The following is a 267,670-nucleotide window of genomic DNA, read 5'->3' on the forward strand; positions in this document are numbered from 1 at the left end:
ATAAAATTAGATTAATACTCTACAGCATACACAAGACATAAAATCCAAATGGATAAGGGATCTAAATGTAAAAACAGAAAGAGAGAGAGAGAAAGGGAGAAAAGAAAGAAAGAAAGAAAGAAAGAGAAGTTAGAAGCTGATTAGGAAATATGATTTTTTTAAATTGAAGTATAGTTGCTGTATAATATTAATATAAGTTATAGGTGTACAATATAGTGATTCACAATTTTAAAGGTTATATTCAATTTGAAGGTTATATTCACAATTCTTTATCAACTCATCCATCAATGGGCACGAGTTGTTTCCATATCTTGGCTATTGAAAACAATGCTGCAATGAACATGGGGGTGCCTGTATCTTTTCAAATTAGTGTTTCTGTTTTCTTTGGATAAATACTCAGACGTAGAATTGCTGGATCATATGATAGTTCTATTTTTAACTTTTTGAGGAACCTCCATAGTGTTTTCCATAGTGGTTGCACCAATGTATATTCCTACCAACAGTGCACAAGGGTTCCCTATTCTCCACACCCCCACCAAAGTTTGTTATTTCTTGTCTTTTTTTTTTTTTTTGCGGTACGCGGGCCTCTCACTGTTGTGGCCTCCCCCGTTGCGAAGCACAGGCTCCGGACGCGCAGGCTCAGCGGCCATGGCTCACGGGCCCAGCCGCTCCGCGGCACGTGGGATCCTCCCAGACCGGGGCACGAACCCGTGTCCCCTGCATCGGCAGGCGGACTCTCAACCACTGCGCCACCAGGGAAGCCCACTTCTTGTCTTTTTGATAATAGCCATTCTGACACATGTGAAGTGATGTCTCATTGTGGTTTGTTTTTTGATATTTTTTTTCCTTTTGGCCACACGGCTAGGGATGTGGGATCTTAGTTCCCTGATCAGGGGTCGAACCTGTGGCCCCTGCAGTGGAAGTGTGGGTTCTTAATCACTGGACCACCAGGGAATTCCTCATTGTGGTTTTGACTTGCATTTCCCCAATGATTAATGATGTTGAACATCTTTTTATGTACCTGTTGGCCATCTGTATGTCTTCTGTAGAAAAATGTCTATTCAGATCTTCTGCCATTTAAACAATCAGACTGTTTGTTTGTTTTGCTATTGAGTTGTATGAGTTCTTTATGTATTTTGGATATTAGCCCCTTATCAGATATACGACTTGCAATTATTTTTTCCCATTCAGTAAGTTGGCTTTTCATTTTGTTGATGGTTTCCTTTCCTGTGCAGAAGCTTTTTAGTTTGATGTAGTCCCACTTGTTTATTTTTGCTTTTGTTGCTTTTGCCTCTGTTGTCAGAATCAAAAAATCATCACCAAGGCCTATGTTAAGGAGCTTACTGCCTATGTTTTCTTCTAGGAGTTTTATGGTTTCAGGTCTTACGTTCAAGTCTTTAATCCACTTTGAGTTAATTTTTGTTTATGGTGTAAGATAGTGATCCGGTTTCATTCTCTCGAATGTGGCTGTCCAATTTTCCCAATACCATTTATGGAAGAGACTGTCCTTTCCCCATCGTATATTCTTGGCTCCTTTGTGGTATACGGGTGGGTTTATTTCTGGGCTGTCTATTCTGTTCTGTTGGTCTATGTGTCTGTTTTTATGCCAATGCTACACTGTTTTAATTACTATAGCTTTGATAACATAGTTTGAAATTAAGGAGCACACATATTTTTTATTTACACACACATACCCCTTTTTGTACTTTGCATTTTCATGTAACAATGTATCTTGGAGATGTTCCTAACAACAGCCCAACCAGATCTCCCTAATTTTAAAAACTGGCTGATAATTATCTCATTGTGTGGATGCAACCTCTGTTAATGGACACTGAGGTCACCTCCCATCTTTGCAATGAAAAACATGGGGCAATAAATATCTATGTACATTTACCTTTGTGTAAATGCTCAAATACATCTCTAGGATAAATTCCTAGACATGAATTCTTAGGGCATGTATGTTTAAAATTTTGATATGTGTTTCTGAAGTTCCTTCCAAAGAAGTTGTATAATTTGCACACCCACCAACCGTGTGTGAAAGCCCATGTCCTTGTGAACACTGCCAATGCAGTGCAATACCACACTGTTTTTTGTTTGTTTTTGCATTTAATTTGCTTTTCTTTAATTTGGAGGAATAATAACCACTCATGCTGGCTGGCAGTTTAGGAAAATAAAAAAGGAAGTACTCATACAAAGCATAGGTTGCTATAACTTTATGGAAATCTTGAATACCATTCTTTCTATTGTTCCAATAACAGCATCAAAGACTTGCTCATGGCCTATTTCTAACAGAACAAAAACTTTTCTTGTATGGGAGGCACACCATTTCTAGACTGAAGTAAAGAAAGACAAGTCACACTCACTAAAAAATAGGAACCAGAGAGAAATAAGACATTTAGAAGCCATTAAAATAGTTGGTGGGTTGTGATTGATCAGATATTTCTGGAAGCTAATCTGATAAATGCATAAATATTCAATGATAGCAAATGATTAGATAAATCATCAGCAGGAGAAAATACTATACAAGTATTGAGAATATGACTCTGCAGACCATTCATTCATTCTACAAGAACAAACAGGCACTTGGGGTACTAGAACAATGTTCTAGACCAAGAGAGACCAAGTAGAATAAGACCCAGTTTTGGGGTCTCAAAGGGCTCACAGTACAGTGGGGAATGAGACAGATCAACGATTAAAATACAATGGAATAAAGGCTTCTCTAGACCTTAGGTGCAAAATGCTTTGGGTACTACTCTCTGGGGGAGATTGGGGCAAGGCTTTCCCAGAGGAAGTCACTTTGGAACTGGAGATCTGGCAGATGAGGACATTTCAAGCAAAGGGAACAAGTGCTATTCAGAATTCAGTGAATTGCAAGCAGCTTGGGATGGGGGGAGCTTAGGTCCCCAAGGATGAGGGATGAAGTTGGAAAGGTAAACGTGTTTTCATGTCACAATGGTAAATGATGAAAAGAGAGCATAAGGTAATACAGACAAACTTCTTACAATCACATAAAAACATGGCTACGTATTCTAACAATGACCCCAAGGTATTTTCAAAAATTGTTGATTACACAACATTGTTAATTAACTACACTCCAATAAAAATTAATTAAAAATTTTTTTTAAATGCTTAAGCCACAAAAAAGCATTGATTAAATGTCTAAATTAATTATATGAATTAAATTTAATTAAATTTAATGTGTCATATTATTAATATATTATACTAAATATTAATAAATCATATTATCATTACATTCCATGTAGATAACAGGTTATTAAAATCTCTGCCTTGTAGAAAAGAAAGAATTGTAGCCTAATCCTAATCCTATACATTTACAAACTCATGAATATGGAAGAAAGACAAGTGAATTTTAATAATAGGGCCAGGAATAACATCTCTTGCATGTGAAGCATAGGTGATAACAAATTAACTGAGACACATTTTGTTGCCTGATGCTTAACATTCCTTTTGCAAATCTAATTTAAAATGTTGGTCAGAAAAAAATGTCACTTAGTAGTAAAGGAGGTGGAACGCATATAAGTCAGAAGGAATTTGGAAAATTTGTGCAGGAACAACAATATATCATCTGTATCTGTTGTTTTAAACACCATTTAAAACAGACTATTTGAAGCTTCTAGTGTCACTTGTTACAAAGACAGGATCACATAAGACGTACCTTCTTATCATGTTTAAAATTCTGGAGCTGGTCCTGGCTGTGAAGAATGTGCCTTCCAGCTGAGTTCATCTCGACTGCCAAGCGCGGGTTACAACAGCACCTAGCGTGGCATGAATACCTTTCCATTGGCATTAAATGCTTTAGCTTAAATGACCACAGAGCTTAGCAAAGAACTGAATACAGGCAGTATCTCCTCCCTTTAAATGTATCTTTTACCCCTTAGCTCTTAGAAAAAAAAATTCTAGGAAAAGAATTTTTAGTAAAATTGAGCTAGTTCTCTTGGCAACCTCCCCAGCCTTCCTACCTACATCATGGAAATGCACAGGAATGTTGCCAAGGAAAAAAAAAAAATGAAAGAAAGAAACAGAGGAAACTATGAGCTACAAAAGCTGAAAAGCATTGTCACCCTCTTATAGAAATGACTGTTTAATAATTTCCCCCAGCGGCTTGCAAGGTAAAGGTGTTGGTTATTGATTGGCAGTGGCTTCTATACAAAACCGGACCGCTTATTCAATCCCATCTTGGAACGCTGAGCAAGTATGCCTGAGGCTCGTGGGATCGGGGCTGCCGCCTGGACAACGAAGCCATCACTCAAATGACTCAAGAAAGACACATTTCAAAATCAATCGCCGTTGCATGCATGAGACACTTTCAGTCATTGCCCTGATGAGGCAGCCTGAAATATGGCACAGTTCTTTCAGAGATGTCAAGGGTCATGGCTTCCAGGTGAATGACTTCCTTTAACAGCAACATCAGCTGACATGCACTGAGAGTCTCATTCCCCCAAACCAGGAAGATGCAAAAGACTTACATGTGGGAAACGCAACAGGACAAGGTTTGACCATGCCCGTTTCTTGTGGGTTCCAGGTAAGATAAGTTTTCAAAGAATTTCTCTCACCTAGGATGAAACTCCTTTACCTTCCTGCAAGGTTTCTTCAAATATAAGAAACCTTTCTTCAAATCCTACCCTGACCATATTATTTAAAATTGCACCTCATTTTCCCACTTCTAGTCTCTTAACCCTGCTCTTTTTTCCCCTAGGTGATGCCCTTTCTTTTTTTTTTTTTTAAATTGAGGTATAGTTGATTTACAATATTATATTAGTTTCAGGTATACATAGTGATTCAAAATTTTTATAGAGTAAACTTCATTTAAAGTTATTATAAAATGTTTGCTATATCCCTTGTGCTGTACAATATATCCTTATAGCTTATTTTATATGTACTAGTTTGTACCTATTAATCACCTTCTCTTATCTTGCCTCTCCCCCCTTCCTTCTCCACTAGTTTGTTTTCTGTATCTGTGAGTCAGTTTCTGTTTGTTGTATTAATTCCTTTGTTTTATTTTTTGGATTCCACATATAAGTGATAACATACAATATTTGTCTTTGTCTGACTTATTTAATTTAGTATAATACCTTCTAGGTCCATCCATATTGTTGCAAATGGTAGGATTTCACTCTTTTTTATGGCTGAGTAGTATTCCATTGTGTGTGTATGTGTGTGTGTGTATGTGTGTGTGTGTGTGTATGTGTATGTGTATATATATATATATATATATATATATACCATTTCTCCTTTAGTCATCTGTTGATAGACACTCAGGTTGCTTCCATACCTTGGCTATTATAAATAATGCTGCTATGAACATTGGGGTGCATGTATCTTTTTAAATTAGTTTTTTTTTTTTTTCAGGTAAATACCCAGGACTAGAGTTGCTGGATCATATGGTAGTTCTATTTTTAGTTTTTTGAGGAACCTCCATACTGTTTTCCACAGGAGCTGCACCCATTTATATTTCCACCAACAGTGTACAAGTGTTCCCTTTTCTTCACATCCTTGCCAGCATTTGTTATCTGTGGTCTTTTGATGATAGCCCATCTGACAGGTGTGAGGTGATATCTCATTGCGGTTTTAATTTGCATTTCCCTGATGATTAGTGATGTTGAGTATCTTTTCTTGTGTCTGTTGGCCATCTGTATGTCTTCTTTGGAAAAATGTTTATTCAGGTCTTCTGCCCATTTTTTAATCACGTTGTTTGTTTTTCTGATGTTGAGTTGTATGAGCTCTTTATATATTTTGGATATTAACCCCTTTTTGGTCATATCATTTGCAAACGTTTTCTCCCATTCAGTGGGTTGCCTTTTCGTTTTGTCCATGGTTTCCTTTTGCTGTGCAAAAGCTTTTACATTTAATTAGGTCCCATTTGTTTATTTTTCCTTTTGTTTCCTTTGTCTTAGTAGACAGATCAAAAAAATATTGCCACAATTTATGTCAAAGAGTGTTCTATGTTTTCTTCAAATTTTATGGTGTCTGGTTTTGCTGTTTTTTATTATTTAATTTTTTAGTGTGCAAATCTTAAGTGCACAGGTTGTTTAACTTTTATGTATGTACACACTAGTATAACCACCACCCAGTTCGAGATATAGAACTTTTACGGTGCCCTAGAAGGCTTCCTCAGTGGCGCCCTCCCAGCCAGTCCTGTTCTATTTTTTCAAAGCATTTGTCGCCTTTTAAGATACAATATGCCTGACTGGTTCATTGATGTATCCAAGTCACTAGAACGGTGCCTAGCACATAGCAGGGACTCAATAAACATTCGTTAAATGAATAAATCTCTCAAACAACACCCATCCTGTCTCACTGTCCACACCTCCCCCTCCCCATCTACCCCTCCCCCACCCCTCCCCCTCTCCCTCATAGTCTGTAAGAGAAGCAACCTAGCTTGTAGTCTTCAGTGTCTACACAGGGATGTTAAATGCAGCCGTGGGGATGGTATTTATCAGAACCGGGCACGGACGTGGATTGGATGTGTTTGAATATAGTTTCTCTTCTATGCAATGTTTTCTTGGACAGATTGAGCTCTTGCTGGGATGTCTGCAAGGAGGAAGGGATCCCTCCTTTAGTCTGGAGTCATCTCTTGATTCCTAGGTTTACTGGCATTTGCCCTTCTCAGCAGCCTCTCTCCCCTCCACCTCTCTTGTTCCTCCTAATACCGTCACCCAGTCTGGAGAACTTGGCTCATCTTCCACGCTTCCACCTGCCAGTCGGGTGCAGGTTCTGGCCACTCTGCACCCTGGCATTTCTCCTCCGTGGTGTCCCTGGAAGCTCCTCTTCCTTTTCATTTCCACTGGCAACTCCTTCAGGCCCACCTTATGCTACTGTACCAAGTGGTATCCCAATCTTAGCCTTATCCTTTTCCAAACTCTCCCCTTTACTTTCCCTAAAACACAACCTGATCATGTCCCTGCTGTGGTCATGAACTTTGAATCGTTTGCAGGTGCTGCCAAAAGCAAGCCCCCCAACGCTGTAGCCTGCCTTCAATTGGGACCTGTTTCCAGGCCCCAATTCCCTTACTAGTCTTGTTTACCGATGCACTGCCAGCCATCTGGTCTACCCCATTGTCACTAAACAGGCCCTGTGTTTTCTGGCTTCTGGACATTTGCTCTGTTGTTGGGCTCAGAAAATAAGCGCTGGAAGGAACTATTTGAGATCATCTGGTCCAGACTCATTTTATGGATGAGGAAACTGAGGCTCAGAGAGATTAAACGACTGACCAGCACCACCTGTGTTTAACAATATCGGTTGAATCTTTCATATACTGAAGATCAAATTGGTGGACCACTCTTTGAATATCCTCCTCATGCAACCCGGATCCCAGAAAGTGTGGATCTTTGAGTTCCACCTCAAGCATGGCCTCTGAAATGAAGTCTTCCTTAAGCCCCCAGTTTGGAGTCTGAACTCTTGGCCTCTCTGATCTGCAGATAACTTGCTATTTGTCTGTGAGTCCTATCTCCCCTAGTACATTTTCAGCAAACTCTTTGATTCATCTTTGACTTTCCTCCATTCTTATCACAGAGACTTTTCCATAGCAAGTGAGCAGTAAAATTCTGCGGAACAGAGTTTCTGGTGTAAGGGACGGTGCTTCAAAGCGCCCAGACACCAGCTAGCAACCAGGCACGTGAGTCCAAAAGTTCCAATTACACCGCACCATTCGCACGCCGCGCCCTGGCTCCTTTTGACTCCAAACCCGTAAAGGTGAGGGCGTTTGGTTTCAGCCGAAAGCCTGCTTGCTGCAATTACAGGATAAGTTTCTCGAAGTCTTTTGGCGCTGTCTCTTCCCCCGCCCTCCGTGCGGCGAACCGCGACGCGCATTCGGTGACCGGTCCCCGAACGTGACTTGGCATCGAGAGGGTACAGCTCCCCTTACCGAGGGAGCTCAGGTCCCGGGCGAGCCGCGGCCTCGCCAGCTTTCCGGGCTGGCGCGGTCACCGACCTCAAGCGGCGGTCAGACTGGCCGAGGGTGGCGGCGAAGTGACGCGGGGCTGGCGGGGCGGGGTGGCAATCGCGTCCCCAGGGAGGCGGGAGCGTCCGGGGAGCCGAGAGCGGGCCAGGCGAGGCGGGAGACGCGCTCGGGGCACGGCCTGGGTGACCCCCTAACGCCGGGGCGCACGAGGGCACGGGGCTCGACCTGGGTTGCGTCTGCCCGTGCCGGGGCTCACCGTCCAGCTCTTCTCCGCCCAGGGGAGGAACAGAAGGAGGGCCGACGGCCGGGCCCGCCCCCAGCCCCAGCTGCGGCTGCCAGTAAGAGACTAGAGGCAACACCCGGGAGCGGAGAAACCAGTTTGGCTGGTCTCGCGGAGCGGAGGGAAAAGGGCGGCCGCAGAGGAAGGGGGAGCGTACGCGGGGCGGGGGCAGGCGGGGAGCCACTGGAGAGCTGCGAGAGCCGGAGGAGCCTCCGCCAACTGGACACGCTTCCCGGGGCCCCGGGCCAGCCCCGTGCGCCATGAAGCGCTAGCGCTGCGGCCAGCGCTGGGGCCGGGCTGGCGGGCGGCGGCTGCGGGCAGGTGCGCAAGCGAGCGCGCGGATAGGCGCGCACCCGGCGGATGCCCCAGTCGGGGCCCAGCGAGCGCCAGGTAAGGAGGGGCGCGGCGCCGGGACCCCTGATCTGCCGCACCCCGCGGGCCCCGCAGGTCCCCTGGCCGCCCGGGGGCGGCGGACTCCGGAGAACAGGGATGCAGTGGCAGCAGCTGTCCGCGCCCTCGGGCTCCTGAGCCCGCAAGGGTGGGATTTGGGTGGCGGTGCCGGGAGCCTTCGCTGCCTTGGGGATGGGGAGACGCAGCTGGTGGGGCAGGCAGCACTGTGGAGAAGGCCATGGGCTTTTCACCTGCTGGAGGAGAGGGAACTTGCGGGAGGTGTTTGGGTTCTTTCGTTTGCTACGCTCAGGTCCGGGCTTAAGTTCCGAGGGGCAAGCCTGGCAGGGCCTGTGGGTACTTGAGGAGCGCCGCTGGTTTCCCTGCAATATCTGTCGCCCCTCTGGAAGTCCCTCTTGACAGGGTTCTGCTGGTGGCCCCTTTGGGAGCGGATGAAAACGCGTACGAAAAAAGACCTTTGGGCCGAATGCACCGGCAGCACCTTCAGGGAGGGATGGAGGGTGAGGTCGCCCCCACCAAGCCTACTGCGGGACCAGGAACCCTCCAGACATCTTCCGAGGGCCTTAGTGCAGGTTGGGAGGTGATGCGGAAGAGGGGTACTTTTTCCCCCGGTGATTGTAGCGTCGTATCCGCCAGCTCCCATGGCACTGCCAACAGGCCATCTCCTTCCCTCCCCAGTTTGATGCCTGGCGCTGTCACCTCGCTCTGGGCGTGCGGAGTGGCAGCTTGTTGGGGGAGGGGTGTTGCAGGGAATGGCGAGTGTTTTAACCCCCCCACTTCCCCACTCCTCCCCAGGTGAGGGAAGAGCTTGTAATTGTCCGCCCAGCTTCTCCGGGGAGTGTAAGCGCCTGGTCCCCGACGGGGGTGGGGAGGGGAGACTTGGAACACTGATCAGTAACAGCTGTAGGGGAGGACGAGGGTGCTGAGGGGATGCAGAACGGGGGAGGAGGTTCGATACGCGCGGGGAAAGGGAACCCGAGCTCCATTTCTGCTTAGTGACCTCCTCAACCCCGCCCGAACCCTTCGTCCTGCCCGCGAAGCCCTTGGCGCGCTCGAAGTCCTTGGGTAGCTCCGGACGCCGCCAGTTTCCCCTCCCGGAAACGGCCCGCCCTGTTGGCTTAAGAAAAGTTTCTCTCGCATCTTCCTGGTTGCATTGCCTTCACATCTCTGCCTTCATTCCTCGAGAATGAAATGAGACAACACAGGCGGAGTACTGAAAGACCACCCAGCACGCGGTAGGCTCCAGAGGAACGTTAACTGCTTTTAAAAACAAAAGCCAAAAATGATGTGTGATAAAATCTCCAGTGATGGTAAACACAAGGGCAGATTAAAAGAGAAAACAGCACAAAATGTGAAGTAGAAGTTCTAATTTTCATGTCTGGGGAGTACTTTTGTATTGGACCTAAAATGCCATTCATTAATTCCAGGCCTGTTGTTGAAGCCCTTATTAAAACCTATTATAAATGCATATACTGTGCAAAAGGTGATGAACGGTTATTAGCTGTCGCTTGTTACTTTCTGGGGGAGAAATCTGCCTGCCTGCAATTATTCCTCGGAATCCTCTTAATGGTATTCATTAGGTAGTGGAGGCTTCCATGTTCTAATGTTAGGTGAGAAATCTTAACCTCTGTTCCTTTGCCATTTTATGGTGACCGTACATTCATAATTTTTAGGATTTCTTTGGTCTGTTATTGGGGGCCAAACAAGACTCAGACAACTTAATACTAGTGAACGGAAATGCCATCTGCGTGAAAGCGGCCTTCAGGTTTTCTGGTTTTTATTTTAAGGAAAATGCATATCGGTATGCCCTTATTACTTGTTAGTGATAGAAATAGGAGGGGTTTTTCTGTTTGCATGTTTTTGTAATTGAGCCTTTAAAATAATGTGGTGAAAACGTGCATGTGTAAGTTGTCTGCAGGTGTAAAGCGAGTTGAGGACTGGCTCTGTTTCACCTGTATTTTTCTGTGGTCTTGGCAGCAACAGCACTGACCACATGCAGCTGTGGAATGTTTCTTGCCCTATCTGTTGCCCTTTCCCTCCTCCTTTTTTCTTTTTCCTTCCTTCTTTCTCTGTTTTCTAAAGCAAGGAGTCGTGGAAAACATATGGATTTAGATCCCCACAGGTTTCAGTTCTTTTACTTTAAATTGCATTTAATGTTTGCAATTTATTCTTATTTATTTACTTTAAAAATTGTATAACCTTAGATGAATTCCTAAATTTTCTGAATTTACTCATTTGCTGGAAAAAATATTTTTCAGCCTCCTTGGGTTGTTGAGGATTAAATGAGAGAACAGGCGAACCTTCCTTACACATAATAGGTGTTCGAATGTTGCTTTCTTATTTTCTTTATTAAATGGATATTTAAAAAAAATTAGTAAAAAAAAACAAAAAAAAAAACAAAAAATTAGTATGATGCCCAGATAGTTGGTGTATTTTAAATATTTTATTGCCTTACTAAAGTTTGAATTCAATTTTAGTGTTTCCCAAACATTCATGGAATCCAGGTGATCCTTATAACTCACCTGAGAGAGATTTTAATCTACTCGTTACCTTTGCTCTTTAGTTTCAATCATTGTAAAAGAAGCCTGCGCTCTTAACGAATGCAGAGGAACTTGCTTTTTAGATACCAGAGCAAGTTTTATGGGGTCTGTTCATGTCCCATGTCTGTAAAGAGAGGTGCCTTTACAATTTCTTAGGCACTTAATTTTAGAATTTGCTTCTATATCTGCTTCTAGATTAGTCTCCTGGGATGTGTTTTTTTTTGGTGTCTTTAGGTATCTTGTGAGTTTTCAGGTCTGTTTGTTGGCATTGTTCAATTAGATTAATTGCATTCATGCCTGTGGGTGTTGTTTTGTTACTTATTAAGATAAGTAAAAATTAATTTGCTACCAGAAGAGTTTTAATAACACGAAAAGAAGACAGGTTTATTCTGTTAAGCAGTTTACTCCCAAATCCCCATCCCTGTGCCCAGCTATAAATAATATCCAGTCTAAGAGCTTTTGAGGTCCTGTGTCACCGAAGAGCTGGCGTTATGGAAGAAGAGTCTAGAAGGTATACACACACACGGACATCAGTGTGTGTGTGTGTGTGTGTGTATAAAACAGTCTTGTTTCTCATTTTTATTAGAAAACAAAGGATTTTTTATCATCTGATTATTTAGGAACATATTAATACTTTTCCTAATTCTTCTAAATGTGTTGCATGTTAAAATAAATTGTCACCAAAACCATGCACAATGGGAACTATGTTTGATAACTGGTCCCATGGAGACTGAACCCAGAGGCAGCAGTGAGGGGTTAGTAGCAGGTGCTTTGGAGTCCTGTGACCTGGCTTGGAATCTAGGCCTCACTGCTCCCTAGCTGTATAACCCAGGGCAAGTTATTAGTACTTAACTGATCTAGCTTTAGTTTCCTCATCTGTAAGATGGAATAGTAATAGTACTATCTCAGAGCGTTGTGTGCTGAGTTCCAAACGAGAGAATTTATCTAAAAGGGCTTAGCACAGAGCTCAATTAAAAGTAGTCAGTATTATTACTGTTGTGTTGTTGATCTCTCTCAGCAAATATTTATGGCTCCTGCAGCCATTGCCTTTCTCCTAGACTATGCGGGAAACGGGAATCACTGTATGTTAGTATTCATTTAGCAAACATAGGTGTCTGTTTGCACCAGGCATTGGTAAGAAAGAGTCCCCTGGAGCAGGGGCGAGGTTCTGAACTTTCAGATCCAGGGCTTGGGTTCTGGACCCCAAGTGTCTGGGGAGTGGCACGAAGGACCAGGGCGCTCAGTGACCTAGGGATGTGCTCACTCGGTCACAGCCACGAGGGGTGGCTGCTATCCTCCTGCAGAGTGGAGGGAGGCCCTTGGGACATACTGAGCACTGCTGGGTCTCCTTTCCCCCCACTTCCCGTCTGTCTTTCATCTTCCTCACCTCTGTACTCTTGTATTAAAAAAAAAAAAATTAGGGCTTCCCTAGTGGCGCAGTGGTTGAGAGTCTGCCTGCCGATGCGGGGGGGCGCGGGTTCGTGCCCCGGTCCGGGAAGATCCCACATGCCGCGGAGCGGCTGGGCCCGTGAGCCATGGCCGCTGAGCCTGCGCGTGCGCAGACTGTGCTCCGCAACGGGAGAGGCCACAACAGTGAGAGGCCTGCATACTGCAAAAAAAAAAAAAAAAAAAAAAAAAAAATTACTCTTCCCTGTTCAAAACTTGGGAGTTTCTGAACCTTGAGTCTTTTTAAAGGATCGGTACTTTCTGCATGGTTTCTGAGTTGTGCCACCTGGTAAGCATCGCTAATGACAGAGACCTTTGCTACAGTCCCATCCATCCATCCATTCATTCATTTAAAACAATGGCTTGAACATCTTCTCCAGGCACTGGGCTGGGGATTACCCACTTGCTTCACGGAAGCCTGCGGGATTCATGGAGGGCCTGAGTCGTGTTTTTTTCTCTTTTCCTCTTTGGTAAGAAAGTAGATCTGGTGTTGTCTTTCTTCCTGATCTGGACTTTGTCCCTCTCTGCCTGGAGAGGTGGTTGTCTTAGACCATGGAGGGTGGCCCTGGCCGCTCCCAGTTCTGAAGCTCTGTGTTCATTATCAGTCTTCAAGTCCAGTGAATTTGCATTTAATAAAGGAGAGCTGGGCCTGGAGGCTATGACAGATCAGTGGTAGGAAGCTGGCTCTCAGTCTTGGGGAAAGGACTCCTGGGGCTGGGGGGTGTCAGGTCACCCCGGTTCTGGGGCCATCCTTCTGTGGTGATGACACCTCCCCCTAGCGTGACCGAGAAGCCTGGCACTGCTCACTGAGTACGTGTGTAGCCTGACCTTTGGCTAGCAGCTCTGGTCTTTATTTACAGGGCTGTCATTTATGGCTTTGTCTCTTTGCTGTGTGGCTTTTGTTCACCAGAGTTGAGGTTTGCTTGATTTAGAGCAAGGCAGCATTTGAAACCAGTTTTCTAACCTTTACTCAAATTGAGTTGAGCTGGAATAGCCTCATCGGAACAACTCGGGCACCAAGCATTATCCGCTTACAGTCTCTGATCGCCCGTTCTTGCTGTCTGGGGAAGTTCCTGTGAGTTGGATGCATTACTTATTTTATAAAGTGTGATATGATTTGTGTACGAATCTTTACTGTGTCTTCTTGGGACACAGTGAACTATTGAGACTATTCTCTAAGATCAGAGATCTGTGCGTCCAGGAGAAACATTTAACACTCTCTATAAGAAAACAGCCATTTGACTTTGGTGGTTGAAATAGTCACTCGTGTGGGGAGGCAGGTCGGGGTTTATATATTTCACACTGGGAAAGAGTGGCCCTACCACCATATTGGAAACACATGTGTGGGCCTCTAAGCCAGGCACGGGCAGATGCTCTATAAGCTCAGAAGTTTTGTTAAAACAATGAAACTAAGAGTGTAGGCTTCTTCAGCTGCTGAGATGGTGAGAATTAAATGAAAATCTATGCTCTGTTTTTGGTACCAGAACAACACTGGGAGGTGAGGAGGTTCCTCATGATCTCGTTCTAGTGCAGAAGTTTATTTCATGGGCCTTTTGTTTTAATCATGGTAAAATATTTATAAAATCTGTCATTTTAGCCATTTTTAAGGTGAATTCAGTGGCGTTAAGCGTGTTCACAGTATCTTGCAGCTCTGCCACTATCCATGTCCAGAACTTTTTCGTCATCCCATTCGGAAACTCTATCCATTCAACTGTAACTCCCCATTTCTCCCTCCCTGTGGCCGCTCATAGCGTCTGTTTGTCGCCATGGATTTTGCTGTTCTGAGGTACCTCATGTACGTGGAATCATACAATATGCGTCTTTTTGTGATGCTGATTTCACTCGGCATAATGTCCTCAAGGTTCATCCTTGTCACGGCATGAGTCAGAATTTCCTTCCACTTCCTTTTCAAGGCTGAATAATATTCCACCGTGGGTCTATATCCCACATTTTGTTGATCCATTCATTGGCTGAGGGGCGTTTGGGTTGTGTCCATCTTTGGCTATTGTGAATAATGCTGTTGCAGGCATGGGCCTATGAGTATCTGTTTCTTCACGGGAGCTGTTGAGATCTGATTCAGTTTTGTGAGATTCATTGTTCATAGAACATGGTTAAGATGGGCAGGGTCATGTAGTATTTACTATCACACTTTCCTCCAAAACATCTTGGAGATAAGAACAGGAGGAACTGCAGGGAGGCTGGTTACCTGGAAGACACGTGAAGGGCAGCCTCATTTCTCATTTTCACCTGCAGCTGCTCTGACGAAGCTGGTGGTCCTTTAGCGTATCATCACGTGCTGGCCTGCAGTGTGGGTGACACTGTGCTGTGTGCTGGGGTGGGCATAAAAGCTCAGGAGACCCGGCTGTACCGTCTGGAGACCCATGCTGACCACAGCTGCCTTCCAGGGAGGATATTCTCTAGTGGAGGCAAAAATCCTTAACTTTCCCCCAGAACTGACTTGAATGAAAGATAAAAAAAAATTGTTTTTGGAGGAGGCAGGGTTAGAATGAGAGAAAAATTGATATTTAATGTCTGAAAAATGCAATACTTAAAAATCAGATTGTTTTCTACCTTAGGGTACAATCCATGGTTTTCAAGATAGGCTTTGAAGAAAGGCAAGAGATCACTAATAGACTGTAGGATGACAGAATCATCAGGTGTTGCATCTGTGTACTAGTGTGCTTCTTTGTGGAGCAGGATACAACCAGAACCCTTTCGATCATGATTAGATGTCAGTCTATTAGGCTAAAGACATCTTAATCTGTATTTTCTAGAGAACAGTAGACTCTTTTGTTTGTTTGTTTGTTTGTTTGCGGTATGCGGGCCTCTCACTGTTGTGGCCTCTCCCTTGCGGAGCACAGGCTCTGGACGCGCAGGCTCAGTGGCCATGGCTCACGGGCCCAGCCGCTCTGCGGCACGTGGGATCCTCCCAGATCGGGGCACGAACCCGTGTCCCCTGCATTGGCAGGCGGACTCTCAACCACTGTGCCACCAGGGGAACCCGAGAACAGTAGACTCTTTATGTGAGTTTTTGCTCATACGGTGCCCTGAAAATTAGCCAAGATAAGGATATTTAAAAAGCAAGGCTTTTTTTTTAAGTAAACACACACACACACACACACACACACACGCACACACAGACTTCAAACTAACCCCAAATATCACCATTCTTGGGTATCATTCCATCTTCCTATCCTGTGCCAGTCCCAGCCACAAAAAGGGTATTAATCTCTTGGCGGTTTGATACTTTGTCTAGCTCAATTTGAGATTGTTTAGAATGTTTTTTTAAATCACTCTTAGCCTTTCCCCCTTACCTAGAGAAACATGGTGAAAATTCTCAAAGGTCAGTTTGAGAACCTCAGACTCTTGAGTGGTGACATAGTAGCATCCAGTGTGTCCTGGATCCTTGAGATCACTCGGACCAACACTCTTTTTTAAAGCTGAAGAAGGTTTGCTCAGACCCTGTACTCTTAGTAACTGCTGGTCTCATTTCCTGAGTTCTAGCGTCTTGAGTGGCTAGAGAAGTAAACTCATGGCTTCTCCCAGGGAATTTCCTGTCTCCTTAGTCAATTCACAGAGTGGACCCTCCTCCTTAGCCTTTAAAGTCCAAAACAAACAGCTAGCTGGCCAACAGATACTTACGAAGCACATCCTGTGCGCCTGGCACTTGGCATCTGTTAGTCAATCAAGGAGCTAAAGAGCCTGCCCTCAACGAGCTCACGTTCTAGGGAGGGAAGGGAGACTGTGGATAATAAATAGGTAAATTACATGGTATTTTTGAAGATTGGTGCTGCAGAGGATAAAGAGAGAAAGCTGGACAGGGTAAAGGAATTGGGAGGGTGTGCAAGGGGGCAAGATGCAGTTGGAGAGTGGAGAAGGTGGTATCTGGGTGAAGGCTCAGCAGGGAGAGGGTGAATCACAAAGATCTGGGGGTAGGGAGAGTGTCCCAGGCAGAGGGGACAGATGACTCGGTGCCTGGCTGGTGTGATGCAGGCAGTAGTTGGCTATTCCTCCAACCTGTGAGTGGGGAGGGCGGGGCATGGGGAAGACAGAGCAGAGAGGTGGGGAGCCCCATCGTGCAGGGCTTCCTAGCAGCAGCAGGACTTTGGCTATGACTGTGCAAGATGGATAGAGGGGTGGGGGGGAGTCGGTGCAGGCTGTTGCCCATTGGAGGGTTGTGATCTTTCATTTGACTTTTATTTTAAATAGTCCTTCTGGTTGCTGTGTGGAGACCAGGCCAGGGAGGGCTCTTGGGTTGGGAGACTAGTTAGGAGGCTAACCCAGGTGAGCTATGTTGGAGCCTGGGACCAGCGTGAGACGTCTGAGAGAGAGAAGGTTGTGGATGTTTTTTTAAAGGTAGTGCCAACAGGATTTCCGGACAGATTGGATATGGGGTGTAAGAGAAAGAGGAGGCAAAGATAACTTTCTTTGCAGAGCTTGGGCTGCAAATGGAAATCTGAATTTCAAAACGCTGTAAATTCAGTGTGCTCAGATCACTCATACTAGGTTATAAAGAGGCTCTTCAGAGATACACATTTATATAAGGTGTTGGTTCAGAGAACTTCAACAGAGAACTTTGTTTATCATTAGAGCATGTTCTACCTTGCTGGAGGGAGAGGGGAGGTGGTAGAAAATGATGATTTCCAGGAAGCAGAGGCCTTTGCTTGTATTGGAAGGAAGATGGTCTGTAACCAACGGGGTACGCGGGGCCAGGAGGCCTCCTCTGTAAGAGAAAAACAGGCTGCCCCTGCAGGCCAGCGGCCAAATTGCAGGCAAGGCTGTGAACCCTGCCCCACTCCTCCCAACCTTGCCATGCATTGTCTAATTGGGAAGGCAAGCTTTTTCCAGCCTGCAAACTCAAGCAGGCCACCCCCATCTCCACACACACAGGTTATCTTTTTTCAAACAGTTTTATCGAGATATAATTCATGTACCGTACAGTTCATCCTTTTACAGTGTACAATTCCATGGTTTTTAGTATATTGACGGAGTTGTACCGCCATCACCACAGTCTATTTTAGAAGCTTTTCATCACCCCGAAAAAGAAGACCCGTACCCTTTAGCTGTCACTCATATTCCTTCTCCCCTTAGCTCCTGACAACCTCTACTCTACTTTCTGACTCTCTATTTGCCTACCTGAACATTTTATATAAAAGGAAGCATACAACATATGTTCTTTTGTGATTACTTATTTCACTTAGCATAATGTTTCCTTGGTGCTTTGCTTAGTGTAATTGTCCACGTTGTAGCATTTATCAGTATTTAAGTTCTTAATTGCTGAGTACACAAGTTACTTTTGCACATGAGGCATTCTTGAAAAGAATACAGGAAATGGAAATGTATGTTAGTTACAAACAGATTGACTAATGTTAGAAAGGGAACTGTTTGTGCCCAGAGAGCTAAATATGTCTCTGTGAAGGGGTGTGTGTGTGTGTGCGCGCATGTGTGCGCGCACACGCGCATGTGCATTAATTTATTATCTTTCATAGCTGAATACAAAGTACGTGGAATTTGTGAGTGAATCTGAAGACTAGTGGCTTTCTAGTGACCTAATGATTTTCTTTCATTTAAAACGTCAACATTTGCTTATTAAATGCCCACTACACTCCAGCTCCCGTGCTAGGTCCTGGTGGTTAATTCTAGGATGAACAAAACAGACAGGGGCTGCCCCCTTGTGACACTTACGGGCTTGTTGCGGGAGAGGTGGCAGGAGTCGATATTGAACAAAATATTGAACAAAAGAGATATGAAACAGACTGATATTAGAATTAGAATCTGTAATAAGCACTTAAAGGGAAATAAGACATGACTGAGAATAACGAGGGCTGACTCCAAAATGGCCCCAGAGGAGCCCAAATGGTCGTGGAAGGATGGATGGATAAACACAAAGTGGTCTATCCATACAACGGAATACTATTCAGTCTTAAAACAGAAGGAAATTCTGACACACACCACAACATGAATGAACCTTGAAGACGTTATGCTGCATGAAATAAGGCAGACACAAAAGGACAACTACTTGTATGATTCCACTCATATGAGGTACACAGAATAGTCAAATTCATAGAGGCAAAAAGTAGAACAGTGGTTACCAGGGGCGGAGGGAGGGGGAATGGGAATTATTGCTTAATGAGTACAGAGTTTCAGTTTGGAAGGATGAAAGAGTTCCCGAGGTGGATGGTGATGGTGGCTGCACAACCGTGTGAACGTACTTGATATCACTGAACCGTACTCTTAGAAATGGCTAAGATGGTGAATTTTATGTTGTATATATTTTGCCACAATAAAAGATTTAGCCCAGGAAGATGTCTTGGAGGAGAACATTAAGTTGAGACCAGTTGAGGCTTTTCCTGGTCCAGCCCACAGGAGCAGCATGTGCAAAGGCCCTGTGGTGAGAGCTCAGTGCTGTGTTCTGGGAACTGTGAGAAGGCCAGGAGAGCTGGGGAGAAGTGACAGTGGGGCTAAGAAGCATGGCATGAGGTAGGCAGAGACCAAGCTGATAGGAAGGCATTGATGTATTTGTACGCAGTGGAGTGCCATGATTTGATTTCCGATTTCAGCTGAAAACTCAGGCTGTGATGTGGAGAATGGGTAGGGGCGGAGGGGGCCAAGACCAGAAGCAGGGAGGAGACCAGTTAGGAGGCTGCTGCAGTGGCCGAAAGAGAGAGGTCATGGGGGCTTGGGCCAGGATGACAGAGCAGAGGTGAGACGCAGAGGGCGGGAGCTGCATTTTAGAAGTGGAGTCTTGATCTTGGTGATAGATCAGATTCGAGGACCTCACGGAAGGGAAGGAGCAGGTGATTCTCAGGTTTCTAACATAAGGGATGGGAGATAATGATGTCAGAGACAGAGGAGCAGGCTGGACGATTAAGAATTCAGCTTTGGTCGTGTTAACTTCCAGTTGCTGGGACACCCAGGAGGGGCCAGAGGTCGAGCTCTGATAGATTCAGAAATCTTGGCTGGAGACACGTAACCTTGGGAACCAGAAGCGCGGAGTTGGGTATGACGATTTCCACAGGGACGTTGGAAACCTTATGAAACCAGTGCTTGCCATCCTCGGGGTCAGCCTTTTAATTTTGGCCTTTTTTTGTGAAATCATACATTCGACTGTTTTTTAGTGCCAATAAAGCAGTGAAATTTGAGGAAAGAAAGCAGCTGTGCAAATGCTCTAGCCCTGCTTTACGGACAAGGATGGCAGTGGAAGCCTGATACAGTATTGCCTAGTTGGCAGGACCAACACACAAAATGTTTGTAGCAGACGCGGGAAGGGGCCAGTTGTATATTTAATGGGAACTCGCTAAAGTCAGGGAACTTCTCATGGACAGTAGGGTATTTAACATGGCTTGTGTGGCCTCGTCTAAAAACCAAGTCATGGGGCTCCCCTGGTGGCGCAGTGGTTAAGAATCCACCTGCCAGTGCAGGGGACCTGGGTTCGAGCCCTGGTCTGGGAAGACTCTACATGCCGCGGAGCAACTAAGCCCGTGCGCCGCAACTACTGAAGCCCGGGCGCCTGGAGCCCGTGCTCCGCAAAAAGAGAAGCCACCGTGATGAGAGGCCTGCGCACCGCAACGAAGAGGAGCCCCCGCTCGCCGCAAGTAGAGAAAGCCTGCCCGCAGCAACGAAGACCAAACGCAGCCAAAAAAAAACCACCCCAAATCATGCTTTTTAATGTGTGTATAGGGTGTATGACAAAATACACCTAGATCCTTCCCTCCTCTACCTCTGCCTCAATTGGTCTCCACTTAAATGTGATCCTGAGGTTTTTACTTTATGTCTTTGCTTGTTTTCTGGTCTGTTGCAGGCACCATCTTTAGACTAACTCTGAGCCTGCCATGTTTGCACACGTCCTTAGTGATATTCAAATAGCAGGGTTATTAGTATTTAATAACCCTGGTATTGTGGTAGACTCTTTTAAAGCAGGGGCTATTGTTTAAGGAGGAAAGCACTCAGCGCAAAAGGGAAAAGGATGACAGTGAAATATTTGATCATTAAAATGCTTTCCGTAGAAAAGGAACGTTTTCATTCCTGCAGTTAATAGTGCAGTCGCTGCTGCTAACTTTACCTGATAACAAATGTCATTTCCCTTTTTACCCAGAATTCTACTGGGACAGAGCACAATCCCTCTGTCTCAGGGTCTCTGCATATGCTGTGTTCTTCACCTGCGACCCTCTTTCCCCTCCCCCCCTCCACCTGCTGACCAGGTGCTACTTCCTCCTGGAAGACTTCCTGCTGCTTCACGCTCCCAGGTCAAAGTGAGGGGCCCCTCTTTGGCTCCAGTCCCTCTCCGTACGTTCCTCTCCCAGCTTGGATCACGCCATCTCAGAGACGGTGGCTAGCTTTTATTTCACATGCCAACTTGGCTTGATGTGTAGTAGTTGCCTAGATACTGGTTTTCGAAGTATGGTCCCAGAAGCAGCAGCAGCATGAACACAGCTGAGGGTCCCACCCAGACTTACTGAATCAGAAACTCAGGAAGTGGGACCCAGCATTCTGTGGCTCAACAGAACTTCCAGATGGTTCTGATGACGCTCCAGGTTGAGACTCACTGGCCTAGAGGTATTGGATGAGTAGGATTCCAAGGCAATGTCCAGCCATGGCAGGGAGGAGTGTGTTAGGATTCCTTGGTGACGACACCTCAAGCAGGCGAGAAGCAGGAAGGATGCGGCCCAGGGGTGTGTCATCCCCCGAACGCCATGGTGATTGCTGGTCTGTTTGTCTCTTGCATGAGGTTGTCACCTCGGTGAGCAGAGCCCCTTTTTAAGGTTCACTCATGTTGTAGCCCGCCGGCCCCCAGCACAGTGCTTAAATTGTAGGAGCTGTTCTAAATACAATTACATCTTAAGTATATTAAGTTGGTTGTTTTTGCAGTGACCCTGGGATAAAAAGAACCCAATATAGCCTGATCACATGAATTTTATGGCTTTCGTTCTTTTAGAAAGATGCCAGATGAGACTAACCAAGTTCTTGGACCTTATTACTTAGCAAAATAGTCACACACAAAAATAGATATTTTAAGATTTTGGCCCCACCTTTTGTAACTTACTGCCATTCTTTTGCAAATGCCACATAATACCGGGGATGACTGTTAGTTAGCTCCTATTTGGGAAAAATGCACTCTTGTGACATCTTGGTCTGGGTGAGAGATCTTTTTACTAATGATACTTGGAAACTTCTAGATCATTCTATAACTCTGAACTAGAAAATAGTTGCATCCAAGGGAAAACAGCGAATGCCTACATCCACTCACTGTTCTGGTTTGGGTTTACGTTATTGTCAAAAGATAATGAGTTTTCAGGACCTGGAAAGTCTTTTGGGGTTAGTATAACAATTGTTTTCCATGAGATGGAGCAAAGTGAAGCTTAATACTTGGGCTGCTTTTATTCAATCAATTTTATGTGCTTGTCCACAAAGCCAGAACATGAGAAAGTTGACATGATTTATGGGACACTTATCCTGGGTTGGCTGTGAACATGTTGAGACAGAAACAGGCACCAGATTTATTAAAAACTTTGCAAAAATATCCCTGACCTACTCAACCAGAGGTGATTTGGGCCCCCAGGGGGCATTTTTGGTTATCACAACGTAGGGGATGCTACTAGCATCTAGGGGTTGAGGCTGGGAATGTTGCTAAACAGATGATGCACAGGACAGCCTCCACCATGAAGAAGTCTCCCACCCAGAGTGTCAGTAGTGCCAGGGCTGAGAAATCCTGCTGTAAATGATGGACAGGCATGATCATAAAATGCTGGGGTTCTGCAGGACTCAGTCCCAGGCTTGCTTCCCCCTCTACGAGGTAATCACCTCTATTTCTTTTGTTTTTAATTTCTTTTTTTTAATAAATTTTTATGTATTTATTTTTGGCTGCTTTGGGTCTTTGTTGCGGTGCGCGGGCTTCTCACTGTGGTGGCTTCTCTTGTTGCGGAGCACGGGCTCTAGTCACGTGGGCTTCAGTAGTTGTGGCACGTGGGCTCAGTAGTTGTGGCACACGGGCTTAGTTACTCTGCGGCATGAGGGATCTTCCCAGACCAGGGCTCGAACCCATGTCCCCTGCATTGGCAGGCGAATTCTTTTCTTTTTTTTTGAGTGTATACAATACTTTTTAATATATTTGAAAGTTGTAAGACCATCACAACAATCAATTTGAGAGCATTTTCATCACTCCCAAAGGCAGGCGGATTCTTAACCACTGCGCCACCAGGGAAGCCCAATCGCCTCTATTTCTATGGCTTTAAATACTATTAATGTGTCGATTTCTGCTGACTTTCCATTACAGCCAGCTTTTTCTCCCTGCCAGCCTGTTCCCTCCACTTGAGTATCTCTTGAGAGCACCCACCCCAGACAAAACACATCCAGCACTGAACCCCAACCAGTTTAGAAGACGACTCCTCTCTAGCTGGACTTGAGCTGTGACCCCTTTCTCTCCCACACGACACCACCTTGACCTTCATTTCCATTCCATCTCCAAGATCTGTTGCTTCTACCTCCAGAAGATCTTGAATCCACCTGGTTCTCTCCACCTGCCACCCGCTCCCTCTCCTGGACCATCCCACGAGTCTCCTGACTGATGCCTTTCTCCATTTTCCACCTTCCAGCCCAGAGCAGCCATTCACCCCGAAGCACGTCCACACCCGCCTGCAAAACCCTTTTGTAGCTCAGCATTGCAGTTACAAGAGCATTTACCTCGTTTCCATGGCTCGCCGGGCCCGGCCCTGCTTCCTCCTCGCTAGGTCTGTTCTCGTCCTACTTCAGTTTCTGTGAGGAGCCCTTTCCTGTCTCAGCACCTACACATTTGTGGCTTTCTCACCTGAAAAACTCTTCCCCTGAATGAATCCTCATCTCTTGCTTTTCGGCTCAAGTGTCGTTTCCTCAGAGCGTTCTCTGACCACCCTAATGAAATAGGTCTCTCCCAATGTATGCCCTCTGCTCTTTTTCTCTTGTACTCACGAGCGTAACCCTTTATTTATCTGTGGGATGACTGGTGTGCTGCCCTATGAGCCTGGAAGCTTCTGTCCTGCTCACTGTAGCTCAGTGGCTGACAGAGTGGCCGAAGCTTGTGGTTTGATGACTATCAGTGGAATGTTAGTGGGTGGGGAGTGAATGGAGACCAGCCTGGAGGGGTGAGGGAGGGGTGCGTGAAACTTGAGGCTATGCGGGCACAGAGGAGGGAGTTACTAGCTCAGTTTAGGGGTGTTCAGGAAGGTTCCCAACAAGGGGTTACATTGGAGGGCCACCTTGAGGAATGATTTGGGTTCCTCAGAAGAATGACTTGGGAAATAATAAAAAGTTCCGATTGGGGTGGGGGTAATACTGGAAATTAAGTGGATCTTAAAGAAAATCCGGTGCCTGATTGTGCCCACCCATGGCTGGGATGGACCTTCCAGAAAGTGGCTACTTCTACAGTGTAGACCAGCGGTATAGTGTAGACCAATGGCTTCTCAAACATGAATGCACAAGTGAATCTCCTGGGGGTTCTTGTTAAAAAGTGGATTCTGGGGCTTCCCTGGTGGCGCAGTGGTTAAGAATCCGCCTGCCAATGCAAGGGACACAGGTTCGAGCCCTGGCCTGGGAAGATCCCACATGCCGCGGAGCAGCTAAGCCCGTGCACCACAACTACTGAGCCTGAGCTCTAGAGCCCGCAAGCCACAACTACTGAACCCGTGTGCCACAAACTACTGAAGCCTGCATGCCTAGAGCCCGTGCTCCACAACAAGAGAAGCCGCGACAATGAGAAGCCTGCGCACTGCAACGAAGAGTAGCGCCCGCTCGCTGCAACTAGAGAAAGCCCGCGCGCAGCAACAAAGACCCAACACAACCAAAAATAAATAAATTAATTAATTAATTTTTTAAAAAAAGGGCTTCCTTGGTGGCGCAGTGGTTGAGAGTCCACCTGCCGATGCAGGGGACGTGGGTTTGTGCCCCAGTCCGGGAAGATCCCACATACCGTGGAGCGGCTGGGCCCGTGAGCCATGGCCGTTGAGCCTGCGCGTCCGGAGCCTGTGCTCCGCAACGGGAGAGGCCACGGCAGTGAGAGGTCCACGTACCGCAAAAAAACAAAAAAGTGGATTCTGGGTTGGTGAAATTCTGTAATCCTCATGAGCTCTTGGTCATGGAGATGCGGCTGGTTGCAGACCTCACGTTGAGTAGCAAGGACACCAAGGATGGGGAGGACCAGGTACGTTGATGAAAGAACAACAACCAGGGACCTTTGATAAATGGTAGAAAAGATGACTTCTGTGTTTTCTCCAATACTTAATTTTCTTTTAGATTTTCCTGTGAATCGTGTCAAGAAGTATTTTATGGCTTCCTTTTCAGCATCTACCAGCTGTATTTGATCCTTTAAAGTTCTTATTTTACATGGGCCTGCCTGTATGATTAAAAGAAATAGAAACATAAAAAAGTTGCTGTTTTGAGACAGATGCATCCATCCCGTTTTATGACTGTCATCCTTTTCAAAGAACCACAATAAATACAGTAGTACTTCTCTAAGACAGGAATTCACTTAGATATTATTGTCTCCATGCCTTCATTCCTCCAGGTGCACTCTTCCCACTGTAATCTGACCATTATCTATTTTATTCCTTCTCTGTAGGGCATTTTTAGCCCAGACAGTCTGTTCTCCGCCACCTGTCATGCTTCTGGGCATCACCCCCCTGCCCTGTCAACCTGTGTACCTTCAGAAAAGACAAACTAGTATTAATCTAGGCCAGTCATCATTCAGAGGCTAAATCTGTTTTCCTTAAAGGACCACGTTACAGTCCAGACTGAAACAAGTGGATTTCATGTTCTCTGGAGCCTTCCTTGAGATGCATAAACCAGAGGTGCCTGAGGAATTGTCTGTGGGTGGGATCCTGCAGCCCATTCGTGGCTGTGCTGATACATGAGGTGGTCAAACTTGGCTACAAATTAGAATCACTTGTGGAGCATCAACTATATTGATGCTGCGATACTGGTCACCCAACCGGGGTGCACCTGGCGTCATTCTAACCCGACGTTGAGGCAGAGAACTGCTTGGATGCTGTAAGAGTCTGCTGTCTATGGGGTGTCTTTTAGTGTATCAAAAACTCACTCAAGTTTATGGAAATGTCTAGATATAAACATTGGGGGAAGTGATTGAAATAACTGAGTGGAATAACTCCAAGACATCGGACTGGATTCTGAAAAGCATCAGCTTGTGAGTGACCTTGATTCAGTCACTTAACCTCATAACTAAGGTCTGTGTAGTGATTTGCTGATTACCAAGTACCTTCACATGCTGGACATTAGTTTCACAGGAATTCTAAAGGGAGGGCAGGGCACTTTTTTCCCCTTTGCACTTTCTTGAAGGAACATAATTCTTTATTGCTTAAGGTTCCGCTTCAGTGTTCTTCTGGCCTGGAGCCCCTCCCGGGTACTTCCCAGGCTCGGTCAGGTACCAGGCTGGGTCAGGTATGACTTCTTCAAGCTCCCACTGCATCTGAGGCTTGCAACCCTCTCCTGCCCTTACCATATTGAACTATAATGATCTCTGTGATGGTTTCTCTCCTCTTGAGGAGACTGTCATCATATCTTATTCATCCCAGTGTCCATAGCCTACTAGGCATTGAATAACTGTTTGAAGTTTAGGTAATCCATTAATCACCACTTTACAGATGGAGACACTGGGGCGGGGGGGAGACTCAATACAGGTCCAGCACTGTCACCTCCCCTAACCTTTCTGAGCTCCAAATTCCTCTTGTAAAAATGAAGAGTTTGGACATTCTCTCTAATAACCCTTATGGCTCTAAAATAGGTGGTTCTGTTTTAAGATCTTAACTACTTGATAGTGTTATAAAAACTCAACAGAGCTCTTCAGATGGGTATGAAAGCCTTAAGAATAAAAGAGTAAAGAATATGATCAAAATAACTCATCTGTTAAGAACGGAAATTCATTATTTACATTTTAGCCTAGACCAGGAACCTGGTCCTAACTCTGTACATCAATACAATCTACTTTCCCAGGAGTTTGAGAAAGTAGACACTCATGGCTCCTCGCCCTTTTCTTTTTCTGACGGTCCCCAAGTGATTTGGAAACAGATCAATCTGAACTGAAGGCCTGCCTTTTGCTGTTCAGGAGGTCACACATCTGACCAGCAGTGGTTATGTGAATGGTCTGTAAGTCTGTTTAATGAATTTTAACCACCTGGCTGACTGTTTGCACAGCCAGCGTTGGCCAGGCCACATAAATCATGATTGCATTGCTGAGACAAGGAAGTTGTCTTCTGTCCAAATCATGATGGAATCAGGGACGTGGCTGCTGAAACTGGACTCTTGACCACTTAGAAATCATCTCCTAATCAGGGGGAGGGGGAGGGGCAGGTGAGCTGGAAAAGGAAATGTGAAGCCACATCTTTCTCCTAGGATAAAACCGTTCACAGGAAAACTAAGTTTCTCACATCTTGTGTGCAGTATTATTGCCATCAGGCAACCCCTTTGGCTGAAGCCAATGAACAGATTTTCAGGGCTGTAAAATGGGAGGAGTAGGCAAGTGTATCTGAGAGTTTAAACGAAGTAATTTCTCAGGCCTGGGGTATCACTGGCAAACTCTTGTAAAGCCCTGTTGCCAGTGTAATTGTGACTCTTCCGCCCACCCACACATCTTCCGAGTTTTCTTGGTCTTCCCCCCAACCCCGCCCTGAATTGGAAGCCAGCCTACCATAGTTGAGCAGGATATAAGACCTGACTCTTTTAATTGTTATATTCCCGAAGCTGTTCATATATGTAAACACACAACAGGATGTTCCTTACAGCTGCACATAGTAACTTGGGAGCCAGGCATTTACAGAGTGAATCCTGTTAAAACCTTCAGCTATGTTTAGAGCCAAGGCGAACTTATGCATTTTCATTTTAAAAGGACTTGTTAAAGAAATCGACAAGTTGAATATTTGTTAACCCTTTCAAGGGTTTACTTAAGTGAGGAAAAGAAAAAATCTTGTTTGCTTTTTTTTTTAACCTATTTTACATATACTGATAAGCTCGTGAATTTGAGAGTCATCATAATTGAAGACGAGGATCAGATATGTGAACTTCAAGGTCAGTTGATTTCTTCAGCTTTTGAACTCTAGCATTTAAATGCCACAGTGCTTTACAATGGGCTTCACAGAAAGCTAATGTTTGACATTACACCTGAGTATTTTATTTCTCTTTCATTGCACAAGTTAAGAATTGATAATTAATCATTCCAAAAAGAATAGGATATCGACACCACGTATGGTGTTGTGAACATAAAAAAAAATGAACATCAGACCATAGCTGATACCAACTTTGATGTTGAAAGTTAATTGTGAATTTTATTTTTGCCTCTTCTGGGAGCCCCCCAGCTCCATCCGTGAGTGCTTATAATGCCTCTTATCTTCCGAAGCTGGTCTGAGTGAAGTTGTGTCTCTCTGGTTTCATTTTACTGCGAGACACGCTTGTTCCGTAAGAGCTGTCTCAAATGACTTTTGACCAAAGTTGGGACCCTGCTACAATGTCTCAGGGTTCTCATTAAGTGTAGTTTGTGGCTTCTGTTTCTGGGTATTCACTCTCCTCATGTTTGGGCTTGACCTGATGATGCGCTTCTAACGCATAGAATGTGGCAAAAGGGGTGGCATGTCACGTCCAAGGCTAGGGTGCAAAAAGACTCCTTGGACTTGCACTTAAGGTCTTCTGCCCATTTTTCCATTGGGTTGTTTGTTTTTTTGTTGTTGAGTTGTATGAGCTGTTTGTATATTTTGGAGATTAAGCCCTTGTCTGTCGCATCCTTGGACTTGCTCTGAGCAAAGCTGGCTGCCATATTGTGAGCTGCCCTATGGAGAGACGCACATGGCAAAGAACTTAAGGTAGCCAGTAGCCCATGAGGAACCAAATCCCGCCAACAGCCCTGTGAGTGAGCTGGGAGCCTTCCTAGGTGAACTTTTAGAGGACTGCACCCTGGGTGACACCTTGACTGTAGCCTTTGAGAGGCCCTGAGCCGTGCCCGAGTTCCTGGGCCACTGAAACTGAGCTAATACTTGTGTTTTAACTGCTAAATTTGGGGGTGTGGGGTTGTTATGTAGCAATCAGTAACTAATACAAGGACAAAGATTTAAGGTACAATTAAAGTGTCCCCTGCCTTCAGGGAGCTCACCATCTAACTAGTAAGCTCTTCGGTTGCCAAGCACTGTGGGTAAGCCAAGATGCCAAGTCATCATCGTTATTTTTCTGATGAAGGGCTCCAGCGGAAATAGTTTCCAAGCTTCAGTTTTTGTTGCACGTATTGTTTTTCAGTTTAATTACCCTTCAAAAGGTATGAGAGATGTAAAGTGTAAAATAAATCTTCCTGCCCCCTTTTACCCTGGTCCCCCTCCCCCAAGGCAACAGCCATTGTGAGTTTATGGTTAACCTTCTAGAGACAGTCTTTGCATTTACAAATGCGAACATGCATATTTCTTTCCTTCCCCTAACAAATGGCAGTGGGATTTGACTCTCAACTTCCGCTTGGAATCGGGAGTATGGTTGATACGCAATAGATTGAAACCTTCAATAATTTCTGCCAACAGATCCTGCTCTTAATAGATAAGACATTAACTTGAGGAAACAGTTGAAGAACCTTTGAAAGGAAGATAACATATTGCATAATGATAGGGCAGAATGATAGGACCCAGAGGGGCCAACTGGTCTGTCTTCTTGCCTGTGGGCAGGAGAGTAGTTAAGACGTCCAGGGGAGCTGCGCTTGAGAGGCGCCCACAATGAAGCATCATGTTGGTCTTTGGGGAGAGGGGTGGTGAAAATAACTGTCCATATCAGAAAATAAATATCAATCAATAAAAATAAATATAAATAAAAGATAAAATAAGCAATGAAAATAAAGATCAGAAAAAGAAAAATTGGTTGTTCCAGACTTTTCTCCTCTCATCTTCCAGCCAACTTCTCCCTAAGAACCCTTTTTGTTGTGAAAAATTAGATTGTGTGTGTGTGTGTGTGTGTGTGTGAGTGTGACTTGCTTCTGGTCACCTCAGGGAACTAAGATGACCCTGGGTTAGATGTGGAATGAGTCCTGAGAACAGATATGAAAGAAAAAGTGACGGGCTTGCTTTATGCCTGTTTCTTTTTATCACCCCTGTGGTGGAGACCCCGGTGGTAGCTGTTGTTAATCGCGTGGATGGTGTCCCAGGACAAGAGTTTGCTCCTTCCCAGCTGGCCCTGAGACCTTTGCCACACATCTTAACCTGTTCATGTCTCCGTTAACCTTCTGCAAGGTGAAGGTGATTAAATCATAACTTTCAAGAATGGCAGAAGCCTAATTAACATGGTATTTGAAGACTAATAAATGCCTTAGAAGAAGGGGGCCTTATGAATTGAGGTGGTACTATCATTACAGTCATTACCTTTAAAATTCTAGATGGCCTGCCGAGCAAGTTGCAATGGAGGCGAAAGAACAATTGGGCAGAGTTCAGCTGAACACAGATGGTTCGTTTCGTTTCCTTAATGTGTAGTATTGGCTTTAAATGGAATTAAATCATGAAGTAGGCTGGTTTGTTATGCCGACTCACAAGATTGGCCAATCCTTTGCAGTAATTGTTCAAAGAACCATAGAAGAAGGTGGCTTACAAATGCTGATGATTGTCGTTTGGTGCCTCGCGATCCCTTTCATTGGGATCCAATGTATTGTGTAGTTTTTGTCCTGGCATTTTTACTAGATACTCATTAAAAAAAATTTTTTTTAACATCTTTATTGGAGTATAATTACGTTACAATAGTGTGTTAGTTTCTGCTGTATAACAAAGTGAATCAGCTATATGTATACATTTATCCCCATATCCCCTCCCTCTTGCATCTCCCTCCCACCCGCCCTATCCCACCCCTCCAGGTGGTCACAAAGCACCGAGCTGATCTCCCTGTGCCATGCGGCTGCTTCCTACTAGCTAGCTATTTCACATTTGGTAGTGTAGTTACTGATTTTAAATGAATGCTTAATTATTTCACTGCTCCCTGATAGTATCTCTTTCTATAGGTAGAAGAACCAGTTAATGTTTGTTTTAGGCCCTTCATCTGTGACCCTGATGATATGGAGTGAGAATCCCTCCCTCCCTCCATCTCTGCCTCTGTTTTCTTCCTTCCTTTCTGTCTTCCTTTCCTTCCTTCCCTTTCTTTCCCTTTCTTTTTCTTTCCCTTTCTTTCTTTCTTTCTTTCTTTCTTTCTTTCTTTCTTTCTTTCTTTCTTTCTTTCTTTCTTTCTCTCTCTCTCTCTCTCTCTCTCCCCCCCTCCCTCCCCCCCTCCCCTTCCTTCCTTCCTTCCTTCCTTCTCTCTTTCTCTCTCTCGCTCTTTCTCTCTGTTTTTTCATTCTGTCTCTTTCTCTGTCTTTCACCAAATATTTGAATACCTACTATGTGCAAGCTGCTGGCTAGAAGTTCTGGATACCACAGGGAGAAAAATGAGACACAGTCCCCTGGCCTCATGGAGCTTACATTCTCGTGTAGAGAGACCTTGGTCATTAAGGACATTAAGAAGTGGAATGTCATTTATCTGATACATGCAAAGCAAAAAATAAATTGGCACAAGGAGGGTAAAGAGTAAGGATGAAAGAGGTGAGGGCTATGGTTTTACACAGATTACTGGAGAGGCCTCATTAACAAGGTGACCTTTCATCCAATCAGCAAATATGCAAATGCCTCTGACCTGCAAGGCCTTCACAGTCTCACCTGAGTCCCCCTCTCCAGCCATCCCCTCCAGCCATCGTCTTCCTACACCTGCCTTCACTTCAGTAACTAAACCAACCCTGTGTCCTTCCATGCTCTGGAACCTTCGCACCCATGGTTTCCTCTCCTGAAATGTCTTGCTTCTCTTCTCATCTCCCAGCTGATCACAGACCCACCTGCCCTTCAAGACCCAATTCAATCAACTTCCTTCCTCTCTGTCCTTCCCTGAAGTCCCAGCTCTTCAGGTGTAATTGACTGCTCTTCCTATAGATTCCCCTCCTAGCACCTGTCACAGGAAATTATATTACGGTGAGATGTGTTTTTGTCACCGTTGCTGCATGGGCTGCAAGCCTATGAGGACGAGGACCGTATTTTATCTCTCTCTATACTTCATATACTTAGATATGCTTCATATGCTACGTGTACTTTACATCTTCATATATCTCTCTGTATCTTTATATACTTTATATATAACTAATAATTTCTTGCATTAATTTGGGGGTTAGCAGAGGAAATGGTGAAATTTTACATTTGTTCCGTATGATTAATCTTTACTCTTTTTGTAAAGCACTGATGTAGGTAGTGAAATTACAGGTGTGACATTGGAGCTGGCAGGGAGGTTCTTTCTGAACTTGGAGGTCTAGGATCTGGCTTATTTGTCTCAAAGCTAAAGGCCTCTTTCCTCGCAGGTAATCACGCATTTCTGGGCCTCAGGCTGTGCTCCCTTCTGAATGTGGTTTTTCTGGTTGTTCCAAGCAAAATACAGAATGTGCCTCTTGACATTACTGGAAAACTAATTTATCTTGTTTGAGAGCACTCAAATCTTCGGGAACTGGATGTATTCGGATCAGCTCATTGGTTTCCATTGTCAGGGATTACAGTAAAATTTAGTCTTGAGGCCAGTACCCCAGGGCACACCCCTCTGTGTGTGGCCTGAGAGACTTTTTTTGTGTGTGTGCGGTACGCAGGCCTCTCACTGTTGTGGCCTCTCCCCTTGCGGAGCACAGGCTCCGGATGCGCAGGCTCAGCGGCCATGGCTCACGGGCCCAGCCGCTCCGCGGCATGTGGGATCTTCCTGGAGCGGGGCACGAACCCGTGTCCCCTGCATCGGCAGGCGGACTCTCAACCACTGCGCCACCAGGGAAGCCCCTGAGAGACTCTTGAGGCATTGACAGCTCATCACTTGTTAAAAAGGAAATTCAACATTGGACTTTTAAAGTGCAAATGCCTGAAAAGGACTCCTCAGCCTGATTCTTGGAAGCTTAAGTAAGGAGAACCTGTAATCTCAGATCACTTAGGAATTATGAAGAAGGCAGATTGAAGGGTCAGAGTAAGGCGCAGAAGGGAATTATCTCAAAATATGAGATGTACAGAGTCCACTGCTGGGGGTGGGCTGTATCATGCTCAGTGAAGCCATCTGAGCGTGTGAAGGGTGACTAACATATCCTCTAAAGGAGGGAGTTTTTCGCCAACAGAAATAGCTCTGTTTTGATTTGATGAGGTAGTTGTGAAAAATGTTTTACTATCTTAATTCTCCCATCAGTTGTATCAGCACTAAGTCCACATTTCCTTCTGATAAAAATGAAAGTCCATTTCTTAGTAGAGAGGAGATGCTAAATAACCCACGTTTGACTGTCCCCTGTCCCTTTTCTGTCTCTCTTTAACATGTCCAGATGTTGTCACATGTGGGTATATTGCCATGCACTTGAGGTCTGCTGCAGGAGACAGGCTCCACACACCGGTCCTTCACACGTGGTTTGCCCCTCTGGCTGGTTAATCTCAAGTCCCCGTCCCAGCCTCTCCTTCTCCTCTAGCCCCTTCCCACCCCTGAAGCTCTTGTCTCAGTGGTTTGACTCCGAGGGCCCCTTGTTCTCACAGTGGGCTGGCTGGACATAGTGGAAGCGGTATTGTGTCGCACGCAGGTCATGGACCAAGGAAGACGGGGAGTGGAGAGAGGGCCTCTGGCCTTCCAAACTGAACAGAAACATGAATGCACAAGGTGACCAAGTTCCTTGGTATCGTTTTATGTAGAACACAGGCCTCTGGAGGCAAATGTGCATTTTGAGGACTGCTCTGGGAAGATCCCACCTTATTTCCAGACAATAAACTAAAATCTTAGCATGTAGGCAGCACGGGTGGGTAGGGTACTTGGGGAGGACTGTTGGGCTAAGGCAATTCTGCCTGAGAACAAGGAAAAGGAGTTCTCGGCATGATGGTTTTACAAGCAGGATGCTGGAACCACACTGACTAGATTTGCATCTAGGTTCTACTGTGTATTGGTTGTGAGATCCTGGGTGAGTGTCTTGACCTCGGTGTGTTCATCTGTAAAATGGGGATGACAGGACCAACCTCATTGGGTCTTTGTGAGCTTTATATGCATGTATGCGTGTGAGTGGTTGGAACGGTACCTGGCACAAAGGTTCAATAAATGCTGGCTAGTGTTATCATTAATACATTATTCAATCAGAATTACAAATAAACAATTCTTGGAGAATATATGCCATTTGCTATGCATCTGGAATGCTGTAAGCACAGGGCTCCTTATGAGTTAGTTTTCTTCTCCAACTCCCATCCTGACGGTCTATTCTGGGATCCTCTCTGGCTTTTTCTTGCCACTTGAGATAATCCACATACTAACTGCCTTTTGCTTTACCCCAGCACCCTCAAGGAGCCTTACACCGTTTCTTGCTGGTTGTTCCTGATTTTAACTAAGCCAGGAATTGGTAAATAAATGGCCTTCCATTCATGGTGGCTTGTTGTAGAAAGTCTCATGGGCATTCCTGGAAGGGCTCTAGAGAAACTGGTTTTAACCTGAGGAAGGATTCTAATCACGGAGTATGGAGGAAGGAGTTGATTAGATCTTCTCCATCTCCCCACAGGGCAGATCCAGGCAGAGACAGAGCACTGAGGGGGAGGGAGTTGCATGTAGGCTGGTGGAAAAGAGGGCTGGGGGTGGGGTTAGTGGTTGGCTGGGCTCTCCTGGGCTATTGAGTGGTTTTGAGCAATGCAGACACCAGCTCCTGTTTCTTTGTGACATGCCTGGTCCCGGAGAATGGGGAACAAAGGGGCTACATGTGGGCTGCCTGGGTATACTCCTCAAAGCCCCCGTCCCTTGGCATTAGGACCAGAACACTCAGGCAACCTGGAAGGACCCAGTTCTTCACTGGGAACTCGCCCACCAGATTCTTCCGGGGGGTTTGGAGAGTGGGATCTTGGCCATTGCCTCTCTACTCAGGCTGGTCAGTTACATCCTCATCAGTTTCCCAGCTGAGAAAATAAAAACATCTCCGTTTTCTGTTTTTTTAAATTTCTGTATTTATTTATTTATTTTGGCCGTGCCGGGTCTTAGTTGCAGCATGTGGACTTCTTAGTTGCAGCGTGCAGACTCTTAGTTGTGGTGCGTGCGGGATCTAGTTCCCCAACCAGGGATCAAACCCAGGCCCCCTGCATTGGCAGCGTGGAGTCTTACCCACTGGGCCACCAGGGAAGTCCCATCTCTGTATTATTATTTGCAGAAATTATCACCCACCTCTGGCTTCTCGCGCTTTTTAAGTGGCTAAAACTGATGGCTGTTGTGGTCAGTTCAAGGGTTAAACCTTTCTCCGGGCGTGTGTTTCATTTTACAGCATAACTCATTCCCTCCGTGCATCAATTTCCAGTTCTGTCCTTGGCTTGGGGTTTGTTACCAACTTGGCAGACGATACCGTTTGCCTTTTATTTTTAGAACTTAGAGTGAGGATTAGCAATGTAATATTAAGAATCCTGTGAATCGAATTAGGTAGGTAAAATACACAATAGAGAAGAAGCTGTAAACGCTTGACTGTTTTGGCACCTAAGCAGTAAAAACGGCCTTTTAGAACTTTAATCTAGGGTGTCTTATCCTCCCGCAATTCCCTTGGCCAGTTATTTTGAGGATTTCAAAATGGCTTTGGAGAATAAGTGTGATTTTAGGGTTCTTCTTATCGGCTTGGAAAAAGTATTCCTTGTATCTCCTTATGTAAATGCTATCTAGGGTATTTGTAGCTTGAATACTTATTGTGAAGGGCGACCAGTGGTCTAATTTTTTACTCTGTAATTTAAAAAGTCAATTTAGAACTGTATTTGTGTGTGTCTTCATGAGTGAAGTCTCAAAACAGTTGTGGGCTGGTTTCCTATAATAAAATCAAGATGCCTGGCAAGTTTTAGATCCAGTCCTGCCTAAATCTTCCAGACCAGTGTGTCCAGTAGAGCTTTCTATGAGGATAAAAGTGTCCTGTATCTAGTCACTAGACGCACGTGGCTATCCAGCACTTGAAATGTGGCTATAGTGCAACTGACTGAGGAACTGGCTTTCAATTCAATTTGAGTTAATTACATGAAAATAGCCTCACACGGCTGGTGGCTTACTAGTAGGTAGTCACAGCAGACTTGGACTATTCCCACCTGAAATAGCCTGTAACTCAGGCAGCAGTTGGCCGTCTGAGGAGCTAGAGCTTCAGTGGGGTTGGATGAACTAAGAATCAGAGGGACAGGTGCCACTGCCCCGTCTGCAACCCCTCAGGCAGTGTCTCTGCTGGAAGTAAGCCCTCCCTGGGATGTGATGATCTAACCTTAGTCCTTAGAACTTTAATGCTGAAAGCCCTTTCTAAGGCTCCACATCGCCCTGAGGATAAACTCTAGGCTCCTAATGGCTTTTACTATCTGTCACTTCTCAATTTCTTGCTCGTCACTTTTCCCTCTCATCACTTTCCCCATCATCCTCTGACTTCTCAACGTGTGGACAGACTTGCATTCCAAGATCAGGCTGTGTGCATTCTCACCTCTAGACCTTTGCAAACACTGTGCCCTCTGCCTGGAATGCCCTTTCCTTTCCCTTCACCTGGCTCACTCCTACATGTCCTATGGGTCTCAGACTAGATGTCAATTCCTGTAGCATCTCCTCTGGGGAAAGCTTTGTGCCCCTGCTGCTGTGTATCCTAGGTGTATCCCCATCATAGCACCTACCACACTTGTTTGAAATTGCTTATTTACCTATAAGTCTCTCCCCTTACACTAGAGCTTCACAAAGTGTGGTCCCTGGACCAGCCATATCTGCATCACCTGGGAGTTGGCTAGAAATGCAAATTCTCAGGTCCCAGACTAGACCTCCTGAATCAAAAATTCCGAAGGTTGGGTCTAGCAAGCCCTCCACGGGAGTCTGATGCCAGCTAAAGTTTGGGAACCACTGAGCTAAGCCATAAGCTCCGTGAAGGTAGGAACCTGCGACTTCCCATTTGACACTGTGTCCCCAGCCTTTAGCGTACCTCATGGCTCAGAGGAGTAGATTCTCAAGAAACACCTCCAAAGATGATACTTTGGTTATGCTTTAGGCAGCTTGTCCTGTCGGAAAATTTTTAGCTGAAACCAATTTAAATCTCTTCTCCTTTCTCCAGAGGAGATAAAGAACAACTGAGCACCCTTTTTAAAATTAGGGTAAAGTATACATAAAATTTGCCATTTTAATAACCATACAGCTCAGCGGCAGTAAGTACCTTCACATGGTTGTACAACCGTCATCACCACCCATCTCCAGAACTTCTCCATCTTCCCACACTGAAACTCTGTACCCTTTGAACACTAACTCCCCATTTTCCCCTCCCCCCAGCCCCGGAAACCACCATTCTCCTTTCTATTCTACTGTCTTCCTCTATGAATTTGACTACTCTAGGCACTTCGTATAAGTGGAACCATAAAGTATTTGTCCTTTTGTGGCTGGGTTATTGCACTTAGCATGATGTCCTTGAGGTTCATCCATGTTGTAGCGTGTATCAGTATTTCCTTTTAAGGTAGAATAATATTCCATTATATGATATGCCAGAATGTATCCATTCATCCATTGATGGACACTTAGGTTATTTCCACCTTTTGGCTATTATGAATAATGCTGCTATGACATGGGTGTATGTATATCTGCTTGAATCCCTGCTTCAACTCTTGGGTATATACCCAAAAATGGAATTGCTGGATTGTCTGGTAATTCTATGTTTAATTTTTTTTGTTGTTTTTCTTTTTGCGGTACGCGGGCCTCTCACTGTTGTGGCCTCTTCCGTTGCGGAGCACAGGCTCTGGATGCGCAGGCTCAGCGGCCATGGCTCACGGGCCCAGCCGCTCCACGGCATGTGGGATCTTCCCGGACCGGGGCACGAACCCGTGTCCCCTGCATCGGCAGGTGGACTCTCAACCACTGCGCCACCAGGGAAGCCCTATGTTTAATTTTTTGAGGAACCACCAACCATACTTTTTTCCACAGTGGCTGCCTCACTTTGTATTTCCATCAGCAATGCACAAGAGTTCCAACTTGTCCTCACCAACACTTATTTTTAAATTTATTGAAGTATAGTTGATCTGCAATGTTGTGTTAATTTCTACTGTACAGCAATGTGATTCAGTTATATATATATGTCTATATACATATATATTTTTTTCATATTCTTTTCCATTATGGTTGTTCACAGGATACTGAATGTAGTTCCATGTGCTATACAGTAGGATCTTGTTGTTTATCCATTCCTTATATAAAATAGTTTGCATCTACTAATGCCAAACTCCCAATCCATCCCTCCCCCATACCAATACTTGTTATTTTTTGACACCTGAGTACTTGAAAAAGAAAAGTTAACTTAAGGATAATGTGAGAGAAAGGGCCCTTCCTTAACTTTCTTAAATGTACTTCTTTGATCAATTAAAACCTATACACTGAGTACCTATTGTATGATAAATTGTATTAAAAGAAATAAAATCAGTAGAATTTATTCCAGGTGGTCCTTGAAAATGTTTGTTAGAATTTGGCGGAAAGAAAAAGGCATATGAAACCTTAAATGCCAACATGTTACTGCTATACGTGTAGTAGTGTTCATGTTCTACATGTAGTACTCCAACATGTTCCTTATACAACCTGTAGAAACAGAACTCCATCTTTAGAGAAGATTTTTTTTTTAACAACTATTCTATCCTTAGAATCTATCCTAAGGAAATAACTGGATAACTGTTCTATGACTCTATAGAGAACGTAAGAGAATATGGAGGGATGCTCTGCATTTAAGGCCTGGAAATTATTAGCGTAATGGTATTGATCCCTTCTGCCCACTCTTCAAACAGTTAAAAGTTAGAAAGTCCCTCTGGGAGCTTGCCTGTGTAAACAGGGGAGGCCATGCAGCTGACCAGGGAGGGAGCCCGGCCGGGGATCCATAGACAGTGAAGAAATCAATCATTAAACACTCAAATAATCAAGGATTAACTTGATGAAGCAGTTGATGTGAAATTGCCTAAACCATAGGAAATGTTATCAAGGTTTTTTTATTTTGGTAGGAAAAAAAATGAGAAGAATCGGTCTGTGTTCTAATTTTTCCCTTCCCAAAAGTTGACATGGTTATATAATGCATGAGTTTTACCATTGAAATAGGATGCGGTCATAGGAACAGTTTAATACACCAATTCCAGTGGGAGTGTAATATGTGAATATAAGAATACATTCAGCTTGGGGTTCTCCAATGTACAATTACACATTGTTGATAAACAACCTGGGACTATTTTGGGCTGGCTGGTATAGTGTGTCTCTTGCTGGCAAGAGACACACTGTGCATGGTGGCAGAGGTGTCAGATGTAAAGACAGTTTCTGTGTCTGAAAACAACACTTTCTCATTCTGAAAAATCCTCCTTTTATTCATTATGCAAAGATACGGACCAAAAGAAGTGTGGTCTAGATTATATTTTGAATTCCAGAGTTTGGGTTTTGTGACATGTTTTTCCTTTACTCGGGAGAGTTGAAAAAGCTGGTAATGGATACACCCCAGTCTGCTTTGTTGTGAGCAGCTGGGAGAGTAAAATATTTAATGTCTCCCTCACTACTAGGGTGACATTTTCCTGCGGCCCGAGCATGGCAGGTTACGAGCTAGGTATTCCCCTCCCTATGAATAATTCAACAGATGAAGGTAAATTTGAGCCCTGCATGGGCTGTAGTAATTTCTTAGCTGTTCCTGAAGCGTTTCTTTGGTCACACGTTTCTTCTAGTGTTTACTCCTCTCACGGTAAGAATTAGGACGGCTAGTATTTACTGCACCCTCCCTTTGGGCCTGGCTGTATTCCAGGAACTTTCTATATATGCGCTCATTTCATCCTCACAGCAACCCTAAGAGGCAGGCACTATTATCGTACCCATTTGACAGATAAGAAAACTGAGGAACAGCAGTGTGACTTAATGAGCTTTCCTGAGGTCTCACAGCTGGCGGGAAGTGTGGCTCTGGAGCCCATGCTCTTCACCAGTGCTGCACTAGGAAGAGCTGTGGGCATGTTAAGCATGCTGCTGGGTCATGACACAGGGACATAGCCTTGGCAACTGGAGAATTTGGACTTGGTTCCGGTTTCAGCCCTGTGGCAACCAGCTGTGGGCCTTGAGCACTCCCTGTAACTTTTCTCAGCCTCGGTTTGTGCATCCTTGAAATGCAGATAATTATATTTTACTCACATGTAGAGGAGAAGAAAACTAAGGATGGGACAGTATTTGAGTTAAAAGTGATTCTTAAAAAAAAGTTATAATGTTGGGGGTGGGGAGGGAGGGAGGGATAAATTGGGAGACTGGGATTGACAAATACACACTACTCTATATAAAATAGATACCGAATAAGGACCTACTGTAGAGCACAGGGGACTCTTCTCAAAACTCTGTAATGACCTATGTGGGAAAAGAATCTAAAAAAGAGTGGATATATGTATGTGTATAACTGATACACTTTGCTGTACAGCAGAAACTAACACAACATTGTAAATCAACTCTACTCCAATAAAACTTTTCTTTTTGAAAGTTGTAATGCACAAAAGCAAGATAAATACTAAATGTTCTTAGTGATCCAGAGCACATATGCCTCCTCAGGTATCATACAAATGGGGCAGCCCCAAACCTAGAAAATGCTGCAGTTTTCTGTGACATTTCACTTTATGAAATATTCAGTGAAATCCAACTTTTCACTTTAGAAAATATGAAATATTCAGTTTCACTTAACAATACTCTCCTTTTGACCATGAGAAGACTTATTTCATGTGAGTTATTTAATATGAGTTCACAAGATGGGCTAATGACCGCACAAAGCATGTGGTCCCTTCGGAGCCTGTGTTATGAATTAGGACATATACGCTGCATATGATGCTGACCCAATGGTAATACATGAATTTTAAGGCTCGTTGTTTGTTTCTTTGCTTCTAATTGAGGAAGATTTCAGACACATATAAAAATAGAAATAATCATATGATCAAGCCCCCTTGTTCATGGCCATGGCCAACAGGCTTTCATCTATACCTCTATTTCTTCCCTCCCCCGTATTATTTCAAAGCAGACTCAGCCAGTGATCTTTCCGTCGAACCCGGTTTTGGAAGTTGTTTGTTTCACTTTCTTCATTCCATGATTGTTTGCTATGCAGACTTGAGGACAGCAAAAATATGCATTTAAGTAGTTAGATTACTAACTATAACTGTTTCCTAGCTGTACAAGAGTGATAGTGTTGTTTGTTTAATTTGGGTCCACTTTTAGGAGGTCTTGGAGTTATCCTCTAGAAAGTATATAGTGCCTTAAATGATCAAAGTTCTCTGGAACCTTACCCCAGTGGCCAGAGACAAGGTGATGAGGGGAAAGGATGCAGGATTTGTATTCAGATGATAAGATCTGGTTCTGGTCCCCTGCTTGTTATGAGCTCTGAGAATGTGGATACAACAGTGACCTCTGAGCTTGTTCTTTATCTGTAAAGTTCTTTCATTTGGTAGTTCTTTAGTCAAAGGTCAGCTGTGTGTCAGCCACTGTTCTGAGCCATGGAGATATCCCAGAGAATAAAACAAAAATAATTTACTTTTCAATGACATTGTATAGCTCAAGTGCATTAATGGCATGTGAAAACTGTTTGCAAACTCTCAAGTAAAATACGAAGGTTCCTATTACCTTTATTTTCTTACTCTGCTTTTCACTTGAAAACTTCTGCTCACAAGTATTCTAGGCTTATAATAGTTTATAAGAAACTATTTAAGTTTTATTGAGAAATATATTATTCGTTTTCTCAGAGCTGTGCTGTCTTGCTGAATTTCTGATGAAATGGTTCACTCCGTGGATACTTGGGTCCCAGGTGCTGTGCACCCTGCTAGGGGTTTTACCTGAGACCAAGATTGAGCTTCACAAGGATCTGTAAGATAGGCATTACCTTCATTTTACAAATGAGGAGAGTTAGTGAGGCTATCTTCCCCAAGGTCCCATGAGTGGTAAAAGGTAGAGCTGGGATTTTAGCCCTGTCTCTTTGTCTTCAGACTGAAGCCCTTAACCATCCCTTGATCCTGCCTCAGTTGGGAAATAAGAGGAATAGGGCTTGGTCCTGAGCTTTGGAATTTACTTCTTTTTAAGAAACAAAAGCAACCATGGTACAAGGCAGAATACCAAGAACGGGTCAGGCAGACAGTAAGTTGTTCGCAAATGAAAAAGCCAGTGCATCAGGATTTGAGGATCTGGAAAAGGGATGAAAGTGACTTGCTGCCTTTGTGAGTGTGTCCCTGTGTGTGGGCAGGAGGTGGCTGGAGTGGGGCGGTGGGGGGAACCACGATGAGCGGGGCCAGAGCTGAGAGCCATAGCCTTTCTAATGCTAACGCAGATGTAAAACTAATCATTTCCCTAATGGAACAGACAGAAACCATCTGTCTGTAGCTTTTGAAGACAACCTGAATAATCTCCCAGATTTCCGCATCTGACCTAGGACAGCCTAGGTCATTGATTCAGTTTTCAGAATGTGTTGAATGTTAGTTGTTATTTTGTATTTGGTCTTAATGGCAAAATTTAAATCTCTTTTGAATGATTCCTCTCTTACTGATAGCGTGTCTAAGCCGTGACAAGCGTTCGTAAAGATAAATCCTCATGTGATACGCACAAACACGCACGGAATTAGCAGCATCAGGGTTGGGCGACGTTGTTTTCTCTGCATGGCATTTAGACTTTGGAAAGCTAAGACGCGAAGTCACCATCGCCAGATTTCTGAGGTGAAAATCAAAGGAGAGGGTGTGGCCTCTGAGTCTGGGTTGAGTGTAGGCAGCCCTGAGCCCAGGGGCTGACCTGCTAGGCAGGTCTGGCTGAGGAGTGTTCGGAGGTGGCCCGTTTTGTGGCCAAAACACCAACTTTGGGCCTTGAGTGTAGCTTGGCTTTTCACTGACTATAGGATGACAGAGTATGTGTGTCACAACTCAGATATTGAGGAATGGCCCATCGTAAATCCAGAGCATGGTCTTTTCAGAGTGCTTTCAAAATGGGCTTTAAAAAGATTTTAATTTGTTCCAGATATCTACTGTTCAAATCCATGTAGTAGTTAAAAGCTTTTAAGTAGTTTTTTCTTGGATTGTGTACTGTGTACACATATTCATTCCTGGCGTGGCTATGAAGATTGAATGATTATTTAAGCCCCTCATTTATTGATCGACTTATTGATGCTCTTCTCTTTATCCTTACACTACCTTTTTTTCCTTTTTTTTTTGGAAAGAGCTCTGGGCAGTCAGGAGGATTATTGTGTTGAAATATTAAGTTCAGGACAGTGAGATTTGCTACTCGTTGGGAGTTTATCCCTGGCATTGATTGATGATGGACAGTTGAGGGTTCGCTCTGGAGAGTAGAGGTGGGGTGGAAGGTGTTGGGGAGAGTCCTCTGAACACCTCCCCCAGGGCCTGCTTCCTCCCCAGCCCATCTTCCCAACTCAACTCAGAGTTCCACAGCATGCCTGCACCTAAACCAGGTGAGGTCACACGTTAACTATTACAAACGTTTATTAGCCTTAGTAACGGTATGATAAAAGTTATGAATAGTATGATGATAACAATTGGGCTGAGGAAGTAATTTTCCTGTGTCCATAGAGCAAGTCCTTGCAGGAGGTGAGGGCTGAAGTCTGGGTCTTTGGAGAAGGTTGGCATGTGAAAGAGCAAAAAATACTCAAATGTATTTTGGTTGGTGGTTTTACGTTTTATTTCACTTCAGCCTTTAAAAACAATGTTCTCTCGGTATTACATGCCTTTGTGTTCAGGGTGGAGTAGGTGTGGGAGAGGGGTAGGTATTGCTAAATCCAACGCAGGCCTCCCCACCATGTGCTAGTGCTCCCAGAAAGGTACACGGAGATTGTAAAGGGAAGCAAATATTGACCAAGGGGAGAAGAAAGTTTAGAATGAATTGGCATTTTTTCCTGGGGCCATGTTTTGTTTTTTTTTTTTTTTTGAGGTACGCGGGCCTCTCACTGTCGTGGCCTCTCCCGTTGCGGAGCACAGGCTCCGGACGCGCAGGCTCAGCGGCCGTGGCTTACAGGCCCAGCCGCTCTGCGGCATGTGGGATCTTCCCGGACCGGGGCACAAACCTGTGTCCCCTGCATCGGCAGGCGGACTCTCAACCACTGCGCCACCAGGGAAGCCCTGGGGCCATGTTTTTTAAGAGATGGAATAAAAAGCTTTTTTAATTGGCATTTTTTAAAACCTCAAAACATTTTGCAGCTGTTTTAATAAATGTTGGACACCTCTATAGGTTTTATGTTTTCTCTTAAAAGGCACATCAGAATAGATGTTTGTAGGAGGCCTTCATCAGTCGTTCCTGTTTGAGCAGCCTACCCTTATTTGCATTAAATACCAGTTGTTTCTTCCCGTTGTTCACTTCAAATAACTTGTAACCTAGTTAAGTGGCAAAAAAGTAGCATGTCTTATCTTTGGGTAATTAGGAGAGAGAAAACAGAACATGGTCATTTACATCTTAAGTGTATCATTTGTTATGAAAGCTAGCCACCTCTTTCCCTTTTAGGTTCACAGTCATGTGGGAGGTGAATTCTGAATTTGTAGACACACAATAAGCAGTATCTAACTGTAACATCTTCTGTTCCTAGGAATTAAGGAACTTAAAAATTTAAAACCACACATTGAAACAATGTATGTATTTACTATGGCTACTGTAACAAAGTACCATAAACTGAGAGGCTTAAACAATGGAAATCTGTCGTCTCCCAGTTCTAGAGGCCATAGAAGTCCAAGATCAAGGCCGTGCTCCCTCTGAAGGTACTAGGGAAGGATCTGTTTCTGGTTTCTTTCCCAGCTTCTGCTAGTTCCTTGTGGCAGCATAACTCCGATCTTCACATGGCAGTCTCTCTGTGTGTGTGTCTGTCTCTGTGTCCAAATGTCCAGATTTTATAATGACACCATTCATACTGGATTGGGGCTCATCCTCATGACCTCACCTTAACTAATTACATCTGCAACGACCTTATTTCGAAATAAGGTCACATTCTGAGGTACTGGAGGGTTAGGACTTCAACATATGAATTTGGGGTGACATTCGTAGCAGGCAGCATCATACGGGGAACAGAGCTAAAGCCCAGGAGTTGGAGACCAGCCAGCCGTGGTGTACCCCAAGTATTTGACATGCAATGCAGATGATTTTTTGAAACCTCCTTCTCTATAGGACAAAATTATTTTCAGTTAGCAATCAGGAAATGAAATGAATAAGAATAATTTTCATTTCTGGAAAAGAAACCCAGGCAGTGATGTTTTCTTTTATTAACCTAGAATTCATTTTGAATTTTTGGAGATAAGTCAGAACTCACTGTATGTTTCACTGTTTTAAATTTTGAATGCAAATATAAACTCCGAGTGGCTACAGAGGGTGTTGGAATTGAAGGAAGCATTCTGTTTTGTGATTGGTTGTTTTAAATTTCATGTCACTCTTCTGTCTCTTGTCTTTATAATTGCTCATTTCACGTCTGCTGCAGAAGCTCAGGCATATGTAATACCAGAGGCTGGAAGACACTTACTGCTGGAAGCCAGCCTCAAAGCTACTGTTGCAACAACACATGCACCTGAACTTCGGTGTTGGGGGGGGCTGTGTAACCAGGAGTTCTCAGAATTAGCTTCCATAGAATCCCACATTTATTGTAGCTAAGTAGTATTTTTTTTTAGTTTACCTATATATTATTGAAATTGAGCAGGAACTACAACAAAAAGATTTTTGAGAGGAGGAGTGTTTTGTCACTGACATCCATTCATGGTGATAATAATGTAAGAAAAACTATGACTTTTTAGTTGGTTTTGCTACTGTTTTTGACTCTTCTACGGGGAATGCACTTCCTCGTTGCCTGCAAGCTGGGCTAACTCCCTACTCCTTGTAGGTCCCTGCAGTGGCAGCCTGACCCTGACTAGCTGTGGGAACTCGGATGAGTCACATTAAACGATTCTGCACCCAATTCTAATGTGTGTGTGCTTTTCCCACACCACTAAGGAATTCTCTAACACCAGCTGGCTGTCCTACAATTCGACATAATTCTGACACTATCCGTCGTACCTGAAGCTAACCTCAGACCCCACAGGTTAAGGGCTCAGTCCTACAAGACTGCTCTCCCCCCAACTTCAGACACCAGTGGCATGTCCAGGTTGTCACCTGTGCTTCTGACCTACCAGCTATAGATGGGAGGTTCCAATGACCCCCTTTTGGGGTTCAATTAATTTGCTAAAGCAGCTCACAGAACTGAAATATTTTGCTTGTTCTAGATCACTGGTTTATCATAAAAGACTATAACTCAGGAGTAGGCAGATGGAAGAGGTGCATTGTACAAGGTATGGGGAAAGGTTCACCCTCTTCCCAAATCTCTGCCTGTTCGCCAACCCAGAAGCTCTTCAGACCTCTCCTTTAGGGCTTTAATGGGACTTCATTACATCGATGTGATGGGTTAAATCATTGCTATTGGTGATTGATTCAACCTGTAGCCCATTTCCCAATCCCTAGGTGCTTTCCTAAAGTCACCTCATTAAATAGCAGAAGACACTTTTGTAACTCTCACCACTTAGGAGATTCCAAGTTTTTAGATCTGTCCCAGGAACAGGACAAACACCAAATACGTATTTCTTACTGTAAATCATGATATCACACACATCTCTCATTCTTAGTTCCTGGGAGAATGGGCCAAGGCAGTGGTCATTTTATCTTTTTTTTGAAAGCCATAGTTCTTCAAATAAAAATTCTACAGTACACCATAGATTTAAAAGAGATGGCTAGCTTCCCTGGTGGTGCAGTGGTTGAGAATCCACCTGCCAGTGCAGGGGACATGGGTTCAAGCCCTGGTCCAGGAAGACCCCCACATGCCGTGGAGCAGCTAAGCCCTTGCACCACAACTACTGAGCCTGTGCACCACAACTACTGAAGCTCGCACCCCTAGAACCTGTGCTCCACAACAAGAGAAGCCACTGCAGTGAGAAGCCCGTGCACCGCAACAAAGAGTAGCCCTGCTTGCTGCAACGAGAGAAAGCCCGCGTGCAGCAACAAAGACTCAGTGCAGCCAAAAATAAAATAAATAAATTTATTTTTTTAAAAAAAGAGACGGCGGCTGAACTACTGAGCCCCTCTGCCCCAGGGGCTCTTCTAAGGACACTGCCAAGGGGCGCCTTTGGGACACCACATGACCTGTCAGCGTAGGGGGCTGGATGGGGTAGAGGGCAGGAGCCAGGCAGCTCCAAGGACCTTCTTCCTCCCAGGTAAACAGAGGGCAAAAGGCATTTCATATAAAGTCAGAGACCCGGATTCTAGGTGACAGCGAGGAATTCTCTTGTAAGGGTGAACCCACGCTTACCAGTAGTGACCTCCATTTTATGCCCCTCCCCCTTGCTCAGTTTCCTCAGAGGTCACCTTGAGTGGAGACATCCGAGGACGTCGAGGGCATCCTGGCTGGGCACACGCCCATACTAGCTCCAACACAAAGTTAACTGTGCGTCTCTTAGTTATACGTCTCCTCAGCTATAAATTGGATTAATTATCTCTTCTCCAACTTACCCCATGGTGATGCTCTTAGGTACAATTAAGGCACTGAGTGTTGCGACTAAGCATAGACTTTCAATAAGGAATTTTATCCCATGTACCTCCTATATGCCCTTGGGCAGAGAACTTAACCTCTCAATGTCAGTTTCCTCATCTGTAAAATGGGGATAACAGTTTGACCCTCAGCAAATGAAATAAAATAGTACATGCCAAGCTCTCAGCTCAGTGACTGATACACAGAATGTGAAGTCAGCTACCTTTAAACACTTACCACCATCATCCCAGGAAAACACTGGAAGCTTTGGAAGCTCTATAAGTATTCTCATAAATCCTTAAACCTATCAGATCTGTAGAAACTTAGACACTTCTGTTAATTGACCTGTCCAAAAATCTGAAAGCCAGAACAGATAGTTAGAATCGCTGGCCATCTGTAGGAAACCCTGGAGATCGTTCAAACCAAACGTGTTTCCAAGGGACATATAAAATATTAACCATGTGTTTGCAGTGTGATCTTGGTGCAAAACTTTGGGTGTGAAGTCAGCTGTCTGGGAAGAGTTTGTAATCTAAGTTGTGTCCTCTAAGCTGACTTTAAATACAGCAGGGGAGACAGTAATGAAATATCAGCTGTGCCCTTCATCCCTTCAATTTCTGGGACCCAGAATTTGTGAAGATGTTAATGTTCAAATGGACCAAGAAGTAAGACTCTGTGACCAGGCATAGACATTCATGAAACCATGACAGTGTCTTTTTTTTTTGGCTGCTTTGGGTATTTGTTGCTGCACTTGGGCTTTCTCTGGTTGTGGCGAGCAGGGGCTACGCTTCGTTGCGATGTGCGGGCTTCTCATTGCGGTGGCTTCTCTTGTTGCAGAGCACGGGCTCTAGGCACGCGGGCTTCAGTACTTGTGGCTCGTGGGGTCTAGAGCGCAACCTCAATAGTTGCGGTGCACGGGCTTAGCTGCTCCGCAGCATGTGGGATCTTCCTGGACCAGGGGTCGAACCCGTGTCCTCTGCATTGGCAGGCGGATTCTTAACCACTGTGCCACCAGGGAAGTCCCCATGACAGTGTCTTGAAAAGATACCAAGTAGGTGCCCTGATCATCCTTGATGTATCAATCCTACATACTGTCTATTTAAACCTTGAAACGTATTTACAGATGAATATTTGGAAAATATAAAACATCTTTACATATAAAAAGGTACCACAAGGGAGTTCGTATTTTCAGTTGAGGCCACAGACCTTTCGGATGTCTATTATGATGGGATGAGGAACAACTAACATTTTAAATCATTTTGTCACTGGACCTCTGTCCAGGGCTCTTGAGGTCTGTTGTTTTTATTGCGTGAAGCCCGGAAGTTTAGTGAAGGTCGATAGTTTGGGGTCTCCATTGGCACAGAGGGCTGTAAGGGAAAAAATGGGCCCAGACTAGATTTCATGGCATTTCATGATCCTTAGGAGAAAATTGGGATCTTATATTGACTAATGCACCGGGAAGGTGTGTTGATACGAAAGATAAAAAGGTAGGTTTCATCTCTCCTGCCTTGACATGCAAACCTTCCCTTTTCAGGGCTCAGACCACCTCGGGATGAAAGCAACCTGCTTTCGCTCTTGCTTTTGGTTTTGTAATCATTTGCAAAGAGATAGGATTGATAGTAAGAAAGCGTGGGTGGGCATGGTCCTGATACCCTGACATCTTTTCTCTCCCTTTAAACAGCTCTGTGACAAACCTTAAGAGATTTGGGGGCAAACACACCTGGTTGAAATCTCATTCTGTGACCCTGGAGGAGTCACCTAACCTCTATAAAGCCTGCAAAATGAGGATAATACCTGCTTTTTAGGTATGTTGTGAGGATTTCATGAAATGAGCCCAGCACATAAGTGACTGCTGAACAGTCTTCAGATATAAGGGGTGGGTAGGTATTATCAGTTGTTGATTACTTTAGAAGAAAAACACACAGTGGGTTTCTTCTTCCAGAGCAAAAATCCTTTTCCAAAATACACATGTATGTGTTATTTACAAAGCTGCAGTAATAGGACACAATTATGATTTCTGTCTTTCCCCCAATTTAATGTTGTATTTAAAGCATTTCCTATGTTTCTAGGACTGTCATTTTTAATGGATACTCTAATATAATAATTTATAAAACCATTATCCTGATGGACTTTCAGATGGTTTCTATTCCCGCTTTATATAGCTGACGACAACAGTCCAAAATTTTTCTGTGAATAGAGTTATTTTACTTGTTGAATTGTTTCTGTTGGAAATGTTTCTATAAATGAGATTATTGGGTCACATGTTATAAATATCTTTAGTGTTATTGGGACATAAAGTGTTGCTATATTGTTTTCCATTGGAATGTACCAATTTCAGTGTCAGCAGCAGGAGGCCTGTGTGTGTGTGTGAGTGTGTGTGTGTGTGTGTGTGTGTGAGAGAGAGAGAGAGAGAGAGAGAGAGAGAGAGAGAGAGAGAGAGAGGGAATTCACTCAGCTTTACAACTGCCCAGCACTAGATGTAGTCATTGAATATTGTTAATAGGCATAAAATGGTGTCTTACGTTTTCATCAGTTTGCCCCTCTTTGATTGCTAGCAAGAGTAATCTTTTCCTGTGTGTTTGTTCCCATTTACGTGTTACATCAGACCTTTTTCTTTCCTTTTATTCAAACAAGCAGTTCCTATTGAATCTGAATGGGGAATACACATTGTCTCTTTGTAGAATGAAAAGTTTAAGATTTATATTCCGTTCTGCAAGATTCTGCTGATTCCTATACCCTGTAGTGTAACCTTTCTGTTACTTGCATCCATCCATCAATAGGCCGGTGACTCTTCAAACATTAAAATGAATTCAACTCGACAGACTAACTTTTTATTTCCCTTGGAGGTTTGGCTTCCAGGCAACTGTCAAATATAAAGCCCCAGTGATTTTATATTATTTAAGCACGAATAGAAGTGAAAAACCTAATCACAGAGGCAATAGTAATGAAGTAAAATGGGACCATTGTCCCTAACAAGTAAGGATGACGCCTGAATGTAAAAATAACAATGTTTTTCTCCTGGTAACTTGCAGTATTTATGATCAAAACACACTGTGGATTGAAGCTGTGCTCCAAAGTCAACCTGTGGGGAATTCTGGCATTATTATCCTACAGGAATCCATTCTAGTCTTCTGTTTATTTTTCTTAGTTTTCCAGACAAAAGAATGGCAGCCCCACCCAATCTTAATTTGAAACACATTTTTCTAGTTGCCACCACCCTGTTTCGGGCCTGTGTTCCTTCTGGCAGCGGCTACGTTCACACGCTGAGCGCTATTGCTGAATGTGGCCACAGAGGTAATAGGGCCGAACTGCTTGGCTTTACCGGTGACAGGCGTGCCTGGGAGATTCTCAGTGTCCACTGTGACCCCTGGATGGTCTCCCTGCCTGGCTCTCACCTTCCTGGCCACCCACACTCCCTCCGCTATCAGATTCATCCTGCTGCAGCACCGGGCAGATCGGATGTCTCTCCTTGCAGATACGTTCAGTGCTTCTGTCCACTGCCTGGAATAAAGCCTTGTCAGGTCCTCGTAGGGGGGGAAGATGACTCCAACCAGCCTGTCATGAGCTCTGCCCCAATCCCCCCTAAATCTTTCAGCTGGGCAGGTGCCTTATATTTACTTTCCTGCCGCTGTTTTCACTCTGTTCCTCATTCCTGAAAATGTCTCTCCCATCCATGCAGAGTTCTTGCTCCCCTCTGTGATTCCCACACACATTGCCCAGCTCCTAACAGCTAGGAAATGATTATTGATTTCCATACACTCTAATGTGACATAAAGGGAGAAGCTTTTTTTTTTTTTTGCGATATGCGGGCCGCTCACTGTTGTGGCCTCTTCCGTTGCGGAGCACAGGCTCCGGGCGCGCAGGCTCAGCGGCCATGGCTCACGGGCCCAGCCGCTCCGCGGCATGTGGGATCTTCCCGGACCGGGGCACGAACCCGTGTCCTCTGCATCGGCAGGCGGACTCTCAACCAGTGCGCCATCAGGGAAGCCCAAGGGAGAAGCTTTTAAAATTTTACAACTCATCCGTGAAGGAGAGACCTGTCTGTAGATGCCAGAGTTGGCTTTAGTTTGTCACGTTCTCCATTTCCTTTGCTTACGTTTTTCTTGTGACCTAGGAGGCTCTAAGTTGGTCTGTAGACAAGGACAGCACTTGCCACTTGCAGTCGGGGAGTGGGCTCTGATGCTTCCTGGGTGGAGCCTGAATGCCACTCTGAAGCCCCAGTGCGTGTACTGCACCACACCTAGCACAGAGCCGGGGATGCGGTAAGGGGGCCTGCATCCAATCTATGTTACCGCTTAGGAGCTAAATAACCTTGGGAGGGTTCCTTAACCACCTTAGTTTTCTCATTGGTAAAATGGCAATGATAGCACCTGGCCACCTGTCTCAGAATAATTCCACGACAATTGTGAGAGAGGATGTATGTGAAAATACTTAGGAGTGAACGGTAAGGGGCAACCTCGTGGTAACAGGAAGCAGTCATCATTACTAGGATATGCTGGGGAGCCCATGACAGAGTTGGGATGACAGTATCACGAAGAAATCCTTTAAGTTTTATCAGGAGAATGAAAAAAACCGCCCTTCTCGAGAGGTCAAAGTTTTGAGGTTTCCCCTGCACCTTTTTAAATGGTAGCCGTCAGAGGTGTGTGATGTGAACTGGAGGTCGGTCTTCCTTTGTGGCAAAGGGCTCTGGGTGGACTTTCAGAGGAACAGAGGATAAAGCTGTGGACCCAGAGAAGGCTTTTCTATCATGAGTAAAGGCCCTGGCTGAATTGTCCCTACAACGGTGATATTAATGGTCCCTCAGTTTTGTGTTAATTATCCCAGGCTTCTAGGTTTTCTAGGCTTCAGTTTGGGAGGAAATAAAAATTAGAACCCCATTTGTCCTAGGAACAGTAATTGTATTGTTTCTAGAACAGTATGAAGTTTGAATTTAATCTAGATCTTAGGTAGGTTTTTTTTTTTTTACATCTTTATTGGAGTATAATTGCTTTACAATGGTGTGTTAGTTTCTGCTTTATAACAAAGTGAATCAGTTATACTCCCTTCCCATATCTCTTCCCTCTTGCGTCTCCCTCCCTCCCACCCTCCCTATCCCACCCCTCTAGGTGGTCACAAAGCACCGAGCTGATCTCCCTGTGCTATGCGGCTGCTTTAGGTAGGTTTTATTACTGTTGGTTCATGAGTTTTTTTGGTCTAATTACAACGGTCGTCCAGCTTATCAGATTTTACTCTCAAGAGTATTGAGCAACTAACACAACATTGTAAATCAACTATACTCCAATAAAAAAATTAATTAAAAAAAAAAGAGTGTTGAGCAGATTCCAAACAGTGTGTGGCATGTGTCTGGACTGACTATGAGAATAGAGATTTCTGCTGCCTCTTGGATGGGACTCTTCTTTGGAATTACTTGGAAATAATACCAGCCATATTAGGTGCCTTACCATAGAATTCTTATTATTTGTGATTAATGGTATGTGTATTAGTTATTTATTGCTGCACAACCAATTACTCCAAAACGTAGAACAACACGTATGTTGTCTTACAGTTTCTGTGGATCAGGAATCTGACCACTGCCTAACTGATTCCTCTGCTTCAGGGTCTCTCACAAGCCTGCAGTTAAGGTGTCAGCACAGGCTGGGGTCTCATCTGAAGGCTGGACTGAGAAAGGATCCACTTCCCAGTTCCTGTGGTTGTTGCCAAAATTCCTTTCCTTTTTTTTTAAATTCAAAAAATGTGCTTATTTGTTCTGGTTTTTTGAGATATAATTGACCTATAACATTGCATTAGTTTAAGGTATACGGAATGATTTGCTGTATGTATATATTGTGAAATGATTACTACAGTAAGTTTAGTTAATATCCATCATCTCACATGGTTACAGTTTTTTTTTCGTGTGATAAGAGCTTCTAAGATCTACTCTCTTAGCAACTTTCAACTATACAATACAGTATTGTTAGCTATAGTCACGATGCTGTATGTGTACAAAATTCATTTCCTTAAGGGTTGTTGGACTGAGGACCCCAGTTGCTTGCTGGCTATTGGCCAGATGCCCACTCAGTTTCTTTCCATATGAGCCTCTCCGTGTGACAGCTGCTTCATCAAAGCCAGGAAGGGGTGAGGGGACGAGAGCTGGCTGGCAACAAGGAAGTCACAGCCTCTTATAATCTAATCACGCACAAGACACCCCATTCTATTGGTTAAAAGCAAGGCATTATATATGTATAGCTGATTCACTTTGTTATAAAGCAGAAAGTAGCACACCATTGTAAAGCAATTATACTCCAATAAAGATGTTTAAAAAAAAAAAAAAGCAAGGCATTATGTCCAGTCCATTCTCACGGGGAGGGGATTACACAAGAGCATGAACACCAGGTGGTGGGATCATTGGAGGCATCTTAGATTCTGCCTGCCAGAGTTGTAATTTATTTATTTATCTATTTTTATTTTTTGGCTGTGCTGGGTCTTTGTCACGGCACGCAGGCTTCTCTGTAGTTGTGGCACGTGGGCTTCTCTAGTTGTGGTGTGTGGGCTCCAGAGTGCATGGGCTCAGTAGTTGCAGCATGGGGGCTCTCTAGTTGTGGCATGTGGGCTCTCTAGTTGTGGCACAGGGCTCTCTAGTTGTGGCACGTGGGCTCCCTAGTTGTGGCACACGGGCTTCGTTGCCCTGCGGCATGTGGGATCTTAGTTCCCCAACCAGGGATTGAACCTGCATCCTCTGTATTGGAAGGCAGGTTCTTACCCACTGGACCACTAGGGAAGTCCCCCAGAGTTGTAATTTATTATATTTAGTATGAAACATGTAACTAAAACATGCATAGATAGCACAGAGCATATAGAAATATAATACACAAATTTATTATATCGTGAGATATGTTAAATACTTTGCATTATCTATAATAATAATAATAAAAATAGACAAATGAAATGAGGAAAATTCCATTTCAGAAATACCCTTTCTTGCTGAGGACTTTAAAGAGCCATAAAAAAGATGATGAAGAATGAACAAAAATGAATATTGTGAATCTTACTTCCTGCTTAGGCTGGAGTCATCCCGGACGTGAATCAGTTTATACCCCAGGGATATCATTGTTCGGGGACTCTTGGCCTTCCCCAGCCTCTGAGTTGTGTTATGTGTACAGATCAGACCCTAGCAGTGGCAGAACTCAACTTTTTTCGTTCCTCCTTTCCCTTCATTTGAATCTAGCAACCTTGTGATAGCAACAAAAGTTTGTGCTTTCATTACTTCTGACTTCAGAGTTTTCTTGCAAAGGCAGAAAGGTATTTCTTTGTGCCTGGGTTTCCCTCTCTCTCCTTCAGACCCCCTCCTCCACAAAGGGAACAGAGAATTTCATGAATTCATTCACTTCACAAGCATTTCAGAGCCAATTATCTAAAGATGGCAAGTGATAGATGTTAGCGGTTCAGATTTGGAAATCCTGCCGTTTACCCCTCCTGTCTTCTGGGGTTTATGACCAAGAGGGCTGAATACTGCAGAAGGCAGGATGGGAAATAAGGCATCTTCCTCCTCTGCCCTTTTTTTTAACAGATGAGAAAAATGAGCTTCCAAAATGGTAATAAAGTGGTGAACGGTAGAGCCGTCGTTTGAATCCAGACCTATGTTCTTTCCAATTAATCACGCTGCTTTTCAGCCTGACCAGCAGGAGCTGAGGACATTTCCCTAAGATCATGTGACCAGAAGAATCCTTGAATGCTAAATCACATTGATGACTTTTTAAAAATCCTGATAAATCTTTTGCTTCCTTGCTCTAATATTTATTCACATTTATATCCAATGTCGAGATTATAAGCACATGGATTAATGATGAAATACTGCATTGAACTGGGTATTGGCAGGTGCGTGACCACAGCTTCCTCACAGGAAACGGGTGTGTTGTTACCTCAGGCGTTTGGAATTGCGTGTCTTTTCTAGTTAAACAGCTATGCAGCAGTTGAAATAGTACCATTCCCAATCAATAGGGCAACTGTACAATTTAGGGACATTTCCCCACCACTACACCTGGTGTTTTATTTCACATTCCCAAAGCATGCATGATTTATCCGGGTCAATAATGATTTTATGTGACCATGGGCATTTGATATTGACCACTTCTTTTGTTGCTGTCTCTTATTATCTTTTCTTTTAGTTCAGGGGTCAACAGACTTTTTTTCTGTGAAGGGCCAGATGGTAAATATTTTAGCCTCTGAAGCCATCCGGTGTCTATCACAGCTATTCAGCTCTTCTGTTGTGCAAAATCAGCCATAAACAGTACATAAAGGAAAGAGCAAGGATGTGTCCTAATAAAACTTTAGTTACAAAAACAGATGGTTGGCCAAGTCTGGCCCTCAGGCTGTAATTTGCTGACTCCTGTCTAGACTGTAAGTCTCCAAAGGACAGAGTCCAAAGTGCCTCCTGTGTGGTTTCTGGAGAGGCCTCTCTGCTTGGCCGCCATCTTGCAGCATCCCCATATGGCCTTTCCTCTGTGCACGTGCAGAAAGAGAGAGCTCCTGGGTGGTTTATCCTTTTCTTATAAGGACGTGAGACCCGTCGGATTGGGGCCCCACCCGTATAACATTATTTAACCTCAGTCACCTCTTGAAAGGCCCTATCTTGAAACACAGTCATGTTGAGGGTTAGGGCTTCAATCTTTGAATTTTAGGGGGAGGCAGTTCAGTCCATAACCCATAGGAAGGGTCTAAGCAGGAGAGTGGCATGACTCTGGTGGCCGGGTGGAAGTGGATGGTGGGAAGTCCTGTTAGACTCCACCTGCAGCATTTCAGGAGAGAGATGATGGTGCCTGCACTAGGGTGGTGGCCGTGGAGACGGAGAGGAAGACATGGGTTGGAGGAACGTGTTTGGGGAGAAATGACAGGCCTTGCTGTGTCCCGGGGCTGTCACACATAATTTACTTACCCGTATCCCTCAATAACTTGGACGATGGTTTGGTTCCCAGTGCCTCCGGTAGCAGTCTGCACCGAGCAGGTGCTCAGTGGAGGTTGAATAAATGCACAGGTGTCTGTGACGTGCTGGAGTGATGGGAAGAGACATTACAAAGTTTCCAAATCCATGTGTGTAGTGCCTTCTTTACAGAGATCATGGTTTAGACCTGGAAAGCTGCTTTATGTCACCTAGGGCTTCCAAGAAATGATTTCTAGCTAACTTTTCTTTGGTAGCCTAAGATGGCAGAGCTAAACTATTCCATGAGTGTCTGCATTACACTCACGTACATACAGCAAAGAACTTCCTGCTCAGCTTAGAGGTCCCCACCCAGCTTTCCAAGTCAGCCGCCCAGATCTGGCCTGTGGCAGGTGTTCGGCTGGTGAGTTGCTTGGTTGTGCAGTGGTTTGCTTTCTTTGAATCCCATGCTTGTGGTTGTAAATCTCTTCCTTTTTGTTTGTCTCCTCCTTCAACCTCGAAGGACTGGATTCGGACTGGATTCCATCTTTAATCTTTTATTTGTTTGTTTGTTTGTTTTGGCCGCACCACGTGGCTTGTGGGATTTTAGTTCCCTGACCAGAGATTGAACCCAGGCCCTCCGCAGTGAGAGCATGGAGTCCTAACCACTGGACCACCAGGGAATTCCCTGGATCCAATTTTTTAAAATTTTATTTATTTATTTTTGGGTGCATTGGGTCTTCGTTGCTGCATGTGGGCTTTCTCTAGCTGCAGCGAGCAGGGGCTACTCTTCGTTGTGGTGTGTGGGCTTCTCATTGCGGTGGCTTCTCTTGTTGCGGAGCACGGGCTCTAGGTGCGTGGGCTCAGTAGTTGTGGCTCACGGGCTCTAGAGCGCAGGCTCAGTAGTTGTGGCGCATGGGCTTAGTTGCTCCACGGTATGTGGGATCTTCCCGGACCAGGGCTCGAACCCATGTCCCCTGCATTGGCAGGTGGATTCTTAACCACTGCCACCAGAGAAGTCCCCCTGGGTCCAACTTTAACATGGGAAATAAGCACGGAGACGCTTGGCAATAATGATAACAAAATGATCATAATGCCACTGACCTGGATACTTAAAAATGGTTAAAATGGTAAATTTAGTTGTGTATATGTACTACAATAAAGAAACTTTCTCTATGATGCTTTCAGACTTTTCAATATTTTCTATGCCCCTGTAATGAAGAGATTAGATACTAACTCTGCCACTTACTAGCTGAGCCGCAGTCTCCTTATCTGAAAGATGGGTAGATAACATCTCCCTCACAGGGTTTTCCTGCTTGACAGATAGTAGGTGCTCAATAAACGGTCACCACTTTTATTATGTTTGTTCTGAAAAATTTCTGGTGAAAGTCTGCCTTTGAGAGTTTGGGAATTTTTTAAGGATTATATTAAAATATTAGCTAAAGCATAAAACCACAAGTAGGGCCAATTAAACACATGTAAAATCCCAAGAAATAGTCATTTACTAACCCGCAGAAAATTGGGAGAGAGGAAAAATGTTTTACTTGGCAACTAAAGGTTTTAACTGTGAATACGCCTGTGCTTAAGTATAACCATGTTTTGTAATAGTCTAATATTTTACTTCCCAGTGAGGGGCAGATGCATTTTAGAAGTGATTTTTGGAGATGGAAAAGGCAACAGGGATGGATTCCCCACACTGTTCCATTTGTTATTATAAAACACAGTTTTTCTAATTACGGAAATAATTGTTAACAATAATAGCGACTGACGTTTGAGTACTTTCTGGCTAAATACCAAATCGAGCCCTTTCCATGCATCATCTCACTGAGAATCACGCACGGCAGTTGTTGAAATTTGGGGAAATGAATAAATGTCTGCGAAGAACTGGGACTATTCTGTACATGTGGATCGTTAACTCGCCTTTCAACTAAATGTGTTTGGGTTTTTGCAGCGTCATTAAAAACTTGTCCCACCGTGATCTAAATTGTTTTGCGCTGTCCCATTGTGTGAAGATGCCACCATTTATTTACACAGTTGCTAATCACTGGATATCCACGTTGCTTCTGGGTTTTGTTTTAAATAATATTGGACAAATTCCTCACATAAGTATTTGAACATTTCCTAGATGTACACCTATGGTTATAAAAATGTAGATGTTCAAGATGCTAGATTGGGTATAAAGCATGCAGCCAGCGAAATGGTTCCACTCAAGGCAACTAACACTTGATGAAAATATCTAACGAACTGTAACATAAACGTAGAATATAAAAGATGTCTCCTTGGAAAGCAATTGCTCTTGCTTCAAAATTTCAGTAATTATTGTACAAGTTATCCAGCGTTGCAAAGGTTTGGTTTTCTCCTCTATAGAGTACAAATAACAATACCACCTTCACTAGGGTGGTATAGGGCATTTCAAGGAGCCATGTTTATAAAGCATTTCATGCGGAGCCCCGCACGCAGTTAACACTAAATAAATGTGAGCTGCCTTTATTAATGATAATGAGTACATGTCGGTATGAAGCTTATGTAAATAATGCCAGGCTGTATGTCTGTCCTCACAAAGCCTGGGGTATTACTGTAAATATTTTCCTAATATAAGTATAACTGAGGTTGTACTTGGCACTTATAAAGTGTCACTTTATAGAGTGGTGTATACACAAACAACAAATTTTAAATATAGGGAGTGGGTGGTGGCAGTTAGGCAGTAGGCTAGGATGTGCTTTCAAGAAGTCATTAGTAAAGTTTGAGGACCTAAGCTTGTATTTAAATGCATCACAGAGGAAAAGCTCAGAATATTAGCGTTAGCAGAAACCAGATATCTTAGGACAAACTTTGCCAGCAATCCACAATTTCCAAAAGAAATTCATTTCCATTAAGACCCACAGTGCAAACTTTGCCAGCAATCCACAATTTCCAAAAGAAATTCATTTCCATTAAGACCCACAGTGCAAATAAATGTATATATGTGTCTGTTTTGTAAAACTGTTCCCCAAACAGTACTAACTCTTTTTATGCGTGCTGTACTCTGATATTTTAAAATCTGTTTCACTTTATTTTAATGTTGGTTGTGAACCAATTAAATTAATTTTGCTGGGTAGAGACCCACGATTTGAAACACAACCTTAAAGCCTGTATACCCTTAAAAAAAGAAAGTTTGCAGCTACATTACAGTTGTAAATTCTCACCCAAGCATTTAATCAATAATGAATGGTTTTGTTGTTATTTGCATGATAATTTGAACTTTGGGATCATTATTCAGGCATATTTCCATGTTAGTAAGTCAGGTTCTGTTAAAAGCGTTGTAACCGGGGCTTCCCTGGTGGCGCAGTGGTTGAGAGTCCGCCTGCCGATGCAGGGGACACAGGTTCGTGCCCCGGTCCGGGAGGATCCCACAGGCCGCGGAGCGGCTGGGCCCGTGAGCCATGGCCGCTGAGCCTGCGTGTCCGGAGCCTGTGCTCCACAACGGGAGAGGCCACGACACTGAGAGGCCTGCATACCGCAAAAAAAAAAAAAAAAGAAGCGTTGTAACCGAATGCAGGCACAATTCAACCAAAAACTGGGTATGAGCCATGTTTCACTGTGGTTTCCCTTTCTTTTAAACCAGGTAGTTCCAATTTGCCAGCAGAATGAATACAGAAAGAGACTCAGAAACGACATTTGAGGAGGATTCTCAGCCTAATGACGAAGTGGTCCCTTACAGTGATGATGAAACAGAAGATGAACTTGAAGACCAGGGGCCTGCGGTGGAACCAGAGCAGAATCGAGTTAACAGAGAAGCAGAGGAAAACCGGGAGCCATTCAAAAAAGGTAACACGCTGGGACCTGGCAATGAGGTACTCGTCCGTCCTCACAAGGGCAGTGGCAACAGGTGCAAAGGACAGATGGTCCAGGAGGCATCTTCCTTCTCTTAGCTTCAGATGAAACTTGAAGCGCTTGGAAAAGTACACATTGTCCTCGGTGTGGTAGGGCTGGTGGACCGTAGCTGACAAGTTCTGCAGAGGAAATAGAAGGTCTTGCTTCGTGCCTATACATTTAGAAGGAAGCTGAGTGTGGAAGAATTTGCTTGTTACCACACCCAAGAACCTTGGAGTCACCATACCTTTGGTTCAGTCATTTGTGAATATAAAAGGGTTTTGACTCTCCAGTTAAAAAAAAAAAAAATTATGGGTCTCCGCTCGCCACGAGTAGCCTGTGATGCAGCAGACTGTGCTCCCTGCCTAGAATCAGGGCAGCTTCAAGGCAGGGTCTAGACCACGGATTGGCAAACGTTTTCTGTCAGGGGCCAGGTAGTAAATATTTCAGGCTTCGTGAGTCATACAGGCTCTGTCAAAACTACTCAGCGTTACTGATGTTTCTTGAAAATGGCCATAGACAGTCTGTCATTTAGGGTAACAGAACGTAGCTGACTTGCATGATTTTGCTTTTTCCCTTGTGGCTTTTCTGTTTCATTCCCTGCTGGTTCTCCCACCCCGGCAAACACGGGTGTTCTTTTTTTCCTTTGCTCCATGAGGAAGCTGATCCTTTTCTCTTTAGACCCCAGATCTGCTTCAGATTTCAGGTTGAAAATGTTTTCCTCCACGGTCCCTTGCATTCCAGCTAAATAACTTCAGTTTCCCATTCACAGAAATCTCCAGGAAATTGTTTTATTTCTGACTCTCCACATACACCTCTCCCCAGCCTCAATCAGAATAACCTCTGGTTTTATCTGGTTTCCCCAGAGCCTCTGTCATTGCTGATCTGCCCTTCCAGGCCTGCCAGAAGCCTGCTTTCCTTATGTCACTCCCTGCCCGTCTCTCCCTCCAGGATTCTGCTGCCTGTTAAGCTGGTTTTTTTTTCCCCCAACAGGTTTCACCTGTAGAAAAAGTGACAAAGCGTGAAATCCTACTTATGTAATGATTCTTCCTGCTCTCTGGTCAGATGGTGCCTGTCTTCTGCTCTTCTGTGTGGGGACGTGCATGTACCACAAGGGCCCCCTGCCACCGCAGGCTTCAAAACCTGGGAAGGCCACTGTCTCAAGTCTATTGTTTTCCCATCCTCAGCTTTCCATATCAAACATTTAGAATTATCAGATCTTACTGTGGATTTCTGGCTGTAATTTTCAGCTATTGAGTGTAAGTGCTTTCTGCCTTGACGCAGAAGGCACTACAGTCACAATAATGGAGCTACCGTGCAATGGAATCACTGCCAATCTGAACAGGAATGTGGCGTCTGTCATAACACGTCCAGACTGGATATCGTTCAGGCTGAAGTAGCCTGACGAGTTAGCACGGGGAGTTCTAGCTGATCGCCGAAATAGTAATAACGTGTTTCTTCCTCATTCCTTCTCCCACCGTGCTTCTGAGTTTCATATCTCTACCACGTGTGGGTATCTGATGAGCTGACACTGCAGTTCTCTAGGGGTGAACTTTGCTGTTGGTGCTTTCTGCCATGTTATCAGATGTGTGGTCTGGGACAAGGCCAAGGGATGGGGTTGGGTGCCTTCGGAAATGTCAGAGGGGCACGTAGTGGGCGGGAACTCTCACCTCTGTTTTTTTCCACCTCTGCCTTCACATGCTGCTGCCCTGGGCACTTTCTGATTGTTCAGTTCACAGGTCATGTTTCTTGTAGATTTCTACCCCCAGAGCACAGGCATTGAGGGAGCTCGGACTTCTTCAGAGTCTTTTCCAGTGGTGGTTTATATTTCTAGGGGAATTTGGTGGTTTTCAAAAACCCTTGTCAAGTGACTTTGCCTGTGACTTTAAAAAAACATTATTATCGGGCTTCCCTGGTGGCACAGCGGTTGAGAGTCCGCTTGCCAATGCAGGGGACACGGGTTCGTGCCCCAGTCCGGGAAGATCCCACGTACCGCGGAGCGGCTGGGCCCGTGAGCCATGGCCGCTGAGCCTGCGCGTCCGGAGCCTGTGCTCCGCAACGAGAGAGGCCACGACAGTGAGAGGCCCGCGTACTGGAAAAAAAAAAAATTATTATCATTATTATTAACTTCTTTTTGGCCTTGCTGCGCGGCTTGCGGAATCTTAGTTCCCCGGCCAGGAATTGAACCCAGGCCCCAGCAGTGAAAGTGCCGAGTCGTAACCCCTGGATTGCCCGGGAATTCCAAAAACATATTATTGTTCTAACACCTCTGTGTGCCCTTTCCAAACACAGAGGGGGCATTTATTAAGTGCTAGACCTCTTTACTTCCGTTCCCTCGTCTGCCCTGTGTCCCTTACGGCCCCTCTGCTTCCTCCCCACCCCCCAACCCCTTCCTCCCTTCTTTCTCTGCATCCGTCTTCCCCTCTTTTAATTTTTCTCCCATATTCTAACTTGGGCATTTTCTCAGTGAGGGTCAGTGTCACTCTGACTTTCCTTTTTAACTATAATCTGTCTGTCTTGACATTTTACGTGGACAGTTTTCTTCAAAGAATTCACTTCTTTAGAGCACTGGAGCGTGAGTCACTCTGCGAAGTACCATCCAGTTGAGTGACACTGGGGACCCAGGCCTATTACAGCAGAGCAATGTCTAAAAATGTGTGAACCATGTTCATTTTTTTAGCCGTATCTTTTTTTTTTTGGTGGGGGGGGGCTGCATTGGGTCTTCGTTACAGTGCGCGGGCTTCTCATTGCGGTGGCTTCTCTTGTTGCAGAGCATGGGCTCTAGGCGCCCGGGCTTCAGTAGTTGCGGTGCGCGGGCTTAGTTGCTCCACGGCATGTGGTATCTCCCCAGACCAGGGCTCGAACCCGCATCTTCTACATTGGCAAGCCGATTCTTAACCACTGCACCACCAGGGAAGTCCTTTAACCATATCTTAGTGCAGAAAATTGGTTTTCTTTTTTTTTAAAGATGATTTAGCCCCACTGAGCTTTAGTAAGCCAGTGTTTTGAGAGACCATTGCAAGTGCTTTTCAGTGGAAGGACGTTTCTTGTGTGCTGTGAGAATCGAGAACGGGTGTAAGCCTGCTGTTAGAATGTGCCGTGAAGGAAGAAAGAAGCCCACAGATTTTACTAAAGTCCCTTTACCCTTGGTTTCCTTTGAGCAACTGGTGACAAAAACGAGTGGGGATGTTTCCATCTGATGGAATGAACATTCTCATTTCCTGAACACACAAGAACGGTATATCCCAGAATGTGTTCTGAGAAACAGTAGTTCTGCCAGACATTCCCAGACACAAAGGTTCTGTGGTCCCTGAGACCAGAAACTCAGAATTCTTTATCCTTTAATTGGAGTTTAAGGTTGTCCATTAGCAGAAAATGATGCAAGAAAGTTTAGGCTTTAAAGAAGCCAGTTTAATTTTATTTAGCCACAGGTTCCTAAAACTCCTTGACTCTAGAATTCCTTGACTGTAGGTGCTTTTCTGGTTTGTTTGTGTAGCTTACCCCTCCACCATCCTGGTGTCCCCAGGTCAACTCCCTGGGTAATTCTGTGCCAGTCGGGAACCAGCTTAGAGACGAAGTCCTTGGGAATCAATAAGTGCTCTGCGTTAGTGCGCCCTGGCTCGCTCTTGTGAGCCTGCGGATGGAATGAGAAAGCTGTGTCCTACCTTGTTGGCACCGTTGCTTTGTCAGTTAACTCTCCCCTCTTTCCGCGCTGGCTGGCTTACAAATACACTCACCGCTTGTCCTACAGCAAACTCTTACCTGAATCCTGCTTTCTGCCTCTGGCTGCTGTCCTGTCTCCTGTTCTCATGCCCAAGCTTCTGAAAACCCATTTCTCTACCATCACATCCACCCGTTCCCCCGGTCCTTCCCCTCTGTGGGCTGCCCCACCTCCCTGTGGGACACATTGTCTTAAAGATCACCAAGAACCCCAGTGCCAAGTCCAGTGAGCTTTTTGTCAACCATTCTCTTCCTACCTCTGTTTGCTCTGAAGCGCTTGACCTTTTTGAAAGTCTCTCCTTCAGTAAACGCTGGCCTCCCTGGCAGGTGATGACACCTTCTCGTCTCAGTACTCCTCCTGTTTCTCCTTCCTCTGGCTGCTCTTCCTTCCACCCTTAAAATGTTCCCATTCCAGGTCATCCTTTGTTCTCTGTCTACAGGCCTGCCTTTGGCAAGCTAACCCCCTTTACTCCACTTCATGTACCGCATCTCTGTACATGACCCTGAAAGGCAGCGTGCACGGTGGTGAAGAGGGAGGATGCTGGGCACGGGCTGTGTGGATTTCAGCCTTGGCGTCACCACTTTCTAGCTGTGTAACCTTGAGGAAAGGACTTCCTCTCTCTCTGCCTCAGTGTCCCCATCTGTAAAATGGACATGATATGAGTACCTACTTCATTGGGTGGTTGTGAGGATTAAGTCAGAAAACAAATGTAAAGGAATGAGAACAGTTTCAGGCATGCAGTAAATACTCTATAAATATTAGCTGTTATCACCCCCACCCGTCATCTCCTCTCTCGTCTTTCCATCGTCAGATCTTCTTGACCCTTCCACTTCCTTCTGGGATATTCAGATTCCCCTGGACCACCCCCCAGGCTGAAGCTGCTGAGTCACTCATTTTGTTGGATCCTTCCATCCCCACATCTACGCAGAGTGAATGGGTGGATGGATGGAGAGGAGAGATGGATGGGCTGAAGAACAGTTAATTTCCCAGCAGTGAGTTTGCCCACATATTTAAGGAGAGTTCCGGTGATTCAGTGTCATCCCTGCCTCTGCCATCTTATAAACCTTTCCTGTTAGTACAAGCTTCTCCAGCCTTCTCTTTTTTTTGCAAATCTGTGGGCAGTTATGCTGACCCCACCCTCAGGCTTTCCTAGGCTCCAGTGGGTTCTCAGATAAAACCTTAGACTGGGTCTCCGATAGTTCAGCACACCTGCGGGGGGAGGGGGCAAGGCATAAGAGTCTTCATACAGAGAAGACAGAGAGCTGTAGTTATGGAAAAGTCCACCCACGCACACACAGAGCGACTGGAACAAAGCTAAAGTTTGCAAAAAATGTCTCGCTCATGCAGTGACTTGGTCTTTTAATGGATTGACCTGTGGTTCAGCTCCAAGAGCTGTGACAAAAGAGTCTGCCCTGGATGGGGGTCAGGGAAAGCTTCCTTGTGGAAAGGCATGCCCATGCTGTCAAGTGACAGATGAAGAAGAGTTAATTAGGGGCGGGGAGAGGAAGGAGCCTCCCGAGTAGGGGACCACATCCAGAGGCTCTGTGGCAGGAGGGAGGGTGGCGTGCCTGTGGCGCGTGGCGGAGCTGGACTGCAGCCTGGGGGAACGAAGATGTTCTGAGCAGAGGACTAGTAATCTCACTCCCGTCCATTTCAGCACCCAGCACATTGTAACTTAGAAATGACTGGTTTCTATTTTATGCTGATTGTACATTACCCATCTTCCAGCTAAAGCTGTAAGTGCTCCAAGGACCCAAGGTCCAATCTGTCTTATTCTGAGCTGGTGTCAGGGCAGCAGGCGTGGGGGGCATTTGTCATAGAGGCTTGGCGGGCGTTGGTGACTGACAGCATCGGAGGCTTCAACAGAGATATGAATAGGGAACCAGGTGAGCGCTTCAGAGGCCTTCCCTGGTCAAGGAAGGCTTCCTGGAGGTGAGGACACCTGCGCTGAGTCCTGAATAAGTGTGAGAGGCAAATTGGTCCCCGTGGTCTCAGGGGCAGGGCCTACCAGGCCGACGCAGCATGAAGGAAAGCCCCAAGGGGCTGAGAGTTCAGGGAACTTCGAGTGATTCTTGGAGCTCAGTGATGGAGTGGGGCAGTGGCCGTGCTGAAGAGTTTGGCCTCTTTCCTGAGGGCCTCAGGGAGCCATGCCAGCAGTTCAGGCTGAAAGGAACACAGCTGAGAGTGCAGCAGCGGTCTTCTCCCACCACAGCTGCTCCGTAGCTATGTTTCCTCCTCTCAGTCGTATCTCCATGGTGGCAAAAGACGGCACTGCACTGGGATCTGATTCCATCTCCTTTCCTTGGCGGCTCAGGCCCGTGTGATTGGGCCCCATCTTCCTCTCCCGGCCGAGCTGGCTGGCTGGCTGCCTGCAACTTGCAGGCTTATTCACACGTCCCATTCACCCTGTTCTACGCTCAGTCCCTGGTTCAAGCAAGTCTTTGCTCCTCCACGACTTTCCATCCACTCTTCCCCACGACCAGAGGAGCCCCCTTCTCTGTGGCCATCTCCTTCTCACCCTTCAGGGCTTGATATAGGCATCACTTCCTTAAAGAAGCCTTCTCTGACCCCCAGCCTGGAGCAGACCCCTGTCGTCTGGTTTCAGAGCCCCTTGCACTTTCCTTCATACCCTGCGGGCATTAATGATTATGTCCTTGGATGACTGTGTGAAGTAGGGATGAAGCTTCCCCAGTAGACGGTTGGCTTCATGAGAATTGAGGCCATATCTGTTCCATCAGAGCACGTAATAGACACTCAATAAATATACACTGGGTACATACATTTGTTTAGGAATCCTACATTGGCAGCAGTGGGGAGAAGGGAGTAGATAATAATCTAAGTGAGGATCAAAACCAAGATGGCCAGGATGCAGAGAAGGGGACAGATCATGACATATGTTAGGGATTTGACATTCACAAATCCCATTAGATGGGAGGGTCAAGGGCAAAGGATGCCTGAGGAATAATTTCTGGCTTAGCTGCCCACCACCCCGCCCTACACGCAGTGGATATTCCAGTTATCTATTGCTACATAAAACATAATCTCAACTTACTGGCATAAAATGACCATTTCACAATGTTCACAGATTCTGTGAGTCAGGAATTCAGATAGGACACAGCAGAGATGACTTGTTTCTGCTCTAAGATATCTGGGCCCTCAGCTATGGAGATGAACAGCTGAGGTGACTGGGGCCTGGAATCATCTGGAAGCTTCTTTACTCCTATGTCTGGCATCTGAGCTGGTAACTCAAAGGCTCAACTGGGTCTTTCAGTGGGAGCACCTCCACGTGCCTGGGCTTCTCCCAGCATAATGCTGGGCTGCCATGGGAGCATTCTAGAGGGACCATCTGGAGAACCAGTGTCCCAAGACATCAGAGTAGAAGCTGGTCACAGAATTCATGCAGCATCCCTTGTGCTACCTGCTCTTGGTTACGGAAGAGTCACTGAGGCCAGCCTTGATTCAAGGGAAAGGAAATTAGACACCTCTTCTTGATGGAGGGGTAACAAGGTCACGTTGCAGGATTGGAGATACTGTTGCAGCTGCCTTTAGAAGGTGCCTTCTGCCTCAGTGAATAACAGAGCTGTTTGTGGGGATAAGTAGTGGTGGGGGGAGCCCCTTGTAGGTCAAGGAGAGGGTGGTGGTTTTGAACTTGACCAGTTTTGGATATTTGTAGGAATTCCACTTGTGTTGCTGGGTAGCTGGCAGCTTAGAAATATAGGATGAAGTAAGAAATGACCAAGAATGGTGCAGCATCGTCCCTGGGAACCGTTAGAATTTTAAATTCCTAAGCGTGCGGTAATCGCGCTGAACTTTAGTTCCCAGACTGGGTATTCTTAGGGAGAGGTGAGTTCAGTTTTAGGAGAGGAGCCCCTCCATAAGCACACAGGCACCCCCCGCCCCCGACCCTGGGCTCCTGGAGTACACATTTGCCCAGTTTGCATACCGTCTGTGCTTGTGAAGTTAGCAAAGACATGCGACTAATGTCCAGGAGAACTGAATAATTCTGATTCTGCAACTTTGGAATTGGAGATGATTCAGACAGAGGCTTTAGTGTCATTTATCTTTTTGTTTTTTGTTGAAAGCCAAATAATACTGTGAGGAAGATTGTGCAGGCGATGCTAAACCACTTGCAGGACCACTTCTAGGCACCTCTGAAGCACATGCCTGCAAGCAGCTGGCAGGCTAGGCACGCACCTCTCTCTCTCCTTGAGAGCCCACCCGCAAAGACCTGTCTTCTTGACGGGGTTGGGTGGCTCTCTGTGCTTGAAAATATAAAACTGCATTTGTTTAAAAAATCTTTTCCAACTCAGAATTTCATTGATCAAAATCCTGTTCAGGGGCGAAATGATCATTGGTCGACAGTATTTAAGGTGGAATGTTTAATCGTTAAGGCTTAAAGATATCACCACAAGAGCATCAGAACACAGAGGGGAAGTTCTCTCTTAGCGCATACATTCGGACCAGATGTGGCATCAACAAAACAAGGGCAGCTAGCTCGCTGGTGAAAGTGCTATCTTCAGATAAAAGTACAGAATTAAGGGCGTTCATCTTTAGAGCGTCCATGAATTTTTATCTGGAATCAAAAAACAGATTAAGCTAGTCCATTAAAATGTGGAAATCCTAGGAAATCCGGGAAACATGCTGAGGAGCTCTGTTTTCCACTTAATTTGATGCATTTGGAATTTTTGACCCACACCCCATGTGGAGATTCTACCTTGGCTGCTTATTTTCTTTCTCTAATCAGCCATAAACTTCCTTCCACTACAGCAGCCTTAAGAACACCGCAGGAACTGGTGGCTTGTAAACGAAAGGCTGTGTGGGGTGTTCCTGGCTGAGTGATTTGTAATGACGGAGCGGGTGTTGAGACTGCGTTGTCTCACTTCATAGAACTTGCTTTGAGCAATGTCATTTATGACTGAACCTCAAGTGAGAAGCTCTTTTGCTCATGGACACCCAACTCAGCTATTGCTTTCCTGGTGCCACTTTGGAACCTGAGTCTCTAAAGTAGGTGTTTAATGATAGAAGTCACCTTAGGAGGACACTAACTAGGGTTTTTTAAAACATATATATAAATTTATTTATTATTTTTGGCTGCATTGGGTCTTCGTTGCTACGCATGGGCTTTCTCTAGTTGTGGCGAGTGGGGGCTCCTCTTTGTTGCGGTGCGCGGGCTTCTCATTGCGGTGGCTTCTCTTGTTGCGGAGCACGGGCTCTAGGCACGCGGGCTTCAGTAGTTGTGGCACGTGGGCTCAGTAGTTGTGGCTCGCGGGCTCTAGAGCACAGGCTCAGTAACTGTGGCACACGGGCTTAGTTGCTCCGCGTCATGTGGGATCTTCCCGGACCAGGGATTGAACCCGCGTCCCCTGCATTGGCAGGCGGATTCTTAACCACTGTGCCACCAGGGAAGTCCCTAACTCTAGGGGGTTTTAATCCTGCTGATGCATTAGAATCACATGGGGAGCTTTTAAAACTCCATAGGTGCCTGGACCCAGCCCCTGGAGGCGCTGATACAGTAGGTCTGGAGTGAGGCAAGGGGAGAATTCCACCAGGTTCAACCTCACATTACAGAATAGTCCATCTAATCCACTAATGCACCTGCTCTTCAAGCAAGGTCTACCAGTTGGCCTCACGAGGGTTCTGATTAAATGTAGAACCTTGGGCTCTTCCCAGATCAGCCAATCAGAATCTATTAACAAAGACCCCAGGTGATTAGTAGGCACATTCAAGTTTGGAAAGCACCATGAGAATAAAGATTTCAATGAGGAGAGGGGCATTTATTTTAAAATCTAAAGTCCTACCTTGCTCATACCCTGCAGTGTATTGCTTCAGTGACAAGGTGTGCTGTAAGGAGGGTTTGTCACCCTCAGATGGATGTGATGGAGGCAGGAGAAAGGCTGGGAAATGCTGCTCTTGAACAGTGGATAGCAGCCTTGCCTGCAGTTTAGGGTCACCTGAGACCTTTGCTGGGTTCACCCCAGTCTAATGCAAAAATCCCTGGGGGTGGGGCCCTGAGCATCCGGATAAAAGCCCGGATTCCAGTAGAATCAAGAGCAGCTCATCCCATGTCAAGGTGCATAGGAATTCATTGGGGATCTTGTGAAAATGCCCTTCTGGTGCCAGGTCTGGAGCATGGCCTGAAATTGTGCATTTCTAACTGGACGTCAGGTGATACACCTGGTCCACACCTTGAGTAGCAAGTGTGAACAAGAGTGAAGTTGTGTGTTTTTTCTTTTCTTTCCACAAGCAAACAGCAGCATTTGGCCTTTTGCTTTGCCTTCAGTCTATCAGTTTTTGAGTTTCTTTTTTTCTTTTACTTGGTGGTGGGAATGGGGAGCAACAGAGCTGAATGCTACAAACACCACACAGTCAAGCAGATAAACTCGATAAAATCTTGGCTCTAGCCTCTTACCTGCCCATACTTTGTGCCTTTCCCATTTTCTCAAAAGCTTTTCAAACTGTCACCGCTCTCCGGAGGGTGCTTCGTAAGTCAAGAAACTCAAAGCTGTTCAAACCCTCGCTTATCCTTCTCTGCCCCTCACCTTGAAGCCATCCCGCCTGCTCTACACTCCCCTACCATCAGCCATCCCCTCTCTTCCTGTTTCCTAACGTCCTCTCTCCTGGTCCCTTCAGTCTCCCCCTCCTAAAAAACACCTCCTGATGAGCCCAACTCCCCTTTAGTTTCTCATCCAGAAGAAATGTATTTCAGTCAGGTCACCAGTGTGGTTTTGTGATCACCAAATCATTGGGCATCTATGCCCTTTCTTACCGGGCAGCTCACTTCTTGCCCCTCCTGTTCTGCCTCCATACTCCCTTCCTGTGTAATCCATTCACTCTCATGATTTCAACTAACGTCTGAGTGTTGAGGACCTTCAAATCTGTGTCTTTGACCTGAACCTCAGCCTGGAGTTCCAGCTTGGTTTCTACAGCTCCTGGATGGACGTTTCCACCCTTGTGTCCTATGGGGGTCTTCAGTTCACCAGATCTGAAAATGCATTGTCCCCCCAACTAGATGGATACCTCTTGAGTTCTCTAGCACATCTGTGGCACCTCTGTTCATCCAGTCACCCAAAGTAGGATCCTGGGGTCACTTTTTTCTTATTTTTATTTTATTTTTTTAATTTATATATATTTTTATTGAAGTATATAGTTGATTTACAATGTTTCAACCATACAGCAGAGTGATTCCGATATATATGTATACATATTATTTTTCAGATTCTTTTCCATTATAAGTTATTATAATACAAGTTATTGAATATGGTTCCCTGTGCTATACAGTTGGTCCTTGTTGGTTATCTATTTTATACATAGTAGTGTGTATCTGCTAATCCCAAATTCCCAATTTATCCCTCCCTCACATTTCCCCTTTGATAACCACAGGTTTGTCTCTATGTCTATGAGTCTACTTCTGTCTAGTAAATAAGTTCATTTGTATCATTTTTTTAGATTCCACATTGAAGTGATATCATATGCTGTTTGGCTTTCTCCTGATTTCATTTTTATTCCCCATTCTTTCTTGCCCCCATTCAGTCAGCTGTCCTATAGCTCTTGAATCTGTCTTCTCCCCATTTCTGTCCCCTTAGCCCTGGGTCAGGCTCTCATCAACTCTCCCTTCCATGACTGAAGTTGTCTTCTGCCTTTAGACTTCTTCCCTTCAAATGTATCCTGTGTACTGCTCCTACTGTGACCCGGGCAAACCACGGTCTGGCCATGCCACTCCCATCCTGAAGCCCCCGGTGGATGTCCCCTGCCCTCTGCTTGCCGTACCAGGCCCACTCAATCCACTGGCTCTCAGCTCATCTCCTGTCCTTCCTGTGGTCCCCTGACACCCAGCTCTTCACATATGAACCCAGGCCAGGCTGTTTTCTGCCTTTGTGCTTTGGCCACTACAGTTGTATTTATGCCTGGAATGCCCTTCGCCCCTCTCCTCTCGCTGTACAGGCATGATTTGGGGGTAGCTTTTAAGAGTCCACTCAAGAGGTACCTCTTCCAAAAAGGTACGTCTTGACGCCACCATAGCCTGGCCGGATTCACTGCTGCTGCTTAGAATTCCTGTCCTGCCAAGGGCTTAGCTCTTTCCTTACATTTTCTTCCACATTAGACATTGTCTTCACTCCTGTATGTGTTTAGGTATCTCTCCCGCCTACAGTGGGCTCCTCAAGGTAGGGATTGTGTCTGATGGAGAGATGGTTTCCATTGAAATGAGCTCTAGTTCTACCTTATTTTGCTTTTTGTTTTTTTTTAAATTGAAGTATAGTTGATTTACAGTGTTGTGTTAATTTCTGCTGTACAGCAGTGACTCAGTTACACATACATACGTGTGTGTATGTGTGTGTGTATATATATATATGTATATATATACTTTTTTGTATTCTTTTCCATTATGGTTTATCTCAGGATACTGTGCTATACAGTAGGACCCTGTTGTTTATCCCTTCTATATGTAATAGTTTGCATCTGCTAACCCCTAGTTCTACCTTATTTTAAATTAGTGGTTCTCAGACTTGAGTGTGTGTGCGAATCACCGGGGGAGCCTTGTGAAAACACTTTGTCGGGGCCATGCCTGGAAGTTCTGATATGACAGTTCTGCGGTAGTGCCTGAGAACTGGCATTTTTAACAAGTTCTCAGGCGATGCTGCTGCCACTGGTCTGGAACCCTCACTCTGTGAACCACTGCTACAAGACATGTCATGGTTACAGCTGATCTGTGTTCTCTCCATCTGTATGTTCTAGAGACTATGAGTGTACATAGCGGTAGAGCCTAATCTAGGAAGACCAGAATCCCAAGACACCAGGGGGAGGAACTTTGTTTACTTTCCCAGGCAGGGTTGATCTCATGATTTGTTAAATCTCACCTTCTGTTCTACCCCTTGTGGCCTGTTGATGGTTCTGGACCCAGTTTAGAATGGAAGGACCCAGCGCATATATAGCTCAGTGACCGATATGCATTCGTGACCTGAGAGAGGTAGAGCCCCTCCTGGCAGCAGGGCTGGGTGTGGACAGGACACACTTTTCTCAATACCATCTGCTTCCACCTCCAACTTGACTCCCTCCAGGTCATGTCCAACCAGAGCCCCCAGGAGAACTTGGCCTGGCTCGCTGTTGGGTCATTGTTCCTCTCATTCACCTGTTCTCAGTTCTGGCTGTTGTCAGCATCCTGGGCTAGTTCCCTTCTGTCACTACTTTTTTTTTTTTTTTGCGGTACGCGGGCCTCTCACCATTGTGGCCTCTCCCGTTGCGGAGCACAGGCTCCGCACGCGCAGGCTCAGCGGCCATGGCCCACGGGCCCAGCCGCCCCGCGGCATGCGGGATCCTCCCGGACCGGGGCACGAACCCGTGTCCCCTGCATCGGCAGGCGGACTCCCAACCACTGCACCACCAGGGAAGCCCTGTCACTACTTTTATTCTTGCCTCTTTTTTGATCTACTTTTCCTGTATTTTGAAATACTGAAAAGTGCATAGGAAACAAATACATAGTTTAACAGATCATTATTAAGTGAGCACATGTGTAAGTACCACCCAGGTCCAGCACAGGAACTTGCTGGGGCCCCTGAAGCCCCACCCGAGTCTGTCCTGCCCACCGCTTCCTGCTCCCTCCTCAGAGGTAACCTCCATCCTCATTTTTATCGTAATAACTCCCTTGATTTCCTTTCTGGTTTTACCACCTACATATATATCCCTAAACACTGCAGTTTAGTTTTACATGTTTTCAAACTTTGTGTATAAATGGAATCAGACACTTGGAATGATTTGGAATGGAATACAGTGTGTGTGTGTGTGTGTGTGTGTGTGTGTGTGTGGCTTTATTCTGAGATATTTTTAACGTTTACTCATTGGTGAAGGTAGATGTGCTTTTTACCTGTGACTCATAGGTTTCCATCTTTTCCTGTCTTCTCTTGATTTACTCCCACCCACCATCCCACTGCCTTTAGAATAATATTTTTTAAACATATTAAACGTAATGGCATAATGACCATAAGAAAGTCAAGCAACTTACGTATTTGACTTATATGTAAACCTATAAAGGGAAGGAATTGAACTGCAAACCTGTCTTTTTCCAAAGGTAACACATGCACATAGAGCTGATGATAAAAGGGTACAGGATGAAAATGAAGTCTCCCTCCCTGCCTCTTCTGTGTCCCAGCCATGCAGTTTCCTTTCCCAGAAAGAAGCTGCTGTTACCAGTTCCTCGTATGTCCTTCCGGAGATAAACACACGCTCCTTGCGCAAAGAACACTTACAAACGTGAGCCCTTATATACCCACAGATACACGTACACGTGATCACATGTGTGCAAGTGTGTGTGCATGCATGCGTTCCTATTGTGCCTTCTTCCTGTATGTCACATCGCTTAAAGCATGGTAGATCCTCCCTGCTTTTATCACTTAGTGTAATTTGAAGATATCAGTACACATCAAGGTACCTCATTCTTTTTTGCAGGCCGCGTAGGCTGTCACTGTGTGGGTGTTTAGCAAGCTGCTCTTGGTGGTATTTAGGTTGTTTCTAATCTTTCTGATAAACAGGGATGCATTGAATAGCCCTGAGATATGTTGTTTCTTTATCCAAGAGTATATATACATTCACTCAGCGCGTGTGTCTGTGTTAAGGTTTGATAGATATGGCCAAATTGCTCTCTGCAGAGACCACCTAAGAGGGCCTGTTTATTTTGCCATTATAAGATAAAAATGGGCACGTAACTGAAGAATTGTACTTCTTTTTTGATGAACTTGAGTATCTTTTCATGTATTTAAGAGCCATTGAATTTCCCTGTGTATGAATGGTCTATTTGTCCCTTACCCATTTCTCACTTGGGTTGTTTGTCTTTTTCTTTTCTGACACTAAACTTTTGATTGTTTAACTCTGCTAGTTTGCTGCCGCTTGTACCAACCGATGCAACTTTTTGGTTGCAGAGTTGTCTATAAATCAAGAGTTCAGAATCAGCTGTGAGAGGATGAGAGGCCAGGCGAAGCTGACTTTCTTTGCTGGATGGTGATGATCAAAGGACTTGGTGACCCTGGGAGCACCCAACATCATGTAGCCATATTTGCATACATTAAATACATGTTTACCAGATGATTTTTGAGCCACAGCTGGCTGATGGTAAATGCAACATGCATTGATGATTTTATCAGGCACAACCTTTGTTAGCTGATTTCTCTCTATCTTTTAACCAAAGGGTCATATGGTGAAGGTGAATTTTTTGCTGGTTAGTGTATTACTTCTTCTCTTTTCTTGGTCAATATTTCCATTCTAGAAAATGGGTCAAGGTTCCTACTTTTTCTATGAATTAGCCTTGTGGTCCACGTGTCCGGTAAGGTTCTCTGTTTTAATTGGGTACCTAGTAAATGTTTGATCAAAACCATAGATTTCCAAGTGTCATTTTGCTACCTTTCCTAAAGGCATGTGCTTTAGCACAGCATTTCTCGATCCATATTAATAGGCGTTCTGTGATGTTAAAAATGTGCCTGTGGTCACATTAATTTTGAAAAGATTAAATTAAATAAAATTAAATGTTTCTTTACTACAGGACTTCTCAGAGCCTTTAATACACCAGTGGGTCTATTGCATATCCAAGGGAGGGATGTAGGCTGCTGTGTTTTGCTGTGTAGGCTGCTGTGTATTTGACCACAGAACACGTTTCACTTACTTTATGGTCTCTGATTGAAATATTCCTCAAGCAATTAGCGTCAAACTCAGGAAATTATCAGGAAAAGGAACCAATTTCTTTGCCTGCTGATTTGTCTGAATTAGGCCAAACAAGGAACCTTGTTAGAAATAGGGTTATTGATTACTTGACTGCAATCAGGTTTCTGAAATTAACTACAAATGCTTCTGTGGTTAAGCTCAGTATATTGTAGACGAAGACACTAGTTACTTTCTCCAAGCTCCCCAACGTGTTATTCAAACTGTAAAATTAAGAGACCAAGGTCATTTCTAGCAGACCCTTCACTGCCCCTACTTGAGGTCAGATACTACCCTCTATCTGAGGCATCCAATTCAAACTGGGCTGGGGAATGAGGGGGTTGTGCTGAGACAGGAACCACTGGCTGGAGGACTTAATTATGAAGCAAATTTAAAGGGCCACAAGGGGGACGAAGAATCCAACTCATTAACAGGCAGCTTATTCTTTCCTCTTGAGTATTTCTGAGATTGATTTTTATCCCTTCTCATTGGTCTTTTCTCCCTTCTCGAGGAATCTTGTCTGTTTTTCTTCTCAACCTTCCTGAATTTTTGAACGGCAGTTCTCAGAGGTATTCTAGAACACTCGTGACCAGGGATGTGTTACAAGTCATCTGGGAGCCAAATTAAACCTTTAAAAATTTGCAAGTTACCATAATATAGAATGGATTCAAGATTACCCTATAAAATATCTTTTTTTAACCTACTTTCATTTCGATCTCCTTTTTCAGTCGAAAAGAAATGTTCTGATTGCACACATTCTAACAGCCCTCAGGAGCTGTCGTGTAGTTCCATTTAAATTTTCCCTTTTGATAATATCGCATGTAAGCTAAAAAGATGCTTAGAACATTTCCATTTGTCATGACATAACAGTTATGATTACCCAATGAATGGCAGTCCAAATGATGCAAGAGAAATTTTCAATAATGGTATAGTGGTTTTTAAAAAGTCATAAGGTTAATTATTTGCTTTCTTCAGTAGTCCGCAATTGTTCCTTTTGCAGTATTATACGTACTTTCTTGGAAGTAAAAGTCTAGAAAGTGAATCATTAAAAAATGAAATATGGGGCTTCCCTGGTGGTGCAGTGGTTGAGAGTCTGCCTGTCGATGCAGGGGACTCGGGTTCGTGCCCCGGTCCGGGAGGATCCCACGTGCTGCGGAACGACTGGGCCCGTGAGCCATGGCCACTGAGCCTGCGCGTCCGGAGCCTGTGCTCCGCAGCGGGAGAGGCCACAACAGTGAGAGGCCCGTGTACCGCAAAAAAAAAAAAAAAAAAAGAAATACGTTTTTTTCTAAAGCATATTTAAGTTTTTATCATTGTATTCATAAGATTGATAATCTTATAATCCTTTACTTGTAAATGTTCTTTAATATAATCCCATCTCCAAAAAGAGTGTCTCACGAGTTGTTGATCCCCCTTCTGTGTCAGTTTGCAGAAGAAGGAGCTCATCAAGACCTGGTTCATGGAGGCCCTGGTGGCCTAGTGGTTAGGATTTGGCGCTTTCACTGCGGAGGCCTGGGTTCGCCCCCTGGTCCGGCAACCATCCCACGTGCCACACAGTGTGGCCAAAATACAAAAAACAATTTTTTTAATTAAAAAAAGAGTAATGTGGGGAAAATAAAAAAAACCACCTGGTTCACCCACTCTCGTGTGTGTCACACAAGGGAAGTTCATCTCACGTGCATGTTCAAACACACAGTCAGTGGGGGACCTTATGCCAAAAAGGTGCTTCCTGAACTTTTCTTCCTAAGTTATAATATCCTTGTCTTGAGCTTTCATAGCGGTGACAACTCATGCCTTCCTGTTAGGAGAAGAAGCACAGCCTGATATTAGGTAACAGTGGAAAGGTTGGCCCTATACTGATAAGTGACCGCCCCCCCCCCCCAAGTCTGCTCACTAACAAGGCAGTTCTCATGGTGGTTTGTAGCATAAATCACAAAAGAAAGTCCAGTCAGTAGAGCAAGGTGGATGCAGAGGTTGGCTTGGGGGTCAGACTGCCAGACTTTGAATTCTGATTCTCCCCCTGAATCCTGTCTCTGCCTCCGTTTCCTCAGCTGTAAAACTGACATATTAACTAACTACTTGGCATGATGCCTGGCACCTACTAAACACTGAACAAATGTTCCCTTTAGAGCCATATATCATGCGACAGTAGAATTCAAGAGCGGATGGGCAAAGACAGAACAGGTGGGTGGAAATTTCTTCCCTACAACTGTAGCCTGACTGCCAGGCTACTCATCTCTAGGTTGAAGGTCCCTTTGGCTGAAATTTCCATTAGGAGCTGGACTCCACCATTGAGATGGAAAGGAATCAGGCTAGAGATAAACTGTATCTCACTGTTTGTGAACTTTACCTTTCCTGTCCATTCAGAAGGTCGGCAAGCATGTCCTCGGAGGGTCCTCCCAGCCTGTCAGAGGTTTTATGGGAACCTATTGCCTGAGAGTTGTTCCTTTAGCAACAGAGAAGCCGAGGGCTTTCTAAAGTTCCCTGGAATTAGAACTGGCATTTGAGTGGTAGATGTGACATTAAGTGCATGGAATGAACTTAGGAAGACAGCAGCAGATGCTGGCCATCAGGATAAAGCCATGCACAGCCCCGATCTACGATCACGACTCAAAAGTGTTGAATTCGTCGGCGATACCCTTTTTCTTTGATTTATTCATTCACTAAGTATGTAATGGGTTATACATTTTACAGACCAAGTAAATGAGTTTGAAGTAATCATTTAGCTGTCACTTTGTAGAGCTCTGGGATTTTTGTTTGGGCCATGTTTAAATGAGGATTTCTCTTTTAGAATTGAATGTTCTATGGACAGTGGGTCAAGTTACAACATGGTCATTGGTTTGCTCAGGCTGCCCTAACAAAGTACCATAAACTGGGTGGCTTGAACAGCAGATATTTTTTGTCTCACAGTTCTGGAGGCTAGAAGTCTGTGATCAAAGTGTTGTGGTGTTGATTCCTTTTGAGGGCTGTGAGGGAAGGATCTGTTCCAGGCCTCTTTCTCCTTGGCTTGTAAGTGGCTGTCTTCTCCCTGTGGCTTCACACTGTCTGCCCTCTATGGGTATCTCTGTCCCAATTTTCTTTTGTCCTAAAGTCCTATTGGATTAGGGTCCACTCTAATGACCCCACTTTAACTTAATTGTGTCTGCAGTGACTATTTCCAAATAAGGTCGTATTCTGAGGTACAGGATGGGGGTTAGGGCTTCAATGTGTGAATCTAGGAAGGACATAATTCAACCCATAGCAACCTACGAATTTTCTACTTGATGGACTTTTTTCTCTTTCTTTTTTAAAGATTGTACATGGCAAGTCAAAGCAAATGATCGAAGCTTCCACGAACAACCTCATTTTATGAACACAAAGTTCTTTTGTATTAAGGAGAGCAAATATGCGGTAAGTTGATTTTAACTTCCTAAATTAATTTTAGTAAAAGCCAGTTTTCCCCAGTAGCCATCATGCTTACTGGCTTCGTGTGGTACCTGCCTTCCAGGTAACCCCTGGCCTGGGGCTACTGATAATCATCATTAGTTCTCTAGAATGTCATTTTTGAAATTGAAGTCTAGTTGATTTACAGTGTTGTGTTAATTTCTGCTGAACAGCGAAGTTTTTATATATATATATATATATATATATATATATACACACACACACACACACACACACACACACACACACACACACATTCTTTTAAAAGTTCTTTTCCATTGTGGTTTATCACAGGATATTGACTATAGTTCCCTGTGCTGTACAGTAGGACCTTGTTGTTTATCCATCCTATATATAATAGTTTGAATCTGCTAACCCCAAACTCTCACTCCATTCCCCTTGGCAACCACAAGTCTGTTCTCTAGGTCTGTGAGTCTGTTTCTGTTTCATAGACAGGTTCATTTGTATCATATTTTAGATTCCTAGAATGTCATTTTTATTCATCCCACTAAGATTAACTACCTTAAGGGTGTGTGGGAGTGGGTTAAAACAAAACAAAATTGTGTAGAGTGAAATTTCCCCTCTGTGTGTACAGAGCTCTTTTAAAAATATTTTATAAAAGAATCTACAGTAATATCACAGAAGCCTTGTTTTTGACAGTAATAAGAATTTGAAAGGAATCTTAGTAACTTATTTTCCCCTCCTCTGCCTGTGATGGATTTAGAGACTTTGAAGATATTTTCACCTCAAAAATGCTTATTGTCATTGAAATATAAAGAACCCCCACCCACTACGTCTGGGCTGAAATGTTTGTCTGTTAGATCCCTAGGACTGCTCTAATGAAGTACTACCACTCGGGTGGTTTAAGTCAACAGAAATTTATTCTCTTACGATTCAAGGGGCCAGGAGTCTAAAATCAAGGTGTGAGCAAGGTTGGTTCCTTCTGGAGCATCTGAGGGAGAATCTGTTCCAAACTTCTCCTGTGGCTTCTGGCTGACACTCCGTGGTGTTCCTTGGCCTGTAGACGCATCACTCCAATCTCTCTGCCTCTGTCTCCACAGGGCCTCCCTGTGTGTTTCTGTGTCTTTGCCCAATTTTTCTCTACTAAGGCCAGCAATCATTGGATTAGGGCCACCTTAATCCAGCATGACTTCACTGTAACCTGATTACATCTGCAAATACTATATTTCCAAATAAGATGACCATCGCAGGTATCGGGGTGAGGACTTGAGCATATCTTTTGGGGCACACAACTCAGCCACACCCGTCTCTTTTTCTCACACAGCCTCCATCCCTCTTACTCACACAGCCTCCATCCCTCTTAAGTAAAAGAACGTTCCTTTTCCCCCCGTGTTGATGTCTCCTATTTTCTTCCCATCTTTGCCCCATTTTCAAGGAGGCTTCTAAGGGGTCAAGGGACCCAACAGCAGGATCCATTTGGTCACAGCCAGATTTGCCACAGAGACCTTTGAGGTGAAATGTCTGCATCTTGTTACTGTCTCTGACATAAGCCTCCAAGGGGTCATTTTGAGACCCAGTTAGAAGTAAAAGCTTAAAGGAAATCTCAGTATCTTTCTGACGACTTACGTCCTTGGTCCCTGTAGGCCACAGGGCTTAGTGATTTTTGCAGGTGTATATACATTGTGACGCTGTGATAATTGCGTGGCATTGTTTAGAATGACTTTCTCATTTTTTCCAACAGACTAATGCAATTAAAACATACAAGTATAATGCGTTTACCTTTCTACCAATGAATTTGTTTGAGCAGTTTAAGAGAGCAGCCAATTTCTATTTCCTGGTCCTTCTTATCTTACAGGTAATGCCCTTTGATATCTTAAATCTGTTTTGAATTATGGTGACTTAATAACATTCAGGTTGTTATTGTTTAAGTTGCATATAAAATGTGAATAATCTTGAAAGTTTTCTATATGGACATCTGCGTTCTGCACGTAAGGGAAAGTGCCTTATAGACAACGAGCTCAACAGTGTTAAATGAACAGGGAATGGGAGTAAATGGAAATGTTATTTTAATTCTGTATTTTAAAAAATTCAATTTCCTACTGATGTCAATGGTAAAACTGGTTTCCCTGAAGTGAGTAAAGTTAAAATCTTCACTTTGTAAGATAATCGTACCTTAAAATTAAATCCATTTTTTCATGGTTGGCCTTTATTTTTTTATTTAGATGCCAAAATATTGATTTTTATTAGTATTTTGGTCATAATTCTCAAATTATTTTTGTGAACTAGTTTTACACTACTGGAAAGGCCTAATTTTTTCCTGAGGTTTTTTGTTGTTGTTGTTTTTTATCTTAATCGTGGCAAGGAATTCACGTATCTGGATAGCAAAGTGCTACCTTCCCTTTACTTCCTTCTAGACGGAAAAGGGGAGTTCCGCATATTGACAATAATGTGGGAAATGAGCTTTCTCTCTTCTAACCATCCCCTAATTATCTTTTCTGAAGGTACAGTGATCCAGATTAGGGAACTAGTAATAGCCCTAGACAGCCCTTTCCTTGCACTGTTACTTCACTTAATTCTTGTGCTCGTTAAGTACTATCATAACCTTCAATTTGCAGAGAAGAACTGAAGGCTGGTGAGGTAGAGGAACTTGCTTCAAGTCCTATCACCCTACGTGGCGAGGCTGGGTAGGACTTGGATCCAGGAGTTTGACTCCAAAGCTTGTCATTTTAACCACTACATGATATGGCCTGACGATCAATAGGATGGTTGCAAGAGGTCTTTACTTGCTTCCCAGTCTTTTATTCCAACTTGATGGCCATCTTGATGGATGCGAGGCTTCCTGCAAGGCCACCCTCTTTCTTGGCTAGACCGATAGCAAGGACCATGAAGGAAGCACTTTCTTCTAATGGTCCCATAGATGCCCCACCCAATCCAGAGCCAGCCACTATCTACTGCCGTTTTTGCCTCCATCATGGGACCCTCAGAGACCACTGCTGAGCAACCAGCAGCGTAGAGCCCGCTGTATGCAGTCCCTGGGACCCTACAGTGCCTGCCCGTAGTTAATTATGACTTTCACAAAAGGTCTGGAGCATTTCTCTCTTAGATATCATGATACAAAGCTTCCTTGGTGTCCAGTGAAAGCCATAATGAGACCAGGAGCCACTGTCCTCTGGGCTGTGTCCCAGGAGACCAGAAGTGAGAGAGAGACAGAGAGAGAGAGAGAGAGAGGCATGAGAAAGGGTAGCTGGATGCTTCAGCACCTTTTCATGCCTGCTTGGCAGGATGCAGACCTGCATGATAATGGAGATTAGCCTTAGAATCAACAAGCTTAGAGTTAGCAGTTGCCTGTAGGTTAGCTGTGCCTTCCTGGGCACACACGTACGCCTTCTTTTTTATCTCTTTCAGGCAATCCCTCAAATCACGACCCTGGCGTGGTATACCACCCTGGTGCCCTTGCTGGTGGTGCTGGGCATCACGGCCATCAAAGACCTCGTGGACGATGTGGTAAGGAGTTTTTGTGCAGCTGCCTCCTCACTGCTGCAAGCATATTTTCAAGTGGCATTAATACTTGGCATTTTGAGATTATTAAAATAGCCTTTCCCATCCCTCCTCTCAAGGCTCGCCATAAAATGGACAACGAAATCAACAATAGGACGTGTGAAGTCATTAAGGATGGCAGGTACCATGCTTTTCTCAATGTGTGACTTTCTTCCAAGGATGTGTTGTACAAATACATCTGGAAACATCCTTAGAGATAACTATTTGAACTTGAAAGTCTATCAGTGCATGAACCTTTTCCTTATAAAGGCCTCTCTTCACTTCCTAAGACAAAGCTATACCCAAGTTGGGGTCCAGGCGGTTGCCCGATGGGGCTCTGTGTCCTCGGCACTCCTGTGTTTACACTCATCCTGGAGTGTGCCGCTTCATCTCTGCTCTTCCCAAACTTATGCTGCCCAGTGCTTTGCCCAGATGACCTGACACCCTTCCTGACTCCCCAGCTACGGTGATTTCTTCCTTCACTGTTTTTTTTTTTAAATAAATTTATTTATTTAGATATTTATTTATTTCGTTGCTGCGCATGGGCTTTCTCTAGTTGAGGTGAGCGGGGGCTACTCTTCGTTGCGGTGCGCAGGCTTCTCATTGCGTTGGCTTTTCTTTGTTGCGGAGCACGGGCTCTAGGTGCGCGGGCTTCAGTAGTTGTGGCTCGTGGGCTCAGTAGTTGTGGCACGCGGGCTCAATAGTTGTGGCACGCGGGCTCAGTAGTTGTTACTCACGGGCTCTAGAGCGCAGGCTCAGTAGTTGTGGCACACGGGCTTAGTTGCTCCGCAGCATGTGGGATCTTCCCGGACCAGGGCTCGAACCTGTGTCTCCTGCATTGGCAGGCGGATTCTTAACCACTGCGCCACTGGGGAAGTCCCTCACTGTGTTTTCAGAGCGTTTTGTTTTCATCTTTCTTATTATGATCTGAATTTCATTAGAATTATTTGTGTGGAAGTCTCATCTCTCTGGGACTCTGAGTTTCTTGGGGAGACTGCACCTGGTGGTATTTGTTTTTGTGTCCGCCTGAGCACCCAGCGCACAGAACGTGCTCCTCAGTGTTTGCTAAAGTAATGTAGTCAGTGGTGACCCACGTGCCAACTCAGGGACCAGTGGTGAGTCGTTTTTTGAGCAAGAGCTTCCAGGCAGAACTACAAATTCAAGTGCTAAAAATAGCGACTAAGGCCCAATTCAAAGACGTTTCGTGTGTCAACACTGAGGAAAACAACCCGAGTTATAGCCACACTTCAGGGGTGTCTACTTTGAATATAGACTATTTTAATCTATAAATATGTTTAGATGCTTTTTTTCCCTTCCAAATAAATAGATTCTGTTCCAAAGGTTAACTTTCAAGTCACTTAGAATCACTGTCGTGGATGGTGGTGAGATTCACAGCCAGAGCCCCGTGTAGCCCACAGCCCGGCCGACTACACTGGTAAAGAGTAGCTCTGAGTAGCCTTGAACTGGGGTTAGGACTGCATATAGGCATGACTGTGGCCCCGACAGCCCAGGTATGGGGACTTGGGCATCCGTGGGGCAAAGTGACAGGGGTCTCCCAAGGGGAAACTGGACATCACAGTGGAAGAGTCAAACGGAATTGCTTCTAATACCCCTGAAGAGCTGTGGCAAGAAGGTGCTTAACTTATTCATTTATAATTGAGACCCACACGCAAATTGTTAATTGACCATTTCAGAAATATTAAAATGTAAACTAACTACCATTCCTCTTAGTGAAAGATAAGCCAGGTTAAGAAAAATCTTGAGATTAAAAATTGTGTATTAAATTCTTGTAAAATTGGGGAAACTGAGGTATAAGCGTATATTTTAAATGTACCTTAAATCTCCAGGTCTCTTTTATCCATAAATTAATGGGAGGACCAATATAGTAATTGGATTTCTGTCTCCAAAACAATTAAGGATATTAGTTGTGGTAGGTTCATAATATCTGTTAGGGATATCTTTTCTATAATGAAAACCTTTAAAACAGACAACAGGCAGCCCTTACTTTATTGCATTTTGCATTATTGCGCTTCACAAATACTGCATTTTTTTAACAAATTGAAGGTTTGTGGCAACCCTGCGTCAAGCAAGCTGCTGTATTTCCAACAGCATTTGCTCATTTCGTGTCTCTGTCACATTTTGGTAATTCTTGAAATATTTCAAACTTAATCATTATTATTTTTTTGTTATGGTGATCTGTGATCAGTGATCTTTGATGTTGCTTTTGCAAAAAGATTGCAACTCACTGAAGGCTCAGATGACAGAGTTTTTTAGCAATAGAGTATTTTTAAAGAATGTATGTACATTTTTTTTTAGATAGAATGCTATTGCACACCTAATAGACTACAGTATAGTGTAAACATAACATTTATATGCACTGGAAACCAAAAATTTCATATGACTCGCTTTATTGCAATATTTGCTTTGTTGTGGTGGTCTGGAACTGAACCTGCAGTATCTCCAAGGTCTGCCTATACTATATTTTTAAAACTTTTAAAAAATGTTGACTTGTTAAACATTTAAATGGGTGTTTCCAGTAGAATTGAATACTGAAGGAAGCAATCTTTTTATTTTATCAATATCCTTAGGAGTTTCATTAGGAAAGTGGTACACACTCATCAAAAAGATAACTTTAAACAGTAGAGAGGAGGCCAGCACTAGAGCTCCATGATGATTCCAGGTGGCCCATGTGGGAGCCATAGTGCATCCCTGTCCTGGGACCAGCAGGTGATGGATAACTGAGAGGAAAGGAAGGAGAAGGGCTGGGAGTACAGGACATGAGCAAAAACAGAGGGGTGGGCATGTGTCTCCTTCCCACACATTTAAGGAGCCCCCATTGACCCTCAGTTATACAACATAGAATGGAAAGGACACATCAAAGTCAGCACCGCCATTGTTCCTTCCTTCAGAGGAGATGACGGTCCTGTGACCCCTTAATCATCACATGGCTGAACTTCTGGCACCTTTTCCCTGTGATGTATATGTTTTCCCAGAATCTTTGGCTTCCAGACAGAATAATTCCAAATCCCTTGCCAGTAACTTTAAAAAGCCACTAAACTATCATTTTTTTTTTAATATTTAGGTTCAAAATTGCCAAGTGGAAAGAGATTCAAGTCGGAGATGTCATTCGTCTGAAAAAAAATGATTTCATCCCAGTAAGTGGACAAGCTCTGCTGTCTCATTCCTTGCCCTCACATCTGACCTGGTGCTCAGTTTTGCCTGGGGGGTCGGGGTCTCTCTGTGTTATCGGTGTGTTTTGTTTCAAACAGGCTGACATCCTGCTGCTGTCCAGCTCTGAACCTAACAGCCTCTGCTACGTGGAAACGGCTGAACTGGATGGGTGAGTGGGTCTTAGCTGGGCCTGTTGGAAGGCTAACCTTTGGAAGGCTAACCTTTGTTACATTGAAAGCTGTGCACTTGGATGAGAAGCCCTGAGGTCTGGCCTTACCTCTACCCCCTGCTGGCTGCCCAGCAACCTCTGTAGGAGAGCAGCCTCTCTTTGTCTTTGCCTTGTTAGTACCTAGAAGGACCAACAGTAAGATAACAGTGGTCTGACTCCCTAGTATACCAGCTTCTCTTTGCCTATTCCAGCGCCATATCTGAAAGCCCATTTTCAGGGAAGGTAGAAGGTTTGATGACACAATGTATGCCTGAGCCCTTTGTAAGCTGCTGATCAGTGTTCAGACACAGATGAATGACTATTAGTATCTGTTTTGGATAAAAAGAATAGATTTTTAAAGTCTTTGCCAGTGGACTATTTTCCCCCTTTGTAGGTTTTGGTTATTATGCTACCACTTGAAAAGATAAACTTCCATTTTTGACCATTTTGACCAGTTTTCAGTATATTTATGGAGTGCCGACTAGATTGCATTAGTTTTGCGTAGTAGCTCATTTAATCTTTTCAACAACCCTATGAGGCAATATTATTATTACCTCGAAGTTACCCATGAGGAAACTGAGGCACTGGAGGGGAGGCTGCCTGCCCAAGGTCGCACAGTGGGTGGCAGAGTTGGAGTGCTACTCCCCTGTGCTCGCTCCCAAGGCCAGTGCCTGTGCTTTCCATTCTGGCATGAACCCCTTTCCCCATACCCTAGATGTGTGTAAGCTTCGTTATGGAGAGCTGAGATCATCTGAGTAAAAACGAGGGCTTTCTTTGCTCTATACATCAGTCTGTTGATTGTTCAACCTTAACTGTACAACAGCTCTTATTCCCGTGAGTGAGAGATTCTAAAGTTTTACAAAGATATAAAATGCTAGCGTGCTCTGTCAGAGCAAACAGAATGGAAGGTTGAGAACCACTGGTCTACTTCTTAGAGCATGGAAATCCCCAGTCAGTATTTGTGGAACTTGAAAAAAGTCATTCATCATAGTAAGAAAGGCTTGCTTTCCAGAGCATGTGTGCGCAGCCTGGCCCTGCGTGTCCTCTTGCATGTGCCTAGCCTTCCACTGCGGTGGGAACATGCCAAGTATTGGGGGTAAGGTGACCATGTCCTTTTTTAGATAGAATTAAACTTTCAAAGACATAGGATCCAGTTATCACTCTAGAAAATATTAAATTGATAGAGTCTTGACCCTTTCAAACACAAATGTGTTTTGTAGAATTATCTTAGTGTGATTAAGTATTAGAAGCTGAGTTTTTAAACAGCAGTTTGATAGTTCAGGTTGGTGGTAAGAATTAAGTGAGTAAGAAGTGGGAAAGGAAGCTTCTGGGTACCTCTGTCCTACCCAGATTGCCTCACTGTAACAAACAGCAAAGGGGGCCAAGATTTCCCAGGTCAGGGATTTTTATCTAGTTCAGGGGATAACTTCATCCAAACCTGAAGTTCCAAAGTGAACAGAGAGTTTGAAAATAGAAAAAAACTAATTATTTACCTTTCACTTCCAGGTATGCCTAATGTTACTTTGTACAATTTTCTTTAACTTCCTGTTCAAACTCTGACATTTGTTCATTTAATTTTTTTTTCTCTTCCTTTAGAGAAACCAATTTAAAGTTCAAAATGGCACTTGAAATCACACACCAGCATCTCCAGAAAGAAAATTCATTGGCAACATTTGATGGTTTGTGCAAACATGTCTTCCTTTGTTTCAAATTTTCATTGCTTGATTCAGTCCGTATTAATTAAAACCAGAAAATCTTTCATATGTGAGCACTTATGTAGATCATATCTCCTTTAAAAGGTTTTATTGAATGTGAGGAACCGAATAACCGACTAGATAAGTTTACAGGAACACTGTTTTGGAGAAATACAAGTTTTCCTTTGGATGCTGATAAAATTTTGTTACGCGGCTGTGTAATCAGGAACACTGATTTCTGCCATGGATTGGTCATTTTTGCAGGTACTTTCTGAGTCTCTTGGGAAATTGATCTGTAGGCTCATTAAAAATTTAAAGGAGGAAATTGATTTTATGTCCTTTCTCCGTTGAAACCAAAGAAAGAGTCATTTTATTGACATGCCAGTGAATTGATTTTCCCCATTGTTGATCATATTGAATTTTCCATTTTTAGGTGCTGACACTAAAATAATGAAGAATAGTGGGAAAACCAGATTTAAAAGAACTAAAATTGATTACTTGATGAACTACATGGTGTATACGGTATTTATTTTCTGTTTTGGTAGATTGCTGTCTTTTGGTCTAGATTTGTTGACGCAGAGAAGTCTTATCTCTGTAGGCCAAGTAGGAAAGTTCACAAGGTGCACCAGAATTGGGAGGGGGTGGGTGGGAGAGGAGGTTCCCTCACCTTTTCTCAGAAATGCTACATTTCTAATTGGAGAATCTCCCTGGGAATGTAAATTTCAGTTGTTGGGTATCCTGAGTTGATGAGTGAAGTGATCAGTTGGGAAACCAGGGAGCCTTAGATAAGTTAGTGGGACTGGAGTCCTAAAGTCAATGTAGGGTTGATTTTACTGCTGTTAGTTTCCCATAGGGATAGTTCTCTTAAAAGCCAACCTTTTTTTTTTTGCCCCCGACATGTACTGTATGAGTCCAAATATAAGGCAAATTTAGGTATAAGTTCTCTCAAGGGTCCCCAAGACCACCCCCAGTTTTGATGATTCACTAGGAGGACTTATAGAATTCAGTGTATAGTTGTCCTTATAGTTAGAATTTATTATGATAATTCTTGCTTATTACAAAGCAAGATCAGCAAAGGGAGAAGGCTCATGGGGCAAAGTTCAGAGGAAACCAGGCACAAGCTTCCAAGAGTCCTCTCCCAGTGGGGTCATACACACCCAGTGGGGTCATACACACCAGACACACTTAATCCTCCCCAGTGACAACTTGTGTCAGCCCATGTGAAATGTTGGTTATACCAGAGAAGCTCATTAGAGACTCAGTGCCTGGGTTTTATTGGGGTCTGGTCGTGTAGGCACTTATCTGCCTGGCATGTACCAAAATTTCAGACTCCCTAAAGGAATGTGGGTATTCAGCATAAAACATATTGTTTTACACAAATAGTTAGGCACAGTGAGCCATTCTTGTCAGAGAATAAGAAATAAGGAATCAGGAAACCCTTCCAAAATCTAAGTTCCCAAAAGCCAGCCAACAGTCAACCTTGCAAACAGGCCTTCTAAGGACAGCAGTCTCAGGACTGCTATGTTAACTGTTCTGCATGTAGGGTGGCCCTAAATATCAGGCAGTCCTCCAGTTTGCCAATGAGAAGTTTTTTCAGGTATTTAGTTTAGTTTGGTATGTTCACAGGGGAGGTGAATTCCAGGTCCTTCTAGTCCACCATTTTGATCAATCTGATCTAGTTTAATTTGAATACGTAAACTTTTAGAGACTTATAATACTTACAGTACTTCAATTGCATATACATATTCAAAATTACATAAAAGTAATATATTAATTTAAGGACAATTTGTTTTTCCCTGCTCTCACATTTCATGAAAGCTTCATTTGAACTTTTCTGATGCATCTTCCATGTCATTGTCTTGGTTATGGCGTGAGCCTTCACAGGTGCTCATCATCTCTCCTCTGTGCCAAGTTCTTTTGAAATAGAGCACTTTCGGAATCTGTGTCCAGAAAATTAAATTTTCCCCTGGAAATTTTATTCTTACCCACAAATAACCAACTAGCACTAGGGCTGTTGACTTTTTTATTCATCCCTTCAGTATATGCTCAATTTCCACAACAGAATACTTAACTATATGACTTCTTAAAGGATCGTAAACGTTAAGTGATCATTAAACCTTCAGGAATAATTACCCAAATCTGGGTAAAATTTTCTTGCCTTCTTCTTTAAAAAAAAATCATTTCCTTCCAACATTTTCTATACGTATCCCAATTTAGCATTCTTTGAAATTGTTTCACACTAAGGTAAGGTGTCTTTCCCAAACAGCGTGCTATTGTTCAAAGGAAAAGTAATTGAGAGGATGTCCAATAATATGAGAATATTTAAAGATTTGAATGTAAGATACCACCTTCTCTTCTGAAAGATAATTTTGGGAACAAAACCTCACCTTATATGTGGTATGTAGGATAAATCAATCAACCATGGAAATAAATAGACTTTCAAAGCATTCTTATGACACTGTTTCTATTTTAAGTGTGTTGTTTTTACAGACTACTAAATTATCATACATAAGGAAAGTATTGATAAGATAAACTAGCATCTATAAAATGCGTGGGGTCGATAATGCATCTTTCGAATAAACTTAACTGTTGAATGTCTTTTAGATCTTTGTTGTTCTTATCTTGCTTTCTGCGGGTCTTGCCATCGGCCATGCTTACTGGGAAGCTCAAGTTGGCAATTATTCTTGGTACCTCTATGATGGAGAAGACACTACACCCTCCTACCGTGGATTCCTAAATTTCTGGGGCTACATCATTGTTCTGAATACCCTGGTGCCCATCTCTCTCTACGTCAGGTAAGGCTGTCTTCTCTTTGGCCTTTTGCTTTAATGGAAGAACCCAGTACATCTTCCCAACGTAACACCTTCAGCTCTAGCAATTCTTGTTTCAAAGGTCATAAGGAACAAGTAAGAAAATAGCTTTCATTTCAGATTTGAGGGTGATACGGGGAAAGGAAATTAACGTTGGTGTGTCTGCTCTGTGCCAGACACAGCATCTTTTATCTCGACCTCTTGACAGATACGGCTACCAGATTCAGAGATCAAACTCTACTCCTTAGTCACTTGCTTGGCAAGGTTCCTTCTTGGTGGGCTCCAAAGCCCAAGCACCAGAAAGAGCTGTGTGAAGATTTACAACGTCGTGGAATAACTTGGTTGTTTTCCTTTTCAGGAGCCTTCCTAACCTCTTTTCTGTGTCTTCTTTATTACCACCTGCTATACCTATTGCTTGGAAAACTCACTGGGTTTCCTGGATGCTGCCTTCTAATGGGAATACCACTCTCCCTGCCCACCGTCAACCTCTCAAAATGTTCTGTGTTTCTCATCTCAACCTCAACCGCGATAAGAGTCAGGATCGTATCTCTGACAAATGGTCATCACCTTGTTTTGTGATATTTCGGACTTTTTTACTTTTTCGTTTTTTAATATCAAAGTTCACTATCCCTGGTCAATTGAACTTCAGACCGTTGGGAGAGAAATGGTGCCTTGAGATATTCCCAGCATTCAGAGCTTCTCTTAGTTCCGAGAAGTAATAGCCCAGAGGCATATAGGGCCACATGCACACCTGTAATTAGAAGCATTTATTTTATTTTAATTTTATTACATGTGCATTTGTTTTATTTTTAATTTTATTACAGGTAGTTACTATTGTTCTTTTAACATGAAGTAAAGCCCTGGGGAGCCATGTGTTTGCAGTTATTTAAAAAAAAAAAAACTGAGATGAGTTTTACCTTTGTTAGGGGAACTATATTATACAGATGATTTTGTCTCTATCTATAAATGTATGTTATGAAATAAACCGTATATGTAGTTTTAGGTTTAAAAAGCCACATCATGTGACTAATATGATTTTCTTTGTTTCTCTTGGAAGTAAAGGTCCTTTCAAACTATAAATCGATCAGGTCATTTCAGATAGTATCTCTGCTTTGTTTTTAACCCTACAGTCTATTCATTCAGAAAAGACTCACTGAAGCCACGCTGTACCCACAAGGCCCATGTGATCTGCTGCTCTGCCCTCCACACCCAACCATAACCTCCAGCATCTCTACCCACTCCCTGGACTCCCTCATCTCTAGCCTCCTTGAATTCCTCAGTCGTACCAGTGCCTGCCACAGGGCCTTTGCGCCTGCTCTGACCTCCACCTGTAACATGCTTTTCCCCTCCGTATCTACATGGTTGCTCTTTCATTTCCTTCAGATCTCTGCTCAAAAGTCACCTTATCCCCCTGGCTTTTCCTGACGCTCTCTTTCTTAAACATCACTTCCTCTGCCTGTCGGTCTCCAGCTCCCCTCACCCTGCTTTGATTTTCTGCAGAGAATTTTCATCACCTGATATACTGTGTGTTTACCAGTTTGTTTATTTGTCCATCTCCATTAGAAGGTAACCTCCTTGAGAGCAGGGTTTTTGTCTCTTTTGTTTACTGATGTGTCCCCTGTACCCAGGATGGTGTCTGGTACACAATAGGCACTCAGGAAATACAGAAGGGAGGAGAGAAGGAGGGAGTTATTTTTCCATTTGTTTAGCTTATTATGGACACATCCTTTGCCCACTGAACAGTTAGTTGCTGGATGTGTAAGCACCTTTCTTACATAGTTGAGATAGATTTAATCAGTTATAGTTTTTAAATGGAAATTATCCTTTTAGAATATCGTATTTTGGACATTCTGTAACCTTATAAGAATTTAGGACTGTATACAAAATGGATAAATGACAAGGACCTACTGTTTAGCACAGGGAACTATATTCAGTATCCTGTAATAACCTATAATGGAAAAGAATCTGAAAAAGAATATGTAAATATAGGTACACATTCCTCAAAAAATATATATATATCACTGAATCACTTTGCTGTATACCTGAAACTAACACAATATACTTCAATTAAAAAATGGTTAAAAAAACAATTTAGGAAAAAAACATGCTTTAGGGGTTATCTGCCAAAAGCCCTTTGTCCCACTTGAGAGTACACACGGGTGTATAACCTAGTGGACCCTCACTCCCTTTGTCCTCCAGTTGAGGGCAAAGGTGAACATGCCTTTCCAGTTGTCTCTGAGTGCGATGGGGAATGAGAGAAAAGAGTAGAAGCTGTCACATCGTGGGGTGCCCCCTGCAGTGTTACCATGTCACCCGTGTGGGTGGCGTGTTCTGAATGTGGGGTGCCGTGGCCAGATGTGCTCAGGAGTGAGTAGGAAATCACACTGAGAGGACACTTTGACCCTGAAGCTGGAGGAAGATGTGTTTGGTCAGGAGAACCCAGAGACTGGGCACATGGGTCACCGCAGGGCTTGTCTCTTTGTATCAATAGATAAGCAGCTCGCTCCTGGCGCAAAGCTAGGACAAGATCCACTGCCTGCCACTCATATCTGAGAGCTCGATCAAAAGTAATCTTTTGTCTTCCTAGCGTGGAAGTGATTCGTCTTGGACAGAGTTACTTCATCAACTGGGACCTGCAGATGTACTATCCTGAGAAAGACACGCCCGCGAAGGCAAGAACCACCACGCTGAATGAGCAGCTCGGGCAGATCCATTACATCTTCTCTGACAAGACAGGGACGCTCACACAGAACATCATGACCTTTAAAAAATGCTGCATCAACGGGCAAATTTACGGTGAGTGGAAGCTGTGACTCAGTCCCTGGGCATGTGTGACCAGAGGCTGCCTTCCCAGAGTGGCTCGGGGAGGTCAGGAGTCAGAAATAGGTACACATTCCGCAAAAATGTAACTTGTCATGTGACCCAGCAGTTCTGCTCCTGGGTGCACACCCCAAATGAACCGAAAGCAGGGACTCGAGCAATATGTGCACACCCATGTTCGTAGCAGCATTATTCACAGTGGTGAAGGTTTAGAAGGAACCTGAGTGTCCATCAGTGGATGAATGGATAAGGAAAATGTGGTATATACACACAGGGATTTTATTCAGCCTTAAAAATGAAGGCGATTCTGAAACTTGCTACGACATGGATGAACCTTGAGGTCATTCTGCTAAGTGAAGTAAGCCAGGCACAGAAGGACACATATTGTATGATTCCACTTATTTGAGGTACGTGGAGGAGTCAAATTCAGAGACAGAGAGTAGAATGGTGGTTGCCAGGGGCTGAGGAGAGGTAGCGTTTAATGAGCACAGTTTCAAGTTTACCGGACGAAAGAGCCGTGGACATGGATGGTGTTGATGGCTGCACAGCTGTGTGATTGGACTTTAGTGCGGCTGAACTGTTCACTCAAAAATAGTTGAGATGGGGCTTCCCTGGTGGCGCAGTGGTTGAGAGTTCGCCTGCCGATGCAGGGGACACGGGTCCGGGAGGATCCCACATGCCGCGGAGCGGCTGGGCCCGTGAGCCATGGCCGCTGAGCCTGCGCGTCCGGAGCCTGTGCTCCGCAACGGGAGAGGCCACAGCAGTGAGAGGCCCGCGTACCGCAAAAAAAAAAAAAATAGTTGAGATGGTAAATTGTATGTTAACATGTATTTCACTACAATTATATTTTTAAAATTGATTTCCATTTGATATTCTGAAATGTGCTATAGATTCAAGGCGAATGCTGTATTCAAATAGGGTGCTCTAACTTTTAAAGAAAAATGATATAATTCTTTTAAAAGCTGTAAGCATAACATCATATGCTTTCCACTTGGAGGAAACTTTGTGCTGTGTATGGTACTTTCCCAGAACATCAGTGAGGAAGGTGGGATGCTGAGGGCTTGAGGAAGGGGTTCTCCTCTGCGTGGGTGGTGGTTCCTTCTGAGCTGGGGGAGGGCGGCGGTAAAGCACTTCATAGGACGTGATTCTGGCCCCAGAGGAGATGGCAGTGTAGACGGACACAATTTGCCAGTATTTGAACCTCTAGACCAGAACCAGCACACTTTTTCTGTAAAGAGCCAGATAGGAAATATTTTAGCCTTTGCCGGCCACATATGGTCGGTATCAAATATCTTCTTTGTTATGCTTTGTTTGTTTTTTAAAACTCTTGAAAAACCATTCTTAACTCGAGGGCTGTCCAGAAACAGGCTTCGAGACCCGTTGACTCAATTTGTTTTGTCCTGTTTGTTCACAGGAGACCATCGGGATGCTTCTCAGAACGGTCATAGCAAAATAGAGGTGAGTCCTTTCACTTAGGAAATCTCTTGGGTTGTGTATGAGTTTCCTGGGCTGTAACAAACCACCATAAAATGGGTGGCTTAGAGCAACAATAATGTATTCCCTCACAGCTCTGGAGGCTAAAAGTTTGAAATTAAGGTGTCAGCAGGGCCATGCTCCCTCTGGAGGCTCTAGGGCAGAATCCTTGCTTGCCTTTTCCTAGGTTCTGGTGGTTGCCTGCAATCCTTGACGTTCCTTGGCTTGTGGACTCAGCACTCAGAAATCTGCCTGTGTCGTCACATGGCCTTCTGCTTGTGTGTCTGTGTCCAGATTTCCCTCCTTTTATAAAGATACCAGTCATTGGATTAGGGCCCCCCCCAATCCAGTATACCCTAATTTTGATTACCTCTACCAGGACCTTATATCCAAAGAAGGTCCTATTCCCAGGTACCAGGGGTTAGGACAACATATCTTTTTGAGTGGACACAATTCAACTCACAACAGCCTGTGTTAAGACAGATGTGAGCCCCTTGACACTTCAGAACGTGTTAAAATCCTAAGGTGTGATGCTTGCATGAAGACACGGCTTCAGAGAAAAGTTCCTGTCATTTGTGAAGCCCAAGTTGTTTCTTTTAAATCACACTGACTTTTCCTCCTCTGCTTCTTTCAGCCAGTGGATTTTAGCTGGAATACGTATTCCGATGGGAAGCTTGTATTTTATGACCATTATCTCGTCGAGCAAATCCAGTCGGGGAAGGAGCCGGAAGTGCGACAGTTCTTCTTCCTGCTGGCGGTGTGCCACACGGTCATGGTGGACAGGCTCGACGGTGAGTGTGGCTCTCGCATCTCGGACACTGGGGACCAGTTTTTTTAGTTTACGGGGAACTCGTGCTTGGGACTCGAATGCACATATAAAGAGTTGTATGAACTAGAGGTGTTTCAGTTAGGTTTCAATTATGATATTTTATACCCCAGAGAAGTGCATGGCTTACATGGCATACTCCAGGGAGCCTTGCCTTCTAGATCCTGGGTTCTATTTCCCATAGGTAATTCTTTGCCAGAGATATCCTGCAAAAGGCATTTCTGATATAAGCTTTCTTCTTCCTAAAAAATATGATTGGTCTGTTTACCCAGAGGGCCAGCTGACAAAACAGTTAGACCAGGTCGCCTGAGTCCTTTTTTTTTTTTTTTTTACCCGCTCTGGGGAAAAGAAGTGAATGGATAGCAGTGCAACTGTCTTAAAGTCCTTCTCCCAGGGATCCTGTCACATATTTCAGAGAACCCAAACACCCTCAAAGTAAATGACTTCTGAAAATTCCCATCTCAACCTGGTGAGATTTAAACTTTAGAATCACAGGATCGTATGAATTATGATGGTATATCACGTCAAGTTTCAAATGATTGCAGCCTGAATCCACATAGCATATTGCAAATCATCACTAAATTAATTCAAAGTACAAATATAACAAGGTGTATACATATTTCCTATAATAACAAATATTACTGTCCAAAGGAAAAATAAAAAAAGAGTTGTGTGCGTGACAAGTTTGTCGAATCTCCACCCAAACGATGACTGTCTGTGGGCCCCTTCCACTAGATGGTATACGAGCCAGCAACCCATGAAACAGGCTCCTGGCCTCCGGAAATATACATCTCCTTCACAGTTCTAGCACCAGATGTGTTTATCACTTTGGAATTGAAATCTTATCAGTAAGAAAAATGATTGACTCTTGCATTCTAACAGAAGAATCACAATCTTCTCACTATCTGAGTACTTAATATTTATGAAGAGTCACACCTTATCTGGATGATAAGGGGACTTTAAACTTGGACAGTCTTTACTACAAAATAATTTCAGAGAGAACTTATTTTTTACATTCAGATATGTTTGGGGTTTGAAGTAGTAGCAGCCAAAAGCCTAGGCCTCCTGAAGGTGCCTTTTTCTTTTGAAGGAACATAATTCATGTGTATTTGCATGGGAACAAGCAAGCTGACTTGTAGGTTCCTCTGAAGAATTCTATTTTTTTAAAATTAACCTTTTTTAAAAAAATTGAAGTATAGTTGATTTACAGTGTTGTGTTACTTTCTGCTGTACAGCAAAGTGATTCAGTTATACATGTAGGTACATTCTTTTTCGTATTATTTTCCATTATGGTTTATCATAGGATATTAAATACAGTTTCCTATGCTATACAGTAGGACCTTGTTGTTTATCCATTCTATACAGTAGTTTGCATCTGCTAATCCCAAACTCCCACTGCATTCCTCCCCCACCATCCCTCTCCCTCGGCAACCACAAGTCTGTTCTCTCTGTTTGTGGGTCAGTTTCTGTTTAAGTTCATTTGTGTCATATTTTAGATTCCACAGATAAGTGATATCATATGATATTTGTCTTTCTCTTTCTGACTTCACTCAGTATGACAATCTCTGGGTCCATCCATGTTGCTGCAAATGGCATTATTTGTTTCCAAGTCTGCAGCATTCTTAAATGCAGCTTGTGCTAGCTTTGTTAGAGCAAATTTGTCGAGTATTAATGAAAGCTAGGTATCTTGTCACCTATGGACACAATGATACATTATATAGATACACATGTGCATTCTGGAGAGAGCAAAAGGTGCCCTTTTGTCATATGCATTCTCCACTTTAATCAGCCCAGCGTTTCTGTTTCCTGATGCTGAGGCTTCACATGTAGTGGATGAAATCTCCAGAGGAGAAATAGACATGAAAACTAAATGTGTAGAAGCTATTGGAGGTAAAGAAAAAATGATTTTGGCTTTGATACATAAAAGCACCTTGAAAGGGTCCATTGGAAGGGACCTTGGGAGTAACTCCTCCGAATGTTATAGATGAGGAAATTCAGACCAGAAGCACCAAGACCTACCTGATCTCAGACAGCATGTTAGGACTCATTTTAGCTGAGTCCTTCCACTCCACCATGCTGGTGTGCCTCTGCTCTTGCACTCTCATTTTCCCTCTTTTACAAGAAGAGTAGAGATTGGCTCATCTTTTATTATGCATAACATCAACAGTGAGAGGTGAGAATCTTGTCACGTATGCTCAGCAGAAGCCTTGTGTGGCCCAAGTGTTGAGTACATGGTAGGGCACGTGGAGGCTGAGTGTGGAGAAGCTGCATTGGTTTTCTGTTGCTCTGTAGTGGATCACCACAAGTCAGTGGCTTAAATCACCCATTCATCGGCTCACAGTTCTTTAGGTCAGAAGTCTGGGCACACGGCGTGACTGGGTTCTCTGCTAAGAATCTCCCTAGAATCAAGGTCAGGCCACGTTGTCAACTGGAGATCAGCATCCTCTTGCAAGCTGAGAGCAGGATTCAGTTCTCTGTGGTTGTAGGACTGAGGTCTCCATTTCCTTGCTGGCTGTCACCTGGGGCTGCTTTCTGCTCCCAGGGCCTCCCTCCTTCCTTGCCACATGGTTCCCCCTGTCTTCAAACCAGCAGTGGAGAATCTCCCTTCCATCAAACCCCTTTCATGCTTCAAATCTCTCTCTCCAGGAAGAGCCCCGTCCCTTTTGAGGACTGACCCAGTTAGCTTGGGAACACCCAGATAATCTCCTTATCTTAAGGTCAACCCCGATCTGGACCTGAATTATATCAATAAAATCCCTTCCCAGCAGTACCTTGGTTAGAGTTTGCTTGAGTCACTGGGAGAAAGTGTATGTATACACAGGGTGGGGAGACACACCTTGGGGCCATCGTAGCCTCCTGCCTCCTGCAGAGGCCATGGGAGAGAAGAGTTCGAAAGGCTTGGAGGCAATTATTTTGCCTGAAGCCCTTTAAGTTGGGATGAACCATGAGATTATGATTAGAGAGCTGAGTTTTAGGAGTTTTGAGCCAGGACACACAAGATGGGTGAGGAAACTGAGGACCTGGGTTAGCGTGGAGTCTTTGGGAAGGATGAGAAAGTAACAAATGGTGGGGGCGGGGGCGGGGCGGATAGTCAATCTGAGACGTAACTTGTTTCAAGACTGGTGACTAGAAGATTATCAGCCAGAGGAAGCTATGGAATCAGGATAATGAGAGGTGGGGTTTGTTGTTTCAGCATCTATTTTATTTGCATCAGTTCTGTGATCCACAAATTCGTCTGTAAAAGAAAAGAAAGTCTCTTTGGTTGTGTCTGAGCGTGTGGTAAATAAAGAGTTTTCTTCAGAAGAGGTTTCAGGAGGTTAATTTTTAGTCCAGGTTTCCTCCTGCAAACATAAAGTTGGAGTTTGGACCAGGTCTCTGAAGTTCCTCCTGTCTCTATTAGTCTGCAATTCTGTGATTCCATTACTAGAACAAAATGGAAGGATTTTCTTTTAATGATAAAAATATCAGTGTTCTCTCCAGATATGATTGTCTTACTCATGGGAACTTTACCACCTTTTATCATTTTGTTCCTTTTCTTTCTGTTGGAAATAAGTTTGCCTTCAGTATGATGCAATATATCCCTGCCAGTGAAACTTGCTGAAGGGAGGGGACTGTGTTCTCACTGCTGCTTGTTTAGCTGTGGTTAAATATTTTACCCTCTGGCATGTGTGTGTGTTTGTAGAATGGCTGGATTTAGCAAGTACATTCATAACTTCTGGTGTATGACTTTCTGGGTGAACAGATGGAGAGAGACCAACCTAACTGTCATCTTTAATTACTATTTGGGAGTGATTAATATTGACTAAGAGTGAACCACCTGCGTATGTATGTGAAGGGAGTAGGGTAGGGACGGGGCGTTTAGCTCTACCTACAGCTGTGCACCCTGGGGCATCCGCCCCCTCCCCATAGACGGATGGGGTAAAGAACTGCCCATCCATCTATGGGTGCATCCTGATCATACCATGGTGGAAAACGAAATGCCTTTTCCTGTGGAGATTCATCTGACTATAGAAATACTTTTCATTCTACTTTGAGATGGAAGAACTAAGAGCAGAAAAATAGAAACTCTTGGATAGGCAGAGCTTTTTTTTTCTTTTAATTTTTTACTGAGGTACAACATGTATACAGAGACAAGCATAGAGCTCGTTTTCACAGGTTGAATACTCCCTTGTCGTGAGTACGCAGATTTTTACAGACAGAACATTTTCCATCCCCTAGACATCCCTTTTATGTTCCCTTTCAGTCATTGCCCCTCCAGGGGTGACTACTGTCCTGACTTCGAACAGTGTGGGTAGGCTTTGTCTGTTTTGCGGTTCGTGTAAATGGAATTATGTGGTCTGTACTTGGTGTCTGGCTTCTCCACTCAACATTGTGAGATTTACTCCTATTGTTGCAATTTAGTTGTGAAATAAAGGCAGTTTCCCATTATATAACTTTCAAATATCAAGATGTTGAACAGATTGATACATTTTGAGACTTTTTTAAATTATGAGAATATAGCTAAGTTGAAGAAAGCACGCTCTTCTAGAGGGAAGATAACCTGGTACAACCCTTTTAGAAAAGAAGTGAGTAAAGTATATGCCAACAGGTTTAAAAGTTACCAATATTCTTTACCCCAGTATTTTCACGACTAGGAAGCTATCCTTAGAAAATAGAGTCAGAAAAACCTTTATACACATACAAAATGCTTATTACAGTGTTTTTAAGTTATTTATTTTTTAAACTTTTTTTTAGTGGTTTGAAAGAAGGCAGTTTTGTTTGTTTGTTTATTTATTTATTTATGGCTGTGTTGGGTCTTGGGCTTTCTCTAGTTGTGGTGAGCGGCGGTCACTCCTCGCAGCAGTGCACAGGCTTCTCATTGCGGTGGCTTCTCTTGTTGCGGAGCACGGGCTCTAGGTGCGTGGGCTTCAGCAGTTGTGGCACGCAGACTCAGTAGTTGTGGCACACGGGCTTAGTTGCTCCGTGGCATGTGGGATCTTCCCGGACCAGAGATCGAACCCATGTCCCCAGCATTGGCAGGCAGATTCCCAACCACTGCACCACCAGGGAAGTTCACAATGTTATTTTTTAGAGTAAAAAAATTGGGGGAAGGAACTAAGTGCCTGTAATAGGAAAATGGTCACATGTTACATTCACAGGTTACATTCCTTTAAAATAACACATAGAAAGACTTTTTTAAAGCTATGATAACATGCTCAAAATACAATGTTAAAATAATCAGGATGTAAATGTATATTTAGCATGATGGAAACTATTACAGAAATAGGCATTTCCAAAAGGACTGGAAGAAATGATAACAGAATGTCAATAGTGTTGTTTTTCCTCTAGATGGTGGGATTATGAGATTTTTTTTTCCCCTCTTCTTGGCCAGATTTTTCTTTTTTTTTTTTTACTTCTAGTTTATATCACTGTTTATGATTAGAAATAAAAGTTTACCTTTTAAAAACTTTAAAATTAATGTTGGCATACTCCTTAAAAATCAGTGACTTGTTTTCTTGAGGCTGATTTGGGCTTCGCAATACAGTTGGTCCTCTGTGCCTGCAGATGCGGAACACCCGCTGTATCTGCGGTAGTCTGCCATTTTATAAGGGACTAGAGCATCCATGGAATTTGCCTGCGGGTGCTCCTGGAATCAGTCCCCTGCGGGTACCGAGGGGTAACCGTACATCCTCACCCAGCACGTGAACTGCACTGGTGAACCCTTGGTGGTGAGCTCAGCTTTTCTCGTTTTCTCTCCTGCCTCGCTTGCTAGGTCAGCTCAACTACCAGGCGGCCTCTCCTGACGAAGGTGCTCTGGTAAGCGCCGCCAGGAACTTCGGTTTTGTCTTCCTCACCAGGACCCAGAACACGATCACCATCAGTGAGTTGGGCACTGAGAGGACCTACAGTGTTCTTGCCATTTTAGACTTCAACAGTGACCGGAAGCGAATGTCTATAATTGGTAGGTCTCCCCTCAGGGTATGTCTGTGAATGGCTCATTGAGATGCTGCCTTTCACACATTTTATTTAGCGACACCAGGATAAAATAGGCAGTGAATGAACCCCTTGGCTCCCGGAGGATTTCCGCAGGCTTGTCCAAACTAGTGTTTTCTTTCTTCATTCTACACCATGTCCATCACTCGAAGGGACAAATGCAGTAGATCTGAATCTTGCAGATGTTGGTGTATCTTCAAAGATGTGGGCTGCCAGCTGTGGAATCTGGGTGGCAGCACCGTGGGTGGTAGACCCACATGAGCTTTTATATCGTGAGTCACTCTGAGGACTTCTGCTGGAGGCTTGAGGGACACCAGGGAAGGGAGAGTGTAGCAGGAGAGGAGCTCTGAGAAAAGCGAGGCTGTGCTTAGGAATCAAAATCATACCTCCAGCCCAGGCAGCCAAGTGGAGACAGTGATCACTTCATAATACTGAAATAATTTCAAACTTACAGAAAAATTGCAAGAACACTTGAAAGAACTCCTGTATTTTCTTCCATATCCACCATTGTTAGCACTGGTCACAAATTCTTTGTCATTATCATTTACAAGTTCTTGTTTTCTCAGCCATTTGAGAGTCAGTTGCAGATCTCATGCCCCTTTCCCCCAAATACTTAAGTAGGTATTCCCTAAGATCGGGAACCTTCACCTATTTTTATATACAGTACACTGATCAGACTCAGAAAATTTAACATTACAGTATTATTATCTGTACAGAACGTTTTCGAATTTTACCAGGAATTCTCTTTCTGATTCAGGACCCCACCTAATATTCCATATTGCGTTCGGTGATTGTTACTCTAGTCTCCTTTATTCTAGAAGAGTTCCACAACCTGTTTTTGATCTTTCATATGCTGACATTTTTGAAAAGCCCAGGCCTGTTATTTTGTCGAGGGTCCCTCAGTTTGGGTTTGTCTAATGTTCCCTCATAATTAGATTCAGATGACGCACTGTTGGCAGGAAGGGTACGTAGATCGGTGCCGTGTCTTTCCCAGCATATCACATCAGAAGGCATGTGACTGCTGGTCACATCAGCTTGGATCACTGGGTTAAGTGATATCTATAAGCTTTTCCACCATGAGATTGACTTTTTAACCAAAGAGATATATAGGTTTAACTGCCTCCTGAACTCGGATTAGGCTCATTTTACTGAGTGCTTTCTGCGTACCCAGCACTGATCTGGGCTGATATCATGCCTGGCATCTACCTTAGAGAACTTAAAATCTAGTTACTGATGAAACACGTAATACAATTAAATTACTGCAGAGATCAAAAAAGCCAAGAAAATGGTCACAAGGAGCGTGTTTTGGTCCCAGTATTAAAGGCAGTTAAGTGTTGTGGGTTTATAGGTAAGAAAGATTCCCACTGGCTGGCATGGACAAAAAAGGGTCTATGGAAGAAGCTAGCACATAGTAGGGAGTCAGTGAATATTTGCTGAAAGAATAAGCAAGGCTATGGAAAACTGAGCTGACTGAAGGAATCTGTTCATATTTATTTCACTATTACATTCTATGTAGACAGTGGCTTACCATCGTTGAGAGCAACATTTTTCTCAGTACATTGCTGATTTTAAACTAATTATGAATGTTTAGCACTGTAACACTTCAAATTAACTTTATGAATGTACTTTTCTTTTAAGAAATCAAACATTAACTTTTTTATTTGCTTTTCCTTCCCTTGCTACTAGTAAGAACCCTAGAAGGCAATATCAGGCTTTATTGTAAAGGTGCTGACACTGTAATTTATGAACGGTTACATCGAATGAATCCTACGAAACAAGAGACACAGGATGCCCTGGATGTAAGTCTCACTTCCACTCTTTATGCCACAGATTCCAAACTTATTTTCTGGTACTATCCCTTAAGCTGGAATGAAAGCTCTCTGTTAACTGTTGACCTTTCTATTGTCTTGGTGTAGTTGAGTGGAAAGAGCACCAAAGTAGGAATATGTTCTGTCCCTGATGCTGACTTCCTAGGAAATGACCTTGCTACCTCTTCCCAGCATCCAGGTCAGCAGTACCTACAGGACTGATCCAGGAGAAAGACTGGTCTTTCTTCTGGTGAACTCCAGCAAGCTACATAACCATCCTGTGCCGTAGTCTCCAAGAATTCCAACGTCCTAGTGTACAGTGAAGGAAAGAAAGCATTCATGTATGATAGGGCATGACAAAGCAGTGCACTGGATAACCAAGTTCTGATATCTTTGTTAGAGAATCACTTTGGTCTTCATTACTTCAAACTTGCTATTTTAGGGGACTATGTACTCGGTCCAGTGATACTGCAATTATTCAGAATGCTTCTGGAAATTTCTCTTTTAGAATCGCCTACCAACCCTTATATTGTTTTGCTTATATATAATGATGGCAATGAAGTATAGAGCATATCTGTCAGATCTGGTGTCCCAGTTCTGCCTCTTTACTTGTTTTGTGCCCTCTGGGGGGAAATGGTTGATGTCTCCGATGAATCATTAATTGCCTGTGTGGAAGAGGAAGGGGATAATTCCTACCATGGATGGTTGGTGCAAAGCCTCTTGGATGAAAACCATCTTGCACAGCCCCTAGCACTTAGTAGGTGCTTAATAAAGGGTTTTTTTCTTCCCTTCACTTGATGGGTCAGAGTTTGGGGGCCAAAGGTCCTTCAGAAAGAAGCCTGATGAATATGATGTTTAGTAAGTGGGGTCACATTTTAAGGTTATATATGTTACTGAAGCAGTTACACTGGATAATTTCTCATGAGGAGATGAACAAGGGCAGTCTAATCAAATACATGCAGAACCTTGCAAAGAGTCTTTGACAACAGACCCTCAGTTGGGTGAAGCAGTTCTGCCATTTTGGGCTAGACAAGATGTGATTGTGAAGTAATGGAACATTTTTACTGGTTCATATTTAAGCTATTTAAATTGGCTTAAATCTGTTCACCATGATTAAATCTTCCAGACTCTTTCATTAAAATGTTTTATCTCAGCTTTAACAGTGACTCATGTATTTCAGAATTGGTTTGAGGGAATAATGCTTGGTTGAGAGTTCATAGTTGATTGGACTTGTAACAGTTTGTAGAAACAAATTATAAAGGTGTCAGGTCTGGTTTACAAAATCATTATACCCCAAGGCAGCTTCCTTGGTCTGTTATTTTCTTCGTTAAGAGAAAAAGGGTTTTTTTAATTCTCATGACTTGATTTAGAAGAAAGATATGCTTTTCCCTTGAACTAATTTTGGAACGACGAATATATTCCTAAGATATTGAGAATACTTAGAAAAATAAAGTATTTGTTTAATCTCCTCTATGGAATGTATGTGTACAGAATTCATCTTTCACAGTCTTTTAAAATTCTCTTATTGTATTATTTCAAAGTAAGATTTCAAACTTGATCTTGAATTACATAAAATTAACTATTCTTTGGGTGAATGGATTGTCTTTTAAATTAAACAGATCTTTGCAGGTGAGACTCTTAGAACCCTGTGCCTTTGCTATAAGGAAATTGAAGAAAAAGAATTTGAGGAATGGAATAAAAAGTTTATGGCTGCAAGTATAGCCTCAACCAACCGGGATGAAGCTCTGGATAAAGTATATGAGGAGATTGAAAAAGACTTAATTGTGAGTTTTAACCTTTGTAACTTTCTCCTTGATATTCCAAACAGAATTGGAAATTTTATTAAGTTTTATTACAGTTTTGATCTCATGCTTGAAAGAGAATTCCAACTTCAGTATTTGAAATTGGTGCAGTGGATCTAGGTCACCTGAATTTCTTTTGTTCAGCAAGCAAAATAGGAGTTGCCATTAGGAGAAACCAAATGACAGAAAACACGATGAGATTCTGATTCTGTTATTTTTATATCACTTACTAAATTCACTGTGATTTGTATGCAGTAACAAGCCCGCATATACTTATTACATTGTGAGAATTACTGAGATGATTTATATTTTGCAAAATCTTGAAATGAGAAAATATACCATTTGTTAAAGAGACTTTTTAAAGTTTAAGACTTACTGCTTTTAGTGTTTATATTAAAAGGAAATGTTCAGTGAATAGTACTGACTTTTAGCAAGAGAAATTGGCTTGTGTCCGTGTAAAGTAGTATACACACAATGAAAGTATCTTTTTATTGTCTTTGATTTGTACTTACATTTTGTCTTGGTGAATTACTTTAAGAAAAAATTTTTGGCTGTTTAGTTTTTGATGAGTATGACACACGACAGCCTTCCCAGTTAATGCTGGCCACTGGCCCCAATAGAGCACCAACTGGGGTGTATTTAGTCCTTTTTACAGTTTGGCAAACTGCAATTAAGAACATTTTTGGCTTATTTGCTAATTCCTTTCTTTTAATGTACATTTCAGCTATTGGGAGCAACAGCTATTGAAGACAAGCTACAAGATGGAGTCCCAGAAACCATTTCAAAACTTGCAAAAGCTGACATTAAGATCTGGGTGCTTACTGGAGACAAAAAGGGTAATTTAGTTTGCACGGAAGCATATCTGTCAATTCACAAATATTCATAGCTCCTGTTTCCCTTGCTCAAGGTGACCTCACACTTTCCATCCTCTACAAACACTGTCTGTTTCTTTGGGACAGAGACTCTTTCCCTAAGAAATCCTTCTGTTATTCCAGCCCATCCTGACCGCATCCTTCCCGAAGCTCCCTCAGTAGCAGAGTTTACTCCTTAAAATTGAGCTCTTTGTCGTGTCTTCCTGATTGTGTTTAGTCTTCTCTCCCCCACCAGATGTGGGCTGCTATACTGGGCTGCTATACTCTGGTCCCTTCTGTCCTCCCCAGCACTTTGCCACCTGTTGGGCAGAGTAGAACAGTACAAAATACTGAATAACAACTTTTGTTTTCTTGCCCCTTTTACTGCTTGAAAATTATAATGAAAATTTTATACCCAAGGGAAGATTTTCATTTTTAAATTTAGAGCTCAACAAGTTGTTTTTATTGATTCTTTACTTCAGAAGCCTCCCATGGGAAACTAGATCACTTCTCTTACTCTGATTGACATAGTTGATGGGTTACACACTTTGATAAGCTAAGGGATTAAGTCCTGACCTAAACAAATAATGGTGGTGGAAGAGGGGGAAAAAACCTCCAGTAGGAACCCCATGTGAGGGCTTATGGAAATGGTTATCCTTCTCCCCCATAACAGAATGATTAAACCACATGAACTAAATGTGTTCAGTATTTCAATCAACATTGATTTATTAAATAACCGGTTTATGTATTTGATATATAGCACATTTTATTATTGAAAACATCTCAACCAGACTTTGACTTATTACATTTACTTTATTACAGAGAAAGGGATTTTTTTTATGTGATTTCTAGACATTGCTACAGAAAAACAACATATCTGATTGAATCTGGTTCATTAATTGAAAAAATATCATTACTAAAGTCCATTATTAAATTCATCAGTAGGAATGACATTTGACTTAACTTTTTTCTGTTGCAGAAACTGCTGAAAATATAGGATTTGCCTGTGAACTTCTTACTGAAGATACCACTATCTGCTATGGGGAAGATATCAGGTGGGTAAAGGGCCTGCAGTATGAGAATGTCACGTCTCATTTTTATAAAAGCAAGACTAGACCCAGTAGACACAGCAGATACAGAGAAATGGGAGCTAGAATGTGTCAGTTGGCACAGTTTCCTCAAGTTTAAATGAAGCAAGGAAACAACAGGCAGCTCCAATTCACCATGTTTCGACCTTATGTTGTAGGAAAACCTGGGGCCTTGTTTGCCTTTTCAGGGGCCGTTTTTCTGTATTCCTTGGAAGCACTCAGTGCTTGTCCGCTGAAAAAGGAAGTGGGCTTGAGACACCACTATTTAGTATGAATTATATACGTATTTTTTCTCTTCCAGCCTTTAGTGACTTGTCTTGATCACTCCTTATTTTCAACTTGCAAATGAGAATTAATGTGGAAAGTGAATAATAAATACCTAATCTTCTAGTGCAGTGGTTTTCAACTGGGGTAGGGGAGGTGGGGACTTTGCCTTCTGGGCAACATTTGGCAATGTCTGGAGACATCTTTGACTGTCACGGTGGGGAAGGAGGGGGGTGCTCCTGGCTTCCAGGGGGTAGAGGCCAGGGATGCTGCTGAACACCCTACAGTACAATAGACAGCCACACGCAACACGGAATTGAGTGGCCCAAGACGTCAGTAGTGCCAAGGTTGAGAAACCTGTTCTTAAAGGTGAAGAATAAAGGCTCTATGTGTGTAACGAGGAAAACTCTGGCTGAGATTTCGGAGTCCTGAGTCCTCATTGCAGTTTTCCCATCAACTCGCTGCAGGCAAATCACGTTCTCTCTCTCGGGCTTGATTTCCTTATTTGTAACGTGAAGAAATTGGATATTTACAGTCCCTTTTACTCCAAAATTCCACGACTCATTTTTCTATCCCATGAGTGAGTCGTATGTGGTCTTCTCAATAATTTGTTGATATAAAGCACTGAGAACATCTCAAAAGCAGACATAACTTTGTGTGGAAATAAGTTTTTTTCTGCCCAACAGTGGTCACTGTTAGTAATACACTACGGTTCACCCCTGTGTATTATAATTCAGATCAAGATTGCCCTCCTTCTGTTGCTTGTGAACCCATTTTCAACTGTATCTTCCTTTAGCTGCCTTTGGCAAATAATGAAGTACCGTGAACATGGTGCCTCCGTGGTGGAGGAATCAAGACTTAGTAAGATTATATGCCACTTAATTAAAAAATGGCCAAAGGACTTGAATAGACATTTCTCCAAAGAGGACATACAAATGGTCAATAAACATATGAAATAATGCTCAACATCACTTAGCATTAGAGAAATACAAATTAAAACCACAATTTCACCTCACACGATGGCTACTATTTAAAAAACACAGAAAGTAACAAGCCTGGGCAAGTATGTGGAAAAATCTGAACCCTGTGCACTGTTGGTGGGAATATAAAATGGTGCAGCCACTATGGAAAACAGTACGGTGGTACCTCAAAAAAATTAAAAATAGAATTACCATATGATCCAGCAATCCCACTTCTGGATATATATCCAAAAGAATTAAAAGCAGGGACTTGAATAGATATTTGTCCACCCATGTCCATAGCGGCATTATTCACAATAGCCAAGAAGTGGAAGCAACCTGAGTGTCCACTGACAGATGAACGGATGAACAAAAATGTGGTATATCCACACAATGGAATATTATTCACCCTTAAAAAGGAATAAAATTCTGACATATGCTACATGAATAAACCTTGAGAACAGTGAAATAAGATGGTATTAAGTGAAATAAGCCAATCACAAAAAGACACATACGATTCCATTATATGAAGCAGGGTGGTGACTACCAGGAGCTGGGGGGAGGGGAGAAGTGGGGAGTTGTTATTTAATAGGTATAGAGTTTCATTTTAAAAGATGAAAAAGTTCTGGAGATTGGTGATATGAATATACTTAATACTACTGAACTGTATACTCAGAAACAGCTAAGATGATAAATTTTATGTTGTGTTTTTTACCACAATTTTTAAAAGATTATATGTCAAAATTGTCTCACAGTCAAGGGCCTGTTCATGGTCTTGTACTTTAAACACTTAAATTTTCCCCCAGTGCTCTTCTTCATACAAGGATGGGAAACCAGAGGAACAGAAGTGGAGTCTATGCAAAATTTGTACCCCAAGTACACGAACCTTTTTTTCCATCTGGTGGAAACCGTGCCTTAATAATCACTGGCTCTTGGTTGGTATGTATTAGTGTCTCTCCCTTTGGCTCAAACTGAAGCAGGTCATTCTGGACCAATTTTAGATGGTGTGTCATATTAATTACCAACCTAAAAATCTCTTAGCCCATAAATAAAGTGCAATTTCCCAAGTCTGAGAGTTTATATGATACATGTAATATTATATGATACAAACTGGTGGCAGTGGTTATTACTAGTTTATCAACTAACTAGTTGATCATTAATTTAAATTTTCTTCTTTGTATATTTTAAATTTTTCTACATTTTTATAGTAAATATTTTATAATTGGAACAATATCATCAATGATATAACCCAAGAATTATCCTTCAGATGATTAAAGTCTTGGGAATGGTACTTTTTTAAAAAATAAATTTATTTATCTTGGGCTGCATTGGGTCTTTGTCGCTGCGTGTGGGCTCTCTCTAGCTGCGGCAAGCAGGGGCTGCTCTTCGTTGCCGTGTGTAGGCTTCTTATTGCCGTGGCTTCTCTTGTCGCAGAGCATGGGCTCTAGGTGCGCAGTCTTCAGTAGTCATGGCCCGCAGGCTCAGTAGTTGTGGCTCACGGGCTCTAGAGCGCAGGCTCAGTAGTTGTGGCGCACAGGCTTAGTTGCTCTGTGGGCATGTGGGACCTTCCCGGACCAGGGCTCGAACCTGTGTCCTCTGCATTGGCAGGTGGATTCTTAACCACTGCGCAACCAGGGAAGCCCGGAATGGTACTCTTGTTATTAAACCCCAAATGGTTAGAATCCTTTCCCTTTCTGATTTTCACAGAATGAAATTCTTCTCGAGAAAAAGACCAAGAGAAGTAAGATTTTGAAACTGAAGTTCCCCAGGACAGAAGAAGAAAGACGAATGAGGACACAAAGTAAGAGGAGGCTGGAAGCTAAAAAAGAGCAGCAGCAGCAGAACTTTGTCGACCTGGCCTGTGAGTGCAGTGCGGTCATCTGCTGCCGGGTCACCCCCAAGCAGAAGGCCATGGTGGTGGACCTGGTGAAGAGGTACAAGAAAGCCATCACGCTCGCCATCGGAGATGGGGCCAATGATGTCAACATGATCAAAAGTGAGTCTCGCACATGGCCAGTGCCACCTGAATTGGTAGAGAGGAAATGGCAGGAACATTTTTGGGGGTAGTTTTTTTCTGATTTCATTGCTTGGGCTTTCATGAAGCAGACCTTTAATAAAGGCACTTAACTGTGGTAACTACACCTGTGACCCTGCCCTCAGGAAGCTTACAGTCCACTCAGTAGGAGAGCGCAGGCATGATTATTCTATACAAAGAGTGCCAATTCGAAGATGAGCTCTGTGTGGGTGAACTTATCCTTATTTGTTTCCTTCTTTTACATATGTTTGGATTTGGTTTTGTGTTTTCTCCTGCTGCTTCTCCTCCCATATTTCTTCAGGGCTTATTAAGAACCCTGCTATTTAATGTTTTGCAAAAATTCCTGCTGAGCTTGGCATAAATTATTGAACTCTGTTATTTGTTTTGGGAATATTATTCTCCCACACCTAAGCATTGTTTTCTGGGGCTTTCTTCTTGCCTTTGGTAAATCTGTTGAACTTCACCCTTAGGTGACCTAGTGTGAGCTCAGTGTAACATTGAAGCACAGCTCTGACATCGCCTCAAAATTCTCCTGACCTCCCAAGGTCATTCTGCTGGTTGGAGGACCCTAGCTACCCACAAATTGACAGATTGAGTTCTGTCACTGCAGAAATACAATTTTGCTGGTATTAAAGGCATACGGAACCAAACCCTCATCAATATGTCTGAATCCTGGTCCTTTTTCTCCCTGTATTACTTATACAGGAGTATCTTGTAATGAAAATGCCCAAACTAATGAGACCTGAATACTTGTCCTCATCCTGATGCCAGCATGCTGTGTCACCCTGGGCTCATGCTCAGGCCTCAGTTTTCTCATTTGAGAACAAGAAAATTATCTCTGATGTCACCTCTAGCTTTGTAGTATTTCTCTTAAGATGAACTATCCATGGCATGTATACACACGTCCTGTGGTGCCAGGTAGCTTAAATGCGTCATATGTTTAACTAGACTTTTACTTCAGCCTGTTTCGTAACTCTTCTCTTTCTTTCCTTAGAGTCTCTTCCTTCTCCTCCTTGATATATACTAAGAGTGTTCCAACTTTATCTCCCTCAAAAGGAGTCAGCTATATAATGTACGTTTTCTCGCTTCTTCGTGTGTGTCTGTGGCCACGGCCAGTTTAATTTCTTTCCACCGTGTTTTGCACATATTCATCCTGCCATGCGAATGGCATTTCTTGCTCTGAGTTAGATCTATTTCTTTCCTCTGTAGCCAGCTCTAGTTTATTTTCCATTATGTACCTTTTAACATAAATGACTGTGCCAAAAGGGCAAGTAACTCAAACATTATTTTTCTTCAGTTATAATGAAGACTTCTAGATGCTGGGAAAGGGGGACTCCGTTTCAGATTTCCCGATTACGTGACTGAGACTTGAAAACTCTTGTTCCTCTGAGTTCACCAACTGATAGCAAAAGGGATCACACAAAGTTGGCATAGATAACCTCCTAGAGACTGTTTTTTCGTTTTCAGAATTTTATTAAGCTCTGTTATGTGATACACACTTTTATATATAATGTAGGAGACATCCACTTGGGATGAAAATCAAAGAAACTCAGGTCTCCTTGGAAGTCAGTAGCTTAACCCAAGTATTAAGTGCCTTTTTGAACTCTGTGAAAACTGTCATCTCTTTTACCTACATCAAGAACAATGAACCAAAGGAAACTGTTTGTTGTTTATAAAGAAGTACAGTGAAATTTAAGTGTCCAAAAAATCTGACCATTTGCTAACATGTTTCATGGTTAGTGGTGTAGTCTAGGAGAAGTGGAGGGAACTGCAGTCCACCATGGTTTGCCCCTAGCAAGGATCCAAGGACCCTCGGATACTGCCCTCTCTCCCGCTTGGGCCTGAAGATGGCTGGTGGCTGTTATTTTCCTTGGCCTAAATCCTGAGAATGAACAGGCAGCATTAGAGAGGCAAACGGAAGCGACCAGCTTGTCAGGGAATTATGAAGTGGCCTACCGGGCAGGCATTTGAAACCACATCGGCAACTTCAGGGAAGTCTAGGTGCCTATGTTTAGGTTTTAGGAAAATACAAACAAAAAGCAGTGTGGCCTGATAAAGTACATCTGTTCAGTTGCCGCTTTAACTGTGGCAGTGTACACTTCACATACGGTCCCTTGGTCTGCTCGGCAGAGGCTGGACTGGATGTCAGGGCCTGGGGCGGTGGCTCCTCTTCCTTGTCTCTGACAGAATCTCAACATTTCCCCGTTATTTGTTCAGAAAAGAAGGCCATGGTTTGGTAGGAAAGAAGAGTTTGGCAACCACAACTGGTCATTAAGAACTATTTATGTGTATAAAGAGGTTGTAAGTATTGACTGAGATGCAGTTAATTCTATTTTATAGAATTGCAAAGTGTTATTAAAAACTTAGGTTTTGGACAAGTCACTGTGTTAATGCCAGACCTTGTATTCTGCAAGTGGGGCAGGAGTTGTGGAGCTTCTTTTAGTTGGAGACTCTGCTGAGCTGGCAGGCACTTCTCAGGGTCTGAGTAGTAATAGGTTGTATTCTGCAACACATGTTCTAAAAATGATCTCACTTCCATGACTCTTAAGACCTAGATAAAACTCGTAATTCTCTAAGTGGAACATGTGGTTTAATGACTATGGGGAGGATGGATAAAATTGGGACTTTCATTTTTATCCATTCTGGAAACCTCCCCTCCTCAAAACAACTGTGTCTTGGGGTCTCAGTGGGCCATGCATAAGCCTTTGAAAGTTTAACAGTATCTAAGTTTAAACACTTTTGGTTGCAAGTACTGGAGAACAATTCAAGTTAGCTTAAGACAAAAAGAAACCTATTTTAAAAGTTACAAATATGTCTCATGCTGCTCAAGAAGCCAGGCCTCAGGAATATGCTAGAACCAGGACCTGAAGCTGCACCAGGAACCCAGTGTCTGCCCTTCTCTCTCATCCTTTCTCTAGACTACTTTATTTCTCTGCCCCTCAGAAAGAAGTATATCCATCCCACAACTCAAAAATTTACATGTTAAAATTCCAAACACAAACACACCCAAATCCTAACTCCAAAATACCAAGAGACTGAGGGAAACAGATCCCTTTAGGTACTTTAAGCAGGAAGTGATTAATAGAGGGGACCAGGTGCTCATGAAAATTCTGGATGAACTGAAGAAGTAGGTTCTAGGCTGTGTCTGCACGTCTGGGTCACTCACCAGAGGAGCTTCTAGCTTTGAGGCTCCTCTGAAGAGCTTTCCAATTGAGAAGCCCTTGCAGTTGTTTATCAACATCTGGGCAGCTGGAGAATGGATATGAATTCTGCTGCAGAAATGCCAAAAAGGGAAGGGATGCTGGGCTCCAATTTGCTTCTGCTTCCAAGTCACAAGCAGGTCCAAACAAGTGGAACTTAATTCACAAAGAGAACCTAACTGCAAGGGAGTCGAAGCAATGTAGGGTTTTTATTTGCTTTCCCACCTCTCCAATTAGAACAAAAGTTCTAGAATGAAGGAGAGCCAATTCGTAGTATCTACCATAGATTATGTATCTGCCCATGGCTGACTCAGCTGTGGCCAGGGAGGCAGGGACACACGGTACACATGGATGCCTGGGGCTCACCCTTTGGGTGAGAAGGATGGCTTATGAGCTGGGCAGATAATCCAAATGGAATTCATTACCCACTTGAGATCCTTTCACAAATATTTATGGAAGCCCAACCACGTGCTATGTTTAGCAACTCGTACTTCTGAGTTCAGAAGCTGGGGGTGGGGGATGGTGAGCAACAGTTTTCACATTTATTGTTTCATAAATTTGAGGGTTTTTTTGTATTGCTACGGAAACATTTTTATCATCTCAATGTTTTGCCTTAAAATAAGCTTATGATTCAGTTATCTTCTCCCCACCCCCACAGCTGCCCACATTGGTGTTGGAATAAGTGGACAAGAAGGCATGCAAGCTGTCATGTCAAGTGACTATTCCTTTGCACAGTTCAGATACTTGCAGAGACTGCTGTTGGTGCACGGCAGGTGGTCTTACATAAGGATGTGCAAGTTCCTACGATACTTCTTTTATAAAAACTTTTCATTTACTTTGGTTCATTTCTGGTACTCCTTCTTCAACGGGTACTCTGCACAGGTAATATACCATCATCATTATTATTAAATGAGTAGAGCTCTTCTCTTACATGAATAAAACTACGTCTGAAATTTTCTTCCCCCTCCATATTTGCAGTTTTGGTGCTCTCTCTTAACAGCTGAGGTACAGATTAAGTTTATGAATCTTCTAAAATGTTTCTGGTGCTTTAAACCTATTTTATTTTGCCTTTAAAAAGGTAGGATTTGTTCCTGGTCTGTTGACTTTTGTTTATGTGTCTTTGCCTTCACCATAGATTTTTTTTTTTCCCAAGTCACCTTGCCATTAAGAATAGTGATAACAAATTGTTCAACTTTGAAAAAATTGTTCAAATTTAAGTATAAAATTACATTGGGGCTGAAGGGATTATATAAATTGGGGATGATCATAGATCTAACATCACGTCTCCACTGTTGGTTTTTAAATTTTAACATTTTGCAATGTTAAATTGTTGATATGGCAGAAACACACCATTAGCAAAAAACCTAAGTCAGTGCCTGTGGTTGTCCAAACTTCTTTGATGCTATGCTACAGACAACTGGCATGAGAGGAGGCCAGGTGTAGAAACTGGAGGCCACGATGTCTTGGGGTTTTGAGCAAGGTTGGGGCCTTCTTCCTGTTTCTGTGCAGGATGGTGTATCACTGTTGGTGCTGAGTAAGCCCATTTCCTCTATCCCCCACTGAGGACTGGGGTGTGCACAGCCTTGCTTATCCTTTTCAGAAGCATCTTATATTCAAATTCTGGTTTATAAAATGTTTAAATGGAAATGCTGGACCGGCAAGAGAAAAGTATATTTGAACGGTACTTACATGCTTTTGAACCAGTTGTATGTAATCTAATTCATTAATAAAAGGGATATTAAAAGACGATGAACAGATTTGTTTTCCAGCATTCTTCAAATAGACCAGACTCCTTTTCCAAAAACTTTTCAGTCTATTTCCCCACTTATTTTACGGGGAAGATAATTGCCTGTGGAAAGCCCTTTGATTCTGTCCATTCCATCAAAACAAACTCGTGCCTGCTACTGGCATAGCTGGTGGGGGGAGGGGTGTTTACTTTCCCTGGGGACACCCCTGCTTTGAGGGCAGATGCGCACGTATTAACTAGGTGGGCAACATTTCTTCGTCGGTGACACAGACTCTGTCATCTCCTCACAGACCGCGTACGAAGACTGGTTCATCACCCTCTACAATGTGATCTACACCAGCCTGCCCGTCCTCCTCATGGGGCTGCTCGACCAGGTAGGAGCCTGGCGCTGACAGGGTCGCTTCTGGACAGACTGAGTGACTGTTTCAAAGCAAATATTTCAATGCATTCTTTTGGTTTTCACTTCTTTCTGAGTAAACCCTACTATATTTCTGCTGTCAGGCAACAAGAGCAACTGCTATGCTTGTTTTATAGTAAGAAAAGAGGATTTCTGTGCCTGGGTTGAATTCATTGACAAAAGAGTTTATTACCCTCATTTCGGACACTAAGATTTTCTTGTTAGATACCTAACAGTATGTCTCTACAATAACAACTTACACATCTTTAAAGTAAATTATTTTAATACCTCCCCAAACTTACAGGTTTAATTTCCAAATTAGTCCGCATTCTATCTAGTAGCAACTTTTACAGAAACTGCTTTCAAGAATAAAAAGAATAATTTGGAATTAACTCATCGATGTGTATGTGAAAATGCTTTCCCAAAGTATTAGAAAAAATGTATTCTCAGAAAGTAAAAATGGGCTTCCTACACTTCTTTAAACATTACTGATCTGCTTTCTTAAGTAGCAAAATAGTAATACTTTACCTAGTCTCAGAATTAAATATCAAATGATGGTGGACTACAGTAACGAGGTTGCTCTCTGCACAATGAAATTATTCAGGATTTATCATCTTGTTTAGTTTTTGCCTTCCTAGAACTTAACAAGTTGCAACTCCTTTCGAGATAGAGGTTGTGACGTATCTCTTGAGTTCTTTGATCCTGATGGACAGCACTCAACTGTAATTGTGTTTTCCCCTTAAGGATGTGAGCGACAAACTGAGCCTCCGCTTCCCCGGGTTATACATGGTGGGACAAAGAGACTTACTATTCAACTACCGGAGATTCTTCGTAAGCTTGTTGCACGGGGTTTTAACATCTTTGGTCCTCTTCTTCATACCTCTTGGAGCTTATCTGCAAACTGTGGGACAGGATGGAGAGGCGCCCTCAGACTACCAATCTTTTGCTGTCACAATTGCCTCTGCTCTTGTAATAACAGTCAATTTCCAGGTATGTGGCTTTAGTCAACTGTTTTCAGTACCTGTTGGTACTGTATGCATTTCTGTATGTAGACCAGCGTGCACATCCGCCTGGCTCCCATTCTTCCTCCAACTGAGGCTCTGCTGCTTTGCAAATATGAATGGATGCTATTCTCATCCCTTATACCAAACATATTTCCTATTTCTTGCCTGAGCCAAAGATAGCTTCTGATTGTTCAGTATCCAAGCCATACCATGCTTAAATTGCTGAATTCTATTTTCAGAATCCTTAGATCCTTTATTTCTTGCTAACTCCCCAAAATGAGTGCTCTGTTTTTCTCTGGTTTCCCAACAGATTGGCTTGGATACTTCTTATTGGACTTTTGTGAATGCTTTTTCAATTTTTGGAAGCATTGCAATTTATTTTGGCATCATGTTTGACCTTCATAGTGCCGGAATACATGTTCTCTTTCCATCTGCATTTCAATTTACAGGTTGGTATTTTCTAAATTCCAAAAATAAATAAATAGAAAAATGTCATTAATTTAGATTCTGACATAACTTCAGGGTAAGTAAAAACATAAACTGTAAATTACTGCTAGGGAAAATTAATGTCCTGACTAGAATTGGGGGTGGTGGGTTGGAAGGGTGGTAACGTGATGGGAGGAAAGCAAATTAAAATAACTAAGCTATAATTGTGCTTTTTTTCTTCCATAAAACCTAATATTAGTAGGTTATTGGGAAACTGGGAATACATGTATTGCTGGTAGCACTATAGTTTAATCTTTCTAAAGCACTACCTAGAAATATGTAATGAATTTTTGTGTACATTTTGATCCAGGACTTCCACATGGGGAAAATACCCTAAGATGAAACACACCAAATTTTGGAAAGATAATCTGTACAAAGACTGTATCACTACAACATTTCTAATTGTCTTTTAAAAATTGGAAATAACCCTCCCTAAGACCTAAGAATATAAAATTAGCTAAACAAACTATGAATCCCAGATGATGGAATTCTAGAACTTAAAAGTGGACTGCATCATTGGAAATACATATACAAAGCAATAACTTATGGAAAACAAAACAGTTTACAGCTATATAAAATATATGACAAATTGACAAATGCTAGAATGAAATGATAAATATCAAAATATTATAAATAGCATGAATTAGAATTTATGAACATCTTATTATGGATAGAGTAGTTTGGATTCACAGTGGAAAAAAATTCCCCATAAACTCATTTCCCTGTAAAAGATTAGGTTTTTCTTTGTTTTAATGATCAGTTGTTGGGTTATAAAAGACAATTGCTGTGGTAACCCTTTTCTTATTGGGATTGAGCTCATTTTTTTTATGACTGTGTTCTTGCTTACTGACTCTGTGTTTTAAAATTTTAGTACCCACTTACTTAGAATATTCCCACAGGGAATGTGTTTTAAACCCATACACATTTATGCTATTATTTTTATAAACTCACAGTGTAAGTACAGAAAATATTGTGAGAAATTTGGTTCTAGTTTTAAAATTGAGTAGTATATGGTCACCTGATTGTATTACAGAATTGAATTGTTACTTCCTCTGACATAAAAACTAGTAGCCTAATTCAGTGGTAAAAGCCTAGCTCTAGTCAGATGGACATGGGTTTTAATTCAGGAGTTGCCATAGCTAGTTCTGTTACCTTGGGCAAATTTTTTTACTCTCCATTTCTTCATGTGATAGAGGGCAATACTCCTCTCTCAGAAATGATTAAGTGGCATGACCTAAAACACCCAGCATAAGGCTTATCCCACAAATGGCAGTGCCCATTGTTAATACATGGCGTTTCAAACCAAAACTATAAATTGGAAGTGCTTTTTTAAGTTCCTGAAAAAATCCAAAAGTATAAATTGCCTACTTTTCCATTTTTAATTAATGCAATGTCAACAAATGTACTTTCTTTTTTCGCTATTTATATGTTCACTTATATACATTTGCCTTGTTCCAAAGAATATGTGCCTAATTCTGCTTTGCTTAGTCTGGTTTTAAAATGTTCATTCCTTGAGCAGTGGTGGGATGTTCTTGGGAGGGCAATCTGGTTGTAAAAGCTCACCACAGAGAATCCACTTGTGGACTGTGGAATATCAGCTATGCCCCCCCTTGGGATGAAAACCACTGTGATTCATTCTCTGTGCTTCTTCCAGGCACAGCTTCAAATGCTCTGAGACAGCCATATATTTGGTTGACCATCATCCTGACTGTTGCTGTGTGCTTGCTGCCTGTTGTTGCCACACGATTCTTGTCAATGACCATTTGGCCATCAGAAAGTGATAAGGTATAGAAAAAGAAAATCTTCTCCTAACTCTGAGTGCCTCTCACAGAAATCAAAGCATTTCCCCAAAGCAGCTTTCCTGCAAAATTCTAAGCTCTTGGGAAGTTTGGTCTGAAAATTTTTTAGGACTACTCTTTTTTTTATTACAAAAATTACCAAATATCAAAGGAAAATAGTATAATGAACCCCCATATATCTATCCTCTCAATTTAGCAATTATACTATTAATATTTTGCCCTGCATACAGGTTGGGGTTTTTCTTCATTTAAAGGAAAATGAAAAGTCTTGTAGCAGGATCCTTTGAGCTACAAGTAACAGGGAGATATGGCTCAAAATGGTTCAATGATGATGTATCACCTCCACTCACATCATAACTAGGTTTCAGGCTCAGCTGATGGGCAACTTAATGTTATCAAAAAAGAACTGGGGTTTTTTCCATCTCCCCCCTCTGCTGAAAGATGGCTACAGGAGTTCCCGGCATTGCGTCCTGACATATCAATATCCAGGGGAAGATTAAAGACTGATTATGCTGTTGCTTTCCCTTAGGAGCCTGGCAACTTTTTGTTTTGCCTGGCAACTTTTTATGGAAGGGCCCAGCACTTTTCTCAGGCCTCATTAGCCAGAATTAGACCACATGCCCATTCCTGGACTAGTAGAGGGCAAGTCAAGTCGATCAGTCCTACCCCTGGGGGTGGCGTCCACATGGAGGAATGTGGCTGTAAGCAGGAGGATGGTACCTGAGTAAACTCCATTTCCATCAGAAAGGAGGAGAGAACAGCTGCTAGGTATCACTATCCTCCAGCTTTCCCTCCTCCACTGACAAGGGTGTGCAGTAGCAACCCAGAAGGAGGCTAACAGTCTTTTCTAAACCTGTATCTTTATGAAATGGAAAGAGCACTAGTTTAGGAGTGGGAATCCTGGCACCCCATTTTCTAGCTCTGAGAGCTTAGAAACGTCAGGTAACCTGCCTCCCTCCATTTCCTCCACTTTAAAGCGAGTATGGTTATGCCCGCCCCCAAATGAGGCAGGTGTGCAGCCAGTTCTTTTTAACCTTACCCCATCTCTCCTGCTTTCGTAGATTCAGAAGCACCGAAAGCGGTTAAAAGCCGAAGAGCAGTGGAAGCGGCGGCAGAATGTGTTCCGCCGGGGCGTGTCCGCACGGCGCTCGGCCTACGCTTTCTCCCACCAGCGTGGCTATGCCGACCTCATCTCCTCCGGGCGCAGCATCCGCAAGAAGCGCTATCCCCTGGATGCGGTCATCGCCGATGGGACGGCAGAATACAGGCGAACCGTGGAGAGCTGAGGCATTTGCTTCAGGTGACCTGTAGCAAAACAATCACACAAAGTAAAATGTCTTCTTTTTTTATGAGAGACTCGACTTTTTGGGGAAAAAAAAAAAATTTGTCACGAGGATGTTGAAGGCAATAACCTTTTTAACAAGCTACAATACTTGGGTTGGACTACTGCAATAGCAAAGCCAAGGAGACCTTTTGAAAAGTCGTATTCTTCAACTGTTGATGTTTTGTTTTGATTCAAAGTGAACGTTTTTAACCCCATCTCAATCTAGGACAAGAGAATTAGAAAACGTCTTATTTCAGTTCAAATGGTATTGTACTGTAAAATTACAATTAGATTTTCCTGTCTGGGATCTTCAGCACAAATTTCTCAGACGCTCCTTTTTTCCGGGAGTCCACCCTACTAACAAAGATCTTTTATTTACAATGGTAGTAACGAAAGATTCATGAATGTTCATCCCCTAGAAGCTAAGTGGTCTGATGACTTTTTCAGAGTCGATAATGGGGCTGCCTGGTTTCATGTTCTCATATTGGTTTACTAATTCAGCTCAATCAACAAAAATTACTTCACGTTTCATAAGTACAAGGTTTTGATCTGTTTCAGTTTACTACCAGGTTAAAAGAGCACATTACATACGTTTACTCTTACTATTATATATTATTTCAGACACTTCCTGTAGTACCAAGTGCATTTATTTTCTACTGTCATTAAAAAAAGATACTTAAATATTTATGGGCTTTTTAAAAAAAAAGCTTTTAAAAACTGAGGGTATCAGTGATAAATTGCAGAATATTTTGCAAAGCTTTCTTTTGAAAAGCAAACTTTTGTGCTTGCCTATATGTAAAGTATTTTATAAGGGATTTGAACAGAGACCTCACTCTTTTCTACTTGTCTTATGTCTTGAGAGAAAAGGCTGTTGGTAGCCATATTTCTAAGACTAACAGTGTATCATTTTAAAACTGAACATAACTTTAGGCAATTATGGAAACTATCCTCAAAGAGGTAAAAGTTATTTATCCAGGGGCTTTTCTCACTCTGTGTGTTTCACACACTAGTTTCCATGTTTCAGTGAAGACAGAGAAGTGTCTTCAATAATTCTGTTCTTTACCATTAGGTTGTGAATGTTCACAATATCTGTTCCTTTGAATTCCTTATGAGGAAATCACAGCATGTATATAGTTCATTGTCTAGATATGAAAAGAATATAGCTCTTTAGTCTACGGAAGTAAATTTCCGGAAGTTTACAACTTTTCTTTATCTTGTAAATTTAAAAATTGTAAGTTTTTTTGTGTAATAATTCTGTCAGTTTCAGATTTCTCTCCCGTTTTGCAAATTGTGGGAAAGGTCGACAATGCAAATGTGTCAAAGACTTACATGGTTGGGTGCAATATTAACAATTTTAAAATGCAAATTGCTTTGGATAAATTATTTCTATATTCTGTAAATCTGAGATTAATGTATATTTTTGTTTAAAAAATAAATGCTTTAGTAAAATCTTTGGAAGTACAATCTTTTAAAATATTTTTTAAGCTGAGTTTTTTATTTTAGACTGGGGCAGATGATGGAAGAATCTAGGCCTGCCTGGTTTTTAAAGGAACATAGGTGGTAAGAAGTAAGTTACTGGCAGGGTACTAAGTGTTAGGGTCAAAGTGGCTGAGAAAAGGATCAGACTACAGAGGTAGAGGGTATGGATTTATGGTTGGCAAGACCAACTGTATCCCGGGAGGGTGCATCTTAGGATATTAGGGAACAGTTTTTCCAAGTGACCTCAACTCTTTGGAGCCAGAATAAAAGCAAAGGTAAGCCTTGACCAAAAGTAGGGGCTGGGAAGTGAGTGCTGCCTTCATGTGATGTGAATGAAGCTTAGGAAAATTTTAAGACAGCTTCTAAAAGTCTTGTCAGAATCTGCTTCTAAGTTATAGCTGTAATAAAACTTCTGGTGCACGGGACTTCCCTGGTGGTACAGTGGCTAAGAATCTGCCTGCCAATGCAGGGGACACGGGTTCGAGCCCTGGTCCGGGAAGATCCCACATGCCGCAGAGCAACTAAGCCCGTGTGCCACAACTACTGAGCCTGCGCTCTAGAGCCTGCGAGCCACAACTACTGCAGCCCGCACGCCTAGAGCCTGTGCTCCACAACAAAGAGAAGCCACCGCAATGAGAAGCCCACACACCGCAACAAAGAGTAGCCTCCGCTCGCCGCAACTAGACAGAGCCCGCACATGGCAACAAAGACCCAACTCAGCCAAAAAATAAATAAATAAATTTATATATTAAAAAAAAAGGCTCATACTCTCAGACCCACCTGCACCAGGGCCCAGCACAGAAGGAGCCAACTGAAATGCACCCAGACTTTATGTAAGAGGCTTTATTGCTTACCTTAGAGTGCTGGTCCGAGGGGCAGGGGTCAGATTTAACACACATGCCTGCTGGGGTACCCTCCAAGGACAAAGGCTGGTGGATGCCATCTTTGTCTCACTCCTGCCGGCAGGGCACCATCTTTTTAGTATTTTAATCTACATTCTTTTTTTCCCCAGTCAGCACCATCTTTATGCCCTCCCTATGCTGCAATGTAGAGCACCAGCATCTCCAGAGGGGAGCTTTTACATGCATCTGGTATCCTTTTTTTTTTATGTCTGGTACCCTGGTTTTTGTGACTACAACTCAGGGGACACCCCTGATTGCCTGGCTCTGGCGGCCAGTGGGGCTTATGCTCATGGGTCCAGCAGGCCTGTAACCAACAGCAAAAGAGTTCTTAACCGACTACCATCTCCAGGGCACAGCAAGAGGCAACAGTCCGAGGAGTCTTACTATGAGAGGCCCACTAACTTATCTTCATAACTGTGGCCTGAGATTTCCAAGGAAGCACACATCTAAGTGTCTACTGTAATGCTCTCCAGCAGCCTCAGAGCGTGAGCACTCTCTTTGCGCTTTCACCCTACAGCCATCAGAGCACTACTGTCTCCCAGGGAGGAGCTCATACCTGTGTCTGGTCCCAGGTTTTACATCTGGTGCCTCAGTTTTTGTGGCTGCCACCTAGGGGATGCCCCTTAATCACCTGCCTCTGGGAGCCAGCAGGGCTTGTGTTCCTGGATCCCATGGCGTTGTTATAAATGGGGAGACAGTTCTTGGCCTGCTACCACCCCCAGGGCACAGTGAGACAGCAGACTGAAACAAACCCCAGTCATTCTGTGATAAAGGAATATTTGCTTGTCCTGGAGCTTTGGCCTGAGGGGCAGGCTTCTGGTTGGATGTAGGGACCTACTGAGATGCTCTCCTTGGACAAAAGCCAGAGGACACCATTTTTGTGCTCTCCATCTGCCCACCAGTATCTCTCAGAAAGGAGTTTGTACAGTTGTCTGGAGCCCCAATTTTTGTGACTGATACCCAGGGGGACACGTTTAGGGTATCCAGCTTTTGCAGCCAGCAGGGCTTATGCTTGCAGTCCTTCAGTACTGTATATATTTGTATATGCTGCTACCTGAGAGTCTAGCTTCCAATAAGCCTGCTAACCGAGACCCTCCTCTATGGGATACTGACAGGTCTTGCACATGCTCAACAACTGAGAGCCTCTAAAATTAAAATGGGCAGCCTGGACAATCACAAAGGTATGAGAGACAAGCAAGAGCTAGGGCAGGGCTGGATGACAAGGTTCTCCTACATGAGGCCACCCCCTCAAGATTAAGGAGAGGTGGCTGTTTTACCTCCGCATAGACACCAACACAGAGAGTCAAGGAAAATGAAGAAATAGAGGAGTATGTTCCAAATGAAATAAGATAAAATCTCGGAAAAAGAATTAATGTAATGCAGATAAGTAATTTACCTCATAAAGGGCTCAAAACAAAGATCATAAAGATGCTTACCAAGCTCAGGAAGGGAATGGATGAACACAGTGAAATCTTTGACAAAGAGATAGAAGGTATAAGAAAGTATCAAATAGAAGTCACAGAGCTGGTGGTTGGGGGGTGGGATGAACTGGGAGACTGGGATTGACATACAGACACTACTATATAGAAAACAGATAACTAATGAGAACCTACTGTATAGCACAGGGAACTTTACTCAATGCTCTGTGGTGACCTAAATGGGAAGGAAATCTAAAAAAGAGTGGATATGTGTATGTGTATAACTGATTCACTTTGCTGTACAGAAAGAACTAACACAACATAGTAAATCAACTATACTCCAATTAAAAAAAAAGTCACAGAGCTGAAGAAACAATGATCAAACTGAAAAGTACACTACTGGGGTTCAACAGTAAACTAGATGAAGCAGAAGAAAGGACAAGTGGGCAGTGGACTTCACCTAATCAGAGAAACAAAAAGAAAAATGAAAAAAAGTGAAGATAGCTTAAAGGACTTACGGGACAACATCAAATGGACCAACATTTGCATTAAAGGGGTCACAGAAATAGGAGAAAGGAGAAGACTCATTTGAAGAAACAACAGTTGAAAACTTCCCTAACCTGGGGAAGGAAACAGACACCTAGGTGCAAGAGGAACAGATAGTTTCAAATAAGAACTCAAAGAGACCCACACCAAGACATATTATAATTAAAATGTCAAAAGTTAAAGACAAGGAGAGAATCTTAAAAGCATGAAGAGGAAAACAACTTTTTATGTACAAAGAATCCCCCCTAAGACTATCATGAGATTTTTGAGCAGAAGTTCTGCAGGCAATATAGGGAGTGGCATGATATATTCAAAGTGATTAAAGAAAAAAAACTTTGAACAAAAGAACACTGTATCTGGCAAAGTTGTCATTCAGAACTGAAGAGATAAAGAGTTTTCCAGACAAGCTAAAACTAAAGGAGTTCATCAACACTAGACCAGCCTTACAAGAAATGTTAAAAGGACTTCTATAAGCTGAAAGGAAACTGTGCTAATCAGTAACAGGAAAACATGAAAGTCTCACTGGTAAAGGTAAATATATAGTAAAATTCAGAATAATCTAATGTTATAAAGGTGGTACATTAATCACTTATAAAGCTAGTATGAAAGTTATGTAAAGGCCAACTAGCCCGAGGCAGGGGAACGCAATCAGACTCACAGGTTGCATCAGACGGAAACTTTCCAGACCACCCAGTTCCAGAAACTGACCTGGAGACATTCCGGACCACCCAGTTCCAGGAACTGACCTGGGGACTTTCCACCCGGCCCAGCCTTCCCGCTTTTGAGGGGCGGGACTAATGGTCCCAAGACTGATGCAACCAGCACCGGATATTGCCACGATACCCGAAGAGACCACCAAATAAGGAATAACCTGCTCCCTCCCAGATTCACCACACCCCTTTCCCTTCTTCCCCTATAAATTCTGCCTAAACCCTCACCCGGATGCGACTTCTCTGGCCCCTTTCTCTCGGACCAGTGAACCTCGCCCGGGAGCGTTCCCAAATAAAGCTTGTTTAAGCTCTCCTCCGTTTCTTGGTGCTGTTCCTTACAAGTTAAAGGACAAAAGTAGTAAAAAATGTAACTATAATAATTTGCTAAGGCATACACAAAATAAAAAGATGTAAATTGTGACGTCAAAAACATAAAAGAGGAAGCAGAAAATAAAAATATAGAGCTGTAGGATGCATTCAAACTTTTAAGTTGTTAGCACTTTAAAATAAACTGCTATAAATATAAGTTGTTACATGTAAGTCACAGAAAAAAACCCATAGTAGATACACAAAAGACAGAGATAAAGGAATCTAAGCATACCACTACAGGAAAGCATCAAATCAGAAAGGAAGAGAAGAAAGGAACAGAAGAACAATAAAACAGCCAGGAAACAAGTAACAAGATGGCAATAAGTACATACCTATATATAATTACTTTAAATGTAAAAGAACTAAATTCTCTAATCAAAAGACATAGAGTGGCTGAATGGATTAAAAAGAAAAAAGATCCATCTACGCTGCCTACAAGAGACTCACTTCAGATGTAAAGGCACACAGACTGAAAGTGAAAGGATAGGAAAAATATATTCCATGCAAATGAAAACCAAAACAAGCTGGGGTGGCTATACTTATATCAGATAATATAGAGTTTAAAATAGTCTGTAATAAGAGATAAAGAAGATCATTACATAGGTACAATGGGGTCAATCTAACAAGAGGATATAACATTTGTAAATATTTATGAACACAACATAAGAGCACCTAAGTGTATACAGCAAATATCAACAGACCTGATGAGAGAAATAAAAAGCAATACAATAACATTAGGTGACTGTAATACCACAGTTTCACGAATGGATAGATCATCCAGACAGGAAATCAATAAGGAAACACTGGTTTTAAACATGTTAAAGCAAATGGACATAACAGATATATACAGAACATTCCATCCAAAAGTAACAGAATACACATTCTTCTCAAGTGCACATGAAACATTCTCCAGGGTTGATCATTTGTTAGGCCACAAAACAAGTCTTAATAAATTTAAGACTGAAGTCATACCAAGCATCTTTTCTGACCACAATGGTATAAAACTAGAAATCAATCAGAAGAATAAAACTGGAAAAATCACAAATATATGAATATTAAATAACATACTACTGAACAACCAATGAATCAAAGAAGTAATCAAAAGAGAAATTTTAAAATACCTTGAAACAAACGAAAATGGAATACAACACACCAAAACCCATAAGATGTGCCAAAAGCAGTTTGAAGAGGGAAGTTCATAGCAATAAATGCCTTCTTCAAGAAACAAGAAAAATCCCAAGGATTTTACACCACCTCAAGGAACTAGAAAAAGAAGAATAAAGCCCAAAGTTAGTAGAAGGAAGAAAATAACAATGAGCAGAATGGAAATAACTGCTCTAAAGACCAAAAAAAAAAAAAAAAAAAAAAAAAAGATTTTAGAAAAGATCAATGAAACTAAAAACTGGTTTTTCAAAAAGATAACAAAATTGACAAACTGTTAGTGAAACTCACCAGAGAGAGAGAGAGAGAGAGCTCAAATAAATAAAATCTGAAATGAAAGAGGAGAAATTACAACTGATACCATAGAAATACAAAGGATCCTAAGAGATTACTATGAACAATTATATATCAACAAATTGGACAACCCAGAAGAAATGGAAAATGTCCTAGAAACATATAATCTAACAGGATGAATCATGAAGAAACAGAAAATCTGAACAGACCAAATACTAGTAAGGAGATTGAATTAGTAATTAAAAACCTCCCAAGAAAAAAAGTCTAGGGCCAGATGGCTTCATGGGTGAATTCTACAAAACATTAAAAGAATTAATACCAATCCTTCTCAAACTCTTCCAAAAACCAGAAGAGGAAGGAACACTTCCAAACTCATTTTATGAGGCCTGTATTACCCTGATACCAAACCAGAAAAGGATGCCACAAGAAAAGGAAATTACAGGCCAATATCCCTGATGAACATATATGAAAAAAACCTCAATAAAATATAGGCAAACAGAATTCAACAATACATTAAAAGGATCATGCACCATGATCAAGTGGGATTTATTCTAGGGATGCAAGGATGGTTCAACATCCACAAATCAATCACTGTGATACAGTACAGTAACAAAATGAAGGATGAAAATCACATGATCATCTCAATAGATGCAGAAAAAGCACCTGACAAAATTCAACATCCATTTATGATAAAAACTGGGTATAGTGGGTATAGAGATATTATGTTGAGGTATACATACCTCAACATAATAAGGGCCTTATATGATAAGCCCACAGCTAACATACTCAATGGTGAAAAGCTGAAAGCTTTTTTTCTTCTAATATCAGGAACAAGCTAAGGATGCTACTCTTACCACTTTTATTAAACATGGATTTAGAAGTCCTAGCCAGAGTAATCAGGTAAGAAAAAGAAAAGGCATCCAAATCAGAAAGAAAGAAGTGAAACTCAATATTTGCCAATGACATGATATTATAGAAAACTTTAGACTCCACCAAAAAACTGTTAAAACTAATAAAACAGTACAGTTGCAGCATACAATATCAATACAGTTGACACTTGAACAACAGAAGTTTGAACTGCATGGATCCACTTACACATTACTTTTTCTCAATAAATACACACTACAGTACCACACAATCTTGGTGGTTGAATCTGTGGATGCGGAGTGCCAGCTATAAAGTTATATGCAGATTTTTGACTGTGTGTGTGTGTGTGTGGGGAGTCAGTGCCCCAAACCCCACGATGTTCAAGGGTCAATTATATATAAAAACCTACTGGGTTTCTATACACTAATAACACAAGAGCAAAAAAAAAAAAAAGGAGGTGAAAGGCCTGTACAATGAAAACTGTAAGACACTGATGAAAGAAACTGAAGATGACACAAATAAATGCATAGATATTCCATGCTCATGTACTGCAAAAATTAATGTTTTAAAAATGTCAATACTACCAAAAGCAATCTACAGATTCAATGCAATCCCTATCAAAATTCCAATAGCATTTTTCACAGAAATACAATAAATAATCCTAAAATTTGTAAAGACCCACAAAAGACTCTGAGTAGCCAAAGCCATCTTGAGAAGGAAGAACAAATCTGGACTCATCACACTCCCTTATTTCAAACAATATTACAAGTTATAGTAATCAAAACAGCACAGTATTGGCATTAAAGAGACACATCAATCAATGGAACAGAATAGAGAGCCCAGAAATAGACCCATGCATATATAGTCAATTAATTTACAACAAATAAGCCAAGAATATAAAATGCAGAAAGGACAGTCTCTTCAATAAATGGTGCTGCATGCAAAAGAATGAAACTGGACCATTCTCTTACACCATACACAAAAATTAACTCAAAATGGACCAAATGTTTGAACATAAGACCTGAAATAAGTGGTAAGTTCCTTGATATCAGTCTTGGCGATAATTTTTTGCATTTGACATGAAAAGCAAAGGCAATAAAAGCAGAAATAAACAAGTGGGACTACGTCAAATTAAAAAGCTGCACAGCAAAGGACATCACTGAATGGGAGAAAATATTTGCAAATCATTTTTCTTATATGGGGTTAATATACAAAATATATAAAGAATGCATACAACTTAATAGCAAAAAAACAAACAGTACAACTAAAAAATAAACATTTTTCCAAAGAAGACATATAGATGGCCAACAGACACATGAAAAGGTACTCACATCACTAATTATCAGGAAAATGTAAGTCAAAGCCACAATGAGATATCACCTCACACCTGTCAGAATGGCTATTATCAAAAAGACAACAGGGCTTCCCTGGTGGCGCAGTGGTTGAGAGTCCGCCTGCTGATGCAGGGGACACGGGTTTGTGCCCTGGTCCGGGAAGATCCCACATGCTGCAGAGAGGCTGGGCCCGTGAGCCACGGCCGCTGAGCCTGCGCGTCCGGAGCCTGTGCTCCGCAGCGGGAGAGACCACAGCAGTGAGAGGCCTGCGTACCGCAAAAACGAAAACAAAAACAAAAAAAACAAACCAAAAAAGACAACAAATAACAAGTGTTGGTGAGGATGTGGAGAAAATGATCACCTGTGCACTGCTGGTGGGAATATAAATTGGTGCAGCCACGATGGAAAACTATGGAGGTTCCTCAAAAATAAAAATAGAACTACCACACAATCCAGCAATTCTACTTGTGTATTCATCCAAAGTAAATGAAAATACTGTGTCAAAATGATATCTGCACCCCCATGTTCACAGCAGCATTATTTACAATAGCCAAGATATGGAAACAAACTAAGCATCCATCAATGGATGAAAGAATGAAGAAAATGTGGAATATATATACAACTGTTGTATTATTATTCGGCCATGAAAAAATAAATAAAATTTCATCATTTGCAACAACATGGATGGACCTTGAGGGCATACTAAGTGAAATAAGCCAAAGAAAGACAAATACTATATGGTCTCACTTTATATGTGGAATCTAAAAAACAAAACAATAAAAAACAAACAAACAAAAACAAAACCAAAAAACTCCTTTGCTCATGGATACAAAAAAACTGGTGGCAGATTGGGAGGTGGGAAAAATAGGTCAAGGGGGTAAAAAAACACAAACTTCCAGTTATAAAATAAATAAGTCATGAGAATGTAATGTGCAGCATGGTGACTCTAGCTAATAACACTGTATTGTACATTTGAAAGTTGCTAAGAGTCTTTTTTTTTAATTTAATTTTCTTTTCTCTCTCTCTCAAATCTCGCCCGTGAGGCATGCAGGATCTTAGTTCCCTGACCAGGGATCGAACCCATGCCCCCTGCATTGGGAATAATGGACTCTTAACCACTGGACCACCAGGGAAGTCCTGAGACTAAGTTTTAAAAGTTCTCAACCCAAGAAAATAAAATTGTAACTATGTATGCTGAAGGATGTTAACTAGACTTACTGTGGTGATCATTTCACAATATATACAAATATCAACTCATTATGTTTGAATATTACATGTCAATTATATCAATTAAATTTTAAAAAAATTTAGAAAGGGATGAAATGATAATACACGCTACATAGTGGGTGAACCCTGAAAACATGCTAAGTAAAAGAAGCCAGATTCACAAGGTTACATATTTATGATTCCTTTTATGTGAAATACCCAGAATAGGTAAATCCATAGAGACAGCTGATTGGTGACTGCCAGGGGCTGGGAACAGGAGGGTACAGGGAACAAATGCTAAATGGGTGTATTAGTCAGAGTTCTCCAGAGAAATAGTACTAACTGGTGTTTAAGGAATTGGCTGACACCATTGTGAGGGTTGGCAAGTTTCAAATGTGCGAAGTAAGAGGTTGGCAGGCTGAAATTCCAATAAGGGTTGATTTTGTGGTTTTGAGTCCAAAGGCTGGAAACTGAGCTGAGTTTTTATGCTGCAGACTGGAGGCCAAATTCCTTCTTCCTTGGGGAACCTCAGACTTTTATCTTAAGGCCTTCAACTAATTAGATGAGACCCACTCACATTACAAAGAGTATTCTGCTTTATTCACAGTCTACTGATTTAAATGTTAATAACACCTTCATAGCAACATCTAGATTTGTGTGTGACCAAACAGTTGGGCACCACAGCCTACCCAAGTTGACACATAAAATTAACCATCACAATGGGAATGGGCAGTGAATTAGTCCATCAGCAGCATCTATCAGAGGCATCATTACTTCTTCATATTTATATGGCGAGAAGACCTTTAAACTGATCCTAAGTAAGCACTAAAACCTTGAAGGCTAAGGTGGTTTTAGCTTTGTTATTGTTTTGTATAAAAAGAAAATCAGTTTTTCTAGTATTCTTTCAGTTGATGTGAAATTCATGTACATAAAAGTAACCATTTTAAAGTGTACACTCATAATATTGTGTAAGGGGATATATGTATAGCTGATTCACTTTGCTGTACAGCAGAAACTAACACAACAATGTAAAGCAACTACACTCCAATAAAAATTTTAAAAAATTAAATTAAAAAACAATGTTGGGCTTCCCTGGTGGCGCAGTGGTTGAGAGTCCGCCTGCCGATGCAGGGGACACGGGTTCGTGCCCCGGTCCGGGAAGAACCCACATGCCGTGGAGCGGCTGGGCCCGTTGAGCCATGGCCACTAAGCCTGCGCGTCCGGAGCCTGTGCTCCGCAACGGGAGAGGCCACAACAGTGAGAGGCCCGTGTACAGCAAAAAATAAATAAATAAAAAACAATGTTGTGTAACCACCACATCTATCAAGTTCCAAAACATTTTCATTACCACAAAAGAAAAGCCCATACCCATTGTGATGGTTAATTTTAATGTGTCAACTTGGGTTGACAGATGGCAGAGAGAAAATTAGGTTACTGACATAGTTGAACTGCTAGTAGTACCTCCAGACTACTTCCATATGAGAAAAATAAATCCTTACTTGCTTAAGCTGTGTTAGGTTTTCTGCTACTTATGGCTGAAAGCAATTCTAAATGATACAACGGAAGAAATAACAGCAAATCCAAAAAAGGAAGAAGTTTAAAGGGGGAGAATAATTTGAATACAACTAGACAAAAAAAAATAATAAATTAGATACATAAAAATTGTGAGAAAGGAAAAATGTATTACTTTTGAAGGTAATATGGTGGTATTCTTGGAAAACACAGTAGAGTCAACTAAAAAACTATGATAGTTAGAATTCAGCAAGATAATGGGAACAAAACAAATATAAAGATAACTTTCATTTATACCAAAAACAAACAGAAGATATAATGGGGAAAAGATGGTACAGTTGACCCTCGAACAAGGTCGGGGTTAGGGGGGCTGACTCCCTGCACAGTTGAAAATCTGCACATAACTTTACAGTTGGGCATCCATATCTGCAGTTCTACATCCATGGATTCAACTAACCATGGACTGTGTAGTACTGCAGTACTTATTGGAAAAAAAAATCCACAAAGTGGCCCTGTGTAGTTCAAATCTGTGTTGTTCAAGGGTCAACTATGTTTACAATTGCAACAAAAATGATAAAATACTGAGGAATAAACTTTACAACTAAGACCTCTATGAACAAAGCTTTAAAACAGTAGTGAATTCAAAAGAATAGTTAAGCAAATAAAAGGCATGTCATGTTCCTGGATAAGACATAATACCATAAAGAGTTGAGTCTCACTAATATATAAATGGCATATGATCCCTATAAAAATGCCAACAGTTTTCTTTAATACACAGACTGATTCTAAAGTTCATGTGAAAAGATTAATAAGAGCCAGAAAACTAACAGAGAAAGCAATGAGGGGAGACTACCGCTACCAGACATTAAATGTAATTTTAAAACTGATTTAAACAGTGTGATTCTGATGCTTGATTACACATTCCATGGAACAGATCAGAAGATCCAGAAATAGCCCCAAACATATGTAGAGATTTACTACACATAAAGGTGGTATCAAAGATCAGTGTGGGGGGGGGGGGTGTGCTTCACTGGTAGCACAGTGGTTAAGAATCCGCCTGCCAATGCAGGGGACACGGGTTCAAGCCCTGGTCCGGGAAGATCCCACATGCTGCAGAGCAACTAAGCCCGTGTGCCACAACTACTGAGCCTGTGTTCTAGAGCCCATGAGCCACAACTACTGAAGCCCATGCACCTAGAGCCCATGCTCCTCAACAAGAGAGGCCACCACAATGAGAAGTCCGCACACTGCAATGAAGAGTTGCCCCTGCTCGCCACAATTAGAGAAAGCCTGTGCGCAGCTACGAAGACCCAATGCAGCCGGAAAAAAAAAAAATCAGTGGGGGAAAGACAGGCTTTTTAATTAATGGTGTTGGAACAACAGGAAAACAAACTGAATACCTTACACTGTAGTAGAATAAACTGCTAATAAATAAAAGATTTGAAAGTAAAAATACTCATAAAAGTACTAGAAGAAAAACATCAGAAAATTCAAATACAGACTTGGAGTAAAGAAAGCATTTCTAATTAAGACTAGGGAATTACCTGGCGGTTCAGTGGTTAGGACTCAGTGCTTTCACTGCCAAGGGCCCGGTTCAATCCCTGCTGAGGGAACTAAAATCCCACATGCCGCACAGCACAGCCAGGAAAAAAAAGGGCACTGGGGCTAAAAACACAAAGCTTCAAAGGAAAGGCTAATAAGTTCAAATACATAAATGTAAAAGCCTTCCTTATTGCAAAAAACAAAAAAACAAAGATAAATGGTAGGGACTTCCCTGGTGGCACAGTGGTTAAGAATCCACCTGCCAATGCAGGGGACACACGTTCAAGCCCTGGTCCAGGAAGATCTCACACACCGTAGAGCAACTAAGCCTGCATGTCGCAACTATTGAGCCTGCGCTCTAGAGCCTGAGAGCCACAACTACTGAGCCCGCATGCCTAGAGCCCATGCTCTGCAACAAGAGCAGGCACTGCAACAAGAAGCCCGCACACCACAATGAAGAGTAGCCCTTGCTCACCACGACTAGAGAAAGCCCGCACGCAGCAACGAAGACCCAACACCGCCAAAAAACAAATAAATAAATAACTTAATAATAATAAATGGTAAAGTGGATAAAAATACATTTGCAACTTGTGAGACAAAGAGCTAATTTCCCTAATAAATAAAGACTTCCTTGGATCTGAAAGACTCCAACAATCCAGCAGAAAAAAAATGGGCAAAGCACACAAAGAAATCACGAAAAAAAAAAACAAAAGACTCCTACACACAAAGATGTTTAACCTTATCTGTAATAAAGGCAAATCAAAATGATTCAGTGGACCACGTTCACCTATCAACTTGGCAAAAAAGAAAAAGGCTGGCAATGCAACACTGAGACTATGGCAAACAAACCCTCTATTTTATAATATTACTGGTAGGAATATAAATTGATGAAAACTCTTAAAAACTTAGCAACGTCTGTTAAAATTTTAAATGTGTATATCTTTTGACCTAGCAATCACATTTCTCAAATTTATCCTGCAGCTATATTTGCCCACAAGGGAAATGACATGTACTATTGTACTGCAGTACTGTTCATAATAGCAAAACACTGGCAATGAACTAGAAATCCATCACAAGGGACTGGTTAAATGAAGTAAAGTACATTCCCGCGACAGAACACAATGACACTGTAATGGAGACTATCAGAGAATAAGATCTCCATGATTCATTATGACGTGAGAAAAGCCAGGTACAGAACTGTGTTTGTGGTGGCTACCTTTTATGTATAAAACAAAAGAGGGGAAGGAGATTAAATTGATCTATAGATTCAACAAAATCCCAATCAAAATTTCATAGGATTTTTCGGGTAAAAATTGACAAACTGATTCTAAAATTTAAATGGAAATGCAAAGAACCTAAAATAGCCAAAATGAGAAAGAAAAATAAAGTCGGAGAAGCTAACATTACTTGATCTGGAGAATTATTATAAAGCTATATAGTAATCAAAACAGCATGATATTGGCCTAAAGACAGAAAATAGGTCAGTGAACAGAGTAAAAAGTCCAGAAATGAATCCACGTATATATGAACAACCAATTTTTGACAAAGGTACAAAGGAAATGAAATAGAGAAAGGATAGCCTTGTCAAAAAATGGTGCTGGAACATTTGGATATTCACACGTAAAAAAACCAAAACAATGAGCTTGGATCCATACCTCAAGAGTAGCAAAAGATTTGAATAGATGCTTCAACAAAGAAGATATTCAGGAGTAATGTTACCAAGATGGCAACATCGGTTGTTCCTGACTTCACTCCCCCTCATAAGGAGATCAACTAACAACCATTCATTGACAAGACTCCACTGAGAGGATCCTAGGAGGCTGGAGAGAGGCTAAAGCACCCCCCTGCAACACAGACCAAGACAGACCTCCTTAGAAGGGTAAGAGGAGTGGTTACACGCTGATCACACTGCCCCTCCCCAAGGCAGCATGGCCCCACTCTGAGGGGTCTCCCTGAGCCTAAAGTTCCTGCCGTGGAAAAAGAGCCCAGGGTGCACACCCAGCTCCTCCAGCATTCTGGGTTGTTCCTTGGGAGCTTACACTCTGGTCTTGCCCCACAGGGACTGTGGGTAGATCTGCAGTGCTTGACCACTGGAAATCTGACTGTGATGGAGAGGGGAGAGGGGCTTGCAACAGCCAGTGCTCAGATCTTGGCAGAATGAGTTTACCTGTAGCACACAACTGACAGCCCCAAGCGGCGGCTGTGCTCATCTGCAGAGCCAAGAACGTAGCACACCTTGACCAGGGAATTCAGTGGGGTACAGATCTGTCTGACTTCAGTCTTCAAACAAAGAGCTTTGCAGCCCTGCAACCTGGCTTTCCCAACAGGGGCAGGGGAGCTGTGTCACAGCCAGCATGCTGATTGTAGCTCCCAATCCCTCTAGGCCAGAAAGTCTGACCTGGTTCCACTGTGAGGCTGCTTGGAACTAGCCTGGGCAGGGGAACTAAGTTATAGCCCCACCCACTGCTGAATAGAGCCTTCGGTCCACTCGACCAGGGAATCTAACCACAGCACTCAGGAACCTGTGTAATCCGCCCAATAGCCCTGCTTACAGTGGTACCTGAACAAAGAGCACAGCCTCTGGCTTTCCCCATCTACAGAGCAAAAGCAGTAGCCCCATCTTGCCAGGAATTCAGTGCACAGTCTTGCCTGATTCAGGTTCCCAAACAAAAGGCTGTGCACCCCCTGGAGCCTGTCCTGCTGCCCCACCAGGGCAAGAAAGCTATTTCATAGTGCCATCTACTGCTGAGTACAGTACCTAGTTCCAATCATCTAGTAAGCCTGGCCAGAGTACCCATCTCACAGCCTTGCTTGGGCAGGGAACCAAGCCAGCAGTCCTATCTAACTGTTCTCAGCCAGAGGCATTCCCCCATTTCCCAACCCCAAAGCTCAGGCAGCGTCCTCACAGAAAAATAAACCCTGATGGTAAACCCCACCTGTTTATTACCAGCAGACACATCCAGAAGCCCAAACTGAGCTGACTGGTGAAGAAATGTCTCAGCCAAAGTGAATAAAGTCTGGAAGAGGAACCTGCTAACTCAGGTGAGGAGATAACAACATAAGGAATCATGGGCCATGAAAAATCAGGTAAACATGACATCACCACAGGAAACTAATAAAGCTCTGATAACTGATCCTGAAGAAATGGAGATTTACCAGCTGTAAGATAAAGAATTCAGAATAGTCTTCTTAAAGTAGCTTAGTAAACTACAAGAACACACAGGCAACTAAATGAAATTAGGAGAACATTGCATGAGCAAAACAAGAAGTTCAACAAAGTAACAGAAACCCTCAACAAACAGATACCAAGAAATCCTAGAGCTGAAAAATACAATGACTGAACTGAAGAATTCAATAAAGAGCTTCAAAAGTAGACTTAACCATGCAGAAGAAAGAATCAATGTTCTAGAAAACAGGACATTTGAAATCCCGTCACAGGACCAAAAGAAAAAAGAATTTTAAAAAGTGAAGAAGGTATGTGGGACTTAAGGGACACAATCAAAACAATAACTGCATCGTGGGAATTCCAGAAGGAAAAGAGAAATAGAAAGGGTAAGAAAGTATATTTAACGCAATAATGGCTGAAAACTTCCCAAACCTGGGGAAAGAAATGGATATCCAGATCCATGAGGCCCAAAGGAACCAAATATGTTGAACTCAAATAGGGCTACACCAAGGCACACTATAATTAAACCATCAAAAGTCAAAGACGGGGCTTCCCTGCTGGCGCAGTGGTTGAGAGTCCACCTGCCGATGCAGGGGACATGGGTTTGTGCCCCGGTCCGGGAAGATCCCACATGCCGCGAAGCGGCTGGGCCTGTGAGCCATGGCTGCTGGGCCTGCGCATCTGGAGCCTGTGTTCTGCAAAGGGAGAGGCCACAACAGTGAGAGGCCCGCGTATTGCGAAAGAAAAAAAAAAAAAGTCAAAGACAAAGAAAGAATTCTAAAAGCAGCAAGAGAAAAAAGAGAAGTTATATAAAAGGGAAGCTCTGTAAGACTATAGGTGGATCTCTCAACAGAAATTTTTCAGGCCAGGAGAGAATGAAATGATATATTCAAAATATTGAAAGAAAAAAACCTGTTAACCAAAAATTCTATATACCTGGCAAAGCTGTCCTTCAGAAATGAAGGAGAATAATTCAATAACAAAACAAACAAAAAAACAACCCAATCAAAAAATGGGCAGAAGACCTAAATAGACATTTCTCCAAAGAAGATTTACAGATGACAAATAAGCACATGAAAAGATGCTCAACACTGGTAATTATTAGAGAAATACAAATCAAAACTACAATGAGGTATCACCTCACACCAGTGTGAATGGCCATCATTAAAAAGTCTACAAATAGGGCTTCTCTGGTGGCACAGTCGTTGAGAATCTGCCTGGCAATGCAGGGGACACAGGTTCGAGCCCTGGTCTGGGAGGATCCCACGTGCCGTGGAGCAACTAGGCCCGTGAGCCACAAATACTGAGCCTGCGCGTCTGGAGCTTGTGCTCTGCAACAAGAGAGGCCGCGATAGTGAGAGGCCCGCGCACCGCAATGAAGTGTGGCCCCCACTTGCCGCAACTAGAGAAAGCCCTCGCACAGAAACGAAGACCCAACACAGCAAAAATAAATAAATTCATTAATTAAAATTTTAAAAAAGTCTACAAATAATAAATGCTGGAGAGAGTGTGGAAAATAGGGAACCCTCCTACATTGTTGGTGGGAATGTAAATTGGTGCTGTCACTATGGAAAACTGTATGAGGTTCCTTAAAAACTAAAAATTGAGTTACCATATGATTTGGCGATCCCACTCCTGGATCTATACCTGGAGAACACTAATTTGAAAAGACACATGCACCCCAATGTTCATGGCAGCACTATTTACAATAACCAAGACATGGAAGCAACCTAAACATCCATCAACAGATGAATGGATAAAGAAGACATGGTATGTATGTGTATATGTGTATAACATATGCACATTCATACATGTACACACACACACACACACACTGGAATACTACTAAGCCATAAAAAAGAATGAAATAATGCCATTTGCAGCAACATGGATGGACCTAGAGATTATCATACTATGTGAAGTAAGTCAAAGAAAGACTTATGTGTGGAATCTAAAATAGATACAAATGAACTTATTTACAAAACAGAAGCACAGACATAGGAAACAAACTTTTGGTTACCAAAGGGGAGGAGGGAGGGGGGAGAGGGATAAATTAGGAGGTTGAGATTAACAGATACACAATACTACATATAAAGTAGATAAAACAAGGTCCTACTGTATAGCACAGGAAACTATATTCAATATCTTGGAATAGACTATAAAGGAAAAGTACATGAAAAAGACTATATATATAGTTTTACATACATAAAAATATATATTCATATATATATACAAAAAACTGAATCACTTTTCTGTACACCAGAAACTAACACAACATTGTAAATTAACTATCCTTCCATTTAAAACAAAGATTTAGAAAAAAGAAATAAAGGAGATGAAAGACTTTTCCAAACAAAAGGTGAAGGCATTCACCACTAGACCTGTCTTACAAGAAATGCTAAAGTAAAAGGACACAAATTAACATCACAAAAACATAATAAGGCAGCATAAAACTCACCGGTAATGGTATATATATATATATATATATATATATACACACATACATACAAAAAGAATCTGTACTATGGTAACGGTGGTGCAAAATTCACTTACAACTCTAGTTTAAAAGTTAAAAAACAAATATAGTGGGCTTCCCTGGTGGTGCAGTGGTTGAGAATCTGCCTGCCAATGCAGGGGACATGGGTTCGAGCCCTGGTCTGGGAAGATCCTACATGCTGCGGAGCAACTGGGCCCGTGAGCCACAATTACTAAGCCTGCGCATCTGGAGCCTGTGCTCCGCAACAACAGAGGCCGCGATAGGCACACCGTGATGAAGAGTGGCCCCCGCTCGCCTCAACTAGAGAAAGCCCATGCACAGAAATGAAGACCCAACACAGCCATAAATAAATAAATACATTAAACAAATAGTAAAAATAACCATAGCTACAATAATATGCTGTTGGTCACACAATATAAAAAATATGTAAAATGTAACATCAATAACCTAAATTGTGAGGGGGCGAGAAGTAAAAATTGTAAAGCTTAGGAATGTTATTGAAGCTAAGTTGTTATCAACTTTAAAATGGGTGTTATAACTTTAAGATATTTTATGGGACTTCGCTGGTGGCACAGTGATTAAGAATCTGCCTACCAATGCAGGGGACATGGGTTCGAGGCCTGGTGTGGGAAGATTCCACATGCTGTGGAGCAACCAGGCCCGTGCGCCACAACTACTGAGCCTGCGCTCTAAAGCCCAAGAGCCACAGCTATCAAGTCTGTGTGACCAGAGCCCGTGCTCCGCAACAAGATAAGTCACCAATGATAAACCTACACACTGCAACTAGAGAAAGCCCATGCGCAGCAATGAAGACCCAATGCAACAAAAAAGAAAAAAAATGATATTTTATGTAAGCTTCATAGTACTCACAAGTAAAACTCCTGTAGTATTAAACAAAAGAACATGATAAAGAAGTCAAAGCAGGTGATGAGCGGAAGATGGCGGAAGAGTAAGACGCGGAGGTCACCTTCCGACCCACAGATACACCAGAAATACATCTACACGAGGAACAACTCCTACAGAACACCTACTGAATGCTGGCAGAAGACCTCAGACCTCCCAAAAGGCAAGAAAGTCCCCATGTACCTGGGTAGGGCAAAAGAGAAATGAATAAACAGAGACAACAGGATAAGGACAGGACCTGCACCAGTGGGAGGGAGCCGTGAAGGAGGAAAGGTTTCCACACACTAGGAAGCCCCTTCGCGGGCGGAGACTGCGGGTGGCGGAAGGGGGAAGCTTCGGAGCTGCGGAGGAGAGCGCAGCCACAGGGGTGCAGCGGGAAAAGTGGAGAGATTCCTGCACAGAGGGTCAGTGCCTACCAGCACTCACCAGCCCGAGAGGCTTGTCGGCTCACCCACCAGGGCTTGCGGGGCTGGGAGCCGAGGCTCGGGCTTCGGACGGAGCGCAGGGAGAGGACTGGGGTTGGCGGCGTGAACACAGCCTGCAGGGGGTTAGTGCACCACGGCTAGCCGGAAGGGAGTCCGGAAAAAAGCCTGGACCTGCCGAAGAGGCAAGAGACTTTTTCTTCCCTCTTTGTTTCCTGGTGCGCGAGGAGAGGGGATTAAGAGCGCCACTTAAAGGAGCTCCAGAGACGGGCGCGAGCCGCGGCTAAAAGCGCGGACCCCGGAGACAGGCATGACATGCCAAGGCTGCTGCTGCTGCCACCAAGAAGCCTGTGTGCGAGCACAGGTCACTATCCACACCTTCTTCCAGAGAGCCTGTGCAGCCCGCCACTGCCGGGTGCCCGGAATCTAGGGACAACTCCCCCAGAAGAACGCACGGCGCGCCTCAGGCTGGTGCAACGTCACTCTGGCCTCTGCCGCCGCAGGCCCGCCCCGCACTCCGTGCCCCTCCCTCCCCTGCAGCCTGAGTGAGCCAGAGCCCCCGAATCAGCAGCTCCTAAATTTAACCCCGTCCTGTCTGAGCGAAGAACAGACGCCCTCCGGCGACCACGCAGAGGCAGGGCCAAATCCAAAGCTGAGCCCCGGGAGCTGCGAGAACAAAGAAGAGAAAGGGAAATCTCTCCCAGCAGCCTCAGGAGCAGTGGATTACATCTCCACAATCAACTTGATGTACCCTGCATCTGTGGAACGAAGAGACAACGAATCATCCCAAATTGAGGAGGTGGACTTTGAGAGCAAGATTTATTATTTATTCCCCTTTTCCTCTTTTTGTGAGTGTGTATGTGTATGCTTCTGTGTGAAATTTTGTCTGTGTAGCTTTGCTTCCACCATTTGTCCTAGGGTTCTATCCGTCCGTTTTTTTCTTTAAAAAAATTTTTTTTCTTAATAATTATTTTTTATTTTAATAACTTTATTTTATCTTACTTTATCTTATGTTCTTTCTTTCTCCCTCCCCCTCCCCCTCCCTCTACTCCCTTTTATTCTGAGCCATGTGGATGAAAGGCTCTTGGTGCTGCAGCCAGGAGTCAGTGCTGTGCCTCTGAGGTGGGAGAGCCAACTTCAGGACACTGGTCCACAAGAGACCTCCCAGCTCCACATAATATCAAATGGCGAAAATCTCCCAGAGATCTCCACCTCAACGCCAGCACCCAACCTCACTCAACGACCAGCGAGCTACAGTGCTGGACACCCTATGCCAAACCAACTAGCAAAACAGGAACACAACCCCACCCATTAGCAGAGAGGCTGCCTAAAATCATAATAAGTCTACAGACACCCCAAAACATACAACCAGACGTGGACCTGCCCACCAGAGAGCCAAGATCCAGCCTCATCCACCAGAACACAAGCACTAGTCCCCTCCACCAGGAAGCCTACACAACCCACTGAACCAACCTTAGCCACTGGGGACAGACACCAAAATCAACGGGAACTACGAACCTGCAGCCTGCAAAAAGGAGACCCCAAACACAGTAAGATAAGCAAAATGAGAAGACAGAAATACACACCAAAGATGAAGGAGCAAGATAAGAACCCACCAGACCTAACAAACGAAGAGGAAATAGGCAGTCTACCTGAAAAAGAATTCAGAATAATGATAGTAAAGATGATCCAAAATCTTGGAAATAGAATAGACAAAATCCAAGAAACATTTAACACGGACCTAGAAGAACTAAAGATGAAACAAACAACGATGAACACCACAATAAATGAAATTAAAAATACTCTAGATGGGATCAATAGCAGAATAACTGAGACAGAAAAACGGATCAGTGACCTGGAAGATAAAATAGTGGAAATAACTACTACAGAGCAGAATAAAGAAAGAAGAATGAAAAGAACTGAGGACAGTCTCAGAGACCTCTGGGACAACATTAAACGCACCAACATTCAAATTATAGGGGTTCCAGAAGAAGAAGAGAAAAAGAAAGGGACTGAGAAAATATTTGAAGAGATTATAGTTGAAAACTTCCCTAGTATGGGAAAGGAAATAGTTAATCAAGTCCAGGAAGCACAGAGAGTCTCATACAGGATAAATCCAAGGAGAAATACTGCAAGACACATATTAATCAAACTGTCAAAAATTAAATACAAGGGCTTCCCTGGTGGCGCAGTGGTTGGGAGTCCACCTGCTGATGCAGGGGACACGGGCTCGTGCCCCGGTCCGGGAAGATCCCACATGCCGCGGAGCGGCTGGGCCCGTGAGCCATGGCCGCTGAGCCTGCGCGTCCTGAGCCTGTGCTCCACAATGGGAGAGGCCACAACAGTGAGAGGCCCGCATGCCACACACACAAAAAAAAAAACCCCTAAAAAAAAATTAAATACAAAGAAAGCATATTAAAAGCAGCAAGGGAAAAACAACAAATAACATACAAGGGAATCCCCATAAGGTTAACAGCTGATCTTTCAGCAGAAACTCTGCAAGCCAAAAGGGAGTGGCAGGACATATTTAAAGTGATGAAGGGGAAAAACCTGCAACCAAGATTACTCTACCCAGCAAGGATCTCATTCAGATTTGATGGAGAAATTAAAACCTTTACAGACAAGCAAAAGTTGAGAGAGTTCAGCACCACCAAACCAGCTTTACAACAAATGCTAAAGGAACTTCTCTAGGCAAGAAACACAAGAGAAGGAAAAGACCTACAATAACGAACCCAAAACAATTTAGAAAATGGGAAGAGGAACATACATATCGATAATTACCTTAAATGTAAATGGACTAAATGCTCCCACGAAAAGACACAGATTGGCTGAATGGATACAAAAATAAGACCCATATATGTGCTGTCTACAAGAGACCCACTTCAGACCTAGAGACACATACAGACTGACAGTAAGGGGATGGAAAAAGATATTCCATGCAAATGGAAACCAAAAGAAAGCTGGAGTAGCAATTCTCGTATCAGACAAAATAGACTTTAAAATAAAGACTATTACAAGAGACAAAGAAGGACACTACATAATGATAAAGGGATCGATCCAAGAAGAAGATATAACAATTGTAAATATTTATGCACCCAACATAGGAGCACCTCAATACATAAGGCAAATACTAACAGCCATAAAAGGGGAAATCGACAGTAACACATTCATAGTAGGGGAGTTTAACACCCCACTTTCACCAATGGACAGATCATCCAAAATGAAAATAAATAAGGAAACACAAGCTTTAAATGATACATTAAGCAAGATGGACTTAATTGATATTTATAGGACACTCCATCCAAAAACAACAGAATACACTTTCTTCCCAAGTGCTCATGGAACATTCTCCAAGATAGATCATATCTTAGGTCACATATCAAGTCTTGGTAAATTTAAGAAAATTGAAATTGTATCAAGTATCTTTTCCGACCACAATGCTATGAAACTAGATATCAATTACAGGAACAGATCTGTAAAAAATACAAACACATGGAGACTAAACAATACACTACTTAATAATGAAGTGATCACTTTAGAAATCAAAGAGGAAATCAAAAAATACCTAGAAACAAATGACAATGGAGACACGACAACCCAAAACCTATGGGATGCAGCAAAAGCAGTTCTAAGAGAGAAGTTTATAGCAATACAAGCCCACCTTAAGAAACAGGAAACATCTCGAATAAACAACCTAACCTTGCACCTCAAGCAATTAGAGAAAGAAAAACAAAAAAACCCCGAAGTTAGCAGAAGGAAAGAAATCATAAAAATCAGATCAGCAATAAATGAAAAAGAAATGAAGGAAACGATAGCAAAGATGAATAAAACTAAAAGCTGGTTCTTTCAGAAGATAAACAAAATTGATAAACCATTAGCCACACTCATCAAAAAAAAAGGGAGAAGACTCAAATCAATAGAATTAGAAATGAAAAAGGAGAAGTAACAACTGACACTGCAGAAATACAAAAGATCATGAGAGATTCCTACAAGCAACTCTATGCCAATAAAATGGACAACCTGGAAGAAACAGACAAATTCTTAGAAATGCACAACCTGCCAAGACTGAATCAGGAAGAAATAGAAAATATGAACAGACCAATCACAAGCACTGAAATTGAAACTGTGATTAAAAATCTTCCAACAAAAGCCCAGGACCAGATGGCTTCACAGGTGAATTCTATCAAACATTTAGAGAAGAGCTAACACCTATCCTTCTCAAACTCTTCCAAAATATAGCAGAGGGAGGAACACTCCCAAATTCGTTCTACGAGGCCACCATCACCTTGATACCAAAACCAGACAAGGATGTCACAAAGAAAGAAAACTACAGGCCAATATCACTGATAAACATAGATGCAAAAATGCTCAACAAAATACTAGCAAACAGAATCCAACAGCACATTAAAAGGATCATACACCATGATCAAGTGGGGTTTATTCCAGGAACGCAAGGATTCTTCAGTATATGCAAATCAATCAATGTGATAAACCATATTAACAAACCGAAAGAGAAAAACCATATGATCATCTCAATAGATGCAGAGAAAGCTTTTGACAAAATTCAACACCCATTTATGATAAAAACCCTGCAGAAAGTAGGCATAGAGGGAACTTTCCTCAACATAATAAAGGCCATATATGACAAACCCACAGCCAACATCATCCTCAATGGTGAAAAACTGAAAGCATTTCCACTAAGATCAGGAATAAGACAAGGTTGCCCACTCTCACCGCTCTTATTCAACATAGTTTTGGAAATTTTAGCCACAGCAATCAGAGAAGAAAAGGAAATAAAAGGAATCCAAATCAGAAAAGAAAAAGTAAAGCTGTCACTGTTTGCAGATGACATGATACTCTACATAGAGAATCCTAAAGATGCTACCAGAAAACTACTAGAGCTAATCAATGAATCTGGTAAAGCTGCAGGATACAAAATTAATGCACAGAAATCTCTGGCATTCCTATACACTAATGATGAAAAATCTGAAAGTGAAATCAAGAAAACACTCCCATTTACCATTTCAACAAAAAGATTAAAATATCTAGGAATAAACCTACCTAATGAGACAAAAGACCTGTATGCAGAAAATTATAAGACACTGATGAGAGAAATTAAAGATGACACAAATAGATGGAGAGATATACCATGTTCTTGGATTGGAAGAATCAATATTGTGAAATGACTCTACTACCCAAAGCAATCTACAGATTCAATGCAATCCCTATCAAACTACCACTGGCATTTTTCACAGAACTAGAACAAAAAATTTCACAATTTGTATGGAAACATAAAAGACCCCGAATAGCCAAAGCAATCTTGAGAACGAAAAATGCAGCTGGAGGAATCAGGCTCCCTGACCTCAGACTATACTACAAAGCTACAGTAATCAAGACAGTATGGTACTGGCACAAAAACAGAAAGATAGATCAATGGAACAGGATAGAAAGCCCAGAGATAATCCCACGCACATATGGTCACCTTATCTTTGATAAAGGAGGCAGCAAGGTACAGTGGAGAAAGGACAGCCTCTTCAATAAATGGTGCTGGGAAAACTGGACAGGTACATGTAGAAGTATGAGATTAGATCACTCCCTAACACCATACACAAAAATAAGCTCAAAATGGATTAAAGACCTAAATGTAAGGCCAGAAACTATCAAACGCTTAGAGGAAAACATAGGCAGAACACTCTGTGACATAAATCACAGCAAGATCCTTTTTGACCCACCTCCTAGAGAAATGGAAATAAAAACAAAAATAAACAAATGGGACCTAATGAAACTTCAAAGCTTTTGCACAGCAAAGGAAACCATAAACAAGACAAAAAGACAACCTCAGAATGGGAGAAAATATTTGCAAATGAAGCAACTGACAAAGGATTAATTTCCAAAATTTATAAGCAGCTCATGCAGCTCAATAACAAAAAAACAAACAACCCAATCCAAAAATGGGCAGAAGACCTAAATAGACATTTCTCCAAAGAAGATATACAGACTGCCAACAAATACATGAAAGAATGCTCAACATCACTAATCATTAGAGAAATGCAAATCTAAACTACAATGAGATATCATCTCACACCAGTCAGAATGGCCATCATCAAAAAATCTAGAAACAATAAATGCTGGAGAGGGTGTGGAGAAAAGGGAACCCTCTTGCACTGCTGGTGGGAATGTGAATTGGTACAGCCACTATGGAGAACAGTATAGAGGTTCCTTAAAAAACTACAACTAGAACTACCATACGACCAGCAATCCTGAGAAAACCATAATTCAAAAAGAGTCATGTACCAAAATGTTCATTGCAGCTCTATTTACAATAGCCAGGAGATAGAAACAACCTAAGTGTCCATCATCGGATGAATGGATAAAGAAGATGTGGCACATATATACAATGGACTATTACTCAGCCATAAAAAGAAACGATATTGAGGTATTTGTAATGAGGTGGATGGACCTAGAGTCTGTCATACAGAGTGAAGTAAGTCAGAAAGAGAAAGACAAATACCGTATGCTAACACATATATGGAATTTAAGGAAAAAAATGTCATGAAAAACCTAGGGGTAAGACAGGAATAAAGACACAGACCTACTAGAGAATGGACTTGAGGATATGGGGAGGGGGAAGGGTAAGCTGTGACAAAGCAATAGAGTGGCATGGACATATATACACTACCAAACGTAAAATAGATAGCTAGTGGGAAGCAGCCGCATAGCACAGGGAGATCAGCTCGGTGCTTTGTGACCACCTAGAGGGGTGGGATAGGGAGGGTGGGAGGGAGGGAGATGCAAGAGGGAAGAGATATAGGAACATATGTATATGTATAAATGACTCACTTTGTTATAAAGCAGAAACTAACACACCATTGTAAAGCAATCATACTCCAATATACATGTAAAAAAAAAAAAAATTAAAGCATATTGATACTAAAACTTACCAAAACACACACAAAAAAGGCAGAATTAGAAATGATGGATATACAAAACAGCCAGAAAATAATCAACAAAATGGTAATAGTAAGTCTTTACCTATAAATAATTGCCTTACATATAAATTGATTAAATTCTCCAATCCAAAGACACAGAATGAATGAATGGCTTTAAAAACAAATAAACCAAAAAACCCAAGACCCAATTATATGCTGCCTACAATACAAATACTTTAGCCTTAGAGACATGCATAGACTGAGTGTGATGGAATAGAAAAAGGTATTTCAAGAGAATGGTAACAAACAAAAACAAAACAAAAAAAACCCCAAAATTTATTTTTAAAAAAGCAGGGATAGCGATAGTTATATCAGACAAAGTAAATTTTAAACTAAAAATGGTAAAAAGAAACAAAGAAGGTCATTGTATAATGATAAATGTGTCACTCCATCAAGAAGATATAGCAAGTGTAAATATTTATATAACCCAACATCAGGGCACCTAAATATATAAAGCAAAAACTAACAGAAAAAGGACAAATAAACGGCAATCCAATATAGCTGGAGATTTTAATACTCTCAACAATAGGCAGATCATCCAGAGAATCAATTTAAAAAAAGCAGATCCAGGGCTTCCCTGATGGCACAGCGGTTAAGAATCCGCCTGCCATTGCAGGGGACACGGGTTTCAGCCCTGGTCTGGGAGAAGACAAGCCACAGAATAACTAAGCCCGTGTGCCACAACTAGTGAGACCACGCTGTTGAGCCCCCGCACCACAAATACTGAAGCCCACGCGCCTAGAGCCCATGCTCCACAATAAGAAGCTACTGCAATGAGAAGCCCGTACACCACAACGAAGAGTAGCCCCTGCTCACCACAACTAGAGAAAGCCTGTGCACAGCAACAAAGACCCAACACAGCCAAAAATAAAGAAATAAAATAAATAAATTTATGTTAAAAAAAAAGATCTGAACAACACTATCGATCAAATGAACCCCATGGACATAAACATTCTATCCAACAAAAGAACACACATTCTTTTCAAACTCATATGGAACATTTTCTAGGATAGACCATATGTTAGGCCACAAAGCAATCCTTGGCAAATTCCAAAAGTTACAACCGCACCAACTTCTCTGGCCACAATGGTATGAGACGAGAAATTAACAATAGGAGGAAAACTGAAAAATTCACAAATACAATGGAAATTAAACAACACTCTCCTCAACAACCAATGGATCAAAGAAGAAATTAAAGGGAAAATTTAAAAAGTATCTTTAGACAAATGAAAATGGGAACAACACACCAAAACTCACAGGATGCAGCATAAGCAGTTCTAAGAGGAAAATTCATAGTAATAAAATGTCTTTATTAATCATCAATAAAGATTTTAAATAATCAACTGTATGACTTAAGTATCTATAAAAAGAAGAACAAACTCAGATCACACTTAGCAGAAGAAATAATGATTAGATCAGAAATAAATAAAACAGCAGAAAAAAATGTTTAAAGATTAAAAGAACAAATAGCTGGTTCTTTGAAACAATAAACTTGACAAACCTTTAGCCATTCTAATGAAAAAAAGAGGGCCCAAATAAACAAAATTATAAATGAAAAGGAAATATTACAACTGATACCCCAGACATACAAAGGATCATAAGAGCCTACTATGAACAACTGTATGTAGAAAAACTGGGCAACCTAAAAGAAATGGAAAAATTCTTAGATGCATACAACCTACCAAGCCTGGATCAAAAAGAAATAGCAAATCTGAACATACCAATTACTAGCAAGAAGACTGAATCAGTAATCAAAAATCTCCCAATGAAAAAAGCTCAAGACCAGACAGATGGCTTCAGTGGTGAATTTTACCAAACATTTAAATTAGAATTAATGCCAATCCTTCTCAGACTTTTCCAAAAGCTCGAGGAGGACGAAATACCACAAACACATTTTATGAGGCCAGCAGTACCCTGATACCAAACCCAGAAAAGGACTACAAGAAGAGAAAACTACAGGCCAATATCCCTGACATACACAGATGCAAAATTTTTCAATAATACCAAACCAAATTCAGCCGCACATTAAAAGATCATTCACCCTGATCAAGGAGGATTTATCCCTGTGATCAAGGACAGTTCAACATATGCAAATCAATCAATGCCATACAACACATTAATAGAATGAAAGAAAAAACACGTGATCATCTTCATAGATGCAGAGAGAGGACTTGACAAAATTCAACATCTGTTCATGATAAAAACTCGACAAAGTAGGTACAGAAGGAACACCCCTCCACATAATAAAGGCCATTTATATCAGGCCCACATTTAATACCATACTCAATAGTGAAAGGTTAAAAGATTTTCCTCTAAGATAAGGAACAAGGATGCCCCTCTCAGCACTCCTATTCAACATATTACTGGAAGTTTCAGCCAGAGCAATCAGCAATAAAAAGAAATGAGAGGCATCAGAACTGGAAATGACGAAGTAAAATTTTCTATTTGCAGATGAAATGCTTTTATATATAGAAAATCCTGGAGACTGGTTCAAGATGGCGGAGTAGGAGGACATGCGCTCACTCCCTCTTGCTAGAGCACCGGAATCATAACTGCTGAACAATCATCAACAGGAAGACACTGGAACTCACCAAAAAAGATACCCCACAACCAAAGACAAAGGAGGAGCCACATGAGACGGTAGGAGCAATGCAATCACAATAAAAGCAAACCCCATAACTGCTGGGCGGGTGACTCACAAACTGGAGAACACTTATACCACAGAAGTCCACCCACTGCAGTGAAAGTTCTGAGCCCCACGTCAGGCTTCCCAACCTAGGGGTCCAGCAACGGGAAGAGGAATTCCTAGAGAACCAGACTTTGAAGGCTAGCGGGATTTGACTGCATGACTTCGACAGGACTGCGGGAAACAGGGACTCCATTCTTGGAGGGCACACAAAAGGAGTGTGCACATTGAGACCAAGAGGAAGGAGCAGTCTCCCGATAGGAGACTGAACCAGACCTACCTGCTAGTGTTGGAGGGTCTCCTGCAGAGGTGGGGGGGGGGGTGGCTGTGGCTCACCATGGGGACAAGGACACTGGCAGCAGAAGTGCTGGGAAGTACTCCCTGGCGTAAGCCCTCCCAGGGTCCCTCATTACCCCACCAAAGTGCCCAGGTAAGCTCCAGTGTTAGGTTGCCTCAGGCCAAACAACCAACAGGGAGGAAACCCAGCACCACCCATCAACAGTCAAGTGGATTAAAGTTTTACTGAGCTCTGCCCACCAGAGCAACAGTCAGCTCTACCCACCACCAGTCCCTCCCATCAAGCCTCTTAGATAGCCTCATCCACGAGAGAACAGACAGCAAAAGCAATAAAAACTAAAATCCTGCAGCCTGTGGAACAAAAACCATATTCACAGAAAGATAGACAAGATGAAAAGACAGTGGACTATGTACCAGGTGAAAGAAGAAGATAAAGCCCCAGAAAAACAACTAAATGAAGTGGAGATGGGCAACCTTCCAGAAAAAGGATTCAGAATAATGACAGTGAAGATGATCCAGGACCTCGGAAAAAGGATGGAGGCAAAGATCAAGATGAAGAAATGTTTAACAAAGACCGAGAAGAATTAAACAACAAACAGATATGAACAATACAATAACTAAAATGAAAACTACACTAGAAGGAATCAATAGTGTAGGAATTCCTTCCTACATGAGAAGGAATCAATAACTGAGGCAAAAGAACAGATAAGTGACCTGGAAGACAGAATGGTGGAATTCATTGCTGTGGAACAGACTATAAAGAAAAAAGAATGAAAAGAAATGAAAACAGCCTAAGAGACCTCTGGGACAACATTAAACGCAACAACATTCGCATTATAGGGGTTCCAGAAGGAGAAGAGAGAGAGAAAGGACCAGAGAAAATATTTGAAGACATTATAGTCAAAAACTTCCCTAACATGGGAAAGGAAATAGCCAGCCAAGTCCAGGAAACACATAGAGTTCCATACAGGATAAACCCAAGAAGAAACACGCTGAGACACAGAGTAATCAAATTGGCAAAAATTAACAACAAAGAAAACTTATTGAAAGCAGCAACGGAAAAATGACAAATAACATAGAAAGGAACTCCCATAAGGTTAACAGCTGATTTCTCAGCAGAAACTCTACAAGCCAGAAGGGAGTGGCATAATATATTTAAAGTGATGAAAGGGAAGAAACTACAACCAAGATTACTGTACCTGCCAAGGATCTCATTCACATTCGATGGAGAAATCAAATCCTTTACAGACAAGCGAAAGCTAAGAGAATTCAGCACCACCCAACCAGCTCCACAACAAATGCTAAAGGAACTTCTCTCAGTGGGAAACACAAGAGAAGAAAAGGACCTATAAAAACAAACCCAAAACAATTAAGAAAATGGTCATAGGAACATACATATCAATAATTACTTTTGGGCTTCCCTGGTGGCGCAGTGGCTGAGAGTCCGCCTGGCAATGCAGGGGACGCAGGTTCGTGCCCCGGTCTGGGAGGATCCCACATGACGCAGAGCGGCTGGGCCCGGGAGCCATGGCCGCTGAGCCTGTGCGTCCGGAGCCTGTGCTCCACAACAGGAGAGGCCACAACAGTGAGAGGCCTGCGTAGCGCAAAAAAAAAAAAAAAGTGAATAAATGCTCCAACCAAAAGACACAGGCTCACTGAATGGATACAAAAACAAGACCTGTATATATGCTGTCTACAAGAGACCCACATCAGACCTAGAGACACATACAGACCGAAAGTAAAGGGATGGAAAAAAATATTCGATGCAAATGGAAATCAAAAGAAAGCTGCAGTAGCAATACTCACATCCGATAAAACAGACTTCAAAATAAAGAATGTTACAAGAAACAAGGAAGGACACTACATAATGATCAAGGGATCAATCCAAGAAGAATATATAACAATTATAAATATATATGCACCCAACATAGGAGCACCTCAATACATAAGGCAACTGCTAACAGCTATAGAAGAGGAAATCAACAGTAACACAATAATAGTGGGGGACTTTAACACCTCACTTACACCAATGGACAGATCATCCAAAATGAAAATATAAATACGGAAACAGAAGCTTTACATGACACAATAGGCCAGATATTTAATTGATATTTATAGGACATTCCATCCAAAACCAGCAGATTACACTTTCTTCTCAAGTGTGCACGGAACATCCTCTAGGATAGATCACATCTTGGGTCACAATCAAGCCTCAGTAAATTTAAGAAAATTTAAATCATATCAAGCATCCTTTCTGACCACAACGCTATGAGATTAGAAATGAATTACAGGGAAAAAAAGGTAAAAAACACAAACACATGGAAACTAAACAATATGTTACTAAATAACCAAGAGATCACTAAAGAGATCAAGGAGGAAATCAAAAAATACCTAGACACAAATGACAATGAAAACACAACGTCCGAAAACATATGGGATGCAGCAAAAGCAGTTCCTAGAAAAAAATTTATAGCTATACAAGCCTACCTCAAGAAACAAGAAAAATATCAAGTAAACAATCTAACCTTATACCTAAAGGAACTAGAGAAAGAAGAACAAACAAAACCCAAAGTTAGCAGAAGGAAAGAAATCATAAAGATCAGAGCAGAAATAAATGAAATAGAAACAAAGAAAACAATAGCAAAGATCAATAAAACTAAAACCTGATTCTTTGAGAAGATAAACAGAATTAATAAACCATTAGCCAGACTCATCAGGAAAAAGAGGAAGAGGACTCAATAAAATTAGACATCAAGGGCTTCCCTGGTGGCGCAGTGGTTGAGAGTCCACCTGCCGATGCAGGGGACATGGATTCATGCCCCAGTCTGGGAGGATCCCATGTGCCGCGGAGCGGCTGGGTCCGGGAGCCATGGCCGCTGAGCCTGCGCTCCTCAATGGGAGAGGCCGCAACAGTGAGAGGCCCGTGTACCGCAAAAAAAAAAAAAAAATTAGACATGAAAAAGGAGAAGTTACAACAGACACCGCAGAAATACAAAGCATCCTCAGAGACTACTACAAGCAACTCTGTGCCAATAAAACGGACAATGTGGAAGAAATGGACAAATTATTAGAAAGGTATAACCTTCCAAGACTGAACCAGGAAGAAACAAAATATGAACAGACCAATCACAAGTAATGAAATTGAAACTGTGATTAAAAATCTCCCAACAAACAAAAGTGCAGGACCAGATGGCTTCACAGGTGAATTCTATCAAACATTTAGAGAAGAGCTAACGCCCAGCCCTCTCAAACTCTTCCACAAAATTGCAGAGGAAGGAACACTCCCAAACTCATTCTATGAGGCCAGCATCAGCCTGATACCAAAACCAGACAAAGATACTACAAAAAAAGAAAATTACAGACCAATATCAATGATGAATATAGATGCAAAAATCCTCAACAAAATACTAGCAAACAGGGCTTCCCTGGTGGCGCAGTGGTTGAGAGTCCACCTGACGATGCAAGGGACGTGGGTTCATGCCCCAGTCCGGGAGGATCCCACATGCCGCGGAGCGGCTGGGCCCGTGAGCCATGGCCACTGAGCCTGTGCGTCCAGAGCCTGTGCTCCGCGGCGGGAGAGGGCCGTGTACCAAAAAAAAATACTAGGAAACAGAATCCAACAACACATTAAAAGGATCATACACCACGATCAAGTGGGATTTATCCCAGGGATGCAAGGATTCTTCAGTATACACAAATCAATCAATGTGATACACCATATTAACAAACTGAAAAATAAAAACCACATGATCATCTCAATAGATGCAGGAAAAACTTTTGACAATATTCAACACCCATTTATGATAAAAACTCTCCAGAAAGTAGGCACAGAGGGAACCTACCTCAACATAATAAAGGCAATACACGACAAACCCACAGCAAACATCATTCTCAATCAAGAAAAACTGAAAGCATTTCCTCTAAGATCAGGAACGAGACAAGGATTCCACTCGCACCGCTATTATTCAACATAGCTTTGGAAGTCCTAGCCACAGCAATCAGAGAAGAAAAAGAAATACAAGGAACACAAATTGGGAAAGAAGAAGTAAAACTGTCACTGTGTGCAGATGACATGATACTATATAGAGAGAATCCTAAAAATGCCACCAGAAAATTACTAGAGCTAATCAATGAATTTGGTAAAGTTGCAAGATACAAAATTAATGCACAGAAATCTCTTGCATTCCTGTACACTAATGATGAAAAATCTGAAACAGAAATTATGGAAACATTCCCATTTACCATTGCAACAAAAAGAATAAAATACCTAGGAATAAACCTACCTAGGGAGATAAAAAACCTGTATGCCGAAAACCATAAGACACTGGTGAAAGAAATTAAAGATGATACCAACAGATGGAGAGATATACCATGTTCTTGGATTGGAAGAATTAATACTGTGAAAATGACTATACTACCCAAAGCAATCTACAGATTCAAAGCAATCCCTATCAAATTACCAATAGCATTTTTTACAGAACTAGAACAAATCATCTTAAAATTTGTATGGAGACACAAAAAACCCCGAACAGCCAAAGCAGTCTTGAGGGAAAAAACGGAGCTGGAGGAATCAGACTCCCTGACTTCAGACTATACTACAAAGCTACAGTAATCGAGGCAATACGGTACTGGCACAAAAACAGAAACATAGATCAATGGAACAAGATAGAAAGCCCAGAGATAAACCCACACACCTATGGTCAACTAATCTATGACAAAGGAGGCAAAGATATACAATGGAGAAAAGACAGCCTCTTCAATAAGTGGTAGTAGGAAAACTGGACAGCTACATGTAAAAGAATGAAATTGGAACACTCCCTAACACCATACACAAAAATAAATTCAAAATGGATTTGAGACCTAAATGTAAGAGTGGACACTATAAAACTCTTAGAGGAAAACACAGGAAGAACACTCTGACATAAACCACAGCAAGATCTTTTTTGATCCACCTCCTGGAGTAATGGAAATAAAAATAAACAAATGGGACCTAATGAAACTTCAAAGCTTTTGCACAGCAAAGGAAACCATAAACAAGATCAAAAGACAACCCTCAGAATGGGAGAAAATATTTGCAAATGAATCAACAGACAAAAGATTAATCTCCAAAATATATAAACAGCTCATGCAGCTCAATATTAAAGAAACAAACAACCCAATCAAAAATGGGCAGAAGACCTAAATAGTTATCTCTCCAAAGAAGACATACAGATGGCCAAGAAGCACATGAAAAGCTGTTCAACATCACTAATTATTAGAGAAATGCAACTCAAAACTACAATGAGGTATCACCCCACACCAGTTAGAATGGGCAACATCAGAAAATCTGCAAACAACAAATGCTGGAGAGGGTGTGGAGAAAAGGGAACCCTCTTGCACTGTTGGTGGGAATGTAAATTGATATAGCCACTATGGAGAACAGTATGGAAGTTCCTTAAAAAACTAAAAATAGAATTACCATGTGATCCAGCAATCCCACTACTGGGCATATACCCAGAGAAAACCATAATTCCAAAAGACACATGCACCCCAATGTTCATTGCAGCACTATTTACAATAGCCAGGTCATGGAAGTAACCTAAATGCCCATCGATAGACAAATGGATAAAGAAGTTGTGGTACATATATAGAATGGAATATTACTCAGCCATAAAAAGGAACAAAATTGAGTCATTTGTTGAGACGTGGATGGATCTAGAGACTGCCATGCAGAGTGAAGTCAGAAAGAGAAAAACAAATATCGTATGTTAACGCATGTATGTGTAACCTAGAAAAATGGTACAGATGAACTGGTTTGCAGGGCAGAAATTGAGCCACAGATGTAGAGAACAAACATATGCACACCAAAGGGGGAAAACCGTGGTGGAGTGGGGGTGGTGGTGTGCTGAATTGGGCGATTGGGATTGACATGTATACACTGATGTGTATAAAACTGATGACTAATAAGAACCTGTTGTATAAAAAAATATATAAAATAAAATTCAGAAATTCAAAAAAAGAAGAAAATCCTAAAGACTCTATCAAAAATAACCTGTTAAATCTAATCAATGAATCCAGTAAAGTTGTAGAATACAACATTAACATTGAAAAATCAGTAGCATCTCTATTATAATAAATAATCTGAAAAAGAAAGAAAATTATTCCATTTACAGGAGCATCAAAAACAATAGCATATTTAGCAGTGAATTTAACCAAGGAGGTGAAAGATCTCTACTCTGAAAACTACAAGACACTGATGAAAGAAAGAAATCAAAGACAACACAAATAAATGGAAAGGTATCCTGTGTTCATGGATGTGAAGAATATTGCTGCAGTGTCAACACTACCAAAAGCCATCTAGAGATTTGATGCAATTCCTATCAAGATTCCAATGGCATTTTTTACAGAAGTAGAAAAACCAATGCTAAAATTTATATGGAAGCACAAAAGACTCTGAATAGCCAAAGCAATCCTGAGAAAAAAGGACAAAGCGGCTGGTATCACTTTCCTGATTTCAAGCTATACTTACAAAACTACAGGAATCAACAGTATGGTACTGGCATAAAAACAGATAAATAGACTAATGGAACAGAATCAAGAGCCCAGAAATAAACCCAAGTATATATGGTCAGATAATATTTGACAAGGAAGCCAATAATACTCAATGGAGAAAATAGTGTCTCTGCAATAAATGGTAAAAATTGGATATCCACATGGAGAAGAATGAAATTCCACCCTTATCTTACACCACTCACAAAAATTAATTCCAAATGGATCAAAGACCTAAATGTAAGACCTGAAACCATAAACCTCCTAGCAGAACACAGAAAAAAAGCTCCTTGACATGGATCTTGGCAATGATTTTTTAAAATATGACACCTAAAGCACAAGCAACAAAATAAAAGATAAACAAATGGAACTACATCAAATCAGAAAGCTGCACAGCAAAAGAAAAAAGTCAACAAAATTAAAAGATAACCTTTGGGGGCTTCCCTGGTGGCGCAGTGGTTGAGAGTCCGCCTGCCGATGCAGGGGACGCGGGTTCGTGCCCCGGTCCGGGAAGATCCCACATGCCGCGGAGCGGCTGGGCCCGTGAGCCATGGACGCTGAGCCTGCGCGACCGGAGCCTGTGCTCCGCAACGGGAGAGGCCACAACAGGGAGAGGCCCGTGTACCGCAAAAAAAAAAAAAAAAAAAAAAGATAACCTTTGGAATGGGAAGAAGCATTTGCAAACCATTTATCTGAAAAGGGGCTAATATCCAAAATACACAGGGAACTCATATGCACAAAAAATAAGAATCCAATTTAAAAATGGGCAAAGAACTTGAATACATACTTGTCCAAAGAAGATACACGAATGGCCAACAGGTACATGACGACGCTCAATATCACTAATCACTAGAGAAATCCAAATCAAAACCACAATGAGATATCACCTCACTCCTGTCAGGATGGCTAGCATCAAAAAGACAAAAGATGGGCTTCCCTGGTGGCGCAGTGGTTGAGAGTCCGCCTGCCGATGCAGGGGACACGGGTTCGTGCCCTGGTCCGGGAAGATCCCACATGCTGCGGAGCGGCTGGGCCTGTGAGCCATGGCCGCTGAGCCTGCGTGTCCGGAGCCTGTGCTCCGCAACAGGAGAGGCCACAACAGTTAGAGGCCCACGTACCACAAAAAAAAAAAAAAAAGACAAAAGATAACAAATGTTGCCAGGATACAAAGAAAAGGGAACCCTTGTGCACATTGGTGGGATTATAAATTGTTTCAGCCACTATGTTAAACAATATGGAGTTCCTCAAACCATTAAAAACAGAACTACCATATGATCCAGACATCCCACTTCTGGGAATATACCTGAAGAAAACAAAAACATGTGAAAGTGATATCTGCATCTCCATGTTCACAACAGCATTATTTACAATAGCCAAGACATGGAAACAACCTAAGTATCCATCAATGGATGAATGGATAAAGAAGCTGTGCTATATACACACAATGGAATATTAGTGTAAGAAACGAGGAAATCCTGCTATTTGTGACAACATAGATGGCCCTTGAGGGCATTATGCTAAGTGAAATAAATCAGGGAGAGGAAGACAAATATGAGATGATCTTACTTATACGTGGAATCTAAAAAAATAGCCAAAATCATGGAAAAAGTGATCAGATCTGTGGTTATCAGAGGTGGAGAAGGGTGGGAGAAACTGGATGAAGGTGGTCAAAAGGCACAAACTTCCACTTATAAAATAAATAAGTACTAGGGATGCATGATGACTACATGCATGATAAATATGTATGTAAGTTGTATGATAAATATATATACATAAGTTGTTAAGAGCATAAATCCTAAGGGTTCTCATCACAAGGAAAAAAATTTTTCCTTTATTTTATATTGATATGAGATGATGGATGTTAACTAAACTTAATGTGGTAATCATTTCACTATATATGTAAGTCAAATCATCATGCTGTACACCTTAAACTTACACAGTTCTGTATGTCAATTACACCTAAATAATACCAGGGGCGGGGGGAGAGAACACATATGGCAAAACAGCACAAGAACAGATGTTCAACATCGTTAGTCCTTAGGGAAATGCATGAGGAAGGATTAAAAGAGGCACGAGAAAACTTTTGGGGGTGACGAATCTGTTTACCATCTTGATTGTGGTGATGGTTTAATAGGTATATGACATGTTAAAAAATATAAAATTGCACACTTTAAATACAGTAAGTCCCCTACATACGAACCTTCAAGTTGTGACCTTTCAAAAATGTGAACGTGCGGCCCATCAGTCAGGCATGAGTGAAACTGCAGCTTTCTCCTACTGCTGATGATACTTCAGCTCTACCACCTCCCACCTCCTCTCCCTCCTCCAGTCAGTAACTCTTCTTGCCTGCTCACTCGATGTCAGCCCCTGTATGCCAGCTGTTGTACTGTACTACTATACTTTTCAAGGTACTGTACTGTAAGACCCAAAATGTTTTTATTTTTTGTGTTTGTTTTTTATGTATTATTTCTGTGAAAAGTATTATAAACCTATTATAGTAAACTAGTATTAATATATAGCCGATTGTGTTGTGTACCTAGGCTAACTTTGTTGGACTTACGAACAAACTGGACTTATGAACATGCTCTCAGAACGGAAGTCGTTGGTATGTAGGGGGCTTACTGTATGTGTACCTCAAAAGAAGCTGTTTTAAAGAAAGAAAAAAAAGCAAAGTGGGGAGACTTTTAAAAGTGAATTATTTTTTCATGTTTTTAACATTTTTTAAAAGTTTTGAACCATATGAATATATATTATCTACTCCAAAAATTAAATAACAATAGAAATGACATTTAAGCCAAAAAAGGGTAGTTTGAGTTGATATTTTTCCTGCTTAAGTTACAAATCCTCTCAAAGGATTTCCCTAGCCCACAAATTCCTCACTAGACCAGCAACCCTCAGCTGTTTACTCTGCTCCCTTGGGTGACTGGGAATCCAAAGACATGGTGGCTTCCTGTTCATGGTTATAGACTGAGAGCAGTGTTCTGTTAGGCCATGTATATGTACATATGTTTTCTTTGACCTCAGAAGAATCTGACTAACATCTTAAGGTCATGTCAAATATGGGGTAGCACCAATAAAATCTGAGAGAATGTTCCAGATTCAAAAACCAGTATAGATTTGCTTCTGTGCCACCCAGTATCAGCTAAGATGAGCTCAGCAGTAAGATGCATAGGAAGAAATAACTCTCATAGTTTTTAAATTATCAGAAATTTGGCCTCGGGAATTCCCTGGCAGTCCAGTGGTTAGGACTGCACACTCTCACTGCCAAGGGCCCGGGTTTCAATCCCTGGTTGGGGAACTACGATCCCACAAGCCGAGCAGCACGGCAAAAAAAAAAAACAGAAAGGAAATTTGGCCTCAAAACTCCCGTTTTTTTTTCTTTTTTTGGCTGCGCGGCTTGCAGGATCTTAGTTCCCTGACCTGGGATGGAACCTGTGTCCCCTGCAGTGGACGCGCAAAGTCCTAACCACTGGACCACCAGGGAATTCCCTGGCCTCAAAACTTGAATCGGGCTTCCCTGGTGGCCCAGTGGTTGAGAGTCCGCCTGCCGATGCAGGGGACACGGGTTCGTGCCCCGGTCCGGGAGGATCCTACATGCCGCGGAGCGGCTGGGCCCGTGAGCCATGGCCGCTGAGCCTGAGCGTCCGGAGCCTGTGCTCCGTCCGCAACGGGAGAGGCCACAACAGTGAGAGGCCCGCGTACCGCAAAAACAACAACAACAACAAAAAACAAACTTGAATCAAATTATAATGCAGCTGTTTACAATAAACATAAGAGGAAGGGAAATTCTAACATGGAGAGAAATCCAAACCTCCCAACCAACTATGGTGGTTAAAAACCCAGGGTGCTCCTGCCAAATTCAGGATATGTTACTCACTCCAGATAACCTGCCTATGATCTCCAGTTGGAGAGACGATCAAGGTTCCTTTGGCCCCTGATGCTGTTCAACAACAGCAATCATTCCCGAGGTGCTGTCACAAGCCAGGGAATGTTTCTGTTTTTTTCCACCAAGGGATTAAAGATATTGGATCTGGACTGTGAGGCCAACGAGGGACGGTTCCATTGTCTAGCATTTCTCATCAGGAATCAATTCTCCCAAGTGATAAGAATCAACCTTTAGATTAGAGGTCAATTTGCCAAATGGGAGTCATCTTGCAGGTTCGTTACAAAATGGATGCTGAGCCCTGCTGCATAATGAGTAAGCCAGTCTATGGAAATCCTACACGAGGCTTCCTGTTACCAGTCACTTTGGAATGCTCACCTACCTTCAGCTTCCTCATTTAAATTTTGTGTGACTGACATAGAAGTGCATGCTTATTGAAGAGTTTAACAGAGATAACACTAAGGACTATTTATAAAAGTAGAGTTACAGTTCAAGTTTTTGGAAAATTTGCATCAGAATTTCACCATTGTAAACACCTTGAGTAAATGTGGACCAGAAGAGCTCTTTTCAGTTTACTGGGTTTATCCAAGACTGGTATATTTCTTAGGATTTTGTGGCTTTGGGTGAAAATACCTTCACTTTGATCTGCTCCAACAGCAAACAACAACAAAACACCCCATAAACCAAGATATCATTAGCTGGGCCTCTAGAAGCCTCAACTCCTGCTAAACTGACACCATGATTGCTCTTCAAAATCACCTGGAGGAGGTCTCCCTCATTGCTTTCAGCGAACACAATTCACTCTGCTTTGAAAGCTTCCCCAGCTCCTTTCATTTAACTCTGCCTTCACCTTTCTTTAAGGCTACCCCAAATCCCACACTGTACCCAGGACAATTCAAAGAAACTACCCCTGGCTACTGTGAATTGTGCTTTCAGAAAGCAACAAGCAGCCAGAGCACACGCAGCCCGGTGAACCTGCAGGGGGAGCTGGAGAATGAAATGATGGGATTTATGTTTCTAAGTGTTGGCCCTGGTTGAAGTGTAGAAATTAGAATGCAGAACTAAGGAGGATCCAGAACACAGGAGGAATGATATCACAGCTGAGCCCTGAACACATTGGTTGGGGAGGGGGAGGTGTGTCAGGAGCACCCACTCGGCAGAAAATCCAAATACAACCTTATAATCAACCATCTGCAGATTCAACTAATCTCAGGTGTGTAGTACTGCAGTATCTATTAATTGAAAAAAATCCACCTATCAGTTCAAACTCGTGTTGTTCAAGGGTCAACTGTACTTACATGGTACTAGAAGGTAAGGATGGGTGTTGAGGCTGAAAAGTTTGAGTTTTGAGGAAAGACCTTCAGAAGGCTCCTATTTAATGGCTTGAAGCAAGAGATGGGTCATTTCCTGAGAAGTGGGGCAGTGGAAAGGATCTCCAGGGTCTGAGATACTTTGAATTCACTGGGGGGCGAAGGAGGGCGGGGCAGGGGATGGGGCGGGCCCAGAAGCCCTCAGCAGCTTGAAGGCTTGAAAGTGTGATTATGCAGGATCGTGGAACAAAAGAACCATGATTAACTATCGATATCATTTGTGTCCTAATTCAGAAGGCTCCCTAGATACCAAGCACACACTAAGCATTTCTGTATAACTTAACCTCATACCAACCTCACAAAGGCAACCTTTCCAGAGGATGATTAGCATTTTACAGTCGAAAATCCCGTGGCTCAGAGAGGTTAAGGAACCCGACCAGGGTCGCCGAGGCAGAACGTAAGAGCCCTGTGTCCTACGGTATCTGGCTTCAGAGCCCCATTATTTACCCTCCTTAAAGGACAGCAGGACTTTAAAACAATTTCACTCACTTTTTAAGGGAGAAATTATAGATAAAGCTAGCAGTTGACGAACGTGAAGGAGCCTGAGAATCACTGAAATAAATTAACAAGCAAACCTAAGTGTTTACATTTCACTCTACAAGTTACGTTTTCAGTTCCGTAAATTAATAGTTTCACCGTAATGATAACCCACTTTTTGTCTGCAATTTCAAACCGGTTTTAACTATTACTGAGATTTTCTTTTTTTGATTGCTTGACCAATTTGCTAATGAAGCAAACACTAGGCCTCTCCTCCCAGCACCCACCCCCCCACCCCCGTTCCCGGCCCCGGGATGGGGAAAGGTGCCTGAGAGGCGCTTACAGTGATTTCTGCCTCTTCTCTCTCCGAAACTGTTTTGAGGAGCAAATAACTGAGTGCCTGAGAAAGCTCTAAAGACGCCTGTGAGTTTGCTCGGAGATGAAACGCTGAAAGCATCGCTCGAGGTCCGGCCTGCCCACAAATCAGCGATGCGCGCGCAGCCGGAAAAGCAGGACCAGGTGCGCACACGCGGAAGTGCCCGGAGACAAAATGGCGCCGCCGCCAGCGCGGGCTTTAAGCGCAAGTCGGCGGCCAGCTACGGTGGCCCTCGGGGGCCATTACAGTGTTAGGACCGCGACTTCGCTTGAGCGAAGGGGACGTCCGCCGAGAGACTAGAACAACCCTGACTGGGCGTGGGGCCGAAACATCGAGGACCGCTAGACGAGGGTGCTCCCAGCAGGCCACAGTCAGATGAGGGAAAAGAGCAATGCCATTCACTGAATTCATTCATTTATTCATGCACTCATGAGCACCGTCAAACTTCAGTTTGTTCTTGGAAGTGACCCCTTCCGCGATGCTGTAAGGGAAGTTCTGCTTCCGGAGGGAGGCTGGACTAAACGAGATTGTCCCCCCAACAGAATGATACCAATCACTTACTGAGAGCAAGGCTCTGTGCTAAGTGCTCTGGAAGGATGCCAGGATGGCCTCTTACCTACAATCCGGTGGTGACATGTATGGGCCACCTACCAGGCACAGAGCAGAGGCAAGTTCAATGCCGGTTGTGGGTAAATGAGGAGAGAACCGCCCTGGGAAAGAGGAGGTGCGACCCGACCACTTTGTTTTTATTACTGGGGGTAGAGGCTGAGGGTAGTGGGCAGAGGGGCTGGCCTGCAGTAGCCCTGGAGCTGTGTTCCCTTCTCCCACTTCCATTTCCTGTGGTCCTCACTGGTGTTAGGAGAGGTTGTCCTTCCCTTGCGCAAAGAACAGTAAAGATTTCTGCCTACTGGCCTCAGTGTGGGTCACAGACATTTCAACTCCTTCACAGAAACGAAAATACCTGGAGAATTGTTTGAAACCAACAAACATACAAAAAAATAATAATATGCATTCCACTATGGGGGAGATTGCACCCAACACTGTCTATCACACCTCGCAGGGTGTCATAACTGCCTCCCAGTAGGCTATACAGCTCTCTTTTAAGCCAGATGCTTCTGGGTAATGGGGCATGTATCAGTCTACTATTGCCACAATAAAGCTGTGTAACAAACTGCTCCAGAACTCAGAGGCAAAACACAATCATTTATTCTCACTCATGCATCTAGGAGTCAAGCTGGTGTGGGCTGGGTTCCCATGGGCTTGGCTCCAAGCTGCAGACTGGGTCCAGGTCACATTTCTATCACCTTCCTTGGACCAGTGGGCCTCTTGGGGTTCACTCTTCTCATGATGGTAGGAGCAAGAAAACAAACTCAACTGTACAAGTACAGTTTAAACCTTTGCTTGCATCACATCTGCCCACCTCCCATGGTCAGAGAAAATCCACATGGCCAAGCCCAACATGAATGAAGCAGCAAAGTACATTTCTCTCACATAGAAAAGGGAAGCATGTGTGAATATTTTAAGCAATAATCTAATTTGACACAAAGCACATGATTACACAGTGAACTCCACAGTTATGCGCCCACTGTCACACTTCCTTCATTGAAAATGTGTTCCCTGGTTAGAGAAGATGCTGTGTACTGCGGAGATGGACATAGCATTCTCTAAGTCCGCAGATGCCAGGGCGGCAGGCAGGGAGGGTACAGCCGCATGTGGACAACCACTCTACAGTTGACAGGCATATTGCTGCCTCCTCCAGGAGTTGAATGTAACCCACCAGCCACCAGCTGGACACCTGGTCCCCCCAAAGATTAGTGTCCTATCAGGTCCTCAAAGCTGGCTTCTGCTGTTGTCAGGCTGGGTCCTCCGCAGTGGTAGTCAGGCAGCCAGATCAGCCTTGATGAAGGGCAGCCCATGCCATTGAACCCATGCATAGCCTCCATCCTGTTACTACGGCGACTTTGTATATGGTTTCTTTGAACAAGCACTGGGGGTCTTGGGCTGGGGCGGGTGTGAGTGGGAAAGGCCAACATCCACAGTTTACAAAGACCTCCTCTATACTGAATGCCTTCTCCTGGGTATTTACACAGGGCAAGATATCTTCACATTCTGGGCCCATGCAGAAAAATTCATCCACATACTTCCCCACCAGACTGCCATCCCTAATCTCTAATCTTGTTCTTTCCAAGTCTCTGATCAACTGGGCAACCCTTTAGCCAGTGTCCATCAGTCCCTCAGGCCATCTCCACTCATGTAAGAAGTGGAAAACCAGTCATCCACTCAACGTTCTAGCATCTGAGATGATTTCCCTTCGCCACTGTCTTTTCAGAGCTGCACCCAAGTGAGGCTGTAATACAATAGCTGCTCACGTCTGGCTCATGCCAGCATATTATGCAGGCGTCACGGACCGGACACGGGTAAATCCCCTGAGTCTGTACGTGTGGGTTGAGGAGTGGTCGAAGCAGGTGTTACGGGAATCTGTCATTTTCAGGCCCAGTCCTGTAGACCCACTTTCCTCTTTACAGTGGAATGTTTCTGTGTACATCCAATTTTATGGATCAGGTGAAACTAAATTCATGAAGGGTAGTTCAGATGACTGTTAGTGCCACCTGACAGGTCCTGTGGCCTTCAGTTGAAGGTGCAGCCAGCCTGCAATGAGGGAGCTAGGGGAATATGTACCCCTACTTCACTCCATCCTTGCCAGTGCTCCCCATTGGCTGCATCTGACCAGAAGCCAGAGAGCCCACTGATGTGTCCACATAAGCCAGCCTCTGGGGGCTCAAAGCAGGATGAAGGGGAGAAATTCATTGGTTGGGCTGTGGTGTCAGCCTCTAGTATGGCCCCCAGTGACCTCCACCCCCTGGAATTCACCCCCCATGTAGTCCTCTCCCATATTATACTAGGGATGGTCTGTGTGACCAGTAACATATAGCGGAAATGATGAAATGTCATTCATTGGTTAGGTTATGAAAAGGCACTGCAGCTCGGGGTTTAGTTGTTGTGGCAGAGAGCTTCCTAAGATGGCCCCACGATCCCTGCCACCTGGTATTCGTGCCCTGGTATAAAACCCTTTGAGTGTAGGCTGGACCAAGTGACTCGAATCTAATGAACAGAATATGGCAAAAGTGATGGGATACAAAGGACCGTGGCTTCCATCTTGCCTGCATGTTCTCCTTCCTGCTCGCTTGCTCTGATGAAGCAAGCGGCCCACCGGAAAGGCCCACGTGGCAAGGAGCTGAGGGAGACCTCTGGCCAAGAGCCAGCGAAGAACTGAGGCCCTCAGTCCAACAGCCTGTGAGGAACTGAATCCTGCCGACACCCACAGGAGTGTGTGGGAAAGCATCACCCAGGTGAGATTTACAAATCTTAGCCTGTGCTCACTTCAGCAGCTCATATACTAAAAGTGGAAGGATACAGAGATTAGCATGGCCCCCATGCAAAGATGGCACACAAATGCGTGAAGCATTCTGTATTTTTGAGTAATCTTACATACAACTTTCAAATCAAACTGCTAAAAAAAAATCTTAAATTAGCCCCAGCTGACACCTCGATTGCAGTCTTTTGAGAGACGCAGAACCTGAGGTCCCACCTAGGCCTTGCCCAGATTCCTGGTGAGAAAACGACTGTTCCTTGGAGTTTGGGGGTACTCTATTATACAACATAGGCAACCAATACAGTCCCTCTCTCTCTCTCTCTCTCTCATATCACTTGCTTCTGTGGGAACTCAGCTGCCCCGTCACTGGCAGCCCTCTGGAGAGCCCACCTGACATGAAACCACAGCCTTCTGCCAAGAGCCATGTGTGCGCCTGGCAGCAGATCCTCACCTAGTCAAGGCATCAGGTGACTGCAGCCCCTGCCCACAGCTTGATTCCGGAGAGACCCTGTGTCAGAACCCCCGGCTCCGCTACTCCCGAATGCCTGACCCTCAGAAACTATGTGAGGTAATGAATTTGCCTTGCAGCAATAGATAACTAACACATGAGCAAAGAGAAACCATTCAGCAAAGAGGAAAAGGGGAAAGTCCATGAAACTGGGGGAAATATTCTTCAAGAAAAGTATCTGGTTCATATTTTTGATAGACTCGGAACCTATGCACAGAGTTATTTTTAGAGTTTCTTTCATAACAAGAGTTTGTTTTCCTTTGATTCAGGGACAAACTCTGGTATTCCACTAAGTTGAGAATGATGACGTTACCTACCCTTTACTTAGTACCTACGACTGCTGGGCAGTGAACTTAATCAACCTTCACAAATAGGGAAATTGAAGCTCAGACGGGTTAGCTCATTTATCCCACGGCACACAGCAAAAGGCAGAACCAGAATTCCAACCAGGTTTGAAGCCCTAGTTCTTTTCACAACGTTATCACGGCCTCCGTAATAGTGACTCTTGTAACTTAAAATAAAAACACACCCTATAGTCCGAGTGACAAATACAGAAATATTCATTCGTTCATTGAAGTTAGAAAGTTAAAACATCTTCATATTTCAAAGCAATTAGTGAATGGGAGACAGGACTACCCTTAGCTCCGTCCCTGACCCTTACCTCCACCCCCAGCTTGTGGCTGGAGCTCAATGTATTTGATGACGACGTTAATTCCACAAGCATTCCACTATCTGGGGATGTGGAACGCAATCCAGGATCCGGTTTCCGGAAGGGCCCTACTGTGCCCACAACGGGAGGTGGGGGGTGGCGCGGAACTGGAAGATTCAGCGGGAAAGTTGGGGAGACGCAGGCCGGGGGGATCGGGACTGCAGCGCCACCCGGATTTCAGGGAGCCAAGGAGTCCCAGGTGGTGCCCCCGGGAGCCCCCGGTGGTGCCCCCGGGAGCCCCCAGCTCACCAAGAGGGAGCGAGGGGAGCGGGGCGGAGCCACACCCGGAAGTTGCTTAGGCCCGGACCAAAGATGGCGGCTGCGGCGCCGCTCGCCCACGCTCCGTAACCTCCTGTAACCAATGGAGCCGCGACGCTCGGGTGACTTACTGCGACGACTTCTGCACGACATTATCTGATGCAACCAACCTCCGAGTTGAGGAAGCCGCAGGTGCACTTTGCGGGTGATAAGGCGGCGGCGTGTTGGAGGTGATGTCCTTGGAGGTGACCAGGGCGACCGCGGGGATGGTGCTAGGTGAGTGAGGCTCGGGGACCCCGGGGTGTGTAAGTGGCGCGGCGCGGCGCTCCTGCTTGGGGCAGCAGCCTTGTTCCGGCTGAATACAGCTCTTACCCTGGTGCCTGGCGCAGACTGGGCGCCCCGCCGCTGTTTACGTGAATGGTGGGAGGAAGGAGGGGCTAGGACCCACCCTGGGTCCGCGCTCGCCGAGCAGGCCCGGCTTCCCTAGAGCCCTGGGTGCCCCGGCTGGGGTGGCGGCCGCTCCCGGCCCGGGTGGCGGCCGCTCCCGGCCCGGCCCCACTGCGAGAAATCCCGTGATTCAGCTGAGACGTAGGCAGAGCGAGGCATGGCCAGACCTCAGGGCAGACCCCAAATATGTGATTCTTCCAAGTGACTGGCAGGAAAGGACTTAAGAATGCGAATTCTTTTTCACATATCCTCACTTATATTGAGATTTCCTGGGAGACCATCTGGTGCAGTAGGAAAAGGAAGAGATTTAGGAGACCTGGATTGATGTCTCTGCTCGCTTACTCCTTGTGAGGCCTTCAGTTTGTTTAACCTCAGCGCTTTGGTTTCCTTTAAAGACCAGAGCAAACCGGTATTTGATTTCTGTGCTCTAGCACCAGCATATCTGATTTATATATTTCATCCTCAGTACTTAAAGATGGGTATTGTTTTCCTCATTTTATAGGCTCAGAAACAAGCCCAGAAAGGTTAAGTGAATTCTCCAGGGTCACTCTGGCTTTTAAGGCACAACATCCAAGCTTCCAGTTTGGTCTGGCCAACTGAAAAGCCATTGCTTTGTTGTTGGGGATTCGAGTAGATAGAAGCAGTACCACAAATGAAAATGATCAAAGTTCCTTTTGAAAGCTAAATTTAACTAATCCCTTTTTATGGGATGGATGTCCTTGGATAGGGAGTGGGAAAATAATTATGATATAATTTCTTTCGGACCTTGATAATTTTTACCAATCAGATGCTTGTTCTGTTTACAAAGATAAAGAATGGATAAAGTAGCTGCAGTATGAGGTGACTGATAATTATTGGCCAAGTGAGTAACTTATTCTCTTTTTGTGAAACAGCAGAGCTGTATGTCTCAGACCGAGAGGGAAGTGATGCTACTGGTGATGGAACCAAGGAGAAACCTTTTAAAACAGGCCTTAAGGTAGTGCCTCTTTCTCATTAGGAAAACGACTTTGCATTTATTAATGACTCATGTCAGTTATTCTGTGACTTGTCAGGAGTTTTATTTAAAGCACTAGGTTTGAAGAGAACTTTCTGAAAAGGGCAAGTAAGGGGTATATACAGATATGTAGCTTTAAGGGTATTAGATGATCTACGTCTAAACTTTTTTTGGCCGCGCCTCAAGGCTTGTGGGATCTTTAGTTCTCCGACCAGGGATTGAACCTGGGCCCTTGTCAGCAAAAGCGCCGAGTCCTAACCACTGGACCGTCAGGGAATTCCTCTTGAACATTTTTTTTTTTTTTTTGGCGGTACGCGGGCCTCTCACTGCTGTGGCCTTTCCCGTTGCGGAGCACAGGCTCCTGACACGCAGGCTCAGCGGCCATGGCTCACGGGCCCAGCCGCTCCGCGGCATGTGGGATCCTCTTGGACCGGGGCACGAACCCGTGTCCCCTGCATCGGCAGGCGGACTCTCAACACTGTGCCACCAGGGAAGCCCTCCCCTTGAACATTTTTAATAGGTATCTTCTTTTCTTACCATACGGCATCGCATCTCGGAATTTTTCTCTCCAGTGAGTCCGTTGGCCAGTTTTTTAATTCTTGTAGAACTAAAAATCATCTTCCCGTAGTCATCTGAGTTTATGCTCACATTTCTTCCAAACTGACTCCTAAGAGTTCTCACGGTGAATTTACCACTCGAATCCAAATGTGATCTTGAGCCTTGAGACTCAAAGACCTGATTTATATCAGTACCAAGAACAGAGCAGACACTCATGAACTCAGGAGTCTGGAGCCTAAAGCCAGGATGCTAATTTAACAATATATTATTGTTTCTCAGGGTGTAGAATCCTCCTATGAGTTTAGCGTATTCTCTTTAAGCAGACTTACATGGAAAGCCAAATACAGTTCAGATGGGTTCTTCAAGAGCTTCGACTCAGCATTGAGTAGGTACCTGATGGCATTGGGTTACGGTGTGGGCCAAGAAGACATCCCTCTGCAAGTAGCCGTGGGCTTGCCTGTAGACTGGAATGGCTACAGCTGCTACATAAGGAAGTTGATTAAAGCCCTCTCCCAGGACAGCACCAGGAAGCGCACTGCCCTGACACTTCTTTCTGTGTATCTGTGTCTGGCCAATCCCCCTTCTTGTGAGCTTTGTTACAGTATTCATTTAGGTTATTATCAAGTGTTTCTGTCCTGGGACCATTCTCTCCTCTTTTAGCTCATACTCTGGTTATGTTTTGGTGTGTCAACCATGGATCTTAATTTTTTAACTCTTAGAGGGAAATCTTTCTCATTTTGGATTGTTGGGGTGATTCCTGTGGCTGCCCAGAACTGACAGTAGTGTTTAGATGAATGTTTGCAAAATGTTGCTGTTAGCCGAAGTGTGCCATTCTGATTTGGAGAATCACAGTTTGACTCTTTCAATATCACTGATTAACAAAGGAGGGATTGGTACAGACTGTCAGGTAGTAAATGAATTCTTAGTGATTTACAAACATCCTTACAAAGTCTAATTGTTAAAAGGAGGAACTGAACTCTCCTGGATGTTTCCAAAAGATCCAGGTTCCCTCCTCCTCTGTAGCAATAATTGAGTTGAGACTAGTGTTAAATCAAGATGAAAAGTATTTTTCAGGTTTGGAAACTAGATCTTAAGAAAAAGTCAGTTTTCATAAGCTTCAGATCTTACACGAGAGACAGTCATTCATTGCATTTCTTGGTTGATAACTTAGGAGAAAATTTGAAGGAATATTTGAAGCAGTTAATAAAACACTTATCTTTTACGTACTTTCAACTATCTATTTTTTTAAAAACGAATACAAACTATAAAATATTAAATGATAATATTGATGTCTGATATGTCCCAGTATTGGTGAAAAGAGGTACATACATTCTACACACAGGAATTTTTCCAATTAAATGAAACTTAGCCTTCTGTGTACCTAACCACTGTGCTCTTGAGAGAGTTTCAGAAATGACTTCCCTGGTTTCTTCGCGAGGATTAATCGTCTGGATGTGCCCTGCAGTTGGCCTTTGCCATCAGCTGTCTCTTCTGTTGTTGTCAGCGTACCTCCTGTCGGTCCCCAGGGCCACTTAAAATCTGTTGTTTCTAGTCCACATGGGAAACTATATACTATGTAACCGGACTTGCTAGAATTGTTTGGGAAAGGACGTTCTACCTTAAGCAGAATGTTCTTTGAATGTTCCACCATTCCTTCTGTCGACATTGACCTTTGGCTGGTGGGGTCTTATGCTTTCTTCTGGGCTCTCGATTATTTTCTAGGTGATCAAAGTTACCTCATAATTCAGGTGTTATTTTGATTTTAAACATTGTACAATGTTAAAGAAATGTCCTTTTTCCTTGTCCCTCCCTCCCCAAGGCTTTGATGACAGTTGGAAAAGAACCCTTTCCTACCATCTACGTAGATTCACAAAAAGAAAACGAGGTAGGGTGAACCCAAAGCTTTGCAGAATTAGATTTTGTGAAGAAACCGTCATTAGAATACAGTGGTCTTGAAAACATTAAATATCTGTTTATCCCTCCAGAGGTGGGATGTTATTTCTAAATCACAGATGAAGAACATTAGAAAACTGTGGCACAGAGAACAGATGAAGAGTGAATCCCGGGAAAAGAAAGAGGTGAGCAGTAGATTTGCTCTGTGAACGTTTTTCAAGTTGGGACACCAGAAGCCATGTTAACAAATTGCCTGGTTATTAAAACTAGGCAGAAGACAGTTTACGAAGAGAGAAGAACCTGGAAGAAGCAAAGAAGATTACCATTAAAAACGACCCAAGTCTTCCCGAGCCAAGTTGCGTAAGTGTGATGTGTATCATTTCAAATATCATGGACTCACGGGGTCAACCTATTATTTCTGTGTCTGAGGGGCATGCCACGTGCTTTGTTCCTTTGCACTGTTTGTCCCTTCTTTTCTTTCAAAAGGGAGAGAGCGCAATAATGTTTGAGAGTTATGAGGCTGGTCCTTGCGGGGCTCCTTTTTTGATAGAATTTAGTAATTGCGTGTTGAACGAATTCTGTCCCGACTAAAAGCTGGCAGCCCTGGCATCCAGGCGGGGCGGGCTGTGTGGGCTCAGACGAGTGATTTTACCCTCCCCTGGGTGTCAGTTTCCTCACAGTAAAAAGAAGAGGTTGAAATCCATGATTTCTTAAATAAAGAAAAAGTTTTTGAAATTTGATTATGTCTATATTCTTTCTAGACCAGAATGCTGGACTGTGAATGGACATGGTTAGAATTCGAACGGTTCTTACTGCTGCTGGATTGCCATTGTTTTCTTGCTTCCTCAGTGAGGAAGCTGTTTTCTTGGCCACACCCTGCAACCCCTTCCTCCCCTCCCCTCTCTCCTCCATCCCTCAGAGGAAAAGCCAGCCTCAGTAGCTTCCACCACCCAGGGTGGTGGGAGGGATGGTGAGGTCAGAGAGAGGGCTCTGCGTGGACTAGGCTTGTTGCTATTGTGAATTCATTGATTTTATATAACAGTATCTGAAGTTCTGATTGTTTCGCTGACAGTTTTGCACTAAGAGAAAGAAGACTTGGATTTTTTTTTTTTTTAACCCCTCCAGTGTGGTGAAATTTTTTGGCTCTGACCTGTAGTAGAGTGACTGTCAGAAGTTTTACACCACTTGTGAATTTTTAACACTTTTCTGCCATCTATCAAATATTCGTGACAAAGTCGGTATGTGATAAATGACATGCTGGGTCAAATGTTTTTTATTTTAACTTGACAGGTGAAGATTCGTGAATTAGAAGGATATAGAGGCCAAAGAGTAAAGGTATTTGGCTGGGTCCACAGGCTGCGTAGGCAAGGTAACTGGCATAGCTGTCCTTTTCTCTCTTTAATTTTCAATATCCCTGCTCTTAGATGATGAAGAACATTAAAAAAAAACCATTTACTTGGGGATATTTTTGTTTGAGAGTGCTAGCTTTTTAAAGGAAGTACTAATTTGTATCCTAACTTGGTTCTTATTTAATATGACAATTGAAAGTTTAAAAATTATTTAAATGGTACTTAACTGTAAGCAGTCACAGTGATCAGGAGGTATCCAGGAAATATTGTCTAATTTAATTGAATTCTTTAAGGAAAGCAGGGGGTATATTACCGGAAGTGCAGAACCAAATCTGAAACTTACTGATGGCAGTGATGTTGATTTTTATAATTAGTATGTTTGTACTTGGTCGTGATGTTTTGCTTTCTCTTTCTGCTTTTATTATTTTACTATATGTCTTTTATTGTAAGTGGTTGTCAAGTCCTTCGCAAAAAGAAAGGGGGCATAAAAAACCAAGAGTGCTTCTGTGCGGCAGTATATATCACCCCCCGCTGAATGCGCTTTGCTAGGTATTGCAGGGGACTCAACGGTGAATAAGACTTAATCCCTCGACTCACATGCTTACTGTCTTGCTTTCCCGTGATCGTGTGGGTCAGGAGGCTCACATAGGGTTTAAAAGTATGAAGGGTTTGAAACATGAAGAAGGCAAAATACTTTCCAGATACTGAGTAGTGATATTACTGGTGAACCCTTCAGAGGAATGGGGCCGTGTGGGAGGTTTGAACTTTCAACATTTAACCTTGGAGGTTCCTTTACATAAGAATAAGTTATGAGAAAGTGCTTCCAAGTGCCTCTCTAACAATCTAGCTAAACTTCTCTTTCCCGTTTTTTTAGGAAAGAATTTAATGTTTCTGGTGTTGCGGGATGGTACGGGTTATCTCCAGTGTGTCTTGTCAGATGATTTGGTAAATATTTTCATATTTACGATGAAAAGTCAGTTTTTTTCAATAGGTTACTTTATTGTTAGTTTTGGGAATCTTAGGGTCTATACTTATTTTAACTGTTATTGTGGGAAATTTCCAACATCTCAAAAATGGAACAGTAGGAAGAAACCTCACATGCTCATCACTCAGCTTCAGTAACATCTTAGTTGAGCTGCTGTAACTAAGTACCATAAACTGGGTGGCTTGTGAACAACAGAAGTTTATTCCTCATGGTTCTAGTGGCTGGAAGTGCATATCAGGGTGCCGGCGTGGTCAAGTTCTGGTGAGGGCCCTTTTCTGGGCTGCAGACTACCCACTTCCCGTTGTGTGCTCATCCTCACATAGCAGAGAGCAGAGAAGGGTTTCGACATATGAATTTGCAGCAGATACACGTTAAGTCCGTAACGAGTAATGATTAATATTTGGCCAGTTCTGGTTTACTGCTCCCCCCTTTTACCTCCCAGACATCATATTTCATATAAACATACTTGCATATGCATCACCAAGAACAAATATTTTTAATATAACCACACTACCATTATCACACACCCCCAAAATTAGCACAACTCCTGAATATCCAGCCAGATTCTCCCAATTGATTCATGATGTCTTTTTTACAGTTGGTTGGTTTGAATGAGGATCCAGACAAGATCTACATGTTGCATTTAGTTGATATGTCTCTGAAATCACTCTTAATCTATAACAGATCTCCCTTTTCATTCTCTTTTCTCCACCCCACTCCCCCTTGCCATTTATTGGAAAAAGTCTGGTCATTGGTCCTGTGGGACTTCTCACATTCTGGATTTGGTTGATTGCATCATAAGGTGTATTTTAACATGTTCCTCTATCCTTTGTATTTCTTACAAGCTGGAGGTTAGCTCTGGTCAGATTCAGGTTCTGCTGCTGCTTCTTGATATAACTACTTCATGGACAAAGCTGTATTCTTCCAATGACATCACATCATGAAGCACATAATTCTGATTGTCTTTATGATTAGTGCGTTCAGATGTTGATGGCCTGATCCCTCCTTTATAAAGTTTTCCATCACTTTTCTCCTAATGATTTTAGCCAGTATTGATTATCATAGTCTAAGTGAACTCCCTGTATTATTTTAATAGTCTAAATTTTAAAGAAAAAGAGAAACTTTCCAGATACTTTTGAGAGATATGGACTAGTGTTATTTATGCATGTGCATGTATGTATTTACATATATATGTGTGTATCTGTATATAGATGAGTGTTTGATGGCTGTCTTATTTTACTAGTTTTGGACGAGAGAACTTGTTTGTAAGTAATTCCCTTTGCTTTCTATATGGTAGACTATTTTAAATGTAAATGTGAGTAACTGAATTTGAACTTGATCTTCTTACAGTGTCAGTGTTACAATGGAGTAGTCTTGTCCACCGAGAGTAGTGTCGCAGTGTATGGAATGCTAAACCTTACCCCAAAGGGCAAGCAGGTGAGTGCGTCGAGTTCCTCACTAAGAGAAGAGTTGTGTACTTGTTTGTTTTCCAGTGTCTTTATTTGTATTGATACTTTTGGTATTTGGCATATAAATAGACAAATGTGATGTACTTGGTAAATTTAGAATGCCTTTTCCTGTCCTGGTGAGATATGTATACTGTACAGCTTGTGTGCTCTTGTAACGATCTCAGGGATTTTCAACCTAAGGAATCCCTGAATAAACTTCATGGGTGAGAACAATTTGCTGTGTGTGTGTGAATAATTTTTCAGCTAAGTGGAAATGAAAATTTAGTCTACCAAAAATTTTTCTGGAAAGAACAGTGATCTAAATCTGAAACTTTGGGGATTTCCCTGGTGGTCCAGTGGTCAGGACTCCTCGCTCCCAATGCAGGAGGCCCAGGTTCGATCCCTGGTTAGGGAACTAGATCCCGCATGCTGCAATGAAGACCCGGCGCAGCCGAATAAATATTTAATAAATAAAATAAATCTGAAACTTTTAAAATAGAATTTGAAAGCCTCTTTTTAAAAAAAGCTAGGCTTGATAGTCAGAGAGTTGTTTGTTCCCCAGCCAACAGGCATGTAACCTATACCAGTTAGAGTTACTTGTTGGTAATTATTGACCAAGTAGCAGTTGTGGTTATATTTGTTTGTTGGGAAAGAAAACAAACAAACGTGACATATCAACCACCAGAGGGAGCCCATAGTGTCCTCCTGTTAGACTAGAAATACTGATAAAAGAGAGTCTCCCAGAGTCTATGTGAGGAACCTATGTTAAGAGTGAATATCTGGTTCAAGTTTACTGAATTTTCCTTGAAAGTAATGTAATTGCAAAATGGAATGGTTTTTGTGATATTACTTGCTGTCCAGTGTTTGGTACCAAGATAGCTATATATTTCATACTGTGTGGCTTCTAAAATGTAATGCTTTCAATGGAATTATTAGGGAGAATTTGAATTTTTACTATATATATATATATATATATATATATATATGTGCCAAAGAGAAACACCTTTTAGTAAAACCTTTGTATTTAAGGAGTTTTTCAATGTGTGTATTATGTTACTTTTAAATTATTGGGCAAAGGCTAGAAAGATATACCAAAATGTTGACAATAGTTAGTGGTTACTCCAAGTCGTGGGATTATAGTTTATCTTATTTTCTGGTTTGTGCTTTTCTATTTTTTAAAAATTGTGTACGTGTGTTTAGTCTGAAAGAAATATTAAATAAATATAAAATTCAATTATCGGGTCTTCATTTTTAGAAGGGTAGGCTAATAATGATAAGGTTCTTAGAAATACGAGCTTACTAAAAACTTTTATATAAATTAGAATCTTTCCTACTGTGAATTTTCTGTTTCCTTCTCCCTCCCGACCCCTCATTAAAAAATGCAGGCTCCAGGGGGCCACGAGCTGAATTGCGACTTCTGGGAATTGATCGGGTTGGCCCCCGCTGGAGGTGCTGATAACTTAATCAACGAGGAGTCTGACGTTGACGTCCAGCTCAACAACAGACACATGATGATCCGGGGAGAAAACATGTCCAAAATCCTAAAAGCGCGTTCTGTGGTCACCAGGTGCTTTAGAGATCACTTCTTCGACAGGGGGTACTGCGAAGTAAGTACGCGTTCATCATCCTTTGCAAACAGTGCCTCTTGGCATTTTTGAACTTAAACAGTGGTGCTCACAGAAGGCCTTTATTTACTCCTTTCCGCCTGAATAGATCAGTCCTCCAACGTTAGTGCAAACACAAGTGGAAGGCGGTGCCACACTCTTCAAGCTGGACTATTTTGGGGAAGAGGCATATCTGACTCAGTCCTCTCAGCTGTACCTGGAGACGTGCATTCCAGCTCTGGGAGATGTTTTTTGTATCGCACAGTCATACAGGGCAGAACAATCCAGAACACGAAGGCACCTGGCTGAGTACATAATTGTCATTTTGTTTTTATTTAAAAAAAATTTTTTTTTTTTTAAGAAAATATGTTTAGAGAAGCAATCTTGATGTAGGTAAATGATGTCTGTGTAAAAACCTCTGATGTATTAAGAGGCTATATGAAGGGCAGTTGAATAAATTAATGGAAACTGTCTAAGAAGTTTTGCCTCTTAGGCCATAACTCACTAAGGTCTGTTCATTCACTTTGTCTTGATCCTTTATGTGTTGAGGAATAAACAAGAAATGACTATTAAGGTGGAAAGGAAGGCGGGTGGGCTAAAACTACTCTGGAGAGTTGGGAGTTGATTAGCAGGGCGGGAGTTTTCCCTTTCTGGACAGTTTCCCAGCATTAAAACCCTTGCTTAAGAGAAACTTTGTGAAAAGAAGAGAGGCTCTGAGCTACTCTCTTGTTCCTCAGATACACTCACGTGGAAGCAGAGTGCCCTTTCCTGACCTTTGAGGAGCTCCTGAACCGATTGGAGGACTTGGTCTGTGACGTGGTCGATAGAGTCTTGAAATCACCCGTAGCAAGCGTGGTGCATGACCTCAACCCGGTAGGTCTGCCATTGTGTGGAAACACAAAACTAGGATCCTGCTTCGGAAGGCAGTGAAGTCTTTTTTTTAGACTTTTAGGTTTTTTTCAATAGATTTTTTTTAGGTTTTTATAGATTAAATAGCTTTGAAATAAATGATTAATATATATATATAGGTATAATTGATATATAACGTTATATTAGTTTTAGGTGTACAGCATAGTAATTATATATATCTAAAACAATACAGAGTTATTAACTCTAGTTACCATGCTGTACATTACATCTTGTTAATGGAACTTAACCTATTTTATAACTGGAAGTTTATACTTTTGGACTCCCTTCACTCATTTCCAGACTAATTTTTTTTTTTTTTTTTGGCCGTGCCACGTGGCTTGCGTGTCTTAGTCCCCCAACCAGGGATGGAACCCAGGCCCTCAGCAGTCAAAGTGTGGAGTCTTAACCACTAGACCGCCAGGGAATTCACCACATTGTTTTTAAGTCTGAAATAACATTTTATAATAATGATAAATAGTGTTTCTTAAAATGGAAACGTTAGTGTGAATAGTTTCTTTATGTACACTGTATTTCTCCTTTCTGCTGTAGAACTTCAAGCCCCCCAAACGGCCTTTCAAACGGATGAACTATTCAGATGCTATTGTGTGGCTAAAAGAACACAATATAAAGAAAGAAGATGGAACTTTCTATGAATTTGGAGAGGTATGTATTCCTTTCTAGTCGTTGTTTCAAAGGTAGCCTTGTGCTTAAGTGGATTTCTACTTCCGGTTAATTAATGAGTAATGCAGATGGCATCTGCTGTTGTCAAATAAATGATAACGACGGACCCTCCTTCTTGGGGTTGTCTGAGGATCCATGGCTTAGTAGAGGTAGAGTAGACCTTAGAGCAGTGCCTTTTCTGTAGTGTTCAGTAAATATTAGCAAGTTTGTAGCCTTCCTTCACATCCCATCCTTTATCTCTTTCCTCTTCCATGATCACTCTGTGGTCTTGACTTACCAGCTCTAGCTATAATTCTCTAGACTGGCAGGATGCTTAAGAAAGTTATAAACTTTGAAATCACATGCAGAGTGTTGGTATGTGTATACATTTGTTTTGGTTTTCTAGAGAAACCATCTGGCTCTTTCAAAAAGGATTCCTCCCCCCAAAACAGTGAATTATAACTCCTTCACCTGGAGGCAATTCAAAGAAGAAAATCACCACTGATTAAAATGCAAAACCAAGAGAGGAGGCTTTGTTGGGGAAGGCGGCCCGGTGCCCCAGATACACTGAGCATGTCTGTCTTGCCCAGGACCACCCTCCCAGCATGTTTTGGGGGTATAGATTGTTAACATTATTCTAAGCCCTCTTCCCTGTGCATTTAACCACTCTTTACATAGTATTTGCAAATCTGTTTTACAGATGAAATGTGAGTAATAGCTGCTAACTAGAGTTTTCTTTCGTTTTTAGAAAGAATTTACAGAGGACAGACAGTGTACTGGGTCTATGTAAACTACTTTTATTGTATCATGAATTCAGTTGATGATGTATAATAACCAAATTCTGTGCTGAAAACCTGAGAACTGTTATCGCCCAGCACTCAGCAGAGTAGTGTGATTGAGTGGAAAGAGCACAAGCTTTGGAGTAAGAAGCCCCCCAGGTGGGCTTTGCTCCCACCTCTGTCCTTATTGCTGGTTAACTTAAGGCCAGCGACCCCGCTCTCTGGTTCCCTATCTCTGCCTTGGAGGTAACGTCCACCTTGCAAAGTTATGAGAACTTAATGAGCTAAATGCTTAGCAGGGCCGAGGTGCAGGAAGTCCTCCATGTGTGCCAGCGTTTCCTCTTTGTGTCAGTATCATCCCATACACATGAGGGCGCTAGAGTAGAGAAGAGGTCTTCAAACTTTTCGGAATGTGCAGTAGGACCCCTTTCCCCCAGTTCAATTGTATGCAGGACTCTAGTATGTAAAGCGGTTACAGGTGGAGAGACCAGAGCTCTCCCACTCACCTCCCGTTTCCTCTCTAGACTTTAGACGACGCAGGGCTCCAGGGATGAGAGCTTGAAAACAGCTGTGCCAGGTGATGGCTAAGCTCCCTCTCAGTTTCTTACATTAAACAAATCAATGAGTCTTGTCCAATTCTCTCAATCTGTTTTTACTGGGACAAGAGTTTTCAGTTTTAACTTGAATTTATGTGTGGTTTACTGAAGGATGTTTGAGAGGGAAGCAGATTAACTTGATTCATCATCATCTAACCTGTCTTGGCTAACTGCTCCAGGTGTGGTTACACTTACAAACTTGACACTGGTTATTTGTCTTATGACTGTGCCTTACTGCCACTGAAGGCATGCAGATTTATTGTAACAGGAAAGAAGCAGAGAGAACAGGAGAGTTTAAAGATTGGTGTTATTAATAACGTACTCTGTGTAGATCACTGAAGTTGTGGAGCATTCACTGATGATCTTATGCCTTGTGGGACTGAGTGGACTGCGTTTGCTTCAGACCTAGATAAAACTGGCCACTGGAAAAAAAAAAAAACTGAGCAGTATCTGGGAGGTTGTTTGTTTTGTGTGTGTGTTTTCGTTCCTCAAGCAATATGGCACAGATATACTGCAGGAGGAGACAGATCTATTTACAGTTCATTTTGCAGAAATTGTCCCTAACACCCACGTGGTTATGGGTTATGGGTGGGTGTGTATTCTGGACTCCGTTGCATGAATAAGATGAAGGGCTGCTACTGGGTCAAAGAGCTGCTTCTGTCTCGTTGCCTTTCGAGTTGTAAATGTTAATGAAGTCTTGTTTAACCTCAGGATATCCCAGAAGCTCCTGAGAGACTGATGACAGACACCATTAATGAGCCCATCTTGCTGTGTCGATTTCCTGTGGAGATCAAGTCCTTCTATATGCAGCGATGTCCCGAGGATTCCCGCCTTACCGAATCTGTCAGTTTGGGATTCAAATAGTATTAGAGATTTTGCTTTTTAAAGGGGCGGGCACTGCCACTGGAATAAGATACAGCTCACAGCAAATATTTCATTATAAATCTACAGTACTTAAAGAAGTGTTTTTTGTCCTCTGGGTTTAACCTATCTTGTTAAATTATAGAATTTGAATAATATCTGAATTATGCGTGATCATTGTGCTCCTTTAGTTATAGGAGCTTAATTATGATTTTCATTTAAACTCTAGAGCAAAGGCGTGACTGAGAGCCTAGTAGTAACCGCATTTTATTTACTCATTTTTGAAAGGTCGACGTGTTGATGCCCAATGTCGGTGAGATTGTGGGAGGCTCGATGCGTATCTGGGATAATGAAGAGATACTGGCAGGTTATAAAAGAGAAGGAATTGACCCCACTCCCTATTACTGGTACACAGATCAGGTAAAAAGAAATTTTGTTAATCACTTTAAATTTTCTTCACTGTAATAGTTCTGTATAAATTGAAACTTTTAAAAGGGAAGTATTCAGGGTGATACTTTGAAATTTGAATGAGCTATATTCAGTTTCATGGTTATAATAATGTGGCATGGGAATACTGCTAGTTTTGTCTTTGGCCAATAATATGTTAACTTAATTTGAAAACCTATTAACTCCTGGCCTTGCTTGTAGCTACTGAATTTTTTAAAATGTCATTAGATGCTACCAGTATCTAGTCTTTCATTTTCTTCTGATAAACAGAGACATTAACTTAATTTAAAAGTTTGAAATCTCTTCTTTCCAGGGTGGCAAATCCTTGGTTTATTTTTCATACCAAATTATTTTTTCACATGTGGTCCATGAAGGAGTATAGATTAAGGGTTGAATTCTTTTTATTGTTTTGTTTGTTGTTTTCAATTAATTTTTATTGGCGTATAGTCGCTTTACAATGTTGTGTTAGTTTCTGCTGTACAGCAAAGTGAATCAGCTGTAAGGGGTTGAATTCTTAACCACAATAAGCTGACTCATTTTACAGTAGAAAATTTTAACTATTTCATACAAAATTTATTTTTTTAATTTTCTTTTTTGGCCATGCTGTGCAGCTTGCGGGATCTTAGTTCCCCGACCAGGGACTGAACCTGGGGCCATGGCAGTGAATGCGCAGAGTCCTAACCACTGGACCGCCAGGGAGACTCTGGACAAAATTTTAAACTGAGCATTTATTCCTCTCTATCGCTCTCCCTCTCTCTCTCTCTCCCTTTTTAAACAGAGAAAATATGGCACATGTCCACATGGAGGCTATGGCCTGGGCTTGGAACGATTCTTAACCTGGATTCTGGATAGATACCACATCCGAGATGTATGCTTATACCCTCGATTTGTCCAGCGCTGCAAGCCATAACCGATTCCTCCTGGAGATTTAAGCAAAGAACACGGTTCATGGAAGGAACAGGCTGCCTCTTTAAAAAAAAATAAAACAGCCAAAATCTTCCCTTTTTTATTCCACTGGGGTATATCCATTTCTGTTTTCTCTTTTTGTTTTTTATTCCTGCTACCGTGAAAAGCAATCCAAATCATTTGAATATCAAGTGACATTGATGGTGTCACTTTAAGAAAAAAACCCATTACAAAGTTTGGGGGAAAATATGTGGCATGTAACTGCCGTCATGAGTATATTTCAGCATTTTATCCAATTTTAGGTTATAACCTTTGTGTCATATATACCACATACATGATTAGTTTTAACTTACAGTCTGAGACATTCCAGTAACTTAATCTTTCTGTCCTTATAATTGTAACTGGAATTCTTTAATTTATATCATTTTATTGTATCAGTGAGTGAAAACACACACCGTGGGGAAAAATTGACAATATGCTGTAGAAATCTGCTAGTATTAGAACAGAGTATAAATCAGCAGTAGATACAGGAATGAAATGAATAGTCTTTTGCCTCAGTTGTTAATCTTTTCTAAATCTGATAGCTGCTTATATAATTCTAAAGCATACGAATTTATTTGGAAGAATTTGTAAAAGTGGAGTGGCCTTAAACAGTTTGAAGTAAGAGCAAGTTTTTTGTTTTTGTTTTTTGGCACCTCAGTGAACAGCATTCTTCCTAGCATTAGTTCAAACTAAAGAGGCAGGGTGATCTTCACTCTTCCCTGGCAGCTCCTAAGTAATTAGGGCTTCCCTGGTGGCACAGTGGTTGAGTATCTGCCTGCCAATGCAGGGGACACGGGTTCGACCCCTGGTCCAGGAAGATCCCACATGCCGCAGAGCAACTAAGCCCATGTGCCACAACTACTGAGCCTGCACTCTGGAGCCCGTGAGCCACAACTACTGAAGCCCTCGTGCCTAGAGCCCGTGCTCTGCAGCAAGAGAAGCCACTGCAATGAGAAGCCCGCACCCTGCAACCAGAGAAAGCCCACGCGCAACAACGAAGACCCAATGCAGCCAAAAATAAGTTTATTTTTTAAAAGTAAATAAATAAGTTCCAAAAGTATTTGCAGCTGGAATCTTCATGACAGCCCTGCATGGCTGTTGGAGTCACCCCACACTGTGTCTTTAGGTCTAATCTATGCTAACTTATTAACTTGCAGGCTTATTGAATGGCTTCATTTCAGATTTGGTTAATTTTCCCCAAAAATGCATGTCATGTATCCTCAATGAGCTGTATTCCCAGCAATCAATAAATGGATACACGTAAAAACTCTTTGCTAACTTAATTTTTTTTAAGCTGATTGTCGCTGTTTCACATTAATTAGTTCATGCCTTTTGCATTTTTTAAATCTTTATTTTTCATGATTTGTATATGTGAAACTAGATATTCCTGAATTTGGTAGGTATTAGTAAAAGTACATGGTAATGAAAAGGAGTGGTTTTTAAAAATTAGATGTGGGTCCTAGTTACATCATTTTTATCATCCTTTTTGTATTAATTTTGGACACATTAGATTATATCTTATTTTGCAGTTAAGTAAAATGACAGATGGAAATGGGGCATTTGTAGTATATTTGGCCTCTATCTTTAAATGAAAAATACATGTAAGAATGGGAATGAGCTCTAACTGGATGCAACTAGGCAGTTCATTTGATCAGAATTTAGGTGACGAGGTTAGGCTCAGTTAGATTAGATTTTAATTGTATAAATGGGCTAAAAGTTTTAAATACTGAGGGAGAGCTGTGGGATTAGGTGGGGATAACGGAGTCAAGATTGTGGTGACGTCAAACCAAGAACCCGAGCAGCGCACCTCACGCACGTGGACTCACATTCCCTTTTCTCTGGTTGTCCCTGTAATCTAAGCGTCACAAGCCCATCCCATATCCCTGCCAAGTGTCCACCTCACAGACACCCGGTTCTGAGTTCCTGCTCTCGTGGGACTCATCTCACGGCCCTTTCCTGCCTGAAACTTCTTCCTAATACGTGATCCTCACGCCAGCAGCCCCCTTCGCCTTTGGTACTTGTGTAGCTGACCTGCTTTGGAGACAGATGGGAGGCTAATACTGTAGCAATTCAAATGACTTCAATACTGACTTTGTCAATGTCCTACAGCCGTTTCCACCCACCCAGCTCCCCACACATGGCTGCCTCTAGCATTTCCTAAAAATTTCTTGTTTAGTGTATAGAGCAATGAGATTCTGTCATAAGCAACCTTCCTACGCATTGGAGTCACCCGGGCCTCATCCCAGACCAACCGAATCCGGATTTCAGGGCTGGGCCCAGGATGCCTTTTTTTTTTTTTTGTGGTTCACGGCCCTCTCACTGTTGTGGCCTCTCCCGTTGCGGAGCACAGGCTCTGGACACACAGGCTCAGCGGCCATGGCTCACGGGCCCAGCCGCTCCACGGCACGTGGGATCTTCCCGGACCGGGGCACGAACCCGCGTCCCCTGCATCAGCAGGCGGACTCTCAACCACTGCGCCACCAGGGGAGCCCCCAGGATGCTTTTTAAAAGCCCGCCCAGCTGAGGCTGTGGCAGACTTAGTGTGACTGTCACTGAGTAGCTACCTCCCTCTTCTAAAGCCAGCCTTAAGCCTGTCATCATCATGACTGTAGGTCCTCATTCATCTCACATTAATCTCTTTTGAAATTGTTCCCAATCGCTATGTTAAAATGGGAACATTGGGGCAAGGTTGAGACTGTCCAATATTGCCAGTGGCCACAAAAACGCTACACCTGTGCACTCGTTAGCTTTCAAGTCATACTGGGAAATTCTCAAAATGATGGTAGCTGCCAATAATGGATTACTGGTTTGTGTCAGCCATGTACTGTCACATGCTTTAATCCCCACAATAACCTCTTGTGATAATTATATAAATTATAAATTTATACAATATATGTTATAATTATAGCCCTGTAATCCCTATATATGGATAATAGCCCTATTACCCCTGAGGTAATGGTTGAGAAAAAGTTAAAAAACATGCCTGAAGATGCACTGTTAAAAGTGACAGAATGAAGTTTGAAACGCCAAAGCTTGAATTCCTTTAAACTTAGAATCCTATTATCTCATTCAGTCCTTCTAAGGAAAAAAGATATTATGATGTACAAATGCTGTCATTCATAGTATTTGCTAATTGCTGGTCAATTAAATGATTCCGTTTCTTATGCTGAAAAGTTTCCTTCTACCTCATAGATTACTACTAACTTGATAAGATGAATATTATCTTTGAAAAAACATTGGTGTACTCTGCAGTTCAAAGATGCTGGTTTGTGGCGTCAAAATTTAATACAGTGTAGCACCCTGGCTCACAGAAGTGGTGGTGCTCAAAATTTTAACTTATTCTTTAGGCATTTACTTCCATGTCATGAAGAAAAACATGCTTCTATTACTTTATCGATTTTTCGGTTTTAGACACTCTCTACTGCTCTTCTGCAGAAGATTGCACTTCTTCCTCTCCCTGTCCCACCATTCATGTGCATGCTTCTCTTCTCCCCCTCTTTCCAGCTTAGTTAAATCATTACTTTGGTTGACCATGTCGTATACTATGACTGCTTTTCCTTTTCTGGCCAACTTTTCATTTTGCCCATAATTAACAGTCATCTTATTTTTTTCTTTATCATTAATTCACTTTCCAAAGATGCTCAGACACATCAGGTGCTCATCAGTTATATCTTCCCACAGAAGCTTCTCTGAGAGCTTGTCTGCTGTAGTGTGAACCAGCCACACTCCAATCTTGAAATATAGTTGTCGTCCTGGGATCTTCTTTCGCTGTCATTCCATGTATCCCCTTCACCTTTCTCCTCTATGGACAGCCTGTTTTCTGTATCCCATGTTTCCCTGTTCCTTGGTTTACTTCCTCTTTTTGGTGGAGCACATCCTCCAGTATTTTCCTGAGAAAGGGCGCATGGAATGTCAATTCACTGAGAACTTGCCTATCTAAAAAATGTTTTTAATCTATCTTCACATTTAAACCATAGTCTCTATATAAAATTGTGGGTTAAAAAGCATTTTTCCCTCAGAATTTTGAAACCCTGGCTTCCAGTGTTACCATCCTAGCTTCCAATGTTGCTATGGAGAATTCCCAAACATTCTCATACATGGTCCTTTACATATGACCTGTCTATTCTAGAAGCTTGTCCAGAAGCATGTTCTGAAATATGATATTCCTTGGGACTGTTCATCATTCTGCTGGGCAGTTGGTAGGCTCTTTAAATTCAGAAAGTCAGGGCCTTCAGTTTTGAAAACTTTCTTAAACTGTTTTTTTTGTGTGTCCCCTCTTTTGTTTGTTTTTCTTTCTTTCTACAACTGCTATTATTCAGATAGTAGACCTCCTTTTATCTTTTTTTTTGCTTGCTATTTTCTGAGAGCTTTCCTCAACTTTTCCCCAGTCCTTCTATTGGATTTTTCATCTCTGTTAGCATAGTAAAATTTTAAAAATTTTTTATTCTGACCTCAGAAAGTTCCATCTTTATGGTCTTTTACTCAAGCTTTCTTCTTCCTGTATGTTTTCTTCTGTTTGCTTGGGTCTCTGTCTTTCTTCTTAGAGGCTTTTTTCAGATGTGAGGTGATACTTAGTTTTCTGCTGAGAATTCCAAATAGCAGATAAAATGCTTTTGAAGTGTGTGGGAGGAGATGTGAGCCCTCCTGTAGGGTGAGCTGCCTGAACTGTTGAGTATGTTGAGTATGGGAGTCCCTGATGTCATCATCCTTAGATCTTTCCTCTTGGGCCGGTTGGATTCCAGATGTCAACACCCTTAGATCTTTCCTCTTGGGCCGGTTGGATTCCAGACTCTTCCCACCTCCTGTGGGGGGAAAGGGGTGAAGAGGGCTATGTGTCCACAACTTCGGTAAGTCTAGTTCCCCAAATCTATCTCAATGTAGCATCTCTCCCTTTCATCCCCACTTCCAGGGCTACCCACTGCTGCCAGTCTGAAACCTCCTAGGGATTCTGTCATGTAAATCCGTATGGTTCTTGTCTTAGGATGGCCATTTTAAGATTCAGGGTTTTTTGAGTTTGCTAAATCATGAACCATTTATCCATCTGCCTTCCAGCTCCCCAAATTTGTTGCTGTCATTCCTTTTTCTTTTTTCCCCATCATTTTAGGTTTGTGCTTGAAAACAAACAAAACACACCATCACTGTCAGCAACAACAAAACCTCTCTTGACATTTTAGTGGGGTTTGGGGGTCGGAGTGAAATTACATCCATGTGTTCAAGCCCCCATTTTTACCCAGAGATCTTCCCTCTGTATTTGAAGATAAATCAAAAGGGAGTGGACATAGGTGAAAGAGAATAAACATTCAATTATTGTTAGCTATTAAGAAGGACAAATTAGCAAGGAGAGTGATGAATTCTCCATAAATTGTTTTGTAAAACGAATTAATGATTAGGGCTTCCCTCGTGGTGCAGTGGTTAAGAATCGGCCTGCCAATGCAGGGGACACGGGTTTGAGCCCTGGTCCTGGAAGATCCCACATGCTGTGGAGCAGCTGAGCCTGTGCACCACAACTACTGAGCCTGCACTCTAGAGCCCACAAGCCACAACTACTGAGCCCGCGAGCCACAACTACTGAAGCCCATGTGCCTAGAGCCCATGCTCTGCAACAAGAGAAGCCACCGCAATGAGAAGCCCGCATACCACAACGAAGAGTAGCCCCCACTCGCTGCAACTAGAGAAAGCCTGTGCGCAGCAACGAAGACCCAACGCAGCCAAAAATAAATAAATAAATAAACAAATAAATAAATTTATTTTAAAAAAATGAATGGTTGAATGAATGGTCGGTTTCAATCCTTATTTCTATGTAGGTGACCACTACAACTTTCTGTTGGATGGCTGTACCTGTTTGTCCTTCTTGCAATGTAAAACATACTCAGGCAAAAACAAAGACAACATGAAAACAACAAATATAAAAAAGTGCATTCATCTTTGCCTCAAACCAGCTGTCCTGCTGACTAATGTATTTCTCTTTTTTGGTCTCACTACTGCTGAAGAACTTGAATTACCCGATTCTGCCCTCCCTCTAATCTCCAGTGTGCCATTACTTGCCTATTTCTGTCTTCACTTTCCTTGGCCACGCCCCTCAACACCTCTTTTGTGAATGGCGGCCACTGTCTTCTATTTGTTCTCCCTGTCTCTCCTCTCTTATAACCTGGACCCTGCTTGCTCAATCCTTTTCCTCAGAGCACAGGCTACTCTTCTCCATGACTGTCATGACCATGCATGACTCCCGTTCACCTACCAACAAAGGTCCAATTTCTCAGCACGTTCAGGCTCGGTCCTCAGCCTTCTCTCACCATGCTTATCTCTGAATCCTTTCCAGATGCTGTGCGGTGTCCAAGTGAACGTCTTGCTCTTGGTAATCGTGTGCTCTTCTGCCTTCAGAGTGTCCCCTCACATTCAGTATACAACAAGCCTACTTTTCTTGTAAATTCTATACCACCCCGATGAAAAAGCATCCCTGCATCCTCTCAGCCTGAAATCACCACTCATTTTTATCAGGGAAACTTCTGCTCACCTCTTCCTCTCCCACTATAAACAGGTAACTCTACCGGATAAATATAATAATTCCACACAGACCCTCCTCTTAGCTGAGTGAAAGGAACACCTCTAGGCATCAGAATTGGAGAGGAGGGAGTAGAGAGGGTCTCTAAACCAGAGCTGTTAGGTTGGGTATGGGAGTTAGAGGGAGAATTGAACCCAGATAAAGGCACTCGGGGGTATTTTTAAAAGTTATACTAGGGATTCCCTGGTGGCACAGTGGTTGAGAGTCCGCCTGCCGATGCAGGGAACATGGGTTTGTGCCCCGGTCCGGGAAGATCCCACATGCCGCGGAGCGGCTGGGCCCGTGAGCCATGGCCGCTGAGCCTGTGCGTCCGGAGCCTGTGCTCCGCAACGGGAGAGGCCACAGCAGTGAGAGGCCCGCGTACTGCAAAAAAAAAAAAAAAAGTTATACTAAAGTATACTATTCGTACAAAAAAGGGCACACACCATAAGTGTGCAACACTACGAATTTTCACAAAGTGAGCACATCATGTACGCAGCTCCTACAGTGCCCACCCTACGCCCAGACAGGAAAGTGGACCAAGGGCTAGACCCCTCTCTGCATGAAACAGAGACTTGGGGGGCTGGCCCTTCTGTGAAATCTAGAAAACTGGCCCTGTAGCCAGAGAAGGACATGGAAGACTGCCACCTGCCCAGGGCTCTGGACAGGGAATGACAGCTTCCTGGAAAAAGTCAGCTTTCCTGGTTTGAATGTATCTGCAAGGGGCAGCACTACGAAGCCAAGAAGTGTACAGAAACCCCATCTAAGCCTGGTGGGACCCTGCAATCCTGGCAGAGGCAGACCAGAAATGCTCTGGAGGGACCCTCCCACCACCCCGGGGGCAGAGACCTCGCTGGAGAAAAACACTCTTGCCCAATATGATCTCAAAAAGAATTAGAACCCTTAGGAGAAAATGAAATTATTTAGTCATGTGGTACGTGTCTTAATACTGGCGCAAGAGCTCCAGTTTTCTCTCTACACCGCAGGCAAAGTGAACCTTTTGAACCGTCAGCATGGATCGTTCTGTTAGAGGGAGATCACTTGATAAGATGAAGTCTTTCATCACCTAATAGGCCGAAACTCCTTCCCCTCCACCCCACACACTCTGCTCAAGACACGCAGTCTCTTTACTGTCCCTCAAGGCCTTGTTATGGGGTGAACTGTGTCCCTCTCCCTCAAAAAAAAACCCGATATGTTGAAATCCTCCCCTCTGGTACTTGGAAACGTTATCTTATTTACCAGTAGGGTCTTTGCAGATGTAACCAAGTTCTGATGAGGTCAATAGGGTGAGCTCTTAATCCAATACGACTGGTGTCCTTCTAGAAGGGAAGATGGTTATGGGAAAAGAGACACACAGGGAGAAGGCTACATGACCACAGAGGCAGAGATCGGAGTGATGCTACAAGGCAAGGAAAGCCAAGGGTTGCTGGCCACTGCCAGAAGCTAGGAAGAGGCAGGAAAGGATTCTCCCCGACAGACTGCTGAGGGAGCGTGGCCCTGTTGACACTGACTTGGACTTCCAGCCTCAGAACTGGAAGACAATACATTTCTTATTTTTTTCAGTACGCGGGCCTCTCACTGTTGTGTCCTCTCCCATTGCAGAGCACAGGTTCCGGACACACAGGCTCAGCGGCCATGGCTCACGGGCCCAGCCGCTCCGCGGCATGTGGGATCTTCCCGGACCGGGTCACAAACCCGTGTCCCCTGCATCGGCAGGTGGACTCTCAACCACTGCGCCACCAGGAAAGCCCCCATTTCTGTTGTTTTAAGCAGCCTGGTTTGTGGTATTTTGTTCCAGCAGCCCCAGGGAACTAATACAAGCCTCAAATGTGTTCCAGCACTTTCTGATCCCTCTGCTTGCAAAGCCCTTCCACAGAGAACCTCCCTCACTCCCCACAGGCCCCTGTTCAACTGGCACCTTTGCGGAGAGGCCCTGTCCCACTGCACCCCCGAAACTAACATTTCCTGCCTCTCTCCATTCCTTTGCCTCATTTATTATTTTTCTTCATGGTTCCTAGTCACAGCTAACCTTATGGTATGGATCTTTTGTTTATTGTCTGCCTTGCCTTCTAGAATGTAAGTTTCATGAAAGTAGAGATAGTCCAATTCATTGCTGTAATGCTCAGTGCCCACCACGTGCCTGACCTAGGCATGCCCTCCATACATATTTGTTTCATAAATGAATGAGCTACTTGAGAATACAGTTTATTTTTTTATGCTTCCCAGTATCCGATATAACGCTTTGCTCATAGTAGACTCTCAGAAAATATGTGCACATGAACTAATAAACCCATCATCACTAGTGGGCTTAAGGCTCTGCGTGGTTAAGAGTGGCAGTCAAAATGCACATCGCATTGGCCTGCATTTGGTGGCCTCTTTGCTTAAAACAGTTGTGGGGACAATCGGTCAGGTTTCTCTGAGTAATCATCAGAGCTCACCATTTGTCTGCTTCACCCAGCCACTGTGTCTCTTGCACTGAAAGCCCCCATCCTCGCCCTGTTGTTCTGATTAAGGAGACAGAATTGAGTAATCTAAATGTAGTTTGTGTAGCTCAGAGGTGCCAATCATGGCAAATAATGAACTAGGGGATCTCCCCCCACCCCTTTCCTGAAGCATTGAGCTGAAACCAACAAATTCATTTTATTTAGGATCACAGGTTGGATTCTGAGTGCTGTCTGTGAGAAGAGAATGCTTTCTTCACTAATTAAGTCACCAGAGCTCAGGCAAACCCTATCCCGGGGGGTGGGAGTGCTGCTTATCTGAGTTGGCCCAGAGAATGTGCTTTCTGTTTGTTAAGGGAAGTGGTTATAATTTTGGTACAGATATTTAAGCCAGAAAAAAATGCATTTATATACACATACATATGTGTATATATACATAAAATATATACGTATATATATAAATCTCATATAGTTTTATAAATTTCTTTAGCCTTTCAAGGGCTCTCTGGATTTCTTAGTAAAACCCGTATTTAGAATTCACATCTTCTGATTTAAGGGCTGTGTTTTCCTATCAGTTTTGAAAAGGACTCATATAAAGCATATTTTATCTGTTTTCACTTCAAAAGAACATAAAAATTTACTCACTGAAAAGCTGTTGTATTTGATGCCTTTTGTAAGAAATAAGCCATAGATTAGAAATAACAAATGTCCTGAAGAGCTCTTTGGGGAAAAATAATGAAGTTCTGTTTCCATTTGTAACCTATGAGTCTTAATATGTGTGTCGGGAGGTTTTATACATGAGTATAATTTTGAATGAGTTTTTTAAGAGTCAGTAAAAGGAAAAATGAATGAAATGGTGCTGATTCATGTTTTAAAATGTTATTATGTTGATATAGTTAATAAAACATGGTTTGTTAATTCCTTTTTTTTTCTGGCCAGATACAAATTTAACTTGCCCCAATGTTGATTACATGAGATTTGGCACCTTTATGCCTTGTCACTAATCATCAGCATTTCCCTGGGAGGGACCAGAAGACCCCTGCTATCTCCACTTAGCAGGAGCGGTGCAGCACCCGGGATGGAAGGGTGACTTATCCTGGGCCTCCTGAGCCGAGAAGAGCCCACATAGCTCAGTCCTTAAAAACCCTGGGCTTTTTCTACTTCTCTGGCCTTGTCGACACTTTTTCCAGCACAGCATTTCAAACTGTAAAGACGTTTTGTGTAGTTGATTTAAAAGCAATGGGTTTAGGCTTTAGGTAGAGGAGTATATTATCTATAAAGATCACCTCTTCAAAGGGCAAATTAAACTAATGTAATTTTCATTCTGAGAATGGAGAGCTAGCAAAATGTATAGGAAAGCAGTCGATACGAGGAGCAAGTTTTACTGTCTGTTTCTCAGGGGACACCTCTTGCCTGATTTGAAGATCGTGTAGATAATATGAAAGGCAATCCACTTAAGTTGACATTTTACACCAAGCTGAAAACCAGAAAGAGGATCCACTTTAATAATAAATAAACGAATTCAATCAAGAGCATACATTTTAGCTACAGAAAACTGGTTTTGCACTCAATCTAGACTCCATTTTCCTGGAATGTTCCACGTGGCTTGCCCCCTTACTTCCTCAGGTCTTTGCCCAAATGTCAGTGAGGTCTTCTCTGACCCATCTATTTCAAATTGCACTAGCCTCCCCTCCCTCATCTCCCTTACATAGCTTCATTCTTTCTAACGCTCATCATCACCCTAAATACTACATATTGTGATTATTTTCTGTCTCTCGCCTAATCCCTATGTAAGCCCCTTGTCTGCTCTGTTCACTGCTGTTTCCCCAGTGCACACAGTAGGTGCTCAATACTTGTTCAGTGAATGAAAGAATGGTGCCTGACACCTTTCTATTCCAAAGGTTGGTCTTGTACTTCGAGACGCACTGAGCATTAGGGCCAGATGGGCGGGCAGAGGTGTGGGAATGTAGCAAGGGCTAGAAATGCGGGGGGCACCTGTTCTGTGCGCGGGATTGGGGCCAGGCAGTCACCCTGCGAAGGTGCACAGACATGATACTGACAGACCTCACCGTACCAGCCCACCAAAAAATGTGTTTGTCGGACTGGCCTTCACTTTTCCTAATGCTATCACGTTAGCAGCCTAATGTTTGCTTTCTGGTCCCAGCTGTGAAACTCTGCTGCATAGAGATACTACAGAGGAACTTAACAAGTATGTCATGAGTGTCTGATATAAAATAATTCCTTTTCTCATTCTGAAAACAAAGCAAAATAAAACAGGGTCGGTACAGTTGTGCTGTAACTAGGCCACAAAACTGGAGAATTGAGGCAAAAGCATTGTCATATGTAAGTGATAGTAGTGGAAATGTGAAGAAAGTTCTTTGCGTTGTCATGGCTGCAGTTCCTGCCTTGGTCAGGTGGGCGCATGCAACCAGGGCGTTCGTTCAGGGCAACCCGCACGGATTTTTGGTGGTTTGGGTGGAAGGTGCCAATTGCACAGCCTGGGACCCTTTCTCTACCCGGGGCACCTCGCTGCTGCAGGGCGGGCTCCCGGGGAGGGGCGTGTCTCCACCTGGCCCCGCCCCTGAAGCCCCGCCCCTGCCCGGCACCAATGAGCGGGCGCACAGCCCGGGCGCAGGGAGTGGCCGCGCCTGATAAGGAGGCGTGGGTGGTGGGTGCTGAGGTCTGCTGCTAGCTGTTGGTGGGGCCCGCGCCTGGGTGTGCTGCAGCGGGAGGAACCCAGGTCCCGGGCCGAGGCTGCCCCGGGAATGGTTTTAGTCAGCACAAACATGGCTGCGGCCCTGCGATCTGCGGGCGTTCTGCTCCGCGATCGGCGTAAGTGGGGCTGTCGCGGCCGCCGCCGAGGCGGGGACAGCGGGCAGCTGGCGCTGGGGTCCCCGGGCCTGGGAACTTCCAAGGAGCGGCGGCGGGCTGCGCAGGAAGCTGCCCGCGGCGGGGCGAGGGGCGGAGAAAGGATCCGGAAAGGGGCGCTCCACTGGGAGGGGCGAGAGTGGGTTACGTGGGTCCCCCGAGGACCCTGAGAGGCCGCGGGGAGGGGTCCCGGAGTCACATCGGTCAGCTGGGTGGCCGTGAGCAGTGGCTGAATTTCTAAGAGCCTTAGTTCTTATCTGTAAAATAAGAATAATGATAGTCGCAGGATTGTTGTGATTTCGGGAGGCAGAGTGTGTTAAGGGCCTGCCACAGACAGTACCGTTGGCATCATTATCCTCATTATCACCATGGGCATCTACCCTGGGGTTCCCTCTCTGGTGGTGGAGGTCACACTGTGTCCACTGCTGCCCTGGCCCCTGGCGTCACCCGGTGCTCACTTGTCCTTGGCAGCAGGACCCACCGCGGGGCAGCTCAGGCTAGTATTTTCTAGAGATATTTGGAGAAGAAATAAGACCCATGGACAACCTCACACTTTTCTGATACAGACGTGAATGTAGGTTGTGTCCACAGGAGGAGCGGACGGGACTCTGGTTCAGACACACCTGGCTGGGTCACTAGCTCTGCAGCATTCCTGTGACCCCCCTGAGTGAGGCTACCTCATAGGCTTGCCGTGAAGATTAGCAGGATACAGGTAAAGCCTGTAGCACAGTCCCTGGCACACAGTAGATGCATAGATAACCTCAAAATGTTCAGTTATTATTATGTAAAAGGCTGCCACCTACTAAGATGCTTAATTTGTATATTTGAATGATGACTGGACACAGACCTGACTTTTTTTTCTAAGAAGTTCCCTAATTCATCAATCTGTCACCTACTGAAAAGGAGTGGAGAGTCCACTCTGAACCTCCATATCTTATTACAGGTGCCTTTGTTGGAAAAATAATAAGGACCCAGTGTCCAATGACAATCAGGTCACTAAGGGCAGTGGGAGACGAAAGACATTATCTTTTAAGAAAAGGAAGCACAGTGCCAGTAACAGGGCTGAAAGAAGTATCAAATTAGTCTTTTCTTTCACTGACCCTTCCTGTGGCAAAGAAAGTCTGACAGGCTCTAGAGTTGAGGTCATAGAACAATATGAGAAACTTTAAATGCTTTGTTGTCCAGGTTATAAGTAACCAAGTGGAAGGATTCAGAAACCACAGCAGAAGTAGATTTGAAGTTCAATTGAATTACAGACTCTGATTTTAGATGTAGTTATAATACTTTATCTTGTTTTATATGAAGGGATTAACATCTGGGTTAGAAAAAATTGAGTAGTATTTCTCAAAATGAATTCTCAAAGTAGAAAAGCAAAGTTTTACACTCTATGTTTTTAGCATAGTACAGAATTAATAAGAAACTCCCTAGTATATATGTATATAGTATATACGTATATTTTAGAAAGTTAATAGAATAAAGAATTATTGTTTCTTTGTGACGTTTTCTTTCCAGATTTTTTACGTTAGGCATATATGTTTTTTGTAATTGGAAAAATCAAATCTAGAATAATAAAAAAGAATATCAATGTTTAAATTAATACATGAAAACATTCTGGCTCCATACTAGAAAAATAACAATTTTTTTCTTAAAGCCTCCCCTCGCCAAGTGTTTATTAATAGTTACAATACAGAACCTTATTTCTGTTAATTTTTAAAATGATACTCATGTTTATAAGGACCTTTTGAAATAATCTTCATCTGCTGTGTGATAGAAAAGGGCTGCATTAGGTACTTGTGTATCTTGTTTTCTACCCTCCCACGTACCACCCCCAAGCATCCAAAATATTAAATAATAGTTTTGGAGAATCACTTGATACCCATGAACTTCTTAAGTCACAGGTATACTTTTGAATGATTCACCTATTGGGTGTGTCCAGGAATTAATGAAGTTTTGTTTTCTTACATCATCTTTTCTGCATATCCCTTGGTTTTATAGCTTTTATTGTTTGTAGGCCTTCCAAAGGTAGACCAGTTGTCCATGCCAAGAGTAGGGTTAGAGTTACCTGGTCTTAGTTCATAAGTGGGCAGATCCTTAGTATTGAGTGTTCTTACTTCATGCATTGTGCCAGACACTGTTCTTGGGGCTGGACATAGATTTTTAAAAATTTTCCTAATCTTTACAACAGCCCTGCAAGTTTGGCCTTATCACTGTTTTACAGATGAGAAAAGTGAGGCTTGGAGTAGCTCAGTGAGTTGCCCAATTACTGTCACACAGCTTGTTTGGTCCTATCTGGAATTTCTGCTCAGATCTCTCTAGCTCCAGAACACACACTCTACACCACACGATGCTGCCTGTGCCTTTGAATTTCTCTTAAGCTGTGAGCTGAGTGCATTCAGGAGTCTCATTTGGTTCTTTGAATAATTACTTTAAACTTCTTTAGCTAGATTAGCACTAATCATTTGGTAGGAGATACTCTGTTTTTCTGGAGTCTTCAGATCATCAAGGGAGAGGAGTGTTTTAGAGAAGTCCTTGAGAGGTGGGTGTGTTAACCCTATGTCCTGAGCAGAAAGGATCCATCATTAGCATCACCTTCTTTGAGAATTTATTTAACCTCAGAGAAGAGAATTTTGTAAGTAGGGGGCATGGCAATAGTTTTCGGCAGCTTGAAAACCTACCAGCTCCCAAACTGTACTAAGCAATGCTAATGTACTGGTTGGAGACTCTAGTCTCATCCTTATTCCCCACCCCTACCCCACCCCCTTTTAAAGTTTGCAGGAGGAAATCTTATTATATTACCAGCAGTCAAATTATGTAATGCCAAAGTTCTATTCTGATACCCCATGGAATCTGATATAACCTCATTTATATAAGGAATTGCAGACATCGCAGCTTGATTGAGAACCTGGTTAAATCTCATCGTGCAGTTCAGAATTGAACTTGTCTGAAATAAGGAGATGTGAGTTGGTTTGAGACTTCATGTGAGCGGAATTGAAGTTCTTTATGTCAATCTTTGCACTTCTGCTTTGAGTTAATAAGGATTTTTCAGCTCAAGCTCACGTAATTGGCTCTGTTGGGAATGTGCACAATCTGGATAGTTGGAAATCTAAGTGGCCTGGAAATATCATTCTCCTATATTTTATAGACCTGCTAGGTGATAAGAAAAAAAGAAAGAAAAAAAATCAGAGAAGGTGTAGTCCCTATGCTCTAGACACTTACCAAGGAAAAGAATACTGGTACCAACATATGAGGCAGGCCCTGTGAAGAGTGCTGCACTGCCTTATCTGCTGTAATCTTTACACGGATGCAGATAACAGGGTTTCACCATTTTACAGCTGGGGAAACTAAGGCTCAGAAAGATTATAACCCAGCCCCAGTGACATTACTAGTAAGTGGCAGAACTGGATTCAGAGTCGGGTCCGTTGGTCCACAGCCCGGGTTCCTCACCAGAACACCTTTGACTCGTAAGTAGGAGGAGGGTAGAAGGAGACTGATCTCAGGCTGGTTTCAGACCCGCTGGTTTGAGACTGGGGAAGGGAGGTTGTGTGTATACTGCGGGGCACGGTAGTAACTACTGTCCTGCATTTTGCGATCTTGAGTACCTACTGTGTGGTTTCAGTTTAATTTCACTCTGTGTTATTTAAGGATGAGTACCCTTCATGCTATAACTGGGTATGGCCCATGGACTCCTCGATCCAGATAGGCTCTCCAGGCCCACAACTAACTTTGTGGTGCCCAGGACAAGACCCGTATACAGCAAGCTAACAGACTGTGAATTATGTTCTGTTCTGCTGTGCTGACAAGTAGACCTTGCTAACGGCCTGGAAGGGTGAACTCTTGAACTCTTCACAGTTCCTGCAGAAATGCCGCGGCCTTGAGAAAGTTGCCTCGGGCGGGCAGACTTCCCTGCTTCTCTTCCCACTCCTGGCCTGCCCGGCATGGTGAAGAGTCTTGTGCATACTCCAGTGTGTGTGTATGTTCAAGCTCCATTCTTGACCCTATGAACAGCCACCAGTCGGCTACCCTTCAGATCAAGAATTGCTTATACTGATGGTGCGATCTGCCGTCAGGAGGATGGATGCAGGAAAGAGGCCTGCACCAGACCCTGGAAGTGGAGCTTTTGGGGCATGGAATTCTGAGGTCCTGGGTCCTGGGAGCCTGGTCAGGAATGGGGGGCATGGACTCTGGGGGTCCATGAATCCTTGGCCATGCAGATGGCATACCCCATGGGGCAGGGTGCAGAAGGAGGCGGACCAGAATCGGCCCTTGAAAGCAGAGCACCTCCGTCCCCCGGCCCTTGTCAGAGTCCAAGGGCAATTCTGGGGTTCTTAGTTCTGGTACTATATTGGAGAAGGCTAAGAGGCAGACATGAGATCTGTGCAAGTGGTGGAAAACTGGCCCAGTTTCCACTCCTTAAATCAGTGTTTCTTAACCTTTTCTGCAGGCTCCTCACCTTTCATATGAGCAGTATGCTGCCGTCATAACATGCATGATCTCATGAGGGATCATGTTAAAAGCGGCGGCCAAGGCAGTGAGAGGAGGTGTGTGTGGCTTCTAAAAAGCCTCCATGCAAGTCCTGTAAGCCATCCTAGGGGACGCTATCTCACCCCCTCAGAGAGGTCTTAAGAGCCTTCACCCGCCTGCAGTGAAATGCTGGGGAAATCACCTCTGCTGTAGCATCTCTATTAAATTTTAGATCCAGGAATTATGCTCTGAGGACCTCTTCAAAAGCAATTACTTTCCAGCTAGATTTCATGCTGCCACTTTACTTTTGTCACAGTGGTATATGGTGGCTCAAGGGCCTGTCAGCCACGGAGGTGCCAGTCGAGTGCAGCCACAGCAGCAGCTGCCACAGAAACAGTCCAACGTGCCAGAAGCCCCAGACCTCAAGTCCAGCCGGGGAACAGGTACGAGTCTAATTTTAGGTACTAATAAGGACTTCTCTTTCTTGACGCAAACACCGGTGGATACCAGCTACCTAGGAGAAGAGGTGTTGGGAAAACCCAGTATGTAAGGAGTGGTATGTTATTTTCCTGGCTTGCTTTCAATAGCTGTTAAACTTATAGATTGCACCCCCAATTAAGGCTTTAAAAGTGTTTTTGAATTTTGATAGATTTTTTACATTTTCTGTTAAAATTTTTTTCCCCAGCTTTATTGAGGTCTGGTTGACAAATAAAACTCCCACAGGGCTTTTGTTAAAGGACACAGAGTTGAGTACAAACAATCTGCAAATCGTGTGGGGATTTAGTTTTGGAATATGTCCCATAACAGAAATTATGTATATGCTGGAAATATGTTTATGAACCTAACATGATTATACTTATGAAATACATCTCCTGTGCAGGAAAAGGAATAACGAATCCACCAAGAATTTCTGTAGTAAACTGTTAAGGCAGTGAATATTATTGTAAATGCCATAATGTGATTTACAGTTTATTAAAGAAACAAAGTACGTTCCCTACCTCACCTCTGCTGTTTGCGGGTGGACGTCAGCAGGCATGGCGTTGCTACTGGGTGTCCTCTTCAATATCAGAGGCCACAGCTGTTTTCAAGTCTTCCTCTGGTACAGAGGCAACAGAAGACTGCAAAGGTCGCTTTTTAGATGAGTACACAGATAGGAGTAATGCACTTTAACACTGGGCAGAGAGAAAGTAGCCGTGAACTATTAATGCCTTGACCTTTCTGGTAGACCAGATGTTCCACGAGAGCTTTACAGCTTTGAAAATAGTCATATTTTGTGTTTGTTACTTTTAATTGTGTGATCCTAGGTATGATGATGGAGCACTTAGTGAACTGAGGTTTGTTGGGGATAGGGCAGTAGGGTGGGGTCCCAAATCATCTCCTTTCGACTCTCTGGCCTCCTGAAAAACCACACGTGGGAAGGGAGACAGGAAGCACAGACACTGTCTCCATCCTGGGGGCATGCCCAGCAGGATGCCACTCCTCCTTGACCCCCACGGCCCCTCTTTTCTCACCTCAGCCATAGTACAAAGTGCTTTAAGTATTTAGGGTTTGGGGTAAGTATTTGGTGTAAACTGAAGAACTGATTGGACGTGGAACCCTGGGAGAAAAATTATTTCATTACTATGTTATCCTGGTGGCAAAAGTCAACAACATAAATTGCCTTAAGGGCTTCCCTGGTGGCGCAGTGGTTGAGAGTCCACCTGCCGATGCACGGGACACGGGTTCATGCCCTGATCCGGGAAGATCCCGCATGCCGTGGAGTGGCTGGGCCCGTGAGCCATGGCCGCTGAGCCTGCGCGTCCAGAGCCTGTGCTCCGCAACGGGAGAGGACACAACAGTGAGAAGCCCGCGTACCGCAAAAATAAATAAATAAATAAATCGTCTTAAGATTAAATTATTAAAATTGAATAAAAATCTAAAAAGACTCCCAAATTCTAGTAAGTAACTTTATATCATATTTATACAAAAGAAATCGGTTCATTTTAGAAAATACAGACAGGAAAAAAAAAATCACTGATAATCTCACCACCCAGTATTTTGTCTCTATACCTGTATCTATTAATATTTACTCAGTATATATTTATCATAATGTGATAATACTACATATATTATTTTTATAACTTCCTCTTTTTATTTAATGTCTACCACATAACTGTAAAAAGTCTACATAACTTTTATAGACTAAGAGTATTTTATTAAATCTTAATTTATTTATCCAATCTCATGTTATGGGGCACATAGGTTATTTCTGGGTTTTAAATATTAGAGATGATGGGGCTTCCCTGGTGGCGCAGTGGTTGGGATTCTGCCTGCCGGTGCAGGGGACACGGGTTCGTGCCCCGGTCCGGGAAGATCCCACATGCCGCGGAGCGGCTGGGCCCGTGAGCCATGGCCGCTGAGCCTGCGCGTCTGGAACCTGTGCTCCGCAACGGGAGAGGCCACAGCAGTGAGAGGCCCGCATACCGCAAAAACAAAAACAAACAAACAAACAAAAATTAGAGATGCTGAAGTGGTGAGTGTCTTTGTGAGTCATTCTGATGCCAGATATGATGAAGGCCTCGTGCTGCTTAGTGCTCAGACTACTCTAGACAGTGCTACACTACAAATTTGTCCTCAGAGGGCTGAGTGGTACATGTTTTCAGGCTTCGTGGGCCATTTGGTCTTGTTTGCTGCTATTCACCTCCCCCATCATAATGTGAGAGCAGCCACAGGTGATACGTAAACAAATGACTGGAACTCTGTTCCAATAAAACGTTTTTTTAAAAAATTAATTTATTTTATTTATTTATTTTTGGCTGTGTTTGTGTTGGGTCTTTGTTGCTGCGTGTGGGCTTTCTCTCGTTGCAGCGAGCAGAGGCTACTCTTCGTTGCGATGTGTGCGCTTCTCATTGCAGTGGCTTCTCTTGCTGCAGAGCACGGGCTCTAGGTGCACGGGCTTCAGCAGTTGTGGCTCATGGGCTCTAGAGCGCAGGCTCAGTAGTTGTGGAGCACGGGCTTAGTTGCCCCGTGGCACGTGGGATCTTCCCGGACCAGGGCTCGAGCCCGTGTCCCCTGCATTGGCAGGCAGATTCTTAACCACTGAGCCACCAGGGAAGCCCTGTTCCAATAAAACTTTATTTACAAAAGTAGTCAGGGGGTGTGTGGGCAAATTTGACCCATGGACTGGAGTTTGCCAAACCCTGTTCTAGAGGCAGTATAGATCCTCTGGCCAATTACATCTTGGAGATTTAATGAAGAGCTGGGATTTGTTTTTTATCTTGATGATGACTATATATAGTAGAATAGAATTAATCTGTTCCTTTGTTAATTGATGAGCTTAAGTTTTGGTTTGTCCAGTTAATAGTTCAAAGGAAAAACCTCATATTTTGAGAGTGCAAGAATATAAATGGCAAAATGTGGCAACCTTTTCAAATGAGAAGCTTTCAATATGTTTGCCTTACACGCTTTTACATTCAAACAAGGGGAACTTGACCATTCAGACTTTGGTGTCAGATGTTCTGTGTCTGGAGGGGAGAAGAGACAGCAACCCTTGACTAAAGCTTTGCAGTTCACATTCGGGAACAGAGGGATGTTGGACTAGGGCTTCCTAATGCGCCATTCGTCATGCGCAACACAGTTTTGAATTAAGTGCAAGCGTATTTAGGTATTTTCATGTATAAGATCAACATGGTTTGCAAAACATGGGTTTGCAGGGTAGAGTAACATCCCATTTAAAGCCACTCTTGTTCTGAGCTCAGGTGTTATAGATGAAAAACAGTTCTAAATCCTGTTTGCACATTGATGCCCTCTGTGGCTTAGGTAAGTCTCTTAGCGTGGGGTTTCTTAACCAGTAATCTGTTAACTGGCAGCAATCCATGGAAAAATGCACTTAATTTATTGTGAGTCACAGCTTTTGAGGGTGAGAGACAGAATCCCAGAACACCAGTGGCCTAAGTAGAAAGATTAAGGGAATATTACAATTTCACAATATAATGAATCTGGAATTTTCAGGTATCAAGAAAACAAAACACCAGTTTGTTAATTCATTGATAGGACTTCTGGCCCGAGGGGGTAGAAAAGTTATGGAACAACAACTTCAGTGTGGTTGCTTGGTTTAGTAAAAAGAGATTAAACCCCTTTCCTCTAACACAGTGGTTCTGAGCAGAGGGTGGGATGGGGGATCATTTGTGTCCCTGGGACGTATTTGGCAATGTCTGGAGACATTTTTGATTGTCACAGCTGGGGTAGGTTGTGTGCTATTGCCATCTAGTAAGTAGAGGCAATGTTGCCACTAAACCTCCTACAAAGCACAAGACAGTCCCACAACAAAGGATTATCCAGCCCCCAATGTCAGCAGTGCTGAGGTCAAGAAACCCTGGCCTAAGACAATGATGCGGAAAAAGTGAATTTGCTTAATCTATATAATGGGGTCTAACTTAGAAAGTCCCTGAGTTCATTGTAATGCAGCACTTCCCTTTCCCCAGAAATTGGTTCTTATTTTGAAAACTTAGGCTGAGCATTCAGATTTCTACTTCATCCACCTATACTGTGTTTGATCAAGAAAATGGTTTCTACTTGTATAAATTTGACACACTCTGTTGCCTAAAATTATTGCCAAACATTATTAACATTTTTTCAAAAATTACAATTAAAATGTCATCATGATATCATTAGCTTTAGAACACTTGAAGAGCAATCTTCCAAACGAGACCCATCTCAGCAGGATTGCGGTAGTCACTGCATCAGCTAGAGGTGGTCTTGGCGTAGGAGATTTGGAAAGTAGACCCCTCGGCATTTGTAACAATGGTGTTTTAAATCGACATCAGGCTGCTTGTTCCTCAGCTGCTTCATCAAGAGTGAGTGGAGAGGATACCCATACGCTGGAGTATTATTCAGCCACGAAAGGGAAGGAAGTACTGATTCATGCTACAATACGGATGAACCTTGCAAAGTTTATGCTAAGTGAAAGAAACCAGACACAGAAGGCCACATATTATGACTCTATTTCTGTTAATAGGCAAATCCATAGGCCCAGAAAGTAGATTAGTGGTTGCCAGGGGTGAGGGAGAGGGAGAATGGGGAATGGCTGTAACGGATAAGTGGGGTTTTGGGGGCTGAGGAAAATGTTTAAGAATTAGATAGCTGTAATGGTTGCCTAACCTTGAGCATATATTAAAAAACACCAAATTGTACAGTTTAAAATGGCAGGTGTTATGGTATGTGAATTATATCTAAATGTTTACAGTGCACAAAAAGAAAAAAAAGGATGAGTGGAAGAAACACTCCTTGTCCTTTCTTTTCCCCACCGGCAGCCTCTTTCACTCCTGTCACAGGAGGAACGACAGGCCCGCAGTTCTCCACGCTCCCATCTCAGGCTTTGACCTTGTGGCTCCGACCAGAGTCATGGTCTTCTGGTGGCTCCCCGAAGCTCAGGGAGACACTTGGTCCTGCTCTGGCTCCATCTTGCCCCCTGGCTGGTTTAGGAATAGAGAACTCATCCTGGCCTGGCTCACTTCGACGGTGCAGGCCTCAGAGCAGCTGTGGATTTTATAAGTTTACATTTTTGCATAGTCCTTTTTAAAAAAAATTTCCCAGAAGCTGCATGACTTTCTTTTTGTTTCCTTTTGCTCATCCAGTGGTTGATTCTTTAGCCTGGGACTAATCTGAACAATTCAGAACAGTGTTTTACAGGAATTACCTAAGTCGTGGGTTTTAGATGAAGGATGGCGAGGTGAGTGTAAAGTGAGAAACGTAGTTTATCACAGCAGGGGACACTGAGCAGGAGTAAAGGCAGGCTCTGGAGAAGGAGGCAGAGTAGCAAGAAATAATTTAAGCCATTAATAATTTAATAATTAACTAAAGAGAAGGGAGTAAATAAGGGCTGATAGTTTCCTGGGGAGGTTTAAAATTATAGGGAAACCCACGGCTCCTCTGTGTAGAATAGAACCTACTGTTTGTGGCAGCTTATGCTGAATAAGTACATTATGCACTTAATTCTCAAAATAACTTTTTGAGGTAATTGGTGGACTCTCTATTTTACAGATGAGGAAACTTAATCTTGGAGAGATCAGGTAACCTGTGTAGGCACGAGGCAGTCATATGAACAAGTGTTTCAGCCTCAGGACAATTTTAGGTTTACACCTTGACCCTCAGCCCCCAAAGAATGGGATCTTTGTTCAGGGCTGACAGTTTAATAGAGGAATATTTGGAGCTCAGGGAAAGTCCAGGGACAGGGATGGAGCTAGACGGTGAAGGTCAGAGTCTGAGCTGGGACCTTGGACTGTGCAGAGCTGGAGGCCTCATGTGTTCACTGGGATGGCAGTGAAGAGATCTGTAGCTTTGCATCTTTGCATTGAACAGATTAGATGAGAGTTTGCTAGCAGAAACAAAATTCTACCCTAGAAGTGTTACAAATCAATTGTTGCCTTTTGATTTATGTAGGAAGCCGAAAACTGGAATATTAATGCTGAACATGGGAGGCCCTGAAACTGTCGGAGAAGTTCACGACTTCCTTCTGAGGCTCTTCTCGGATCGAGACCTCATGACACTTCCTGTTCAAAAGTAAGATACATGTAAATGCCTATACTTATCCATAACCTGTGCAGTGCATTTTGCCTTCCATGTATCTCAGTTCTGTAGTTAAAAAATAAATAAATAAACGGTTTTAGTGCACATCTGGTAGTGCTAGAGCAGCATTCTTATTTTCTATTAGTTATGAGAAGGCTATGATGTAAGAAGAATTGTAGGGGATAGAGAAAGCAAGTTAGCGAGGATTCCCCTTGGGCCGTTTCCTTCCCAGAGCTCTGGAAATTGCAGCGGTCTGGACACAGCTGAAGGAGCTATAAAGATGTATTTGTACTTTGTACTTAACTAACACTCAGGGAAGCAATGAGTATTATTCATTGGTGCTGTGGAATTGAGTTTTTGCTGTCCTTCTTCCCTTCCTTTCATTCTTTCCTCCCTCTTTTCTTTCTTTATTTTTTTTTTGAGGTATGATTGATATTTGCTGTATATTTTGATGTGTATGACTGAGTTTCACAATATCTTTTTTTAAAAATTGGAGTATAATTGCTTTACAATGTTGTGTTAGTTTCTGCTGCACAGTGAAGTGAGTCAGCTATATGCATACACATATCCCCTCCCTCTTGGACCTCCCTCCCTCCCACCCCTCTCCCCTATCCCACCCATCTAGGTCATCACAGAGCACCCAGCATAGGGTTTTGGTGGTTTTTTTTGCGGTCCGCGGGCCTCTCACTGCTGTGGCCTCTCCCGTTGCGGAGCACAGGCTCCGGACGCGCAGGCTCAGCGGCCATGGCTCACGGGCCCAGCCGCTCCGCGCATGTGGGATCTTCCCGGACCGGGGCACGAATCCGCGTCCCCTGCATCGGCAGGTGGACTCTCAACCACTGCGCCACCAGGGAAGCCCAAGCATAGGGTTTTTTAATAAAAAAATTTATATATGCATACGATAAAAAATTGCAAATAGTTAATAAGTGTTTATAGTAAAAAGCAGGTGTTTCTTTCCCCTTGGACTCCAGCCTGCCACTTACCCACCCCGGAGGTAAGCACTGTTAGGTCCAGAAATAGTCCAGGCACATCCAGGTGTATATATACATGCACACACACACACACACACCCCTTTTTTACACAAACGTGAATGTACTTATGTACATCATTTGGCACTTTGCTATTTTTTTTTTGAAACTTAATTTTTCTTGGAGATTATTCCATAACAGATTATATAGATCTGGCTCATTCTGTTTTCATGACTGTATGGAATTGCACTGTATGGTCATACCTTAATTTATCTAACCAGTGCCTCACTGACGGACACTTAGATTGTTTTCAGTGTTACAATGAACATTCTTGTGCATACATCTTTGCTCACGTGGGCAAGTATATCATAGGATTAACATGCATTTTCTTAAATAAGAGGGCTGCACGCTGCCTAATGTCTTGTACGTCCTAGTTCCTATTAGGTACAGGATCCAGAGGTGGTAAGTTAGTAGCTAGCACACAGCCAGGTGCTCTGCACAGGTGTCTGAGCTCCCGAATCTTCAGGGCCTGCTGCTAGAACAGCTTGTAGGGCAGGGTGGATACTCCTCAGAGACTGTCTGGTTCTCTCTCTCTGATCTGGGCCGAAAGAGCAGGCTGTTGTCAGTGACCTCGAGCTTCTGTTTTTAAAGGCTTGATCTTAATAGGCTCTTCTTAAAATTTTGCTTATCTTTTTTTTTTTTTTAATTGAGTAGAAAATGTTTCTGAGGTTACTTAGCTGGAATAAAATGATTTCAATGTTCAATGATTTAGTAAGCTGGGACCATTCATTGCCAAACGCCGAACCCCCAAAATTCAGGAGCAGTACCGCAGGATTGGAGGCGGATCCCCCATCAAGATGTGGACTGCTAAGCAAGGGGAAGGCATGGTGAAGCTGCTGGATGAGTTGTCCCCGCACACAGGTATGGTGTCTCTCAACTCACATCTCACGAGGTTTGTTCTTTCAAAGTATAGTTAGGAAACCCACAACACTGTTGGAAGCCAAATGCAATTCTGGGTACCAGCAGCTCTCAATTTGCAGGGGGTCCTACCTGATGCCCGGCCACTGAACTCAGTTCTTGTGGCATTTTCCTTTGTTCCCAGATGTATGCCTTTTCTATTACTTCCTTATGTTACAAATAAAAAAGCTAAAGTTTCAGAACATTAGTCTCAAAAGGAAGTTGGAGGTGTGTGTTAAGTTGAGCTGGATTATAAGGAAGAGGCTACCTACCATGAAAAAACAGAGGCATACATCATCGTCCTGGAAAGAAATCCTTGGGAAATAGGTTGAGGCTGCTGCTATTGCTGTTTCTGTGTGGATGACTAATTAGATCAGCATCTAGAGCAGAATTAGCTAGCTGCTACTGCAGCCATGAGGCTCTAAGCAACTTTCAGCAACCGCTTTCAGCTCTTGGCAATACCATGATCGTGAGTCATTTAAGTGCCTCGTTGGGCATGGCACTGAAAAGAGGATTGCACACATCTGGTGACTGTTCTCTGAGAGCCTCTAACGCAAGTTATAATGTGCAGAATGAAGCATTAACTACACGAAGGAACTCTAAGTGCCGTATTTAATTGCATTCAAGACACCATTGATTGCTGGACGCACCATTGTTTTTATATAATATGAAGACACAAGACCTCTGTCAGTTAATTTTAAGATGGTGTCTGTTGTAGACCAATATAAGGTGTTAAAACAAATACTGTGCATCTTAGGACACATGAAATGTGTTCATTGCAGACAGTTTAGGGCTCAGGATCAGGACAGTGTGACACAGTGTGGACCCTCACGGAGAGCAGCCCCGCTAGGCAGGACCAAAAGCGTTTCACTGAGCAGCAGCTCGAGTTGCTCTCAGAATCCACTGTTTGTGTCACACATGGGACAAAGGGCTCCAGCCCTCAGCAGAGCATCTCACTTGGAAAATTGTTCACTTGTGCTTTTGAATATTAGGTTTTCTCCCTGCCTTCACTTGTGGCTTCAGGGCATTTCTTATACAGCTCAGCCACATGTGACACAGTGTATCTTTTAAAATGTGGGGTGAGGGAAACTTGGCTGACCTCACCTCACACCTACCCGATGGAGAACAAACTCTCTAGTCATGACCTGCTTATCACGATAAAATGTTTAGCGTGAACCAGATCTGCAATTGCTATGCTGTCTTCGGTGGACGAAGGCAGCGGAAAGATGCCATTTTTCCTGGTGACGTCTTAGTCTAGCACCCATCACCATAACAACCCTAGTAGAGCTGTCAGCCTTGAAAAAGGAGTATACATGCGTCCTTCCCACTTCCTTCTTTCTCTGTGGTGAGACTGCTGGCTTGTCCAGACCAGACAGGCCAGCAGTGGCCTCTGCCTCCCTGGTTGGTCTGGAAAGAGTCCCATGGAATGACCTGGATGTATAGCAGTGTCCCACTCGCTATCAGATACCTGGTGTTGATGACCCTAGGGCACATCACCAGCCTCTGTGGCCCACGCTGGGACCCCCGAGGCAGGCAAGTTCAATTCTGCCTTTCTGCTGCGTGGTAGATGACCACCTCATCATTTAAGCAAGCCTGCTTTGGGGGTGTTTAATGCGGCCCAAGACCACCCACGCGTTCATTGATCAGTGGCCTACTGAGTGCCCTGCGCTGGTCAGGACTGCTACTCACGGTTGAAAAACATGGTTTCTACTTACAAGAAGCTTCTAGTCTAGTGGGGCCTTGCTGCTGCAGGCCAGGCTGCTCCAGGGGCAGAGAGAAAAATCCTTTGAAGACTTGCTGGAGGGATACCCTACAAAACGAGTATAGCAGCTGATGATCACACAGCGTGTGGATATAGGAAACAGGAAACAGTCTCAGAGTTTAGCAGGTTCTTTGGGGGAACTTTGCATTGAAGAGCAAGAAGATTACCAGATGTGGCCCTGTGGCCCCCTCGGGGCTCGCCCAGGTTACCCAGAAAGAAGCTTCTTGTCCTGCTGTTCATGCTTTGCTGAGTGGACCTGAAGCTTGGCAGTGAAGCCCCAGCTGCCGCTGGGTGGGGCTAGCACTGGGTTCCCTCCCTCCCTCACCCCTTCCTGCTGCTTCTCCTTCCTGCTTTCAGGTTTCCTTTCTTTCTTTCTTTCTTTCTTTCTTTTTTTTAACATCTTTATTGGAGTATAATTGCTTTACAATGGTGTGTTAGTTTCTGCTGTATAAAAAAGTGAATCAGCTATACAGAACACTCTATGACATAAATCACAGCGAGATCCTTTCTGACCCACCTCCTAGAGAAATAAAAACAAAAATAAACAAATGGGACCTAATGAAACTTAAAAGCTTTTGCACAGCAAAGGAAAACATAAACAAGACGAAAAGACAACCCTCAGAATGGGAGCAAATATTTGCAAATGAAGAAACTGATGAAGGATTAATCTCCAAAATTTACAAACAGCTCAATATGAAAAAGCAAACAACCCAATCCAAAAATGGACAGAAGACCTAAATAGACATTTCTCCAAAGAAGATATACAGAGTGCCAACAAACACATGAAAGGATGCTCAACATCACTAATCATTAGAGAAATGCAAATCAAAACTACACCGAGGGGGCTTCCCTGGTGGCGCAGTGGTTGAGAATCTGCCTGGTAATGCAGGGGACACAGGTTCGAGCCCTGGTCTGGGAGAATCCCACATGCCGCGGAGCAGCTAGGCCCGTGAGCCACAACTACTGAGCCTGCGCGTCTGGAGCCTGTGCTGCGCAACAAGAGAGGCCGCGATAGCGAGAGACCCGCGCACCGTGATGAAGAGTGGCCCCCGCTTGCCACAACTAGAGAAAGCCCTCGCACAGAAACAGAGACCCAACACAGCAAAAATAAATAAATTAATTAATTTAAAAAAAAAAAAAGGAGGTGAAGGACATGTCACCTTCTCCATTTAAAAAAAAAAAAAAAACACTACACCGAGGTATCCCCTCACACCGGTCAGAATGGCCATCATCGGGTTTCCTTTCTATTCATCTCTTTCTCATTCCTCCTCCATTCTTATACTTTTTTTCCTACAAAATTATAAAATTTACTTTTGAACTGTGTCTATTTGTTTACATGTATTTGGAAAAGTTCTCTTTAGTCAAAAAAAAAAAAAGTGATGATTACAACCAGATAAAAATGTTTCAGACTCTCATTTTTGGGGCAAGTAGTTGTTGCTTGGTAGCCGGTATAGATATTTTGAGACTTGCACAGGCTCTGCATAGAATTACTATTGACTAATTACAGGGCGTTACATGAGGGAATGTGACTTGGAATTGGTTTCGTGTAGTAATACTGCATTGCAGTCATTTAGTGGACACAGAAGGAAATAGATGAGAAGTGCAATCATTTCACTTCATGAAAAGTCTAAATCTAAAATACATTTTAAAAATTATAGTTTAGTTATACATGGCTGCTTTTAATGAAGCTCTAAGTAAGTGCTACTCAGTAAAATAATTTTGTTCTTTATTGGATGCAAAATGGGTTCATTTCAGATGGAGCTGTCTTCCCCATCCCTGGTTGTATGACGTCAGGCAAATAACTTACCCGACTAAACCTCATCTTGAAAATGGGGATGATAACAGAACCCAACTCGTAGGACCACTGTGAAGATGAAATAAGATAATCCTGAAAGGCATTAGCACGGTGCAGCGTACATGATAAAAATTCAGGAAATGTGAGCTTTTATTATTCACCGTTGGCATAGGGTTCATGATCTGATACAAGTAACAAAGCATTATAATAACTTCACACCATTCTCTCAAAGAATCATGTACAAATCAGACATTTGAACTATTGCACGTGCTAAATGAATGGACTGGAGATTAATGAAGTTTTACTGTTTAAAAAATGGCTTTTCTATTCGTTCCTTGTTTTACTTCTTTGCAGTTCTCACCCAGGCGTGTTCACTGAGCAGCTGCTCTGAGGGTGGATGAGGGTGGGCCAGCGAGTCGTGTGTCTGGCGCTCACTCTGGCCAGATGTGCTGCCCACCAGATGTGGTGCTAGATGACATCCAGGAGACTCCTTCCTCTCCCCGCGCTCCTGCGGGGGGAGCCAGGAGCCTCCGTGCGTGCTTGTTAGCTCTTCAGGATAGACCCAGTCGGAGACAGTGCGTTGTCACTTTTTCTAAAATATGTTTTTGCAGGCCGTGTTGAATTGGACCGTTTAAAAGCATTATCTGTTCTTTCCAGAGTATTTTACTCTGTCTCACTTCCAGATATGGTCACCGCCTTGCTTTTATCTGTGAGGGAGGCCTCTCCACCTCTCTTAATCTGTAACATTTGAGGAACTCCCAGACCCCAGGCATTTAGGCTACAACTTTCAACTACCGGGCAGCTGAAAAGAAAACAGGAGAAGCTGGTTGACCCCCAGCATTCAGGGGATCTTACTGTGTCAATCTGATCATTGGATTGTCTCAAGATAGATTAGAAAGCAAATTCCACTCCAGCCTCAGCTCAGAGCACCAAGAGCTCCTGAAAAGTGGACTTGATGATGCTGTTATAGTTGGCAGTTTTAGCACGAACCACGTAATCTTTGAACAATCGGTCAATTGGAGTTTGCTTACAGGGCCATGCCCTCTGGGGTGTTTTAACTGCAGGTCACCATATTTTATGCAAGAGACCAAAAAATTGGTAGCCTAGAAGGGACAGGCAGCTGAGAATGATTTCATTTGTATCCCTTCCTTCCTCTTTTTGTAGTTCCCAACCGGAGAATATTGAATCAGACTGTCCTTGCCCTGCACAGACATGCTTCTATTCCCCTATCGATATTCTGCTTCTGTTCTTGGCAACATGCTCCATTGATTCAGTCCCCTGGGTCAAGTTTCTGAGGAATGTTTTCTATATCTATATCTATATGTAGCACACACATATATACATATATATAAAATATACACACACATGTATATACACACTCATAGAGAGAGACACACACACACACACACACACACACACGCAATCAATGTATCATCTTTTTCTTCACTTCAACCTATATGTTTCTTGTGGCAATTTAGTGTCATGTTCTTAGTTGAAGCCCTGGCTTATGCCTGGACAGTAACGTCATCTCAGGTTTACTATTACTTAATGTTTATGTAGTGTATTTTCAACTTCATCCCTGAGTATAAGTTGAGTGTCATCCTATGAAAAGACAAGGAAATAAAACTGGGTAACTTTAGGAAACTTTCAGTTTTATGATTTTATAAATGCCTAAGAAATTGGTTGAAGATGCTTTAAAAATACAGGAGGAGAGAGGAGAGGGAATTGGTAAAGTGATAGAAGGACCGCGAAGATGTGCCCTGACTTGGGCCATTTAGGTGCCAGAATAATGATTTTTAAATCCCACTTAGCGCCTCCAACTTAAGCATTGTTGTTGGTTTGTTCGTTGATTTGTTTTTCATATAAGTGAGGAGAATCATTTGAATCATTTGTTATTCGTGCATTTTTATCGAGTATCCCAGAGCTTTTATATAAACTAGGTGGCCTGGGGTCTGAGGGAACAGAAGGAGGGGACCCGGGTGTTGGAAGAGGCTGGGGGTGAGCCATGGAAGGAGCACAGGCTTTGGGGTGGGGAGACCCACGTTGCAATCTCATCTCAACCATCGGCTAGTTGTGACTTTGGGCAGGTTCATTAACCTTTGAGAGTCTGTTTCCTTATCTGAAAAATGGGGTTTAGATGAGAAAAAAAAAAAAAGCACAATGTCTCCCATGGTATCTGGTACATGAGAGGAGGTTATACTTTAAGGATAAATGCTCTCTGCTCTTGAGTCTCTCTTATCTCAGCCAAGAGCAGAGAATAAGGCCCAGAAGCTTGAGTTTTAAAAACCATATGCTAAATGGTTGAACACAGAAAACAGTGGTTAAAAATCCATATACCAGCAGAAGACTGGCTACAATCCAAGGACTATTCTAAACCTGCTCACTTTATCAGCACCATAGGAAATTAGGGTAACTGTCTTTGTTCTGGACACTGCATTCTGTTTGGAATCTATATCAAGATGAATGCTTTCTCCTTTCCACACATGCTTCCTAATAGCCCCTCACAAATACTATATTGGATTCCGGTACGTCCACCCGTTAACAGAAGAAGCAGTTGAGGAGATGGAGAGAGATGGGCTGGAAAGGGCGATTGCTTTCACACAGTATCCACAGTACAGCTGCTCTACCACAGGTAAGGCTTCTCTCTGACAGTGAGAGGGTAGATCTGGCCCTGGCAAAAGTAACCAGGGAAGCTGAGCGCGGAAGGAAACGATAAATCATTTTCGATTTGAATGGCAAATCCAGTCTGTCTGCTTTAAACATGAGAGTTCAGGTCAGTCCGTTGGAAATCTCATGGTTCATCTGCCCCTTGAGTTATTAGCCAGTTGACTGAGAATTACAAATGGTGGGTGAAAGGCAGTGGCTTCCAGTGCTCAAATGCAACTGTATAATGGATCAGTAATGAACCTTAAGCCACTTTCTATGTTTGTGTAATAACCCTTATTTTTATGGCTACCCTAATATTCTTATTAATGTAGCAAAGTTGATAGCTGTTTCCATTTTGCCAGCAGAGATGTCCATATAACATTGGAAATATTGGTATGTATTTTGGTTATGCTTTGGTTATGGGTTGGTTCCTGGTTAAACCAAAACCCAGTTTAGGGTTTCCTTTGCAAACTTCTCTCAGGGAAATGTTACTAGGTGTTGTTTCCTATATATTTAATTGGAGCTGGAGAATAATCTGTTTTGCCAATCTCTGTATCACGAGGTATAGGTAAATCTTCTACTGTCACCCACAAATACATTTGTTTACATCCTTTCTCAAGGCTTGCGGTCAGCACATTTTTACTCCCAAATTGCTTTTGGACATTAGTGCATATGATTTCTATAACTATAAGGAGAAAACAAAAGGCTACTGGAAGAAATCTTGGAAGCCTGGTGTGTGCCTTAAATATTTATTCAGAGCACCTGTGAAAATGTCTGAGTTCTCAGACACCCTCAAGAGTTTGAATTGTGATTTCTTTTGGACATGTACCTCAATAACTTTAAAATGTCTGGTAACGTTATTGGAGAATAAATCAGATTTTATAAATTTCTAAGCTATACTTTGGCCAGGCTTTCAAAAATATAACTCAACATGTAAATGTCCGCTCTCAAAATTAAACAAGTTCAGAAGATGGTTATTTATATGACAAAGGATTGACTAGGGTTTCATTTCACAGCTGGCTCTAGCAGTGTGTTTAAAACAGTAGTGTCTGTAGCTTTTCCCTACTACCTCTGGTGTAAGGGCAGGTACATCCCTACTTCAGAGATGTGAAAGCCTTTGGGAAGCATGTTCATTCTTTGAGGCCACTAGAGTGTCATTTATCTGTTGTTTTATTTAGACACATATTGTGGCAGCAGCAGTATATTCTATGTATCAATCACTTTTTTTAATCATGCAATTTTTTTAGTTACGCTTTTCCCTTAATTACTACCTTTGATAGTTCATTGCATGTTTCTGAGTGATTCAGAAGACCCACTGTGGCTTCTCGAAGTCCTTCTGTACATCTGAAGATGCTGTTCACCTGTGAAATGTGGTTTGCAATGTGAAGATGGTGGTGACTACTTTGTGATTTCTGGAGGGATGGTTTTTGAGCCTGGAATGGACTCAATTTGGATTTATCTGACCCATTGTATTCTCAGAAAAATGGAACTCCATTTATTTTTTTGAAAATTGAGTCTTAGCCTGAGGGTACATGTGATTTAAATATGGCTTTGTCCTGGCTAGCATTTTAATTTGGAGACCTAACTGATCAATAGTTCTCATGGAGAGACCGGTGGTGTTGGGAAGCGTGGCAATGTTTTGGAGCATTTGCCCCATGTGAAGATTGAAGAAGAGGCACCATGTTAGGGTTAGCTTCCTAGGATTAAGGCTTGGCTCCAGTGCCAGCTCCTCTAGGCCAGGAAAAAAATCGCACTGTGTTGTCACCATCTGCTTTCCCTTAGTCTTCGAATTTTCGTGGTTTCCGTCTCTTGTTTAGAAATACAAGTTTTGTTAGATTACCTGTAAGGATTTGGTATTCATTTAACTTATTCTAGGGAGTGATGATAATTTTATAAAGCAGGTAAAAACAGAGAATGCGCTTAGAAACCTTAATAAGCTGCTCTTCTTATCAAACAAGCCATTAAAAAGGATGGTTATAAAGCTTTTACTGTAATGTGGAAAATACTCATCTCATAATACTAAGTAAAAATGCCCTAAATACTCAGGATACAAAACTGCACATGTCCTAAAAAGTATAACTTTGTAAAACAAAACAGCTGTAAAGAAAAATAATTGGAAAGAACTACCTTAGAAGAAAACAATGACTGTATTAGCATTCTGGGGTCATGGCCAGCTTCTTTTTTGCTTTCTTTCCCACCCCTACATTTTCTGTAAATGGGGTTGATTACCTTCATAATGGGAAAAAAATTTAACATGCTTTCAATTGTAAGACTTGGTCTTTGCAGATAATGACTGCTTGTATTTCATAAATCCGCTGCCATTGTGCTTCTCTAGAGAAGTGGTCTCAATGCTCTTTGAAAGGCCATTGAAATTGATTGCTTTTTAGTGATCTTCATTTGCAGGGTAGTTAAATCTATATGCATTTTAGAGCATTGAAGTGATTGTAATTAGACTGATTCAGTGCGGAAGACTTACCTGCTTTGAACTTATTACTGCCTTTACTAGTCTGTTTTTTATTTTCACCATAGCCCACATGCGTGTACTAAGTGGCCCCTGTATATTTCAGGCAGCAGCTTAAATGCCATTTACAGATACTATAACGAAGTGGGCAAGAAGCCCACGATGAAGTGGAGCACGATTGACAGGTGGCCCACACACCCCCTCCTCATTCAGGTAAGCCAGCCACTGCCAGCTGCGTCTGTCACCCCAGCTTCTGGTGTGAGTCAGGTTCTTGTCCCTGCCTGGTCTGTGGGTGTCCCGAGTCTTACTGTTCTCTTACTTAAATTGTGTGCTGGGGATTAACAAAAGGTATTAGAGTCTTGATTTATTATGACAGGAGGAAATAAATTTAAAGATTAAAGGGTAAACTCTTTTCTTTCTTCAGATTAATAGTATTAGTTACAGACCATGGCAGAATTATGTTTTGAGTTTTGTGTTTCACAGTGACCAAAAGAACATTAAAGATTATGCGAGGAAAAAAAAAAAGATTATGCACGTTGTTTCATTTAATCTCCATTCATAGACTGAACAGCTGACAAACAGATCCTCTATTTTCTAAATCCTTTAAAATATCAAAAGATTTAAAAATTTTAAAGGTAATATATCTACATGTTCTGAGACAGAATAAATTTAACATTTCAATTGAGAAAGTTTCATATATTAAAAGAAATTTCAAATTTCTCCTACATAGTTTATATTTGTAATATTTATAGTAGTAGATGTTTGATTTTAGGAGAATCGGTTAAAGCTACAATTCTAAAGCTTTGAATTGGTGTTATTATGTACCTTTTCGCCCTTTGAATAGGGGAGTACTACTGGCTATTGTCCTTGATCAAACAAATATTATTTTTTTCTGTTGGTGGAAGTTTCTACCTTCGAGTTAGTTTAGGTAGAAGAAATACTAAGTGATGTGGATTTCATCCGTTTATTTTTCTTTCCTCGGACCGTCTCTGGCAAAATACCAGCTTAACACTTTTTTGAAGCCTGGAGTAACTTAAAATCGATAACCACTAGATGGTGGTAGACATCGTTGAAAGCAGGCCGGCTCGCCCCTGAGCAGACGGTGTTTTCCTTAGGCCCATAGGTGCTGTCAAGGGTTAGCGCTTAGGTTGAAATCCAGTTTTAAGTAAAAAGTGCGAAGTGAAAGGGAGGCACCTTCCCTCAGGGATGGGTGTAGTTTTGGTCTCAGTGTGGTGTCCTCCCCCACAACCTCCCCCCAAGTTTGCTCTTTGCTGGGTCCAGTCCGGACCGCCTGAGCCCCAGCCTGGCCTGCCTGTTCTGCTCTTGGAGGCCTGTGACTGGAAAAAAGGGGGGTTTCAGGTTAGCACTGACATGTGGTCGCAGAGAACCGAGGGATCTGCACAGCATCTGCCTGCCCTAATTGAGGGAGTAATTAGATTTGCATTAATATTCAGTCCTTTGAAAAGGGGGGAAGCAGAAAGATGGAAAGGTCTCTTCACTGAGGAAGTCTCCCTTCATAAAATGAAAGGGAATTTTAGAGGCATTTATCTGCCCTCCTATATGGTGTGATTGAAGGCTCTGAGTGCCGCCTGCTTCTTTCATTCTGCAGAGGGATTGCACGTAGAAAATACCGCAGATGGATTTTAGATGATTTCAGGAACACTTCTGCTCGCCCACGGCTCCTCTATTTAGATAAAGGCTGAGTCTGTTGTAAGCTGTAACAAATTGTGTTTCTACTTGCAGTTATGCAAGATGATAAAAGGAAAAAATACTACTAAAACTTTGAGGAAACAAAAATTTATGGTTAGATTTTATTAGTATCATGACGATTACGTGAGGAGATTTGATATCTAGTGGAAATAGAAAAACACCCCAACTAAACAAAAACTAAAAGTAAAAACTGAAACTAAAAATTGTGTGTTTAGTCTACATTTCTATCAATACGTATTATAGGTAGTAATTACTCAAAATAGTCATTTTACTACTGTATCTAGCTGTTGGGATATTTGGTGTAAATGTATGTTCCAGGCTCCTACTTAAACTTTGCATTGGGCCTCCTTATCTAGGCTTTTGTACAGTCTTTTCTGAGCATCCTTAGTCTCCAAACACTGCAGAGACCACCAGAAAATATTGCTTTTATCTGTATCTAATCCTATCACATTGACTCTATAGGTAAATTATAAATTTTGAAAAGGGAACTAACTCTCTAGGTACCACTTTGTGCCTTAGAGCATTAATTTGTCAAATTTTGTGGGTTCTGGAAAGATTAATAATATCCCAATATTTATTAGGTAATAATTTGCTCATCCTTTAGTATTAACCACTGATATATCAAAATGCCAACAAGTACAAATTTACATGGTTCTGGTAAATTGTCCTTTATAATTTTTTTAAATAATGCTTTAAAAACCTTTTTATTTGGAAATAATTTCAAGCATTGGAAAAGTTACAAGACTAAGAATATTACATAAGGAACTCTCATCTCTTTGTTTAGATTCACATATTAATAACATTTATCCCACTTGCTTTATCAGTTGCATGCTCTGTGTGTGTATGCATACGTATGCGTGTCTATGTATACATAATTTTTTTCCTGAACCTTTTGAGAATAAGTTTTTTATACACACACACACACACACACACACACACACACACACACACACACATACAGACTTATAAAACCACCCTTTACACCTAAACAGCAGGCATATTCTTTTCCATAACAATGATACAATAATCAACTTCAGCAAATTTAACATTGATACTTAAATCTATCTAATCTACATTCATATTCCAGTTTTGTCCGTTGACTCATTAATGTCCTTTGTAGCATTTGCTTTATAAGTTAAATGACAGAGTGATTAAAGAGTGAGATCAAAGAAAGCCTCTTCAGATCTGGTATTTCAGCACCTATTGTTGTGACTGAGGGACGTGCCAACTAAGGAAAGGAATTAACTGGTCTGGTAGAGAGAGATGTGACGAGGAAGGGGGGCTGCGTTCTAGCCCAGGTTCCGCAGATGCCATGCGGCTGAGCGGGCTGAACGGGCCCCCCAGTCAGCCTCAGCTCCCCACTCTGTGGATTTAACGAGAGTTGTACAACCTCTCATCTGTTGTTATGAAGGCTGTCATGAAGGTTGACTCAGTGAGGAAAAGGTCGTAAAAATAGAATCATTTTCTTATTCCTCTGTTATTTCTGTCTAATGTATTTTAATGTGATAGGCCTGAAAGCCAAGCTAAGGGAGATTTAGTAAGACCCTGTAAGCTGTTTTCCTGCTAGCCGAGCAAATGAGAGGTCTTAAAACAACTTCTCCTTCCCATCTGTGTTTCCTTTCCATCTGGAAGTGTGCCCTGTGCCTCCCAAGGGGAAGCGTCCAGAGCGTTCGTTTTCAGTGAGCCATTAGCGAGCTTTAGAAGTTTCCCATCAAATTCCCCAGGCCCCTGAAACCGTTATGAGCCATTTTGATGATGAACCAAAGCAAGAGAGACTGTACAGTTTGCAGTTTTTTTTTACAAAGACAGTTCTGATGTTTGAGGGCTTCACTGAGAGTTTTGGTGTCGCTCTCATTTAAAAAATATTTTCTTTTCCTTCCATGTCTTTCTTCCCACTCCCTCCTTATCCCCCTTTCTTGGTGTTCCCACAGTGCTTTGCCGACCACATTCTGAAAGAACTGGACCATTTTCCACTTGAGAAGAGACGCGAGGTGGTCATTCTTTTTTCTGCTCACTCGCTGCCGATGTCTGTAAGTAAGAACATTCTGTTGGATGACCCAGTGGTAGAGGATTTCGAAATGTGTGACATGGACTCAGCTTCCGTTTGGCCTAAGCCCAGTGCAAGGAGGAACTCTAAAATCTCAAACTGAACTTGGTGCTAATTTTAGACTCGTTTCTTGAAGCCTAATAACAATTCATTCAGACTATACTATTGTGAATAGACATTGTCTTAATAAGTCCCTTTAAAATGGTAACTTGAAGATATATTCCTACCTAAGGATTTTTAATAAGTGGGACAGTTAAAAGGAGACTGCTTTTTGCCTGCCCTGTTGAAGGAACTCAGCCTGACGTTTCAGGGTGTTGGATTGTAGACTGCGCCCTCAACCCCATTCTTTAGTCCTCAAGACTTGGGCTGTTTGAATTCCCGGAAGTGATTAGTTTTTAATTTGCCAAGGCTAGGGAGCACATTTTGGCCAGTGAATATAGAGTGTGTCAAATTATGATCTGGTTGCTCCTGAGTTTCTCATATTACACTGGGTGTTCATTAAGATACCGCATCTGTGCCATCACTGTTGCATTTGTGGAGACAAGAATGATGGAGCTGGTGTATGTATGATATACAGAAGTGCTTGGGATAAGCAGCCAGTTTCATCAGCTTAGAACCAGCATTGTACCCTAAAAACATTGCTTGCAAAGCTGGAGAGGTAGAGAATTACATTTTCTCAGGTGTTATTAAGGTTTTAACTCCAGGGATAACGGAGTTAATACAAGTGTCGTGTCTGGGGCCACTCTTCTAATTGGTCTGTACTGCCACCTGGTGGTCACCAGGGGCAAGCCCGTTGCAGCTTTTCTCTCCTGCATGTCACCTAAGCGGTGCCAGGTTCAGCAGTAGGTAGCTCTGGAGAGAAATTTCTCTCTTCTGGAAGCCTGCCTGTTCTCTTTTCTGGTCCCATGCAAATTCTCTTCACATGTCCATCCTCTTGCTCTGTCCTTCTCCTTTTTATAACCGTCCTGTGTGTGATGAGGCCGTGTCTGAAGTGCAGAAGGGAAGCTCTCTAGCCAGGAAAGGAGGAAGCACGTTTTTATACGTGCATGATTCCAGGTGCTGCCTTCTCTCCTCTCGTCTCTCACTTCACTTCCCGTTCTTCCCCTCAAGGACTGAAGATGCTGCTTCCAGGTTTGCTTATTTGGGTTTTTTTTTTGCTGCCCAGGGTCTTGGGTGAGACTGAGAAATACCATGAAGTCAGGAGGATAAGGATGGGGTAGGGAAGGCAGAGGGATTGTCGAGCAAGAAAACTGTTCTCACAAGCTCTTCTTTTTCCCCTGCATTCGCTTCTAATGACTTTTTCCCCATAATGACTTTTTAAAAACGTATTATGTTGAAGTCATTTTAGACTTACAGAAAAGTTGCAAAAATAGTACAGTGTTCCCTTAGCTTCTCCTAATGTTGACATCTCACATAACCAGAGTCCAGTGATCAAAACTAAGGACCAAACGGCGGTACAGTGCTGTTACCTGAAGGCCTTACTCAGATGTCTCCACTTCTTCCTCAGTTGTCTCTTTTCTGTTCCAGGATCCAATCCAGGATCTTACATGGCATTTACTTGTCACGTCTCCTCAGGATCCTCCAGTCTGTGACAGTTCCTCATACTTTCCTTGTCTTTCATGACCTTGATATTTTTGAAGAGTGATTTTAGTAGAATGTCAGTTATTTTGTAGCATGCTCCTCCATTTGGATTTGTCTGGTATTTTCTCATGATTAGACTGAGGTCGTGTATTACCAGAAAAAAAAAACCCTGGGGTGGTCTGTCCTCAGTGTAGCATATCAGGGGAACATGCTGGCAGTATGTTTTACTACTCGTGACGTGATCCCTGGTCATTTGTCTAAGGTGGTATCTTCTGGATTTGTCCATTATAGAGTCACTATTTTTCTCTCTGTAATTACAAATATCTTAGGCAAGCTACTTTGAGACCGTGCAAATATCTTGTTGTTCCTCAGACTTTTGCCCACTAATGTTAGCCTCCATCAGTGGATATTTCTGTGCTGTTCTAATGGTGACTTTATATTTCCCTCATTCCTTCTACATTTATGTTTCTAATGGCAAACTAACTTTTAGTAATATCATGAAAAGGTTCATCATTTTATTTCGACAATGTTTGTTGAACACTTACTATATTCCAGGCAGTCATCTATCCTCTATCGTAAGATATGGGAATGAACAAAATAGACAAAAATCTTTGCCTCCAGAGAATGGGGGAAGGGGGACGGATGATAAACGTAATACATAAGAAAATAATCTGGAACATTAGGAGGTCATAAGGGCTATGGGAAGAAATAAAGCAGGGTAAGGGGGTTAGGGAGTTAGTACACAACTAAATATTAAAGAAGTAAAAGTAACACTTCTACTGAACATTTTCAGAGGTATTAGCAAGCTGTTCTGGCTGTGAGTAGCATTTACAGACACTGTGCACAAAGCATTGCCACGGTCCGCTGTTGTGGGAAGAGTGGGGAAAAGGGATTAGAAGACACAGGCCATGCTCTTGAGGAGCCTGGAGTCTGAGCCCGCGTGCCGCTTCTTTCTCTTATTCCACTAGTGTTTACTCTGTGTCCACCTGGTCCCCATAGACTCAGTAGTTCTGTACACTGTCCGTACAGCACTCTTTCTTTTCTTTTTTGTTTTTTTTTTTTGCGGTACGCGGGCCTCTCACTGTTGTGGCCTCTCCCGTTGCACAGCACAGGCTCCGGACGCGCAGGCCCAGCGGCCATGGCTCACGGGCCCAGCCGCTCCATGGCATGTGGGATCCTCCCGGACCGGGGCACGAACCCGTGTCCCCTGCATCGGCAGGCGGACTCTCAACCACTGCGCCACCAGGGAAGCCCCGTACAGCACTCTTTCAATTTCATTTCTAAAATCAGGGAGTTCCCTGGTGGCCTAGTGGTTAGGATTCCAGGCTTTCACTGTCGTGGCCCGTGTTCAATCCCTGGTTGGGGAACTGAGATCCCACAAGGTGTGCAGCGCAGCCAAAAATAAAAATAAAATAAAATGAAATAAAATCAGCCCCTCAGGTGACTACCAAGAGTGAAGGCCCATCCCTTGTTGCCTCTTCCTTCCCAGCTTTTCTGCCTCATTTTCCCTATTTCAGATGGGGGATTGAAGAAACCCATCCTCCATCGTCATACGTTGTCAGTCTCCCATGAATAACATGGACACAGAATTTGACATGTTCCTAAGGACCTTAGAGATGATTGAGTACAGTGTTCTCCTTTGGCTGATGAAATCGATCCAAGGAAGTTGGGCGTTGAGCTCAGATGGCATGGGCGTTAGCGCAGAAGACAAGGGGCGGCCTCAGGTCCAGGGCTCACGCCAACTCACCGCATAGTCCAGGGCTCTCAGAACCCTTCGCGGTGTTGGTGACTGAACACCCGTGTCTCTGTTGCAGGTGGTCAACAGAGGGGACCCCTATCCTCAGGAGGTGGGCGCCACTGTCCAGAGAGTCATGGATAAGCTGGGTTACTCCAATCCCTACAGACTGGTTTGGCAGTCCAAGGTAGGTGGCTTCCACACATCTGCAGGCAGTCAGCTCTCTTGAGGATGTGTATTTTAGGACATAGTTATAAAATGATTAGATTTGGCCCTTTCACGTAGGCAGAATGTTCTGTAACCTGACTGCTCCCATGAGCAGAAAGAACTCTGCAAGCAAATAAGGAGGGAAAATCAAGTGACTACTGGAATTCCTCGATTCCATTGAAACAATAGATTATTTTTAATTGTAATCATAGGAATTGTTATATTTTGCCAATTTCGAGAAGGATTCAAGCTTAATATAGAAATACCAGAACCCATTAGAGAAGGTGTAAAACGTGGCCTTCACTCTTACAGGGGGGTGTGTGTATGTCCAGGGCAGTGGGCTGTGGTGAGACGTGGGTCCCGGTGTGCATTCATCCTCCTTTCTCACAGGTTGGCCCGATGCCCTGGCTGGGTCCTCTGACAAACGAGGCCATTAGAGGGCTTTGTGAGAGGGGGAGGAAGAATATCCTTTTGGTTCCGATAGCATTTACCAGCGATCACATTGAAACGCTGTATGAACTGGACATCGAATACTCTCAAGTTCTAGCCAGTGAGGTAAGTGTGGTTATCAATCCCATTGTGATTTGTTTTAAAAGGAAACTCTCTCTGCAGTGATCTAATTGTGTCATTCAAAACTATTGTTCAGTATATATGTTTGCAGGTACTGTGGCCTCATTGTTCTGAATAATACTTCATCTGAGTACTGATCCGAACACATCAACTTAATTGCATGTTTGCAGTGGGAAAGCACTCTTGTGCCTTTGTAAAACTAGGCAGCCCAGGGATCACTGCAGGCGATATCATTTTGTTTAGTTTGAGTTACTGTACCCCTTGAAAGTAATAAAAACTACATTTCCTTAAGAAAAAAATAATTGTACTTCTCACCAGTTTGGAGGAAAAGAACTTTCTTGTTCTATAATTCCTCTTCTTCACCTAAGAGTACCCTTTACTTGGGCTGTTACACTGCTTCTGGTTGGGTTTCGAGGCACATAGGAGTCATCGCCATTTAAGAGAAGGGCGTGGAATGAACACTGGCACAGTATGTGTAACTTCCTTGACCTCTGTATGCACTCACTTAATCAGCTCTTTGCTACTATGTTGTGATCAGTCTGATTATTGAAATAACAAATACCATTCTGAGTTGTCTTGTAATGTAAGATGGATGTGACTGTCATTCACATGGAGAAAAGCTATTGTTGACCCATCTCGGGGCTTCTGAGGGCCGGCCAGAAACCCGAGTCCACTTCTTAGCATCGTTTCTATGGGAATCGTGGAACCCTTGGGACCCAAGGAGCCCTTCCCTCTCATCTTCCACCAGACCTCTTGGCCCTGTCACCCCACGTGTGATGGATGGGGCCCCGGCCTCGAAGGACACTTCACCCTCTCTGGGACCAGGGGGCAGGTGCAAGGAAGGGTGGAGAGTGGACTGGGGGAGAGCTTCAGCAGCACCCGACCCCACAGGTCTTTGTACGGATGTACTGGTCATCAATCACACATTGATGAAGGTAGAGGGTGCCTAAGTTACTTGTCAGTAGTTCTGATAAGGAATTTATGGGGAAGTTGTAGTTGGCTAACATGAGGTTGTAGGGTTGTCTATGGACTTCATTTGCCGATGCCTTCTAGGGACTTCCCCAGCAGTCCAGTGGTTAAGACCCTGCACTTCCACTGCAGATACAGGCGATCTCTGGTTGGGGAACTAAGATCCCACATGCCATATGGCACAGCCAAAACAAAACAAAAAAATGATGCCTTCTATATCCCAGCAATGACCTTGGCTAATGGCGACCTCGCTAGAAAACTGAAGTGCAATGGTAGTTCATACCAGTGTATTTGGAAAACAAATTTTTGTTTGTATTGCATGATAATTCACTCATTCATATAACCAAACTGAGGTCATCCCTTCGTAATCAAATGGATTATTAGTGACTAACATATTAGCCTATACAGAGAATAAAGAAAACCATCTACTACAGTTAATTTCCTTATTTTGCAGGGAGAATACACTACATTTAAAACTGTTAACTTTCTCTAAAAAGTAGTTTGAAATTTTTGCCCAAAATAGAAATTATTGCTTTTTGATAATAAAAATAATAAAGAACTCATTTCAGAGAAGTGTGACATAGAGAGTAGAACTCACTCAGACTCTTACCCCTGAGAGATATGTTAATATTTTGTTAAAAATAAGTCCCTTTTCCCTCTAAATGTGCGTGTATCTTAATGAAAGTGGTATTCTTCTACACATTTAGTAAAAATGGTATTTTATTCACACTGTTTTTGTAACTTTTTTTCCTCTTAAAAATGTATTATGTATACATTAAAAATGTATTAGTATACTTTTTCTTTTTTTTTTTTTTACATCTTTATTGGAGTATAATCGCCTTACAATGGTGTGTTAGTTTCTGCTTTATAACAAAGTGAATCAGTTATACATATACATATGTTCCCATATCTCTTCCCTCTTGCGTCTCCCTCCCTCCCACCCTCCCTATCCCACCCCTCTAGGTGGTCACAAAGCACCGAGCTGATCTCCCTGTGCTATGCAGCTGCTTCCCACTAGCTATCTACCTTACATTTGGTAGTGTATATATGTCCATGCCACTCTCTCACTTTGTCACAGCTTACCCTTCCCCCTCCCCATATCCTCAAGTCCATTCTCTAGTAGGTCTGTGTCTTTATTCCTGTCTTACTCCTAGGTTCTTCATGACATTTTTTTTCCCTTAAATTCCATATATGTGTGTTAGCATACGGTATTTGTCTTTCTCTTTCTGACTGACTTCACTCTGTATGACAGACTCTAGGTCCATCCACCTCATGACAAATAGCTCAATTTCGTTTCTTTTTATGGCTGAGTAATATTCCATTGTATATATGTGCCACATCTTCTTTATCCATTCATCCGATGATGGATACTTAGGTTGTTTCCATCTCCTGGCTATTGTAAACAGAGCTGCAATGAACATTTTGGTACATGACTCTTTTTGAATTATGGTTTTCTCAGGGTATATGCCCAGTAGTGGGATTGCTGGGTCGTATGGTAGTTCTATTTGTAGTTTTTTAAGGAACCTCCATACTGTTCTCCATAGTGGCTGTACCAATTCACATTCCCACCAGCAGTGCAAGAGGGTTCCCTTTTCTCCACACCCTCTCCAGCATTTATTGTTTCTAGATTTTTTGATGGTGGCCATTCTGACTGGTGTGAGATGATATCTCATTGTAGTTTTGATTTGCATTTCTCTAATGATTAGTGATGTTGAGCATTCTTTCATGTATTTGTTGGCAGTCTGTATATCTTCTTTGGAGAAATGTCTGTTTAGGTCTTCTGTCCATTTTTGGATTGGGTTGTTTGTTTTTTTGTTATTGAGCTGCATGAGCTGCTTGTAAATTTTGGAGATTAATCCTTTGTCAGTTGCTTCATTTGCAAATATTATCTCCCATTCTGAGGGTTGTCTTTTTGTCTTGTTTATGGTTTCCTTTGCTGTGCAAAAGCTTTGAAGTTTCATTAGGTCCCATTTGTTTATTTTTGTTTTTATTTCCATTTCTCTAGGAGGTATACATTTAAGATGTTTCTAACTTTTTGCTTTCATAAACTGCTCTGTAATAAACATCATTTTTCCAATTATTTTCTTAGAAATAATTCCTAGCAGTGGAATGTAAATGTTGATACATATTTTATCGGATTGTCCTACAGAAATACATCCTTTAAGTCTCCCATGAACAGTGTTTGAGAACACTTGGGACTCCCCTGGTGGTCCAGTGGTTAAGACTCCTCACTGCCACTGCAGGGGGCGCGGGTTCGATCCCTGCTCGGGGAACTAAGATCCTGCATGCCGTGCAGTGTGGCCAGAAAGAAAAAAACAGTGTTTGAGAACACTGACCAACTGGTTATCCTGCTGTTACTTCTACATGAAGTTTTGGAATATGATCAATGTCTTTTTAAATTGAGAACTATGTGTTTGCTGAATCTCACCATTTTCCCCTTCCCAGTCTTCTAACTTAAAAGATAAAGCAACAAAAAGGCCATCAGCATTTCAGAAAGGGAAAGAGAAGATCCTAGCTACCTGAGTAAATAAGAATTAGATACTTCTCAGTTATTTGGGGGATAATTAGCTGGAATCAACGGGATATTTTTGGAGAGGGGAGCAGGGATGGCTGTAAACAATCCTTAGGTTTTTAATTTAGATTTTTCTATGTAAGAATATATTTAAAAACCCAACTCTGCGTATTGGATCCAATCTAGTTTCAATATACATTAAATTAATTTACCTCTTTTCAATATACATTAAATTAATTTACCACTTGGAATCAAAACGTATAAAAATTTAAGTCATTAAAGCAACATTCTGCTTAGGTAGAGTCTGTAAAAGTATGCATTAGAAAGGTAGACTAAAAAAAGAATGGTAGGGCTTCCCTGGTGGCACAGTGGTTGAGAGTCTGCCTGCCGATGCAGGGGACACGGGTTCGTGCCCTGGTCCAGGAAGATCCCACATGCCACGGAGTGGCTGGGCCTGTGAGCCATGGCTGCTGAGCCTGCGCGTCCGGAGCCTGTGCTCTGCAACGGCAGAGGCCACAACAGTGAGAGGCCTGCGTACCGCAAAAAAAAAAAAAAAAAAAAAAGAATGGTAAGCAGATTTAAATTACTTGAGTATTCTATCAGATACAAACCTCAAAAATGGTTTGGAAACAAAGCACCCATGGGAAGGTAATGGGATGAGGGAAGGAATAGAAATTGAAGAGCAATTTTATGATAAAGGGGTGAAAATCAGCATCTATGTCTGGTCCCGGGACTGTTTTTCATTTCTGGGTAGTCTGGGAACACTTTGGTACTAAGACTTCGAGTTGTGTTTGTGTATGTGTGTTTATTTATTTATTTTATTTTTTGTAGCAGTTTCTTTAAAAAAAAAAATAAAAGGAAAATAAAACGTGTATGTGTTTTTCCTCCCTTTTCTCATTTGATTTCAGTGTGGGGTTGAAAACATCAGAAGAGCTGAGTCTCTTAATGGAAATCCACTGTTCTCGAAGGTATCTCTAGTGTTACAACCATTTTAGTAGAACATGTCGGAGAGCAGTCCTCTGAGAAACTCTTACAGAATATTGGTTTTCTCACATATTAGAACATTTTGAGTTCCAATTAATTACAAAAATAAAATCGAATCCCTTATGCTCTCGCTCTTTTCTCCTTTGGAGAGCCCCCGTTTTCTTATTTCTACCCACCTATCGCTATGTCTAATTAAAAATCTGCCTTTCAGAGACAAGGTTCAGCAGGTGGGGTGAGAGGATATCCTTCTCTAAAACATGTATTTGAAACTTTTCTCTAAGCTGAGAATTCTTAAGCAAGGAAGACATCATAGAATTGGGTTCAAAGGGTTCATAGGTTTTGAATGGGGAGATGGGCGAGGGGAGGTGTGGGAAGCTGCGGCCGCTCTGCTGCTGATGGGTCTCTCCTGCTTGTTGTCTGTCTCCAGGCCCTGGCCGACTTGGTGCACTCACACATCCAGTCCAACGAGCGCTGCTCCACGCAGCTGACCCTGAGCTGCCCGCTGTGCGTGAATCCCGTCTGCAGGGAGACCAAGTCCTTCTTCAGCAGCCAGCAGCTGTGACCCCGCCAGAGCGCCGCGGGGATTTGGCCGGTGCCCAGCCTCCAGACACCTCTGAGGTGGAGGAGGATGTATTTAGCATTAGGGAGGGAGTCACACTGATGTGGGCGTAGCCTTTGGCCACTAATTGTGTACCTTCTTGAGGAATGGACTCTGAAATCCTTATTGAGGGGTATTTTTATAGACCAATACAGTAAGCATTTATAGTTCCCCTCTCTGGGTTAAGTTACTAGTTTGGAATGTCCACTAGGCTATTTTAAAAATTTATCTTATGAGATGCACACGTATTTTCAATACCGATTTTGGTTTTATTGCGCCCCAAAACCCCTGCAGGGGTACGGAGAGTGCCCTCTGTGGGGCTGTCAGAGTGAGTGAGGTCTGTTTACAATCTCATACTTGTTTTTTAAAGTGAACATAGTTGAGTAAATGAAATATAATTTGAAAAAAGAAAGGGTACCTGATCTTTCCGTCAGCCCCTGGGTTACAGGATGCTGGTCCGGTGATGTGGTTCCTACAGTGGTCCTTGTATGTGAACCTCACTTTCCTCACCATGAAACCGAATCAAGTGTAGGTTCCAAAAGTGCCTTGAGATTCCCCAGGCACACAGGGCTGATAAACGTGTAGCAATCCCGCATTTGTCATCCCCACCTTGGTGGGAATCGTTGGTGCCACAGGAGAGGGGGGCTGGAAATGCTAATGAAGGGCTTCATGTCCAGAGCTCCTCTCAGGACCTTGTGGACATTTCCATTGAGCATCTTCTTCATCTTGGTTGAATGTCCCGTTTCCGCATATTTGTTTGAAGATTTATTTTATAAAGTCAAGGACGTTTGGTAACCTCAAATTCTTAATTTACAATTTTTATTATAAAAATTATATAACCGTGCTATAGGAAATTTAAAAAATAGAGAAAAGGAAAATAACCACTCTAATGCAACAAATCTGATTCATATTGTTGTATTTCATGTTAGTCTTTTCCTGTGGATATCTTAGATGCCATTGTAACCTTGAATTTGTGAGTGAAAAGTTGTCCTAAAATGTAGAAATAATGTAGGATCAGAGTCAGATCTTCTATACCTGGATTTATATGGATTTTAAAAATCTCTGATGGATCCATAGTGAATTTGTAGGAATTACTTTCTCTTTCCTTTAAGCCTTACAACTTTGTTCTTTGAAAGTGCCTTTCTTTTTTTTTTATTTAAGCCAGTGAAAGTATTAGTGGAGTCATAGATCTTCTATATTCAGTATTTACTATACTAATAAATATGACATCATTAAGGTTTTAACCAGTCTGATTCATTCTCTCTGTTAAATCAAAAGTAATCCAAATTCATTACTAATCAAAATTATTAAATAAGAGGAATTTACTTTGTAGTACAAGAAAAGTGACATGCCATCCACGTTAGTTAATAGTTTTCCCACACTGATAACCGCTCTGAAATTTGAGTAGCATCTACACTTTTTTTTTTCCAAATTGGCTTTCCTTTTAGTAGATTGTGTTTCCAGAAGAGGGTACAAGGCATAGACAGTTGTTTAGAATTTTCCTCTTCTGTTTCCACGCACTTTGGGGGGACTAGGTTCAAGGTAGGCTTTGAGTGACCTTGGCGGGATGGCGTAAGGAGCAACTCGTGTGTTAGCCAGAGGGCAGAGTTTAAAGCTGGCGGCCATAAGAAAGAACTAACATTTGTGTGTGTACACATGCGCTGGTGTGTAAGCCTAGAGCCCTTGACTGCACCCTTGGTACTGCATCTCTAAGCTCTCAACCCAGCCTATAAAACCCCTTCTGTCGGATCCTGAAAATGGCCCAGGAACGTGCTTCCCAACATTGGGTGGAAATGGGAAATTCATTGAGATGTTGCAAGCTGGAAAAAGAAAATTCTGAGTTGACCCCAAAACTAGTGTCCTAAATTAAGGTCGTTCAGTTTCTCCGTCTTAATATGGAAATCCTCAGAGAAAGAGAAAAGCTAATCTTTTCTTTCCTTATTTCTAAAAATTATAAAATTAAAAACATTTCATCAAGGTTGTACCCCAGACTTTGTAAATATCATTCCTAGGAGTGTTGTTCTAATTGCCTAGTAATTGAGATTCCATTGTAAAAAAAACCCCTTCAGTAACTTCTCCCAGTCCAGATGGCCTTCTGTGACATTCAGCTTTCTTTTTATAGAAGCTAGCATCATAAGGTTTCAGGGAATGTACATCAAATGAATTAAGCCTGAATATCGGATGGCTCAGGAAACCTGAATTCTGCTTAAATCATTGCCAGTTGAACTATCTAATCATGTCATAATTATATTGAAGTTTTATGTGCTTGCTTTCTAACATTCCTGGTTAATTCAAACAGTGGCACCTGAAAACTTGATCTTTTTTTTTTTTTTGCTAGATTTCTTCCAGCTGGACAGTTGTGTGGTATGACTATTATCTAACCTTTGCCTTAAAAGGCATGCTTCTTTTCTTAATACACTTATTTTGGAAAGTATAAAGTGTGCCAAGCCATAAGGCACCGAGGTGAGTGGTGGGTACCGGTGGGCAGCCCAGAGAAAGAAGCTGATGCTGCCAGTATTCGCTGAATAGCACCAACATGACAAGCAACAGCCGTGGGCGCCCTTTAGTGGAACCACGGCTCCCAGCGTGAGATGAGTCTTAGGAGGGCTCTGGGGAGTGGGTGACGTCCAGAGAACACATTCACAATCTAGGCTCCCAGGATAGGAAGAAGTGCTTCTGCTTTTGCTGTGGGAATCTTATTAAGCCTTTCAACAGGGAAGAGGAAGTGGAAAACAAATGCACCCGTGATAATCAGTTTCTTACAATACATTCTGATAGTGTCCGCTTAATCGTTTTTAGCAGAAATCATTAGCTTCCATTTTTAGCATTAACAGCTCCTGGCTAAATTAGTCTACGGTAAGCCATTAGGAGGGATGTTGGAATTAAAAACATCTTTGGAAAAAAGCCTGGTTTGAACCTGTGTTATAAGCCCTTGGGCAGGAGTCGCCGGGTCCTGTTTCTGGTTGTTTGACAGCTGTCACTCTGATGTTCCAGGTGCTCTCTCAGCAGCCTGCTCCTGAAATGAAATTGCACAGGCCGGCTTTTTTCCTTCCACTCTCCCCAAGGGGTTGAAGCTTTACTTTCCTGACATATTAAGAAGTAATAGATTTTACCCTGAGAATTCATGAGGTATTTTTACCTTTTCCTTATTTAAAAAAAAAATTATATACATGAGATGGGATTAACTGCACAGGCATACAAGCAGGGGCTTGCTGGCCAATTGTTAAAATTTCAGGTTGTTACACATAACAATTATTAAAAGTGTTATATCTTACAGTTTAATTATATTTTAAAAAGTAACAAATACTCAAAAATCATTTCCCTATTATTTTACTATATTTTATCATCTTTATTCTAGAGGTTATTTATGTTTATGATACCTATATGATGAAAATACTATATAATGATGATGAGCTACTGTACGTCTCCAGCTTTGTTCAGTGACCGTGTTGGTAGCTTGAAATTGGCTACAGTAGGGCTATTTACGTGTTTGGAAATCAGCAAATACTACAACTTAGGGCTTCCTTGATTGTTTTGTTGATTACCTAGACTTAAAGTGGTGGAAAAAATGTTCATACGTATTAAAAGTTGTCATGTCTCTAGCCATTACATCGTGAATAGCACAAAAATTTGAGGAAATATCCTCCCATTATGTGAAAACTAATAGCCGATTTATCCAAGTGAAGTTTTGATATACAAAGTTGTTTTACATTTGCATTACTCATTAATGTAAATGAAAACACCAGCATTCATGTCAGAACTATATAGGGCGGCTACAGATGCGAGAGCTTGATAAAAGTCAACACAAGCATTCTTTGAGAATTAATTGATTATATGGAATTTACAGTAAAGAGAATTATGTATTTTATTATTACTTGTAAATTGTGCATCCTATATCTTTTATACTGGTGAAAGTTAAAATAAACATACACACATGTATGTATAGATTGTTTTTTCAGAGAGCTGGTTGGTGACCATTTACCAAAACACTACTGCCTCAAACGGAACTTTTCTGGGATGATGGACGTGGTCTATGTGGATCGCATGCTTGCGTTGTTCCCAGATTCATTATATATAGAGAGGTAGCTCGCTCTGTAGATCGCTGTCTCTTTAGAGTGGAAGCTACCCCATGGTTACTAGACATTTTAATCTTTTTAGTAAGATGCCAGTTGTGTCCAACAAAATCCCACGGGCCTGTTGTACTAACAGGGGCCCTGAGAGGCGAAGGTTTGCTTATATCTGATAAACATCCTTATAGACAGAATCTTTGGACATATTCTCAGTCAGTTCCACAGGAAATATCCCTTAGAAGTGGGTTTTCTGGATCAAAGGATATTTATGCAGATTTTAAAAAGAGGATTAAATGAGATCACATGCCTAATGTATTTAGTAAGGTGCAGTGTTTGGGTGGTGTGTGTGTGTGTGTGTGTGTGTGTGTGTGTGTGTGTGTGTTAAAAGCCCAATAAATGGTAGCTATTATTGACTTGTGTTACTCACTCGGTTAGCAAACGATGGCTGTCTTGTTCTCAGTGTGACTTTATTCTAGGAGGTGGAATTTTACTGTGTTGTTTTTTCATGAAGATGTGATGGCAGAACGAATGTTATCCGCAAAGTTCAGAGCACTCACAGAGCCTCTAGGAATCAGGGATCAATTCTCTAGTCCTGCCTTTTATGTTCCTTGTTGCATTTACTTTGGGTCACTTGCCCTGAGAAGGTCACAGGTAGAGAGAGAAGAGACAGACCCTAAAGCTGTCGATCCTTCTTCATCAGTAACTTTGCAAAGAGTTTGAATGTCGGGAGAAAGTTGAGTTTCAGGTTTAAACAACTTGGGGGATGATGTGTGGATTTCACTTACCCTTTACGGGTCTGCAGGTACCTGAGAGTTGCCTGTGTGTGTCCCGCCTGCCAGCCTGTCGCCGTGTGGCTCTCAGAGGGCAGAGCCGTCCATCAAAGCCGGGCCGGCCTCCAACTCAGGTAACCACTGCACTTGCACAATTCTCCCTTTAAGAAACGTCCGCGGGGAATGTGTTCCTTCCTGTTTCTGCGCTTCTGAAGGTTTTCATGTCCATGCTAACCCACCGCGGGTCTGGGCCAAGGCCAAGTTGCCCATCAATATTGTAAAGTAGCAGCATTATAAAATTTATGGAAGACGCACAAAGGACAATTCCCTGAAGTGACCAGCCTGCTGAGAGGGGATATTGGATAAAAGGGGATTTCCCACTTGCAAACAGTGTGACATCAAGTGCCCAGCTGGGGAGACCCTTTATACTCGTGGGCTCAGAGCTTGGGGAAGAAGGAAATCTGACCTGGTTTCAAATCCCACCTACAACTGTTAATTTATTTGGTTATCTATTAACAGTCTCCTGACAGCTTACTTTTATGTTTAAAATTAAGTGCTTGATTGATTATTTTATGTAATAGCGATGGGCTGTTGTTCTATACATAAACCAACCCATTAGTGGGCTCTCTCATTACTGATCTCTTTCCTTCTTTCTTGGTTCATTGTGTGTGTGTGTGTGTGTGTGTGTGTGTGTGTGTGCACGTGCGTGCACCTAAAGGTTGGGAGAGCTGGAGGAAAGGACTCTTTGTTCTGGGCTTGTATACATTCCCCAAACTACACATCCACAAGGATTTTCCAGCGTCCAAGGATTAATTCTCAGCATGATTCACAGGTACAGGCAGAGTCCCAGAGAATCTGTTATTATGCTAATTTCATTTTATCAAACAATCTTAGCATAAGCTCTCATTTTTAAAAACCTCGACTCTCCTTTTGTCTGCTTTTGGAGGCATCTTCAAATCTTTCTGTCTTTCTAAGATTTGCGTCTGATGACTGGGACTCTATTATTTTAAGTTGGGTTTATTAAGTATTAAATAGGTACTCAGAGATATCTGTAAGGGAGAACCTGCTGACTCCTGTGCTCGGGAAGTTTCCTCGTGGTCTGGCTGCTTGCTGGTCTCTCGGCCCTTGCGGTGGACAGGGGTGGCCTACACTGGCCTGACCTCCCAGGATGTTCATCTCTGGCCATCAGCACAGTATTGTTCCAGGCTCTTCGGAGCAGCACATACAAAGCAGGATCTGACCTGTGTTCTATCTGAAAAAGGTTGGGAAACGCTGGAAAGAAGTGTCAAGGATGACAATCAAATGCACCTCTGTGTCCACAGTACCGTGTAAGAAGTAAACTGTGTTGTTCTTTTTCTAAGCTGCCCTCATTTGGGGTAGATGGTCCTTCCGATCTATAGATGAGAAGAATAGGTACAGGGACAGATGATCCAGTCCATCAGCCCTCCCTGCTGCTTTGCCTGTCATCTTAGAAGATCCATCTTAGAAGGAAGTCCAGCTCCCTTCATCTCACAACCCGAGGATTCATCGTGAATAAACAAGCAATCTGTACCGTGGACCATACTTTAAGTAAGAAGCGTGTCCCTAAGATTTCTATGGAAGCGGGTTTTGTAAATCTAATTACATTTGTCTTTTCTTTCCTTTTTTTTTTGTGGCCATGCTGTGCGGCTTGTGGGATCTTAGTTCCCCGACCAGGGATGGAATCTGTGCCCCCTGCCATAGAATCATGGAGTCCTGACCACTGGACCGCCAGGGAATTTCCTAAATCTAATTACACTTAACATGTATTTTGGGAGGCAAAGGAATCTAAAGGGAAGCATCAACAAAGTAAAGAATGTTTCTCTAACACACTCTCACCTCGGCTAATTTGTAAATCTGGGTTTTGGACTCAGGCTAGAAATGTCTGGGGTCAGTTGCCAAGTCTTCCTGAGAAAGAAACTGGGCTCCATTAGGCAAAAAGTAGATGGAATAATAGTCCAAAAAGCTATTATTAGAAGCTGTATAATGGTAAAGGGCATGAGGACGGCACGTTGGTGTCTGGGCTGGGGGGTGGTGTTAATTTTCCAGGTGGCCTTTTCGTTCTCATCCCTCCTGCAAGAATAGAAATTTCAGTTTGACAGGACCTGCTGCTGCAGCACACAGATAGGGTTGGCCCCCTCTGGATCCACAAGTCCTAAAAATGCACACAACTCTTCCGAGAGGAAATCCTTATTCCATCTCATCTCAGTTCGCGAGGGCTGCTGTAACAATGTACCTCAAACTCAGTGGCTTAAAAATCCCAGAAATTTATTCTGTCTCTGTTTGGAAAGCAAGTCCAAGGTGCTGGCGTGGCTGTGCTCCCCACAGAGGCTCTAGGGAGGACCTTTCCTTGGCTTTTCCAGCTTCTGGTGGCGCCAGGTGTTCCTTGGCTTGTGGCTGCATCACTTCAGTCTCTGCCTCCATCTTCCCATGGCTCCTCCTCAGTGTCTGCATCTTCGCTGTCATCTCGGACAAGGAGATGTGTCGTTGGATTTAGAGCCCACCAAGACAGTCCAGGGTGATCTCACCTTAAGATCCTTCATTACATCTGCAGGGACTCTTTTTCCAAAATGGGTCACATCCTAGGTCCTGTGGGTTAAGCCACAGACATGTGTTTTAGGGAGATCCCTTTCAACCCCCTGGAGCCCCCGTCTTGCCTTTCCCAGAAGCCACTCCCACACATGCCTCAGGATCTGGGATGCTCCCATCTCCTGCTTTATGGTCAGAGCATAGAAATGGGGTCCCAGGGCTGAGGTGGGTGGTTACAAGCACAAGCCTGGATTCCAACAGGACCTGGAACCCAGCCCTGGCTCCCCATGTACCAGACATGAGACCTGAGTAACCAAACCTCTCAGGATGCTGGTTCCTCATCTCTAGGATAAGAGTAATATCTACTAGCAGCTTGTAAAGAAAAACCGAGATGCCAGGTAAGAAGCAAATGCTGTGGACCAGAGTGATCACTCACTATGGCAGCCATTATTATGGGCTGGGAATGGAGGAACCTGGGTGCTTCCATCTTGCCTGGTCCCAGTTAGCCACGAGACCTCTGGTGGGTCCTGCCCTCTCTGAGTATCAATGAAACAGATAAAGAGGCAGTGCTCCGACAAAGTGATGCCCGGCCTTTTCCAGCCACAGTGGCCTTGAACCCTCAACCAGGCAGAAACTACCCAGGAGTGCTCCGAGGCTCTGGCAGCTCTCAGTTTTGACCAGCTTTAGTAGAGTTCCTATATACTCTTAGACTGGGCTTCCAAAATAGTGTGGGGAATTTTGCAGCCCATTTAAAAATAATGTTTGCTGCTCAGTTATCCTTCGGAAAATGGTTTTGGTGGGTTGTACTTCACTTCCTGAGAAGGAAGCAGGTTATGGGATTCCTGAGTTAAAGAACAGTGTTAGAGAGCCAGCTCCTTCGTCCATTCTCCCATGTCGAGGTACGATTGTCCAGAAACAGAGGAATCATGACAGATTAGAGGCTGTCCTGGCACCTGAGCAGAGCCTGTGCTGAGCGGGCCCTAGGAAGGCACAAGTGCGATTTGAATTTAGATGAAGAAATCGAAGCTCAGAGAGGTGAGGTGACCTGGCCAAGGTCACACAGAGCTGGTCTTCCGACTCTCAGACCAGCATTCTTTCTTTCTAGGGTTCTCATTTCATCCACAATGACTTTTAGGTCCCACTGTTCAGGACACATTGTTATTCAACGCAGTTGTGCTCCTGTTCAGATATCATTAAAAATTTAGTCACCCCTCCCAGGGAAATGACCATCTGATGTGAAGTTAAAAGGAAAGGAGGAGGCTGTATGAGATAGAGCAGAGAGAAAATTCTTCCAAATGGAGGGTCTGCGATGAGGGCCTGGATGATCCTATATAATGTTTCCATTTCACAATAGAAGACACATTTTATTTGCAAACCAAATCTTTATTTAAAATGATAAGGCACATCTATGTTTTTCTCCCCGTGGTCTAGTCTCTGAACAGAACTTCTGCTCATACAAGGTTATTGGGCAATGTTCTCAAGATCTATTCATCGGTTTCTCAGCACCAGCATCTTCTCTGGCTAAGCTAGATATACTTTGATGTATATTTTTTAAAGAAATGAAACTGCTATAGTAATAAACAATGAGAGCACCGCCTGTTCAGCTCCCGAACTATTTGAATTGTATTTCTCATCATTTCAGAAATTAGTCTGACCTTTGCCCAGGGGCATGTGTGCCAGGTATTAAGGGCTGATGAGGGACAATCTGTGTGGTATGGGAGGTGACATCTGTTCTGCAGAACATGACCTGCTTTGTGGGGCTAACCTTTCACCTATCTGACACGTCCTTGTCTTTCTTATTGGCTGTTTGATCCACTGCCTCTCAGCCTGTTTCTGAGGATGGTTCTGGTGGCCAAGGAGAAAGCCCTTGGCCTTTGATGGGCCTCACACATCTGTCCACGTCAGGCTTCGCCGCTGGGCAAAACTTCGGAAAGGAAAATGCTTGATTTTCGAATGGTGGTGGTGTATTGACCAGCATGTGTGTGTGTGTGTGTGTGTGTGTGTGTGTGTGTGCGTGCGCACACACATGTGGGTGGGGGAGGAGGGGAGGAAACCAATTTATAAATCACATCTTACAAATCCTTCCATTTTGAGCAGGTTGTAAACTCATTTCTTTGCTCTTCTCAAGCTTTGGTTCATGTGCTGGGATCATGGGATTTGTGTCCCTTCTTCTGGCCTAAGTTTGGGTTTAGCAAGATACTCCATAAGTAACTCGCATGCTCTGGGCTGATTGAGTTGCATCCTTCATGTGACCGTTTTTAGATGGATTGTCGCTGTGGGCCTCTGTCCTTTTGTTTTCTGGGGTTCAGAGGTTACATCAAAAACCTCCCTGCCTGCTGCCTGATGTGACCTTTGAACTCCAAAGGGCACAAGATCATGAGGCCATAAAATCAGGCACAAACACTAAAGGTGTCATTCTGATTGACCTCCGAGGACAGGAGTTTAGGGCTGGATCACATGATTCCGGGTGGAGGAAATACTGAGAGAGCAAAAAAGCAGGGAGCACTGCACATCTGAATCTCAATCCATGGCCAGGAAGGATGTGAGAGAGCCTCGGGGGAGGGACATTACGCCAATTGCTAAAAATGTCAGCTGCATCTTTCTCAGCCATTTCTGGAAGGACAGTCCCAAGAGTATGCAGCGTCCCCAGTCTGAGCCTGCTGGGTGGAAGATGTTATTTTTTAATTCATCTTAACCAGGCTCACTTTTCTGTGTGCTGCCTGCCTTGGCCTGCAGGAAGGCGGCAGGAAGTTATCAGGAGAGGGTCTCTGTGCTGACATTCAGTGTTCAAGCTCTCAGGAAGGACAGCAAACCAAGGCTGAAATCTGAGAGCTGCTGCCTGCCCGGCATGGAAAGAAGACTTCTATATTAGCCTCTGTTTTTTTTTAAAAGGGGAAGAAGCACGGGCTCAGTGTCCAACCTCCCCAGAGTCTGTCATTACAAAGGGGAGAAATCTATTTGGAATAATGATAAAGGTCTCCTTGTGGCTGGCTAGCATTTCAGGGCAAACCAAAACAAACATGCAAGGGAAACGCAGTGGAGCCCTGCGGGGCCCAGGTGGAAAGTGAGGGTTCAGGCTCCTTGACACCAAATAAATTATCCAGAATATTCTAAAATCATAAACCCCAAGGCTGTAGGGGAGTAATGAATGGAGGATGATTTAGACTGGCTGCTGGAGCAGGTTGGAGAAAGGGCAGAGAACAGCTTCTCTTTCACAGTGGGGTGGGGAAGATGCTCCTTCAAGCGCCCACACAGCTGGTTACCTTGGTCTGTGGGCCTGCGGTGTGCTGCCTGCACACCACTGTTTGAAGCCCACCTTTCCTCAAAAGACCTGGTTAAATACCCCACCACCACCACCTCCAGGAAGTCTTCCTGGGCCAGCCAGACCAGAGTGAGCTTTCATTTCTGATCACGTGGAGTACCATTCATTCAGCGTGTGTTATGCTTGGTTTCCTACTGTCAATTAAATAGACGGCACAGGGACAATTAAATAGACGGCACAGGGACAATTAAATAGACGGCACAGGGACATTTTTATGTGTATTTATCTACATCAACAACTAAATCCTTCTGCAGCTTAATTAAAGGTTCCTCCAGAGCAGGACATGTGTCTTTCCTCTCATTCATCCCCCTTTCTAAGAATATTTATTGGTTAATTGATATATTGACATCTCAGGTGCACCACACATCTTCCTTGGGTGGACATTGATTTGATTAGAAGCTTAGCAGAACAATGAGTGCAAATCCTCCCCAGCTTCCCTGCTTCAACGCTCTGTGAGTCAATGGATGTGTAGAATATCCACTCAAATGACAGCACCGTCCCATGTCACTTCCACACAGTGGTGCTCTTGGAAGGTCCAGGGCATAAGAGAATTCAGTTTTGGTGGCTGTACAGGGTGAATCAGGCCAGAAACCGGGGCTCTGACACCTGGACCCCACCCTCAGAGATTCTGATGTAAGTGGTCTGAGTTGCGACCTTGGTGTAAGTACTTCTGGTAAGCTCCCCAGATAGCTCTAATGTGTAATCAGGGTTGGGGATCACCGGTCCGTATGGTGAAGTAAGACTGGCTCCTGGCTCCTGTGTTTACCTGTTACAGTTTGCACCCACACAGGTCTGCAGTCTCTCTCAATTCCAAATCAGTGGGAGAGGACATTTGATTGGCTGAGCTTGGGATCAGGGGTCCACTTTGGTCCAATTAGCCATGGCTGGGGTGGCAGTGGTAGCGGTAAAGTCATGAATTACCAACCAGGCAATTGCTACTACTTTAAATTTGGAGTCTGTTTCCCAAGAGTGGGAGGTTGTGAGCTGGGAAGACATCCCCAGAGATGACCGGTACTCCCTGTGCCATTACAGTATCAAATTGTTTTGAGGTCTGTGAGCTCTTCAAAGACAGAGCCTGTCATTTGGGGAAACCCCATGTATTCATCATCGTTTTTATTTTCTACATGGTGTGATGCTTTGACATCTTGGGGCCTTGAAGACCAGGAAGAAATTGGCCCTCCCAGTGTTAGCTAATTCCTAGAGCTAGCAAACAACTGTCTGCAAGCATGCCTTTGATATGCAAACCAGCCAATCCCCAAGTCCATACACCACACTCACCTCCTTTCATCAGGCTCCACAGTCTAGGACATTATCCTCTGGTCCTAAATCACCCCAGGGCTTGGTACCAGAGAAGTGGGGACCACCTCTCCATAGCTCAGGGCCTGTGGAAGTTCTTCAAACTATCCAATGCCAAGCTTGCTCCGCTGCTCACCCTGCCTCACCCATTCCTCCCCATGAAAACCACCATAAAGGACTTCCCTGGTGGCGCGGCGGTGAAGAATCCACCTGTCAATGCAGGGGACACGGGTTCGAGCCCTGGTCGGGAAGATCCCACATGCCACGGAACAACTAAGCCCGTGCGCCACAACTACTGAGCCCGCGTGCCACAACTACTGAAGCCTGCACGCGCCTAGAGCCCGTGCTCCGCAACAAAGAGTAGCCCCTGCTCGCCGCAACTAGAGAAAGCCTGCGCGCAGCAACGAAGACCCAACGCAGCCAAAAATAAATAAATAAAATAAATAAGTTTATTAAAAAAAAGGAAAAAAGAAAACCACCATAAAGACACTTGCCCTTGCTTTCTCCTTGCTTCTTCTGCTTCCTGACTGACCCTGGCGCTTCCCTGTGTGGCCCTGCTATGGCATGGTGCGGTGTGGCATGGCGCACACCCTCCTCTTGGGAATTATAAGGATCAAACTATCTTTTCTTTTTCATGTTTGTATTCATCCACATAACAGCCACGCAGAGCATCTTATGTAACACTTTTAGCATCCCAGAAATTTCCTTCGTACCCCTTGCAAGTCAACACCCACCCACCCGGAAGTAACCCCTATTCTGACTTCTGTAAGTTTTAGATGTTCTTGAACCTCATGTCAATGGAACTCTTTTGCGTCTGTCTTCTGACACTCATCATTATCTCCACGATTCATTCACGTCATTGCATGTATTTGTAGCTTGTTCTCTTTTTATTGCTGTGTAGTATTCCACTGCATCAAGAATGGAATCTATAGGACTTGCTGATGGGTGTCAGAAACTGTCTTTTAGGGGCAGTTATCTCCTGATCTGTTATGATCTGTTAGCCTCACTGAACCCGAATTAAAACCAAAATCCTTGGTACATTTTAAAACACCCCAGCACCTGGCACAGTGCCTGTCACAGAGAAGGTGAGTGATAAATATTTGTTGAGTTGAATGGGTTGACTTGGATGAATGCATGGATGGATGAGCAGACCCTTGAGAACCTAGCGGGGGCATGGCTGTGACGTGATGTGCTTGATCCAGCCCGGGGGATGGATGCCCGCGCTTCTTCTCGCAAGCTCCCTTCCTCTGTCATAAGAGGAGCCATGGGTAATTACAGTGGAAAAACAGAATGGAGGGACCACGTGACTCCCTGGAAAACAGCAATCAGACTGAAGACCCAGGGCAGAAGAAAAGACGTGAGTTCAGTGGCCGTGATCTTGTGGGAGCCCTTCTCGGTGTTTGTAAATAGAAATGATGAATGAGCAGGTTCTGACATTTATGTCACTGTGCCGGGCTTTCTGCCCCCTTCTCTTCACATTCTCTCTCCAGGATAAAAGGTGCTTGGCACCAGAGGACTGTTTTCCCTTCCGGTCAAAACTGGGGAAACTGACAAACTCAATTCTGCTTCATTAGAGCCCTGGGTGAATTATGGGAAGTGGAGGGCAATCGTGACCGGAGCACAGTTAATGAACCCAGGACCTCCAGTGATGGATGGATGGATGGAAATGAACATTAATCTACTCTCACTTGCTCCTATGATGTCATTTTGAACCAGCTGTGAACATCACCCAGAAACCAACCTGGAGCCAGAGCAGTGATAATGGGGGGTGGCGTTGCTGAGGAGAAACGTTAACCGGATTTCAGGATTCTGACAGTTGGTCCTGCCACGAGTTCATTTAAATGCTCCGTTTAGCTCTTGAATTAAAACAAGACAGGGCTAAAACTTTAATCAATCCAGTTCAGCCGCCACACTCAGGCAAGAGCAGAGAATAAACTGAAGGTCACAGGAGAAGTCTGCGGGAGAGAATTTGACAGTCTGTGCAGATGAATGGGGGGGATGCCAAGTGGCCTTTGAGATGAAAAGGAGGCCCAGGCGGGCAGTTCATTTAGGACAGGAGTGGCAATCTGTTGATAGCTGGTGCCAGATTCCTGATCCCTGTTTTCCTAGAGCATGCAGACGTGTGTGTGTGTGTTCACCGGCCCAAGTGGAAAAATAGGGAAGAAACTGCTAAAAAAAAACCAAAACGAAACTCCTCTTCCATCCCGTTCACCTAATTAGAGACTTATTTATGTTATTTAGCAACTACTTTCCACGGAAGGTTAATCCATATTTTGACGTTCATGGTATTTCTCCACATAATCTGATTGCTTTAGTCTAGATTCCTGAGCTCAGGGAAGGGTGGGGATTTCAAAACCAGGGTGTATACACGACAGGCCAGGCCCGCGGCAGCATGAACAGCAGGGGACAAGGGGGCACCAGGGCCCAAAGAGCAGCTTCTCCTCTGGACTTTACTTAGCAACCTTCAGGCACCCCTCCACAAGGTATGGGGAGGCCCACTGTCTTCTGTGTGCTTAGGAGAGGCCCAGGGGTGGGGAGAGGACAGTGGGCTCAGAGGCCCGGCAGTGGGGAGCCAGGAAGATGCCGTGGAGACCTTGGGGACCATCGGTCACATCTGATGTGACTGCAGCCCAGACATTCTCCCTGTGACACCCACCTTCATTGCCTTGGCCCTTCATAGTCTGGTACTTAGACACTATCCCGGGAAAGGAGGAGAGAGGCCTTGTATTAAGTACGGCTGCTTCCGTCCTGCCTGCCCAGATAGCCTGATTGTGCCCTTCCTCCTCGCAACCTCTCTGACTTCGTCTCTCCCACCATCTCCCTCTCTCTCTCCACTCTAGCCACACTGGACTCCTTGCAGATCTGTCTATGCCAAGACACACTTCTGTCTCAGGGCCTTTGCACTTGCTGTTCTCACTTCCTAGAACATTCTATGCCCAAATGTGCTCAGGATGCCCTTCCTACTTCACTGTTTAAATGTCACATTTTCAGATAGGCCTTCCCTGAAACCTTATTTAAAATAATACCACCATCCATCCTGCTTAGTCCTCTTTTTTTATTTATTTATTTTTTGTCTGCAGAGCCCTCATCACCACTGACATTATATGTATACACCTCCCCCATATATACATTTATTTGTTTGTTTATTGTCTCTTTCCCCCTCTTAGGATGTCAGCTCCATGACAGCAAGGACTCCATCTTTTTGTATCTACGGTGCTCGGACAGAACGGTGCCTTCCCGGATGAATGGGCGAATCCACATGACCCCCTACTCTATGGCTCGGGCGTGCAAGGAGCACAGGGGACCGGGCGTGCAAGGAGCACAGGGGACTGGGCTTCAACCTGCACCTCAGGGGTTCTGTCACAGACCTCTGCCTTTGGGACCCACCATTTAAGCCCTCTCTTCCTTCTCTACTTCTCAGCCCCCTCAGCCCAGAGAAACTTTATCTTGCCTGGGGCAGAGCTGTCTGCCTCTGACTGATCACAGTGTTCTTCCAAATCTATTATTTATGCCTCAACCGTATGCCCTGAGTCCTTCAGGCCCGAGGCTTCTTAGGCTCAAAAGCCAGGCTTTGAAACACATAAAGCTTTCTTCCCTCCTTAAAACTCTAGTCTCTGCTGTTTCCAAAAGCCTATTTTGTAACACAGAAGCAAAAGCTGATTCCTTTTACTGCATTTTGCAGTGTCATCACTTTCCTAATGCAGGTCTTGTGAATGTCCCTGTGGCTGCCTGTATCAGAGGGCAGGCCAAAGGGTAAGGAATAAGGCAGGGTTGGTAGAGCAAAATATTATCTGCCACGTACTCTATAGTAGAGGAACTCCCACTAAGCGTTCCAAGTGCAAATGACCTCAGGAAAATCTCTTGAAAGGCACTTTCTAATGGGTGCTAAGGAATTAACAAACAAACGAGAAACAGTAAAACCCAGGGTTGCTGGGAATCTGCGGAAACACAATACATTGCTGATGCTGCACTCGTTTGCACCAGGATTTCTAGAGAGCAGACTGACAAAAGTATAACAAACAAGAGCTATGAAATAGGTAAACCCCTGGTGATGCATTGGTATTGCCCCTGGTCATCCCATCTGGAGAATATACTCAATGAGTATAAGCCAGAAGGAACAAAGGAAACAGTGTAATTTGTTCAAGGATAGTCGTGGCGTTATTTTGCAACAATGAAAACACCCGAGACAGGAGGGGGCAGCAGACTATGATCTGTTGAGATGTAACTGCTCTAACAAACGTACCAAGCCTTGCTGGCTTATCACAGTAGGAGTTTATTTCTTGCCACAGCACAAGCCAACGGGGGGCTTGGTTGGAGGAAGGAGTTTCTCTACACCATATAGTCACTCAGGGACCCACGCTCCTGCCATTAATGGCTCCACTGTTTCCTCTCTGCATAGCATAGGTGGATGAGGGAACAAGGGCAACAGAGGACAGAAGGGGAGCTTTCATGAACCGGATCTGGAGGTCTGGAGGCAACCTTACTTCTTCCCATAGCCAGAACTCAGTCATCTGGCTGCACTTAACTGCAAGGAAGTTACATCGTCACGTGCCCAGGGTGGAAGGGCGACAGGGTTGGGTGAACACAGCAATGACTGCCACATCTTAAAATGATGTGCATGTTGACTATGCTGACACGTGGAAATTTAAATATTAAATAATATTAAACAGAAAAAGCAGAACACAGAAGCACCAATTAGGACTAATTACTAGTAAATATATAATTGCAACTATGCAGATTCACCAACTGGGAAGTGATTTGAGAGTATTGTGAGCTTTTTAGCTCTTAGGGATCTTTTTTCCTCCCGTGAAATGAAAATGTGTGATAAGGTGGAAAGAGCGGGGGATGTGGAATCATGTGACTGGACGTTAAGTTCCATTATGCTGTTTACCTTTTTAAGAGTTTTTCACGAAAAACATGGGTGCTTTTCTCAACTATTTTTTTCCTGGCTAGAAAAATAAATGCCTTTCATTGTAGAAAATTAGAAATATATTTTTGAAAGTGTGTAATCATTTTTCAACTCACTGGTAACCACGCTGGACATTGCTTTCCAGTGTTTTTTCTTAGGCCTATGTTTATATATTTAAGATCTTATACTATAGACCATTTGCAGCCAGCATTTTTTCACTTAACACTATCTCATAAATATTTTCCCTTGCCACTAAAATTATTAGAAGATTAATGTCTTTATATCATTCCATTCTGTAGCTCTGCCATAATTCAAACCACTCTCCTGTTGGGGGGATATTGTTTCCATATTTTATTGGTATAAATTACTCTTGAAAGAATGTCTTTTACATACATCTCAGCCTACATTTCTGATCACTTTTTAGGATATTATAGAGGAATTACCAAGTCAGAGAACATGATTATTTTCAAGGTTCTTGATACTCATTGCCAAACTGCCTTCCAGAAAGGTCATACAATTTATATTCCTCTCACTTCACCTCTGTAGTGTCTAGTACTATAAATCTTTCCATATTTTACTAATTTGATAAGCAAGAAGCTGTTATTTGGTGACTGTATTTAATTTCTTTGATTACTTTTTGTGGCTGAATAGCTTTTCTTATGTGTATTAGGCAGACATATGTATTTTCTCTTTTGTAAATTGTCTATTCATAACCTTTGCCCATTTTTCTATTTCTTTTCCTTATTGATTTGTATAGATCTTTTAAATAGTAAGAATATTAACCTTTTGCCTGTCATGTATATGGCTAATATTTTTCCAGTTTGTTTGCTTTGCTTTTAATTTTTTAAAACTAGACATCAACATCTTTGTGTGGTATACTCTGTTAGTATTTTCCTTTGTGATTTTCCACATTGTTTGATGTTTGAAGAATTCTTCCAATTTGGGGATCAGAAATAAATATTTACCTACATTTTCTTATAGCTTTTTTATAATGGGAGGGTAATATAATTTCAACACGTCTGCAATTTATTTTATTTTATGATGTGAAATGAGGATGTAGATATTTCCCACCACCAAGACAGCCAATTTTTCTAAAATCACGTTTGAATAATTAATTCCTTTTTCCCTGACTTGTAATACCTCCTTTATTAGCTATGAGGCTCTTATCGAAGTGCAGATTTTAAAATCTGTAAGGTTGACATAATCATCTGTTGTTCAGCACCCAGAGCTGTCATGAAAATAGAATGAGATAAATCTATGTGACATGGTTTCTCAAATCCTGAAACATTCTACAAATGCTTTGGTGGCTAATGAAACTTAAGAAAGAGAAAGGAAAGAGAACATAGATGCCAAAGTGTTTACCATTTTCCTAAAGCAAACGTATGTGATAACATCCAGTCACTGTTGATTACCTTGGGTTTGAACCACCATGAGGGTTATTGGACTTTTCAATCTTTCTCTTTCGTAATTATGTCTCTCTTTGCTTGTAATCACATTTTGCAAAGCCAGGAGAGAAGAAAAGATAGACTGTTTTCCAGCCAAGTCTTATGAAGATGGGAAGGAAATTATTTGGGGGGGGGGAGTGGGAGGTTACAGGACAAGAGAAATTAACAACAGAAATGACATTTGGGCACTGTTTAGAGGTTTCCATTCTCTCTTGCTATCCTTATTCCCCAGGTCTCCAGATGAGAGCTGGCTGGATTCAACAGCTCAGTCAACCAAACAAGGATTTATTGAGGCTCTGCCATGAGCACTGCACTGGGTCTTGGTGAGAAATACACTGAAATGTAATGGACTATTTTGTGCTCAAGGAGAGAAGACTGTCACCCATGAAAAAGCCAACCGAACTAAGGCCCTATATAGGCAAGAGCCAAATGGGATCACAGAAGAGCCAGTGACTCATAAATGCTCCTGGTGATGGGAAATAGAAAAAACAAACAAACAAACAACCACCAATAAATCGATGCCATTTTGTGTGTCTGACCAGTTTAGAAAAGAAGACGAAGAAATGACAGCAGTGGGCAAGTTCAGAGTACTATACAAACAAAGATGACCTGAAATCAAGTTTAGGTCTGCTCCGTCGGGGAGCCGACCTGAAAGGAGTTCTTCTTCTGATGGAGAATAGGCACCAAAGGGGAGAATGATGTCAGTGTGAAGAGTGTGAGAGATGGTCAGATTTGTTTGTCCGCTGCTAGAAAGCTATTTCCCATAGCAGACACTTAGGGGTGGGAATGGGTTTAAGAGGAGACGTCTGGGGGAAAAAGGAGTAATGGAGAAACAGCTGAACATTTTTGTGGCGTTTTATTTCACCATACAAACTATTAGACGACAGTGGTTTTCAAAAGATTACATACTCCACGTGTTTAATCAGCTCTGGGCTGGTATACTCCTGGTAGACTTGATCTGTGATTTTGCTGGAACGTTTGTCTCATCGGGATTTGACAGCGTGCCACGAATAGAAAACCCTCACTCTTGCTTTCCTATGGATCTGACCAGGCCCATCCCAGTCACGCAGATCCCGGCGTTCTAGTACTCACAGCCTTCCTGCATTGCCGACTTTGCTGCTTCTATTTCAAAGCCAGACGAAGTCATATTGCTCCATATTCAGAAAGCTGAGAGCCTGGACAGGATTTTTTTTTTTTTTTCCATGGAGGACAATGGTGAAAGATCTACTATCCACTCCACATGGCCTTTGGTAATTTTTTTTGTCATCCTTTTTTTTTTTTTCTTGCGGCACGCAGGCCCCTCACCGCTGCAGCCCCTCCCGTTGCGGAGCACAGGCTCCCGACGCGCAGGCTCAGCGGCCATGGCTCCCGGGCCCAGCCGCTCCGCGGCATGTGGGATCCTCTCGGACCGGGGCACGAACCCGCGTCCCCTGCCTCGGCAGGCGGACGCTCAACCACTGCGCCACCAGGGAAGCCCTTTTCTGTCATCTTTAAGGATGATGCACAATGTGTGAAGATGGCCCACAACTGAGGCCTAATTACGATTTTCCAGCAAGTGTGCTGCATTTTGGAGAAAGCCTTAAATGAGCCCTTAAGCAGTAATGCCTCTGAGTATACCGCTGGGGGTCTGGAGCAGAGCTCTGATCCCTGTACCCGGAGCTGACGGCTCCCACGCTGTTCCCACGAGCACTTTTATCACCAAGTTATTAGACCATTATGGTCTACGATTGTCTTTTACTGCCTTTGATTTTTTTTCTGTTGTCAGACGTGAGGAAAGTGATGTGTAATGTGATCCAAAATGCTGTTGTTTGTTTTAATCTACCCTTTTAATATATTATGGCTTCCTGCCATTACCCTTCTCTGGCAGGGCCCTGGGGCCCCTTGGAGACAGTGGGGTCCTGCAACGTGCCAGGCACTTTGGTGCAAAGTGCGGGCACGCGTGCTGCTGCCAGGTGGGGACTCAGAGGTCACCGGGAAGGGAGGTGGCCTGGGGACGGGGCAAGTGGAAATGTCCCCCCAAGAGGTCTCTTACAAGCTGTGAGTTCCAGCAGGTGTTTGCACAGATTTGGGGTCCAAAGCCTTCCTGGGCTTGAAGTTAAGGTCACTGTCCGCAAACCCATCTTGGCCATATTAAAGAAGACACTCATCTCTGGGAAATGCTTCGCAGTGAGACTTTCATTGTTGGGGGATGTCGTATGTGACAATCACACGCAAGCCTGAGAAACTCTAGTCTTGGCTCTGTCGCTAACTGGGCAAGTCTCTTTCCCTCTCAGGGCCACTTGGGCCCTCATTTCTAAAAGGAGAGTGTGAGACTAAATGACCACAGGCCCTTTCATAGTTCACAACCCTTTCCTGTGGACCCCCCGTCATCTCCCCAGCCTTCGTGGGGGTGAATGAGTATCTTAGACACAGGCTGTGATTCCTCTTCTGGCTCACGAGAAACTGTTGGCTTGGGAAGGCCAGCGGTCAGTGAACCAGGGAAGGCCGCGAGCAGAGCTATCTGTGCTTCCTCTGCTTTTGTGGTGATCACCAAAGTCGTTCTGGAAAGTCCTCTGGGAGAGATGGCAGAGCCTGGGCCACTCTGCACGCCCAGCTGGATGCTGGCAGGGAGGCTGATCGGCCCTGTGGGCCTTTAGCCACAGAGCAGGCAGGCTCTTAAAACGAGACACGTGCCTTAAACTCTTCCTTGGATCAACCAAAAAATTTGAGTGAGTATGTGTCAGTGCATTAGCTCTTCTCCTCCTATGTGGCCCCGTGAGAAATGCAGGGAGAGTATTTATGTCCTCTTTATGGCTGACGCAGCTGAGGCTCAGAAGTGTTAGGGAACCATCGCCAGAACCGAGAGCAAGTACACAGAGACTAGAATCCGTGTCCCCTCACCATTAGGTCAGTGCTTTCCCCTATATCGCAGATGACAAAGCGCAGACAAACCCTTATCCCTCTACCAAAGCACTCACTGTTAGGGGAGAAGGAGAGGGGAAATGATTGGCAGAGTCTCTATACACCCCTTAAAAATGTTTCAACTTAAATCGTTGGAGATGAAAATTGGGCTCTGTTTAAACTTCCATTGAGACAGATCATTATTTAACAGTGAAAAAAAACTATGGCCAATAGAAGTTCTGCCATGAAAGTCAAATTCAAAAGTCATAGCCTTGTTCATTTTTTTATGGGAAACAATGGCTTTAGGAGAGGAGGAATACTTCCCTTAAAGACAAGTGGTCTTTTGGTTCAAGATGGCAGATGAACACAAAATCCCAGTGAAATGACAGTGAAGAATAAATCGATCACAGAGCAAGCATGGAACCGGGGAGGCCCCCTGAAGCCCAGAGATTCTGATTTCTGTAAGAGATTCAGTTAATAAACCCAAACAGAGTTATCTACAGGAAGGAAGCACGCTGTCTGGAGAAGGCTAGGGCTTCTCCTGTGTGTGCTGGTGCCGTACAGTAAAACTCTTTTAAATTTTTGGCAATGAGTTAGGGAGGGGGTATAAGGAGGCACCAGCTCTCAAGAACTGAGTTCCCCATCAGCCACCACTACTGCCCTGATTCAGGTAAGAGCCAGGTGATGTGTGGAAATGCACATCTTCTTAGAGGAAACCCATCATGGCTTCCTATACCAGTCACCTGAGCTTTTCATTCGTAACTATGAATGGGTAGTCCGAGATCAGCAGACAATAAAGAAAACAACAACACAGGAGAAGGCTAACATAAACAAAACCCAAAGGAAAAAGGTACCTCAGGAATGGAGAGAATTTTAATAATTCTGATTAGAATCCTCAGAGAGATCCAAGATCTTATACCCATAAAGCGGGAACAGGCAGCTATGAAAAAAATCTCCAGGAAAACCAAAAGAATCACTGGAAATTAAAAACATGACTGCTAACATAAAAGTCATAAAATGGCTGAAGATGCATTTGATGAAATCTCTCAGAGCACAGAGCAAAATAATGAAAAGATGAAAAATATGAAAGGAGAATTAAGAGACATAAATCCTTAGTCCAGAAGATCCAGCGTTCAAGTAATGAGAGGTCTGGAAAGAATGGATGTAAGGGAGAGAAAATGACGACACAAATTGTAGTAGCATTTGTCTAACAAGAAAAGAAAAACACACATTTTAAAAGTCAACAGGCACACCGATTTCTGAGCAGGAAAATGAAAAACGACCCATATTTTTAGGTGAAGCGATACACCACAAAAATAAGAAGATTTTAGACCTGCACTGTCCGACCGAGCCAGCTGTCACATGTGGCTGTTAAACCTGTGACATGTAGCTAGTCCAGACCGAGATGTGCTACCAGTGTAAAATATACACTGGATTTCAAAGGTTTAGTGTGAGAAAAATAATGTGAATTATCTAAATAATAACATGTAAATTATTCACTACATGTTGAGATTCTACTTTGGATATATTGGATTAAGTGCAAATATGCTATAAAATTAATTTCACCTGTTTCTTTTTACTTTTAAGTGGTTGCTAGAAAAATTTTAAATTACATGTATGGCTCACATTATATTTCTATTGTACATTGCTGTTCTAGAAGCATCTAGAGAAAGAGAGAGAGAGGGAGGGGTTACTAGTAAAAGAATGAGTATTACAGGCATAAGACTTCTTAGCAAAATACTGGAGGACAGAAATAATGGTCTTTAAATTTCTGAGGGGAAAATAAAGATCTTAAATCTAGAATTTAATATCCAGCCAAACTTATCAATTAAATATGAAGGGAAAGGGACTTCCCTGGTGGTCCAGTGGTTAAGACTCTGTGCTCCCAATGCAGGGAGCCCAGGTTCGATCCCTAGTCAGGGAACTAGATCCTTTATTCTGCAACTAAGAGCCTGTATGCCACAATTAAGACCCGGGGCAGCCAAATAAATAAATATTAAAAAAAATAAATATGAAGGTAAAATAAACACTTTTCCAGCCATGTTGGATTCAGAATGATTTCAGAATCCTTATCTACCAAGCAACCTTTCTTTTTAAAAAATTTACAATATTTGAGGATGTACTCTATCGAGAGTACAGGAGAGAGAGAAGCAGCTTATGGCCCAGGAAACAGTGGTGGAATTCTAGGTGTGAAATGGAAAGGGTGACACCTCTGCAGCAGCCCGAAAAACACAGCTCAGATTAAAACACCAGATCAAAAGACCCTAAAAGGAATTCCTTCAAGAATAGAAAGAGGAAGATTTAACAGGCAGGACAATTAAGAAGCTGGGAGCTCTTAGCCCAGTGGGGAAGAAGACAGGTTTATTTTCCTCTCAACAAGAAAACAGAAGCCCAAGAAATCAGAAATGCCAAGAAAACAGTTGAAAAATTAGAGAAGAAAGTGTTGATTCAAATACAAGACGAGCAAAATTGTGGCCTGATCACTGATGGAATATAAGAGAGGTCATTTGACTTTAACCCTTGGGACTTTCTCCTTTGAGAGAATCGGTGACAAATCATATTTCATTTTCAGTGGACCTAATCACACTACTTCTGCAGTGACCAATATTTGAATGATCACATTTACATGATTATAATTAGATGGTTACTAGTTTCAATTTTTATAATCAAAACATAAGACCTAATTTTAGTTATAGAATAGAATGTGCATGTCATAAAAGACATTGTTAAGGTAACGCTCCAGCTGGTAGAAGTCAAGTTGAGAGCAGGGAGAAGGAAGGGCGAGTGTAGGGGCGCAACTTTCCTCATTTTACTTTGGGATGATACAAGGGATACTGTGTAAAGAAGACGGAACGAAAATACAGGATTATGCATACATCACTTAAAAGTATAAAGACAACTGATAGAAAAACCACACACACTAATATAACTAGCAAAACTCAGGGGAGAGAGAGGGACAAGTGGAGATGTGAGCTGAATTTCTTGTCTATCAAAGAGGATGGAAATGACTTGATTTCTACTGCTGGTAAATTAAGAAACTGAGATCTTAGCATATCATTTAGAATTATGGTGGTAACTTATCAGAAGAATTAAAAACAAAATGTTTGAAGGGGCTGCCAATGAAGTGTGGGACTTCGGTAGGCGAGGTGATACGGAGTTTTTATTTAATAACAGTACAGTACATGCTGTTTGAATTCTGAAACTGTGCACACGTTTTAAAATGTTTTTGAAAATACATTTATAAAAAATTGGTGTTAATAGGTATAAAGAAAGCCCTAATTAAAGAGTAATTCTTCCCTGCTGGTGACATTTGCTAGCTTCGGTCTTCAGCTAATGATGCATCTACTTGTCCTTTGGGGGGTCGCTGCTCTGCGGCTAAGTTCTTGTTCTTTGTGTTGACACACTCCATCATTCTAAATCAACATGTGCACTTAACAGTGCTATTTCAGCCTTAATAAATATTGTATCAACATTCGCAGGAGATGGTATGAAAAGAGGTGGGAGCTCATGAGACACGCACTTTTCTTATCAGGGCCATTGTGTATATATTTGTCAAAGAGATGCACACAAAAAGGAAACATTTTCACTGAGGTTTTGGAAAACTGGATGGAGAAACTTAGTGTCTTTATACATTTCCTCAGGAGCGGGAGAAAAACCAAGCGCTTTCTAGACTGCTCAGGGCTCATCTCCTGGCCCCAAGTACGTTAATCCGTTTCTTCCATTTGGTTTGCAGCCCCTGCGTGTTGTCAGCTGCACGGTCACCCAGAGAACACAGTGTCTGGGCGCTTTTCAGAGCCTTCCCACGGAAAGTAAAGCCCCCGCCATTCTACTCCAGCGGACACCAGGACTTGCCCCAGCCAGGGAATGGTAGCCTCCACCGGAAGCCATCTCTCCCCGGCTCCAACCTGGGGCTCAGGACCCCTCTTCCCAACAGAGCTCTGCTGACCCCTGCTCTCTGCTTTCGTCAGTTCTCTGCCGAGGAAAGGGCTGCTAACACTTGGCCGGTTCCTGACTGCACTTCTCTTGCTTTGTTGGGGGGCTCCTGGCTCCTCTCCCCCGGGACTGACCCTTCCCGTTTTCATTGTTGCCCACTTGCCTCTAAATCTCCCATCCCCCTTTGTGAAGATAAGAGACCGGTGACGCAGAAATGAGTAAAGTTCAGCCCTGCTTCCAAGCAGCTCACAGGGCGGTAAGGAAGGTGGCGCGTGATGGCGAGTCATGAGTGGCGAGTCTCATGCTGGTAGAAACACAGGGCTGCAGGGACGTGCACGGCAGAGACCACTAATCCAGATATGTGCCTTGAAAGCTAAATAGGAGTTCATCAGCCCAAAAAAAGGTGTTCTAGAAAGAGGAAAGAGAGGGCAAGGGGCAAGAAGTAGACGGAGCCTTTTAGGTACCTATGACTGGCACTCTAAAATTAGGATCTAAGGTGGGAGGCTGGATGGCAACGCTGCCGAACCAAGTTCATTTTTCCTGACGCACAGCAAGCCCAACTGCTGAGACACAGAGGTCTGCTGCAGAGAGGCCTTTCTGAGCAAAGGTAGCTGAACAAAGAAACAGAAGAACAAACCGCAAATCCACCTCCCCAGGGCAACGGGCCGGGGGTATTTATAGGAAAACGAACAAAGAGGCAGGGCTGTCTGCGGCGTGGGGAGCGTGGGAAGTATGGGGAACGTGGGGAAAGGCGATTGGAAAAAGGTGTGATAGTCATCGTTCTGCGCAGGTGTAACGAAGTTACAGGCCTCTGACGTCAAAAGGTCACTGAGCGGACACTCGCGCATGCCCGGTTGAAGCGACGGTGGTCCTATCCAATCTCCACCAGCTCAGCTTCAACTAGACACAGCTGATTTCAAGTTCCTGGAAAACAACTCTTATTGTTTAGGCTACATACTGCTTGGAGGATATGCCAGTCTTAAAATGACCTTGATTAGTGAAGGCAGGTGAAATAGATTTGACTAATTACCCACGTTTTCAGTAACAGGCGAGGCTGGAGATGTGGGCAGATTTCAGATCGAGAAAAGCCTTGAAAGACATGCTAAAGACTTGGGACTTTATCCTAGAACATTGGAGAACCACGGAAATTATTTAAGTAAGGAAGGGACAAAATCAGATTTATGATTTAGAAAAAGATCTGGCTGCAGTGTAGACAATGAATTTGAGGGAGACAGTCCTGGAGGCAAGAAGATTAGTCAAGAGACTTTGTAACGATCCAACAATGAAATGATGGGTGTGAGGCCTTGAACCAGGGCAGTGAGACAGGGAAAGGGGCAGATCTGAGAGATAATGAGCAAGTGGAATTGTCACCAATTAGGTAAGGGAGAAAAAGGATCCAAGGATGACTCCCAGTTTCTGGATTGGGTGATGGAGTGGCCATTCACTATGATGGAGAACACAGGGATGAATTTGGAGGAAAATGAGGAGTTGAGTTTTAAGTTGGTTTTCTGAGTTTCAGATAGCTATGGAATATCTATATAATATGCAATTAGATATATTTATAAGAAGCCCAGGAGAAAGATTTGGGCTATAAATAAAGTTTTGAGAGTTTTGAGAGTCCTCAAATAGCATATGGGTGAGATCAGTCAGGAAGACTCTTTAGAGAACATAGAACACTAGGGGCTTTTTTTTTTTTTTCCTGTATGCAGGCCTCTCACTGTTGTGGCCTCTCCTGTTGCGGAGCACAGGCTTCGGACGCGCAGGCTCAGCGGCCATGGCTCACGGGCCCAGCCGCTCTGCGGCATGTGGGATCTTCCCAGACTGGGGCACGAATCCGTGTCCCCTGCATCGGCAGGCGGACTCTCAACCACTGCGCCACCAGGGAAACCCAGGTACAACTTTTTTTTTTTGTTTATTTGTGGTACGCGGGCCTCTCACTGTTGTGGCCTCTCCCGTTACGGAGCACAGGCTCCGGACGCGCAGGCTCAGCGGCCATGGCTCACGGGCCCAGCCGCTCCGCGGCATGTGGGATCTTCCCGGACCAGGGCACGAACCCACGTCCCCTGCATTGGCAGGTGGACTCTCAACCACTGCGCCACCAGGGAAGCCCGAGCCTCTTAATTTTCTATTTCTGATCTTCGAGAGTCCTATCTAGCTGTTTGGGGGAAGAGGGTAGAAACCGAGTTTTACTATGTCACAATATCTCAGTCTCTTGCTGTTGAAACAATCTTTTTAGGAAAGAGCTGAATCTTATAGATTTCCTCCCCTTTCCTTCCTCCTCCTCCAAGTGAGTGTCTGGCATTTTCATGGGAGGGGAGAGTGAAGGGGAAGAAGGCCTATAAGTGGGTGTCGTAGGTTAGGTTCCCTGGGAGGCAGACCCCAAGATCCACACACAGGAGGTATTGGGAAGCGCTCTTGGGAGCAACCCCTGTGAGGCGGCAGGAGAGCAGGACGGAACAGAGGGAAATGCTGGCCTGCAGTCTCGGGGGTAAGTTCAACTCAGGAGGATTATATTAGGAAGTGCCTTTGGTCACAAATCCAATCCAACGTCTCCAATTCAGCTCTACCAATAAAACAGATTAAAAAATTTTAATGTTTAATTATTGTCTTGTTTCTTAATTAGTTCTGCACTCGAAGGGGAAGACAGGAGAGTTATTTATTGGTCTCCTTAAAATCCAGCCAGAGTGCTGAAGGTGAAAGTAATAATGACAATAACATGATGATGATGATATCCAGGACCACATAAAGCTCAAATGAGGTTACTCAAAAATAATCCTGTTAGGAGATGTATTTGTAGCCACTGGTTCATACCAACACCAGCTACTTTCTTTGTGGTTTCAATTTTGCAGCTCTTAGTGTCCTTTAAAAATTCATTTTTGTGGACACTTTGAGTACCCACAGCCAACAGTGAGATCTTACCTGCACTTCTATGTACTTCTCTGTGGTCTGGGAAGTCCCAAATCATTGCTTGTCAGCTCCGTGGAGTTCCATGCACATGTCCTGGATGGAGTTCCCCAAGGGCGAAATGAAGACTTGGAGCTATGAGCAAATTCTGAGCCATAACCTACAGCATCCCAGCTGCGAACACATCTGGTGGAGATGTTGGAGGGACATTTGAACTGTTTGTCTTCGCTTCCACCCACCTCTACTGCTTAGTGATCAGGACCTCCTGTTGGAAGAACCCAGGAGTAGGAGTCCCAGCTGTGAGCACGATAGTCTAAGCTCTGCCATTAACCCAAGGAAACGCTACACAAGTAAGAGCTTAGCCCTGGAGTCAGGCTGCCTCCTGTGTGACCTGCAGCAAGTTACCCCATCTCTCAACACGTGTTTTCATCTGTAATGTGGAGATAATTATAGTACCTGCCTCATACAGTAGTTGGTAGAACAAGATGAGCTAAACCGCACACATGGTAAATATCCATCCATGTGAGCTGTTATTATCAGGTGACTATGAAACCCTTCGCACTTAATTATTCCATGGGAATAATAATACCTGCACTACTGGTTGCAGGAAAAGTGAGATGAATAAATAAAGGAATAGGAAAGTAGTTTTTAAATCCCAGTGTAAGGTGTCATTATTTATATTGAAATTAACACATGCTCTCCGATCATTTCTAACATAGGATGTGGATAAAGCCTGAACTGCTGTTGTAATGACCGTGACTTACTGTAACAGGCTAGAGCACAGAGAGTGTGGTGGAATGTGTGTGCTGGTTTGTTCAAGCTTCGATCTGGGGGAAGTAAGTTGTCCTCATCAAGGGTGTGCAGCCCTGGGTGGTCAGGGAACATCGTTTCTGAAGGATCTCACTCCGGGGCAGCCACCGCTCACACTAGTGCTTCAGCCATCTACGTCTCAGTCAATGCCAGGCTCTGCTAATTAGCACACTGAATACCAGAAGTGGCATCTTAATGGTGAAAATAGTAGCCTATCAATTACCATGAGAAATGTGACCAATGGACTTTGGTGACGGTAAGATTAAAGGTGTTAAGATAGGTGGGTTGGAGAGAGAATACCTCCTGCACTCCCTTCTCTGCGCAGAATGTAAGAATCTCTGACACCTTTTGCCAGAACCCTTGGGGAATGCAAGGGAGGTCTGATCCCTAAAGGACCCTGTGTTCCATCTTTGGTTTAGGAGGTTGCCTGTTGTCTGATGCTCATACGGAATCTGTATAAGGATAAGGTCAGGATGGGTTATCTCTAAAGTTTTAAAGGGTTAAGAATAAGGTAATCTTTCTTTACAGGGGCATCCCTAAGCTTTTGTAACCGATGGCATGGATGACAGATCTGGTGATGATAAAATGTGCCTTGCATCCTGTCAGAGGTAAGCAGTTGCAGTCTTGCTAAGCAGAGCAACTTTACTGCTGTTCTTTATGAAACCACAGTGGGATGCAGTAGGGAGAAGGATGCTTAATCCTTTCCATGGAAAGAGAAAGAAGCCAGCTGAGACATGGTCAATGAATGAAAGCAGTTTATTTGACATTAATTGCAGAATTTACAGCACTACCATTTAATGAGAGGAATAAAAACAGAAAGAATCCAGTGTGAGCAATGTTGCAGACAAAACATCAGGGCGGGAAATGAGCGAAATTGAAAATGCAATTAACATTCAAAGAAATCTTCCAAAGGACTGGGAGCTTAGCAAGGGGTGAGCAGCCCCCCGAGAATGGTGTGTGATCCTCTTCCCCGCCAGGATTTCAGGGCAGCCACTGAACATTTACCCTGTTGACCATCCCTGGAAAATCTTTCAGCACAGTCTGACTTAACATGTCTGAGGTGGGGCAAAATCTGGGTTATATGTTTGGAAATATAGCTTAGGGTAAAAAGAAAATAAGAATGTGAATTAACTAGTGTGTGGGGTTTTTCTTTTTCAAAACAGACGGGAGTACAAATTTTAGGGGTGTGTTTTCCTGATTTTAAGTAGGAGAGGTGATGTCAAAGGGATTGACTGAAAATAAAAGTTTGAAGTTTTCCCCTATGATTTTCTTGGAGATAATATCTGCAAAAGCAAGGAAATAGAACAAGAGGTATGCATGTGACTCTTTGGTCTCTTATCTTAGAATCTAGATAGAGACCTATGAAAGGTGCCTGGACTTCTACTAAAGGGCTGGGTTTCTGGAAAAGCTTACTGAGAAGCCCCATGGTTGAGCATGGGCTCCGACAGGGATGGTTAACCATGGTATAGCCATTTTCCCATGGCTTATTGAGTCTTTTCGTTCCCTTTTAAAACTTTAAATAGAGCTGGGGCAAATTCTTCTCACTTTCCATCTTCCTTCCCTCATTTTAGTCACTTTCAAAACCATAAAGCAACCAACAGGTTGGAAAGGATTCAAGCCCCATAGGCCAGCATGTGAAATTAAAAGGTGTTTTTAATACCCCAAATTAATACATCTGAGGTCATCAGGGTCTAAAGTGAGAAAATAGCCCAAACTGACTCAATCCTGAGAACAAAAACCAATGAAAGAAAAGATATTGGAACTTGTTCTCACTCACTTTTGGTGGGAAGATAGTTTCTCTAGTAAGAATTCATTGACCAAGAGAGCATCTACAGCACCTGTATCAATAAAATATTAATTTGGGTAGAAGTATTAGAATAGGAAGGATGCAAAAATTGGCCAGGCTCTTTCCCTGCAGTCCAGGAAAACACCTTCTTGGAGAAAAGCAAAGGATGAAGAAGAGAACTAATGGGAATGCTGGTCAATCCCGAATCATCTTTGCCCATAAAATTCTTTGGCATCTGAGACCAGGAGAGGAGAGACTGAATGGTTCTAGGATTGAGGGGGAAAAAATAAGAGTTGGTGATTGGAAATATGGATTAAAAGAGACACCAGCACCAAGATTATGTCCGTATCACCTCAGCCCTTGCCTGCCAAACTCAGACGTTCTTTATCATTTTGTCAGCGTGAAGGTCGTCTTCTTGCTTCCGGAATTCCAACTTGCCAGGTGTCTTATAACCTTTCATGGTAAGAAGTTTGCTGGCCCCATTTAGACTTGTGTAACACAAAACGACATAGTAAAGAAAGGAAGTAATATTCTAGCTTCAAGGAAGTATCTGTTAATGGTATGACTAGGTAGTCATTGAAGAGTTAACCCTGCTTCCCAGGTAGCAGGTTTCCTGTCATAATTTGAAAATAACTTTCCTAGACAGTAACCAGACTCTGAAGCTAAATGCCAAATTGGGTCAAAGTAAGGGAGACGGGAAACCCCCAAGCTGTATAGCTTTTCGACTAGGATTTTCAAGCAGAGATAAAGGAGGCATTGGTGGGCCATGTTCTTGATTGGCTCAACAGCTATGGTTCAGCCTGTCCTCTAAGAAAGACCAGTAACGTGGGCAGTGTGCACGGCCCCCTGAGAGAGGAGCCAGGCACAGAGAGGCACTGGGGTCTCCTTTTCTCTTGTCTATTTTCCAGATCAAAGAACTAGGAAGAGCCAAAATATAAACTAGAAACAAAATGACAGAAAAACCCATTCACACCTTTCTTGGTTTTCCAAATACTTATTTGCCAAAGCTATAGATGGACTCACTAAACCAGGATGCAGAGGAAGAGTGATGAGGGAGATTCTGACTTAGAAGAGCCCCACTGCATTGTGGGCACCTGGAGCCTTTGCAGTAAAGTGATGGCGCAGGTCAAGCCAACCAGATGGACCGCCCACAACTTTGACTGGTGGAGCCCAGCTTGAGGATAGGTGAGTGCCTGGTGGGTGACAGACGATTCAGGATGGCTATGTTCTCTTCCTTGTCTTTCCTGTAAGAATCGGGGTCTGCCTTCATGCTGGCATGTGCTTAAGGCCAAGGTATCTCAGAGAAGTGCTGGGGTCAAGAAAGTGAGGTTAGAAAGTTTGGACCCAGCTCTCTTCAAAGCTGATAGTTACGGAGATCTCCTCCTAGAGCCAGACTCTACCTTCTAGCCCATGACCTTTCATTTCCCAGGCCAGGCCCATGTGTCCCCATGAGAACAGGAGTGAAATCCAGGCCAAGCTGAGGTAATTCCAGAGTGCTGTGTCTCCAAGGAAAAGGACATCCACCGGCACAAAGCATTGAGTAAAAACCCTTTAATAACAAAATAACATTCACGACGTAGCTACTTCAGTTGTCTGGAAAACTCAGCTTACACTTGATTCAACATATCACTTTCCACAAAGTTTGAAAAAAAAAAGGACATAAAATGGCATAACAAAATATACCTCGAGTTTCATAAGACAAGTCTTCTTGGCAAACCTAGTGAGCCAGACCCATGCATCTCTCGTAATAAAAATTGTTGGGCACACTCACGTCTCAGACACTCCTCTGTTTACTTTGGATCGAAAATACATTTGAACTTCATAGATTCTACGACATCTGCATCGTGTGTAGGTTTGTGAGTGTGAACAGAACTTGACTGAAACAAACATCGATTTGGTTTATTGCAGAAGAACACGTAAAGCTTTCTGGAAGATTAAGCACTACTACAATCATTAACTGTCTTACAAAAGCCGACTTAAAATTCTTGTATCCATTCCCATCTTTGGCAGATTAATAAGGGGAGAAATAAAAAAGACTGTATCTTACAAAGCTTTCATTATCACAATCTACTTTATAAGGCCAAATAAAATATGTTTCTTTGTATTATTAAAGAAAGCGCATTCTCAATATATTCCCATTGACAGGTCATATGAACGCTCTACCGTTGATGATTTCCAATATTTTGCAGAGCAGGCTGCTGCCTTCCCACCACTTTCCTAAGCTGCCCTCCTACGGAGAATAAAGTGTGCTTGGCAATTGATTTGGCTTTATGTCAAGCATACTGATTCGGGGAATAGGTATGAAACTTGAGAATGGTCTCAGAACCCAAATATAAGGAAGAATGAGTTTGCCCAATCCACTGCAAATGAAAGATACTTTTTGAGATATGGGGGGTCAGATAATTAGGGAGTTTAAACAAAGACGGTTTTCCTAAACGAGATTTCAAACCTTCTTATACCCCCTTTAGGATAGATGTAACATTGTTGGGCAGAAAAGAGTAAATTAGAATCATCTCTCACTCTAGGGAGGAAATATCATGATACGGCTGCACAGGTTATGTTTTGGGGAATGGCCATCTATTTTTGCCCCAAAGACTGAAACAGCTCATGGAGCTGTCCAGGAGAATGGACAAAAAGCCAGAGAATAATTATTGATATTGATGCCATTTGAATTGACCTGACAGCAAAATACTCTAGTATTCTTCCAAGAAACCAAGCACAAAGATCCAGGAGAGGCTAGAGCTGGATGAATTCGCATCTCCATACACGTGGCCAGTTACGTCTGAGGTCATGAACATAAAGCCAAAATGACTCCTTTTCACGGAAACTTAAGATGCAGAGTTGTTTTGCAATGCTTGTTTCCAAACCCCTCTCGCATGGAAGTGAGACAGCTGGGTTCTGAGGATCTAACCGCAGAATGTGAGTCGGCGAACTCAAACTTGGAATGACCCTTCTTATAACGTTTGAACTCGATTTAATCTGACTCATTTTGAAATCCCAACAGAGGTCAAGGTATTTTCGAGGTGAGACATCTCCCAATAAAACCAATATTACCACTGTCTGAGGCTGAACTGTGTACATTTTCACAGTTTAATGTATACACAACTGTTCCACAACCGCTAACGAACAACTGGCGCCCATGCATAAATAAAGTCCATTGAACCAAAGGGGAAGATCTAGTTCAAAATGAAAAATGTTGCTATTAAGACCACAATGCATCACACTGCTAAATTTTTAGCCTCATGCATAAAATTATAGCACTGATTGGCAGTTGCTAATTATAATACTACACTGTTAACACAGGACAATTAATTGTTCAGACCAAGTAGCACAAATGTAGAAAATAATAATTTTCTTTTTCAACAGAGCAAATGAACACAGATTGTTTCTTCAGCAAAATATGAAACTGTAAACTTTGGGCTCATTCTGCAACTTTCCCCAATCCAGAATAAATAAAATCCAAAGGGGAAAAAAAAGAACATACATTTTTTTTTAAGCGCACCTTTTCGTCTATTACAAAAGCACAACCTAAAACGTATAAAGCTTTTTTTCTTTTTTTTTTTTTAAATCACAGTTACCAAAAGAAACAGTGAATAATTTATTACATACGCTATAATAACATTACTCTAAACACTATTATCTATGAGGTATATCTGAGAAAATTCGGTAAGGAATTGCGCGGTCTGCATTGCCAACATGCCCAGGTTCATATTAAAGCTTTGGAACCGTGAAGAACTAGAAAAGGGAGAAGGACAGGGAAGGCAGAGGAGGAGAGATAGAGAAAAAACCTTTGGTATTAGTACAAATCTCGTTCTTTGCAGGGTTGCATTGCAAAGCACCACAGTACAATAAGCCCACCAATGTACTGTATGGAGGCCCAGTGGAAGCTGAGGTATTCACAGGAAGGATTAAAAAAAGCACAGAGAAGTCCAGACTGGCTAAATCGTTGCTTTGGTTCAAGCAAGGCACTCGTCCCGTGGTTACGTCACACTTTGCAAGTGAAGCATGAGGCTGAGGGGGGATTGCTGAGGAGAGGTCTGCCAATCGGGGATGTTTTCTGTGTTCAGGCTGCCACCGGTCTGCCTAGGTTCCCTCTTCTAGGGGCTCGGTGGTCGGAAGGCTGGGGAGGGCGGTGTTGGCTTACAGAGGAGCACTTCGCTGCTCAATGAAAAGATCTTTGTTGTGTCTCCCAGGTATTTGGAGAATTCTACTTCCAATAGGAATTTGGGAAGAAAACCAAAGCAATTTGCTGTTTGGAAGGCAGGCCTTACATCTCTGCCTGGTATGGAGGGGAGATGGAGCTTTGAGCCTGTTTGGACAGGAGAGAACTCTCACATGTGTCAGTACGGTGCTTGCAAACTACAGGAAGGGGGTAAGTGAGGGTTTCTTAACATCTGTCAACCTAACCTCTGATTTCTTCCACGGGATGCACTCTGGATGCAGGGATCGGATGAGTTGACTGGTCTTTTCCCTTCTTAGCTTCTTTGTCTAAATTGTCTCTTAAAAAGCTAAAAGAGAACTACGTTATGTGAAATGCAAAATACTAGTACTCAGTAAAGAACCATACAGGCTAGAGGCCGGTCTTTGCATATGTCTGAAACCCATTTGGTCAAAAGCTGAGAATGATTCATTGGCTAACATACAAATCACAGTGATGACTGAATCTTAGTAGTAAATCATTTAATGGAATCGGAAGAAACTTAAACAAGACCAATTCATTTCATGAGTAAGAAGGGAAAAGAGAATCAATTTTAAGTAATCATGTCTTAAACTGGCATATTGATTTCTCTGAAATTTTGAGGTCATCTTTTGTTTCCAATGAGTAATTTTTCAGCATCCAATGAGATAAGGCTTAAAGAAGTTCTCTCATAAATACAAAAAGTTGCCCTAGAAATGATGTATCAAGTCAAGGGGAAAGGGAAAAAGCTGAACAGCTTAAATGTCACGTGTGCAAACAGTGATCAAATTCCCTTTCTCTGATAAATACTGACCTAAAAATATGCGTAATAATTCAACTCAACAGACCAAGAATGCACTTTCTCTTCTCCCTTAATTAGAAGTTTATATATACAACACTCTGGAATGGGGAGGTTTTAGTGATCTCACTGGATCAGTGTGTACTTCCAGGCTGTAAACCCCTCTATGAGCTCTAATACATTAAGGCTGGCCATCTTTACAAGCAGTTGATCATATGTGACTTTACGTTGAGATTCTAACTAGACAGATACTGAAATGCCTGTGACTATTTTTACAGAGTAAAAATGTTCAGTGACAAGCCCCAGGCCCCCTTCCTCTTTGCCAACGTGTGGCCCATCTCAGGCAGAGGCAGCACTGAGCAATGGGCACAGACTGGAGGAGAATGCGGGAGGCTTGTCTGGGCTTTGCCTCTAGATAGATACTTGTGTTGGATAACTATTTCACTCCCCCGGGCCTCCAGGGGCTGGACTAAAAGATTCCTAGGGTCCCTTCCAGCTCTACTATTCAGTGATTAGAATTTCTATGGTCCAATCATTGGAAATCTCAACTGCGATAGCTCCAAAGCAGGGAACAGAGCTGGGACTGAAGGCCACTTCCAACCAGTCTTCTTCACCAATTTGGAGTTTGAATTTCAGGAATCCAATTACAGCAGCATCTGAACTTGCATCCTGAACATGTGGAGGGGACAGCGAACAAATGAGAGAAACACAGAAAATATCCCTTTCCAAATTAGCAGCCACTGTCGCATACATAACTATTTCTTTGGGGTATCTGAGCTGTGGCTGTACATACCATATGTCAGAGAGAATAGTTAAAATTATAAAAGAGCACAAGCAAAATGCAGACCGCACAGAGAAAGAAATCTTTGGTATCTTTGGTGTCATCAACACGATTAAAATTACAAATGGAAAAAGTCAGTGAGGTAGCCTTCTTTGGTTCTCACTAGAAATAGAAAGTTTTTCCTTTTTTTTTTTTTCTTTTTTCTGCTTTTTTTTTTTTCCTTTTTTGTTTTGTTGTTTTACACGCACACAGAGTTCATTCTTGGAAGCAGCTAGTTTAAGGGTTTCCCTCTTTTTGCTGTTCTGATTTTTTTTTTAATTTATTTTTTCCAGTTTCTGTACAGAAGCCCCAAAATCCAGGCTGGTGAAGCAGGGTCTCGGCTTACGTTTTCTGAATGCACAGGTTCGGGTTGAATAGTCATTGCTTGTCCACAAACTTTGCTCTGTTGTTCTGACAGCAAACAAACTGCAGTGCTCTCTATTGTTTTAAATAAAAAATATAAACTATATCGTGCACCTTTTGCAGATGCTGAATAAGTTAAATAAATAAGTTACAATATGAAGGCTCTGAGGGCCCCAATAATTAAAAGGTGAAGTTCGCCTGGTACCAGGTGGGGCTGTGAACTTAAATTAAATAATTTAATCACTGTTACTTAAACTATTTTCAAAGTTAATTCAAGAAGGAAAAATACCTCGATATTTTTTTTTGTAACCTGTATTTCTTCCCTGTCTGTAACAGAACTTCTCTGCTTTATAAAGCAAAACTTCAAGGGAATTCTAAAAGGGACTGTGCATCTCTGACGCACAATTGGTCTAGGTTTTCATAAATAAGCACAAAGAGTAAAACCAAAGTAAAGAAAGATGATTAAATAATTACGAAAATCCTATACACTTGTGTGCTAAAAACTAATTTAAATAAATTAATTACATTAATGGTACTTAGCTTGTTGGTCATAACCCAAAGAGATGAAGGGAAAAAAAAAAAGGTTTCTTTTGACTGTCTTCATTTTTCGATGGACAAAATGTATAGCTTCTTTCCATAGTCTAAATGAAAATAAAGCAGGAAATTCTAACGTCTACACTTTCTCACTTTAAAAAGACCATTTAAGTGTGACAAGCATGAAAAAAAAAATCACCACGTTCCCTGCTCTAGCTAGTGCAGCACCCCCAAGACCATGTCACCATTTTCTCCACCCTGGAAACCAGAACTCACTTTCTCCTTATTAGTTCATGCTTTACTTTGCTATTTTTTCCTTCTTTTTCTTTTTTTTTTCTCTTTTTTTTTGGTGTGTGTCCTTTTTCAGGTCTTTGGATTTAGCTTTAGTTATGAGAGATCCAGAATAAAGCTATTCAACCGAAGTTATCAAGCACATGTGTCATTCTTACACAGATGATTAAATAATATCCAAGTTTTCTTGAAAGTTGAGTTTATCTTGGACGTGCCCAAATGAAGGTAATTCCAAGTGTACAGAATGAAGATGCTGGGATACTTTTTTTTTTTCCTGCACTTTAGTTTTCAATGTTACAATAAATAATAAAAAACAATGTACATTGTAGAAGTACCACATACATGTTAAATGATCATTTAAAATGTATTTATTGTAACAGATGACTATGTACATATGAAGGTGTCTGTGCACACGTGTCTGTGCAGTCTGAACACTCAGAGGCAATGTGTGTCGCTGTGAGGATGTCTATGAGAATACGTGTTGAAAGGTGCATCTAAATCTGTATACACCCAAGCTGACAGACTGTATAAGGTTTAGGCAAACTTATCTACCAAGGTTTACGCTGTGAGAAATGCCTCTGCTAAAGATGGAAGAGAGTGGGAGACTTCCATGGAATGAACAGACCTGTAGCAATGTGTCTTTTTTTTTCCTATACACATTTTCTCCACTAAAAGGGAATTAGCTGGTTAATCCCAGGCAACCAAACTCAAAACTGGTAAGGAAAGCTTAGGCTCAAGCTTCAACTTGCCTCAGACTGTCAGAACCTTTTTGGTATCTGAGAACAATGAATACTTCCGGTCCCCATGGGATTCATGGAATACCCCATCAGCTTCAACTGTAAGTTCTGTGTCTACCTATGTGAAGCCCTATGTTATTTTAATATATATATGTATATGTATACACACACACACACACACACACACACATATATATATATAATTTTATAACCCATTCTGAGACTTTCTAAAACAAACAAACCCTCCCTTCCCCCTACCCTTGGAAAGAAACAAATCAAAGGTAGAAAATAGGCACTGGGACATCCATATTAAAAGCCAATGTCATTAACTTAGGAGATTTATACAGCAAACTTGGGTGCACCTTCTGCCTTTAGCAAGGATTTTGTGGCCTTATCTGAAAACTAGAATCTCCTGTTGTTTTAGAGGTGACTTGGTCTTAACTAAACGTACAAAAGTATTACGTTCTCCAGTCTTACAGGTAAACATCCGAACGTTACAGACATAACAGCTCTATCCCTTTTCTGTCTACCGTCTTTCACTCTCTCTTCCTGGTTAGGCTAACAAGTCTGAATCACAAGGCATCAGCAGCAACAGCAACAAAAAATCAGCTCTGATCTGTTAGGATTCGGGACAGTTATCATCACAGTACCTGTGTCTGGGCTTTGGGGTCAACCTTGACCACACGTATCACCTCTTTTTCTCTACTTTTTCATATACGCCATTATTCTTCAACAACGCTGGAAC

At 42.9% G+C, this 267,670-nt stretch overlaps 3 protein-coding genes, 1 long non-coding RNA gene and 1 other non-coding gene across 11 annotated transcripts; 4 read left to right on the top strand and 1 right to left on the bottom strand.

The window, feature by feature from the left end:
- Positions 1-8,322: 8,322 nt before the first annotated feature.
- ATP8B1 (ATPase phospholipid transporting 8B1) lies at positions 8,323-121,364 on the top strand. 3 transcript variants are annotated; one of them, XM_004268044.4, is made up of 28 exons: positions 8,323-8,591; positions 59,603-59,805; positions 78,546-78,643; positions 80,379-80,492; positions 82,043-82,141; positions 82,255-82,316; positions 85,257-85,329; positions 85,444-85,514; positions 87,150-87,232; positions 87,353-87,511; positions 87,681-87,769; positions 89,852-90,042; positions 92,645-92,853; positions 94,292-94,335; positions 94,985-95,141; positions 100,929-101,117; positions 102,836-102,948; positions 104,577-104,741; positions 105,484-105,595; positions 106,590-106,665; positions 108,728-108,860; positions 109,629-109,917; positions 113,815-114,038; positions 115,194-115,277; positions 116,045-116,290; positions 116,615-116,753; positions 118,445-118,575; positions 119,651-121,364. In XM_004268044.4, the coding sequence occupies exons 2-28, from the start codon at positions 59,625-59,627 to the stop codon at positions 119,873-119,875; spliced, it is 3,756 nt and encodes a 1,251-aa protein (XP_004268092.1). In that variant the 5' UTR covers positions 8,323-8,591; positions 59,603-59,624; the 3' UTR covers positions 119,876-121,364. The 3 variants fall into 3 exon arrangements, with proteins under 3 accessions (XP_004268092.1, XP_033280801.1, XP_033280800.1); XM_033424909.2 differs by lacking the exon at positions 8,323-8,591 and adding an exon at positions 48,787-48,910; XM_033424910.2 differs by lacking the exons at positions 116,615-116,753; positions 118,445-118,575; positions 119,651-121,364 and having other exon boundaries at positions 8,417-8,591; positions 116,045-116,473.
- On the bottom strand, positions 115,465-167,669 carry LOC117200750 (uncharacterized). Its single transcript, XR_007471914.1, has 4 exons — positions 167,390-167,669; positions 162,815-166,244; positions 119,629-119,894; positions 115,465-116,764 (listed from the first exon to the last, which is right to left on the bottom strand). It is a non-coding gene; the product is annotated as an uncharacterized LOC117200750 (long non-coding RNA).
- On the top strand, positions 166,221-166,324 carry LOC117200803 (U6 spliceosomal RNA). The gene has a single exon (XR_004482496.1). It is a non-coding gene; the product is annotated as a U6 spliceosomal RNA (small nuclear RNA).
- Positions 167,670-167,811: 142 nt separating the features above from the next.
- NARS1 (asparaginyl-tRNA synthetase 1) lies at positions 167,812-183,440 on the top strand. Of its 3 annotated transcripts, none has more exons than XM_004268043.4 (15): positions 167,813-167,971; positions 169,036-169,118; positions 171,514-171,579; positions 171,680-171,772; positions 171,858-171,947; positions 172,878-172,956; positions 173,811-173,881; positions 175,272-175,358; positions 176,755-176,976; positions 177,083-177,282; positions 177,711-177,846; positions 178,432-178,545; positions 180,629-180,760; positions 181,067-181,198; positions 182,004-183,440. In XM_004268043.4, exons 1-15 carry the CDS (start codon positions 167,929-167,931, stop codon positions 182,133-182,135), a joined length of 1,680 nt encoding a protein of 559 aa, XP_004268091.1. In that variant the 5' UTR covers positions 167,813-167,928; the 3' UTR covers positions 182,136-183,440. The 3 variants fall into 3 exon arrangements, with proteins under 3 accessions (XP_033280807.1, XP_004268091.1, XP_033280805.1); XM_033424914.2 differs by having other exon boundaries at positions 167,820-167,971; positions 169,039-169,118; XM_033424916.2 differs by lacking the exons at positions 181,067-181,198; positions 182,004-183,440 and adding an exon at positions 179,846-179,898 and having other exon boundaries at positions 167,812-167,971; positions 180,629-180,762.
- A 10,379-nt stretch (positions 183,441-193,819) lies between these two features.
- FECH (ferrochelatase) lies at positions 193,820-229,776 on the top strand. Of its 3 annotated transcripts, XM_004268042.4 has the most exons (11): positions 193,823-193,987; positions 198,801-198,927; positions 204,905-205,024; positions 206,771-206,919; positions 213,010-213,144; positions 215,726-215,832; positions 219,261-219,359; positions 222,772-222,879; positions 223,290-223,454; positions 227,859-227,918; positions 228,362-229,776. In XM_004268042.4, the coding sequence occupies exons 1-11, from the start codon at positions 193,921-193,923 to the stop codon at positions 228,494-228,496; spliced, it is 1,272 nt and encodes a 423-aa protein (XP_004268090.1). In that variant the 5' UTR covers positions 193,823-193,920; the 3' UTR covers positions 228,497-229,776. The 3 variants fall into 3 exon arrangements, with proteins under 3 accessions (XP_033280798.1, XP_004268090.1, XP_033280799.1); XM_033424907.2 differs by lacking the exons at positions 227,859-227,918; positions 228,362-229,776 and adding an exon at positions 226,588-227,163 and having other exon boundaries at positions 193,820-193,987; XM_033424908.2 differs by lacking the exon at positions 198,801-198,927 and having other exon boundaries at positions 193,839-193,987.
- The last annotated feature ends 37,894 nt before the right edge of the window (positions 229,777-267,670 follow it).

Source organism: Orcinus orca, chromosome 15 (assembly GCF_937001465.1).
Source record: "Orcinus orca chromosome 15, mOrcOrc1.1, whole genome shotgun sequence".
In the NCBI taxonomy this organism is placed as follows: Eukaryota; Metazoa; Chordata; class Mammalia; order Artiodactyla; family Delphinidae; genus Orcinus; species Orcinus orca.

Bases quoted from the DNA above. Each gene is read 5' to 3' on its own strand.
- ATP8B1 (XM_004268044.4), top strand. From the start codon at position 59,625: ATGAATACAGAAAGAGACTCAGAAACGACATTTGAGGAGGATTCTCAG. The intron at 85,330-85,443 runs GTAAGTGGACAA...TGTTTCAAACAG, and splicing joins AAAAAAATGATTTCATCCCA to GCTGACATCCTGCTGCTGTC. The intron at 92,854-94,291 runs GTGAGTGGAAGC...GTTTGTTCACAG, and splicing joins CATCAACGGGCAAATTTACG to GAGACCATCGGGATGCTTCT.
- FECH (XM_004268042.4), top strand. From the start codon at position 193,921: ATGGTTTTAGTCAGCACAAACATGGCTGCGGCCCTGCGATCTGCGGGC. The intron at 215,833-219,260 runs GTAAGCCAGCCA...GTGTTCCCACAG, and splicing joins CACACCCCCTCCTCATTCAG to TGCTTTGCCGACCACATTCT. The intron at 223,455-227,858 runs GTAAGTGTGGTT...ATTTGATTTCAG, and splicing joins CTCAAGTTCTAGCCAGTGAG to TGTGGGGTTGAAAACATCAG.
- NARS1 (XM_004268043.4), top strand. From the start codon at position 167,929: ATGTCCTTGGAGGTGACCAGGGCGACCGCGGGGATGGTGCTAG. The intron at 172,957-173,810 runs GTAACTGGCATA...CCGTTTTTTTAG, and splicing joins CCACAGGCTGCGTAGGCAAG to GAAAGAATTTAATGTTTCTG. The intron at 180,761-181,066 runs GTCAGTTTGGGA...CATTTTTGAAAG, and splicing joins ATTCCCGCCTTACCGAATCT to GTCGACGTGTTGATGCCCAA.